Source organism: Castor canadensis, chromosome 9 (assembly GCF_047511655.1).
Source record: "Castor canadensis chromosome 9, mCasCan1.hap1v2, whole genome shotgun sequence".
In the NCBI taxonomy this organism is placed as follows: domain Eukaryota; kingdom Metazoa; phylum Chordata; class Mammalia; order Rodentia; family Castoridae; genus Castor; species Castor canadensis.
Window position 1 is genome coordinate 65284369 of NC_133394.1, and position 288358 is coordinate 65572726.

The 288358-nt window shown below is 36.8% G+C and overlaps 1 protein-coding gene and 1 long non-coding RNA gene across 2 annotated transcripts; one reads left to right on the plus strand and one right to left on the minus strand.

Annotated features, from left to right (window-relative positions):
* The first annotated feature begins 41341 nt into the window (after positions 1 to 41341).
* On the plus strand, positions 41342 to 208281 carry Fat4 (FAT atypical cadherin 4). Its single transcript, XM_020188037.2, has 17 exons — positions 41342 to 47969; positions 125139 to 125270; positions 135345 to 135606; positions 136906 to 137256; positions 142772 to 143694; positions 144317 to 144491; positions 159792 to 159972; positions 169399 to 169649; positions 170996 to 175345; positions 184594 to 184698; positions 189020 to 189327; positions 194016 to 194101; positions 194606 to 194785; positions 196726 to 196850; positions 198499 to 198716; positions 202831 to 203092; positions 205265 to 208281. Exons 1-17 carry the CDS (start codon positions 42795 to 42797, stop codon positions 207121 to 207123), a joined length of 14943 nt encoding a protein of 4980 aa, XP_020043626.2. The 5' UTR covers positions 41342 to 42794; the 3' UTR covers positions 207124 to 208281.
* On the minus strand, positions 161993 to 166911 carry LOC141410925 (uncharacterized). Its single transcript, XR_012435731.1, has 4 exons — positions 166828 to 166911; positions 164123 to 164158; positions 162646 to 162733; positions 161993 to 162359 (listed from the first exon to the last, which is right to left on the minus strand). It is a non-coding gene; the product is annotated as an uncharacterized lncRNA (long non-coding RNA).
* Positions 208282 to 288358: the final 80077 nt, after the last annotated feature.

A 288358-nucleotide genomic window follows, 5' to 3' on the forward strand; every position in this document is an offset into this window, starting at 1 on the left:
TTTAAGCTTAAAAGGGTATGGAGAGTTGACAGTCCATTTTCAGTCACTGCTTCTGAGCTGAAAATTTGATGTTGGCCCTATCTAGAAAGGGTACCAAAAAGTTGTTTCCCTATCTTAAATTTAGGATGTTGCGGGGGAAATTCCACTGGCATGAAATTTACTTGATAGGCTTCCAGGATCAGGGCCAAGAGACATCAAGTTGTTTTTAACTAAAAGAGAAATTACTGAAAGTCATCTTTTAAAGTAAAACAATGTTTTCTGCACATGGACAAAGTTAATAAGTTTCTTAAGAAGAATCATAAAAACATTAAGGAAATATAAAAAGTCTATAAGCTTAATGTTACCAGAAAGGTTAGTGGTGACGTATATATACCTTGGTTCTTGAATCCTGCAAGAGAAAAATTTAGCAAGATGCCAAAAAGTAGTGAAAGCAACAGTAAAGAATATTAGAAAAGGGATTGAGTATAAGAGAAGAAAACTGGGGAAAATGCAGAAAAAAGGGAAAAACATTTTCTGCTCCCCAAGCAAGAAATGGGAGTCAACACTCAAAATGATGGTTTTCATTTCTAGTCTTACACTTTCTGTGCTGGGAGAACACAGGCGGTCGTTATGATACTGGATCTGGGTAACTAAGATGGCTGCTGAACAAGAAGGTGTCATCCAGGGCTACTCAATCACAGTGACGATATGTGTGCTTTAGAACTTCCATTTCCTAGACAAATATCTTTCACTCTTTTCGTTCCTCCACTCATCAAAAAAGCCTTGGAGCTTGTTAACCTCTCAGAGAAAGATAGATGCAAATAGCCCTGGAATGTAGCCCTGTTCTTGTATCTTAAACATCTAAAAGAAGAAGAGGGGTAAGGGGGAGTCTAGTTGCTCTGACATTGTAGTTTTTACTTTCTAGTTTCAATATAACTCTTTTAATATTTATTAAAACATTATGATTTTCTTCTGTCCTCATCTATCTGCCCTGCCCCATCCATCACTCACGGTAACTGCCGTCTAACATTAACATACTGAAGACACCACCATCCATAGAAACTGCAGCAGATTGATAGCTGTGATAGAGATGGCAACCTGTTTCCAAATATTGTGAACTTCACATGGTAAAGGTCAGGTGACAACTACCCTCATTGAATAATGTTTTATTTGAATACTGAATACCTCCTGGAGGGAGGAAGCTTATTTTAAATCCTTCAATGGCTCACAAGAATGAATTGTTTTAGTCCAAATGAAACTGGCTGCTTTTGCTTTTGTTGTCAGAACTTAAAAGAAATATGTTATTATTGAAATATGAATCCAAGAAGCATGTTCCTGACTATCACATCATTTAATAGTTTTGAAAAACTAAGCCATAGACCACAGAATTTTTCTATCTTTGAATAAGAACTTTTAATGCAAGTCCCGTCTCTTAGTTATATGTAGAATTGAAGGCTCATCTAAATTTGAAATTCCTAGGGCTAGGGAAGGTACCAGGAAACCTTTAAATTTGAGAGACTTATTGCAGTCTTTCAGTTTAGTCCAGGTGTTTACAATCAGGTCCAGAATTACCTCATAAGGGGGCATTACTATTATCCCAAAACCAAGGGTCAAAATCCTATTGAACACAGCCATCACAGATAAGTTTTGAGGTGTTTCTTTGAGGTATCCCTAATTTTATTAAGAAAGCCTTTCTTTTTTTATGGCCAAGAGATAGTTTCCCTGGAGCTACAATGTGGTCTAGATATTTTAGATTTTGTTGGGTGATCTATGCCTTTTCTAGAGATGCCCAATATTTTGCAAACACCAAGAATTTAAGGTCATCTGCATACAACAATAAGGCTCCACAGTTTAAAGTTAAAAGAATCTTCAAGGGTAAACACAACAAGAGGATTGGACTTTGATCACATGATAAAGCAAGAGCACACAAGGGAGATATGAGGATAGGTAAGACACCTAAAAAATTAGCTAGCATTTGTTGCCCTCAACGCAGAGAAACTAATGCAGATGCTTTAAAGTGACAGAGGCCAATAGGAGAAGGGGACTAGGAACTAGAGAAAAGGTTAGTTCAAGAAGAATTAACCTAGAAGGTAACACACATGCACAGGAAATCAATGTGAGTCAACTCCCTGTATAGCTATCCTTATCTCAATGAGCAAAAACCCTTGGTCCTTCCTATTATTGCTTATACTCTCTCTTCAAAAAAATTAGAGATAAGGGCAGAATAGTTTCTGCCGGATAGTGAGGGGTTGAGAGGGAGGAAGGAGGAGGAGGTGGGGGTGAAGGGGGGAGAAAAACAAAAGGAAAAAAAAAGAAGTTAAAAGGATCTTAATCCCCTTACTAAGGTGTTTTAGTTGTTAATCTTTCCTCTAAGGCAACAAGATAGAATTTGGCACATTACATTGAGCTATAGAGAACAAAAGGTTTTGTTACCTCTTATAAAAATAACACCAAGATTAAAATTACTATTAGTAATTGATGCATCATGATAGGACAGACTTAGATGCTAAGACTAAGTCATCTAATCAAATTGCCTAAGTGAGATACACATAAGGACCCATTCTTCCAACCTACTGGCTTTATCTTAAAGGGCTGGCAGAGTGACTCCAGTTTGCTGTTGGCTTTGATGCAGGGCCAAATTATATAGTTTAGGTTGTATAGCTTAGGTTGCTGGCCTGGTACTGGCTATGCAGACTGGGCTGGCCTCACATTCATGTTCCTCCTTTTCTAGCCTCGCAAGCATTGGAATTACAAGAAGGTACCACCATGCCCATGTGACTTGGATATTCTGACAGCTTTTCTCTTATTTCTGAACAGTGTTCTTCTGAAGACATCCACTGACCAATCACTGAGTTTAATTTTAATTTTCCTTGTTTATATGGAAGTGAGATACCCCAGATGGTCTGATGTCATCCCAAGTCAGGGAAGAGGTGTCAGACAGTTGAGAGTCAGTGTCAATAAAACCCCTTTTTTGGGCAATTTTAAGCAACTAACAGGTTTACAAGGAGTAGCCTTCAGGCTGGGCTTACCTGGCATCCACTTTTTAGTAAATTTAATTTAGTCTGCTCTATAGATAATGTGTTCGTGTCTGGGCATTTAAAAAAAATGCTGCTTAGGTTACTTTATTAGATAGAAGTTGTGTTTCTATAGAATATCAACAAAAGTTACAAAGTTTTATAAGGAAAATATAAAGCAAAATCAAGAAGAACAAATATTTAAAGAAACAAATGATTGAAAAATAAGTGCTTTTTCCATGAATTTGACTGCAAATGCCTAAGAGAAGGATTCAAGCTGCAGAAGACAAAAACACATAGAACCGTCATTGTTAGAATTTTTTAAAATGTTTAGTAACTGGCAAAAGAGTTACTTCCATCACATATAGCATTTTAGATTAATAATTATGATTGACAACATTAATTAGTACCATTAAGCTCTTCTTATCTCTTAAATATACATTTAAACTCCTATTTTAGGTTAAAACAATGATATAATATATATGTATATATACATATCTTATTAATAATAGATTACATTCAAATTCCCCTTTCAACTTTGCTTTTAGAGTAAATTAACTTTAAATGTTACAATACACTTATTTATTACAGATGTGCTTTATGGGAGACCAATGTCCAATCCTTAATTAAGTGTCACAGTTCTTTACTTTAGAAACTAGCCTATATTTGGGGAACACAAGTATATTTAACATTTAAATTAGACAGCATCATGACAACACACATATCTTATGTATATTAACTTACCTTTTACCTTTGGAATAGAATTTAGAATCATTGGCTAGATAAGATGGTAGGTGTGCAACACTAACAAAAATCAAAGTTAGACCTCTTCCAAACTTACGGAGATTGTGCCAGTGACCCCCAATACACTTGTTTCCTATGTACAGGTGTTGATCACTTTGTTTTAAACTTTCCTATCATACAAGTCCTGGTCACTTTGTATTAAACTTAAGTATCTATAACCCAATGAACTTTCACATAGCATTTAAAGGAAGTTTGGGCATATAGTCCACATATTTTAAATAGGGAGTGAAATGTATTTAAATGACTTAAAATAAAAACCTTTATTTAAACAGATACTAGAATGAACTCTGATTTAGTTAGAACTCAGTTTCCTAAATAGTCAAAAGCCTGACAAAATTCGAACACAAGTAATCATCTTGATAAACATAAAATCTCTCCTTTAAGCCAGTTTAGTGAATATTACTAAAAGTATATTTAAGACAGAGAATTAGGTGCTCATTTTGCATTAGTTCATTAGATCTTGACTTTAGAAAATCCCTTAGATAACTGTGGAGAGCAGAGTACATAAGCATAGCTGTATCAAATAAACTGGTGGCTTGGGTTTGGCACTGCCCCAGTCACATAAGGGAGCAAGCACAGCTATGCCCAATAAACTGCAGGGTTGCATTGGCACAGCCCCAGCCACAGAAGTGGGCAAGATGCAGCAAAGCTGTTTTTCCTAAAATGTCTACATTCAGAGAGAAGCAGTCCAGTTTCCTCCTGTCCTCGAGAATTACCATGTCACACCCCCTCCCCCCAGAAATGACTCTCCACCTCGTGTTCCCACTGTATATAATAAACTCACTGGAGGTAGTGGGGCTGGTGTGTTTCCATCAGAGTGCCCAGCCTACCTGGCCCCAGCTTTATGCATGTTTTTGTCTTTTGTCTGTTGTCTTTTCCTTCATCTCATGCTGTCCTCAGTTAGGTTTCTAGGACAAGCTTGTGTGGGATGCAAGAGATAAATTTTAGCCATATTAATCACATGCATGAACTTTTCATAAGTTGCATCTTTTAGATACATAAGACCTACTTATATATTTTGCTACTTTTTTGAATATTTTGAGGTTTGGGCCCTACTTTTATTTTGGAAAAAGCATTTAGGCAAAACCTTACACTATAAAATCTTTTCTCATCAAAAAGCATTTCCCTTCTTATCATTTACAGGTAAATGGATGGAACTGGAGAACATCATTCTGAGTGAGGTCAGCCAGGCTCAGAAGACCAAAAATCGTATGTTTTCCCTCATATGTGGACTTTAGATCTAGGGCAAATGCAGCAATGTGGTTGGATTTGGATCACATGACAAGGGCAGAGCACATACAGGAGGATGGGGATAGGTAGAAAACCCAAAACATGAAAGCATTTGATGTCCCCACTCCAGAGGAACTAATACAGAAACCTTAAAGTGACAGAGGTCAACATAATAAGGGGATCAGTAACCAGTGTAAAGATCAGTTAGATGAATCAACTTGGGTTGTAACACACGTGTACATGGAAGCAATGCTAGGAATCTCTTTGTATAGCTATCCTTAACTCAACTAGCAAAAACGCTTTGTCTTCCTTATTATGCTTATGTCTTCTCTTCAACAAAATTAGTGATAAGGGCAGAACAGGACCTGCCTGGAACTGAGGAGGGGAGGGGGAGAAGGGTGGAGGAGGGGGATAGGGTGGAGAAATGACCCAAACAATGTATGCACATGTGAATAAATAAATTTTAAAAAAGGTATTTCCTTCTCCCTTTATCTTTCTTTTCCCAAAAACATATTCCCAATACCTTTTTATATCTTACCTACTTGCTGGTTTCTTTTAACTTGCATTGAAATAACTTTCCCAATTTTTTTTAATTTAAATAAATTTGTTTCTTTTCCCAGTAAAATACAGTGCTCTTAGCCTTATATTTTAAGGAAAACCTGAGAAGAAAGCAATCTATTTCTGCCTACAGTAACAATTTATAAAAGCACTTATTAATTGACCCAAATATTTTAGGAGAGTAGTAACTGAATTATAATTACAATGGAAAGAAACACATCAAGATCACTTGTTCTCATCTAATTGAGCAGTTTTAGATAGCTTCATTTTTTAAATAATCTTTTTCCTTCAGCCCCAGGTGTTTAAAAGTTACCTCTTGAATACCTGCTTTTTAGTTAACCTTCGATATCACCTTAACTTAGAACAGCAGTTTAAGGACCATTTTTAAGATGTTTGTATACAAAAATATATACATACATACAAATAAAGTTTTAACTTAGGCATGCCATGCCAAAAAAATGTCAATTTAAGATAAGCTGAAATTCCAGGAGCAAATTAGGTTTTGCCCAATGCTGTTTCAGAACTCATTTTGTTAGAGGCTTATCTTGATAGCTGAAGCAAAAGTAAATCTCTAACAAGACTGTTACCAGTCTTTAGAATTTTAGTCTCCATTAAGTCAATCATAAACACAAGACTAATAGACATAAATGACCATAATAATTAGAGTGCATTCTCAAAAAAAAACCTTTTAGCCATAGGCTTGAGTTAGAGTTTTTCTTAGGGTGGCAACAAGACAGGCTCAGGGCCTATAATATGCAAATCATCAAAGATTTTCTTGAACCGCCTGTTTCAGCGGTTAACATCCCTTCACTGCTAAAGACCAAAACAGAATCCAAATCTTCCTGTTAGACAAACTGAAGAAACTCAAAATCAGTTTAAAAGTGCACAAACAGCTCAGAATACCAAAGATACAACTAAAGTCTTTTAAGGTCTAATTTTGGAGTGTTTAATGTTAGGTTTGGCCATATATTATTTTTCTTAATCCCTGTGTTAATGGCACTTGTGCAGTCTGTGATCAGAAGATCCTGGTTTTGGTGTTCCAAATGGAAGAATTCAAGGAGAGCACAAGCAAGGGGTGAGGTAGTATAGCTTTATTGAGAGAAGGGGAGTCACCCAATCTTCCAGGTGAGGAAAGGGAAGAAGAAGCAGAGGGCATGGTGGGCACAGGTGGAGTCCACCAGCAGAGGGAGAGCGTGCTTTTCTTTCTCAGGTGCCTTTAAAACCTACACTATCCCACTGGAGGGCAGGCCCCGCTGGTTCCCACCCAATAATGAGCGAGTGGGGAGGGGCATGGGTGGCTCCCAGCCAGGTGAAGGTGGTCTGGCCCATCCCGGGCAACCTACATAAGCCCTAAACTTCTACTCCTAGCCTGCTTCACCTCCTCTTTTAAAATTTTAACACTGAGTTGTCTCCTTAGTGCAGTAAGCAGCACTCATAAAACACTAAGGGAGAGTTGCCAGACTACTAGTGATGGTGCCATCTTGGGGTTTTTTTTGTACCTGGTGAGGAAGACATAAGGAAGAAAATGAAAGAAATAAGGAGTGCATAGCTGCTCTTGATTCAGGTAATCCAGGGAGTGTCTCTCTGTGTTCCCTTATTTGGAACAATGAACCCATGCTCTTAAGGGCGTATGTCTCCCTGCTCCATAATGAGCAGGATTAGTAAACTTGTCCTGGTTTTGTAGGGGATATTCCAACCTAATCATTGCCCTTCCCAGCCTCTTACTGGAGTCTTTCAAACTTCCTTTCAAGCTAGGGAGTCTGATTGCTAGGCACATAAAAGCAAGGATTGGAGGGAACTAGATCTAAATTTTTTGTAAACGATCTCTTTAAATTAATTTGAGGAGCTTGATTTTGAGAATTGAGAAAAAGTGTTTTAAGGGGGATTCCAAGATGGTGCTAGAGGTAGGAAGCAGAAAGCAACCCTCCTATAGTGAAATCTTGGAGAGACGCTGGAGACACACTTTGCAGGCATAATCACCGAGAAAAGGCATAACTTTGACCCCTCCACATCTCCAGCCAGCGCAGAGAATCTCCACTTCACATTAAACAGAGAAATGAGGAGGGCCCTGGGGCCGCCAGTGGCCGGCGCCCATACGGCTTGGGAAGACATGGACCAGGTGAGCTTTGCGGTACCGTGGTACTCCCACAGACAAGCCTGGGCCAGAGCAGCATAGCCCCCTGGACAGACTGACCTCCACCCGGGAAAAAAAAAAAGAGAAACTGAGTAATAAGCAATAAGAACAATTAAGACACGCTGGAAAGAGGGTGGGGAGCCCTGAGTGCTGAAGATTGGGGGAAGGGAATCCTTCCCGGGACTGTAAATAAACAAGTCGGGTGGGCCAGAGAGCCTCTGGCGGGAGCAGGGCACGTGCCCAGCAACCAGGAGTGGGGAAGCTTGTGAGAATGGAGGAGGGAAGACCCACTTCCCACGTGAACTGTAAACAAACATGGCGGCCGGCAGGAGCAGCAGCACTGCCCAGTAAGCAGGAGCAGGAAAGCTTCTGAAAGTGGCAGTGGGAGGAAAACTTCAGAGGAGTGGGGGGAAGACCCACCTCCCACATGAACTGTAAATAAACACGCAGGCCTGACAACGTGGGGGCAGTGTCACCTTTGGCAGTGCTTGGAAAGGGGAAAGCCTATAGCAGAGGCTCCCGCACAGGAGAACTCTGAGCAAACAAAGCCTGTGGGACCAGGTGAGTGCAAAGCTCACCCCAGAGATCTGTATAAATAACGCCGCCAGCTACAGGCTGAGAACAGCAGGCAGGCAAGCCACAGTTGCAGATACCACTCTCAGAACTGTCTCCAGGTGCTTTTTTTTTCTTTTTCTCCCTACCTTTGATGAGAGAACAACTGAATTACACCTGTAAGCCGAAAAATTTACTGAAACTGTATTGCATTTGAACTGGAGACACTTGGTGGGGCTTTTGTGTGTGTGTGTGTGTGTGTGTGTGTGTGTAGTTTTGTTCTACTTTATGCATACCCTTTGATGAGACAACTACAGAACAACATCTGAGGCACCAACTCCAGGACTGGAGATTGAGACGGACACCCAAATTATTAAGACTGAAACTGCATTGCATATAAACTTGGAAGTTTTTTTTTTTTTAATTTTCTATTTTCCATTTTATTTTAATTCATATATATATATATTACATTCATTTACTTATTTTTTATTATTTATCTTTGATTTTCAATCCTCTCTCTGTCTCTCTAATGTCTGTTCAGCTTACTGTCGATTAGTACACTAATACTCCCTGTTTATACCTTTGAAACTCTCTTGTCTGATACCTTGTTCTGCTTTCTCCCTCTTGTCAGTATATTTGTTTTCCCCTTTTCTTTAACTTCTTGCTTTCCATCTCAGCTCACCCTTCCATTCTAAATATTACCATTGTTATTATTACAAGCTAGAAAATACTTAATTACACACAGTACAGGGACAGTAACAACACCAAGGACAATGACAGAAAGACAGAAAAAACAGGGAAACCAGTTTCCCCACAGCAAAAAATTAGTACAGGAACCAGAGGGGAATGAAGAGAACAGAAACTCAGATCCAGACTCCAACAAAATGAAGATAAACTATGCCAAAGGACCCAATGAAGCCCACAAGAATAATTTAAAAGAAGACATACTACAAGTACTCAATGAGAATTTTATAGAGATGATACTGGATAGGGTCAACCAAAATGTACAGGAGACACTCAAGAAATTCCAAGACAACAAAAACAGAGAATTGGAAAAAGCAAAAGAAGAAATAAAGGAAACCATAGAAGCACTGTATAAACACCGAAGTGAAAGAGAGAACACAATGAATAAATGGATAAATGAACTCAGGACAAAAATAGACAACAATAAAGAAGAAAACTGCTAGGATATGGAAAACCTCAGAAAAAAGAACAAAACAGAACTGCAAAACAAAACGGAAGGCCAATCCAGCAGAATAGAACAAACAGAAGACAGAATCTCAGAACTTGAAGATGAAATGGTAATTAAAGGAAAAACTGAAGAACTATTAATTAAACAACTCAAGACCTGTGAAAAGAAAATGCAAGAACTCACTGACTCCATCAAAAGACCAAACTTGAGAATCATGGGCATCGAAGAAGGAGAAGAGGTGCAGACAAAGGGAATGTGTAATATATTCAACAACATAATAACGGAAAATTTCCCAAATCTAGAGAAAGATATTCCCATACGAATGCAAGAGGCCTCCAGGACACCAAACAGACCAGATCAAAATAGAACTACTCCACGACATATCATCATTAAAACAACAAGTTCAGAAACTAAGGAAAGAATATTGAAGGCTGTAAGAGAGAAAAAACAAGTAACATACAAAGGTAAACCCATTAAAATCACAGCAGACTTCTCAACAGAAACATTAAAAGCAAGAAGAGCATGGGGTGAGATCTTCCGGGCACTGAATGAAAATAACTTCAACCCCAGGATACTCTACCCAGCAAAGCTATCATTCAAAATAGATGGAGCAATAAAAATCTTCAATGATAAGCAGAAACTAAAACAATATGTGACCACAAAGCCACCATTACAAAAGATTCTGCAAGGGATCCTGCACACAGAAAGTGACACCCAACTTAACCATGAAAAGGCAGGCAGCACGAAACCACAGGATAAGAAAAAGAAAGACAGTAGAGAGTAACATCAAGTTAGGTACAAACAATCAAACCTTCAAACAACTAAGACAACTAAATGACAGGAATCACCACATACCTATCAGTACTAACGCTTAATGTTAATGGACTTAATTCACCCATCAAAAGACACTGTTTGACAAAATGGATTAAAAAAGAAGATCCAACAATTTGTTGCTCACAGGAGACTCATCTCACCGACAGAAATAAGCATATGCTTAGGATGAAAGGCTGGAAGAAGATTTACCAAGCCAATGGCCCACGAAAACAAGCAGGAGTAGCAATACTTATCTCTGACAAAGTAGACTTCAAACCTACATTGATCAAACGAGATAAAGAAGGACATTCCATCCTAATAAAAGGGGAAATAGACCAAAAGGAAATAATAATCATCAATCTGTACGCACCCAATGTCAACGCACCCAATTTCATCAAACATACCCTGAAAGACCGAAAAGCATATATAAACGCCAACACAGTGGTTGTGGGAGACTTTAACACTCCGTTATCATCAATAGATAGGTCATCCAAACAAAAACTCAATAAAGAAATCCAAGATCTAAAATATGCAATAGATCAAGTGGACCTAGTAGATGTCTACAGAACATTTCATCCAACCTCTACACAATATACATTCTTCTCAGCAGCCCATGGAACCTTCTCCAAAATAGATCATATCCTAGGGCACAAAGCAAGCCTCAGCAAATATAAGAAAAGAGAAATAATACCATGCATACTATCTGACCACAATGCAGTAAAAGTAGAACTCAACAACAAAAGTAAAGACAAAAAATATGCATACAGCTGGAAACTAAGTAACTCATTACTTAATGAAGACTGGATCATCGATGCAATAAAAGAGGAAATTAAAAAGTTCCTGGAAGTCAATGAAAATGAAAACACAACGTACCGGAACCTATGGGACACAGAAAAGGCAGTCTTGAGAGGAAAGTTTATAGCCATTAGTGCATATATTAAAAAGTCTGAAAGATCCCAAATCAATGACCTAATGATACATCTCAAACTCCTAGAAAAACAAGAACAAGCAAATCCCAAAACAAATAGAAGGAGAGAAATAATAAAAATAAGAGCTGAAATCAACGAAATAGAAACCAAAAAAACCACACAAAGAATTAATGAAACAAAAAGTTGGTTCTTTGAAAAAATAAACAAGATCGATAGACCCCTGGCAAACCTGACTAAAATGAGGAGAGAAAAAACCCAAATTAGTAGAATTAGGAATGCAAAAGGGGAGATAACAACAAACACCATGGAAGTCCAGGAAATCATCAGAGACTACTTTGAGAACCTATATTCAAATAAATTTGAAAATCTAAAAGAAATGGACAGATTTCTAGATACATATGATCATCCAAAACTGAACCAAGAGGAAATTAATCACCTGAATAGACCTATAACACAAAATGAAATTGAAGCAGCAATCAAGAGTCTCCCCAAAAAGAAAAGTCCAGGACCTGATGGATTCTCTGCTGAATTCTATCAGACCTTTAAAGAAGAACTGATACCAACCCTCCTTAAACTGTTCCATGAAATAGAAAGGGAAGGAAAACTGCCAAACACATTTTATGAAGCCAGGATTACACTTATTCCAAAACCAGGCAAAGACACCTCCAAAAAGGAGAACTATAGGCCAATCTCCTTAATGAACATTGATGCAAAAATCCTCAACAAAATAATGGCAAACCGAATTCAGCAACACATCAAAAAGATTATTCACCACGACCAAGTAGGCTTCATCCCAGGGATGCAGGGGTGGTTCAACATACGAAAATCAATAAACGTAATAAACCACATTAACAGAAGCAAAGACAAAAACCACTTGATCATCTCAATAGATGCAGAAAAAGCCTTTGATAAGATTCAACATCATTTCATGATAAAAGCTCTAAGAAAACTAGGAATAGAAGGAAAGTTCCTCAACATTATAAAAGCTATATATGACAAACCTACAGCCAGCATTATACTTAACGGAGAAAAATTAAAACCGTTCCCTCTAAAATCAGGAACCAGACAAGGATGCCCACTACCTCTGCTCCTATTCAACATAGTACTGGAATTCCTAGCCAGAGCAATTAGGCAAGAAGAAGGAATAAAAGGAATACAAATAGGTAAAGAAACTGTCAAAATATCCCTATTTGCAGATGACATGATCCTATACCTTAAAGACCCAAAAAACTCTACTCAGAAGCTTCTAGACATCATCAATAGCTATAGCAAGGTAGCAGGATATAAAATCAACATAGAAAAATCATTAGCATTTCTATACACTAACAATGAGCAAACGGAAAAAGAATTTTTGAAAACAATTCCATTTACAATAGCCTCAAACAAAATCAAATACCTAGGTGCAAACCTAACAAAAGATGTGAAAGACCTCTACAAGGAAAACTATACACTTCTGAAGAAAGAGATTGAGGAAGACTATAGAAAGTGGAGAGATCTCCCATGCTTATGGATTGGTAGAATCAACATAGTAAAAATGTCGATACTCCCCAAAGTAATCTACATGTTTAATGCAATTCCCATCAAAATTCCAATGACATTCATTAAAGGGATTGAAAAATCTACTGTGAAATTTATATGGAAACACAAGAGGCCACGACTAGCCAAGGCAATACTCAGTCAAAAGAACAATGCAGGAGGTATCACAATACCTGACTTCAAACTATATTACAAAGCAATAACAATAAAAACAGCATGGTACTGGCACAAAAACAGACATGAAGACCAGTGGAACAGAATAGAGGATCCAGATATGAAGCCACACAACTATAAGCAACTTATCTTTGACAAAGGAGCTAAAAATATACGATGGAGAAATAGCAGCCTCTTCAACAAAAACTGCTGGGAAAACTGGTTAGCAGTCTGCAAAAAACTGAAACTAGATCCATGTATATCACCCTACACCAAGATTAACTCAAAATGGATCAAGGATCTTAATATCAGACCCCAAACTCTTAAGTTGATACAAGAAAGAGTAGGAAATACTCTGGAGTTAGTAGGTATAGGTAAGAACTTTCTCAATGAAACCCCAGCAGCACAGCAACTAAGAGATAACATAGATAAATGGGACCTCATAAAACTAAAAAGCTTCTGTTCATCAAAAGAAATGGTCTCTAAATTGAAGAGAACACCCACAGAGTGGGAGAAAATATTTGCCAGCTATACATCAGACAAAGGACTGATAACCAGAATATATAGGGAACTTAAAAAACTAAATTCTCCCAAAACTAATGAACCAATAAAGAAATGGGCAGGTGAACTAAACAGAACTTTCTCAAAAGAAGAAATTCAAATGGCCAGAAAACACATGAAAAAATGCTCACCATCTCTAGCAATAAAGGAAATGCAAATTAAAACCACGCTGAGATTCCACCTCACCCCTGTTAGAATAGCCATCATCAGCAACACCACCAACAACAGGTGTTGGCGAGGATGCGGGGGAAAAAGGAACCCTCTTACACTGTTGGTGGGAATGTAGACTAGTACAACCACTCTGGAAAAAAATTTGGAGGCTACTTAAAAAGCTGGACATCGATCTACCATTTGATCCAGCAATACCACTCTTGGGGATATACCCAAAAGACTGTTACTCCAGAGGCACCTGCACATCCATGTTTATTGCGGCACTATAGCCAAGTTATGGAAACAGCCAAGATGCCCCACCACTGACGAATGGATTAAGAAAATGTGGTATCTATACACAATGGAATTTTATGCAGCCATGAAGAAGAACGAAATGTTATCATTCGCTGGTAAATGGATGGAATTGGAGAACATCATTCTGAGTGAGGTTAGCCTGGCTCAAAAAACCAAAAATCGTATGTTCTCCCTCATATGTGGACATTAGATCAAGGGCAAACACAACAAGGGGATTGGACTATGAGCACATGATAAAAGCGAGAGCACACAAGGGAGGGGTGAGGATAGGTAAGACACCTAAAAAACTAGCTAGCATTTGTTGCCCTTAACGCAGAGAAAATAAAGCAGATACCTTAAAGCAACTGAGGCCAATAGGAAAAGGGGAACAGGTACTAGAGAAAAGGTTAGATCAAAAAGAATTAACCTAGAAGGTAACACCCCCGCACAGGAAATCAATGTGAGTCAATGCCCTGTATAGCTATCCTTATCTCAACCAGCAAAAACCCTTGTTCCTTCCTATTATTGCTTATACTCTCTCTACAACAAAATTAGAAATAAGGACAAAATAGTTTCTGCTGGGTATTGAGGTGGGGGAGAAGGAGGGGGCGGAGTGGGTGGTAAGGGAGGGGGTGGGGGCAGGGGGGAGAAATGAACCAAGCCTTGTATGCACATATGAATAATAAAAGAAAAATGAAAAATAAATAAATAAATAAATTGTGTAATCTGCAAAAAAAAAAAATGTGTGTTAAAACTTCCAAAGTTAAATATTATTTTTACCTAATGAAAAAGAAATTAAAATGACGTAATCACTAAAATTCTAAAGGTGCTAATACACCATGCTGGTGAGGTTAGGATGAGCAGGGAGTCATCCTCCCTGCTGATGTGTATCTGTTGTTTCATGACTTTTAAAAAGTAGTAAGAGCATAAAAAATATGCCTACCCATTTTGAAGCAATAATTACATTTCTGGTGATATTTTTAAAGGAAATAAAATGAAATACCAAATGCATTATTTACATTAGTAAAAAAAATTTTGAAAATCCTAAATGTTTAAAAATGCTTGAATAGTTCCATCAGCCATCTCCATATAATGAAATGATTTTTAGCATTGAAACAAACATGTGTAAATCATGTTAAACAGCTTGGAGGAAGGGTGGTACTTATAATTTAAATGAAAATGCATGGTTAAAATGTATAAACATTGATTTCAACTACAAAAATGTACCAAAAAACATTAGCATGAAATACATCAAAATTGTAATAATGGTTATCTCCAGGTGGTAGGATTATTTATGATTTTTACTTTCTTTATACTTGTCACGTTTCTTGCAATATGCCTCCATTAAGGTAACAATAAAGATTGTATTTTAAAACACACACACACACAAAAAAAAAGAGAATCGAAATCTGCGTGTCAGGTGGAAAGGGGAGGGGCAGACTATTCTGGTAAAGGGATTACATCTTTGCTGAATGGTAGGTATTTTAGCAGGCTGGGAAAGGTAGAATCAATTAGCTCTCTAATAGTTAATTTAGGGGGTGGGGCCTCTTATAGTCACAAAACCTCAAATGCCTGAATAAATCCATAGCAGTATACAGGAGGGCTGTCCTTCTGTTTTCCAGATAATGACATTTTAAGTACATGGGGGCATTTGCAGGGGATAAAGATAAATTTGGACAGGAAAATTGAAATTTCTTCTTTTAGTCCCTCAAACCATGCATGGTGAGAAGACAGCTGCCCCAGTGCACGTGTTGTGTCCCATAAGGCAACCCGGAATGTGTAACTGCATAGGTAACTTAACTGAGCTGAATCCTGGTACAGGATGTGGGCCCATAATCTCTGGCCATGTGTTGCCTTGGCCAGGAGATGGGATGGGCTGGCCCAGGATGGCTGCTTGCAGTGACCTAGATATGACCTGTTCCCTCCCTGGTCTTTATATGACCACATCAGAAAAAAATGGCTATTCTCCAAAACAAGACTTAAAGGAGAAAACTGTGGTAAAGAGAGTTAGCCAGACTTAGAGGTTTAGCATTGGGTGAAAAATATCCAGGTGGTCGGGAAAGAGAAGCAGCTTCCACCCTCAGCCACAAGCCATTTAGAATCCCAATTGATTCTACATTTTCAACTCTGGAACCCTGGGAGTTGAGTGTGAGTCACCTGGGAGGCTGAGAAAGGTGACTGGTGCCAGGGGCTTCTCTCCCTTCCATTTTCTTCTCATATGTTGTCACTCAGATGGTCAGTCTGGGAAAGGAGACAGAAGCAGGCTATGGAGTAGGAGAGGTGAAAGAACCCTCCACCATGGCTAGGAGACAGATTTTGAGAGAGAAAAGTTCCCAACTAAATGCTTTTCATACCTTGGGAGACACAATGAATGCCAATTTTCTGTTACTGGGGAGGGTGAAGGGGCTCCCGAGCTTCCCAGTTTCCACACAAGATCACAGGTGTTGAGAACCATATATGAAAAGCATCTCAAGGTGTCTCACAGCAAGGAGTCTCAGGTAGATGTTTTAGCAAAGAAGGAGGTGGATGCAGACATACCCTTTTATGTCTCCCTATTCTTATAACTTAATAGCAACAGAAGAGGGGGGTGGGGGCTAGCTGCTCTGGCTTTTCAGTTCTTACTTCCTTGTTCCAGTAGCTGAGTCATACCCTTTTAATATTGATTAATACTATAACTTCCCTGTCTCCTCATGTATCTTTCCTGTGTCACTAGCACTGATGTCTTCTTTTTCTTAGAAAGTTATTCATTATTGATTCCATTTCTTTAATGGCTACAGACATATTAAGATGTTTTCTCCGTTTAAATTCTGGCAGTTTGTATCTTCCTGAGAGTTGGTCCATTTTATTTGTTATTAAATTCATGAATGTATAGATTTTTCTTTTGTTTATTTTTGAGATAGCATCTCACTGTGTAGCCCAGACCAGCCTGGATTGGCTAGGTTACCCAGGCTGGCCTCAAAGTGATGCTCACCCTGCCTCAGCCTGCCAAGTGCTGGGATTATGTATATGTACCACCATAGTCAGCTCTATATCAAACTTTGAATTTTAATTTTCTTCATGTACTTTACAAAAGTCACCATTTTTTTTCTAGTTTCTATGATTCCCTATGTTTTTCTTTTCTTTGTTACCACATATGAGAGAGAACATGCTGTGCTTTTCTTTCTATGTCTGCGTTGTTTCACTTGTCACAATGTCCTCCAGTTCTATATATTTTGCTATAAATGACAGGATTCTATTCTTCTTTATGACTAAAGAATTGGCTGAATAACCCTACATTGTGTACATATAACACTTTCTTTATAGAGTTGTCTGTTGATGGACACCTAGGTTGATTCCTTATCTTAGCTATTGAGAACATTCATGTACTATAAATGCGCAAGCTGGTATCTCTTTGCGATGCTGACCAGAAGTGGATGTGCTACAGCTGGTAGTTGTCTTCTTAACTTTTTGAGAAACCTTCATGCAGTTTTCCATGATGGCTATACAAACCGAAATTCCCACAATGTGTACATGACCCTTTTTCTTCACTATCTCTCCAGCCATAATAGCCATTTTACCTAGGATGAGGTGGTATCATATTGTACTTTTTATCTGCATTGCCCTGAAGCCTAATATTATTAAACATTTATTCATATATTGCTGTCTACTTGTATTTCTTCTTTTGAGAAGTGCTTATTTCATCATTTGTCCATTTTTAATTGGATGACTTTTGTGGTTAAGATTTTAAGATTTTTTTTACTTTGTTATATATTCTGGACAGTCACCCTTTGTCACACAAATAGTTGGCAAAGATTTTCTCCCATTCTCTAGGTTGTCCTTTCACTCTGTGGATTGTTTCCTTTGCTGTGCATAAGCTTTCTGGTTCGATGCAACCATTTGTTCATTTTTGCTTTTGTTTTCTTGTGCTTTGGGGCTCCCATCCAGAAAACCACTGCCTGTACCAAGGTCTTGAAGTGTTTTCCATATGCTTTCTCCTAGTAGTTTCATAGATTTAGCTCTTACATTTAGGTCTTTGATCCACTGTGAGTAATGACTTTTATGCAATAGGAGTCAAGTTTCCATGTCTGCATGTGGATATCCAGTTCTCCCAGCATCATTTATTGACTAGGCTGTCATTTCTCCAATGTATATTTGTGGTGTTTTTGTCAAGAATTAGTTGAGTATGGATTTATTTCTGGGATTTCTATTCTGTTCCCTGGGTGTATGTGTCCATTTTTATGCTGATATCATGGTTACTAGGGCTCTGTCCTTTGTTTTAAAGTCAGGTACTGTGTTCTCTCAGCTTTGTTGTTTTTACTCAGGACTGCTTTGGCTCTTCAGGATATTTTGTGCTCCACATTAATTTTAGGATGGAATTTTCAGGCTCTGTGAAAAATGTCATTGATATTTTCAAGGTGATTGCCTTGTTTCTATAGTTTGGCTTGGTTGGTGTGAACATTCTGACAGTATTAATGCTTCCAATCCATGAGCAACAGAGATCTTTTCATTTGGGTTTCTCTTTCAACTTCTTTCATATGTGTTTTGTAATTTTCTTTGTTAGAGGTCTTTTAGTTCCTGGATTAAGTTTACTCCTCAGTATTCTTTTTTTTTTTTGTAGTTTTGAATGAGATTACTTTGATTATTTACTTCTTATAAAATTCATTTTTGGTATATAAAAAAGATTCTTATTTTTTGTAGGTTCTGCATCCTGCTATACTTCTGAATTTATTTATTAGTTCTACTTGTCTTTAGTGAAGTCTTTAGATTTTTCTGTGTAAAATAGAATCATCTGAAAATGGAATTCCCTTGTGATTTGTTTGTATTTTACTTCTTTCCCTTGCCCAACTGCACTGTCTAAAATTTGTAAGTAACACTGTACTGCATAAGAATAGTGAGACTGGGCAACTTTTCACTATTCCTGATCTTAGAGGAAAGGCTTTCTGTTTCTCTCCATTCAATAAGATGTTGTCTGTAGCTTTTGTTATATTGAGGCACAGAATGATCCTTCTATATTTAATTTGTTCAAGGATTTTGATATAAAGAGATACTGAATTTTATAGAATGCTTTTCCTAGTTCTATTGAAATGATTATATATCATTATCCTTCATTGTGTTGGATGTGATGTATTAATTTGTGTACATTGAATCATCCTTGAATCCCTGAGATGAAACTAATTTAGTGATCTTTCTAATGTGCTGCTGAATTCTATTTGTTAGTATTTTGTTGAGAAATTTTACATATATATATATATATATATATATATATATATATATATTCATTAGGTATATTTATCAGTAGTCTTTTCTTGTGTCCTTGTCAGGTTTTATTTTCCACAGTAATGCTGGCCTCACAGAATGGATTTGCAAAAAGTTTTCTCTCCTTCAATTCCATGAAATATTTTGAGAAGAATTTGCTTTAATTCTTCTTTAAAACTTTGGCAAACTTCAGCTCTAAAGTCATTTGGTCCAATCTTTTTTTGGGGGGGTAGAGTCCTATTTATTGCTTATTCAGTCTCATTCCTTGTTATTGGTTTATTCAGATTTTTTTTATGTCCTCATGGTTTAATTTGGGTAGATAATATGGGTCCAGAAATTTGCCAATTTCCTCCAGACTTTCTAATTTGTTAGTATAAAGTTTTTGTAGCAATTCCTAATGATCTCTTATATTTCTGTGGTATGAGCTATAATGTCTCCTTTAATCTTATTTATTTGTGTCTCCTTTTTCTTATTTCTTCATTAATCTAACTAAAGAGTTGTCTCTGAGAACAACTCTTTTTTCATTTTTGGAAATTTTCCATTTCATTTATTTCTGTTCCTGATCTTTGCTATTTTTTCCCCTTTTGCTAATTTGGATTTTTTTCCTTTCCTTGTTAAGTCCTTGAGATGCACTGTTGGGTTGTTTATTTGAAATCTAGTTTTTTATGTAGGCATTCATTGTTACAGACTCCTCTCTTCTTAGTATTGCTTTCACTGCATCCCACAGTTTTAGTATGCTTTGTTTCCATTTATTTGCTTTGAGAATTTTATTTTTTTCTTTCTGAATCCTCAGTGAATCCATGCTTCATTCAAAAGTGTGTTGCTTTATAATTTACAAAATTTCTTTTGTTACTGCCATTTAGTTTTATTCCATTGTGATTAGAAAACATGCAGGAAATGATTTGAATTGTCTTTAAATTTGCTAAGGCTTGTTTTGCTGCTGACTATATTACCTATAGTACAGAAGGTTACATTCACTGATGAAAAGAATGTGTGTTTTGCATCTATTAGATGTTATGTTCTGTAAATGTGTGTTAAGTCCATTTGTCCATTTGACCTATAGTATAGTGTAACTTTGATGTTTTGCTGTTGATTTTTGGATGATCTGTCCATTGAAAGTAGGGTGGTGAAATCCACCTTTATTTTAGTCTGTCTCTTTCTTTAGGGTTTAATGTTATTAGTTTTGTAAAAACAGGTATTCCAACATGAGGTCTTTCTAGATTTATAATCATTATATCTTAGTGTCAAATTGATCCCAGATCAATTATATAGTGACTGTCTTTGACTGTTCTTACAATTTTTTCTTAAACTCTATTTTTCCAATTGTAAGTATAGCTACTCCACTCACTTCAGGTTTACACTCACTTGGAATATTATTTCCATGCTTTCACTTTCAGTCTGTGTAACTTTATTGGTGAGGCAAGTTTCTTGGAGGCAGCATATTGTTGAATCTTGTTTTCAAATTCATGAAGTCAGTCTGCATCTTTTAATTGAGGAATTTATTCCACTTACAGGAATTGGTAAGAACTAATTCCTGTAATTTTTATTTTCTTCTGGATTTTTAAATTATTCTTTGTTGCTTTCTTTCTCTCTTATTGGTCTTTGTGGTTCTATGGTTTACTGTATTGATAATGTTTGAATCTTTTCCACTTCTCTGGTGTATCTGCTCTTCTTGTGGGATTTATAGTCTCTTATCCTTTCATTATGGTAGTTAACTTTGCTTAACTTCTGCATATAGTGTTTCCATAACCATCATTTGTAAGAATGGTCTGGTGACCAAGAATTTCCTCTTTTTTTTTTTTTTATTGGAAGGATTTTTCCTTCATTTATGAAAAATAGCTTTGCTGAGTATAGTAATCTTGGTTGTCAGTTATTTTTTTTCAGCATTTGGAATATGTCTTTCAATTCCCTCCTAGTCTATAAGGTTTCTGCTGAGAAATCTGCTGTAAGTCTAAAGGGGATATCATTAAATGTGACTAGTGTTCTTATCTCACAGATTTTAAGTTTCTTCTTTGTTTTGTTATTTGACTACAATATGTTGTGATAGATATCTTTTCTGCTTATATATATTGGGGCCCTAAGTCTGTGTACATGGATGTCCATTTCATTGCAAAGATTATTTCTGCCATTATGTCATTGAACAAGTTTTCTAGGCCCCTAACTTTTTTCTTAACTTTGGATATTCCAAAAATATGAATGCTTGTTCATTTAATGTGTCCTAAAGATGCTGGATGCTACCTTTATACCCTTTTATTTTTTTTTTTCCTGAATGGACTATTTCAAAAGTTATATCTTTAAGTTCAGATATTCTTTATTCTGCTTAATCTAGTCTGATGTTGAGGCTTTCAACACTATTTGTTTTCTTTTATAGTTTTATCTTTGACTCATTGAGGTCTTGATTTCCAAGATTTCTGTTTAGTTCTTTATCAAATCTCCATTTTTTGTTGCTGAATTTCTTATTTATGTCCTGCTATTTTCTTCATTCATTTAGTTGTTCACCTGTATTCTCTTGGATCTCTTTGAGCACTTTTGGAATTATTGTTTTATTTATTTATTTTTTTTTTTGTTTCACAATACCTGACTTTATTTTTTTTTTCCATTTTTCTTTTATTATTCATATGTGCATACAAGGCTTGGTTTATTTCTCCCCCCTGGAATTATTGTTTTAGATTATCAGGAATTACACCTATTTTGATTTCTTTGGAATTTGTTGCTAGAGAATTATATTTTTTGGAGGAATTGTATCATTTTTTCATATTTCTTCTGCTCTTATTCTGAGATTTGCACATCTAGTGGGTCATATATCCCTGCCACTTGCATGGACAGGCCTTCTTAATGTGCTAAAGATGTACCTTGAGTGTTGGTTTGTTTTGCAGTGTTGGCTTTGATTCTAACTAGGAACCATAGTGCAATCTCCTTGAGGCTTCTTTGGCTGTGATTAGTGAGTTTGCACACAGTGCCTACTATGTTGGATTCAGAGAGAATCATTGTGTCTGTGGCCCACAAACTAGTGGGGACACTTTTTGCAGACCACATTGAGTGTGCAGGTACTCACTGTATGACTATTCATACAATGGGAGTGGTGGCCCCTGTAGGTGGTAAAGATGTCTTTAGATACTTTTGGTGGTGTCTCTGCTACTATCAAGGACATCTGGCACTAGTGAACTCAACAATGGTAAGGGACCTGAGGCCTATAGTATGGGCCCAAGCACTGAGGCATTGGCAGGAACTGCAGTGCTCTCTCTGTGTGCTCAAATCCATTCCTGACAAGAATACATGGTCAGACAAGGTGTTAGGGTGGCTAGTGGCAGCAGCCACATAGGTGGTATGGCAAAAAGAAACATGGTGTTTCTCTCTTCAGCTTCAGTGTAATGACCATGAAGTGGACCTCAGCTGAAGACAGAAAGAGTTACACTCAGCCTTCCTAAGCACTGTACCTGACTATGGGTTCAAAGCCAGAAGTGCAGTATTGCTCAAGGTCCTGTGCATAACCCTGTGGGAAGCACAGTAGCTGGAACCAAGATGTTCCCTCCTCACCCTGCCATTAATAGGTTCTTGAGCATGACACAGGGGGCAGAGGTGTGAGTTATGTGAGCACCAGTGTTTGGGCCTGATACTGGGTCCACCTGGGGCTGAACATGTACTCAATCTCAGAGGACAAGCTTCCTGATCTCCTGGGTATCAAAGATGATGTTCTCTGCTCCCTTCTGTATTGTAACACTCATCTTATAGAGGGCAAGGCACCTATTGAGCTTGTGTCAAAGTCATTCTGCTCGGCCATAAGGCTGCTATGCTCTGAGGCAGTGCCATGGAATGTTTGTGAGGTTCTAGAAACGGGAATATGCAGGCATTTCTAACACCTCTAGCAGTCCAAATTCAGATAATAGCTCACTTCTCGAGATGGCTCCTAGTTACAGCACACTGGTGGGGCTTGACATGACATAAGAGTGTTCTCCAAAACAAGGCTGCTATGCAGACATCAGGCATTTAAGTGGCCTTAAAGCCTGTGGAATTGAGAAACCTTCTCATCACTATATTTGCCAGCATCCACAGTGAGAGACTCTTCGGGACTCTCTTTCACCTTGCTCTCACAATGGGGAGGCTCTTCTTACCCCAGAGGTGGACTCAGGTTAGCTAATGTGGAAATAATTTTTCTTACCATGCTTTTGTCCCAAGTTTTTGAATTTTACAAAGTTCTAGTCTCTCTCTTGCTGATTCCAATGTTGTCACACGGTTATTCACCTGAAAAAGTAGCAATACACCTGTTGCTTTGGTTTTCCCCTGTGAAGAAGGAGTATAGTCCTTGGCACATTATTCAGCCATCTTTTCTCCCCCACACTATTTCAGTTTAACACAGCCTCATAGATATTGTACTGGCACTTTTATTTGTTTCTCCAGAGTATAATTGCACACAGTATGTGAGTTGGAAAGTTAATTCTTTTCCTTTGCTCTGTTTATTTATTTTGAGTTTTCTGTTTTCTTGTTCTTTATTATGAGTTCATGAGCAGGGCAGAAAGGAAGGGGTTAATATGCTCTGCCATTCAGAAATTACTACCCACAACCAAAATCATAGCTTAGTTTCTTCTCAAAACACATGTTTGCCTTTTTTAATCACAGACTCCGTGATTACGAATGGAATGAAAAAGAGACATGACTAAGGAGCAATTCAAATAAACAAAGAATTAAGATGTTGTGATATGTTTATAAAGACAAGGAACATCTGGAATATTCCAAGTAGTACAGACCATATACTCCCTTAATAAGGGCTTCGAGCATCATAAAATATCAAAAATGCTTAAGTGTTACTGAGATCCTCTGTGATTTCTCCTTTGTCTTCTAACATGCTGACTTCTGAGTTTTTCCTCTATTTCAAAGTGCATTGTGTTTATTGCCATTGACTCAAATACTTACCTTTATTGAAGAGAATCTGGTGTGTGCAAACAGTATCATGTTGAATAAATCTTGATGAATTCAGCTTCTCATATAGGAATGTACTTGTAGACCACTCTTCCAAGGAGTACAACATGCAGTGTGATAGTGGAGGTAAAACATTTTGATGCCAGCCATAGAATTCATTTATTTGAAAGACAGGTGAAAATAGAATAATTTTTATCACATGTGATTATATTCAATTAAGGCTCTTTTGCAAGAACTATAAGGCAGTCTGGTTCTTTTAAAAAGGACATTTACTGTAAGAAATTTAGTGATTTGAATTATTGGGAAGGCTATGGGAACAGAAATGCCCCACAAGAAATACTATGATATCTACCACAATTAGTAAGGTAGAAAAACTGGGGTTTGCCACTATTATGATTAAAAAGAAACTGAGATATAGTGACTAGAAATTTGCTGCCCCCTGCAAGTAGCACAACTTTTGCCTCTGAACATACAAAGACTGGACACTGGCAAACCAGTGTGGATACACAATGATGGCTCTGCTGGTTTGTAGAGAGACAACTAAAGCAAATTAAGACAGTCTTTGCCTGACAAATCCCATGTGAATGTGGAAAATAGAAGAGCATTGCATGCAGAATCACAGATGAGAGAGTATTTTGGGGAAAAAAAATCCAGAAAAGCACACGAGAAGTAGGTTGCAAGATTTTAACAGTTGTTGAATGTCAAGCCACAACACCCACAATAGTGCTTTCACCTTAAAAACAAACCTCTCATTTGTTGTACCTTCCAAAAATCCTCTCCTGAGCCCCCTAGAAACATCTCTGAGTATCACAAACTAAAACGTTGTTTTAGACTGTGGAATTCAAACCATTCATTACTGCTGTTTTCTGTTTAGTTTTTTTTTTTTTTTAATTTTAGGCACCTGGAATTGAGCAGATACCTGTTGAATTCCATGCATCATGATAGATACAGAGAAAAAAAATTAATTATTTTCCTGGGTCCTGTGTATAATACTAATTGTTGCAATATAATTAAGACAAAGAAGGAGAAGTGCAAGCAGACAGACAGAGAAAACTAGAATTAAAGTTTTATAAATATCTATTCAGTCCCTGGTGAAGGAAATAGGTATAAGTTAAAAAGGAAGGTTAATGTTCACAAAGGAAGCCAAGTAGATTTAACACTAGTTAAATATGAGTTTGTATAAACAAATTGGTGACTCCAATTGATTACATTAATAAATAACATAAATAATTTATGAAAGGAAAATGAATAGATAATATAATAGAAATACATGCTAGAAATAAGCAATAACTTTGAATCTATTTGAATTATTTGTATTATTTCAAATTTCTATAATTTGAAAAAATAGACATAGAAGTTATGTCTCATTTATTTTTTATCATAAATTTTTTTATTAGGGTACATTCATTGTATGAGGGGATTCATAATGACAATTCCAATTAGGTTTATGTTGTACATTGGTTAGATCATTCCATCGTCCCTCCCCTTTGTACCTCTCCCTGCCCCACTTAAAGCAATGCCAGAGGTTTCTTTGTTCTACTTAATATAAGTATATGAAGTCCATCCACATGTTCCCTCACCTTAATTGCCTCATTCACCCTCCCCTGTCTCGCATGTACACCTCCCCCTATACACTGTACCTATTTTACAATCTGGTCTTTCATTATTACCATTGAAGTGTATGTTTCAAGGGGTTTCTAAATGTGTCCCCACTGTGATACTATAATTTGGTCCTTTCATCTCCTTCCATTCCTCTTCCTTATCTCTTACCTTCCACCCCCTATTTTTCGGCAGTTTTCATACACATCCTTATATCCTTTACAGAAGTTATGTCTCTTTCATTCACCACCATGTCTGTTTTAGCTTTTATTTTTATTAGCATATATTTACTGTATGGGGGAGATTTGTTGTGGTGTTTCTAAGTAATCTTATATTGTACGATGGTAGATCACCCTCTCCATCTCGACCCCCACCCCCTTCTTGTCTCACTTAAAACAATTACAAAATGTTTCATCATTCTGTTTCCTTTATGTATATGAAGACTATGGACCCTATTCCTTCATCTTCATCTCCTTCATTCAAATCCTCCTGTAATTACTCCCCCATGCACACTGTACCTATTTTATAGTCTTGTCTTATTTTAGCTATTAAAGTACCTGACATATAGTTACTTTCAATAATGTTTGTTAAATGAATGAAGGGGATGATTATTAAAGCAATACTTAAAATAGCAAAATAACCTAGAAAATTCCTGAAGATTAACATAAAGGAGAAGTTAGTAATTTTTGGCCTATTCACATGATGAAATGTTATTCAAACAGTATAATATTTATATCCAATTATTGTAACAATGGAATGCCTATTAAGTGACACCACAAAATAAAGTAGTCTACCTGATTATGTTAATGTGTTAAATATTAACTGGGCATCAAGGTTGTCTGTGTTCTGAGTCAACATTTCTGATAGAATTTTCCCAATCCCCAATTCTCCTCTTGTTGAAGGGTACAGTACAAATATCCCCGTTCTGTCCAAATTTCTCGTATATTAAAAATCTTGTAAACTTAGATGATATGTATCATTCTTCTTAACAGTTCTCTGGCATAACAAACATACATATTGGTTATAAATTATCTTTAATTATAATGTATCTTTGTCTCTCTGTAGTCTAGCGTGAAATTCGAAGATGAGTTCATCTTAATATTTTTGATAGGAAATATACAGCCTTTAAGCATTTCTCATACTAATTATTTGTGTTTGAGATAAATGGATATTTGTATCTAATAAAGATTAAAATGTGATCAGCTCTTGACATACATATTTCAACAAAATGGTGATTGACACAAACATTTGTTGAACTGAGAAGTTTCTCCAAGTGATGTGGGTAATTACTAGTTTGAGGCAAAGGCCACAATATTCAGAAACCTAGTCTCACATTCAGCATAAGCAATTTCCATTCCAGTGGGTTTGCTCACATACTCACATGTTCTATGTTATGAAGGATTTAAGCAAGCCATTCATTTTGTTTCTCCCATAAGTGTGACATTAAAAAATATGATTCTAGAGAGCCTAACGTCCTCTTTTTCCCTGTATTGGTTACAAAGTAATAAAGAAATAACAAAAAGCCAAAATTAAAAAAATATGATTCTAGTTTCATATGTAGTTTTAGATTTATTTATGTACACTAATGTTGCAACCTAATCTTTGGAAATTAAACACTAATTAGAGAAAAAGGATATATGTATGTATATGTATACATATTACTAGACACACACGTGGAGGAGATATGAACAATGGAAAATGAAAGGTAGCATTAAATAACAAAAGTGAGACAGTTTTTGTAGAAAGCCACAAAGGATGAATATTTATGGGGAAAATATTCTGTGTTCTCTTGAGGCAGTTACTGCCTGCTTCTCTGAAGTCAGCAGCAGCAGGGAAGAGGAGCCTCATGCAATAGGTGCAAACCCACCAGCTGCCCTTAGACATTGACATTCCCAATCCTCCAGGCTGTGTATGAAAATTTGGGGAGAATGTCTTTTCCCAGTAATGCTTTACCTCACTGCTCAAAATGTAAATTTACAAATGGAGATGATCAACAATGCTATTTGGTGGAGTTCTCTGTAAAGACTTATCTTTTTTGCTCTAAACAGAGATCTACAAATGATAACTTGGGAACCAAATTGGTTCCTGCTTCCTGTTTTTATAAATAAAGGTTTATTGGAGCAGCTTTCCTCAGCTAACCACTTTTATAGTATCTAAGGCTGTTGTCACACCAGAAGAGCAGGGCTAACTGATTGACCCTTGACACCACAAATATTTATTTTTTACCTTTTATTGGAAACGCTTGCCAACCCCTGCTCTAAGCTCAACGTGGTCCCTCCTCAACATACTCTAACAGAGCCACTGACATGCACTTGAATGGGAGCTCATAAGCCAAAACTACCAGATATAAGGAAAATAATACCTCAAAAAAGACAAACTAGATAACACAGGCAACAAGAAGCAAAGAATTTTAGGAGTTAAGAATCTGAAGTAAGTGTGCTAGAGATAGATATTGGTTGACAGATTAATCAATAAATATTGCTAATACAGTATGAGAATTAAAATTCATTTAAAAATGAATGCAGTAAAGTGTTAGGCTTGAAATTTCTTGAGTTGAAATAAAGAAAACAAAAAAACCTAGTCAGTGGTAAGTTGAATTGTCCTGAAGATTGAATTTGTTAAGAAGAGCCCTGGATTCATTAATTTTTCTGAAAAGAGCAAGAAAAACTAAAGAGAAACAGTTGATAGATAAATTCCAAATAATATCATTTTCCAAAGGATAACAAAGAATTGGGAAAAGGAAAATACTTGAGGAAATAATGGAGATAGCCCTTCTATTCTGTTAATTGACCAGGCAGCCGTTTTACTCCTAAAAACAATAAAATTACAGAATTTTGTAATTAAAGCAAAGATGAAAGAGCTGGCATGACCAAGCAGAAAAGTGGAGAACGCACAGTGGTAACTCAGCAGTGAGGCAGCATTTGCTCTGCGGTGATTTGGCAAGCTTTTCAGCTCTAAGCTTTGCTTTGGAGTTGTACGTGGGCTTGAAGGCTAAAGGAAAAGGTGTCTTTGAGGAAATGGAGTCTAATAGGAAGCTTCTATTAAAGCTGAAGCCCTCAATCCTGTGTCATTAGTCAAGAGAGTCATCCTGTCTTGTCTAAGAGACTGAAAATAAGGATGCCTTGGCACTCATTAGACTGGGGGTGGGGGTGGAGGAGCCCATCCATAAAATGTTGAAGTCACAAGGCAGTTCTCAAGATCACATTGCTGTGGTGGTATGAGAAAAACAAAACAAAAAGAAACTCTCAAGCTGCAAATTACCATGTGTTTTTTCTTAAGAGTCACTTATGTTTCACTTACTAACATCCAACCATCAGAATGTATGGCAGTTGTTTTTTTGTTTTGTTTTGTTTTGTTTTGCTTCAGTACTGGGGTTTGAACTCAGGGCTTACACCTTCAACCACTCTACCAGTCCTTTTACTGTGATGGGTATTTTTGAGATAGGGTCTCGCAAACTATTTGCCCAGTCTTGTTTCAAACCGCGATCCTCCTGATTGCTGCATCTTGAGTTGCTAGGATTATAGGTGTGAGCCACCGGCGCCTGGCAGGTATTTGTTAAAGATCCCCTATCCTGGTGGGGTAGTGGAGGTGCACACCTGTAATCCCAGCTACTTATGAGGTGAGGCAAAAGCATCTTCTGTTCCTGGCAAGCCCTGGGAAAGTTAGTAAGACTCTACCTCAAAACCAAAAGGCAAACAAAAGTACCATGGGTATGGCTCAGGTGGTGGAGTACTTGCCTAGCATGCATCAAGGTCCTAGGTTGAATGCTCATAACACCACTCAGGAAAAAAAGTACCATAACCACTTAACCTAATCTTTTCACATGAGCATTAAACATGCAGTATCAGTCAGTGTATTAGGAAAAACAAACAAACATGGAGTCAAAGAAGAACAGTCTTTCAGTAAGTGCTATGTTCCTTTCAGATGGATTGTTCAATGTCAAAAGCATATAAAAGAACCTTGCCCAATTTATTTTGTTTGACATTTTCTTTCTATATTTACAGAATAACATGTTAACCATAATTTAAATGAAACTAAAATAATTTTTTCATAAAAAGTTGAAGTGAAATAATATGTATTATTCTTTATTTTGTACCATTACTTAGTGATTCATAAAATGTTATTCCTTTTTTATTGTTAGCAATTTATTTTTAATGAAAATAGTGATTACAGGTAAATTAGTAACCCATGAGCACTAATGGAAGGACATTCCAATTTTCTTTACAGAAACACACCTATCCTAGGCCTCAAAGAGCAGCCACAAACATTTTTAATTAAAATAAGGAGCTCTATTCAAGCAAAACCAAACACATAACAAAATAATTTATTATAAACTAACACCATAACAAGAATGCAAAGGAAAAAAATACTTGAATATTTGTGATATTGGAACTGTCAGACACACAGAATAAATTAAAAGAACAGCAAAATTGTGCTTAACATCTTCAAAACAGTAGGAAAACAAGCTTGCAAACATTTTCAGGAGACATTTATCCATGAAGCAATAGTGAATATTTGTGCCTAAAAATTTAATGAAAATTAAACAGATGTATTTAGATGCATATTAGACACAGCTGAAGGGAAAATGCATGACCCTGACGACAATTCATAGAATATTATTCAGAATTAAGCATAGAGAAAGGAAAACAAAAAATATTAAAGTGCGAGTAAGAAACAGAGAAGATAGGAAAAGTCATGATGAATATCAGTCTTCTTCTAAAAAGAATTAAATCAACAACAAAATTAAAGTTAAACTTCCATGTAAAGAAACTACTGATAAATATGGAAAGTGATGTTTCTGAGCTTAAAAAGAAATCATATGAATTCAACTATCAATAGGCACCATTGATATCTTAATGTTTTTCTTTACATTTCCTTTGTGTATCATTGCACAAGAACGGCATATGACCAAAAAAAACTATATGTAACTGGGTATAAACTAATTATGAATTTAGAACTTCATTTTTTTTATGGGACTGGGGTTTGAACTCAGGACTTTGCATTTGCCAAACAGATGCTCTACCTCTTGAGCAACACCTCCAGTCCAGTTTTGCTTTGGTTATTTTACAGATGGGGTCTTGCAAATTATTTCCCCAGACTGGCCTCAAAATGTGATCTTCCTAATCTCAGCCTCCCAAGTAGCTAGGATTACAGGCATGATCCACTGGTGCCTGATTTAGAACTTTGTTCTTAAAGAAAAAAGATTTCAAGGATGAGAACACGATAAAGTGCTTCTATCAGAAGCTGTCATTCTGAAGGAAATATACACATGTGTATTTCACGGTAATGCAAGTGGTCCTAGTCCAGGAAAGTACTCTTGAGACAGAAGAAAGAATAAAAAGCAAATAAGAACAGGAAAGTACATTATTGCTTTTTAAAAAATAATAGTAATATGCAGTGTTTAAGTAAATGAAGAATTAAAAAGTAATAGCAAACCAAATTTTTATTTTATTTTATTGTTGTGCTGGGTAGGATTACATTGTGGCATTTACAAAGGTCCTTATAATGTATCAAATATATCATAATTTGAATTCACCCCTCCACCATTCTTCTCTATCCTCCCCTCACCCCTTCAAAAAATAGTTTCAACAGGTATCATTTTTCCATTTACATACATGTGTATACAGTATTTGCACTATATTCACCCTCCTACATCCTTTATGCACCTCTTACCTGTCTCACTGAACTCAAACACCCCAGGCAGTGCCTATTCTGACCTTCTGTCTCCAGATTTTGCAAAAGAAAGGAAAAACAAATGAAATTTTTGCTTGTTTAAAATAGCTACACAGGGAATTTCCTTGTGGCATTCCATGTATATATGTAATATATCCCAATTTGGTTCATTTCCTCTATTTTTTCTTTCTACTTTAGTCCCTTTCTTATGGTTGTTTCAACCACTTTTACAATTCTATATTTATTTTTGTATAAGAGTACATCAACCATATTCAGTTTAACTTCCTTCTTTTACCCTTTCCTTTTCATGTGTGACCTCCTCTTGGCATGTCCTGTTTTACATAATATTGATACACTTGTATTATGTCTGCATTCCACATATGAGAGAAAATAAGTGGCTTTCTTCTGAACCTGGCTAAATTCACTTAAGATGATGTTCTCTAGTTCTATTCATTTACTCACAAACAACAAAATGTCAGTCTTCTTTGTGGCTGAATAAAATGTTGTTGTATATAAATACCACATTTTATTAATCCATTCATCAGTAGTGGGGCATCTTGGCTGTTTCCATAGCTTTGTTATTGTGACTAATGCTGCAATAAACATGGGTGTTAAGGTGCCTTTACTGTAATCTGACATATTCCTTTGGATATATCACTAGGAGTGGAATTGCTGGATCATATGGCAGTTCCATTTTTAGTTTTTTGAGGAACATCCATACTGTTTTCCATAGTGGTTGTACTAATTTACATTCCCACCAGCAGTGTATGAGGGTTCCTTCCCACACCCTGCCCTGCATTCTCACCATTTGTTATTTGTGTTCTTAATGGTAGCCATTCTAACAAGACTGAAGTAGAAGCTCAGTGTGATTTTGATTTGCATTTCCTTTATGGCCAGGGATGCTGAGCATTTCTTCATGTGTTTTTTAGCCATTTGGATTTCTTCCTTTGAGAAAGCTCTGCTCAGTTCTTTTGCCCATTTCTTCACTGGGTCATTGATTTTTTGGGGAGTTTAGTTCTTTGTGCTCCTTCCTTGTATATTCTAGTTATTAATCCCTTGTCAAATGTACAGCAGACAAAGATTTTCTCCCATTCTGTGGGTGGCCTCTTCAATTTACAGACCATTTCTTTTGTTGAGCAAAGACTTTTAATTTCATGTAGTCTCATTTGCCAATCCTTTCTCTTAGTTACTGAGTCATTTGAGTTCTACTGATGAAGTCATTGCCTATGCCTATTAATTCTAGTATAGTCCCTGCTCTTTCCTGTACTAGCTTCAAAGTTTCAGGTCTTAGAGTAAGGTCCTTCATCCACTTTGAGTTGATACTTGTATAGGGTGACAAACATGGATCTAGTTTCAGTTTTCTGTAGGCAGGTGTTCAGTTTTCCCAGCAGCACTTGTTGAATGGTGCTTTGTTGAAAATCAGGTTGGTGCAGCCTCACACCTGGGTGTTCTGTTCTGGTATTCCCACTGGCCTCCATGTCCACCAAACTACACTATGAGTGAGGAAGTAAATGAATGCGTTTGAAATGTATACCCCCGATCACACCTATAGTCTCAGGACTGAGATCAGGAGGATCTCAGTCTAGGTCAGTTTTGGAAAAAAAAAATTGAGACTCCCATCTCCAAAATAACCAAAACAAAAAGGACTAGAGGCATGGCTCAAGTGGTAAAGCACCTGTCTAGTAACTGTGAAATCCTAAGATCAAACCCCAACTGCATCAGAACAAAAGTGTGTTATTCAAGAAGAAGCCTTCTTTTCCCCAAAGCATTGAATTATTTTAGATGTTGAGAAGATGCATTTTTCAATTTTGAGATATAAAATTAAATATCTTAATATCCACAGTGGTAGAGAAATTATGGAAAGAATACCTAATTAGTTAAAATGGTATGAGAAAAATCACAGACACAGCAAAATCATAAAACTAGAGAAATCACAATAAAAGCAAATTGCATACAAAACACAAACAAATAAAACTAACTACATTAAATGTAAATAGACTGGAAGCTCCAGTAAGATACAATTTGTTTTAGAGAGTTGACAAATATCTACATATGTAAAACACTGTGCCAAAAGACACTATTAAAATATTAGGGAACAGTCAGGCATGGTGGCACTTCTGCAAGCATAGCACTTGACTGAGGCAGGAGAATTGTGAATTTGAGGACAGCCTGGGCTACATAGTGAGTTCAAGGCCAGCCTGGAACACATAGTGAGACTCTGTCGCCAAAGCCAAAAGTCAAAAACAAAACAAAACAAAAACATTAGGATGCAGAAAGTAAGATAGAAAGAAAGACAGAAAAAAATTCTGTCATAATAATACCAATGAATAATGATTTCTTAGGTGTGTGAGCCAAAGTAGTTTTTAAGCAAAAACACACTATTTGAGATACAAGGGGTCATATCATAATTAGAGAAAAGCTTCCTGCATCCTTGTAATTAACCTGACATGGAAATAAATGAGAATAAGTTTGAGCTGTACACTGTCATAGGAGGAGGTCTTTGTCAATGTGTAAAATGAAAAGTTGAATAAATTGTTTGCTAAATAAGACTTGCAGGACAAGTCTTTTGGAGCAAAGAGGACATATCTTACCTAGTTTTAGGAAGCATGGTGTTCAGAGGGGGCCTCTCTAACGTGGAATTGGTGGAAGACTTGTTGACTTTTAACTGCGGAATTACAGTTTTAGAGAACTGAAGTTTCTAGAATTCACTGCTTTGAATTCAACATTGATTTGGAATGATTTTAACTGGCTCAATAATTTTTCTTAATAACATCAATACAGGTGGATAGGATTTTTGTCTTCATCTGTGTGATTTTCCTTATTCTTATTTGCATAAAGACCTTTCCTAATTATGAGACTAGGCCAATGTAGTACTTTGAGGGAAATTTCCATATGTTAATCAGAAAATCTAAAATACTATATTAAACATTTAGCATAAGAAATGGGAAAAGAACAGAGCTAGACCAAAGAAATGCAAACTTATTTGTGATGCTAAAGGTTTGGAAACCAACTGGATATTCAGACTGCATAAGAGGATAGCTTGAAAAGTAATGGGTCCATACACTTATGGTAAAAGGCAAAAAGCAGAAACAGCAGCCAAGATGTACACATAGTAATATGCAAACATCTTAGAAACATACTGCTTTGGTGAGTTATATAGATAATATGACACAGGCAAAGACACCTCCAAAAAGGAGAACTATAGGCCAATCTCCTTAATGAACATTGATGCAAAAATCCTCAACAAAATAATGGCAAATCGAATTCAGCAACACATCAAAAAGATTATTCACCACGACCAGGTAGGCTTCATCCCAGGGATGCAGGGGTGGTTCAACATACGAAAATCAATAAACGTAATAAACCACATTAACAGAAGCAAAGACAAAAACCACTTGATCATCTCAATAGATGCAGAAAAAGCCTTTGATAAGATCCAACATCATTTCATGATAAAAGCTCTAAGAAAACTAGGAATAGAAGGAAAGTTCCTCAACATTATAAAAGCTATATATGACAAACCTACAGCCAGCATTATACTTAACGGAGAAAAATTAAAACCATTCCCTCTAAAATCAGGAACCAGATAAGGATGCCCACTATCTCCACTCCTATTCAACATAGTACTGGAATTCCTAGCCAGAGCAATTAGGCAAGAAGAAGGAATAAAAGGAATACAAATAGGTAAAGAAACTGTCAAAATATCCCTATTTGCAGACGACATGATCCTATACCTTAAAGACCCAAAAAACTCTACTCAGAAGCTTCTAGACATCATCAATAGCTATAGCAAGGTAGCAGGATATAAAATCAACATAGAAAAATCATTAGCATTTCTATACACTAACAATGAGCAAACGGAAAAAGAATGTATGAAAACAATTCCATTTACAATAGCCTCAAAAAAAATCAAATACCTAGGTGTAAACCTAACAAAAGATGTGAAAGACCTCTACAAGGAAAACTATACACTTCTGAAGAAAGAGATTGAGGAAGACTATAGAAAGTGGAGAGATCTCCCATGCTCATGGATTGGTAGAATCAACATAGTAAAAATGTCTATACTCCCAAAAGTAATCTACATGTTTAATGCAATTCCCATCAAAATTCCAATGACATTCATCAAAGAGATTGAAAAATCTACTGTTAAATTTATATGGAAACACAAGAGGCCACGAATAGCCAAGGCAATACTCAGTCAAAAGAACAATGCAGGAGGTATCACAATACCTGACTTCAAACTATATTACAAAGCAATAACAATAAAAACAGCATGGTACTGGCACAAAAACAGACATGAAGACCAGTGGAACAGAATAGAGGATCCAGATATGAAGCCACACAACTATAAGCAACTTATCTTTGACAAAGGAGCTAAAAATATACGATGGAGAAATAGCAGCCTCTTCAACAAAAACTGCTGGGAAAACTGGTTAGCAGTCTGCAAAAAACTGAAACTAGATCCATGTATATCACCCTATACCAAGATTAACTCAAAATGGATCAAGGATCTTAATATCAGACCCCAAACTCTTAAGTTGATACAAGAAAGAGTAGGAAATACTCTGGAGTTAGTAGGTATAGGTAAGAACTTTCTCAATGAAACCCCAGCAGCACAGCAACTAAGAGATAGCATAGATAAATGGGACCTCATAAAACTAAAAAGCTTCTGTTCATCAAAAGAAATGGTCTCTAAACTGAAGAGAACACCCACAGAGTGGGAGAAAATATTTGCCAACTATACATCAGACAAAGGACTGATAACCAGAATATACAGGGAACTTAAAAAACTAAATTCTCCCAAAACTAATGAACCAATAAAGAAATGGGCAGGTGAACTAAACAGAACTTTCTCAAAAGAAGAAATTCAAATGGCCAGAAAACACATGAAAAAATGCTCACCATCTCTAGCAATAAAGGAAATGCAAATTAAAACCACACTAAGATTCCACCTCACCCCTGTTAGAATAGCCATCATCAGCAACACCACCAACAACAGGTGTTGGCGAGGATGCGGGGAAAAAGGAACCCTCTTACACTGTTGGTGGGAATGTAGACTGGTACAACCACTCTGGAAAAAAATTTGGAGGCTACTTAAAAAGCTGGACATCGATCTACCATTTGATCCAGCAATACCACTCTTGGGGATATACCCAAAAGACTGTTACTCCAGAGGCACCTGCACATCCATGTTTATTGCGGCACTATTCACAATAGCCAAGTTATGGAAACAGCCAAGATGCCCCACCACTGACGAATGGATTAAGAAAATGTGGTATCTATACACAATGGAATTTTATGCAGCCATGAAGAAGAACGAAATGTTATCATTCGCTGGTAAATGGATGGAATTGGAGAACATCATTCTGAGTGAGGTTAGCCTGGCTCAAAAGACCAAAAATCGTATGTTCTCCCTCATATGTGGACATTAGATCAAGGGCAAACACAACAAGGGGATTGGACTATGAGCACATGATAAAAGCGAGAGCACACAAGGGAGGGGTGAGGATAGGTAAGACACCTAAAAAACTAGCTAGCATTTGTTGCCCTTAATGCAGAGAAACTAAAGCAGATACCTTAAAGCAACTGAGGCCAATAGGAAAAGGAGACCAGGAACTAGAGAAAAGGTTAGATCAAAAAGAATTAACCTAGAAGGTAACACCCACGCACAGGAAATCAATGTGAGTCAACTCCCTGTATAGCTATCCTTATCTCAACCAGCAAAACCCCTTGTTCCTTCCTATTATTGCTTATTCTCTCTCTACAACAAAATTAGAGATAAGGGCAAAATAGTTTCTGCTGGGTATTGAGGGGGGGAGCGGGAGGGGGTGGAGTGGGTGGTAAGGGAGGGGGTGGGGGCAGGGGGGAGAAATAAACCAAGTCTTGTATGCACATATGAATAATAAAAGAAAAATGAAAAAAAAAAAAAAAAAAAAACAGAGGACAACAAAATTACATATTTTGTAAGAACATGCAAAAACAAAAGGAAAACACTCATTAGAATGCTTGCTTGGCATATGGTACATTGGGAGTGAAGTAGAGAGAGGAAGAGTGAAGTAGTAGATAATGGTAAACAGTAAAGTGATGGAAGAGGAGGGGAGAGGAGAAGAATAAATAGGAATAGCAGAAAAGTCTAGAAGGTAGAAGAGAGGGAAGGGAAAAGGATAACAAGGCAAAATAAAAATGGGAAAAACAGAAAAGGAGAAGAAATGAAGGGAAGGAAGAAAGGAAAAGGGCAAGGTAGAGATGGAGAAAAGAGAAGATGAAAGAAAAGAAGGAAAGGGGAGAAGAAAGGAAAGAAGGAAGGGTAGAGAGGAGAATATCCTTTATTGGAATCATTTGCTAATGCACTGTGAATTCAAGAGTGTGATTCAGTGGTTGATATGCTCTCTGTACAGGAATGAATATGGAAAGTTTAAACTGTCTGGGTCCACCATGGGAAGAGGATGGGAGAGGAAGATTGGCACCAGTGGGAAGGGGTATGTTGCGGTGAAAGGGGATAGGAGGATGAATACAGTGCAGAAATGTGTACATATGTATGTAAACGCAAAATGATACCTGTTGAGACTGTCCCAGGAACTGGGGGCAGGGATAAAGGAGAGCTATGTAGGGGATGAATTCAAGTATGATATATTTGATACATTGTAAGAACCTCTATAAATGCCACAATGTACCCCCATCCAGCACAACAATAAAGAAAAAAAAAGTACCAACTTTAAAAAAAAGAGAGAGTGTGATTCAGGGGCTGGTGGAGAGGCTCAAAGAGTAACAGTGCCTAACTAGCATGAAGCCCTAAGTTCAAACCCCAGTGTCACCAAAAAAAAAAAAAGAAAGAAAAAAAAAAAAGTGTGATCCACTTAACCTTCTTCACCAAAAGTCTAAAACATGAAAAAAAAAAAAAACAAAACCAAAAAACTCAGCTATTGAATGAAATAATAATGGAAATGTGTGTTTAGCATAGCAAATCATTATAAAACTAATTGTTTCAATATGTTCTAATGTTCAAATGAGCTGTGTTGTTTCCTTTTGTGCATGGTATAAAAGTATGCACCCCAAAGCCTACTGAAATTGGTGAACAGCTTGATCCTGAGAAACACCTAATGTCATCTTTACTAAATTCTAACCAAACAACCCTTTTCATAAGTAATTAAGCTTTTGGCAGAAAAACAAAATAAACTACATTCATATGGGTTTGTTGAAAGATGATTCGAGTAAATAAGTAGAAATGACCCTTGTGCTATTCATTGGTTAATATGTTCCATCATAAATTTGCTATTGACATATTTTGTGGATTTCCTGTTCTCATTGAATGTGCGTGCTGGTCTCTGTACATCTTTTGCTTTACTTTATTGGGAGGGATTTTTTTTTAATCATGTGTTATGTTGCTACAATCTTGAAATCTAAGAAAGAAAATGAAAATAAAATATAATTTTTATAAATAAAATAAAAAGAAAAAATAACATTTTCATTAAAAATGGTATCTTACTTTAAATTATGGACCTATATATGCATAATTATAATTCTGTATTGATGTTACCTACAATGAGAATACTCCTTTACGTAGTTAACTTGGGAAGCTACAGATTCAAGTAATACACCATTGCCTAAATCACTTTTTTTCCAGTATTGGGGATTGAAACCAAAGTCCAGCACTTGTGGCAGGAGTGCTACCGATTGAGCTAGGTATGCCTCCAGCCCTTTTGTTTTTATTTTGTTTTTGAGATGGATACTTTTGTTAACTTTTTCCAGAGTGGCCTCCAACAGGAGATCTTACGGTCTCTCCTTCAGCACAGTTGAAATTACAGGTGTGTACCACAATGGCCTATATCAAGTTTGATAATTTTCCCTTAGAATTGTCCAAAAAGTTATTTTATGTACTGAAGTGTATATGAATTTCCGTACTACTTTATTTTTACCATGTATTGTTTTTTAAACTTGAAATCTATGCATATGACATGGATTGAGTGCCCCCATTTCACAGAATAAATGATTTTCACCAAGTTAAATTCACTTGTGAATAAGGCTACTTTAGTACAATTGAGATGTGAAGATTATCCCACACACTGGGAACAAACACGCAAATGGACAAAGTTCATGATCTACAAGAATAGCCTGAGTGATTTCTTTGTATTCCTTCCTATCTGATCTGCGCTGAACTAGCAAACAAAACAAAACAAAAAAGAAAATGCTCTCCTAAATCATACAAAATAGCCATGATTTGTATAAAAACAAGTGACTTTAATCTACAAATCTTTAGCCAAATTGCACCAAAAATAATAGTATTAAAATTGTAACTTGCTGGCAGAGATAAAAATACTTGAGAAAAGGCTTTGAAATGTTTCTTTTTAAAAAGACTTCAGTCTAATTCTTTCAATAGTTTCCAAGTCTGAAAAATACAGAAATGGTTAAATCTAAGTTTCTTGTCTGTTTCTAATTCACTCATTATACTATAGTAGAAGAATATGCAGAAGCGAATGTTACAGTAAACAAAGGAATTGGTCAAAGTTTTAGAATTCAGGTTTCAATACACTGTGTCAGTTTTGGGTTACAGGCTGTCTACATCCACAGGGCTTGAATTAGACTGCCCTTTTGCTATTGATTGTTTTTTAACATTAGATAAAAGACACTGGGAGATTCTTAAAGATCTTTTTCTTTGCCACTATCCCTAGGCAAGAAAGAGGAATTAGCCTGGTAATCAGATCCTCAGTCTCTGCCTTTAATTTTACTCAAAAAATCAAGGACTGAAGACGTAAAAGTTAGAGACAGCAGAGGGCAGTATTGACTAATGTCTGAACTGTCTCCTAGCGCAAAGAGTTGAGTTTGGAGGGGTTCCTGTGGCAAAAATGTATGACATATGCCCTATATTTGCATTGTTTGGCTTAAAGTCATATTTTGTAAGTTGTTTCTCTTAAAGGGGAAAATTACTGACCTGATTTTTTCCTTTTAAAGAAGCAACACGCGCCATCACAAAAATGACTGCGGTGAATAGGAGAGTTCATCTCAGTGCAATGTGGGCATTTTTAGAAAATTAAATTTAAACTTCATTTCATTTATTTCCATTTCTTAAATCTATTCCTCCCTCATCCTCCCCCTCCCCCCAAAAAAACAAACAAAACAAAAGCTGTATTAGAATTCTCTTTGCTACAAAATGTCGAAGGGATTTCCACCAGGGATCAAAATTCCTAACTAACTTTAACAGGAAAAGATCCCCCTCTTTCCAGAAGGCTGCCATTGTTCTTGGTGGAACCCTAAGGTTGGCGGATTGACACCTGGAATCCAGTTGGGAAGACAAACAACACTCAGTAAACGCGTGGCTCTCTTCTTTCTCCGTGGGAAGTTAAAGCGTGGTTGGTACCAGGCCTCGATGTCCCTGTTGACCTGGAAGGTGGGGCGGCGCGGCAATTGGGTGCAGGTTTAGGGTTTAGCTCACCCTGGACTGCACAGAGCCTGCTGTGTACACAGGGGAGGGGTAGGGGGATTAGGCTTGGATTCTGTGGACCACATTGTTCGGAGGCTCTCTCTGGCATAGAAAGCAAAGGGGCAGGAAACGGTTAACGCCAATCTGCGCGGTGCATTCCCAGACAGGCTTTGCTTAATCCTTCCTCCCCGCTTTAACAGACCCCTGCCCCCCGCCCCCCCTCGCCTTTCTTTTATTCATCTCGACCCCCTTACCCCTGAGTTATTACTAGCATAACAACGTAACGGTCTTCCCCCACCTACCCTGCCACTAAAGTTATTTATTTGCAAACCTGACCCCACCCCCATCTATTCTGCGGGCAGCCTTTTGGTGGTATTGCGCTGACGCCGGCCAAGATTTAACCAAAGGCGGGGGGGAGAGGAGAGAAGAGAAGAGAGATCGGGGAATGATCACCCCCCCACACACACACAACCCGCCCGGTTCTCAGCTCCACGGCCTCGCTGGGTCCCCACTCCGACCGCCTCCGGCCCTCGGGAAGCCGAGTGACGAGCATCCCAAGAAGCCAGTCGGAGGCGGGGGAGGGCCAGGCGGTGCTGCGGCTGCTCCCGCCCAATGGGACTGGGGCGAGGGAGGGGCAGTAGGTGACAGGACCCGGAGCTAAGTGGAGTCCGCGCCAACTAAAGTTCGGGGATCAATGAGTGGCGAGTAAAGTTTCTGAGTCCTGCTCCAGTTCACGGTCTACCCTCTCCCGGTGCGTGTGTGTGTGTGTGTGCGTGTGCGCGCGCGCGTCTGCGCGCGCGGCAGGGAAGGGGCGGGGAGTGGGAGTGTGAGGGACCGCGGAGGCTGGGAGGGACCCGCGGAGCTCGCGTTGCACCGCGCTCCAGCTTCCAGCCCCAACCCCAGAGGAGAGCGCTGACAGGCGCCGTCCGGAGCTGCAGAGGGCACCGTCACAGCCCGGGCAGACCTCCCCGTCTGCACCTCCACCGCAACGGGGAAAGAGGGACCAGCCACCCGCCCCAAACAAAAAGCCTGTGGATTACAAAGTGAAACTGACACGGGACAATAAAAGCAAAGATAAGCAGGGTTGGGGCGAGGCGCACTAGTGTGGGTTCGGATCAGAGCCCTCCGAGAAAGAACTCCCTGGCATGGTGAGGAGAGGGGACGCTGGGACCGCGCGCCGCTCCTGCCGGACCCCCGTGAGGCCGAGAAGAAAGGGGGACCTACGCTCGATTTGGATGTACAAATAATGGGTGGGCAGGCGCCCTGGCAGAAGTGAAAAGATGCCGAGGAGCGCTGGCTGCTGCCTGTGTTGGACCAAGGGCGCGCAGCAGGAGCAGAGGCAGTGGCCAATGGAAGGGAAGGGACGGAACTAGCGTCTTGGGTCCAGGAGCCTCAGTGCCAAGGCGAGCGCCCGAACGCAGTCCCTACTGTCTGCGCGCAGACGCCGCCGCCTGGGCCTCGGAGGCCACTGCTGGAGGCCGGTTGTAGGGCGTTGCAGCCTTGTTCTTGAGGAGTGGGGACTCGAGGAAATTCCTCGTCTTCAGCTTTCGGGAAAGGAATTCGATTCTCCTGGTCTCCCACCGCTCCCTCCCCAGGGCGCAGCTGTGCTTTCGGTCGCCAGCTACGTTTGTTCTTCGCTCTTGGGTCTCCGCTGTGGGTAAGTTCTAAACTTTCTGAAGAGATCCCTGATTCCTCATGTACCTTAAATACGGGCCACCTCTCCCAACTCTCTTCCACAAGAGCGAGAAGGCTCATACTCTGGGTTAAAAACGAAGTAAAGGGAAAAATACAAGAGGTCTGAAAAACTTTCCTGCGAACTTGGCTCACAAGCGTGCCCCGCGGAATGCTTTGTCGCTTTTCATTTCAGCATCTCCCCTGCACTACGCGTCCACCTGGCTACCTGGAGCCTTTTGCCCGTGGGTCTTCCTTTTGTTGAACTGGGGGTCCTTTGAAATAGCAGAGGTCTCTCAGATCGAGCTGAATCCCTGTAAATATTATTCTGGGTCCTTCACCCCTTCTTCTCTTCATCGCACCATTCCAGGAAGCCAGGACCATGAACTTGGCAGCAGACAGGGCTCCTGGGCGCCAGTGGCTGTCACTGCAACCCCCATCAGTATTTCAGTTTCTTCGAGTCTTTTGGCTGCTGTCATTACTGCCCAGGCCGGCCTGGGTGTACGGGACTGAGCAGCGCCAGGTGTTCCAGGTGCTGGAAGAGCAACCGCCCGGCACTCTGGTAGGCACCATCCAGACGCGACCCGGCTTCACCTACCGGCTCAGCGAAAGCCACGCCCTGTTTGCCATAAACAGTAGCACCGGAGCTCTGTACACCACCGCCACCATCGACCGCGAGAGCCTGCCCAGCGATGTGATCAATCTGGTGGTCCTTTCCAGTGCTCCAACCTACCCCACCGAAGTGCGAGTGCTGGTCCGGGACCTCAATGACAACGCCCCCGTCTTCCCAGACCCCTCAATCGTGGTCAGTTTCAAGGAGGACAGTAGCAGCGGGCGTCAAGTCATCTTGGACACAGCCACCGACTCGGACATCGGCTCCAACGGTGTGGACCACCGCTCCTACCGCATCGTCAGGGGCAACGAGGCGGGCCGCTTCCGCCTGGACATCACCCTGAACCCGAGCGGCGAGGGCGCGTTCCTGCATCTGGTGTCCAAGGGCGGGCTGGACCGCGAGGTCACGCCACAGTACCAGCTCCTGGTGGAGGTGGAAGACAAGGGCGAGCCGAAGCGGCGGGGCTACCTTCAGGTAAATGTGACTGTGCAAGATATTAATGACAACCCCCCGGTTTTTGGCAGTTCCCACTACCAGGCGGGGGTGCCTGAGGATGCGGTTGTGGGCTCCAGTGTCCTCCAGGTGGCGGCGGCAGACGCAGACGAGGGCACCAACGCGGAAATACGTTATCGACTGCAGGACGAGGGGACCCCCTTCCAAATGGACGCAGAGACCGGGCTTATCACGGTGAGGGAGCCCCTGGACTTCGAGGCCCGGCGCCAGTACTCGCTGACCGTGCAGGCGATGGACCGAGGCGTGCCTTCTCTCACTGGGCGTGCGGAAGCGCTGATCCAGCTGTTGGACGTGAATGACAATGACCCGGTGGTGAAGTTTCGCTACTTCCCGGCCACCTCGCGCTATGCCTCAGTGGATGAGAACGCTCAAGCAGGCACTGTGGTGGCATTGCTCACCGTAACTGACGCAGATTCCCCCGCGGCCAACGGGAACATCTCTGTGCAAATTCTCGGGGGAAATGAGCAGCGCCACTTTGAGGTACAGAGAAGTAAAGTCCCTAACCTGAGCCTAATCAAAGTGGCCAGCGCCCTGGACAGGGAGCGCATCCCTTCCTATAATCTCACGGTTTCTGTCTCTGATAACTATGGGGCGCCCCCTGCCGCAGAGGTCCGGGCCCGCTCTTCTGTTGCAAGCCTGGTGATTTTTGTCAATGACATCAATGACCATCCTCCTGTCTTTGCCCAGCAAGTGTACAGAGTGAACCTGAGCGAGGAAGCGCCTCCAGGAAGTTATGTGAGTGGGGTGTCTGCCACTGATGGTGACTCTGGTCTCAATGCAAATCTGCGTTACAGCATCGTCTCTGGCAATGGACTAGGGTGGTTCCGTATCAGTGAACATAGTGGCCTGGTGACCACTGGGGCTGCTGAGGGCCTGGACCGTGAACTTGCTTCCCAGATTGTACTGAACATCAGTGCCAGGGACCAAGGAGTTCACCCCAAGGTTTCCTATGCCCAGCTTGTGGTAACTCTCCTGGATGTGAATGACGAGAAGCCAGTATTCACCCAGCCAGAAGGGTATGATGTGTCTGTGGTTGAGAATGCCCCACCAGGGACAGAACTCCTGGTGCTTGGGGCAACTGATGGGGACCTGGGTGATAATGGAACAGTACGCTTCTCCCTACAAGAGGCTGAGAGTGACCAGAGGTCTTTCCGCCTAGATCCTGTGTCTGGGAGGTTGAGTACCATCTCCTCCATGGACAGGGAGGAGCATGCCTTCTACTCCTTGCTGGTTCTGGCCACAGATCTGGGCTCTCCTCCCCAGTCAGCAGTAGCCCGCATAAATGTGACTCTTCTGGATGTGAATGACAATAATCCTGTGTTTTACCCAGTCCAATACTTTGCTCATATTCAGGAGAATGAACCTGGAGGGAGCTATGTCACCACAGTGTCTGCCACTGACCCAGACTTGGGTCCCAATGGAACTGTCAAATATAGTATATCAGCTGGGGACAGGTCTCGGTTTCAGATCAATGCTCAAAGTGGAGTCATTTCTACAAGAATGGCCCTGGATAGAGAAGAAAAAACAGCATACCAGTTACAAATAGTGGCTACTGATGGTGGCAATTTACAATCTCCCAGCCAGGCCATAGTAACTGTCACAGTATTGGACACTCAGGATAATCCACCTGTGTTCAGCCAGGCCGCCTACAGCTTTGTGGTTTTTGAGAATGTGGCCCTGGGATATCATGTGGGTAGTGTGTCTGCTTCTACCATGGATCTCAATTCCAACATCAGTTATCTCATTACTTCTGGGGATCAGAAAGGTATGTTTGCTATCAACCAGGCTACAGGGCAGCTTACTACAGCAAGTGTGATTGACAGAGAAGAGCAATCCTTTTATCAGCTGAAAGTGGTGGCCAGTGGGGGCACAGTGACTGGAGACACTGTGGTTAACATCACAGTTAAGGATTTGAATGATAACTCACCACATTTCCTTCAGGCAGTAGAGAGTGTTAATGCGGTGGAGAATTGGCAGGCAGGTCACAGCATTTTCCAAGCCAAAGCTGTGGACCCTGATGAAGGTGTCAATGGTATGGTACTCTATAGTCTGAAGCAAAACCCCAAGAACTTGTTTGCTATCAATGAAAAGAATGGTACTATTAGCCTGCTAGGGCCCCTGGATGTTCATTCTGGGTCTTACCAAATAGAGATCTTGTCATGTGACATGGGTGTGCCACAACTCTCTTCTAGTGTCATCTTAACAGTTTATGTCCATGATGTAAATGACAACCCACCAGTGTTTGACCAGATTTCTTATGAGGTCACCCTCTCTGAGTCAGAACCTGTGAATTCTCGATTCTTTAAAGTGCAAGCTTCTGATAAGGATTCAGGAGCAAATGGAGAAATTGCATACACCATTGCACAAGGAAACACTGGGGATGCTTTTGGCATATTCCCAGATGGTCAATTGTATATAAAAAGTGAACTGGACCGTGAATTGCAAGACAGATACGTTTTGCTGGTTGTTGCTTCTGACAGAGCTGTGGAGCCCCTTAGTGCTGCTGTGAACGTCACTGTGATTTTAGAAGATGTCAATGATAACAGACCCCTTTTTAACAGTACAAATTATACATTTTACTTTGAAGAGGAGCAGAAAGCTGGGTCATTTGTGGGCAAAGTAAGTGCTATAGATAAAGACTTTGGGTCAAATGGAGAAGTAAGGTATTCTTTTGAAATGGTGCAGCCAGATTTTGAGTTGCATGCTATCACTGGAGAAATTAGAAATACTCATGAGTTTGACAGGGAGTCTCTTATGAGGAGAAGAGGGACTGCAGTGTTTACCTTTATAGTCATAGCAACAGATCAAGGGCTCCCTCAGCCTCTCAAGGATCAGGCCACTGTCCATGTGTACATGAAAGATATAAATGATAATGCTCCTAAATTTTTAAAAGACTTTTACCAAGCTACAATATCAGAGACAGCAGCCAACCTGACACAGGTTTTAAGAGTGTCTGCCTCAGATGTTGATGAAGGCAATAATGGACTTATTCAGTACTCTGTAATCAAAGGGAATGAAGAACGGCAGTTTGCTGTAGACAGCACCTCTGGTCAGGTAACACTAATTGGCAAATTAGACTATGAAGCAACACCTGCCTATTCCCTTATAATTCAAGCAATAGATTCAGGAACAATCTCCCTCAATTCAACCTGTACCTTAAATATTGATATTTTAGATGAAAATGACAATACTCCTTCTTTCCCTAAGTTAACACTATTTGTCGATGTTTTGGAAAACATGAGAATTGGTGAACTCGTGTCCTCTGTTACTGCCACTGATTCTGATTCAGGTGACAATGCTGATTTACATTACAGTATTACTGGGACTAACAACCATGGAACTTTTAGCATTAGTCCCAATACTGGGAGTATTTTTCTTGCCAAAAAATTGGACTTTGAAACACAGTCTTTGTATAAATTAAATATAACAGCAAAAGACCATGGAAGGCCTCCTCGTTCAGCTACAATGTCAGTGGTGATACAAGTGAGAGACTTCAATGACAATGCTCCTAGCTTTCCTCCTGGAGACATTTTCAAGTCAATTGTTGAGAACATTCCCATTGGTACTTCTGTCATTTCTGTGACTGCACACGACCCGGATGCAGACATTAATGGGCAGCTGACCTATGCAATCGTTCAACAGATGCCAAGAGGCAACCACTTTAGCATAGATGAAATCAAAGGCACTGTATACACTAGTGCTGAAATAGATCGAGAGTTTGCTAATCTCTTTGAATTAACGGTAAAAGCCAACGATCAAGCTGTGCCCATAGAAACGAGACGGTATGCGCTGAAAAATGTGACCATTTTAGTTACAGACCTCAATGACAATGTCCCAATGTTTATATCACAAAACGCCCTTGCTGCAGACCCTTCTGCTTTGATTGGCTCCGTTCTGACAACAATTATGGCTGCTGACCCAGATGAAGGCGCTAATGGGGAGGTGGAGTATGAGATTGTCAATGGGGACACAGGCACATTTGTTGTGGATCGTTACAGTGGAGACTTGAGAGTGGCTTCTGCACTGGTGCCCTCGCAGCTCATCTACAATCTCATAGTCTCTGCCACGGACCTTGGCCCTGAAAGAAGGAAATCAACCACTGAATTGACCATCATTCTTCAGGGCCTTGATGGACCTGTGTTTACTCAACCCAAATACATAACTATTTTGAAGGAAGGGGAGCCCATTGGCACCAATGTGATCTCAATAGAAGCAGCCAGCCCCAGGGGATCAGAGGCCCCAGTGGAATACTACATTGTTTCAGTTCGTTGTGAAGAGAAAACGGTTGGACGCCTCTTTACAATTGGGCGACAAACTGGCATGATTCAGACTGCAGCCATTCTGGACCGGGAGCAGGGAGCATGTCTTTACCTGGTGGATGTTTATGCCATAGAAAAATCGTCTGCCCTGCCCAGAACACAAAGAGCAGAGGTAATGATTTTGTAGTCATTTATTACTTGCTGTTGATGTGATTTTTAAAAATGGTATTCCCTTTCTATTAGCCATCTATAATTGTTTACATTCAGTTTTATTAATGATTTATAAATAAGAGCATATAAAATGTTCAAACAACACTAACAAAGAATTTTAGAAAATGTAGCTTTAATTCTTAGTCACAATGTAGTAGTAAAGGCTTTCTCACTTTATCCTTCACCTCCTAGAAATCACATGTATGAAGCTGAAGAGAAATTTTTAGCCATTTCCAGGAGGAAGTAAATCCATTTATGTGGGCTGAATCACCAAATTTATGTAAATACCTTTCTGTGGAGGGTGGGCATATTTAGAATTAGATATCTTTGTTCCCAAGTAAAGAGTTTTGGCAGAAATCTGCAGGATACCATGGCTATTTGAGGTGAGTGGTGGTGGAAGTGGAAGTGGAGTGACAGTTTACATCAGGACAGTATTAACTTTCACATGCTCAGCAACTTGGTAGATTCTTTACAGACACGAGTAATTTGAATGTGTTAAGCCAAGTTTCAGAAGATACTTGATTTTGTCTGCCTCACATTTTAAGCACTATCTTCTGACTCAGTGTAATCATTTCTCCTTCCTCCTAAACTAAAGCAGGTGACGTGATGTAAATGATCAGAGGTTACAGGCTATTTCTTGAGACAAAACTGTCTTGGGTAAAGTCACGGTGTTGGTGCATGTTGTTAGGATTGCTGGTGGGTAAGAAATGGTATTTCACAGCCTAAGTCAAGAGAAATCTAAGTGTGCACTTCCCTGTGAAAACCCAGGTTATACCTCCAGGACTTGTTTTTCTCAGTTGAACTCTTCCAGTGTTGTTTTGACCATCATCTAGAATTGATACCTAAACTTGGAAAGCCCTTATTAGTCGTCTTCTAAATTCTTTCTCTACCTTTCCACTCCTGTCAGATGCTCTAGTGCCTGTCACTCAGCCAAAAACACAAAGTATCAAATGTGGTTTGTGATACTTGGCAGTGACCCAAACTTAACATGCTAGTGAAATTGAGGTTCGTGTGTTTGTTTTCTTGCTCTCTTCTGTTTTGTGGGAGATGAGGGCTTTTCTTCATTTTAAATGCTCATTTATTATTATTATGTTTAAAGTCCCTGAGATTATTTTTTCATAGGTAGTTGTATCTAGTCTATGAACTGAGTAGCATATTCATGTCTTAGAGGACATTAGAGATAATTAGAAATGTAATTCCTAACAGACGTCTTTCTTAGATACTATTTCTAGGTGGAATTCAATTTTATCTTACATATATATCCCTGAAAGTATTTGTAGACAAATAATCCTCTATTACCTATATATTTTTTAAAAGATCCTAAACATAGAAGCTGTTCGGTTTGGTTCAGGTCATGATTTATCATGATCTATATATAATTTTATTTTTATTTGGGATTATCCCTCTCCTAAAACCAACCCCTGTGTCTACTTTAATTCTCTGCAATTATTTTTCAGATGAAGAGATTTGATTAGTTTGAAAACCAAATATTTATTGAAGGCAGGCAAATCTGTCATTCCATATTATGAATGAAATTGGTAAACTATAAAACAAATGATGTCGATAGGTGTTTTTTAGTTGAGTTCAGAGTGAGAATGAATGGTCATTGGGAGATTTATTGTGCCTTGTTTATTTACTTACTAGATGAGCAAAGGTTGTCTCAGCATGCATGTGTTAAATAGCACCATCTCTGAAGCAGGCATGATGTACTAGAGAACAGTAATTATAAGTGCATTGTTAAAGGTGATAATGTGCTGGTTACTTTTAACCTCAAGTGATATCAGTGTGAAAAGTTACATATTTACTGTACTTAGGTCATGTAAGTATCCAAGGAGAATTCAAAGGATAACCTTTTTGCATTGAAAAAGTGTGTCAGGAACTCTGTGAACTAAAATGCTGAAATTGCAAACCAAGTTAAGTTTGCAAACTCCAGCCATTCCTAAAATTAAGAGCAAATGTTTTCTCCAAGCATATTGAAAGCAGTAGTTGGGATCTAAGGTTTCATATTATTATTGGTTGTATTTTTCAAGTCTATACAATGAAGCATTTTTTTCTTCTGCTCAATTAGTTTGCTATAACTCTGTAAAAAGAAGTTGTAAATTACCTCTGGTTGTCAGAAGTGATTTTTAAATTATTTGTTTCCAAGTCCAGGCTGTTCAATGCATTTATATATATATATATATATTCGTTTATTCTGATAAGAGTCTGTGTTTCTCGCTCTGGTTTCTGACCAGAGTCATGGCTGAACCTATTCCATGTGTAAGTGGAGTGTCAGCAGGTACGTGAGGAACAATTTAATTTGCATTTTTCTAGCTCTGACACTGGGGGTGGGGCTCTAAGTGCTGTGACTCTGATATTGCTCATGGCAGAGAACTGTCCAGTGGTACACATTCAGTTACCCTATCCGTCATAGCAAAAAATTTGGCATGAGCAAGAATTTCCCTGAAGAATGACTTTTGGGTTAAAGACACAAGAATTATTTTCATTTTGTTTCTTTATATTGTCTGAGGAGTACGCATAGTCTTGATTATGTTAGAATAGATCCTATAAAGTTTATACAATTTTTCTAGGTCCAGCAAAATATAGAAATGTAGTAATTTGGTAAGCATTTATTTTTTAGTAAGTTGTATAAGAATATGCAAGTTAGGATCTTGGTTGGACCACATCATGATCAGGGATTTGTTTTATTGATCTTCATTATTTCAAAGCCACATATTATGGATGTATTGTGGATGCTGAAACAAGTTTGCTGAGTGGCACATTAGAAGTCAAGGTCAGAACACAAGTTTCCTGCATCAAGAACAAATCAGCAAAGAAAAGCTGGGGTGGAGAGACCTAGTAAACTTAATTCTGCTCGTTAATTGAAGTAAGGAGAGAACATAGTAATTATCTCTGCTCTACAAATGAGCTGAGGATTGTCAGAAACTCCAAAAGGAAAGGAGAAATTAAGTGGTGGTTTGCGAAGGAGCTTAGTGTTTAAATGGAAGGCAGTAGTGTGGACGCATCCAGGGATTCACTAGGCTGCAGGTGTCAAACTTGCTGTTCTCAGGACCACTTTGTGCTCTTATCCCATGCCTGAGTTTTTGGTCAGGTGTGTCTTAATTACTGATATTTACTATTTTGGACAATAACACAAAAATTAAAACTGATTAATTTGTTTAAAATTTACATTAAACATAATATTAATTGTGCTTAAAGACTTTATTCTTACAAATTTAAGAAAAAATGAAAAGAATAACATTTTACATTTAAGAAAATCTCTTCAGCATCTGGCTTAACAGAATACTACTGGATTCTCAAATTTTGTTCAGTTGACTGATTTTTTTTTAGTTAAAATTTCTCAAAGAATTCTTTCTCAAGCTGTTATATTGCATTGCATAATGTAGAAATACTTTGATTTGGTATTCTATTCAGATAATTGATTTTTTTGATACTATCCAAGAAGTATACAAGTCACATAGGTAGCATGGAATATGAAGTCTATGAGCAAACTTTTCATACTCTGCGACATGAAAATTCATTGATGCATCTTGCATTCCAAGTCACTCTTTAGTGTTTATGACAAAGAAATATCAGACATTTATCATTTCAAAAAATTTAAAATAAATCATAAAGAGCTTACAAAAGACTTTTTTGAACTGATAGATAAAAGTACAATGCTTTTTAAAAAAAATCATGTAAAAAGGAGACTGTGGGTCCCCACTGTCTTTTCCCCCTCTTTGCTCCCTGGCTCATGAAGTAACCAGTTTTGCTCTGCTCACACTTCTGCCATGATGTGCTGCTTGTCACGTCCCATAGCAACTGATCATGAACTGGAACCTCTAAAAGTATTAGCCAAACTCTACCTTTTATTTTTATAAATTGATTATATCAGGTATATTTTATAGTGATGGAAAGCTGGCTAATACACCCACCAACCGTTTGTCAGCATTCCCTTTCCTCCATATCCATAGTAGGAGTTAACCTTTTCTTTTTGATTATGGTCATTGTAAGTGGAGTGGGTGACATCTCATTGTACTTCTGACATGCATTTTTCTGACGATCGCTGTATGTGTACATTTTTTCATATACATATTGGCCATTTGTATGTCTTCTTCGAGAACTATCTATTCAGGCCTTCAGTCCATTATCTAACCCACTTGTTCATTCTTTGTTGTTGAATTGTTCAAATTCCTTGTTTATTACAAACTCCTTGTCAGATGTACAGTTGTCAAGTGTTTTCCCCAATATGTTGGTTCTCTTCACTCTGTTGACTGTTTCCTCTGCTGTGCTGAAGCTTTGTGTTTTGACTTAGCCTTATTTGTCAACTTTTGCTATTATCGCCTTTGCTTTTGAGATCTTACCCAAAAGTCATTGCCAAGAGCAAGGTCTTGAAGCATTTCCTCTATGTGGTCTTCTAATGGTTTCATAGTCTCAGGTCTTACATTTAAATCTTCAATATATTTCTACTTATGTTTTGGATACAGTGAGAGATAAAGATCTAAATTCATGTTTCTGTATGTGAATATCAAATTGTCTCAACACCATTTAATGAAGACACTGTCCTTTCCCCAATTGTGTGTTTTTGGCACCTTTGTGGAAAATCAGCTAGTTATAAATGTGTGCATTTATTTCTGTATTGTCTTTTCCTTTCCATTGGTTTATGTATCTGTTTTTATGACAGTTCATGCTGTTTGGTTATTGCAAAATCTTTAAGTATATTGACTCTCCACTTCACGGTGATGGTTAAAGATGATTCAAAATTTGAATATTTATATCTCAGCTCAAACCATTAGATTCACTAGAAATAATACATTAAAAGTATATTTTGAGTATTAGGTGGGTAGACAATGATCATTTAAAGACTAGAAGGAGTTTTTGCAATTAGATAATAATTTGTTTTTACCAGGAAACCATAAAGATTTCTAAGAGAAATGAGGGAGACATTTATGTAAGGTCAAAGGTTGATGCAAAGTTAAGAGATGATTTTGACAAATACAGTAATATTATTGGACATGGGTCTCACACTAAGGGGAGAACACACACTGGAGGAATAGGGAAAGGGAAGGAAACCTAAAACTTGAATGTGGTTGATCTGCTCACTGCTGCAGAGGAGCGAATATAGTAATCTTAAACGAGCAGAGGGGACTGTGGGAAGGGAACCAGGAAGTAGTGAAGAGGTCTGGTAGAGATGAACCAATGTGGGTTGTAATACACAAGTGCATGGAAGCAACACTAGGAATCTCTCTGTATAGCTGTCTTTACCTCAAACTAGCAAAAATGCTATGTCTTTCTTGTTATCCCTAATTTTTCTCTTCAACTAAATTGGAGAACAAGAGGGTAGAACAGGTTCTGCCAGGAAGCAGGGAGAAGTTGGGGGATGGGGTGGGATGGGGAGGTGGCCCAAACAATGTATAAACATGTGAGTAAATGTAAAACCAATAAAATAAAAAAAAATAAAAAGAAATGATTTTATTTTCAAGAGTTTAGAATCAGAAAAAGTTCATGCTTGTGTATGTCGTGTGCTGACCTCAAAGGAAGAATGTGAGCTGCAGAGCTGGGTGTGTAATAGTAACCGTAACAAATCCCAAGTATTGCTGTTTCTTCTTTGGGATATGTGATAAGTGCTTTCCTAGGGATTCTATCACTTGAAAATTAAAAGAAACACTAAGAATATAACTCCCATTACTTGGTTATAGAAACCAAGTAGGTTTCCTAGGATCCAGGAAAGTTAAGAACTTGAGCTCACTTAGAAATAAAGATCACAGCAAGACTTGGTGAGTGTCAGAAAGTGTTCTCATAGCCGCTATTCAATTAGGCAGGGGCAGTTTGTGTGGTTTTAGTTAAGAGAAATGTTTGTTACTATGTAGATAAGAGAGAATAACTATGTTTTTACAGTTTTTTTTTTTTTTGGCAGTACTGGGGTTTGAACTCAGGGTCTCACACTTGCCAGGCAGGAGTTCTAGCACTTGAGCCATGCCTACACCCTTTTTTGCTCTGGATAATTTTGAGACAGAGTCCTGCTGTATGCCTGGGCTGGGCTGGACCTTGATCCTCCTATTTGTGCTTCCCTGCATACCTGGAATGACAGGTCCTCACCACCATGCCAAGCTTTTATTGGATGGGATGTGGTTCTCACAAGCTTTCTGCAAGGGCTGGCCTCAAATTTTGCCCATTGTCCTTATCTCCACCTGCAGGCAGGTAAGATTACAGACTTGATCCACCAATTCTGGTCTGCTTTATCCAAACTTTGTTTTCACTCCTGTATTCGTTCCTGAGTCTTTGAGAAGATTTAAGGGAAAACAACGTTTCTGCCTGACTCAGTCAAAGCCATCACCAGGTTAGTCACATTTCTTGGGGTGGTTAGTGATGCCAGCCTTGATCCCAAGCTAAAGACATATGAAAGTGTTTCTGGAGCAGGGAGGCAGGGAGAAGGAGAGACAAGGACCTGGAGATGGGTGAAGAGCACAGGGAAGGAATGCCCCTCCCCCACTCACCACTGTCTAGTTTTGAAGCAGTTCTTGAAATTTAGAAGGTGGATAACCTGTTTTTGAATTTTCGGGTGGGAAGTTTCCTCTTCTATGGAACAGTGACGGGGTTAGTGTGGATGAAGTATGGAGATTATGTTAAAAGGAGGAAGATGCTTCAGTGCTTCCTCTGCCTTGGAGCTCCAGAGCGTTTCTTTAAAAAACAGCTGGTGATTATTTTCTGATTTTGTTTTTTTCTCCCATTGCTATATTTTTAAATATAGTATTTTATCGAATAAAATACTGTGAACTAAAGGACTTTATAAGTTCTTAAGATACTTACAAACATGCATTCCAACCAGCCAATGATGCTTACGCAGCACATTTTAAATGTGTCTCGAGGGTGCTGGATTTGGTCTTGCTGTTTTGGAGAGAAGTTCGTGGAGAAAATTCATCTTCTGAGGCACTTACTGTTTTATTTCTTTTTGCTTTTATTAAAAATTTGATAATTTTAAGACTTTATTGTTCTATTATATTTTGAGGCAATTATACAAGGAGTAGTTTTGAAAAAATCCTTATTGCTTAGAGTTTTGTGGCATCAGTTTTTCATTGTATTGTCTGCGGCTTGCACTTTGTCATCATTGGAATGAAAAACTGCCCAGGAACCTCAGTTATTAAGGGCTGTTGTGCTAGTGATGGTAGAGGATTCTTGGGCCCTGATGTGCATCCTGTACTCCAACAATGAATAAGCCAGGCTCACTCTTTACAGTAGCACACATTACCTAGTCTTCTCACATTACCTAGCCTAGGAGCTTGTGAGTAGAAACAGGAAAGAAGAACTGGCCAATGGCACAGACCAGGGTGAATTTAAAAGTTCCTTCAAGTGTCCCACATATAGAATGTGGCAAATAGTCTCTAGTGCGTTCAGGCATCCGTTTTTGACAAAAGTAGCCAATTTTATGATGCTAAATAAGGAAAAGATAATATAAGGATGCAGACAAATGGAAAAAATGATAAATCCTATCATAAGAATGTTCTTTATAAAAATACATTTAATTATGTATGAACATGTATGTGTCCCTTATATGATCATATATAACCCCTTGATGTTAATAAGTAGGCAAATTTGGACAATGAAGTTATGAAATTGTTATATAATCTAATTGGAAAATAACTTATAGGATAATTAAGTATCAACAATAGGAACAGAGTGAGAGTCATTTAGAAAGGTGCTTGACAGTAGTTTTATGCCAGAGTATGTGTCTAATCCCAACACAGCACGTACAATGCTGCTTATTTTAAGAATGGTTACTACTTTCTGTACTCTTGTAGGCATGGAGTTTTATCTATGTAAATATGACTAGTGACTGAAGAAATATTGGGTTCGATGAAATTTAGATGATAACTAAATTAGTTAGTAGGATTACTTTAGGTTCCCAGCAATCTTTAGATTAAGCTTGAATAAATGGACCAGAAATTATGGGTTTGTCATCTTGATTTATTAAACCTAAGGCAGGAATGTATTTCCATTCTTCACCTGTTTTTGTTTGTTTGTTTGTTTTCTTTTTTTCTTCCTGTTTTCAGCAATGTTTTTTGAAAAAGCTGACTCTACCTAAAGAAATTGCTCTTATCAAGGCCACTATGAGAGGTACATTGCTAAAGCTCATTGTCATTTCTTAGTGCTCATTCTATTTAATCCACAAAGAACATTTGATTGACTTGTTCTCTTATGGCTGGTAAACACTTTCTTCACTCAGTTTCCAGGTCATCAAAATCTGTGGCTGTTCATTCTTTTTTGTTTCTTGGACCAATTCCTTCTCAGCCTCCCTTACCAGTATCTCTCCATCATCACAAACTAAATGTTGGAATATCTTTACAGTCAGTTCTTGAAATTCTTCTCATTCCAATTTATTCTTATTCTCCAGGGAACCTAATCAATCTCATGATGTTAAATGACACACACACATATGCTGACACAGAGATGATTCCCAAATCCAATCCATGTGTCTCTCCTGAATTCTATATCCAAATATCAAACACCTGCTTATTATTTTCTTGGCTTCCTAATAGACATTGTAAATCGACATTTTCAAATCTGAGTTCTCACTATCTTCTCCAATTAGAATTTCTTCTTTAGCCTCCTCATTAGTTGATGGCAGTTCCAACCTTCTGATTGTTCACATCAAAACTCTTGGAGGCATCTTTTGTTAATGTTTTTATTAGTATATAATAGTTGTACAGAGGATTTTGTTGGACATTTCCATATATGTGTACAATGAATCCCAGTTTGGTTCATTCTCTCCATTATTCTCCTTCTTCTCGCTACCCCTACTTAAAATGACTTCCACAGATTTCAATGTTACACATTCACACATGAATAGAAAATACATTCATTGTGTTTGCCTGGGAGGCTTCTTTGACCCCCTCACTCTCTTTCTGCTCCTTTACATGTTCTGTCAGTTGATTTCCTTGACTCTCACTTCAAGTTCTATTTGGAAACAGATCATCTCTCCTCATGTCTGCCATTACATCCTTAGTTAAGAAGCCAAGACTTTCCTTTGATTACTGAAGACATCTTCCTGTGACCCTCTGACCTCCTTTCTTATTGCTCCTCTCCTGCACTTACTCTGCTTTGCCCACACTGCTTATTATCAACAGAGCTCTAGAGGTACACAGTCCCTTAGGTACTACAGCCTAAGAATGCACATAGCATTTGTTCCTTCTGACACCAACTTGTATAACTGCCTCCCATACGTCTAGTGTTTGTTCCTGTCTCCCACTCTGAATAAGGCTTAACCTTCTTTTCCTAATTTATGACCATAACTGCCCTTCATCCTGCCATCCTGCTTGATCTCATTCCTCTGCTGGAGTTCCTTGTTCCTGCCCATTCGTCCTCTTTCACCAGCTCCTAGTCAGTCATCTCCCACATACTGAATTCTGGAACACCTCTGGAATCATCTCTTGACATTTTTCTCGTTATCTATGCTGTTCCATTGTGGAGCTTAACAACTTCATTACATTAAATATACACATATGCATCTAGAAGTATGAGCGACATAGTTGACTTATCTATAGTGTTGGTGATGTCTTTTCCGATTTTGTTCCACCAGAATGACTTTCTATGAGGGCAAGCATGTTTATCTGCTGTGTTCACTAATGTGCCTTACTTAGTAGCCTGGTACATTTCTTGGAACATAGTTTCTGTTGAACATATAAATGACCAGCCATCTCTGCTTCTCTCCTTGCCCACTTTGGTTTAGTTTAGTAGCTGATTGAGCATAATCCTGAAGATCATTTCATTGTTCAAAACCTCTTCCATTTATCTAAAAGGAAAAATCAAGCCTTTACAGTGATGCACAGAACTCCAGGTAACTGCTCTAGTTAGTGACCTTTCTGGCCTCTTTTCCCTTAAATTTGCTTAGCAGTCACAATGGGAGCTGCAGGCCCTGGTCCCTGTACTCCTGCTCAAGGTCTCTGTGTAAGCTCTGCTCCCAGCCTGTACTGCTGATCCCCTGGCTTCATTCACATCTGTCCTCAGGGTCACCTTACAAAGGGGTCCCTCCCTCCAGCCTTCCTTTCTATTTGTTTTTCCTTAGTCCTTTTCATCACTCTACCTAACATATGCGTTACTTCTTTATTTTGTTCATGGTGTGTCTTTTAAAATACATGCTCCATGGGGTGAAGGCTTTCATCTGCTTCTGCCCTGTCACAGCACTTATAGTTGAACAGGTTCCACACACATGCTCAGTAAATCCTTGACAGACTAAGGAATTATTACCAGTGATGCTGCAAATATAGTGCTTAAGCTCCGGGAACTCAATGCATGTTGAAATAAGGAGCCATTTCTCATATCTCAGGCCAGGCCTGAAGAGTGCTTCTGAAATTAATGAAGCTGGCTAATTGGCAAGGACCAGTTTTCCTGGATAAAGTGACAGTGGCTGCATGAGCTGTGTAACCCAATCTCCAGAATCTTTGCAGTGTCTATGAAGTGGGACCATTAGTGGTTATCTTACAGATATTTTGGAAAGTATACTATATACATGTATATATTTGTACATAGGTCACAAGATGAGCAATACCATTACAATGTCTTCTCATTTCCTTAGAATTTATCTAATTTTGATTTAGAAAGCAAACTTTAACTCACTGTAAACTGTGTGCTCTTCAGTAAAAAAGTGAGTTCACAGAAACTTCTTAAAATTACTACTTTCAACACTGATGGATTTAAACATAGTTAAATTCACCATCCTTGACAACATTGAACAGCAATAATTTTGGTGAATGCCGTAAAGAGAGTGCAGCAAAGAAAGCATTCCTTACTGTTCGTCCTGGCTGAGATTTAGTTGAGAGTTCTGTTTTGACTTGGAAGAACTTGAACTACAATGTTATCACAGTTTCTCTTAGAATCTCAGTTTTCTCATTCATAAAATGGAAATGATAAAAACTATTGCATAGTTTCCTGTTAATGTTCCCCCCTTTCCTTAAATTGCATGCAAGCAGAGAATCATTATTTTGACCTTTATTTGAAGAAAAGCACAGAGAATTTCTTGATTTCTATGTAGTCACAGTCCATCTTAGCATCCAAGTTTTTCTAACTTTTTTCAACATGTTTCACCCTGAGTCCCATTGTCCTGTCTGTGGTTAGCTTAATACTATTTATCCATCCTTCATTTTATTTTTACTGGAGTTATTCAGTAATAGTTATTGTCCCTTAAAGGAATTATTGATGAATTGTGAGCTTTGTTATTGGCTCAGGAAGCAAGGCAGTTAATATTTTAGGTTAGTTTGAAGCTTTATCTGTGATTTTAATGGAGGATGTTCATCTCTCAATTTTCAATGGTGGTGAGGAAATATTGACAACTGTGAAATCAGATGTATTTATCTATGAGCTTCATTTGAAATGTTTTTGTCAATGATTGTTATAGTTTGAATAAACTGAAGACTTTTATAGTTTAGAATGTCCTGGAAGGCTCTTACATTGAAGACTTGTCTCCATCTGCTTCTGCTATTGGGTGGTGACAGAAATTTAGGAAGAGGAAAACTTGTTGAAGAGACTGGATCTCTGGGAGCATTCTCTTGGGAAATAAATCTTGTCCTAGCTTCCTACCTACTGCTTCTCTTCCTCTTTTCCTCTCCCCCTTCTCTCTTATTTGGTGAGTAGCTTTGCTATACCATATACTCCTCTACATGAGGTTCTGCCTCAGTAGAAACAATGGAACCAAGTGACCATGGACCTGAAACCGTGAGCCAGCATAAATCCTTTCTCATTTAAGTTGATTTTCTCAGTTATTTTGTCAGTGTTGGAAAGCTAACTACTATAATGACTTAGTTAAATTAGTCAAATTGGCCTGTCACATGAAATAAAAGTAAAACTATGATTTTTATTCAAAATTGTGTTGGCTTTTACAAAACATATCAATTCTGGTATCTTTTATTTTGAATGAGGGCTTTCTTATTCATAATTGAACCATTTTCTGGAAAGAAAAATGTTTCATTACTTTGTGAAATCTTCGAAATAAGCTAGCAGAATGGCTACCATATGCACTCCTCCCTTGCAAAGGTGAGCTCCCCTTCCTAGTGTTTTGCACTGTATAACTCTTTTCTTCCTTAGTCAAAGCAACTGTTCTTTTGATGTATTGTTACCTCCATTTCATTCTGCAGTGTACTGTAGGTTACAAAAGCACATAAACAATTAAAGGTTAGAATAGTTAAATCAATCCCTAGGGAGTAAAAATAAGTGTCACTAAGAATAATACTGGAATCCATAAGATGAGTATACAGAAATGTGACTCAGATGACCTGCTGAGTTTGTGCTTACTTTCTACAGACCAAATTAAACAGAGAAATGCTATCAGTCATGTGTCATTGTTTTCTGAGACTAAACAAATGCATGCACAAGCAGAGTAAACCAAAGCTGCAAAATTTCTAAACCCAGGGAACAAAAAAAAATTGTCCCAAAGATGCTCAAGAACACAGTTTTGTGGTATGTTCTTGACACACCATAATGACAGATTTTTCAACATATCTTTATTGTGATGCTTTTTTATTATGAATTTGTGGCAAGCTGTAAAAATGCTTTTCTGGCAAATAATTTATTTATGGATTAAAAGAGAGCCCTCATTGGTAAAGTGTTTTTGTTTAGCTGTTTTCATGGACTGAATTAATATTTCATAATTATAGGAAGAGTGTTCCTATTGGGGCTTTTCATATTAACATATCTATAGCACTTAACAGGGAAGAGCTGACTGTAGAGATTTTCAACAAAATTTTAACATCATCCATGAGGAGACTTTCTTTCTGTAACGCCCACTATAGTTGGCTAAAATACTTGGCACACATCTCTTGCAATGTGTGGCCTAGATTGTTGCCATTTATCAAGAACTGGAAGCAATTATACTGAGAGATAAGAAGATTTGCTATTGAAAATATGTATGCTATTTTATAGGCATGCTATGTTTTCAAACATTAAAACTATAAAGAATAGCAGTCACATACAGTCACCCTTCTTGCTGATGGAGGCACTGGCATCCCAAGGTGGGAACAGTGAGGGCCAAGCAGAGAGTACTGGATTATTAATCCTAGGATGGTTGTTTACACCTCATTTTTTAAATGATAAACTGAAACCACAATGTCTATTAATCTTCCCAGAAGTCACACTTAGCTGGCAGAGTCACAAATTAGAACTCCTCAATGTTAAAGTTGAATTTGGGGTTGACTCCAGTCCTCAGAGGAAGCTGCAGCAGCACATGATCTTCTGGCCTTCATCTGCACCCCCAAAACTGTCCCAAACTAACATGGAGTTTCATTTAAAACAGGGGTTTGGGGCTGTGTTAATGGACCATCAAGATGACACCTTTGAGGCAGCCTTTTGCTTTCTCACTGCACTGCATACAACTGTCACCATCCCAGCTTGATGACTGTCCCTGAATTCTCTTTTTAAAATTTCCTGAAACCAACATAAAATCCTGATAAATTACTTCATATCTGTTGCTGATGGGATTTCACCTTTTAGGCATGATATTTCTTCAAATTAAAAAATGTATTAAATATCAGCCAGGCATAAGTGGCTCATGCCTGTAATCCTAGCTACGCTGGAGGCAGAGATCAGGATGATCATGGTTTGAAGCCAGCCTGAGCAATACCCAACACGAAAAAGGGCTAGAGAAGAAGTTCAAGTGGTAAGGTGCCTGCCTAGCAAGCATGAGGGCCTGAGTTCAAACTCCAGTACCACCCCCCCAAATGTATTAAATATCCTTGTCATGACTATTTCAAATTTATACCAATTTTCAGATGTTTGACAGTATCATTAAAAGTTGTGTATAAAACAAGGCATGTATTATGCATATATTTTGTTTATTGTTTTAATGATAATTTAAATTGTAATTAAGCTACCTAATAACAAATTTGAAACATAATTCAGAGTTGCTAATTGTTAATTGAATGGATTATATTGTTTTAGCTTAGCATTTCCCTCACTAGTAGCTCTATGGAAGTCCTTTGATTGCCACAAAAAATTGACCCATAGTCTATTTTTTAAGATAGTGAGTTAAATTCTGCACTAAAAAGATTAAAATACTAATTCATGTATATGGCTGTGTCTGGCAAGATAGTCTGGGATATAAAGTCAGCTTACTATTTTATTACTTTCTATAATAAAATAGGGGAAATTATGCACTGAAATTACTTGGGAGTAAGTAATGAATTCTTAGTGCTCCGAGTTTAGAACCTGGCAGATTTAGAGCAGGATTTGATCTCTGACTTGAAGAATGAAGGAAATGGGAGTAAAATTTTTTCTTGTAGAACAAGATGGTTTTGATGGGAGGACAACACAGCTTGCCAAAATCGTGGATCAAACTGAACACAGATGACTGTAGCTGATAGTGGTGTCTACTGTTGTGTTTTCTTGGCGGCGTTATTTTTCTGTGTGTATGTGCGTGCGTATGCATGTCAGTATGTCTATATTTATGTGAAGAACTTTTTTGCTCAGCAACTAAAGAAAGACACACTAATAGCATCAAGTTTTTAAAAAGAGTTGGTGGGAGTAAATGTTGGATGGTGAAGGCTGAGGATGCACAATGTGAGCATGTGAACACAAATGAAGTTCCAGGGCGGGTGCTTGTCAGAGGTGCCTGACTCAAATAGCCACATTGCACATGGATTTCTTACCTCATCGTTACCTTCGACTATACTATTTGAAAAAAAATTACCTAAGTAAATGCATACTATTTGTTAATAATATAACTTAACATACACAGAGTAAACATTTGAAGATGTAAAACTATAATTAAAATTTTATTTTTATAACTTTAATATTCCTAAATCAATTTCTGACCTCTATTGAAGAATGCAATGTGCACTTTGCTTTCTGAAGGAGTTCTGTGTTATCCTTCACATTGAATATAACTATATCCTGCGTGGTGAAATAGTGGTAAGATAAGCATAAACTTCAAAGTCAGAGGAGTTTCTTCAAGTCTTTTCATGTTCTGTGAGCTTTAGGTAGAAACTAACCTTCTCTGAGCCATTGTGCCTTCATCTACTAAAGGGGGAAAGTTCCAATCCCTTAATAAGTGCTGAGAGGAAAATGTGCAGTGCACATCGAGCGCAGTTTTCTAAAGGACTGTTTAGTTTACTTTTGTGGGTCCTTCATGCAGTTATTTACTCCTTGTGTGGTCCAGAAGGCAATGATTAGCAACTAAACAACCACTGAGCGTGTAAATAGCTACTGTGCATGCAGGAGCTGAGATGACATTTTTAGTGGCACTGCTACATGGGAATCAAAACCAAACATCGACATTCCATTTCCTGATTTGAAGGAAGTTATTAAGGAAGTGCATTTAATGTGTCCTTATGGTAATTTTCTTCATTATATGATATCATTAGAAAAAAGAGTTCTAAATCTTAGTGAGTAGTGAACTGAAAAGTTATTAGCTAAGAAAGGGAGCTGAATATAGTTTTAACAATATCAATTCTGCAAACATTTGTTTTAAGTAAATTGCAGAAATCTATATTTTACCAACATGTACAACTAAATGAGCATTATTTAATTTATAGTCTGAGTTTTGATATAAGTATCATTTAAAAAATACAGACAACTCACCTAGGGAAAACAATAAAAATAGAATGTGTATTGAAGGATAAAGTCAGGTTTTACCAAATACGGTCTAAGTGGGCTTTTAGAACATATTTAGGCTATAAAAGATCTTTATTTTCACTTAAGAACACACTTGAAACATTTAATCAAGATAGATCTTCAAATATTCTAATGTCTGATCATTGAAAGCCTTCCAATTTTATTCTGTTACTGAGAAAAATTATTTTCAAAACTGTCCATTCTGTTTCTGATTTTCTAAGGAAGGTGCCTTTTATGTGTTCTAATAGAAAAAATAAAATAAGGTACCACTTATCTAGTGTGTTTATTCTGACATCAAGACAATTCTATTAGAAAAACTTTTGATTTGGTATGATTATATAGGGGGAAATAGAGCAAGAAGGAACTAGTATTTGATAATTTTCAACTTAAATATCATACACTGCATCACATCCTTTGTAAATATTGTCTCCCATCCAAGTACTAACCTGGCTGATTCTGCTTAGCTTCAGAGATCGGAGGCGATCAGGTGCATTTAGGGTGGTATGGTATAGACTATGAATATTCTCCTGTCCAATTTTTTCACCAATTCTCTAGGGCAAGGAATGATGGCTCCATTTTCCAAGTGCAGAATGAGGGGCCATGAAGTCCTGAGTACACTGTTTTGTAGTATAATTGAAGTCAAGTTAATTTGGTTCAAAAGCTTTGGTTCTTCCTAATATACTTCTCTGGTCTTTATTTTATTTATTTTATTTGGTGGTACTGGCATTTGAATTAGGATCTCACACTTGCTAGGCAGGTGCTCTATCATTTGAGACAAATCCCCAGCCTTTTTTGACATGGTTATTTTTGAGAAAGGGTCTTGCATTTAAGCTCTGGCTAACCTGCTCTAACAATTGCCCTATTTCTGTTTCCTGCATAGTTGGAATGTCAGGCATGAGCCACTATACTCAGCTTTTATTGATTGAGATGAGATCTTGTGAACTTTTTGCTCAGGCTGGCCTGGAACTGTGATTCTTCTGATCTCTACCTCACAAATAACTAGGAATACAAGTGTGAGCCACCACATGTGGCCTGATGTTTAATTCTTATAAGTGATTTTTAATGAAATAGAAAGATGAAGATTAAAGGAAAATGAATATAAATGATGGTATTTTTTGAGTGTTTACCTAAATCATAGCCAGATCTAACTGACTTTGTTTATAATGTAATGAATATTCACTATTTTTGAACTAGAAAATCTAATCTAACATAGCTTTGAAAAAATTAACCCAAATTAAAAGAACATCAATGAATCATATTAAATAAAAATTAATTAATCACATTAAAAAGAAAGTTATGCTTAGAAAACTCAGAATGCATGTTTTTTGTGGATTGGGTTTATAGTTAATTGAATTAAACCCAGATGTTTAACTTTAAAAGGGCCATCCATGCACTGTTATGCTTAAACAGGACCCTAATTAAATAGTTAAAATGAATGAATCAGTTTTTGCTTTTGAATCATGGTTTTGGGAGAAGGAAGATGTTGAATATTTAACTTCATCTTACTGATAAGTGATATAAACTTATTAATGGAAATAAAGATAATATGGAGCCTAAACTATAAGCTACATTTGCATGTTAAAACACTGATATCAAAATACCAAATTGTATTAGTTAGCTGGTCATTACTCTAACAAATACCTGAGATAATCAGTTTAAAAAAAGGAAAAGTTTGTTTTGGCTCACAGTTTTAGAGATTCTAGTCCATGATTGGATGGTCTGTTGCTTTTGGGCCTGTGGCAAGGCAGCATATCATGGTAGGGAGCAAGCTGCTCACCGCATGGTGGCCAGGAAGCAAAGACAGGACAATGAAGAGCAGGGTGGAGTCCCAATGCCTCCATAAATGTTCTTAGACTTCCACTAGAGTCTGCTTCTCAAAATTTCCCCCTCCTCCCAAGAACACCAGGCTATGGATAAGCCTTTATCACATGGGCCATCTGGAGACATTTAAGATAATAACCATAGCACCAGTATGCTTACATTGATTTTGTTTTGATTAGTGTATTGCACATAAAATTTACCTTATAAGATCAAATGAACAGAAAAAGACTGAATTCAAATCTAGGAAATACGGCTAAGGAAATGCAAAGCTTTTCCAGAGGCTGTGTGATATAATAAAGAGAGCCAGGATTTTTGCCTTAGACAAGGACAAGTAGAATCTGTCTGGTGAATCAGGTTATCAGTTGCTTCTTTTATGATATCTATGTCACATAACTGCTTTGACGTAAAATAAATGCTGGCATGACATTCACCCAAAATATATATCCATTTCTCTCTTACCTTTTTCATTTGCCTAGATATTAATTTTTTCTTTGGTAGACAAGATAAGTAGGGCACAACTTGAGAAATATTTAAGTAAAGTCATCTTTTCATCCCTGCCCTTAGATGAGAACAAGTTTGAGAATTTTCTTGGGGTGTTTCAGCTACTTGGGATTTCTGGTTTTGTTCTCACATGGAAGATGGAAACAGGAGAAACCTATTTTTTTTCCCCAGTTACTTCCTTGTATTTGCCTGTAATTACGACAGTGACCAATACTTGAGAACTTGTGGGGAAAATACTAGGTCCTTGTCCCCATTCTTTATTGTGAATTATTTATTTGCCTTTATATTACCTTCCAATCCTCAGGTTTCATTCCATTATTCATTACTCCAGAATACTGTTAGTACTGAGGATTCAAATCCTCACAGTTCAGACCCCTACCCTCACAAGCCAAACAGTCCAAGAGGAATCTAGAAGATTGCTATGATAAAAGTCTCACTAATTGACGATACTAAATGATTTTGCATAATTGAGATTATCCTACTTAAGGTTTTAGTTTTGCATTTAAATAAGGGTTTGCCTGCATACTTCAAATTTGAAATAAAATCAATTGAAGTTGAAATGATTTTCTTGGTCTCTGTGCTGAGAAAACATCTGTAACACAAGGTCTACTTTTATTCTTTTCTTATTTTAAAGCATTTGTTATGAATTATCACTGTGTAATTGAGTGGAGTTTGGTTTAAAGCCTGTCTACTCCAGCCTTGTCCAGGACAACATTCCAAGAATCTTGACCACGGCTCCTCAGTCCTACCATGTTCCTCTTCCCTTCCCTGAACACAAGTCAAGTCTGTGCTGTTGCCGTGCCTGTCCCGCAGAGAGTCCTTTGGCCTAAGATCTCAATGAATGTATATAGCTAGATGACCTATTTGTACTTCTTGGTCAGGACATGCATTGACTCATCTGCCTCCTGATGTTTTTATCTATCCTAACAATTATTAAACAGTAACAGTGTATTTCATAAGTGATAACTATGAAACAATACCAGCAGGAGGATCTCAGTTTGAGGTCAGCTTGGGCAAAAAGTTATCCAGACCCCATCCCAACCAATAAGCTTGGCATAGTTTCTCACTTCTGAATCCCAGCTATGCTTGAGGCATAGGCAGGAGGATGGAAGCCTGAGGCCAGTCTCAGGCAAAAATGTGATATCCTACCTGAAAGATAACTAAAAAGGGTTACAGGGGTGGCTCAAGTGGCAAAGCATCTGTCCAACAAGCATGAAGCCCTCAGTTCAAACTTCAGTAAAAAAAATCCTATAATACTTTGGCATTAGTTGAGAAGTTATTACAAGTGTCTGTACCAACTGGTGAAAAATTATAACAAAAATAAAAATGCAGTCTTGCTTTTTGATTGATTAATTTGTGTAAACAGCAGTAGTTATGCTTTATGTCTTTCAGAGTCCTTTTACTGGTTCACCGTTAACAGGATAGGTGTTACACCCACACTTGTTATGCCCTTAGAGAGAAAATAAAAAGCACAGGCGAAACGTAACTGATTAAGCTTCTTAGGAAAGTTGATATTTTAGTATGATGAGTAGAAAAAAAGAATAATGTGGAAGTGCTAGGCAGTGTTTCAAGATCGAGAGACATTTTGTGACCATCCCTAAGAATGAATGGTAATAAGCGTGTTTTCCTTAGCATGGGATGTGTGAGCTGGTTTTAAAAGTGCAAGAGTTGGCCTGAGGCAATAGACCTCATATTAGCGTTCTAGCAGTGTGGGATTGGTATTGGAATGGAGCCTCAACAAGCTTATTTCTGAAGTCTTCTTAAAAGTAAAAGCATGGGTGACATAGTAATATCCATTGATTAATGACAAAACTGATCACTGATAAACCTTTTTATACTTTTGGAATTAATCATATGTTTAATATGTTTTGAAAGTTCTGACTGGTATATTGCTAAGTGTCTTTAATTCATATGTATTCTTACCTATCTAAAAAGCCCTTACATCTGTGACAAACATATGTGCCTACACCAATCAAAATACAACCAGTAGCTATAAATGTAGCTTTCTATGTGCATCAGACTAAAAGAACACTTGAGAAAAAACGTAATCTAGCTTGATTGAAACATGTGCCTAGCCATCTGGAGCACTTCTGCATCCTATAAAGACATTTGGCATTTTAAATAAAGGATTTTGAATTAAACCAGAATTCTTTTGTGTCTTCCAAAGACATTGATTTATTGAGACTATGTGTAGCTTTCCATTGCATACAAAAGATAAATGATTTCTTAAATGTGCTGCCATTGCTTTGTTTTATAAAATGTATATGTATAGTTAAACAAAATGAAATCTTTGAGGATATATAATCAAAGGTAAAAAGAAGTCGTTCAAGTATTTTGTTCTAACAGTTCATCCAACAATAAAAATGTTATTTTTTCCCAAGAAGAATGAAAATGGTAGTATTGAATGGTAATTGAATGATGAATGAATAACCTTATGATTATTTCAATATTTCATGTAAATGATTTTATGAAGAAAGATACTGTAAAGTAATTTTGTTAATGTATGAACTTCTAGAACTTCAGCGTTCAGTGTGGATGAACATGAAGCGGATATGCTTTTATACAAGTGAAGTAATTAAGTAAATATTTTGTGAGTAAAATTTTTATGAAGTGCAAGTAATTCTAAATTGCTTAGTTCAAGGGATTAGAAAATAAGTTTTATGTTATAAAATGTGAAAATTTTATTGGTCTTACACTAGCTTTTATTATTACATTTTTGAATATTATTTTAATCTTATCAATATTTTCTAACTGAAATTATAACTGTATTTATAGTCAAAAATGAAAATGAGCTACTTCTTACAGGACTTACTTTAATGTACATTTTTAGGTGTAGTGATCACAAGAGAAAAAGGTTTTTGTTGTTTCTTCTGCAGGACATGTGTGAATCTCTGTAATCAAATAAATGAGATGATTCTGTGTTGCCATATATATACAAGATTGGATAAGATTTGCACCAGCAAAAGTAGGAAACATAATTTAAAGGCTGCCAAGAACATGAAAATCCACTTCAGGGTCAATTTAATTAATTAGCCCTGTTTTGGTTGATCAGAGCTCCCTTTTATATATTATGAATAAAAAATAAAACCACATATCAAAAATGCCATATTTTGTGTGTGTAAAGCCTGGATTGTGGTATCTAAACTTATTAACATGTAGTTTATCCTATGAAAAGCATTCATATTCAATTCATCAATAATTATAGTTAAAGTTTACATGTTTTATAGTCATATGGTTTATTTGGTTAGTATGAGTACTACTGAGTTCCTTCTTTGATCATATGTTTTCATAGAAAACATTGATTTGGTAGTAAAGTAAGTTGATTTAATTTTGAAGATAATTAAAATACTTATATTTCAATGATTCTTACCTAGAACAAACAGATTCTAAGAGTGAGCTTTTAATCAAAATTATACTTAGGTAAACAATTACATTTACAGTATATATTTTTAGTTTATTTGGTACTATGTTAAGGGTTGGAATATAGAGATATCTAATTTTAACATTGAAAGTGCATTGTTTATATTTAGAAAAGTATTTCTAACTTTAATGTACTTTTTAGTCAATGTGCTGTACACACACCCAGTATCTAAACTCTGTGCTGAGTTCTTTATTGATAGTTTATAATTCAATCAAGTATCATCTGTATGCTTGGCATGCTTCTTTTGTTTAGTCTCCAGAATTAGAAAAATAACTTTTCTCTACATTGTCACCTATTTTCTTATGTACTGTGGATATTTATTTAAACATTAAAAATTCCTAGCATTTGTCAGCATTTAATATGATTGTGTCAGGCATGCACATTTGAATTTTATTCTATATAATAATGGTTGAAAAGTATAAAAAATCATGTTACTCTATAGCTAAAAATATTAAAATGAATTATGAAATGCCAGTATGGAAAGACTGGATTCATTCATTTATCCCATTATTTTTGTTTCTTAGTTACTACATTAAATCAGAGTTTTAAATAGATGTTCCACTTGTATACAATCTTTTGAAAAAAATAAATATTCTGAAGCAAATGAATCAACATTTCATAATTTTGAAATTACAAACTGAGTTATAATGTACTATACTGGCTAATTTGAGTTGGATGAGTATATTAGTTTAACACAGCGAACTTTCTGCGTAGTTATAGTATAAATTCACATAGGAGCAATGTACTCTTTACATAATAACTCATTTTATGCTTTTACATGATACCCTGTAGGTTCTTGAAAAGGCACTTGCGTTTTTTTATCAACAAGGCCTCGGCTTTCCCCATGCATGCTGAGGCTGACTACAGCCTCCTGGTCGTATGTTCTGGGTGATCTGTCCAGAAGCAAATCAGTGCTCCTCCCAGTTGGAATCCAGGCTTCTTCCTCTCCATGTGTGTGTTACCATCCACTCAATGTTCTAGCTTGACCCTTAAGCCAAAGAATATTTTATCTGATTTACAAAAAATTTTTTTGCAGAAACTTTCTTTGAAGAGAAGTCTGGTTTTTGACTGATGTGAATTGTGTGGAAAGACAGAAAGCATGGGGCATTTTCACAAATAAATTCCTTCTAGGACTGTGTAAATGAGGGCAAAGAACAGTCACTGAGCCTGACTCAGGATCATGGAGTGTGGATACAGATTGGGTTTGTGATGGAAGTTAGAGGAAGACAGCAGAAAGGTTCATTAGGGCAAAGTTTCTTGCAGGACTAAACAACTTACATTTTTGAAGTTGTGGGACTTCTTGCTCACTTTCTGATGGGAAATTTTCCTGGTGAACTTTGAGCAGAGTTTCATATCTAAAAGGCAGTACACATGGACTGCGAATAAGATAATCTACTTGTACATTTATTGTTTTAATATATTGGTTACCTTTTCCCAACTACCTCGAACAAACTTCAGAAGGAAGTTTATGAGATAAATTATTCCACTTTTTCTAAAGTAATCACACAAAGAACCTCCACATATTAAGACTAGGAGGCCTGGTGCCATTTTAATTCCCTCGTCTTTCTCGGCTCCCCTGTGTTGGTGCTCTTGTCATAATCAAAGTTTTCAGAAAACCCTAGCACACACCCCAAACACCAGTCCCAGTCTTGGAATACCTAATTCCTAATTGCCACTCTTTCTTTTTTCGGTGCTAATGTTGGTGGAGATTATTAACCTGTCCTCTCTGGAAGATACCCTCTTGTCATTCAGTGTTTAGTTCAAGGGCACTCCTGGGGCATGGGGTTATCTTGGTCCCCTTAATGCTTTTGTGTTTTATTAACGTCATATTGAGTTGCAGTTACAGTCTCCTCTCCCTCCTGATTATTAGCTCCTTGTGCCTGGAGTGTTTCCCACCTATGCCTGGGTTGTCTGTCCTACAGTGGTGCAGGCAGATACCAATAAGAATAAATGCCAAAAGAATAAATAATTGAAGAGTGTTATATAAATTACGAGTTTTGGTTTTTTAGGAGGCCTATTGTTATTATTACTTTCATATTACTTGCCTCTTTAACTTTTGCAGGTACATGTGTGATTAGTTAAATTGCTACATAGGATTTTGTCACTTTTATTGACACTTTATGGTGGTCAACAGGGTTTGAAGCTGGTGACTATAGGAAACGTGTGCCTTCCGTTGGAACAGTGAGTGGAGCAGGACAGTCATTGCAACGTAAGGTTTTCACATTGGAGAAGAGTGAAAAACTTCTCTGAGAAAGAAAAATATGGCACATCAAGTGTTAAGTTTGCCTTTCTGTGTTTGTGATTTAAAAACTCTGAGTGCTTCAGGTTTCGGCCCATTAACCTCTAGTTCAGACCAAAGAAAAACATCTTAAGAACTGGTGAAAAAGAGAAAGTGATGGTAGTGTGTATTATTCTCCTTTTAGTGAATAGTTTTCCTACATTTGTTTCTGGGATTCTGTTGATATTGGTAGCACTGCCATGTACAGATAAACAATATTAACGTTCCTTTCAGTGTCACTTAATGATCTTTCCTCCTGTGAGTACTGTTCTCTCATGCATTATTCATGCACTTTGATTTACATTTGCATGCTGGAGTTTCTTTTTGGCTTCTAATTCAATTAGAACACACTTGGGGTCTTGAAGGGCTGCAGTTTATATAACCTATTATATTTGTGATAAATGAAATTAAGGATTTATTCTTGAAATCATCTATCATGTACAGTTTAAGCAGGTTAACCAGGTAGATTTTTCCCAGCTATCCAGTTGGGGAGCATGGCATTCAGTGTCAATTCACTTGAGCTGTCCTTATCTGTATGAGATCAATGTTTTGGAGAAGGCAAGGGAGGTTTTCTTATTTAATGTGCTTTCAGCAAGTCCACCCCCACCTTTTTTATATTTTCAGAAATGCTCTTAGTCGGTCATTAGACTGGGAGTTATTCACTTTGTTAGCCCAAACACTAAAACCTTGTGTCTTTTAACTCTGATTAGTGACACTTTAATAAAGTCATTTGAAGTTCAGTGGACTGAATTTCCCAACTTTTTTGATGTTTCTATGGTCACCACAAAGCAACCTAAATTGAAACTTGTATACAATCTTTTAAATGCAAATCTTGGAAAACTGTGTGTAATTTTGTGTATCTGCCTCCAGCATCAACTGCAAAATGTGAAGGGTTTAATAAAAGTGGTAGCAGCATTTTCTTTCTTTTTTGTCTCTCAAGTTGGGGTATAGTCAGGAGTGGGAAATAGAGAAATTGTCACTTGGCTAACCTTGAGTCTGAAGATAAAGAGTTTGGCGATAAAAACTTTTATGGCTATAATTTATTTTTTTTCTTGAGAATGAAGACCAAACCTCATTTTCTTCCAGATGATTACATACTGAGGGTAATGCACACTATTGAATGAAAATTTCTCACTGCTAGGTCCCTGATTTAAGAAACTCTTTTTTTTTTTTTTTTGAAAAAGTAATGGAAGAGTATGTCTAATTGGCTATAATTAAATCATGCACGGTGAGCTCACTTTGGAGGAATTAATGCATGTTATATTGCATTGCAACTTGAGTGAACATTTACAACATGTGAGACTGCAAAGGATGAAAAATTATGGTTGTCTTTTGGTTCACCAGAAGCCAGGGAGGCAGGTCATTGACTTGATTTTCATGGGAAGCCCGATGCTAGCCTGCTCGCATACTCAGAAGGGAACAACCTGTATTGACAGCCATGGTTTGGGAGGGGAACATGCAGCTGCATTGTACCACGGTTTGTTGAGGAAAAACAAGGGAAGAGTTCAAACAAAGTGCTGAATGGGAACAGTAGTCCTTGTGTCTTGAAGCTGACTGACTTTTCCTCTTCAGTATTTCATGAAGTGTCACCCTTTGCTCTAAATGAGGGTTATGCTACAGTAGGAAAAAAACTTAAGATGTAATTCAGTGGCTGGCGGGGGTTGGAGCATTTACACTACTTGAAATGTAGTTGGGAGCAATCAATTACAAATTCAGGAAAGTGTAAGCCTGGGATGTAGGCTGGGCCTAAGATATTAGTACTACTAGATTCATTTTTCCAAACCAAATAAATGAGAAGTATTGCATTTTTTTGGTTTTCTAAATCTTAATAATAAATTTAGACATTTGTATTTTACATTTGACCACATAGGAAAATATAGCTTGGCATTTAGTTATGCTTTGTGTATTTTAGAAAGCCTTTTGCCCCTTGCGTCAATTTAGGTATTCCACAAATATTTTCTATGGATTAATTTTATGAAAATTCAGTATTGATGTAATTTCAGGCAGATCTAATGCCAACAATATCAATATAGCCATAAGGGACTCCAGCCTTGTGTTTAATGAGTGAAAGCATAAATTATAACAAGGTGATAGAGAAAATAGGGACTAACAGTGAATATAGAGCTTTGTTGGTATAAATAATGAAGTATTTTGGGTAGCAGTGAAAATGAATATTTTTAATTTGGCAACCTTCTTAAAACTGATAAAAGAACAAAAGTATTATTTGAATTATTTTTTAAAAATTAATTTTACTCTTCAGATCAGCATAATATTTGTACATATTTGTGAGGTACAATTTGAGATTTTGATTCATGTATTCATTGGGCCATGATCAAGTCAGGAAAATTAGTATAGCAATCACCTTAAAACTTTATTATTTCTTTATAATAAGTGCTGAATTTTTATTATACTTTCTTTGCATGAGATCTTGTGAGAATAGCTGATGATAAATTGTTTATTTTTGGTTCCTATAGCTGTAATTAATGAGCATCAACCATAGGGAAGTATTACTGATAGTATGATATAAGTGATATATTATTATAATGTGTACAATATATCCTGCTATGTATATATAAGACCTACCTATTTTACATATTTTCTATAAAACAATAGACATATAGGTAACAAGGCCAGCCAATTAATGATATTAAAGGTAAAAGAAGAAATAAAATAAGTTTCAATGTATTGATATTCATAGATCTTTTTAGAAGTAACCTTAAGTGTCACTTGGGAAAATAGATTTGTAGAATTTCCTCTCTTTTATCAGTAGCTCCAATTTGTTTATATTGACTGACAATCCTAATCTAGAAACATTCATTTTGGGAACAAAATTTAATTTATTTGTTTGAATATATATGTGATATGTAATTTCAAAATTATAAATAAGTATATAGAGTAAATGTGCATTATGAATAAGTGATAAATAATTTGTAAGAAATTATGATACTATTAACATAATTTGTAAGAATTTTCATTTTTTTATAGTTCCATTGAGAAAACCCATTATTCACTCATTGGATTAAAATAAAAATAGTGAGTTTTTTGAGGGGGCAGCCTTGGAGTTTGAACTCAGGGCCTTATGCTTGCTAGGCAGGTTCTTTTTTTTTTCTTTTTTAATTTGTTAAGTTCTTTTTTTTATTGTTTTATTATTCATATGTGTATACAAGGCTTGGGTCATTTTCCCCCCTGCCCCCACCCCCTCCCTTACCACCCACTCCGCCCCCTCCCTCTCCTCCCCACCCCCTCGATACCCGGCAGAAACTATTTTGCCCTTATCTCTAATTTTGTTGAAGAGAGAGTATAAGCAATAATAGGAAGGATCAAGGGTTTTTGCTAGTTGAGATAAGGATAGCTATACAAGGAGTTGACTCACATTAATTTCCTGTGTGTGTGTGTTACCTTCTAGGTTAATTCTTTTTGATCTAACCTTTTCTCTAGTTCCTGGTCCCCTTTTGCTAGGCAGGTTCTTTACCACTTAAGCCACTCTGTCAGCCCAAAATAGTGTTTATTTTTTTTAAATCAATATTGACTACTGAGATGATTTTACTATATAGTGCTGAAAATTTTGAATTTTGTAAAGACCTGAGACTTATATGACTGAAAATTAATTGACTTTTGGATTTATATTAGCAATTATTTAATAATCATATTGAGGCTTAATTTGCATCTACTACTTGGGATATCTAGAGTTGAGAGGAATTATAGCATGACAACACTGTATGAGTTGGAAAAATCACATCTTGGTCTCAGAGGGTTCAGACTTCATACCACTTAGGCTCTGAACCTGGTCTATGATGTTGAGAGAGTTGCTAGATGTTTCTAAATCTCTGTTTCTGTATGCATAAAATAATGATGGCACTATCCACTTATTTAATTACCATGTATCCTAATTAATTAATATACCAAAATATCCAGTGTAGTAGTTTCTATAATATAAGCAACTCATGTTCATGATATACAGTAGAACATAGTCTTTGACATAGAAAATGGCCTAATTAGTACACGATTTCAAAGTCCCAAGAGCGACATAACAAATAAAGTGCCAGTGTCTGCATGCAAAGGTCTTTCCCTCACGCCTACACTTGAGGAAGGCGAAGACACCATGTGCTCTTCTCTGCTCCATGAGCAGTGCTGAGCCAAATGCCTAAAACACAAAGAGTGATGAGGCTTTACTGAGAAAATGATTACCACCATGGAGTAGAGTGGGAGAAAATGAAGGTGGTAATTATACACTGAAAGGGCTACATTCCTGTTGTATAGATACATAAAGTGCTAATCCTGGAGAATATGTACAGAAAATATAAGTAATTATTCAGACTTGGGTCCATATAATACCAGCTACATAGATAACCTCAGCAAGAAGATGTTGGTAACGCTGTATTTTACTTGAAGAAGGCATTTTCTTTCCTGTAAGAGTATGCTAAGTTTATTGTAAAATTAAGGTTAGCATAATTTATGCTAACTTTGTCACATATAGAAGAAAATAAAAGGTACACTGTATCATGTTAAGGAATATGGAGGAATCTAGGTCTTGTATATAGGTAATTTCCTGTAAATAGCTATTTTCTGAATGTTCAAACAAAATAAGAAGATTAGAAACTAAATAAATCATCATAGAAGAAATAAACTATGCACTGTGAATAATGTGCATAGTTTCAATTAGAAGGATTCTAAAAATAGGGCATAAGTTATTCAAGCAGGTATAAAATCTAATTGAAATATAAATATTTGAAATCTTAATTCTAGGGAAGAAAATACAAAGGCATTTTATTGGCATGTATTAAATGGTGTAAGGCATTACTGAAACTGCATGTGCTCCAAATACATGTGCATATCACAAGTAATTGCGTAAACTTATAGCTTGAGAGTATGTATTCAGGAAAAGTAAATTAGTCTATTGCACATGCTTTGTTGACACATATGTTAGGGGTTTAATTTATACCAGTATCACAAGAGATGAAATGGTCTGAAAGTGTAAGTTTAAAAGAGGTATAACTTGGTTTGTGGAATGTCTTCACACCCTTCCATAGTCTGAGATAGAATCAAAGAATCTGAAGTTCTTACATTCTAGGGTTAAGGCTCATCTGTAGAGAGATTTATGGTGACTTATATAGGAGAATAGCAAAAGTGGAATTACACATGTAGACTAGACCAAACATGATTAAGTGTTTTTGCACACTTCAACCTATATCAGCGGTGTATTCTGGAATTTAATAATGAATTTATTTAGAATGTTGTCATTTTGGTTGACATTCAAGTCATCACATAAGCAAGATTTAAATTGTATAAAAGATGTACAAAGGCTCATTTCACAAATAAAACAATTGTTATTAAGTTTCACAAAGATGAAAAACAATAAAAACTGATTAAAATCTGGATTAATATAATTCAAAGTTTTCATCTGGACTTAAAGTGATATTTCAGACTCAGTTACTGACTACATTAAATTTCCTTTATAACTACTGTCAGCTTTTCATGTGTAGACCTATTAATTTCAATTAAATTTTAGTTCAGTAAATTTTTATCCAATGCAACATGGCTGTTTAGTGCTTAAGAAAAATGTATATTTCACATAATGAATGAATCATTTATAATATGATATGTCTTGGTAGGATGGCTTCTAGCAGAAACACAAAGGAACAGTAACACTCACTTTAGAGAGCCAATTGAATGCAAAAGTGGCTTGGTTGGTATTTATCTTTGGTCACAGTATTTTGTTTCTTTCTTCCCAAGATGAGAGATTTGAAGCTTTTCCTTTCTTTGTGACATGTCAATTAAAGAACATGAGAAAACCATGAATTTTAGGTTGGTCTTACAATTGGCATTTTATCTTTATTTCCCAAGTACAAAAATCAGAACTTCATCCTACTTTACTTAGATGATCTTTTTAAAGTCCTGCTCCTTAATGTAGATTTTAAAAAAAGAAGTCAGCTTCAATGACTTAGTTTCTTGTATCCAACAGAAAGAATCTAGTTTGGTCTTTGTAAGGAGTGAAAGACAAGGAAGGAAGTATGTGTTGTATAGCCAGTGTTTTGAGTTGGTACTTTTTCCTTTTGTTTACTGTGTTTCTCATTCAGTCCAAATGTTCCTATCTATAACAAGCTTTGGAGAAGCACCTTTGTCCCCAGAACTGGCCTCCAGGAAGGCTTGGATCCTTACGAGTTGGGAGAAATGGGTACTGGCTGTCATCCATAGGAAAACAGAGCAAGTTGACAGAGCTCCTGCTGATTTCCTTCAAATCCTGCCTCCTCCTGCACTGAAGAGAGCCATTTAGTGTTCCCAGTGACAGACTAGGGAGAAAGGTTTCTGAGGTATGCGCTCATTACTGCCAGTCAGATAGTCCATTAAGTTTGAAGAAGAATGCCTTGCCCTTCAGGAAAGGTGGCTCATCATTTTTCCTGCTCTGACATTTTGGGATTAAGAGATCTGGATGTTATTATTATGCATTGGAGGCATGAGGGAGGTGGCTGAGGTTTCTTCACAGAAGACTCCAGATTTGCATCACCGGCTTCCAACCAGAGCCTGCATTCAGCTGTGTTGATGGGTCAGGTTGGAGTTAAATTTTATTTTTAGTTTTTTAAATTCTGTTTTAATTTGTCTTTATTTAATGAGCTTACATTCAAAGGCCATCAACCATATGAGTTTCTAATTCTTAGCATTGAAACATGCACAAGCATAAGTTAATACTACCAAGTTGGAATTAAATGTGCAGATGAAACACAGAGCCAACACTGATACACTTTGAAATGCATCACAGTTTCATTTTCAGGTACTTTTGACCAATGTGATTTTTCACATGTAGCTTTATAGTTTTAGTTTCAGAACTATTGCTCACAAATATTACTCATAATATTAACAAAACAGCCTTTCATAGTTTTGAGAAACTGAAGAGCTCAGTGCATTTTCTTTTGTTATTCTTGCTGTCTCATTAGGAACTCATTGTTGTCAGGTGAGATTAACATTTATATTTGCATCCACTTGTCTGCAATACTATAAATCTTCTCACTTCTCTCTTTTATCAGAATAAATTCAATTTCATTGTGTGTTCAAGAGCTCTTGCTTGAACACAGCAATTTGTTTTTGGCTATTTCAGATGGAAACTTGGTTGTGTATATAGAACAGAACTGCTTCTGAAGTTAGTAAATAAAGGCATAATGAGTGAGGAGGCAGAATTTTGGTATGACTTTCCAAAATTTGTCATGAAAATCAGAAGTATGTGCACATCTCCATCTTGTCATGAGCAATGATGAAGCTTTTGCATTTCTAATTCTCCCTATTGTCAGATGTTCTTCATCTTAGGAAAGTTAGATCCTTCAGAATTCTTCAGTGTCCCATTTGTTACAAACTTGCAGACTCTCCAAACTCAGGATAAGTTGGTTTTGAGGAATACCCCATCCCAGGCACAAGATTTAATGCAGCAGTTTCACATCACTTTAGTAGCTGCTCCCTATGAAGCACTTTCAGTGGCTTTTCAACAAACAGACCTATTAGGCTTTTAATTTCATTATTTATAATTTCTTTATTTCAATGAATATATTTATATAGGGGTTTAGATTGTTGTAAGTATATGCTGCTTTACTTTTCATGATTTTTATGACATATACAGTAATAACTGTAAAAACTATCAGACATTGAGGTTCAGCACTGAAAGCAGATACACTCTGAGTGATGACATGAAGTCTGACTAAAATATTCTGGAGGCATTTTCGATCATCTCATACAATGATTCCAAACTAACATTAAAGAGGCCTCAAGGGCCAAGGTTAACTGTGTCACTAGTGCTTTCTGCTCCATTCACCACATCAACTAGGGTAACTTCAAGTTAACTGTGGTAAATGATTTCTTCCACCTTTTCTTCACTTTTACTATAATAGTTCATTGTTCATGACCAAAATTCTGTGAACAGAAAAACCAATCTCTTAGCGTTTTGTTTGAAAATGTACCAGCATGTGGTTGCCAGCAGATTTGGAAAATACATCTCCTGTATGGTCCTCTTAAATAGAATTCTTTTTCAGTTGTTACTTTGAAGCCTAACAGCACTCTCAAGTACTGTGTCTAAGTGTGTTACAGTGAGGATATTTTAAAACAAGAGCCAAGGCTTCCTGAAGGGTAGCTCTTCAGGTTGTTTCCTTATGGACAGTTAGGCGCAAGGCAACCTTCCCTCTGAGTGCAGCATGGATCTCCTTTGTAGAATCACCAGGAGTAATTGCCCTTCTCTGAAATGAAATTGGAGCTTTCCTCTGCTTCTCCAACCCTCTGCAAACTTGGCATTGAAGGGAAAAAGCTAACATCAATTGTCTAGGCAATAGGACTATACCATTTCATTGGATGCAGTTGTAATATTAAAAAATATTGAATTTCCATATTGCTGTGTGCTAGCAGAGCACTCTGCACATAACAGGCCTTCTATAAACATGTTTTTATTCAGAATTAGCCATTTTCTGTGTACTAATGTTAAAATATGAGTTCACTGTATTTTGAAGATGTTTTTAAATCCTTCTGAAATTTTAAGATGCAAATTTTAGATGGGCTCAAAAGGTACTTTCTTAACTACTAATAAAGATTTCAGATGACCCATACCTGATCTTACCTTTTGAGAAGTGTTTAGTTCCATAGAAAGCCTGGCATTCAGTCAGAATGACATTTTTATTCAAGCAGTTTTACAATAATTTGGAAATGAAAACCAGCCAGGATGTAGTGATAATAGTCTATAGAAGTCCTCCAAAACCTTACTTCGTCAGACAAAGGAGCCATTCATGACTTGCTGGGAGTCATCTCAACATCTGTCTGCTATTGGATTATGCGTTTTTATACATTTCAGAATATGATGAAGTTAAAATTTTCTTTATTTTTTCCTTCATTTAAAATTCTGCTCCATCTGGAATTAATTGGAATTGAGATAATTATGTTTTAAAACATCATGTATTTTCTCTCCTTGGTCAGTCTGTTAACTTAAGGCTTAGCATTAAGTTTAAAAACACAAATTATTATTTTGCTTAGAATAAAAGAGTGCTATGTCAGGTCTCATGATTATGGAAATTCTCAGTGCTACTATTGTATGATTAAGGAGGCTTGTTGATCTTATAATCATATACTCACATCTTTATTAAAAATTAACATTGCTCATATTTTAGTATTTAAAGTAAAATAGTTATTTAAAAATTCTAAATGAAGGCTCAGTAAAGTATGACCTGTGTCATACTCAGTAAAGTTGACCTTTGGTGACTGAGGATTTGCAAGGCCATAATTCTAAAATCAACCCAAGGTCTCAGAAATCAATCATCCTTTCTTCAGGCCAGATTCAATTTTAATCCTCACAGGCAGATGGATAACTATGCTCTTATTCAAAAACGTCTTTCGAAAATGAGTATAACTCATAGGATGAAAAAGTAAATACTGAAAACATGCAACCTTCAGGCACATAGAAGTCAAGGGGTTTGCATTTGAAAGATAAAGTGGGAAATGATATTGCTGCTTAGAATAGGCCATTATGGCTAAGGTAGTTTCAGAACGTTCTGGTCAGATTTTCATGGGCAATAAATGTCAAATAAATTGTCAGTTTTTTTCTAATTAGCTGATGCAATAATTAATAGAATTTTAAAACATAAGGGTTTTGTTTTTAATGAACATTTTTCTTTTTAACATTCAATGTGTATTTTGTTTGCTATTGCATATGTTTTTGATTCAATGCAGGAAGGAATAACTAGGATATTTTAAAACTATCTGCAGATAGAGTCAAATTCACAACTCTACATGAAGAATTTTTACTGTTTAGCCATAAGTGAATTGTGATTACTTCTTTGCTGACAAAATATGAGCAAATTATCATTCCTTTTCCTTATTTAATCTGTGGTTATAGTGTAGGATTATGTGACAAAAGAAAATTCCAGATTAATTTAAATAATGATTGATTTTACCCTTCTAAGATCCAAGAAACCAGTTCAGGGAAAGTAATTAAACTGTAGTTTAACATATGTACACATATATGTACATAAACGTATATTAGCCTGTTTGGTTTATGTGGATCTTCTTATGGACTATCAATGATATTAGCCATGACAACTAAACACATTTTTAGGAAGTATTCATCTCCAAATAAATGATTTACAAGTTCATTTATTAACTATCTATAATTCTAAAACCTACTTCTTTATAGAACATTAGTTTCTAAAAGTCTATTGGAACTAGCTAATCATAACAGAACATTCAGATGGTACTCTCAGTAAATCGATATCCTGTACATATTTTTACAAATTCTTTTGATCATCTTCATTATAGAATGCATTCCAAATATGAATCCAAGTACATTCAAAAAAATGGAAAGAAAACTTGTGATGTTAGGATGGAAAAAATATCAAGACTTGGTATAAATTTCAGATATATTTACCAGCTTTATTCTTCTGGTGAAGTTACTTACTTTTTCACAACATCAACTCTTCTCTGTGAATTAGAAAATCAACAATGTCTAATGTTTTGTAAAGATTGAAGGATGTCATATGCTGTTGCCCATATGGTATTTATTATACATGCAAAAATTTGCATCTTTATCTCATTTGTCTCTGGAAGTATGGAGTTGGAGTAAGAACTCTTTTGTATGCCCCACCCCCACCCCATACTAGTCAGTGGCCTAAATTGTTGAATTGGACCAACTGGTTCTTTGTGGAAGAGAAACACATATGACAATGATGGTAATTATAATGAATGTGATTTCCAGGATTTTTTCCAAAAACAAATCATCTTGCTGTAGGCCACTGAAAATTTGCCTAACACGATGTATGGAAGCAGATAGTCTCTTCCTCCCCCAAATCCATTTGTGTTAGAGGATTTTCTCTGTCACAGCTGCACTCCCTGATTGGCATAATAACATCCTGTGAGTAGCAGGCCTGCTGTGTGGATCGTGTTTTGTTTTTTGTCGGCAATGTATCACAAGTATTTTCCTCAGTGGGCTGAAGAGACTCAGAGTGGGAGGCTGATAAAAGCAGTCTCCTTTCCATGCATCACCCTGAAGGATTTCAAAGAAAAGAGAGGCAGCTGTGACAGTGTTCACATGGCTACTCAGGGTGGTCTCATCTTTGTAGTCTAGCAATAATAGTACACCCTGGCTTGCATTCCTCATCTTGAGAAGAGCCAACTCGCCTAAGAGTCATACATTCTGATTCCTTGACATGTCTTAAAATTGGATCTGTGATAAAGGGAATGACATCTCTACCTCCCTGGGGAATTTGTCTTCAAAGTAGGAGTAGAGAATTACTCTCTATAGATTTATTACATGTCTGAATCAATATTTATTTTACACTATTACTTGAGCTAATATATAACAGATTGGTATTTACAGAAGCAATCTGAAGATTGTTATATTTGACTAGTACAGAAATAGCAAAAGAAGTCTCTACATAAGCAGAGGATCATTGTAGTAGTACTATTGTGCTCTAAAGCAGATCTAAATGTGTTTGTTTCTCTTGAGACTCATTGGTCATGAACCATGCTAATGTGTTTCAAAGTGTCTTTTGGAAAAGTTATTGTAAAAGTGACTTTATAGTACAGATGACAAGACTGGGTACTATAAGTAGAATATCATTTAGTCATAGGATATCTTATATAATTTAGACTAAAACAATGGATATTGAATATTATATGGATAGGTATGAATACCACATATATGTCATGTATCTGTATATATACAATATATAACATATATTGTTCTAGTAATATAATAGATACAATGTATGTCTATATATTAATAGAGAGTGTAGATGCTGTGTTGAATCTCCAGTAGTTCTATATTGAACATTCATGGTTCTAAAACTGTGAAAATTAATTCCTCTGAGGATGTGACCATGTCTGTGCCTTTCTTCTATTTTATAATCTCATTGGAGCTATGTCAACACCTCCAAAACAGAGAAAGAAACATGAACAAATAAAATATAAGTGAATACATCAAATGATGTGTTATATAAAATGCAATATAAACTATTTTTTTTGCATGAATGAAATTGACAACCTTTATTCTCAGCTATCAAACTTGTAACAAAGGAAGCATTGCAATCATCTCTGGAGTCACAGAGATCACAGAGAAAAATTCCCAATTTGTTTCTACTGAATAAATATTGCTAAAGAAGATGTTTTAGTTTTTATGATGAATTTAGGCAGATATATAATCTCTTGATCTGTCATAAAAATTGATCTATAACAAAAATTTTTGTTTCATTTTGGGCAGCACTGGGGTTTGAACTCAGGGCTTCACACTTGCTAGGCAGGCACTCTACCACTTGAGCCACTCCACTAGCCCAAGACACAGGTTTCTATAGAGCAAAAAGACCTATGAAGCAAGATCTGGTGTTGATTGATATACTAATCAAACCCATACATAGATAAGTCTGGACATTTAAGCAATAATGACCAAAACAAGGAATTCAAAGGATTTTTTAATAGAAATTATTGTATTAATATAGGCATTAGCATTTAGCTAAGTTAGATATATTTAGCATTTCAGCTGTATTTGACATCACTTAGGCTTTTGCACATATGCACTAGAGATGTTATTTTAAGTAACTGTTCATTCTTATGAATATTACTCCTTTCACTGAAGAGAAAAAAAATATTTTATTTCCTCCTTGCAGTTCAAATTTAAAGTATAACAATTAAAGCATAAACCACTGAACACCATAGGCACGTTTCTTGTAGATATACTTGATTTAAGGGTTTTTACACAGGCACAGACCTTTCTCCTGGGCGGGGGTGGGGGTGGGAGAGGGCAAGGATGGTGGCTGTCATTTACTGAGCAGGTTCTTGATCTCTGTGGAGAGCGCCCTTAGACACATCTCACATTGTCAGTCCAAGGATTAATGGAGAAATAGCTCCTGCACCCCTTCCCTCACTTATGAAAGGAAAGGCTAGCTGTTTCCTAAGCTGTAAGATGATTTCCTTTTGCCTTTTGCTATTAGTTTCTTTTGTCATTACTTAACCATTAACTACATATATACAACCAGAATTCTTTTGAGTATGCTAGCAGGAAGGGAAAAAACCCATTATTATTATGAGTATGTATTAAGCAAAAAAAAGAAATGAAACTTCAAATGACTGATATTAGCCTTTTTTAGGAAAATTATGTTTAATTTTAACTCTACTTTTTAAATAATTGAGGCTTGATATAATAGACAAATTGCCAGGTATGCAGTGAGAACTATGAGTTTCTATTACCATCTACATTCACATTTTTCTGCCTTTTGTGAGGATTTCATGTGGGATTATGGGCTTGAGAAGCCAAAACTTACATCTGTATAAGGAAGAGGGCAAGCAGAAGTAGAAAGTAAAACCACATAGTTTGACGCCTTTTAGAACCACTCTCAGCTATTAATCATACAATGTGTTTACAAAACATGATTGAGTACTTTATATTGTTTTATTTAGAAAGTACTGAATTTTGTATCTGCAATGATCATCATTGGTATTTCCCATAGTCAATTTATGATCAGAATTTGTAGTCAGATGTTCAATAAGTAATGAAAACCAGCAGCACAACCACCTCTGTGACGTGTCCTGGGTTCTGCTCTGCATAACACCAACATACACAGTGTCCCATAATCCTCTGGGGGCTACTTCTGCTCTCCCTGATGTCCTAATGAGGAAGGTGAGTCACAGACAGACGGAGATTGTTAGTTTAATATGCTATTTCCCCCTTTACAATCCAAGACAAATTAATTGTCATTAAATTTTTCTCTTTTCTTACCTCCTTTTAATTTTAGCAACATAACTGTTACCACTAATAATTATAACTAACAAACACCATTTATTTAAAGAGCCCCTTGTCCAAAAATTTTTATATTTTAATACTAATTTCACTACAAGAACTCCTAATAGTAACCATTATAGCCACACGTTAGTTGACCTTAATAAGACCAAGTATGAATAATTTATCCCTGTTGAATTAGGTTATATTTTAAGTATTCCTTGATTCTAATGGGCACTATTATCTTCCAAATAAGTGACTTATGTGTAATAGTGTTCTAAGCTAGTACACAGTAACCGAAGCTGAAGGTAAAGTTAGATTCCCAAAATGTCATGTTCATGCATCTTTGCTAAATGGAGTCTTCTTAGAAAACATTCTGCTTATACATTGAAATGTAAGCAATGTACTTCACTGCTACTTGTCACACTGCTGCTTAGTACACTACTCAGTAAATTAACCAATAGATAGTGTTAAGATTATCAGTCCAAAAATATGACTATTTATGAAATCATTTATAATTCTATTTTGTCTAATTTTCCTTTCAAATGGAAAAGGTGTAACTTCCTATAGGTAGGAATATGGTAATCTGAAAGGTAAATCTAAAGTAAGTAAGTGTCAAGGAAAAACAGAACTCAACTAAAACCCATATTAAAATGTAACTGTGTGATGTCACCACTCAGGCAGTGAATGTCCTTATATGTGCCTTGAGTTTTTATTTTCTTGCCTGTTTACCTTTCCGTTGTCCAGAGGCTCCATTCTGGGTATCTGAGAAGTAATTCCAAAATGACACTCCTTTATCTTACTCTACAAATACTTACTGCCTCTTCACCTGATTGGACCCACGCACTTTCCCCAGATGGATTTTCCCCTAGAACATAACTGAAATTCAAGTGTACTAAGGTCCTCTCTCTTTTTTTTTCTTGCAAAATAGCTTTATTTATTTATTTATTGTTTTATTATTCACATGTGCATACAAGGCTTGGTTCATTTCTCCCCCCTGCCCCCACCCCCTCCCTTACCACCCACTATGCCCCCTCCCTCTCCCCCCTCCCTCAATACCCAGCAGTAACTATTTTGCCCTTATCTCTAATTTTGTTGAAGAGAGAGTACAAGCAATAATAGGAAGGAACAAGGGTTTTTGCTGGTTGAGATAAGGATAGCTATACAGGGAGTTGACTTACATTAATTTCCTGTGCTTGTGTGTTAACTTCTAGGTTAATTCTTTTTGATCTAACCTTTTCTCTAGTTCCTATCCCCTTTTCCTGTTGGCCTCAGTTGCTTTTAAGGTATCTGCTTTAGTTTCTCTGCATTAAGGGCAACAAATGCTAGCTAATTGTTTAGGTGTCTTACCTATCCTCACCCCTCCCTTGTGTGCTCTCGCTTTTATCATGTGCTCAAAGTCCAATCCCATTGTTGTGTTTGCCCTTGACCTAATGTCCACATATGAGGGAGAACATACGATTTTTGGTCTTTTGGGCCAGGCTAACCTCACTCAGAATGATGTTCTCCAATTCCATCCATTTACCAGTGAATGATAACATTTCGTTCTTCTTCATGGCTGCATAAAATTCTATTGTGTATAGATACCACATTTTCTTAATCCATTCGTCAGTGGTGGGGCATCTTGGCTGTTTCCATAACTTGGCTATTGTGAATAGTGCCGCAATAAACATGGGTGTGCAGGTGCCTCTGGAGTAACCTGTGTCACAGTCTTTTGGGTATATCCCCAAGAGTGGTATAGCTGGATCAAATGGTAGATCAATGTTTAGCTTTTTAAGAAGCCTCCAATTTTTTTTCCAGAGTGGTTGTACTAGTTTACATTCCCACCAACAGTGTAAGAGGGTTCCTTTTTCCCCGCATCCTCACCAACACCTGTTGTTCGTGGTGTTGCTAATGACGGCTATTCTAACAGGGGTGAGGTGGAATCTTAGTGTGGTTTTAATTTGCATTTCCATTACTGCTAGAGATGGTGAGCATTTTTTCATGTGTTTTTGGCCATTTGAATTTCTTCTTTTGAGAAAGTTCTGTTTAGTTCACTTGCCCATTTCTTTATTGGTTCATTAGTTTTGGGAGAATTTAGTTTTTTAAGTGCCCTATATATTCTGGTTATCAGTCCTTTGTCTGATGTATAGCTGGCAAATATTTTCTCCCACTCTGTGGGTGTTCTCTTCAGTTTAGAGACCATTTCTTTTGATGAACAGAAGCTTTTTAGTTTTATGAGGTCCCATTTATCTATGCTATCTCTTAGTTGCTATGCTGCTGGGGTTTCGTTGAGAAAGTTCTTACCTATACCTACTAACTCCAGAGTATTTCCTACTCTTTCTTGTATCAACTTTAGAGTTTGTGGTCTGATATTAAGATACTTGATTGATTTTGAGTTAATATTGGTATAGAGTGATATACATGGATCTAGTTTCAGTTTTTTGCAGACTGCTAACCAGTTTTCCCAGCAGTTTTTGTTGAAGAGGCTGCTATTTCTCCATCATATATTTTTAGCTCCTTTGTCAAAGATAAGTTGCTCATAGTTGTGTGGCTTCATATCTGGGTCCTCTATTCTGTTCCACTGGTCTTCATGTCTGTTTTTGTGCCGGTACCGTGCCGTTTTTATTGTTATTGCTTTGTAATATAGTTTGAAGTCAGGTATTGTGATACCTCTAGCATTGTTCTTTTGACTGAGTATTGCCTTGGCTAGTCGTGGCCTCTTGTATTTCCATATAAATTTAACAGTAGATTTTTCAATCTCTTTAATGAATGTCATTGGAATTTTGATGGGAATTGCATTAAACATGTAGATTACTTTTGGGAGTATCAACATTTTTACTATGTTGATTCTACCAATCCATGAGCATGGGAGATCTCTCCACTTTCTATAGTCTTCCTCAATCTCTTTCTTCAGAAGTTTATAGTTTTCCCTGTAGAGGTCATTCACATCTTTTGTTAGGTTTACACCTAGGTATTTGATTTTTTTTTGAGGCTACTGTAAATGGAATTGTTTTCATACATTCTTTTTCAGTTTGCTCATTGTTAGTGTATACAAATGCTAATGATTTTTCTATGTTGATTTTATATACTGCTACTTTGCTGTAGCTATTGATGATGTCTAGAAGCTTCTTAGTAGAGTTTTTTGGATCTTTATGGTATAGGATCATGTCCTCTGCAAATAGGGATATTTTGACCTATTTGTATTCCTTTTATTCCTTCTTCTTGCCTACTTTCTCTGGCTAGGAATTCCAGTACTATGTTGAATAGGAGTGGAGATAGTGGGCATCCTTGTCTGGTTCCTGAGTTTAGAGGGAATGGTTTCAATTTTTCTCCATTAAGTATAATGCTGGCTGTAGGTTTGTCGTATATAGCTTTTATGATGTTGAGGTACTTTCCTTCTATTCCTAGTTTTCTTAGAGCTTTTATCATGAAATGGTGTTGGATCTTATCAAAGGCTTTTTCTACATCTATTGAGATGATCAAGTGGTTTTTGTCTTTGCTTCTGTTAATGTGGTTTATTACGTTTATTGATTTTCATATGTTGAACCACCCCTGCATCCCTGGGATGAAGCCTACTTGGTCATGGTGAATAATCTTTTTGATGTGTTGTTGAATTCGGTTTGCCATTATTTTGTTGAAGTTTTTTGCATCAATGTTCATTAAGGAGATTGGCCTCTAGTTCTCCTTTTTGGAGGTGTCTTTGCCTGGTTTTGGGATAAGTGTAAATACTAGCTTCATAAAATGTTTGGCAGCTCTCCTTCCCTTTCTATTTCATGGAACAGTTTAAGGAGGGTTGGTATCAGTTCTTCTTTAAAGGTCTGTTAGAATTCAGCAGAAAATCCATGAGGTCCTAGACTTTTCTTTTTGGGGAGACTCTTGATTGCTGCTTCAATTTCATTTTGTTTTATAGATCTATTCAGGTGATTAATTTCCTCTTGGTTCAGTGTTGGATGATCATATGTGTCTAGAAATGTGTCCATTTCTTTAAGATTTTTGAATTTATTTGAATATAGGTTCTCAAAGTAGTCTCTGATGATTTCCTGTACTTCCATGGTGTTTGTTGTTATCTCTACTTTTGCATTCCTGATTCTACTAATTTGGATTTTTTCTGTCCTCATTTTAGTCAGGTTTGCCAGGGGTCTATCGATCTTGTTTATTTTTTCAAAGGACGAACTTTTTGTTTCATTAATTCTTTGTATGGTGTTTTTGGTTTCTATTTTGTTGATTTCAGCTCTTATTTTTATTATTTCTCTCTTTCTATTTGTTTTGGGATTTGCTTGTTCTTGTTTTTCTAGGAGTTTGAAATGTATCATTAGGTCATTGATTTGGGATCTTTCAGACTTTTTAATATATGCACTCATGGCTATAAACTTTCCTCTCAGGACTGCCTTAGCTGTGTCCCATAGGTTCCGGTAGGTTGTGTTTTCATTTTCATTGACTTCCAGGAACTTTTTAAGTTCCACTTTTATTTCATCAATGATCCATTGTTCATTAAGTAATGAGTTATTTAGTTTCCAGCTGTTTGCATATTTTTTGTCTTTACTTGTGTTGTTGAGTTCTACTTTTACGGCATTGTGATCAGATACTATGCACAGTATGATTTCTATTTTCTTATATTTGCTGAGGCTTGCTTTGTGCCCTAGGATATGATCTATTTTGGAGAAGGTTCCATGGGCTGCTGAGAAGAATGTATATTGTGTAGAAGTTGTATGAAATGTTCTGTAGACATCAACTAGATCCATTTGCTCTATTGTATATTTTAGATCTTGGATTTCTTTATTGATTTTTTATTTGGATGACCTATCTATTGATGATAATGGGGTGTTAAAGTCTCCCACAACCACTGTGTTGGCGTTAATATATGCTTTTGGGTCTTTCAGGGTATGTTTGATAAAATTGGGTGTGTTGACATTGGGTGCATACAGGTTGATGATTATTATTTCCTTTTGGTCTATTTCCCCTTTTATTAGTATGGAATGTCCTTCTTTATCTCGTTTGATCAATGTAGGTTTGAAGTCTACTTTGTCAGAGGTAAGTATTGCTACTCTTGCCTGTTTTCGGGGGCCATTGGCTTGGTAAATCTTCTTCCAGCCTTTCATCCTAAGCCTATGCTTATTTCTGTCAGTGAGATGGGTCTCCTGTAAGAAACAAATTGTTGGATCTTCCTTTTTAATCCATTTCATCAAACAGTGCCTTTTGATGGGTGAATTAAGTCCATTAACATTAAGTGTTAGTACTGATAGGTATGTGGTGACTCCTGTCATTTAGTTGTCTTAGTTGTTTGAAGGTTTGATTGTGTGTACCTAAGTTGAGGTTACTCTCTACTTTCTTGCTTTTTCTTTTCCTCTGGTTTGGTGCTGTCTGTCTTTTCATGGTTAAGTTGGGTTTCACTTTCTGTGTGCAGAATCCCTTGCAGAATCTTTTGTAGTGGTGGCTTTGTGGTCACATATTGTTTTAGTTTCTGCTTATCATGGAAGACTTTTATTGCTCCATCTATTTTGAATGATAGCTTTGCTGGGTACAGTATCCTGGGGTTGAAATTATTTTCATTCAGTGCCCAGATCTCACCCCACACTCTTCTTACTTTTAATGTTTCTGTTGAGAAGTCTGCTGTGATTTTGATGGGTTTACCTTTGTATGTTACTTGTTTTTTCTCTCTTACAGCCTTCAATATTCTTTCCCTAGTTTCTGAACTTGTTGTTTTAATGATAATATGCCATGGGGTAGTTCAGTTTTGATCTGGTCTGTTTGGTGTGCTGGAGGCCTCTTGCATCTGTATGGGCATATCTTTCTCTAGATTTGGGAAATTTTCCATTATTATTTTGTTGCATATATTACATATTCCCTTAGCTTGCACCTCCTCTCCTTCTTCGATGACCATGATTCTCAAGTTTGGTCTTTTGATGGAGTCAGTGAGTTCTTGCATTTTCTTTTCACAGGTCTTGAGTTGTTTAATTAATAGTTCTTTGGTTTTTCCTTTAATTACCATTTCATCTTCAAGTTCTGAGATTCTGTCTTCTGTTTGTTCTATTCTGCTGGATTGGCCTTCCGTTTTGTTTTGCAATTCTGTTTCGTTCTTTTTTCCGAGGTTTTCCATATCCTGGCTGTTTTCCTCTTTAATGTTGTCTATTTTTGTCCTGAGTTCATTTATCTGTCTATTAATTGTGTTCTCTCTTTCAATTTGGTGTTTATACAGTGCTTCTATGGTTTCCTTTATTTCTTCTTTTGCTTTTTCAAATTCTCTATTTTTGTTGTCTTGGAATTTCTTGAGTGACTCCTGTACATTTTGGTTGACCATATCCAGTATCATCTCTATAAAATTCTCATTGAGTACCTGTAGTATGTCTTCTTTTAAATTATTTGTGTGGGCTTCATTGGGTTCCTTGGCATAGTTTATCTTCATTTTATTGGAGTCTGGATCTCAGTCTGAGTATCTGTTTTCTTCATTTCCCTCTGGTTCCTGTACTAATTTTTTGCTGTGGGGAGCCTGGTTTCCCTGTTTTTCTGTCTTCCTGTCATTGTCCTTGGTGTTGTTACTGTCCCTGTACTGTGTGCAATTATGTATTTTCTAGCTTGTAATAATAACATTGGTAATATTTAGAATGGAAGGGTGAGAGGAGATGGAAAGCAAGAAGTTAAAGAAAAGGGAAAAACAAATAAATAGACAAGTAGGAGAAAATGAAACAAGGAATCGAACAAGAAAGTTTCAAAGGTATAAACAGGGAGCGTTAGTGTACTAATGGACAGTAAGCTGAACAGGCATTAGAGAGACAGAGAGAGGATTGAAAATAAAAAATAAAAATAATAAATATAAGAATAAAATTAAAAAATAAGTAAATGAAAGAAATATATATATATATAAAATAAAATAAAATGAAAAATAGATAATAAGAAAATAAAAAGAAAAAACCTCCCAGTTCAAATGCAATGAAGTTTCAGTCTTAATAATTTTGGTGTCTGTCTCAGTCTCCAGTCCTGGAGATGGTGCCTCAGATGTTGTTCTGTAGTTGTCTCATCAAAGGGGACACATAAAGTAGAACAAAACTGCACAAACAAAAACAAAAACAAAAAACAAAAAACAAAAACCCACAAAGTGTGCCAAGTTCAAATGCAATACAGTTTCAGTAAGTTTTTCAGCATGCAGATGTAGTTCAGTTGTTTTCTCATCAGTGGTAGGGAGAGAGAAAAAATAAAAAGAGTCTGGAGACAGTTCTGTGAATGGTATCTGTGACTGTGGCTTGCCTGCCTTCTGCTGTCAGCCTGCTGTTGCTGGAGGCAATATTTATGAAGATCTCAGGGGTGAGCTTAGCACTCACCTGGCCCCACAGGCTTTGTTTACTCAGAGTTCTCCTGTGCGGGAGCCTCTGCTACAAGCTTTCCCCTTTCCAAGCACACTGGGGGAGGTGACACTGCACTCGCTTTCTCAGGCCTGCGTGTTTGTTTACAGCTCACGTGGGAAGTGGGGCTTCCCCACTCTCCTGTGGCGTTTTCCTCCCTCCACCACTCTCACAAGCTTTCCTGCTCCTGGTTGCTGGGCGCGCGCCCCTTCTCCCACCGGAGCCTCTCCGGTCCACCTGGCTTGTTTATTTACAGTTCCGGGAAGGATTCCCTTCCCCCAATCTTTGGCGCTCAGTGCACCCCACCCTCTTTCCTGCGTGTCTTTATTGTTCTTATTGCTTATTACTCAGTTTCTCTTTTTTCCCTGGGTGGAGGTCAGTCTGTCCAGGGGTCTTTGCTGCTCTGGCCCAGGGTTGTCTATGGGAGTACCGTGGTACCGCTAAGCTCACCTTGTCCATATGTTTCCAAGCTGTCTGGGCATGGGCGACTGGTGGTCCGGGGACCCTCCTGGTTTCTCCATTTAACTCTAATTGGAGATGCTCTGTGCAGGCTGGAGGTGTGGACGGGTCAAAGTTTTGCCTCTTCTCGGTGGTTTTGCCTGCAAGGTGTGTCTCCAGCATCTCTTCAAGATTTCACTATAGGAGACACGCTTTCTGCTTCCTCCCTCTAGCCGCCATCTTCCACTGATAAGTAATTCCAAAATGACACTCCTTTATCTTACTCTGCAAATACTTACTGCCTCTTCACCTGATTGGACCTACACATGTTCCCCGGATGGATTTTCCCCTATCACATAACTGAAATTCAAGTGTACTAAGGTCCTCTCTCTTTCCTTCCTGCTATTGCCTGAGTGTCACAATGCTTACTTCTGTTCTCTTAGTCAAGTCTCTGAGCTTCTAAAAGTCCCTTGTGCCCTCACAGACCCCAGCACTTCACTGCCCAGGAATTTCCACTTCTGTCCCTTTGCTAAATGGTTATGAATCTAAGTTGAACTGGCTAGGTTCACAGCCTACTTTGATGGCTTACTGGTTCCGTGACTCTAGCAAGTCAGTTGACTTCCATTTCTTCGTCTCCAAGGCATGGATAAATGAGTTTCTTTCACAGGCTTGCAAGGAGGATAAAATTATGTTGTGACTATAAAAAGTTCTTAGCAGGGACCTTGCAGGTAGCTCACGTATTACCTGTTCTCCTTATTACCCCCTCATCACAACCCAACTTTGAAGTCACAATTTCACCCAGTTAAGGAATTCAAGATCTGTTTAACCAAACCTGTTATGTCCAAGAGCCTCAGTGAACAGTGACGGTCCTCAAGGGCTCAAGTCTAGCAGGACTAGGACTAGGTTCCAGGTCACAGGGACGCCTCCTGCTGCACCAAGATGATGTGTGTGCACTTAATTGTTCACACTTCTCTGCCTAGACTCACCAACTATGTGCCTTTAGGGGAAGGGGATGGATTGTAGATATTATATGAAAAGCAGACCCATCTTTACTTCATTAAAATTTTAATTTACTAAAGTCAAGATTGTAAACATACAAAATGTGGTTTTGCTTAATTTCACAAATTCTGGCATAAATATTTAGGGATACAAATATGCTAATGCACATTGTTTCAAGTACTTTTCATTATTCAGTGTCAAATTGCTAGCTACTGTGTGGCTAAATATTGCATTTTTCCCTGTGGGGCAAAGTTCAATTCAATTAACTGCAATGAATATGTATTAGGTCTCAGCCTTCTCAGAGAGATGCTGAGATTAATATTGGAGGGAAGTCAAACATAATAAAAAAATCTCTGTCTTTTGGGACTTTGTTCCTTTATAAGCCAAGTACCTGGAGAAGGTGCACATCTGAAGCAGTCCAGAATGACATCACAAGGAAAGCAATAACACATGGTACAGGGCAGTCAAAAGAATGAGATCCATCCAACTGCGTCAATCTGAAAAATACGAGTGAGAAGGTATTTGACAAGCCAGACGCTGATGCTTTTTCAGTGGTTAGTGATGAGTAGGAATGCTCAGGCTGTGAAAGGCTTGGGAAATACAGTCATGGTGTGTTTTAAATGGTGTGCAGGCAGTAATGCTGAGAAGCAATCTTGTAAGTGTTCACTCAAAACATGCAAGCTTGATGAAGGTGCTATGAATATTACTGCTTAAATATAAAAACATATGAACTCTCACCTCACAGGGAGAGGCAATTAAATAGTTTTAAATTTAAAATTGTGATGTTTGCAATCTTTGGTTTATTATAAGCCACAAGAAGTTACACAGGGAAATCAGTCTTCACTGTTGGTAGTTCAGCACTGTTTGACTCTGCCATCCTAGACTTCGTGTATAAACATGAGTTTCTTCAGGAAATAGAGTAGGAGTGATGGTGTGGAGAGTGAGATGACTCAAATAGAAATGTGATCATTGCGTCACCTGCAATTGTTCTATCTACTGTTCTGTGTCACCCTTCAGGCATTCACACTGTTCATTTTTCCTCATAAGCAGCTCCCAGACTCACTTGGATGAACTCCACTCAGCACCAAGCACAGAAACTCCACCAGCCAGGGGAGGGGAGGGACTGTTGACCTACATCAGACTTCCACTGCTTGAGTAGACTGTTGCCCGGTTTACTTTGAGTTTTACCCTATTATTTTTCTGACTAATGATGACAGACATTGGATCAGACCTTCTCATTGAGTGAACTCTGCTGTTTTCTTACACCCAGCCACTGTTAGTTTTCTCTCTCTCTCATTAGTTGCCCGTGGTGGTGGTGGCTACTTTTCCAGATTCAAGAGCTGCTGATAGTGCCAAATATGTTTCTTTTTGTCATCTCATTATATTAACCATACTAACCTTTCCATCACCATGGCTATTGATTAATAGTATTTGTGTGCAAAAAAATATATTTTTCATTTTTCCCTTTGCTGTGCTCCATAGGAAATGTAGACAGTACTTCATTTCACGAAGGCAAAAGTATGTGAACTGCTGTGGGCAAGCATCTTGTTTTGTGCAGCATAATATTCTGAGAACTTAGCTGGATATTAAGTATATATTGAAAGAGGATGATTTAAAAAATCAGTAGATGTATTATTATAACAAGAGTGAGGAATATTATGTGAATTTTGGTGGTTTGATTTTTTTTTGAAGAGAAATGATTCATTTTTGATAAGATGGAAGAAATGGATAGTGGTTCTCCAAATGCAGAGTTGGTTAGAGGAAATCATCAGCTTAGGGGTTGGTCTGGAAATAGACAGATATACTGTTTGACATTTATCACATGGCCAGAGGCATATGAACTTATTGGAAAAACATCCAAAATTACTACTGATAGAGGGGAATCTATTGTATTATACAATAAATTCAGTTTTTGTATAAAGAACTTTGTCAAGTGAAAATGAATTAAAAACAGAAGGGGAGCACTTCCCTTAAATGTACAGTATTGTAAGCCTATGTGAGGTGATCCAGCTATTACAATCATATGAAAAAGAAAGATAATCTTTTGCTAGCTTGGTGCCTTTTGGAAGGCTTATTATAAAGGTTGTGACTCTCTTAGAGCTCATTAAGAAAAAAACTTCTCCAGTTAAGCAAAAAGAAATTTGTACTTATTTAAAAATAAAAAGAAACAGAACTGAAATTATTAAATGAAGCTTCACAGCAATGGAAATTTTATGCAAAGCAAATAGTTTATATTTTTATGTGTCCTTGGATAGTGTGCACTTTCAATGAAATGTGATTCATATATATTAGTCATAGTCTTAGCTGTAAGAAAGCAATATGTGAAGGACATTGAGTTTCTATGTTTGCTATATAATTTCTATAATCTCTGAGTGTGAGAGAAGAAAATAGAATACTTTTATTTTTGGTATTCACATGCACTTACAATTCTTTCTCATTTTTTATTTTACAGTGACACACTGGAAGTGGGATTCTAAAATTAAACTTCAGTTTTAGACTAAATCATGTCACTTTGTTTTCCTTTCAATTTGTTTAGTTTTAGAGCAATATAGCTTATTTTTCAAAAAACTAGATTTACTTTTACATTTTCAAAAACCGTGTGTTCATCTTAAATTCACTAGCTAGTTCATCATCACTGCCTGTAGATTAACAGGAAGGTTTACTTAATATTTCATTTATATGTTTTCCTATGGATAGTTCTTCATAATCTCATTTAATAAATAATTGTTTAGAATCTACTGTCATCTGGATATTAGGGATACACAGGACCAGAAACAGCAGTCAGTTGTCAATGACCTTTCTTCAAGTCGCTTCTTTTTTAGTCATTTCTCTGAATTCCTCATTTACACTCTTCCTTCTCCTTTTTCTCCCCCATTCTCTCTCCTGCTACAAATTATGTGCAGGGTTCTTAAAGACTTTTCCTTGGACTTCCTCTCATCCTTCTCTACAGTCTCCTTGTCAGTCTCATGGCCCATATTTCATATTTACATGGATCACTCTTTTCTTGTTTCTCTCCTTTTCTTCAGCATCTGGCAGAGTGCTAGAATTTCCTGCCGTAGGCACATTTCAAGTTCAACCTCTCTATTGACATATCCAGTTAGTAACAAAGAATTTCAATAAATTATGATACTAGTATATGATAAGAAGAAACAGGATACTTTATGAAAATACTGGAACAGAACCTAAACTAGACTGTAGATCACTAAAGGGGAGTCACCATGTAAGTTGTATTTAAACCGTGACTTAAAGGTTCACTTAAAAATTAATAAGGAAAGGTTCAGTGGTAAGAAGGCAATGTTTCAGAGAGAAAGAATAGCACTTGTAAACGCCCTGAGGTGGGAGAGCATAGGACTCAAAGTAATTGAGGAAAGTTTATTGAGCTGGCATATGGGGTGCTGAAAAGAAAGAAGTCAGAGAAGACCCCTGAAAGACAGCCTGGGAATGAGTGTGAAGGGATCCCAAAGTCAGGTTAAAAGTCTTATATTTTTGAGCCAGACTCTTGCCTGTAATCCTAGCTACTCAGGAGGCAGAGATCAGGAGGATCATGGTTCAAAGCTAACCTGGGCAAATAGCTTGAGAGACCCAATCAAAAAAAAAAAAAGCATCACAAAAAGGGCTGATGGAGTGGCTCAAGGTGTAGGTGTTGAGTTCAAACTCCACTGCAAAAAAAAAAAAAAAGAAATTTTGTATTTCTAACAATAAGAGAATTCATTGAGGGTTTTCATTAAATTATTGATTTTTCCCATATTTGTATTCCATAAAAAGCCTCCAGGAAAACAGAAAGAAGAGGAGTGCAAATTAATCAGAGTTTGGAAGCATGTGACCTTAGCAGCTTAGCACAGGGATCTGGACTCACAGTTGGGAGCTCATGTATCAATTAGAAATGTGTTGGAGAGGAGGTCCTGGTGTCTCCCAGTGATGAATGGATGCAGATGAGGAGAATATAAAAATGACAAGGATGGTGTCTGACGTGCTTTGAATCTGAAATGTTGCCTCATTTGTTTTTTTAAATTTTTTTTAAATTTTATTCATATGTGCATACAATGTTTGGGTCATTTCTCCCCCCTTCCCTCAGCCCTCTTCCTTACCCCCTCTCCGCTCTTTCCCTTACCCCCCCTAACCCCTTGCTACCAGGCAGAAACTATTTTGCCCTTATCTCTAATTTTGTTGAAGAGAGAGTGTAAGCAATAATAGGAAGGACCAAGGGTTTTTGCTAGTTAAGATAAGGAGAGCTATACAGGGAGTCGACTCGCATTGCTTTCCTGTGCATGTGTGTTACCTTCTAAATTAATTCTTCTCAAACTAACCTTTTCTCTAGTTCCTGGTGCCCTTCTCCTATTGGCCTCAGTTGCTCATTTGTTAAAAGCTTGGTGATGGCCTGTTGGGTAGTGACTGGATCACGAGGACTCTGACCTCATCAGTGGATTAATCCACTGATGCATTCATAATTTGATGACGTTATTGGGAGGTAGGGAAACTAGGAGATGGGATGTAGTTGGAGGAAGTAGATCAATGGAAGCTTGTGCTGGGTGGGTATATCTTGTTACTGGCCGCCCTGTTCTCGCTCTCTTTTTCTGGACATCATAAAGTAAGCTTCCTCCTCCACCACTGCTCCTGCCACCTGGTGTTCTGCCTCACCTCGGGCTCAGAGCAATGGCGCCAACAGTGCATTGAAACCTCTGAAACACCAAAACAAAATAAATCTTTCCTCCTCTGAGTACCAGCTTTTCTCTGGTACTATGTGACAGTGACCAAAAGCTACCAAACCCAGTGTCTAGGTTTCTGCCTTAAACAGTTATGAGGATATTGGTTTAGCAAGCATTGAAGATGGACAGTAACAAGAAAGCAATGTGTTAGTTAGGCCCTGTTAACTAAAGTACTACTGTGAGACACTCAATGGAAATATCCAGCAGACAGATGGCTGTGTGACCTGCAGCACAACTGAGCAGTCTTTAAAATTTAGATCTGTCATTTAGTGTTCATGAAAGTAACCTTGAGCATACATGTGTATCCAAAGTGAACAGTCTTTGTATTAAATTCTGTTACTCCAAGCTCAAGATGTCAGCTCTGCCCTTTGATTCCTCTCCATTTGTTTCTCATTCCTTTGCTATAAACCAAGACTTGTTTTACCCTCTCTTAGTTCTCTTACAGACACCACCATTTTTAGTTCCAGTTGTCTTATAGCTTGTTGTCTTCTTATCAGGACTATTATGTCTTTGAGCATAGCAGGACTGGTTGCCAGGGAGTTAATAGTCTATTGCAAGAAGCAAGAGAGTTTTGGCTATTATGACTATTGTTTGCACAAGAGTATTAACTGTAGAAAAAGAGGAAATGAAAAATTTAAGAAATGTAAGATATGGGAAAGGGGAATGGAAAATCAATAGTTAACTAAACCAGAGGGGGAGACATTAGAAATGCCTTAGCACTTAAGTAAATTAGAATGTTTCTCCCTTTTGTGTTTAACATAGCAAATACACATCAAATTATATCAACTTATTTTCTACACTGCTTTATAAACCCTCATTTAGTGATAACAAGTTTCTTTCAGGTAAAATTTATTCAAATCAATTTTAATAGAGCTACATTTGTCAGATATTTCTCCAAACCCTTCACACATATATGAAACTCATCATTCTGAGTGAGGTTAGCCTGGCCCAAAAGACCAAAAATCGTATGTTCTCCCTCATATGTGGACATTAGATCAAGGGCAAACACAACAATGGGATTAGACTATGAGCACATGATGAAAGCAAGAGCACACAAAGGAGGGGTGAGGATAGGTAAGACACCTAAAAAATTAGCTAGCATTTGTTGCCCTTAATGCAGAGAAACTAAAGCAGATACCTTAAAAGCAACTGAGGCCAATAGGAAAAGGGGACCAGGAACTAGAGAAAAGGTTAGATCAAAAAGAATTAACCTAGAAGGTAACACCCATGCACAGGAAATCAATGTGAGTCAATGCCCTGTATAGCTATCCTTATCTCAACGAGCAAAACCCCTTGTTCCTTCCTATTATTGCTTATACTCTCTCTACAACAAAATTAGAAATAAGGGCAAAATAGTTTCTGCTGGGTATTGAGGGGGTGGGGGGGAGAGGGAGGGGGCGGAGTGGGTGGTAAGGGAGGGGGTGGGGGCAGGGGGGAGAAATGACCCAAGCCTTGTATGCACGTATGAATAATAAAAGGAAAAAAATATATATTTTAAAAACTTCTATCACAACCTATATTGTCTTATTTCAAAGATGAGGAAATGAAGAATACAAAAGTTATTGCATATCTTTTCCAAGGTCACACAATTTATAACAAATAGAAATAGTCTTAACTCCATGTCATCTGTACTCTTATCCGGGAAAGACAAGGACTTTGTGTATTTTAAGCAACTATTAATGATCTAAGAGCAGTGGAGTATATGAAAGATGCTTAGAATTAAATATTTCCATATACAAAGTTTAGATATCAGGAGGGAAAAAGAACATACTCTATAACTACTTTTTAAACCATATATCATAGGTAGTTAAGAAGTAATTTAATTCTATAATGTGAGTCAAGTTCAGTGATGGATGGTTTCAATAAAAGAAATTTTCCTGTAGGGGAAACTCAAGGGTGACCACTGTCATCTGTAATCAGGTACTTACAACCTTCGCTTTTCCTTAGGTAAGACATAAGTAAAGTGAGATATACATACATATATATATATACATATACATATATATATATATATATATATATATATATAATTAGTAAATTAGGTTAGGTCATTTTGCCAACAAAGTTGCCTTGATTTAAAATCAGGAGAAGAGGTGAGTGGTGTATGGAAACTCCAGTCTGTGTGAGGGAGGTAGATATTAAGAGGAAAAGTGGAAAAGGCAGTTTCCTACCTGATGGTATGGAATTGTCTAAATACCAGTCCTGTGTTTCTCCCTCCTTCTGTTTTAGATTTTATAGGACTTTCTTAATAGGCAAGTTAATGTTTGTTCGTAGTGTGGAAATTAATTTTTTGGAGCCAATATGAACTGCGAAGTATTTATAGACAGTAATGTTGGCAAGAATGCAGAGGGTCTTGACACAGCCTCTCACTGTGGCAGAAGAACTTGAGTAGACTCAAGTGAAAATCCAGATTTGTACAGTACTAAGGGTTTGTGTAGGACTGAGAAAGTCATGCTTTCCCAGGATCACCTAGTGATTATTAAAAGTGGTGTTTAATCTGGCTTAGAGAGAAGCTCCTTAGAGTTAGTAATAAACAATTTATACAGTTAATATGAAAAAGACAAAGACAAGCAAAGGAAAAAGTCATTTTAGAGGAGAATGGGAATTAAGCCAATGAGCCTGACTGGTGGAGTCTTTGGAGAGAAGCCAGGAAGTCTGTGATATTTCTCTAGTTAGGAGATATATATTTATGTGTATATATATATATATGTATGTATGTATGTATATGTATGATAAAATGTTAACTCTTTCCAGTGAATTTGAGACTTTCCTGATTCTGGTACTCAAAGCTGAATGTAAATTAAGATTTTTAAAAATACCACAGGCACACATGGCATTTGTAAGGCCTTACTCTCTAAAATGTCAACATAAGATAGGAACATACCCCTTCACCTTTTATTATTTAATTTTATTTTGAGAAAGAAAGTTGGAACCTAGCCAAATGCCTGCTGAGAAATTCTTAAGAGAATTTCTGGAAACTGTACTTTTTAAGGTAATCATGTTCTCCATGCTTTTGTGGCCCCAAATGTCACATGAGTGAATTTAAACTCTTGTCTATTTGTGCTTTGCTCTTGTGCGTCCTTTAGACTTCAGTGGTCAAGTTTCACTTTGGCGAAGTGACAAAAGAGAAATATTATGTTTGGCACTGCACAGTCTCAGAATACTTTAAGAATGAATATGCCAAGGGAGAGTTAGGTTATTCAGCTCACATTGTATGTTTCATGTATGATATGCATGTCTCTTTAGGCTAGACAAGTCTACATCAGCCTTTTTCTTTTCCATAAAAATTAAATATGTATCCGATACTTGAAATACACATGTTGTGGCTAGAGGTCATAAGTGAGATGAGATTTCGGGTAAATAACATAAAATCACCGAGCTCTAATCTGAATTAATGTTCAAAATCTTATCAGCAGAGTTTTCTAAGGAGAGGAAAGAACTCTGCAACCAGAAATTGCTGGGGGTGGAGGGTTGACAAATTTTCCTGCAACAATTTGGAAAAGTACTGTTAGCTGTATTCATTCATCGATTCTGTTGTTTAACATGCATGGTAAAAATGTGGCCATGGCATTGAATTTTTAATTCTGGAAAAATATATATAATCTATACTGTGCCATTTTAACCAATTTTAGATGTATTATTCACTCTGCACTGTCCACCCACCACCACTTCACGGTGTTTTCATCCTCCCAAACTGAAACACTGCACCCATTGTACACTAACTTCTCTCTTCCCCCAGCCTGCAGCTCTGGCAACTGCCATGCTACTTTCTGTTTCTGTGAGTTTGACTCTGTTGGTAACTTACGTAAGGGGGTGAGGCTATATCTGCAGCTGGTTTATTTCACTCAGCGTAGTGTCTTCACTTTAATTCATGTGGAAACATGTAAGAGTTTGTTTCCTTTTTAAGGCCTAATAATATTTCATCATACATGATATAACATAATATACATAAATGTAATATGACACACACATAGATATAACACTTTGCTTATTCAAAATAGACCCTTGGTTTCCTTCCACCTTTAGGTATTTTTTGCATTAAACTTTACTTTTGTATGATTCCTAAAACTGGGCAGGTATGAGGTGACAAAATGCACACTAGATTTGGATATAGAACAACTAGGATTAGTTCTGATACAGCTAGGGAAAAATGTGTTAACTTCTTTCTGATTTAGCTCTCTTTTCTGTACACTAGAGATATAATTGTGTTTCATCTCATTATTATAGGTAATAACTATTGAACACATCTCATACTATGCTTAAAGCTTTCACATGTTTTTTTACTGTATTCTGACAGGGAATCTAGAAATAGGTTCAATGCCAGTTCCCAGGGTGTTTGTGACACTGGGATGTGTGTAAGAAACTGCCAAGCCAGGCACAGTGGCTCAGGCCTGCAATCTTAGCTTCTCTCAGGGAACAGAAGGGGAAGATCAAGGTTCAAGGCCAGCCTTGTCAAAAAGTTGTGAGACTCCCCCATCTCAACCAACAGAAACTTGGTGAACATCTGTTGTCCCAGTCATATAGGAAGCATTCAGATTGGCCTGGGCATGAAATGAAACCTGTTTTTAAAATAACCAATGTAAAAAGGGCTGGGAGTGTGGCTTAAGTGGTAGAGCACCTGCCTAGTTCAAACTCAGTACTTGGAAATACAAGCAAACAAAAGCAACAATGACAACAAAAAACTGCTATGAAACTATACATCAGAAAACAACATAATGGATGACTGCTAGCCCCCACACAGGGCCAGCATACTCGGGAAGTCAAGACGAGTTCTTGAGAATAACGACAATTCTTTCGCATAAGCAGCATTTGAGTATGTAGACTTTAATGGGAGAATATTGTAGTTGGAGTCAGGTGAACAGTCACCAAAATTAAATCAAAACAAAGCAAAATCTCCAGAGCCCATACACTGAGATATTCAAAATGTTGGTAATATTCAAAGTATGCAAGATAAGTCTGATTTCCCAGTAGAATAAAAGTTTCAGTGGTGATGGTTGGAGTGGTGTTCTCTCTCTGGTATCAACTTTTTATAGAAACAATCACAGGTCCCATTATCACTCCACAGTATAAGTGTCTACTGTTAATGCTTCTGAGTTACCTTACAAGAACTTGGAAAATTTTTGTATGTGTAATTGTGTAATGGGAATATTGGACCACTTGGGTACAAACTAATTATGTTAATAATTCTTTAAGTCTCTTTTTAGAGACTTTCTTCCAACAATCAACAGTGAACTAGGTAGAGAGCTATGAAATCCCCTGGGATAGTTTCCGTGGAGAATGGCAGGGGGCTCGGAGGCTGGAGCCTGTGGCTTGGAATGTTCCTAGAGTTTGTCTAGCTGGGAAGCTAACTTGATTTCATGCTGCCTGCTAGAGATACAACAACATAGAGTTACTGGTGAAGCAGTTCACTTTTTAGGTAGTAGAAAAGAAACTAATATTTTCTCAACTTTGTCCCAGGGCTGTGAGTGTATGAGTGAATAGATGAGTAACGTCTCTGTTGTGGGAAGAATAATTGTAGGAGGGAGGGAATATATTTAAACACATATATAATTTGGATCATCATTGATAGTGAAAGTTTTTATGAATAAACTAAGCACAGTGATGTAATAGAGAATGAAGGGAGTGTCTGAGTAATAGTCTTTAGTTGGTGTCATGGAAGGAATGCCACCCTGAGGAAGGACATCATAAACACCAATGGCCCACTATGCAGCTCCACCAGTGGGAATCACATCTGCCTTGTTGGCTAGTGTGTCAGCAGCACCTGAGACAGAACATGACACCTACTAGGCAGTCCCTGAACCTTATATTAAATGGAAGAACAGGGAATGGAATGACATTGAATAATCTGCTTTTAAAATGATGGAACAATGAAAGTGACATCAATAGCAATGACACTGATAGCAATAATAATGCAATAATGCTTGCAAGTGTAAATTACTGTAATAGACATCTTAATGCTGGTGTTATTTAATCTTTACAACTACCTCAGCTAGTGTGGCAGGAGTTAGGACCTACATGTGATGAGTTAGAGAAACTTAGATCATGGAGCAAGTGTATGGCAGAGCTGACTTGAGGTGGGAAGACTCTCGGACACTCCTCCTCTTACATGTATGGCTCAGTGATTAGTGATTAGTTATGTTAATGTAGAAAACTTATCAGATGCAAATAACTTCATTTATATAACGATACTGGACTGACTTCAGAGTGTTGTGATAAATGCTCTTGTATCCTTATAGTTATCCAGCAAGGCAGAAAATATTATTATACTCATGGTTGTGGACTTGGAAATGGAAGATGAAAAGAGTTGTGATCAAGATGATAAGTAGTGACAAATAGAAAACTTGTGTTTTAATCGAGGGAAGGGGATGGAGGGAAAGGGACGGGGCGGTGGGGGGGGGGGCGGAGAAATGACCCAAATGTTGTATGTACATATGAATAAAAGAAATTAAAAAAAGAAAAAACTTGTGTTTTAATCTAGAATCCAATACTAGGAATCCGCTTTCATGGATTTTTGACTTAGTTGATACTTTTAAGAGCTTAAAACTTTGCTTTTAAAATAGTATATGTTGTTATTATCATGTCCCAAGATGTTAGCTTTTCATTGCATAAAATTTAGAAAATATACAAAGGAACAAAATGGTATTGTCCAGTAATAGTATGTTGGTATGATAATTTAACTTTTTTATTATAAAATTAAAAAGTTTAAATGTGCTTTAAATTTTGTGCAAAATGTAGAGTATGATTTGATTGACAGCTAGTGTTTATTAAGTCATAATAATTCAGTGAATTGTCCAAGTAATAATTGCTGTGGTCTAAGTTCACGTATGTAAAGCAAGTCACTGTGAGGAATGATTCCCCTACATCTTACTTCTAATGCTGGTTTTGTCTTAACCACTCTAATGGAGCCATATTTTATCCAAAACCATGTGGAGAGCTCAGAACATGGATCAGATTTCTTCAGCTGATGTTTATTGCCATGTGCCTAAAACTGCTCCTCATAAGTGAAGCTTTGTTCCTTAAGTACGTGCATGTTTATGTGCATGCTAGATATTTGTGCTCTGTGAAACCAGACAAACTCTCCCAGTATATTATTCAGCAGTATTAACTCTACTGCCAGCTCTCTTTTAATGAGCTGCCCAGCTGCCAGTCTTCTTTATCTCATTTAAACATGACCACCACCTATGAAGGAGGTGCTTCTGTCTCCTCCAGATTACTGAGGAAACAACAGGGGCACGAGGAGGTTAAGTAGCTTTCTAAAGTCATGCAGGTGAAAATGGCAGAGCTAGGACTTAAACCCATCAGCAGGTACACATGTTCTGATGGTCATTTCAAAGGACTTTTAGGTGGAGATAATGAATGTGGCAAAAATAAGAACAATACACATCTGAGTTTATACCACTTTTTCTTTAAGTCAATTAGGATAAACGACACACTTCTTATAGGGTGAAATGTTAGGAAAAAAATCCAGTTTCAGTTACAAACTTCTACAGACAGAAATCTGAGATGCCGGCCTCCCTAGGGCCTGGATTCGTCTCCTGTCCTTGCCGATGCTATTTGGTCTTATAAAGCAAACAATGGCCTCCATCTTCAGCAAGCACTTTGCTTCCTTTCATTTTGTTTTCACACCTTCATTGTGAATGAAACTGAGTGCAGTGGAAAACTGTAGCCCCACAGTCGCACTGAGAAACCTTTAAAGGTGTGGCCTGGCAGAGGTTGCTCCTGTTTTCAAAGGGACAGGGTATCCATGTGTGGACAGTGCACTCCACAGCACCACTAAAAATATTCCTTGGCAAAACGCAGAAAGGGAAATGCTGACCTCAAGGGGCCAGACTGGCATCAACATGAGTGAGTGAGATGAGCTAAGACTCACTTCCTTATTCTACAAATGTCGGTGTAAAAGACCTTTTCACTTCTTTTTAGGAGTTTTTGCAAGATACGATTTACAAACCATAAGATCCACCTGCCCCCCCCCCCTTTTTTTTGGTGGGCCTCAGGTTTGAACTTAGGGCTTCATGCTTGCAAATCAGGTTCTCTACCTCTTGAACCAAACCTCCAGTCCATTTCACTGTGGTTATTTTAGAGATTGGGTCTCAGGAACTATTTGCCCTGGCCAGCCTCCCAAGTAGCTAGGATTAAAGACTTGAGCCACTGACGCCAGGTCAAGATCCCTTTTAAAGGATGCATGCTATTCAGTGGTTTTTGGTATATTTACAGAGCTGTTCAAGCTGACTCCTGTTCCGTCTGTCTGCTTGCTCAAGAGCATCTGACCTGGAAAAGTGTGCACTGGTGTCAATATTTGCTTAAATGAATATGTGGATACAACAGAAGGGGCCAGATAAATCCTACAATTAAGTATTCAGATATTAATTCTAGGATGCAAATAAATGATGAACACTTTTTTGTAATTTTGACATATAAAAACACTGTAGGCTATTAGCATCAGGTAAAATGTCAAATAGAACACATATGTTTGTTCCTTATAGAACTTTTACTTTTTTTTTTTTTTTGCTATGCTGGGTTTTGAATTCAGGGCCTCATGCTTGCTAGGCAAGGGCTATACCACTTAAGCCACACCCCCAGCCCATTTTTACATGTTTTTGCTTTGGACCATGATCTTCCTAACTCAGCCTCGCACCCAGCTGAGATTACAGGTGCAGACCACCATGTCTGGCATTCTTTCATGTCTTGAATTGCTTCGTTTCTTAAATTCAAAGGCACCCCTTTTCATCTTCGGAGATAAATGAATTAGCACTTAGGGAAGTTTTTCTTTTTAATAGGCTTATCACTTGAGAAAAGGCACTATCTTCACATTTAGTATTAAAGGATGTCAGCAACTCATACAACTAAAGGAAAGTGTGAACACTATTTTAGATTCCTTCCTGTTCATTTTAAGTTGTAAGCACAGCAAGAACGTTTTCACTGGCAACTTTCTTTGTCTTAAAACTCAATGACAAAATGCATTTGGCAAAGCAGCTGAATTCTTTCTCATATATTGTTTAGCTGAGGCAATTAGGATCTTCAGTGGCAAAGCAGTCTGGTGTCTGCTCAGCATTGGTTTGAGTCCTGTCTTCATGACTCCAAGTGGCCATTCCTTGGCATACCTATGCAGGCCTTCACAATCTGCTCAGATACCCTGTTGAGTGAGTGAGGTTCCCTGGGCTTTTAAAAATGTTTGGTTTGAAAATTATGTCCAGAGACTGTAATTTATAAGCAAGTTGGAAACCACTAAGAGTCATTAAACTCTTCCAGCTCTCTGTCCTGGGTTCGGTAGTCTTCGTAGGACATGCACGAGTAGAATTGTTGCTTACATGTTAGCCATGCTTAACTTTTGATGAGCTGTCAAACTGTTTTCCAATGCTATAGTACCACCGTGTTTCTACCAGCAATGTATGAGCATTCCAGGTTTTCCAAATCCTCATCACTAATGTTATCATGTGTCTTTTTTTATTATAATCATTCTAATGCGGTGAAATAGTATTTCATTGTGATTTTGATTTTCCTGACCTTATTCACTTATGATGTTCACTAAACATCTTTCCATGTGTTTAGTAGCCACTCGGGTACATTTTTTTGGAGAAATATCTATTTAAATTCTTTTGCCTTATTTCTAAGTTGGGTTTCCTTTAAATACTTAATTATATGGGCTCTTTATACATTCTGGGTATAAGTCCCTGTCCAATATATAATTTGCAGGTGTTTTCTACCACTCTTGATATGTTATCTCATTTACCTACTGCCATTCTTTGAGGGAAAAAGTTTTAAGTTTTGGTGAAGTCTTACCCCTCATGCTCTTTCTGTTGAAGTTTGACTTGCTTCTGTTTCTGTAATGTGCACTATGATTTCAGTTTCAGTGATAGTGCCGCTACCAGACAGGTCAGTGGACTACTTGGGGTTGGGTGTGATTGAGTTTTGTATCCTAAGCAGCAAGCAAAGTCCTAAGATATAGTAGAAAATTGATTAATGTTTATTGTGTATTGTATATTGTATATTGTTTATTGTATATTGAAGAGTATTCTTCAATACTCTTTTTCAATAAAAATAATTGAAACGACTCAGAAACAGAACAATCATGAATAGGAGAAAACAGTATTGTCCTTTGAATAATTAATTTTGGAAATCTCTTGATCATCTTCACTCAGACTGAAGACATTCTTAAATTCATCCTTCTTAGAGTTATAATTCTGCAAGTATATTTGAAAGCGTGTTTCAATCATCACATCAGAAAAAGTCAGTGTCCTGATTTTACCTTGGAAACAGCTGGATGAGTGATGAGAGACCACTTATTCTTTTTCTTAATGTGTTTCCAGTGAAGAGAATACACCTATGTTTCAAAACTAAAATCAAAACATCCATTGATAGCATCTTACTCAGGTTTCACAGTCACAATTTGACGAAGAGTGAGGGTATTTTGGACAAGATAATCGAAGCACATTATTTCATTGAGAGAGTTCACAGTAGTCATTAAGTGTTTGTAACTGGCATGGCCCTTCCATTACTCCGGAGTCTGACTTCATGTCTTACCTGTGCCTTTGTAGGTTCACACATGCTTTATACCATTTCCACTACTTTTACTTCTATTGGGAGAGTATATTTCTGCAGTCATTCAAAGATGTTTCCAAAGTGAAACATTTTCACTCTGTTAAGGTGTTTGTCCTACTGTCATTCCACTAAAAGTTTTTTATATATATATTTTTGGCCATGGCAATGAAAAGTAGAAAACAAATAGCATTCTACACTGAAACATCTTACTAAACAAAATTAATTCTGTAATTGTAATGGCTAATGGTTCACCTAGCTCTTCTCTGTTCTTCACTTTGCATAAAAAGCACCAACCTCTTCATTTCTGTAACAAAATGTGCTACTCAGTGCACAAACTGGTTTTTAAATCACTGAGCAAGTACAGAGCAAGTGTGCTCTGAGTGCCCCGCACTACACTAGAAACTCATCGAAATATTTCCGGGTTTGAAACGTTTGAAGAGAAGCCATCTTTCTGAGTTCATTGAAATAACATTTCTAATATAATTAATACACAGAGCACTTTAGAATGATTTGTTTTGGCAAATGACTTCAAGATATTTAGAAGGCATATTTTGTATTCTAGATTGGATTACAAACTACATTAACTGATGAACTAATGTTTTTCAATACAAATGAAATTCATTATAGTTTTAAAGTAAATTAAAAAAGTGAGATTTTAATCTCAAAGTTTGAGATTCATGTTTAAAAACTATGAAGAAATATAAGCAGTTTAGACTAAAAACCAATTAAAATAGAAGAGCACAGCTATAAGTCAAAACTTTCATCCTTTGTATCAACTAATAGAAGTTTCTCCACAGGTGAAGACTATACACAAGGTGCACCTGGACAGAGGGTTGTTGAGTAGTGATTCCACAGAAAATGTGAGGCAGGCCTCCTGTGGGCACCAGAATCCCTCATGGGCCTGTGTTGTGTCTTCCTGCACTTGTGTCACTGTTGTCTAACAAGCGTTCCCCATGTTTCCATAATTTTCTACTCTTACAAAATGTAATCAGACCACTTTAAAAGCCTGTGATTTGTTTTTTGGGGGACAAGTATCACTCTCCTCACTCCCTTGATCTTTAAACTGTGTGTGGGGGGGAGGAACTGTATAGGTCCATTCTAACAGACAGTAATACGGCATGATGGGTGCAAGTGGGCAGCTGTGATGTGTAACACATTTATTAATGAGTTGAGAGCAGTGAAACTTACATCTCAGTACAAGGCATACCAGGGAGTAGTATAGGCAAGATTTTTCCTATTATTTTTTTATTCATTTATTCATATGTACATACATTGCTTGGGCCATTTCTCCCCCTTGTACCCTGCCCCCACCTTCACCCCCCATACCCCTCTCACTTCCACGCAGAACCTATTCTGCCCTTTTCTCCAATTTTGTTGAAGAGAAGACATAAGCAATAATAAGAAAGCAAATATAAGAAAGCTATACAGAGAGATACCTAGCATTGCTTGTAACAAGTATATTACAACCTAAATTAATTCATCTCTACCTGACCTTTTCACTAGTTCCTGATCACCTTCCTATATAGACCTCTATCACTTTAAGGCTTCTGTATTAGTTCCACTGCAGTGGGGACATCAAATACTTTCAAGTTTTGGGTTTCCTGCCTATCTCCATACCTCCCATATGTAATCTCCCCTTATCATGTGACCCAAGTCCAACAACATTGCTGTATTTGCCCTAGATCTAAAGTCCATGTATGAGGGAGAACATACGATTTTTGGTCTTCTGAGCCTGGCTAACCTTGCTTCATGTCTGTTTTTGTGCCTGTACCATGCTGTTTTTATTGCTATTGCTTTGCAATATAGTTTGAAGTTGGGTATTGTGATACCTCCAGTATTGCTCTTTTTTTTGCTGAATATTGCCTTGGCTGTTTGCTGTCTCTTCATTCTACCAAATGAACTTTTAGGTAGATTTTTCGAACTCTGTGATGAGTGTCATTGGGATTTTGATGGGAATTGCATTAAACATGTAGATTACTTTTGGCAGTATAGTCATTTTTACTATGTTGATTCTACCAATCCATGAGCATGGGAGATCTCTCCACTTTCTATAGTCTTCCTCAATCTCTTTCATCAGGGGTTTGTAGTTCTCCTTATAGAAGTCATTCACATCCTTTGTTAAGTTTACTACTAGTATTTGATTTTTTGAGGCTATTGTAAGTGGAATTGTTTCCATATATTCTTTCTCAATTTGTTCATTGTTGGTTTATAGAAAAGCTAATGATTTTTGTAAGCTGATTTTGTATCCTTCCACCTTGCTATAGCTGCTTATGGTGTCTAGGAGTTTTTGGGTAGAGATTTTTGGGTCTTTAGGGTATAGAATCATATCGCCTGCAAATATGGATATTTTGAATATTTCTTTACCTGTTTGTATTCCTTTTATTTCTTCTTCTTGCCTAATTGCTCTGGCTAGGAATTCCAGGACTATGTTGAATAGGAGTGGGGATAGTGGACATCCTTGTCTCGTTCCTGATTTTAGGGGAAATGGTTTCAGTTTTTCTCCATTAAATATGATGTTGGCTGTAGGTTTGTCATATATAGCCTTTACAATATTGAGGTACATTCCTTCTATTCCTAGTTTTCTTAGAGCTTTTATTATGAAGTGGTGTTAGATCTTATCAAAGGCTTTTTCTGCATCTATTGAGATGATCAAGTGGTTTTTGTCTTTGCTTCTATTGATGTGCTGTATTACATTTATAGATTTATGTATGTTGAACCACCCCTGCATCCCTGGGATGAAGCCAACTTGGTTGTGGTGAATGATCTTTCTGATATGTTGTTGGATTCGGTTTGCCATTATTTCACTGAGGATTTTTGCATCGATGTTCATTAAGGAGATTGGCCTATAGTTCTCCTTTTTGGAGGTGTCCTTGTCTGGTTTTGGGAGGAGTATAATACTGGCTTCATAAAATGTGTTAGGCAGTGTTCCTTCCCTTTCTATTTCATGGAAAAGTTTAAAGAGGGTTGGTATTAATTCTTCTTTAATAGTCTGATAGAATTCAGCTGAGAATCCATCAGGTCCTGGACTTTTCTTTTTTGGAAGACTCTTGATTGCTGCTTCAATTTCATGTTGTGTTATAGATGTATTCAGGTGATTAATATCCTCTTGGTTTAGTTTTGGGTCATCATAAGTATCTAGAAATTTGTCCATTTCTTCAAGATATTCAAATTTATTGGAATATAGGTTCTCAAAGTAGTCTCTGATAATTCTCTGGATTTCTGTGGTGTTTGTTGTTATCTCCCCTTTTGCATTTCTGATTTTACTGATTTGGGCTTTTTCTCTCCTCATTTTAGTCAGGTTTTCCAGGGGTCTGTCAATCTTGTATATTTCTTCAAAGAACCAGCTTCTTGTTTCGTTGATTCTTTGTATTTTTGTTTGTTTGTTTTTATTTCATTAATTTCAGCCCTCATTTTTATTATTTCGCTCCTTCTTGTTTTGGGTTTTGCTTGTTCTTGTTTTCCTAGGAGTTTGAGATGTAGCATTATGTCATTGATTTGAAAGTTTTCTGTTTTTTTAATATGTGCACTCATGGCTATAAACTTTCCTCTTTGCTGTGTCCCATAAGTTCTGGTAGGTCATGTTTTCATTTTCATTAACTTCTAAGAACCTTTTAATTTCCTCTTTTATTTCAACAATGACCCATCGATCATTGAGTAATGTGTTGTTCAGCTCCTATTGTTTGCAAATTTGGTTTTGTTGTTGAGTTCTAGTTTTAATGCATTGTGATTAGATAGAATGCATGGGATTATTTCTGTTTTCTTATATTTGCTGAGGCTTGCTTTGTGCCCTATGATATGATCAATTTTGAAGAAGTTTCCGTGAGTTGCTGAGAAGATGTATATTTTGCAGAAGTTGGATGAAATATTCTGTCAGCTAGGTCCATTTGATTTGTGGTGTGATTTAGTTCTAGGATTTCTTAATGATTTTTTGTTTGGATGACCTATCTATTGGTGATGGTGGGTATTAAAGTCTCCCACTACCATTGTGTTGGAGTCTATATATGCTTTTTGGTCCTTCAGAGTATGTTTGATGAAATTGGATTCACTGATATTGGGTGATAATTGCTATTTCCTTTTGGTGTATTTCCCCTTTTATTTGTATGGAGTGTCTTTCTTTAGCTCGTTTGAGCAATGTAAATTTGAAGTCTACTTTATCTGAGATAAGTATTGCTACTCCTGCCTGTTTTCAGGGGCTGTTGGCTTGGTAAATCTTCTTCCATCTTTTCACCCTAAGCCAGTGCTTGTTTCTGTCAATGAGGTGGGTCTCCTGTAAATGACAGATTGTTGGATCTTCCTTTTTAGTCCAGTTTTCCAAATGGTGTCTTTTAATGGGGGAGTTAAGTCTGATAACAGTGCTAGTATTGATAGGTATAAGTATCAGTAGTAACACTTGGTGTAGCTATGTTCTTGATAGGCTATTGGTGGTTTCAGTCACCTGTTTTCTTTCCCTTGTTTTAATTTTGTTTTGTGGGTGTGTTGGGATATAGGTTAGTGTATGTGTGCTATTTCTGTCCATGGTCTGTGTGTAATTTAGTATTAGCTAACTCATAATACTAAAACCAACAAAACAAAATAAAACAAAAAACAAAAAAAAACCCCAAGAAATGAACAGGGAGAGGTGGACAAACACACACACAAAGAAACAAGCAGGAAACAAAACAAACAAACACACATAAAAATTTCAGGTTCAAGAACAATAGAATTTCAGTCTTAGTAGTTCTGTTGTTACTCCTTTAGCATCCAGTCCTGGTGTTGGTACTTACGCAGAAGCTGTCTTAGTCTCACCAGGTGGTGGAGGAGTATCACCAATTTTTTCTTCTGTCAGTGGCAGCTGCTTAGTCAGCTCCTCCTTCAGTGAGGTGTGGCAGTTTAAGTTTGCATGCTGTCCTCAGGTTCAGGAGAACAGCTCTGTAGCCCACCAGCTGTCCTGCTTTGGAGTTGGGTTTTCACTCTCCTTGATTACTGGGGGCTGTTTCTTTGCCTCACCCTCTTTCTCTGGGGCAAGGTCAGTGATCCATCAGCCGGCCCCCTGCTATCAGCATGTTGTGATGGTTTGCTGATTATTTTTCGATTTTGCAGTGTCGTTTGACTTTGGATGTTGCTCACTGGCTCAGGAGATGAGCTTTGTGGAAAGCTACCTGCCCTATATCAGGGAGTGGCTTATGACCAGCTGGCTGTGGGCTGTCAGCTCTCCTGCCTTTCTAGACTTTGTTTACTGAAAGTTTGTGTGGAGATCAGCTCCTTGCTTCTCCTCCCACCTCCTATGCACTTGTAGCACCCCGCCCTCTCTGCTGGGTGTCCTCTTCAGTTCCTTGTTTATTATTCAGGTTTTTTTTTTTTTTTTTTTGCGGGGTTGAAGGGTCAGTCTGTCTAGGGGGTATGCTGGTTTATCCCAGGGGTGGCTGTGAGAATACCACATGATGCTTGGTGCTCACCTGTTGGTCTGCTGGATGTCTCCCAAGCAGGTTTGGAGCTGGCATCTGGTGGCACAAGAGCCCTCCTGTTTTCTCAGGGTAATGTGGCATGGAGAAGCTTTGTACAGGCTGGAGGTTCAGGGTGTCAAAGTTTTGATTCTTCTTGGTGCTTTTTTCTGCCAAGTGTGGTTCCAGTGTCTCAGCAAGATTTTTTATTTACAGAGCTCACACTGTCTGCTTCTGCACTCTAGTCACCATCTTGGATCCTTTCCTCTTCATTGTACCCTTTATTTTAAATGGAACACTAGTTCGTTATTTAAAATGTGAAAAATACACTCAGTACTCAGTTAATGAATCCATTTCTTTAGCCTGTGTATCTGTTATCTATTGCCACAGTAATGTTGCATAACTTTAAGCCACAAAATCTCAGAAGTCCATAACAATGTCTGTTTATTCTCATGTACCTCCTGTAGCTACAGTAGGGCTGCTCTAGACTTAGGCTCAGTGGGAAGCTCTTACCCAGGCCACACATCTCCCAGCTAGGATCCCACTACTAAAACTCATTGTCCTTCTTCTGGGACTACAAGTGATCAGGGCCATGTTGTGGTAGCAGTGACCATGACAGAGATGCAAAGAGCAAGTGTATTGCAAGTCTCTAGATCTGTAAATAATTCATTGTCAAAATCAAGTGTCATGGATTAGTCCCAATCCCAGAGGCAGGGACAGAATCTCTACCCTTAGTGGGAGAGATCACACAGTTTCTGATAGGGAGGGGTGAAGAATTGGGGCCAGTAACTCAATTCCCACAGCTTGTACCTTTAATACAAATCAAACAATTATTCTGTTGTCAGCAGTCTTGGTTGAAGCTGCTTCTACTTCATTATCTACTGAGCAAGAAAAAAAGAGAAGAAATTGGTGGAAATTTTTTGTTTGTTTACTTTTTGTTGAATTTCTCCATTGATAAGTCTCCTCATTCAGATCAGCATATTGAAAAGTCCAGTTTCAGGATGCCTTTGCAGCGTGTTTGAAGAATAGTGTAAGAATTTCCATAAGTGTCCCATGCAAACCACACATCTTTTAACATGCTCTTTTATTCTGCATTTACTTTTGGGTGTCCTTAAGAATCTGTTAAAATGCAGAAATTATGCAGTATTGATTTCAGGAAAAGTTGAAGTGGTTACACATGATTGCCTTTGCCTTAAAAGAAATCCTTATTTGGTTCTAATTTGAACAATATTGAAAGCACAACAACACTAGCTTTTTATTATGTCACCACACATTTAGTGAGCTATGGAAGGCATTTTGTTTGGAGAACGGAGTTAACTGTGTCTTATCCGCACTTCAAGCCATTCTTGTCACTTCTGGCCACTCTCCAAGCCTGTCTGTTACTCATACACATTTCTTTCCTAGTAAGAAAGGCATTGAAATTCCAAAAACATATGCTCCTGACTGCTAGAAGAGTTTTAGTGGTGAGAGATTAACGTAATTTCTTCTGTTTGAGAAATATGATTGGGTACAGTTATATCCATGTAGCTTAGATGAGAAATATGTTCTGCTTTAAAACTCATTATGTTTATTTTTATTTTGCTTGTAAAAGTGAAACTAAAAAGAACCTGAAATGTGCATGTTTCCTTCATTCTTAATATTTCAGAGTAATTGGAATAGAGTACCTCCTTGTGTGAAGCAAATGGACAGATAGCAAAATATACATGTAACTTTAATTGAAATTTAACATATCAAGTTCAAAATGGCAAAATGCTTATTAGATTAAAATCACCCAAAGAGGACTGTTTTAATTCCCAAATTAGAAATTGTTTCATCAAATATTGTCATTGTATTATGTTTCTTTTACTAAAGTGTTTTGTATAAAACCATTTAGCAAAATGCTGTTTAGAATATATGACCCATTTTCTAGTAGACACCCATTTTCTAGTAAAAATGCTTTCTAAATTCAATTTTATATTTTAGTTTTAAAGGAAAAGTTTACCTAAGCCTATAGGTGTATTTTCTGATGGTCCCTAAGAGATCAGTTGAGTTTGGGACTGCAACAGATTTGTGTTCGCAAGAATTTACTGTCATTCAAATAGGCAGTACTGGCCCTTTTGGTCTTTGCCACTAGGTCCTTCCTAGTCCCCACCACCCTTCATAGGTAGGATCGTAGGTCTCCAAAGTTCAATTTCTCCCCTCTTCTTCAAAAGTTCAGTTACAAAATTTCAGTAATGCCATGAAGATGGGATGGTACACTGTTGTTAGGGCCACCATGGGCTCCTTGGAATTGGGCCGTTTATACATCATAAATAAATAAATACCTAAGTGCATTGTTCATAGGGTAAGCTTAGACCTCGCATACCTCCACAGTCCAAACACTGCATTCCTGACATTTAGGGCATTTTAACGTAAACTGTTCTTTGTTAGGACCTTCTCATAACTCAAATATGAGTCACTTGCAAACCATAATAGATTTTGGCTCCAGTGCCTGATGAAGTGTTCTGGATGTAGAGAAACATTTCACCCAGACTCATGGCAGCAGAACTCCCTGGGGTCACCCAGAATAGTAAAAGAAATAATGAACAACATGAGGAAAATGTGAGGACCCTGGCACCAGCCTTTCACACCATCACAGCCCTCTCCTGCTGTAAGAGAAGAAAGAATTTAGAGCCTAACTCGATCGTTACACTGCCCATAGGTGTCGAACTTTCTCTTTCCTGGTCACTGGACTTGTATTTGAAATTTTCATGCATACATTCAGGTAAATGAATAACACAGCTAGTTCCTTTGCAAAACAAAGTAATGCAGATCAAAGTTTCTGCTGATATTCAATTAGATCTTTTGTTGTGTAATTGCAGTACATATGGGCTTTGACCTCAGTTTAATACATAAAGAGCCCTTACTGGGATCCTATATTATAGCATATTACATGTGTTAATTCCATAGAACTAAATAAACTAGGTAATTTTTGCTTTCATTTAAATAGCATATGAAGATATTGCTGAACATATGAAATCTGAATTTCATTATTTGTTTGAAGCCAGAGTTCTACTATGTCCATTCTCATGCCTTAACAGTATGGAATGCTTAACAAGTACTATTCTCCTGATTCCTAAATTGACGGTCAGGTGGCAGAGCCTCTCTTTGCACAGGTCACTCTACCGCAGAGACAGTGGGCTGTCCCCAGCATGGAGCCTGTGCACTGGGGCTGAAGTCAGGCTCCACACTCCTGGCTCACCTCAGGCCGGAAAGGTGGGGTTTTCCTCTTCAGAGCCAGAGGAAGTGAGTGCTCTGGCATGAGGCGTGCTGAGCCTGTGTGGATTCCTAGTTGGTGAATTGGCTTTCAAGGTCAAGTCCTCACTGAGTCTCCATACAGAACTTGAAATGTGAGGTTCTGATGTCCTACGTTCGCTCTGATGAAATAAAAACTGCATTGAGTGTAAGGTTAGACTATTTTTCTCACTGAATTTCAGAAGTACCTACCCAATAGAAAACAGGATATCATTTAGCCTAGTGTTATTAGAGCGACCCCATAATGGCCTGTTAAGTGTAGGCTCACTTGAAAGAGCTCTGTTGTCCTTTTCCTTGTCCTGGGGCCGCACAGCAGCTTCTGAAGTGGTAGGCAGGGCACTGCTGTTGTCTTCATCCTGGTCTCCGACAGAAGCGCTGTTTAAACCAACCATGTAGATGTTGGCCTGAGGCTCTTTTAATTTGAAATCTCATTCTGAGTATGAGGTTACTGAATTATCCTAAAGTATTATTATTCAGTATAAGAAAATGATGTGTGATGGCATTAAGTCCACACAGAACTAGAAACCAGGAGGATTGATTGGTTTTTTAAATATCATTGTAACAGAGGATATTCCAGTAACGTCTTCATATTCCAGTAAGGTCTTCATTTTATTATTATTTATTGAACAACTAATGCCAGTAAAAATGTAAAATCAACCAAACTTTTAAAAAACACAACTGTAAAGGAAAAGTTACAGGCTAGGCATGGATAAGCTGGGGGAATGAACAAGACAAATCCTTACTCTCATGTGTCAGAATCTGTAAGTCACTAGCGTGAGCCGTGCTAAGGACCTTGGCGAACTCAAGCATCCCCACTCTGACAGTCCCAAATCTCAAACGCTCCAGAATCGGAGACTCGGCAGGAACACAATGCCACTGATGGATGGGCACACACCTGCCCTCCTGTGAAGCCGGTGAAAGCACAGGCTCACCGGAACGCTGCACAAAACTGCCCGCAGATGATGAGGCTCGGGGACGTGAGGCTCACGCACGGGTTTAACCTTCACCCCGTCCCAAGGCTCCTCTTTGTATATACGCAACTATTCCAAAACAATGTCCCCAAAACACGTCTGAGGAAGGGTATTCAATCCATACCAAGCTCTGTGATATACAAACTTATATAAACAAATGAGAGCTACAAAATTCTACTACTGAAATAAATACCATTGTAGCCAAGTTGTTATTTAAAAAAATATACTTTAATGCAATCTTTTTTTTTTTTTTTTACTTTCTGTGTCTGGGGGTTTCAACACAACACTTTATGCATGACTAGAAAGAGTACTTGAGCCACTCTTTCAGTACCTTTCTGCTTATTTTTTATTCTTACATTTTTGACTGGCAAAATCAGGATGGTGATTCTCCTACCTGTGCCTCCTGCATTGCTGGGATTACAGTATGCATCAACATGTTGAGTTTATTTGTTGAGATAGGGTCTTACTAACTTTTTTGCCTGGGTTAACTTCAATCTGCAATCTTCCTATTCTCTGCCTCCTGAGTAAGTGGGATTATAGGAGTAAGCCCAGCTTTTTAATGCAATCTTGATGGAATTATCCTTATCTCTTTACAGGTAAGACATATGATCTCTAAACATTATTTTGGTGCATGCTTGGTGACAAGTTACACATTCTAGGTGGTCTAGCACTGTATGAGGAATTTAATTTTGGATCACCAGTGCCGCAAAAATAAAATGCCAGTGGTGTACATAACTATGTTTGCCACTACATACAGCAAATAATCAAGCACTGGTATTTTATAGTTTGTGTACTTTCTGTCTCACTCCAACTGTTTAGACTTGAGTCATTTCTGAAATGGATGGAACTAGTATGTCATTTGAGGAAGGAACACATCTTGTCAATATTTTTAAAGTAGTCACTTTGACTTCTTTCTACAGAGAATCTAACTAATCTAATTCTGTATTTGCATCACACACCCCTGGCCTTTCTGCTGCAGAGTTAGCAGTCTCCTCATGGATTGTCTGCCCTGAAGGTGAAATGCCCTAAAATGGGCAAGACTGTGAATGAAGCAGTTTCTGCAAAGTAGTTCATCAAATCTTAATTTCCTCAAACTATTTTTCTTGATATTAGTGATAAATAAATTTATATGAAAAGTCACTACCCTTATGCAAAGGTCTTGGATCTTAGGCATAGCACTCAGCCATTTCTCAGTCCTGGCTCTGCACAAGTTGTAGAAAGTCACTGGGCTGAAGTCAGGAGGCTGACGTTCTTCTCGATGCGGTGGTTCACATTTTCCGTAACAGAGGAAATGAACGTGGTGAGGTTTGAGATTTCTTTAAAACTATTAATACACCTCCTTGCAAATGAATGGATTTCTGAAATTTCAGTGTACTGTGAATCCTATAATCTTCAAACAGAACTGTTTTTTTTCGTTTGTCTGGTTGGTTTTTTTCAGTATTGGAGTTTTCGGCTCAGGGCCTCATGCTGTGTACCGCTTGAGGCATTTCCCCATTGATTATTTTCCAGTAGGGTCTTGCACTTTTGCCTAGGCTCAAACTGTGATCCTCCTACATCTATCTCTTGCATTGCTGCAGTTACAGGTGTACCCAACCATGTCCAGCTTGTTATATGAGATGGTTATCGTTGACTTTTTGCCTGAGCTGCACTCAACACAGCATCGACCTATTTCTGTCTCCCTAATAGCTGGGATTATTGGCATGAACCACCATCCTTGCCCTAGTTTTTTCATATATGTTGAAGAACATTATATACAGGTTGATGGAAGATCATGAATATGTTTCAGATTTTAAATTCTGATTCATTAAGAATTAATTTGTTTAGCTTGCAGACAAGTTTTTAATTTAAGCATTTTTTAAATTGTGGTTATGGTAGTGACCACCACTTAATTTTAAATTTGCTAATTGGAGGATGAGATGATAATGGACCTTGCTGTTTTAGTAATTCCTCAAACTTGAATATAGTGTGACACTTTTATAATGTCAATTTAAATCATGTTTTATAGTTAGGCCCATATATGTGATGATTATCAATTGTTATTTTTAAGTAATGACTGGTTATTGATCATATAATTGTATGATCTATTCATTTGAAAATTTAAAAATACAACTCGACATATGACACGTCTGTAATCCCAGCAATGTGGGAGGCGAAGGTGTCAGGATCACAATCTGAGACCATCCCGGGCAAAAGAGAGACCGTACCTGAGAAGCAAAGAAAAGCACAGAGGGCTGGGGCATGGTGCAAGAGGTAGAGTGCTTACCACAAGTACCAGGCCCTGAGTTCAAATCCAAGACTACCAAAAAATAAAGTAAAAAGTATGGAGTATAAGGTCATTCCTAACGCAGTGGAAATAAAGCGATTGACCGCATATTGCAGAAAAAAAAGAAAAGAAGAAAATGTATTCATTTCACAGCAATTATCTACAGTATAATATGTTTGCTTTGTAAGTATCCATTTGATTTTTGGACTCTACACATTTAATATAAAGAGATTTGGTGACAATATTTAAGGCTATACATTTTAACTTTTACTTTATAAGACTACCAAAAGGCAAACCATTTTTCAACTAATTTTGTCTCTGTATAATGACTTCATTTATCAGAGTTTTGGTGCCTAAGGATCAGTTGTCTCAAACAAGAATGCTGTTATTCCAAAGATCCTTAAGTGGTAACAAGGGTGGTGACTGTGGACAAGACCTTGGTCCACCAAGCCCAGCTGGTGTATTTGCTATGAATGAGTCAAGTGCAAAGCTCCCACCTGCCCTCGTAATTGCAGCTGGTGAAAGCACAGGTGCTCTGTAAGGGCTTAATGTCTAAGTGCACAGGTCAGCACCCAATGGGCAGAACATAAGCCACTGTCTTATCTACAGTATGGTGTTTCTTTCATCTTTGAAGGTCAGAATTCCTACCTGAAAATGACCCCTGGACTTAAATTATGGAAGCCATTAGCAGCTTTGCTTTTCTTTAAAATATAGTCACTTAGAAAGAAAAGCTTTTAAAATATAGTCACTTAGAAAGAAAACCTTTTGAGTTTAAACTGTGATTTAATTTTCAGAATAAATATTGAAATTCAATTATTTTATTTATGTAGGTCTACAGAAATGTAAAATTATTTCAAGTCTAAAGAATGACTAAATGCTAGCAGGATAGTGTTAGCATTCAAAGCTTAGCTATGCAGTAGTTTTGGTTTGGTTTTTAATTTTTTTTTAAAGAATGGAACGTATTTTACAACATGTACTTTTTTTGTTTAGGAATTGTATAATTGACTATTTTAAGATTTCAGAATTTTAAGGTAAGCCACTAATAACCATTGTCTGTATTCTTTAAAACAATCTAACTTGTACAGAAAGCAAGCATTCTTTAAGTATTACCATGTCTTAATTACTGTTTCTTGATGTCTTCCCTAAGCTTTTAATGTTTGATTCCTGTGTTTTTATATGGTGACATTTCAAAACAAATCGTACACATCTTAGTCTGAAGAGGGAGTAGTAACGGCTGGTATTAGATGCAAGAAAGTGAGGCAAGCACACTCTAGGCTCTGGAACTGTCAGGAGAAATGGTAATGCCAAGGCCAAGCGGTCAGGAAGATAACAGGATTGTCCAGGGGTGGGGGAAAACATTGTGAAATCAAGATGACAACAGTGTGCTTCCCCTGGGATAACTGTAAATGGTTACAGAAATATTGGGGTATATTTCTGTTAGCATATTTTACTTATTCTCTGCAAGGAATGGTGACCTGTCCTGTTTTCCTCTGAAGTTTCAGTGAGTAACACTTGACTGTCTTAAGATTGATTCTTAAATACCAAGGAAATGTATGTTGGAATCAGTGATCACATCGTGAGCAAGCGATCTAGATTCAGCAGGGAGTAACATGCACATTTAGGAAGATACATTTATCTAGCTGAGATGTCTAGTTTTCAAATATTACATATTAGACACACAGGCTTGCATACCAGCACCGCTGTCTTTCATGTGTTCTTCCCTGTAAGTATGCATTTACATATATACATACATATACACTCAAAGCCTGAATGTTGTTTTCTAAATAGACCAAGTCATAAAATTATAGATGAAGGACAATCTAGAACTTACAAAATTCTGTTAAGCTGAAAACTCAGAGCTGCCTTATAAGGTGTTCAGATCAGTTGTCTGTTTTTCTTTATTTACTTTCCTTTTGCATTTTAAGGGCTTTGGATACATATACAGCACTTTTATAAACATATTTACTAATTTCGACAATTTTCTTCTGTGACCATAACAATGACGTCAGAATCATTATTCTTTTCTTTGGTGGTACTGTGGGGTCTGAACTCAGGACTTTGTGCTTTCTAGGCAAGCAGAATCATTTTTTTCTTTAATAAGCAGTTTTTTGCCTTTTGAAAGCATTTATTCTATATGTGTGCATGTATTTTCAAGCTTTTCTACATAAATGTCTGCACATTGAATGTGTACTAACTCTGATTAATCGAATCCCTTTTCTCAGAGTCTCTCTCTGGCTTCCAGGAATTACTAGGACTTGAAAACCCAAGTCTTGACTTTTATTGAACTTTGCTCTGTCTGTCAGGAGCTATGCTAAATGCTTTACATATATCATCCAGGCTTGGTTATTATAAAATTCTTTAAAGAAAATATTATTATGCTGATTTTAAGATGAGCACTAAAGCTAAGAGAAATCACACGGTCAAGTTCACCCAGCTATGTGGCAGAGGAACTCTGGTCCCTGCATTTCTAAACCCATGATGTTTGGGAGTCTGCAGGGCAGCTGAGAAGGCTTCCTACAGGCTGCAGCTAAAGGGACTGGAGTCTTTTTCTTACAGAAAGTGGTCTAGAGAAAGAATGTTACTCTCTGAAGGAGAAGTGGCAAACTTCTAACTGAGACTGCCTGTCTTAGCCATCTCCCAGACTAATGGGAAGAGGTACAACAGTGATTCAGTGCTTTGTTTTGTGTAGTGTTTTCTGTTTCCATCTATCACTCATCACTTATTTGTCTAGCTTCCCCACATCTCCTCATTGATAACCATTGGCAGTCCTACCTACTGCTTTCTTCCCTTCCCCATGTTCCACCCATGCTGCACAAAAAGGAGAAATCAGAATTCTCTTCCTCTCACCCGTCTCCTCACATTCACCTCTTCACTCTTAGATCGGGCAGAGTTTTTACAGCATAACAATGAAAGATAGCATGTCGTCCCATGAGAAAAAATGTCATGATGATAACCGTGCTAACTGAAAATATGGGGTTTCTCCATGACGTAATTTTGTGTTCCACCTGGGGAAGTGTTACTGGCAGCTGTAGTTCCTTTTCTTATCAGAACCCCAGCTTCTAGCACCTAGTTCAAAAGAGAAACATATGGCTTGAAGTTATTATTTAGACTTCCCAGGTCCTTTCTTCTGAACAATTTTTCTTAGGTAGGGAAAAAAATCAAATAACTCTGGCTATAATCTTTCAAAGCAAGGTGTTGATACTTGTAACCTCTATAAGCATGACATCTGAAAGGACAGATGGGTCACAAGGGAGAAGTCCTTATGTGTGTGAGGATGGAGAGATAGGCACTTGCTGTTCTTCCCCTAAGTCAAAAATTGACTTCAGTGGGAAATTTTTGCGACTCTAGCTGCAGCCTGTAGGAAGCCTTCTCAGCTGCCCTGCAGATTCCCAAACATCATGGGTTTAGAAATGCAGGGACCACAGTTCCTCTGCCACATAGCTGGGCGAACTTGACCATGTGATTTCTCTTAGCTTTAGCTGCTCATTTTAGAACAACATGTGAATGCCTTCACTTCCTCAGATATTAGTTGTCAATTTGTAAACAATTCAGGAAGAAATTTTATACTGCCTCCTCTGTGACAGGCAGCATTTAGTGGTTGAATGACAGATGGTAATCACTGGTTCATTGCTGGGGATTTAGACAGTTGATCAGTGAGCCTTTTCTAGTATAAACTCTACTACGGCATTTAAAATCAGTTACTATCAACAAGTCACATGTTTTCCTAGTCATATTTTCCACCCATCCCTGGAAGGATTTTTGGGTTGGATGTGTGCAGACTCTGGTTCACTTGAGTTGTGTGGCTTCTTAGTACACCTTTCAATTGGTATCTTACAGATGTGGCACTCTCATGCACTGTTTTTTTCTGTCTTTATAGGTGGAAATAACACTTCAGGATATTAATGACAACCCACCAGTGTTTCCAACAGACATGCTGGATCTCACCGTGGAAGAGAACATTGGAGATGGCTCAAAGATCCTACAGCTAACAGCCCTGGATGCTGATGAGGTAGCTCAGAGGATGTCTCTGAATTTTTGAAACTTGGCACAGCAGTGATTTATCATATTTCAAGTGTAGGTTGTCAACTTTTATTGTGCAATAATTAATAATAATAATAATAATTGTGTGCTTCGTCCAATAAAACATATGTCAATGTGTTTGAAATGTGACATAAGAATATTATAGAAACTCTCAATAGGTAATTTTTCTTTGATCAGCAGTTCATAACTCAGTTAATAGCTGCCTGTATTTTAGATTTCTGAGCCAAACTACTTTACTTTCTCCAATAAGAAAAGTATTTAAAAGCATCTTTTTATGCTTTTATCATTCTAATTTGCTACTTTATAGCTGTTAAAGTTCCCTTGTTAATTCATTTATAATTGTAAAAAGCAAATAATTTAAAATTACAAGTTTTTAAGATGCTCTCATTTAATTTGCATATGGATATGTAATACATATGCATTTTAAAAATCACCTAAGGTATTTCAAGTACAGTATGCAGGCAAGCTGATTATTTTCAGTTCCTTTAATAAACATAAAGTTCATACTTAGTGGTGAATTTGTGGGCACAGCTTAGATTATTATCTCATATGCATATTTTAAGCTTAGCTATGCAATCACATGCCCCAAATGGGTGAAAACTTAAACGGTTTATAATTTACAATTTATCCCATAAAAACACGTTGCTCATATTCTTCTTTTGCAGGGTAATAGGTTTAAATGCATATTGTAAGCACCATTGTAAATGTCACACTGTATCCCTGGTACAACTATAAGATGCTAATCGATAAATAAAAGAAGGGGGAAAAAGGCTTTTAATTTGGAGAAAGAGTAATAATTTTCCTTGACACCATTACCATTACAGCCTGACAGGATTCCCCTGAGAAGCCACTGCAAGGAGCACAGATACTATGTTCCTCACACTCATCTAAACCCCAGGAATATCTGAAAATTTGATTTTTGGCCTATGAGTAAACTCTTCATGAATTTTCCTCTTTAACTTTAAAAAAATGGACAAATAAATGACCTTCTACTCTTAACAGCTATTTCAGAAGCTTAATGACTTAGCCATTATGAAATTTACAAAATCTAACTAGCAAAAGGGAACAGAATAGAGAATGGATATTTGGGTAATTTTAGTTCTCTACTAGAAAAGATTTTGTTTTAAATTTAGTACCTGGTACTCAATTTATATAGAGAAAAATGCATAGTTACTTCAAATTTGATATCTTTGGGAGAGTTACATGATTGAACATTTCTATCATTCAGAAATAAGTAATATCATCTATAATTTAGTAAATAGCTCATTTTCTTGAAGCTTACTATTGGTAAAATAGATTTGGATATACTAACTCATAAAATTTCATTAACTTTAATTTGAAAATAACAAGAATAATATAAAATACTCATGCATTTGACATGATGACCACATCAAGTAATCTTAATCATAAAGGTTGGTGCATCAGTTACACTTTGCAGGAGTAGAGCAGCGAACCTCATTTCTTTGAACTGATTTGCTCTAACCACTCCAAAGAAAGAAGCATGCTCATGTTAATTATAATATGTGTTGTGGTGAGATAGCTATTTACCCCATAGAATATTATAATTAGAGTGAGATTATTCAACATGATGTGTAGTAAATCACAAATAAAATTGTATTTGGAAATTAATCATCTCATCCTATGCTTTTATGAGCCAGTAGTTTCAAAGACATGCCAACAGTCAATCATTTTAATATTGTTCTCTCAAAGCAGTTATTCTCTTTCTCTCACTGTTTTCTTTCAAGAATACAAATAAGTGCAAATGTAAGTGCAAGGCTTTGTGCATGTTTATGTTTCTCCATGTGGCTTTCTGTGTGCGAGTGCACCATGGAGATGTGTGCATGTGTGCCTGTGCTCGCGCTGCTTTCAAGTTCATCTTTTAAGATATGTTCACAGTTGGGATCACATTTGGGGAGGGTAGGAAGATTTGTATGCCTCTAGCTGTTGTAACCAGCACTGCTTTTAGTGCATTCTACTTTAATTTTTATTGAGCACTGTCTTTTAAGTTTTGAAGAACTTCGGTGACCATGTAGATATTATTATTTTAGAAATCCTAGTTCTACAAAACAGTGAATTTAAAAGCAATATAGAGAATACACAAGTTGTACATTTAGGATGAGACATGATGGAACTTTAAAGGGCATAAAAGCACAAGACAATAAAGTAGGAACAGGTAGGGAAATGGGAGGACGGCTGTTAGCAGTTCAAGGGCAGGGGGCTATAGATGATGTGTGCAAGGTGCAATTTCCTGAAGGCACAAAGGTCAGCACGTTGTAACTGTGTGTTTGTGTGTGTGTGTGTGTGTGTGTGTGTGTGTGTGTAAAAGTGGGGAGGGGTGGAAAGGAATAAGGAAGCACACTAAAACTTTGAAGAAGGAGGGGCATTTATTTGTAAAACTGATTTAGAAGCATTGTTTTTTAAAGATAAAGCTAATTAGTTTCCTTCCCTTCTTGAGTACATTTTCTTTTAAATTTTCAACGATGCTTTAATAACTTCTGAGTATTTCAACTTTTGACACGAGGAAGTGACATTTCTTTAACACTTTGCCAAGCAGGATGGGTACCCAGACTTCATACAATATTCTGAATTGTGGCTTTTTCTTTTTTGTGTGTGTGTTGTTTACAATAAACAAATTTAATTGTTTCAGATAAATCTTTTTCCACTTGCTATTTCCTTCTCACTCCTTACCTCTTAGTTGAATTTGAAATGTTTTCTCTCTTTCCAAATCATGACTGTGTTTTCTTTCTCCATCTACTGGGAGCAGCACTGAATATGGAAATACAGGAGTTTCTTTTAATTTGCAGCTAGCATTAAATTGTCACACAACTATCTAGTGTATTAATTTAGCAAGTTTGACAGAATTCTTCAAGCACTAAATTTTTGTAGGTCATTAGCAAACTATGTGTTGATCTATTTTCTTTGTTTATATGTTTTTTCTTAATGACTTAACCTAATGTATAAATGTTAGTGTGTTAGACAAACTCTTGTGGGGCACTAGAGAACAAAGCATGGGTACAAGAATCATAGTTTCAGAAAGTGACACACATGTTTTGAGCTTACATGCAATGTCACTTGACATATATTGGATCAAGATACATGTCTTCTAGTCAGGCGCCAGTGGCTCATGCCTGTAATCCTAGCTACTCAGGAGACAGAGATCAGGAGGATCGCAGTTCGAAGCCAGCCCAGGCAAATGGTTTTTGAGACCCTATTTCTAAAAAAACCCAACACAGAAAAAGGCTGGCAGAGTAGCTTAAGGCATAGGCCCTGAGTTCAAACCCCAGTACCACAAAAATGAAGTCACTTGCTCCATTTTATAAATGGAGTTATTGAGCTATTAATAGTTCAGGATACTCAAACTTCATTTCATGGTAGCATACTTGCTTTTGAAAGTACTATTTAAGATTGCAAAATCCATTTGAAATCTGGCTGTTGACCTTCAGAATTCCTTCCATGTGTTTTTGTCTCTGTGGCTCCTCAGGAGAGAAGAATGTTTTCATACAGCAGTATTTCCACTGAACTACAGCTGAAATACAATATTTATTTCTTGTGCTGCTGATATGGCATATTTTGGATATTTAATAAATGGACTTTTCAAAAGACCTAATTAAATCATTATTCTTGGCAAGACATTTCCAGATACTCACTCCCACTATTAATTCACCACAGCAGCTGATTTTGAACATGAAAAAGATTCTTTTTATCAATGTAGTCTGGTGTTTTTCCTTCCTAGCAGAAGACTTATCACAACTTTAAGCGTATAGTTTGTTATTATGGTCATTTTGTAGATGACATTTCAAAATACCAAACTATTTGTGCAACAGCTTTAAATAGATTTCTTTGCTTTCCCCATATTCCCAAGAATGTATCATCTTAATAGGTCAGAACTGAATGTAGCAGCTTTCATACCTGCTGTACTTTACTGGAATAATGGAATTCCTCAGGAAGAAGAATAAATAGTTAAGAATGTGGCCAGATTAGCAGTCCAAAATTTGATTTGCATATTTTTGTTAAACCATAAAATTATAATAAATGTTAGCTACTCATGTAATACACCCGAATATACAAGGTACATATGGGCAGTGTATAAAACTCAGCTCTTCCACGATTAAATTAAAAATGGTTTTGAGGCGTTCACTTTATTAAGTTTTAAAATTGGCTTTGAGACTGCAGAATAAAACTGTTGCAAATGTCAGTAAACATAAATTATGAAAGAAGGTTTTTTTATTATAAATTCTTTATTAGCATACATTCATTATACAGGAGGGCATTCATAGTGACAATTTGGATTAGACTTCTACCATACATTTTTGCTGTAGACTATTAGAAATCATTCCATTATATGTTTGATTTTGGAAGGAAAAAACATGTCGCCTATGATAGAAAAGATGATGGAGACCGTGGATGGCGTTCTCTCTTAGTATCCCAGCTGTACATCCCTACACAGCACAGTGTACATTGCTCATAGTAATCTTTTAAAAGTTCTTAGTCTGATTATTTTATAAATAAATTGTTTGAGGTTAATAATGGAGAAAATATAAATGTGTATATTTAAATCAAAAGGTAGTTTCTCAAGTCTAAACTCTAAAATTACTTACACCTCAGTGTCAAGATTAGCAATTACACATCAGAAACTATATTTTCCCTGGGAGATGAGGCAACTCTAACCAAATTTCCATTTATATGGAGAAGTCTTAGTTAAAAAAATTAGAAATAAAAATAACTAGCATGGTTCTATACTTAAATATTTCTTAAGGATCATTCTAGGTTTTGCACATCTATCAACTAATTTAATCTTCACAACTCTGTTTTGCAGAGAATACAAACAAGAAACATAGAGTCAACAAGAATAAGTGTGTGTCCAAAGAATCAGCCCCAAAAGTAATCCCACAGCAACATATCAAGCTTCCAGTGCATATTTAACTCACTATTCTCACCACAATACATGCCATGAGAGGGCTGTTTCCAACATGCCAAAGTAGGGTAAAGTTAGTATCCTCCATTTCCACTTTCACATGCTTCTTTAATTTTAATTCTCTGCCATCCTTTTATCATTGGATTTTGCTGAAGCTCCCCTCCCCCCTCCCCTCTGCAGCAGACACTTCCTTGGGCCTCCTCCTTCCTCTGCCATCGCTGCCTCTGCCCTCCCATTCTACAAACACCAGTGTGCAGTCTTGATACTGCTCTTTCCTTCTCATCTGCTCCAAATTAATTCTCAATGACACAGTGGCTTCAACAGACACCTCCATAACATGACCTTCAGATAATTTTCTTAGGTACCTTTCCAAAATTTTCATCACCAGATCTCCGTTTTTATGAAGATGTCCTTCCATTACTGAACACACCACAGATAAAATTTCTCTTCCTAATTTCTTCCTGTATCAAAGCGTATCCTGTTCCTAACATGCCATCAATAAGAGCATTCTTCTAATTCCTGCCATACTCATTTGACACTTTTTCTTTCGCTTTCTCCTGTCACATAGGATTGTTAAAAGAAGTGAGAATATATAGAGAAATGTGAACAAATGAGAGCTGTGATCATTACTTCTATATCCAATAGTCTGTTGACTTTGTCAGTTTATTCTGTGTATCTTGCTGGGTATGCAGGAATTCTGAGTCTAAATTCTAAAACAATATAGCAAGATCCAAATCCTTTCAACTAAGCCTCTTTACATCCAGAATGGGGTTAGTAACAATACTTACCCAACTCTACTCTTGTATTTTTAAACTAATTATACTCCTTGGAGTGTGCTCAGAGCACTGTGTAGCACCTGGTAAACACGTAATGAATGCTCAACAACCTTTCCATTCCTCTCAACTTTTTGATTTATAGTTTGTCATATTGAGTGTCATAGCTCAAAGACCCAGAGAACTCAAGAGGTCACCTCTGCTTTCATTTTTACAGAATAGGGACTTTGAACTTGTTTCACCAACTTATTTCACCAACTTTGGGGAAATGGAGCCCTACTCTCTTGGGCCCCAATTCTACTCATTGTGTCCACTCTCTAACTTTCCATCACATGCATTCACTCTATACAATCACTAGCAGTTTGCTTCCAACCCACAGTATGAGGTATGTGGTCATAGAATTCAACTCATTTGTGTTTCATTTGAGAGTCTCAGAAATATAATCCTAATGTAACATTTTCACAGGACCTTCTTCTTGTGTTATAGGTTAAAACTGCAGTCTAAACTGCTCCACAGTGAGGAAGCCAAGCCCTCCTTCTCTCCCTCTGTACACACTTACACACCAACCATTTTTGTTAATGTATGTTAAGCAGAAATTCCCTTCTACAAGACCCAGTCAGCCCCACTCCTTCCATTACCTTTGCCTGAGATGGTGAGTTTGGATCTTGCTGTGTTTCTTTAGGTCCTTCCTTGAACCATAGCACAAGAGCACAAGCAGTCTGGGATATAAATCCACTTTCAAGTATAAAGGTCACCCTGCACCTCAGAACCCCATTCTAACCACAGGCTCCTTGGAGGTGTGAACTGAAGAGAGACACTGCCTGCCCACCACAGATCAAGTCCACCATGCTTGGGAGTGGTAGCATGGCTGCAGACCCTCTCATCCAGGCACTTCATAAATTAAAACTGAAGCCGACATTGGAGGTTGAGATTTATTGTAATTTAATGGGATTGAATAAATGGCACCTTGTTAATACTTACTGTGATAAGGACACTGAATATAAGACTTTGAAGGGTACAATGCAATATTGCTTGCTCTAGACACAATGTCATCCCTCAGTCTTATGAACTACTGTGGAACTGTTGCTAGCCCTCATTCCCCCACTCCAGACCCCTGGGTACCACCATTGCATTCTCAATTTCTGGGAGGTTGGCTGATTTCGGTGCCTCATATAAGTAATGTCACTCTGTACTTGTCCCCTGTGGCTGTTTTATTTCACTTAGCACAATGCCTGTAAAGTGTCACACGTGGCAGGATTTGAACTTAGGACCACTCGAATCATGCTTCCAGGCCTTCTTGCTTTTAGTTTATTTTTTAGGTGGGATTTTGCTTTTTCCCAGGCCCTGCCCCAAACCTGAATGCTTCTTCTTTTTTTTTTTTTTTAAATATTGTTGTGTTAAGGGTACATTGTAACATTTACAAAAGTTCTTAAAATATATCATAGTTGAATTCACCCTTCCATAGGTAAATGGATGGATCTAGAGAACATCATCTTAAGTGACCTTAGCTAGGTTCAAGGACAAGAGCTGCATGTTTTCTGTCATATGTGGAGTACATACCTAATACAAATACAGCAATTCTATGAAAAACAGGTCACACTAAGGGAGGTCACATATGAGAGAGGGAGGTCACATACGAGAGAGGGAGGGTAAAAGAACAAAGTTAAGAAGGTGAATATGGTTGATGTACTTTCTATACAAGAATGAATATAGAATTTTTAAGCCTGTCAAGATCACCATAAGAAGGGGAGTAAGGTAGAAAAGAGGAAAGTAAAGGAGAGGAACCAATTCAGGTTATAATACATATATACGTGGAAATGTCACAAGGAAACTCCCTGGATAGCTATCTTAAACAACACAAAAGTGTTTCAAAAACAGAGAAGAGGAAGGTAAAACAGGTCCTGTCTGGGACTTGGTTCCAGTGGCGGAGGGTGTGGGGGGAAAGTGGGGGATAAAGTAAAGGAGAATGATCTGGATGTTTCTACCTCCATTGCTGGGATTACAGGCCTGTACCACCATGCCCTGCTTGGTTTTGCTAATATGTTTAGGTCCTGCTAATATTTTTGCCTGGACTTGCCTTGAACTGCAATCTTCCCAGTCTCTGCCTCCCAAGTGGCTGGGATAACAAAGCATGTGCCACAACGCCCAGTGTCCTCTTTTAAACCAAACAATATTCCCTCGTGTGTATGTACCACATCGACTTCACCTATCCACCACTGGGCATTTAGGCTATTTCACATCTTCATTGGCATAAATAGTGCTTGAAGGACCATGAGAGTGCTAATTTCAGTTCTGTGGTAGCAATCCCTGCCACTGAAATTGCTGGATCTGCTTGCAGTTTTGTTTAGGGACTGACTTATTCACATTGAGTCCAGCACATTCCCACCAATCGAGGGCCAAGGCTTCATTTCTACACACCTTGCTGATATTCGTGACCTTCTGTTATTTATCCTACCAGGTTTGAGGTGCTATGCTCCTGTGGATTTGATTTGTATTTCCCTAGCTGTTAGTGACATTGAGGAATTTTTTTTTCATGGTACTGAGGCTTGATCTCAGGGGCTACACCTTGAGCCACTCCACCAGCTCCTTTTGTGATGGGTAGGGTCTCAGGGACTATTTGCCTGGGCTGGCTTCGAACTGTGATCCCTCTGATCTCTCCCTCCTGAGTAGCTAGGATTACAGGCCCCTTTTCATATCCCTGTCAGCCATTTTTGTTTCTTCTTTGGAGAGATGTCTATTTGAGACAATAGCCATTTTGTAGTTAGATTATTAGATTGTTTTTTGCTATATTTTGGAAATTAATCCTTTATCAGGTACGTACTTTGCAAACATTTCCTCCCTTTCTTCTCATTCTCCCATACCAAAAAGGTATTCCCCAGGTTACCCTTTTTACCTTCTTAACTGTTTCCCTGACTTTGCAGAAGCTTTTTAGTGTGATGTAATCTTACTTGTGCCCTTTGTTTTTGTTGCTTTGCTTTTGGATTCACAGGTATGAAATCACTGCCAAGACTAATGTTGTGGGGAAAGGAAGCCTTGTGTGTTTCTTCTAGGAGCTTTATTTTCAGGTCTTTTGTTTAAGTGTTTCATCCATTTTGAGTTGGCTTTTGTGTTTTGTATGTGATAAGATGGATATATCCATCCTGATGCCAGTACCATACTGTTTTAATTGCTGTAGCTTTGAAGTAGTTTCACTTCTGGATTTCAAAATCCTTACAGTGTTCTTTCTCAGTGTTGTTTTGGTTATTTGGCTTAATGGTTTCATATGAATTCAAATTTTTTTCTATTTCTATATAAATGAAGAGTGAGCTTTCTCTCACTTCATTACTACTGAACCTAACTGGGCTAACTGGGGGTGACTGGAGATGCAGAAAGGACAAATGATAGACAGACATGCATAAAGCTGGGGTCAGGAGATGCACAACAGCCTCGTTGCTTCTTTATTCTCTTCTTTCACTTTGCTTCTTTTCTCTTATTCTTTAAGGCCTTGCTTCTTTACTATTCTTTAAAACCTTGCTTCCAAAGTCTTCTTTTCTATTCTATAAAGTCTCTTTTCCTTAGACTCACACTGTCCAATGTTTTCTTTAGCTTTTTTTTTGCATAATCTCTCTTAAAGTCTTTGCCCTCATTCTTGCACTGTCCCATCAGATTTGCACTGTCCCTTGTTCTCTTTAATCTCTAGCATAACTCAGCAGCAGGAGCAGCAGTCAGCTGCATCATTCAGAAAGCAGCCCCCCAATAAAAAAAACCCCTCAACCCTTTTCAGCAAGTCTTTTTTATCTAGTGGTAAACAAGGAGGTGGAGCAACAGTTCTCAGGGAGGGGCATGACATTGTAACAGGAGAAACCTGCGTTCTTACTTCTCTGAACGTAAACAACTTAGGAAAAGCAGCTGTGATGCATTTTGCCTCTTGCTGTCTTCTGCAGCTGGGGCTCTGCCAAACTTAGCCTGCTGATTACTGGGCACAGCTGTGCTTATGTCAAGCTCTCATAAACTTCTCATAATCCGCTCCCCAGAAAATGCTACTAGGATTTTGATAGGGATTGCATTGAATGTGTAGATACCTTTGGATGGTATGGCCATTTTACAATATTATATTTTCCAATTCATGAATGCATATGCCTTACCATTTCCTCATGTCTTCTTTAATTTCTTTCATCCATGTTTCAGAGTTTTCAGTGTACAGATATTTTACCTCCTTAACTTAGCTTCTGTTACCTTTGGAAGTCTTATAGTATCAGGTGAGATTAAAACCCAAAGCCTCACTTTGTCAAATACATGTTCCAAAGAAAGTAGAAGAAGCAGTGCTCTTCCTAGCTTACTTTCAGCAGTTCAGATGTCTGGCCTTTTTCCTTAGGGTGCCAATGCCCTGGTCACCTATGCCATCATCAGTGGAGCCGATGACAGCTTCCGCATCGACCCCGAGTCTGGAGATCTGATAGCCACCAAGAGGCTGGACAGGGAGCGGCGCTCCAAGTACTCACTGCTGGTCCGTGCAGACGATGGTCTGCAATCCTCGGACATGAGGATCAACATAACGGTCAGTGATGTGAATGACCACACACCCAGATTCTCCAGGCCAGTGTACTCCTTCGACATCCCAGAAGACACAACTCCCGGTAGGCGACGTGCACTCAAGTTCATTTTGCAAGAATCACCTTTGGCCACAATTATGGGCTGTGTTTTGGTTGTCCTTAATCAGTAACAGGTCTTTACTGCATGCTACTTGCTACAAAAATGCATATGCTGGATCCGTGAATCTTTTCATTAACATTGGTGGTGCCATTCCCAAGCAAATTGCTAGGGTTTTTAGAGACCAAATGAGGTTAGCTATTTATCTGATTACTAATTACAGATACTTCTGTTTCTGAAATATTTGTGACATGGGCTGTTAACTCTTCTTTCACTGATTTTGATATTCTTTTCCTCTTTAAAAGTGTCTAAGTGCTTATGCTTCTGTGCATGGAAACAGCAGAGAAAAGGACATGAAACCCCATGGTCAGTGGTTATTAGCTGTGTGCCTGCGGCACGATAATTCTTTCTCTTTGCTTCACTTCCTTTTCTGTACAATGGAAACAATAATTGCTGTTAGAATTCAGGAGAAGGGTTACATAGAAACTACAAGTGATTTGCTAGTGTGGGGCTGAGGATTAGCAAGTGCTCAATAAACGTGGCTAGAATCTCAATATTGATTTGTAATCTTGCCTCTTTGAACATATTATGTTGTGATTGTTGAATCTGAATACTTAAGGCCCAAATTTCCAGTGTGTATATGCTTTGTTCCCATTATTAGAACTTCTTACTAAAATTAAAATGTTATTCTGGATTGCATTTGAAATGAGCTTGCATGGTAGAACACGTTTTCAAAACTCCATTTGACAATGGAATTACACATATAGAGTAACATTTCTCCCTAGTTTTCCCTCCTTCTAAGGTAAGTGGCTCATGTCCTTCTTCAGGAAATTCCCATCATGTATTTCTAGTCTTAATGACAGCAATAACCTGTGTAGCTTAATGCACCAGGCCTGTGCCTATATTATTGCTGGAATCCATAGTTCCAGACAATAGCAAGGGACTCCAGTAAACATTTGTTGATTTTATAGATAAATTTATAAACTGGTAATGCCAGGTGGGGAAAAAAAATGTCAAAAGTAGGACTCATTCCCCCAAAACATTTACATGACACTCTAAGATCCCTGGATAGCAAATAAGCTGCCCAATTTACTGATATTGGGTGCCGATGTCAGTGTCAGTGTGAAAAGCTGCAGAGTGCTATGTGTGCTGTATTTTCATAACGGTTGTCTAGTTGAAGTATTTTACTGTAAGAACAAGTCTGTATGCATTTTGTTAGTAACAGCTCAGTCCTTGTTGCCCCACTACTGTGGACTTTATTAAGTTAAATTCTTCTTTTTCGGCAGGTTCTTTGGTAGCAGCTATTTTGGCCGTAGATGACGACTCTGGTGTGAATGGAGAAATTACATATGTCGTGAGTGAAGACGACGAAGATGGCGTATTTTTTCTGAATCCAGTTACTGGAGTCTTCAATTTGACTCGAGCATTAGATTATGAAGCACAGCAGTATTACATCCTCACTGTTCGTGCTGAAGATGGTGGCGGACAATTTGCTTCCATCAGAGTTTATTTCAATGTCCTAGATGTAAATGACAATCCACCTGTTTTCAGCTTGAGTTCGTACAGCACCTCTTTAATGGAAAATCTACCTCTAGGATCTACTGTTCTTGTGTTTAGTGTTACTGATGCAGATGATGGTATGTAGTTTATTAAACATACTTTAAAAGCATCGTGAAAAGATAGTTCATATTAATATTAACCATTTATATTTATTTACTTTGCTTAGCTGCCCCAAAATTGCATTCTGTGACTATATATTCAAAGTTGAGAAGTATAATTAGAATGTAATTATGGAGGTTTTTAAAGGTCAAGCAATTTATCAGTTACACTTTTATAACAGTTATACAAGGAGTATTTTATTATTTTGTAAACTTTTTTTAATGTTATATTTTATTTTTCACCTTAAATGTGTGGCACTATTTTAATTTAGTAGTAAAGAAGTCATTAACAGTTTTTGGTAACTTTCTGTTAGGCAAATAAAAATATTTATGCTTGCATATATTACTTGAACTTAAAAAGGATAAAATTTGGGAGCAAAGGAAACTAAAGCCTTAAAAATTACCTAAGAATGCATAATTAAATTACACACCACACCAGTGTGTGGCAGTACTGGTGCTTTCTAGGCAAGCTGTCCACCACTTGAGCCACACTCAGCCTTCTATGCCTTAGTTATTTTCAGGTGGGTCTTGCCTTGTTTTGCCCTAGCTAGCCTGGAATGATGATATTGCAGAGATCTGCCCTCTGTGTAGCTGGGATTACAGGCACGAACCACTAGCCAGGCCCCTAAATTATGTGTATTTTAATGAGAATTGTTAATGATATTTTAGCAAGCTTTCACACCTCAGTTCTGTTTAATTTATGCTATACAATCAAGTTGAGATTTTGTATAAATTCTGTCTATCATGTGTTTGATTTATACTTACTGCAAAAGCATCTGGCACAGCTTTCTTCTTAAAGTGGTCTCCCTCGGTCTTTCTTCTAAGGCCTTTTGTGTAAATACAGGTGATCATATGATACAACATCAGAGGCAACAGCACTCTACAGATTACCAGCCTGAAGCTGAATTGTTGGGAAGTTCGTACCTCTGTTTTCCTTCCCTCTAGATGCAGCTAAATGTCCTGTTTGTAGACAAAACAAAATGCAGTACTTTGAAGCAGAAACTGATCTCTAGCCTGAGGATATGCCTCCTGGCACAGGCGTATCAACCTTAATTTAGAATTTCCTGATTCTTACTGACTGGATGATTTATGTAATCTCAGAATACCATTGCTTCTTACCTTTCATTCTGTTCTATACTTAGCTCCCTTTCTGGAGTGGAGAGAAATGGCACATTGAAAGATGTGAAAAGTAAAGGCACATTTTTTATAGATGTTATAATAAACACATTTGGGAATATTTTCTTTAGAAACCTTGAGTGAATGCATTTCAGTTTCCTCCTCTTATTCGAACATAAGTAAAATTGGGCACACAAATGTATGAAAAATAGATGTAGCTCTAATACCAGGACCACAATTACTACAGTCTTTCTTGACGTTCATTTCACTCTTATTATAACGTAAAGTTAATCTGCTTGTTCCTAGAATATATCTACTTATGATACCATTCATAAATTCTTGTTTTCTACAGTAAGTTATTTATTGTGTGTCAGAGAGAGCCTAATGTTCCCAGAATTATGCACTTTCTAATATATGTTATTTACTCTCATCAACTAAAATGTAGAGACCTGGGAAAATATTAAAAAAAAAAAAAGGAAAATTTTCTTCAAAAAGCTGCTGGAATATTCTATGCATATGTAATCACAGGCAGACATTAATTGTTAACGCTAAGACATTTTTCACAGATTTTTTCCCCTTTGTGTGGCCTAAATGTTCTAAGCTATATTTGCGCATTGTTTCAGTTTTGAATACTTTTATCAGTGTAAGTTCCTGTACCTTGACCCAAAATACAGGACAAAATTCCTATTTTTTCTGAATTTCAAGGATAATGATAAGTGTGACCTTGTTTATAAAGATTACCAATACAGTTTCACTTAACAGTTCTCTAGGTATCTCACAAACAATATTTATTTAGATCTTTTTAAATTAACCCTAATCTCTGATCAAAGTTTTCTAATGAAGTAATAAAGTCATTTCTAGATGAAGAAATTTCATATGAAAATAAATATAACATTTTCTGTTTTCTGTATATAGACTCTCTCAGAGTTTAAGTGTTAAAATTTTAGATTACCCAATCATTTTATAAGACTAAGCCAAATCTATGATTTTCATAAGATAGATAACGCTTCTGTGTATGTAGTATTGTGGAAAATTATTATAAATTGGAACCTCTTGAAAATATCCTGGATTAATGTTTTATTTTTCTAGAAAGCAGATGCATTTTTAAAATGGGTAGTTACAATTTTGGCTAGATAATTGTACCCATACCTGCTTGGTGCGCGATGGAGAGCATGTGAATAGTGAGTGGGTTTCGTATTCCAGTGCTCTGAGGACCTTGTAGGAACTGCTTCATGCACACGTGTGCTGTCTCCATCACTTCTGTGCACTGCAGCTCTGTGAGCGGGCAACATATTAAAACAGCATGCATTTTATGCCATAGAGCTACATCTTTATGCATTTATGTATTTTGTCTATTATGCATCCCAGAACTAAACTATTGATCCAAAGACAAATATCTGCACGGATGCGCGAGCACACACACACACACACACACACACACACACACACACACACACACCAATAAAACTGCCAAGAGGAATCATGGTACTAAATGGCTTTCAGAAAATTAAACACAAATGGTTTGAAATGTGGCCTGTTTTCAGTTTAAAAATCTAACAGGCTAAAAAAGCCCACTAAATTCAAGTACTAATATATTGGGATAAAATTTAAAATGGAAGACTAGTGTAGTTACTGTTTTGTTGTTCATATATTTGATGCAAAAAACCCAGGAAGAAAAATGACCTAAGTTTTGCCTTTTTCATAGCTACAAATGTTAAGAGAACATTTTGAGTTTTAATATGTCCACATTGTATTTTCTAGACACAGAGCTTAAGCCCAAGCTTACTCATGAGATTTGTCAGGAATAAAAAGTCCTTTCCTTTAAAGTAAAGTAAATGTCATGGTTTCCATAGCACAGATTCACAGCAGCTAAGTTTCAGTTCCTGAGATCAGAGCTGTTTCCTTGTGTTGCAGTATTTGGTGCAATAATAGCTATTGTTTATGTTTGTTCCTCAAAGATAATAGGTTTTATCTTTAGTTCATTTTTAATGATTTTACCTCATATATTTGCCATTATGCAAAAATCAGTTTTTCTTCTTTCATAATTCTAGTGAAGGCTCACACATATTTCTGCCTTCCCCAGCACAGCCCACCAAACTTTTCCTTTTATAGAACCGGCTTTTCTGCTATTGACGACAGACTATAAAATCTCAGTGTCACTTTCTCTTTGCACCTCTGCAGTTGAGTTGTTTTCGTGGGGAAACACCGTACGTGTAAACTAAGGACACTGAGATCCTTGATTTAATTGCTCACTTTCCAATCGATTTATGTAGACATTTTAGACAGTCGCTTCAGAGTCATGTGAAATTTTGTCTGGATTTCTAATTTTTTTTAATCTCAAATATGAAACATTTCATATATTTTCCTAGAACTATTTTTTTATATCCTCACTTGTAGGTCTTATTTTTAGTCAGGTACTTTCACAACTTTTTCCAATAATAATCATGTCTGAGTTTGGGTTTCCAGGGAACAAGGATTCAACATTTGCTTCTGGACTTTGTCATAGAAAATGTCTGTAGAAAGTAGTTAAAAGTAATTAGATTTTTTATACATAGACCCCCATCCACACACACATATATAATGAGATTTGATATTTTATATCAAAGTAGGTGGAACTTTTTTCTGAGCTGGTGGTATTTTAAGATAAGGAAGTGAGGCAGGCTGTTGACCTTTTTCTCTTTAGCTCTTAAAATTCTTTCTCCCCAGCTGGTAAATTGACCTGTGGCCTCTTTTAGAATTATTTATTTGTATTTTTCCTGATGCTCAGGGTCCTTAGTATTCTGAATTTTACAACCTTTGCTTTGTTCATTTGTGAGTAGTCTTAAATAAGCTGTAAAGATTAAAAGCCACAACTCATACTGAGGGTGAAAAGTACCTTTGTGAAGATCTACAAAACCATTGCTTACCCAACAAATTCTGTTTGAGTCAACAAACTAGTGCCTGAAAGTCATTTTCTAAATATTTTTCCTCTGTATCAACATATAGGCAAAGGACATTAGTTAGAGATCATCAAATCACAGAAATATCAGAATTATGGCTTTACTGAAAAGAACAAACCCTACATGTTAGAAGAGAAAATTTCATTCACTATTCAAGTAGTCTGCCTTTGTAAAGAACTTGATGAGATTCAAGAAAAGACAAAAGTTAACTTAAGGATTCATAGACTAAGAGGAACAATCTAGAAAGAGGAAGGAAGGAAGGAAGGAAGGAAATGGAAAGAAAGGTTTAATTGCTCTAGAAGACTGTTGGCAGAGTGGGCATTATTTCTGACAGATGGAATTCAGAAACCTAAATATTTGAAATTATCTTCAGAAATATCAGACCTATTTATTTGTAAGCAATTTGTTATTCTGTAGGTATTTCTAAGACCCCAAGTGTAAAATCTTTACTAAGGATGGATTATTTAAGTGAACAACATGTTTCTCATTATAATATCCTATAATATTCCCAGCATCCTTAGGATAAAACATAAAGATGCACATGACTCTGTGGACCAGGGAAGATGACACTACTCTGAGACAGAAAATCTGACTTTCTCTCTGTTTCCACTGTTTATCTATTACTTACCTGTCAATGATTTCCTAAAAAACAAGCTGAGGTATTCACCTTTGCTACAAGAGTCTCTACAATCATTTTCTGAAATGAGGATTTTTAATATTTTTTAAAATTAGTGGCATATATTCCTAGAGAAAAAGGCGTTATCTAAATATTGCCCAGTGTAAGTGCATGAACATTTATATTTGGAGACTTTCATGTATAATTTGACTGCTAACAATTCTTTAAGAAATATTTTTAAAAACATAATATATATATTTGAGAGAACTATTTTCTCAAAGGCCATTACTTGGCCAGATGCTTAATAGGAATTAAAAAGTTTTTATTGGTTCTGACAAGAAATGTAAAAGTAGACTTAAAGCATCCATGACTAATGTCATACATCAGAACATTTTATTACTCTTCTCTGAAAATTGATGTCAGCCTCAATAAATTACTGAAGTTATAAATGTTTGTTTAATGATACAGAGTGGCACGGCTAGCGTTGGGCCCTGGAGAATTGTGTGATAGAAACAAAGAAAGCTTAGAAAATATCTGCCCCCTGGAATATTTGCCTCTTCCTTTGTAACTTAACATTTCAACATTATAGTAAATAGCAAGCAATGTCTAGATCATTTGTTCAGCAGTTTGTAAACATTTTTGCAGATCAAAAGTTAACAGGAAAAGTTAGCATATACATTATTCACAGAAAATTGAAGCACAGCTAAATCACACTGAAGCTTTGGGTGTATGATACAGCACACGTGCACAGCTCTGTGCCAAAACTGTTGATGCAACTCAGTTTCCAATCAGGACATGTTTAATGTTTTCCCTTCAATTTCAGGCATCAACTCCCAGTTGGCTTATAGCATTGCTTCAGGCGATAGTCTTGGGCAGTTCACAGTTGACAAGAATGGTGTGCTGAAAGTCCTGAAAGCTTTGGACCGTGAAAGTCAGTCCTTCTACAACCTCGTGGTTCAGGTGCATGACCTGCCACAGCTCCCAGCCTCCAGATTCACAAGCACTGCTCAAGTCTCCATCATTCTGTTGGACGTCAATGATAACCCACCAATATTTCTTTCTCCTAAACTGACATACATTCCAGAAAACACACCTATCGATACTGTTGTTTTCAAGGCTCAAGCAACTGACCCAGACAGTGGCCCAAACAGCTACATTGAGTACACTCTGCTGAGCCCTTTGGGAAACAAGTTCAGTATTGGGACCATTGATGGAGAAGTGAGGCTCACAGGAGAACTGGACAGAGAAGATGTTTCTAATTATACTCTGACCGTGGTGGCTACAGACAAGGGTCAACCATCTCTGTCTTCATCTACAGAGGTCGTAGTTATGGTGCTGGATATCAATGATAACAGCCCCACCTTCGCACAGCCTTTGTATAAAGTGGAAATTCACGAAAACACACTAACAGGAACAGACATCACACAGGTATTCGCAGCAGATGCAGATGAAGGAACAAATGGACAGGTCCGCTATGGCATCATTGATGGCAACACCCATCAGGAATTTCGGATTGACTCTGTCACAGGTACCATCACTGTGGCTAGGCCTTTGGATAGAGAGAAGACCCCTACTTACGTTTTAATTGTTCAGGCTACAGATCGGGGCAGCACCCCCCGAACTGACACCTCCAATGTCAACATTGCTTTACTGGACATTAATGACTTTGTCCCCATATTTGAACTATCTCCATATTCTGTAAACGTTCCTGAGAATTTAGGGACACTTCCCAGGACCATTCTTCAGGTCAGTATATTTAAATATAACAAGCATTACATTCACTGTCAGACAGCTGATTTGAATGCTCTGTCTTCCTCAATGTTCATGTCACCCCATCCTTTCTTCACTCTCATCCATAAATGTTAGATGTAGATACACCAAGTCTTGAGAAGGAAAGTTTATGATCATTATACCTGAAACCTATTAAAAGTTCCTCATATGTTAAATATTGCATTTCAATTATGTTCATTTGTGTATATTCATTTTGCACACATGGACGTATTGGAGTGTTGTTAGTTTTTGTTTCACCAAGAGAGCAGTATTTGCATATAGTAATAAAATAGAACAATGTCAAAGTTTTTTTTTAAATGTTACAAGTTAACATTCTCCCTTTCTTATCCATAAATTCAACTACCAACTTGAAACTGCTATTAAAAATTTTCATTGAGCCTGCCAAAAATGTCTGGCATTAGTTTTATGCATATTTTTACACAAATAAATGTGTGCAATTCTTTCCTGTTTTTATTTTTCATTTGAAATTGTATCTTTGAAGAATTCTAATGCAGCTCAACCTCATTATCTTTTAGTAGGCTTATTTATATCCTGCATAGCTTATGTTAAGCTTACTTTCATTCTTTGCATGCTACAGGTGGTAGCAAGAGATGACGATCAAGGATCGAACAGCAAACTCTCGTATGCTCTGTTGGGTGGAAATGAGGACAATGCTTTTATTCTCTCAGTCAATGGAGATCTTAGAGTGACACAGAGTCTGGACAGAGAAACAAAGGAGCACTTTGTCCTGATGGTCACAGCCACAGATTCAGGTAAGACCATTACAACTGTCTACTTGTGAATAATGTCTTTTTGACTTTGAAAATATTTTATTATTAATTATTTGTTGAGATTTATTAATGCATGGATTGCTGACTGTATCTATGCAATTAATAGCACATAAATTTGTGAAATGTACATGTAAGTGGTGATGGCTTAAGCACATCACAAGCAAAACTCTGTTTCTGTAAAACAGAATGTGTCCCATCCTATAAGTCACTTCTGGGTGTGAACTTACACTCTACCACCTAAGTCAGGAGACATTTGAACTACTTTAGCATTGAAAGCATCTAGATGGTACTAATAGGCCATGAAGATAAGAGAGTGGGTCCAGATTTCTGCCTCACTAATCCTCTAAGGTGGACAACCCAGTGGTGGCTGTAATCAGCGTTCAGGGAGCCCCATCGTGTGCAAGTGAGAGCAAGTGTTCAGTGACTGGTGTAATGAACTGCCTTGAAAAATGAAAAGCAGCACAGTCAGCTTTCAGTGCCTGGAGAGAGTAGTTACATAAAGGTCTGTAGCAGAAAGCGATAAAACACAACCTACTTTTTTCTTTTTGAAATCATTTTGTATTGTTAGCATTTTTATGAATGTATATTATTTCTACAGATGGATCTCATCATGACATTTCAATACATGCATATACTTTACTTGGATCATATCCACAAACTCCATTGCTCTTTCTTATCACCCCTACATTTTTATATAATTTTTTATTTTAATGTAACTTTTATTATTGTGGTTTCATAACGCATACAATATACTTTGATCGTATTCACCCATCACTCTCCCCTTAAGCTCTGCATCTTCCTGCTGCCCCCGCAAAGTAGTCCCCCTTTCACAGACATTTTTAGATAGTACTGTTAACACTATTTTGTTTTGCATATATAGACTGTGTTCATAAATACAGAGCACTTCTAATTCAATTTTGAAATAGCCGAAAACTTGTGAAAGAATCTTTATACCTTGAATAGTATAGGTGGTGGTGTTTATTTGTTGACTAAATGAATGAATAAATCTTTGACTTTTCTAAAGGATTAAGGAATTATGTGACATTTTCCTTATAACATTTACTGATGAAAATTAATGTCATAACTCAATAGTTCTGTATTAAATGTAATTTATTTATATTAATGTCATTTAGGAAAAATATTTGTTGAAATGTTCTTCAGCCAAGATTGGTTTGTTAGAACCCCAAATGACTGACAGTTGCATATGTATATACATATATACACACATACATATACCATTAGTCATGTATATAGATGTGTGAATATGACCAAAATTTAGAGACTTCAGATGAGTTATTCTGACTGTTGTAGAAATGTTTTTGATTAATTTAATGTATTAAAATTTTTATTGTATATGATCAGTTTCACAGCATATGATGTACTGTTTTACAGCAATACTCAAAAAACAGCAAGGAAATTTGAGTTTATAAATAATGAAAGATTTGTATCAAATATTCCAATGATAAAGCTGTTTATTTTTAATTAAGGTCTCTTTCTATGTGTATATGTATATATAACATAAATAATACAAGTATACATATATATACATTTTATGAAAAGGCCAAAATATGTTTTATTCCCCATACTTTATTGTGTATAAATTGCCATGTTATGTTATATGTAAACTCTAAAATCCTAAAGAATGATAAACAAAATGTATCATGGCAGACTCACAAAATTTATGCCAACTTAATGTAAAATTTGTTTATTTACAAAGCAACTCTAGCATTAGTCAGTCAGTGTAATGCAATGATAAAAGTCTGAATTTGAACTGCTCTCATTTGAGTGCGGTCCCTGTCATAATTTTCTTTGTGATTCAGGTGGGTTATATCATCTCCCTCAAGCTCAGTATTTTCTGTAAAATGTGTTTTATACTAAGTACGAAGTACTTGTTATAAGGTTTAATTCATAAAACATATGTTAAATTGCTAAATTCCATCACTACAGTTGTAAAATGATTTTGATAGCTGTGATCCATAAATTTTAAACATTGAAAATGTTTAGAAATAGTTTTCTTTACTATATGTGTTAGTGAAAGACACATGGATTAGATTTTTTTAAATCTCTGCTTAAAAAAAATAATAGTTTAGATAAAACTTCATTTTATCAGTTACTACATTAGGAAATTCTTTTGTGTCTCATACATTTCTTTTTAAGCTTCCAAAGAATGCATTGCACAGTATATATTTAACCATTCAAAAGACCACAGATTTTAAAAACTGTCATTCAGCCAAATTATGGTTAAAGTGAGTTACATGGGCTAGCTGGGAAACTTAACCACTACTTGTAATATCTCTCCATCAAAATGACACCACAAAAGGGCCATTTCCTTAGGGGAAAAAAGTAATGAAAAGAAAGAAAACGTGAAAGGCTAGAACTAAAAAACATTCTCTTCTGACAGATGTGGGTGAGTCAACCTGTTAGGAGGAACTTTCACTAAACAATAGCCCCATAAGGCCTCGGCCTAAAGGTGAGGACATTTCAGAACCAAGTCCTGGTTCCAGGGTTCCAGGCAATATAAACTCATGCCATGAGTCTGGATCCTGAGGAAAACGAGAATTAGAATTCTTAATAAAAAGATAAATGAGAAGTCTAACTATAGTGTCTATGGAGGTCCGTTGCTACTAAATGAGAAATTTGGAGACCCAGTGTATGCAGATTTGGCCCTATATTTACACAGAATTCTGAATTACGGAGAGTTTCGAGTTAAGGACAATAAAAATAAAAATAAAATAAAAGTGTTCAGAAGTGTCTGTCAGTAAGGGCCTTCGAATGGTGCTACACAATGCACTGGAGGCAAGAGTGAATTCCAGTGGCTCTCCACCATTAGTTCTACTATTTTGCCCGTCCTGAAAATTGAAGAATCGGTTGAATCTTGGCCCAGAGTACAGAACTCTATGAAATCTTTCTTAAAAGTTGCCCTGAGCCAGGCACCAGTGGCTCATATCTATAATCCTAACTCAGGAAACAGAAATCAGGAGGATCATGGTTTGAAGACAGCCAGGGAAAGTAGTTCTTGAGAACTTCTCTCAAAAACACTCACAAAAAAAGAGCTGGAGGAGTGGCTCAAGTGGTAGAGTGCCTGCCTAGCGAGTGTGAGGCCTTGAGTTCAAACCCTAGAACCACCACAAAAAAAAAAAAATTGATATTTCAGGACTACGTGTGGAACTTTCTGTGGGTGATGGAGACAGCAGCCAGAAGCTCTGAAGAAAGTCAGACTGGATGTTCTTAGTCACTGACAGTCATATATGACCAAATTCAATTAATTGCCACACATACTCTTAACCTCCTGAATAGCCACAATTTCAGGAGAACGTGAAAGTTTTAGGTATCAGGTTTCAGAATCTGCAGTTTGATCTGGTTTTCCAGGAATGAAAACTCAGACACAGACTTAAAAATGCAGATTCACTGCTATGATTTCACAGTCAAATTGGTAGATGACAAGAGAAAATTCGGAAAAATATGGCAGGTTTTAGATCCCATATGCCATGTTATTCTCAAACTTGTCATGGTCTTAGGACCAGGAAAATGTCAACGTGTTCTTAAGAAAAAAATTGACAGTTTTATTCCTTATCTCACAAATCACCTTTCATTGTTCTTTTTAAGCTCTTACCTGCTGGCAGCCCAAAGATAGGTCAAGTACAGCAATGTGGCAGGAATTGAGTGGCAGCTTTTTAACCATGCTGACCCCTAAATCCTTCAGTTTTTCTTTCGAGGAAACATTAGCATTCCAGCTCTCATCGGATTTTTATTTACTGGCTGCATGTCTATAGGGTGGCACATCTGGAAATTCTAAGTACTCCTGTCTACTGCTCAAAATAACTGACCACCACCCATCACATGTGTGAGGCTGAATGTCACATTGTGAAAACACAAAACCAGAATGGAGTGTGATAATTTTAGTGCACTTTTTTTCATGTAGAATTAAGTTGCTCAACAGACTACAACTCAATTAAAGGTGTTATTTTGGTTAACTTTAGTTGAAAGTATGATATGTTGCCTGTGTTATGTGTTAGCTATTGTTATTTCTTCTGGAAATATGTTCTGTAACCATATTAAAATCGTAGGAGGTACAGCACCTGCCTGGTATAGGGATGCAGTTCCTATGTCCTGGTTTCTACAGTAGGAGCTGCATGGCAGGGCATGTCCTACCCATGGTTAAGCATTCTTTTTCCATGTACCCTTCCTTAGAAGAGTTTGACTCACCACTTGTTTACATAAACAAAATACCTTAAATGTAGTAAGTAGCAGGAAATTATCAGGGAAGCAAGAAGAGCATACTTTAAAAACTAATTCAGAATGTTAATTTATAAAATGAAAGTATATCCTAGAGGTAAGTACAGGATCTTACAGTTCAGCCTAAGATCAAATGTTCTCTCTGCTATGTTCTAGATACGTGACTTTGGACATTACCTTTAATTTCAGGCTTACACCTAGAAATAAAAAACTAATGCCTGTTAGTTCCCCTGTTTTCTAGGTATCGCTCAAGTTTTGTAGGGCCAAAATCAAACTTTACAACTTCTGTCCTCTCCCCACCCTCCACAGATTGCTCTCTACACTCCATAAATTGCCCCATACCATTGCACAGTTTCTGAGAGCAAATCATACCAGTTTTCATTCCTCTTCCTCTCTACTGCACATGCAACAAGTCCATTAACAAGTGGACTCCACCTCAAAAATGTCCAAAAGTCTCCTGAATTTATCCATTTGTTTCGTCTCCAATCTACCACCTTTGTAAGCTAGGGCTAGTAGGGGAGTTTCCTAATTGCCCACCCTCTCTCCTGCATAGTGCGTTACTCAACAGGGAACTTTTAAAACCATAAATTAGATCATCATTTCACATTGCTTGCTTAAAAACCCTCCAGTGGTTTCCAAGAATAAAATCTACAACTCTTACCATTCACCACATGATAACAAATGACCTGGCTTCTGCCCACCTATTAGAAGGATTTACACCATGGAAGCCAGCAACTGTTTCCAGTTGGGATGGCTTGCATCCTGAGAGCATTTACTAAACGGTGACTGCCCTCTGCCAATGCTGGGCTATCTGGGTTCCTTAAACACGCCAGCTTCCTCCTGCCTCAGCCCTTTGCACTTGTTCCCTCTGCTGCAGTGTTCTGCTCTGCAGCCAGCCATTTTGTTCTGATTCAGTTGAGTTGGAGGGGTGGTGCTCATGTCTTGGTTATTTTGTCACAGGTAGGTAAAATATCAGCCTCTTAGAGGAGACTTATCTGATCCCCAATCTTGTGTTGCCCCTTATTTCTCTCTGTCACTATCACTTCTCTTGTGATTTCTTAACACTGGTAGCTATCTAAATTATGCTTATATATGATGCAACATATGAGGATGTATGGTTCTTCCAGCAGAATGTAAATTTCCTAAATCTTACTCAAAACTGAATTCCTAGAACACTGAGGATAGGCCCTGTGACAAAATAGGTGCTTAATAAGTATTCATTGAATGGATGAATGATTTAAATGAGTGGAAATGAAGACAATGTGTTCTCAATTAATCACCCATCTGTTATTTTAATCTGTACCTGCTGTCATATTTGTTAAAATATTTGTTTCTATTTTATTGTTGCTTATTTATCACTTGCAGATCTTGTAAGGAACCCTCTGAAAGGAAAAGTGCAGATCTATTCAAACTCCTAGCTGGAATTACAGGAGTTTTTGCTACATAGGCTGTGGTCATTCAAACTGACCTCTGCCTTGAAAAGTAGCACAAGTTTTTGAGGCTCTGTGGGCTCAGTGTGATGTGATAAAATTGCAGTCACATGTAAGGACTCACTGAAGTATTTTATGACTTTAATTCAGTTTCAGGTGCTTAAAATACTGCTTCAGCGGCATTCTCCTGTCTCCTTCTGAGCCTACTGGCACTTACTCAGTTCTGATATTTATTATACATTTCTGCATAGGTCTTGTTGATTCTCTGTGCTTAGCTGTTTGCTAGTTTGGTACACTAATGCAAGGTCTACCTAAAGAAAAATGATGTGCTTTTGAAAAGTTTTACCACTTGTCAAATCTTTTACACCTGGGCATCCCAAAGCCAAATGCCTGAACCTTCCATAACTCTTAAATACCTCTATGCCTTTCTGGCACTTTATTCTACATGTGGTGGCTGGTTATACATGTGGAGCTTAAAGACAGTAGACTATACTCTTAGCATCAACTTAGTGTGAAAATGGTACTTGTTTTGAATTTTGTTGTGGAAATTTGGGAGTTTAGATAAGCTATTCAAATAAGTATATATCTGTGCAAGTAATCTTTATTTAGGTCTTTGTAATTCCTTTTTAACTTAAGATGATGTTATGCCCTAGGGAACTGAATTAGTATGCAAGAACACCTTAAAATAAGATGGTATGACTGTTGGGAGATGTTAGAGTAGTATGGAAGTATTTTGAAGGATAATTATATAAAAAAACTGTAAGTTAGAGAAATATGAATTAAAAAATAGTTATTTTGACCAGAAGACTTGTTGGAGACAAGCTAGTCCACTTCCATTATTTTCCAGATGAGGGAATTGAAGCCTGGGGTAAATAAGCAGTTTGCTACAGTCTGCAGCCCCAAGTAGTATCAGAGTCAGGAATAGTATCCTTCTAGCTATTGGGGAAACAGTGGCAAAAAGAAGTCTCTGTGCTTAGAGAGTTTGGCTTATAGTCAGAAAACAGATAATACACAGATAATCCATTCACCAGGAATGACATTAAAGAAAGAGGGTTGAGTGGCTACAGAGTTGGGTGGGTGGGTTATTTTTGATGGTAGAGTCAGGACAGTAAATGGGGATCTGGAAAATAGAGTTGCCTGTAAGTGAATGTCCCCAAGTAGGAGCATGCCTGTTTTATCTAGGAACAGGCAGGAATCACGGTGGGTGGGTAAGAAGAAAGGAGAGGAAGATACTTGGGAGATGAGGCCTGGGTCTCACATGCTGTCGGCCGTGTTAGTAGTTTTAACTTCATTCACAGGTAAGGCCTGGTTAGGGTTTTGAACAGAGCTTTGAAAGATCTCATTTTGTAGAAGAGGCTGGCAGAAGCAGTGGCGAAGAAGGAAATAGAAGTGGTGGTGCAGAGGCCCTCACAGCACCCCAAGAGGAAGCAGGGTTTGTGATTAGCTGACAGTGTCATGTGGACAAGAAGCTTCTTTCCCTGTCCTCTTTTTTGTACTCTACACTCACAAAAGACAGATTAATAAGAAGTATAAAAATTCATTTAATGCAAATTTTATATGACTCAAGAGATATCAAAAGGAAATTAAAACTTGAAGAAACCCTTAAGCCTGAGGGTATTTATACTTGGTTTGAAGAACAGTAAACAGTGATTTAAAAAAAAAAAAAAAGAAAAAGATAAGAAGAAAGGACACAAGGTCACGTGATTAAGCTGGGGGAAGCAGCAGACCCAGTTTTGAGATCATCTCAGGGTCCCTTCCTTTGGGTACACCTGGAAGTCTTATGACCTGCTTCAGGGGAAAAGAAGATCAGAGGATCCTTACTGCATCTGTGTTTCCCAAAGCCCTTCAAATTTAAAATAGTCAACATGTCAAGATGCCATATTTTGGGGTGGTATCTTCTGAACTCCCTCACGTGTTAAGTAGCTATCGATTTTATCCATTTTGGGGGTTGAACTACTTGGATTTTGGGGTGGAACTGGAGGAATAGGAAGCTAGGAAAGGAGACAAGTCAAGCAGGAGTCCCTAATTATTAGCTTGAGCCATTTTAAGATGTCAAAAAATAAAAGTTTTAGGGCAGATTATCAGGAATTATTCTTTGGATGTATTTTATTTGAGATACCATGAATAACCAGTGGAGATGTTAAATAGAAAATTACAAATAAAAGTTTAGTGATCAGAGAAGACATTTATGTAGAGATACAGTTTAAGAATTCATAAACACTCTGATAATTGTACTGTCTACATTGAGTGCTTATAAACACCAGAATTTATACCATATTATCTCACATAATACCACTATGGCCAGTAAATTAGTTACTATCTTTCCAACTTCATGGATTTAAAAGTGAAGAAACTGAAACAGTTAAGCCTCTCAGTTTGGGTCTCACCTAGCTGTTTACCAGCAAGAACAGGATTTGAAACCATCAGCAGACACCTTCTTAATCTCCTTCCCATGTGCCAGCTTGTCCACCATACTCTGGTTCACATAGATAACATTTATGAGTTTCTTTTTTGAGGATTTTTTTTTACATTAAAAAGAGCATTTATTTGTGGTTCACTGACTTAACTCTTAAATTAAGAATATTCATAAATCAGAAATAATTGTCCTTGTCAAATGAAGAAATGTATACCCAAGGGTTTTATAAAATGCAAAGTGAAAAAAAATGTTAGGTTTTATACTAAGATCATGTAATATGATGATCACCATGTCCACACGTAGACAATGCAGTCAGTGGGGTTGTCATGAGTGTGTGTGTGTGTGTGCACTTAATGTGGAGGTAGGAGAGTAATCTTTGAACAAACTAAATGCATTACCCTATATCTGTATATTCACAATTTAATATAGTAAAAAGATACACAGATATCTACATATAGAGTTAGCTAAAGCGTTCAGTTATGAAATGTCTATGTGTCAGCATAATTAATTGGTCTATGGAGAATCTTCAGTTATTACCATTTGTAATTAAGGGCATTTATCATCCAACTGGAAAAGGAAGAACCTGCATCCTGATGCAGGATTAGAAATTACTTTCTAATGGAGGGGAACATGATGCTTTTTCAAGTTAATGTTAAAAGCTAAAATGACTCATCATGCTTTATTTTCTTGGTGAAGCTCTGAGAACATTTTGAATTAATATTGTCTATCACATTGTTTAGTTGAAGGGAGTTGTTGCATTACAAATGATTCTATGATCAAAACAGAGGTTAGAATTGTGTGTATGACATTTTATATCTGAAGATTTATTTTTAAATGTTCCATTAAGACTGCATTTTGTTGACAGAATCATTTTTATGAAAAGTTTGCTTTGTTTATTTTGATGAACATTTTAATAATGAAAATTGCTTGAAATGTTTTCTTAAGGCACCAATGATCCCATAAAACAAATATTGTCAGCACGGTACTCGAGTACCAGAAATCAGTTGCATTTAACTTATTTGAATATTTGATTCTAAGGTAGATTTGGATATTTCCATTGGAGTTTTTGTCTTAGATAGGAAGTTTGTCTTTATGAATATCATCTAATTTTCTAATTATGAATCATTTATTTAGATACTTTTCCTTAAATCAATCACTCCTTAGTAAGAGAATCTTTCTACGTAGAATTTAATTTTCATGAGATTAGAAACATAGTAAAAGAAGATTTCACTTCAGAAAATTTATTAAGAGCTGAAGTTGCTATTACGCTCCATAATATTAAATTTTCATCCACATTCAGTGGATAATTTGCTTACTGTGAGAAGAATGAGTGTACTTCATTGAAAAAGAAGGTAAAAAGAAGCTAATTCTTTATTACAACCAGCACACACCCAGCCAGCATAATCCTATGCACCAAGGATTAATTCAGGAATGAAATCTGCTTGGTTTTAATGCAACACACTTCAGTTAAACAAAAATTGTATTTCTACTGAATAGTTATTCTTGTTTCAGGAAAGTATGCTTAATTTATAGAAGATAGCATAAAAGTATAATTTGCATGAAGTTTCAACTTTAGTAATTTAGTCTAATTTTTCACACTTTTTATACACATATTTTCTGAGAGAGAAGTTGCCTGAAATTTTCTTTTAAAAATACTATTTTGAATTTCCTTACTTCATTTGCTATTTATTTGATATGCTTGAGCTTACTAAACCATCAGTCATAAAGACAGCACTAGTTTAATCATTTGCCAAATTCAAGACTATAAAATGTGACTTAAATAATGCAAATGTCATTCAAAGTCATATGTATTTTTTCTATTTATTCTAAAAGTGTAAAGGAGCTTCTTATAAATTGACCCCTGTGTACTTTCTGTTTATATATGTGTGTGTTCACTCATATACACATATTTTTATATATAAAATACTTATTTTTATAAATTGAAATTTGAAATTCCCTTTATCTTCTGATCCCTAATGGTAATTAGACTTTTGAGTTATAATGTAATTCTGACTTCTAATCCAAATGTCAACTGCACCCTCCTGACCTCTTTAATTACAAGTTTCTGAGACATTGACCTTTTATTTCATTTGTATCTTCTATCCCTTTCATTACCTCAATCTCCTCCACCAGGAGTATGTATTATTACATCCTGGCTCTTTTCTGTGATTGCATCTGGTTCTCATAAATCATTCCCAGATGAAATTGAACAGTCTTGCCCTATTACACCACTACCTATATAATTCATCATTATCAGATCCATTCATGCTAGACATTGACCCCTAGTATTCTGCATCTTCTCATGGGATTTGAGATTAATTGGGACCTTCTGTGTATAAGTAGTTATAGTATCTCCAAAATTTTGACCTTTGTCTCCAGGCTGGTTCTCTGACCCTCGCCTTAGGCTAAGGCCTGTGTTTCCAGATTGAGCATTCTGAAAGTGTCCAATTCTTTGAACCTCCAGCCACATATCCGGTACACCAGATTTCCATATGTAAAATGAAAGTAGTTGATACAGATGAAGCACAGTCTTAATGGTGTGCGGTGTAGGGTTTTATAAAGATGAATTGAACAGAATTATTCTTGTTCTCATTTAGCTTACAACTTAATAGAAGACACAGCAGAATTGATCATGATAATAATATAAAGTAAAGCATCTGCAATAAGTGTATCTTAGTTTTATCTGAGCTAATGAACTTAGAAAATGTTTTTTTTAGAATTCTGAATTGGCTTTCGCTGCCCTTTATGGTTGAATGTAAAAAAGTTGGTTAAATTCTTTGAGTCTCAGGTTCTTCCTTTAAAAATTAAAAATATGCGCTTCATGGACTATGTTTATTAAATGAACAATGTATACATAAAATATATATAGCTCTGGTATTGAGTAAGTGTTCAATATAATATGTATAATATATATACACACACATGTGTAAATATATGAGCTAAGTTTGCAGACATAGTTATGATTTAAATCTTTGAGAGACTGATGTTGAGGATTTTTGAAAACAAATATGCAGTTAGCTGTATTCCCTGGAGCCAGCAGAAAGCTATGGATTGAAGATAAAGTAACAGTAAATACTGTAAAGCACTTCACAGAGGATATGGCCCTAAAAATGTTGGGAAACAGGAAATAAGCACCCTAGATTTCCTCACAAGTTAGAAAAGAAGGGTCTGAAAACAATCAAAGACAGCAGCAATACAACCATGGATTTGTCGTTCAATTAACACCTCCAAGGACTTTCCAAGTTATTTGGTGGCCAAGGACTCAGGAACTTGTATCTCTCATCTAGCAAAAATGTTGGAGAAGTGAGACTTGCTTCAAAGGAGGAGACATCCCTGTTTTTCTGCCTTGATTTCATTTTTTTCTGTCTAAGCTGAGAAGTAGTGACTGCTGGAGCTGGGGCCATCGGTGCAGAAGTAAGAGCTTGAGGTGGGGCAGAGAGTTGGTAAACCCCTTCCTCAAGAATAAAATTCAAGAATATTGGAGACAGAATTCAAATTTGGAGTTAATTAAATCAGGTTTTGTAAGGTTTTCCTTGAAAAAATTAAAATAGTAATAATAACAAAACCTTGTGTACAAGAGGCAAGAAGAAAGCCAAAACAGTTGCAGAAGTTTTGTCTTACTTTTTATCTATTCTTGAGGTGGGAAAAATCATAAGAGAACTCCAGGTGGTTATCAAGTGGTTTGGGGCTGAGATTAGGGATGAAGAGGGGAATCTAGGGGAAGTTCTTGACTTGAGAATCAGCCCCACGTGCATGTGGAATCACTCATGGGGCCAGATCTCAAGCCATGACCATCTGTTTTTTTTCCTATCAATAACAATTGTCTGGAAAAATAAGATAATTTTTGGTATGAAGACAGTGAGCTTGAACTTGCTGAAAGTTTTCCTATGTAAACAAAAAATTTTCCACGTTTGCTTACTAACTCAGAAAATGCATCGGCAACAAAATGTCGCTTACAGACAAAGAAATCACATGCTTCTGACCAAATGGGTTAGTCATGGCTTCATGTGGTTTTCCATATGTGTATCACAGACACTTTGGAATACCAAGGGCAAAGCTTGGCAGTTACTGGGTCTTTTAACAAGCTTTAGGATTGTGGATTGGAGAACAATGTCCATATCAGAAACATTCATCTCCTCCTGAAAAATTCCACTATAAAATTAAAAATTTTGCATTTTATCTTCCATAAAGATGTTATTTTTTCAAGAATGAAAAATATCCTATTTATATTACAAAGGAATCATTAAGATGAATTGTTACCCAAAATGTTTTCCTTAACAATTTTATCATAGGATTGAATTTTGAAAGGTTTATAGAGGGAAACTCTATCGTGAGAGCTATAACTGCAGAAATCTATAAAATTAAAAATAGACCTTTGATATGTCAACCTCCTATTTTGTTTCTAAGTACAAAAACAGTAATGAGTAGTGTAAAACACATTGTAACCATACAAGGTGTCACCCTGAGCCTGTTGGATTCCCCTCACTATCTGTTTGGAGTAGAGTCTGTTTGGTGCCTCCCACTTCACATAGAGAGTCAGATTTAGTGAGTAAAGCGGTATCAGTGAAAGAGATTAAAGTGCCTGCATGTCCCCCTATCCTTTGCCTCTCAGTGCATCACATGCCTCCTTTCCTTCCATTACATCCTTTTCTTAACCTACGCCAATTTATCTTTTAAATAAATCTAGTTAAATTTACTTTTTAGTGAAAACAGTCAGAGGACTATTAAAATGATTCAGATCATTAACTTTCATTCCATTAACCTGTATATAATTAAACACACATTCAAGAAATGTAGGCCAAACATTGATCATTAACAATACTCCCTACAGTATTTATTTTAGCTTTAACATGTCACTTGTGAGAAGTATTGCATCTATTCAGGATTGTTGAATCCAAATGCTCCACGAACTTAAACTGGGAAACAGCTGGTGTCCTTACCATTGCCCCCCTCTCCCCCAAGCCCCCGCCTGGCTTTGTTCTCTGAGCTCAGTGGCTGCACTGTCCCCAGCAGCATCACACCAGGCAGCCCTTTTAGCTGCTGGCAACACTTCTGGTTGTTTGCTGGGTAAATACTTGAGGGCTGGGTCACGTGTATCAGATCCTGGTTTCACTCCTCACTGGGTCTGTGGCTTTGGAAGATGTTATTTAACCTCTTTAAACTTCAATTTATTCATATGTAAATGGAGGTGACAATAGCACTAATTTATAAGGACTAGATAAAATCAAGTTTTTGGTGGGACAGGGATTTGAACTCAGAATTTACACTTGCAAAACAGGCTCTCTACCATTGAGCCACACCTTTAGTCCACTTTGCTCTGATAATTTTGGAGATGCGAGGTCTCATAAACTCTTTGAGCTGCAATCCTCCTGCTCTCAGTTTCTCAAGTAGCTAGGATTACAGGCTTGCACCACTAGCACTGACAATTACATAAACTTCTGATACATATGCATGCATACCTAAGGACTGAATAAATATTTCCTATTATTGATATTAATGTGTCAAAAGATATTTTCAAAGCCTTAGTTACATATGCTTCTCCAGATACTTCCATATTTATTTTGTGTGTGCATGTGTGAAATAGTTTTATGATACTCTTAGCATTGTCACAGTGCTTCTGAAAGTTTATACTGAATTATAGATATACTCAATAAAGTGAGGGCTACTTTTCTTTCCTATAATGCAAAATCAGACACTCATGTGTAATATTTCTATAGTCATAAATTTGAAAATACATTAATGTAAATGAAATACATTAGTATGAAATATCTTTCTTAGAAAGATATACATAAATATGTATATATGGCAATTACTAGCCTGAATTTAATTGTGTAGTTAGTTACGTGATCGTCTTTATAGTGTCCACCTCAATTGGTCATAAACATTCTTTCATCTGACATAGAAGCTGAGCTTCCTGCACAGAGCACACAAATCAGAGATCACCAACCAGATCCATTGCGTCCTCCTCTGTTCTAGTCTGCTCATTTTGGTTCTTGTACATTTGAGAATAAAAGCTGATTGGCACTCTGCCTCCATAATTACAATCTATACTCAGAACAACTTAAATAGTGATAAAGCACATATCAGCAAATCATGAGACTATGAGAAAAAAATGGTATTAGAAGGCTGTGAATCTCAACATTGTTTTAGGCTAATAAAATTATTCCATGAACATTTCACAGATAAATGAATGGATGGCTGGGTAGCACACTGTGGTAAAATAGGATCTAAGCTTCATATAAGGAGGAATAACTTCATGGAGGTCAAAGTCACATCTTAAAGAGAAAAGGAATGTATCTGGGCTATATTTTATGTTAGATAAATACAGTTGAGTGGATTTCATTGTTTTTATTTAGAAGAGTTAAGGTTTTGAGAACACAACTAAAGGAGATGATTTTCTCTTGAGTTATGAGGACAACCCACAGAAGTCTAACCAAGCATGGCATCTGCCCTTTACCACAAAAAGAGTGTGCTAGCTGTGTGGTACACTTCAAGTTTGGGCAAAATGTTGGATTTTAACTGTATGTTGTTAACAGAGCTGAAACAGAATCAAAATAAATTATTTCCTTGAGTGTCAAGCACATGCAAGAGTGATTCTGCATCAGCTCATCATATACAGGTATTTCCAGCAAGTAGAAGCTTCTATTGAGATACAAATTGAAGATTTTTTTCCTGCAAACAAGTGTTGATTAGTATAGAAAGGCAGATTTAAACACCTGAGAATACATTGGATTTTCTGATAGTACAGTGATGGACAGAACAAGGAATATAGTTTTTAACAATTCCTGGTTAGTTTTCCAGCTATTCCATGCCCATGGGTTGATCTAGATATGGTCTGAACTATTTAAATGTTTTAGAGAAATTACAAGTCACATCTCTTTTGTGGAATTTAAATGATACTGTCATCTTCTACAATTGTCAAATCAGCTCCTTTAAACAGAATGAGAGCATAGCATATGCTTTTTGTGCAGAATCAGAAGGAAAGGGCACATGTTCTAGGTCATCAAAGAAAATCTTTTTCTCGTAAAAATATTAAAAATCACTCAACATCATGTGCTCATTATGTGTCTTATGTGTTCAAAAATTTTGCTTTGATGTTTTCTTAATTCTCTCCCATAATTCTGTCTACAGCTAATTACTATTAAATTGATTATTTTTGTTACATATAAGAAATCAGACTTGGTTTTCTCTTCTCCCTAGGATCCCCTGCCTTGACTGGAACTGGAACAATCAATGTCATTGTAGATGATATTAATGACAATGTCCCCACTTTTGCTAGTAAAATGTATTTCACAGCAATTCCTGAAGACGCACCAACTGGAACAGATGTGTTATTGGTAAATGCTTCAGACGCTGATGCTTCAGCAAATGCAGTCATAAGGTCAGTATGTTTAACATTGTAAACTTGGGAGATTTACTCACTAAGTGTTAGTCTCTGGACTAAATGAATACGACGTCTAATTTCACTGGACATCCATGTTAACGCATAGTACTAACTCTGCTACCTGTTGCCAACTAATCAACTATCCCTAAAAAGTAATCATTTTCTTTTTCTAAGTTTCTTTAATTTTCATCATGTCTTATGATTTTGTTCTGGAGTGAAGTGCATGATTCTCCTGGAGCTGCTCAGTATTTACCTCATTAAGAGCATCCAACATGGCTTCCCATGCAGATTGCCTTGACAAGGGCGGGTGGAGGGTTTGGCTGAGCTAGGCCCTCTCTCTTCATGGAGTGTCAGCACTGCTCACTCTGATTTTTAGTACAGCAGTGGACTTTGAATGTTGCTCTGGGAGAATGCTGCCAGGCTCATCAAGAAGTGGCATTGCATCTTATCCACAACACGAAGTCATGGTCAGCCTAGACTTGCTGTGAAGAGAAACACATACCACCTCATTATGAGATGAATGTCAAAGAATTGGCCACTTTTTACTAGCTAGCATTTGTTGCCCTTAATGCAGAGAAACTAAAGCAGATACCTTAAAGCAACTGAGGCCAATAGGAAAAGGGGACCAGGAACTAGAGAAAAGGTTAGATTAAAAAGAATTAACCTAGAAGGTAACACCCACGCACAGGAAATCAATGTGAGTCAATGCCCTGTATAGCTATCCTTATCTCAACCAGCAAAACCCCTTGTTCCTTCCTATTATTGCTTATACTCTCTCTACAACAAAATTAGAGATAAGGGCAAAATAGTTTCTGCTGGGTATTGATTGGGGGAGCGGGAGGGGGTGGAGTGGGTGGTAAGGGAGGGGGTGGGGGCAGGGGGGAGAAATAAACCAAGCCTTGTATGCACATATGAATAATAAAAGAAAAATGAAAAAAAAAAAAAAAGAATTGGCCACTTTTTACCCACCACTAGGCCCAAAACGAGTATCTCTTAGTCTAATAGCTTATTTTACTCTACTAAAATCTTAACATGAAGGGACGCAGCATGCAAATTATTCAGAGAGAATATGGAAGTACCTGAACTGTAACATTTGTCTAGTCTAGCTTCTTCTCTTTTCTCACATTCCTTCTAAACTTATAAGAATAGATTTCACTGTTTGCTAGAGAAAACCTCCAAGCTATCAACATTTTTGTACACATGCCCCCCTTGTGTAAGCTGGTATTATTTAAATCAAAGTTGGTGAAGGCTGAGAAAGTAATGGATCAGAAGAATTCACAGAAGTAGGAGGAAGTTGTAGTCAAGGGCAGAATACATACTGATAAAGTGATGATTTGATTAATAATTTATTTTGTTGTTTGTTACTAATTTCTTATTAACAAAATCATCTTGGGAAACTGACTTTAATTAGTCTCTTCCTATTGACAGAGATGACTAAGAGTAGGACAGCGCAGAGGCTTTATTCATTTGATAAATACGTACTACATTTCTGATATGAGTAAGTTTAAAACAAGACAAGATTTCTGCTCTCTCTGAAACTATTCTTTGAAAACTAAGTACAAATAAAAAAGATTATTTTGTATTATAGTGATTGCCCTGAAAATAAAACAAGATAATAAAATAGTAACACCGAAAGTTTTTAGATTTGATTTTGTAGATGGTCTTTGCATTAGCCAGTAGTGTTTTTGTTGATGTTTCTGTGACAAATAGGTATAAGAGAAAATTTAGAAGGAGGAAGACTTATTTTGGCTCACAGTTTCAGAGGTTTCAGTTTGGAGCACTTGGCTCCATGTTTCTGGCCCTGTGGTGAGACACAGTATCATGGATGTGAGAGCATGTGGTGGAGAAGGCTCCTTACCTCATGGCAACCAGGAAGTAGAGAGGAGTAACAGGAAGGGGCTAGGGTCAAGAAATGTCCTTCAAAGGCACACACCCCAGTAACCCACTTCCACTAACCAGGCCCCACCTTCCATAGTTCCATTAGCTCCCAATAATCAATTCCAATTTTGAACTCATCTAGGAGTTAAGCCATTCATGACAGCAAAGCCATCATGATCTAAATGTCTCTGAAAATACCCTCACAGACATACCTAGAGGTGTGCTTTACTAACCTAGGCATCTCTCAATCCAATCAAGTTGATAATCAAGACAAACCATCAGAAAGTCTTAGTTCATTGTCCTGCTAAAACACTTTAATACCTGAGCCTAGATAGTTTCTAAAAAGCATAAGTTTATTGATGACATCTATGGATGCTGGGAATCCAAGATCAAGGTGTTGACATGTGTGGTGTCTGGAGAGGGACACTTCTGAGATGGCATCTTGTTGGTCCATCTTCCAGGGGACAGGAAGGCTTGTCCTCACATATGGAGAGAGCAGGAGGGAGCTATATAATAAGAGAGGAAGTTGGAGATGTCAGTGTGGAACTTTGGGTTTGGGTCAAGGCTGGATTATAGATTTGAGAGTTATCAATGTTTAGAGGACATAAAGTCAGGGGACCAAATGAGCATACTTTAGATGAGTACAACAGGAGAAGGAAAGTGAGGGTGGAGCTTGTCACATGGATTTTTCCAATATTTGAGTGGCATATTTTAAAAGAAAAGTCATGAAAGCAATTAAGAAGAGCTGGCCAGAGATAGGGGAGAAAAATCCGGAACACAATGGTCACTTACATGTAGTATAAATGGAGGGAAAGCAGCATACAAACTTCTCTCAGCAGACTAGGACCCACTTCTAAGAGACAAGTTGTATTCCTAGAGGCTGGCACAGTCAGAGCATTGAGGATTGGGGAAATGTCAACAGTCATAGTTGTATGCCTACTGGGTCATTGTGGATAGCATCATCGAGAGAGGCAGGTAAAATTAAACTTGTACCTAGATATAAATCTCAAAAAGCCAGTAAATACTCCACCTTCCACCTGCCCAAGAGGAAAGTGCTAACAATGAAACCCAGACTTGTGATTCAGCCCAAAGTCTTTAATTTAATGTTGAGAGCAGAGCCTTGAGAATCAAGCTATGTGGAATAAAATTCTGACCCTACTAATTGCTTGAGTAAGGACAAATTATCTAACATTTCTGAACACCAGAGTTTTTTTTTTTAATCAGTGGTCTTGGTATACCAATAATAAAACCAGTTTTATAGAGGATAAATACAGAAAAGTAAACAAACTACCTATAACTGTTCCAGGAAGAAAAACACATTCAATATATGTTAGTACATATTGTTCTAAGTCATTAAAAGCACTTAGCCTTCTATCTGTCACCTGTTACTGCTTGGTAAATTTCTGGAAATAATTTTGGAAGGGATGAACTATTCATTTTGCTGTAATAATAAATTTTTTATCTGCCACAGGGAGAAAACTTTCTTTAAAACCAACATATAAAAACTGCCAATCAGTAATAGGATTTGTCTCAGATGTTCAAATTCTTGGTGTGAAGCTAAATGTTTACAAAATTGATCTCTTCACCATCAATTCATTCATTTATTGCTAGAATAAAATATTTGGATGATATGCTGATTTCTTGTAGCATATGTAAAAAAATTCATTATTAAATGTTCTCTGACGCTTGTGAACTATGGTGACCAATGTAAAATTGGTCCAATATATCTTGTTCAAATTTTTCAGAATGTTTTGCAGGTTTTCATCGTAGCTCTCCTGTGATTATTTTGGATTGATAGTGTATATTTTGGTCGGTTGGTTGGCTAGTTGAATCTTCTTCTTTCTGCAATATCAGATAATTAACCTTATGCTCTCACATTTGATAAAATCTATAAAACCTGCATGTGAAAAATTTCAAATGCTTATATCAACTCTCATAAGTCAGTTAAGATCACAAGTTGAAACTGTCTTTAATATTTTGAAAAAATCATTGTATTATTTCTAAATTAGGGTAGAACACACAACTATTATAGCTTAAATTAAAAGTATTTTCATAGATAAAGCAAATAGTTATGACAACTTAAACCTTATTTACTCTGACCTGATAAATTTTGTAAGGTTTAGTGGCACATGTCTGTAATCCCAACTACTAGGAGGTGGCAGGCGGGACATGAGTTTGAGGCCAGTCCAGGAAAAGTGATAGAGACCTTAATCTCAAAGCAAACACAAACAAAGGAATGTGGGTGTGGTTCAAGTGGAAGAACACTTACGTCATGTGTGTGAGGACCTGGGTTCAATCTCCTGGACTACCAAAAACAAAAGGAAAAAGAAAAAATCTTAATGGTGTACAATATATTTTCACATTAGGTGTTAATAATGATTCCATGCAGAGCAAGGAAATTCATGCTCTCTTTTGGTTAAAAGAGCTCTTGTAGCTTCTGCCTACAAGTGAGAAGCCCTGAGTTCAAAACCCAGCACCAGAAAAAAAAATCTCTTGAATTAATTTTTATATCACTTACCTAAATTTCATCTGTTAACTTGTTGCATGACTGCGTGTTTATTATAATTTTCTAACTTTCCCATATCATCTAGCATGAACTTTTACCCAGAAGCCACCCAACAAATATCTATTTATATTTTTATTTCTACTTATTTAATGAAATTATGCATTTCTACAAATTATACCTAAAGTATACATTGTACTTCATCTTTAGCTTTTTCTGTCTAATAAACCAGGCTGTGTCAATTCCTAGCCTTATTCTATCTAGTTTCTATATTTGCTTTTCACTTATCCATTCCAGAACATAGCTTCTTGAGGCATTCCCTTTTCTCACTCCGTTCAAATCTCACTTCCCATTCTTTCATGTCATAACACTAGAGAAACTAAGAAAACAGTATTGACAGGGTCAACATTCTAGAGCAAATCCTTTAACCGGTGCTTTTAATCCTATCCCATTTTAGCCTCTTCAATATCTTTGCATCAATAGGTACTGTGTTTCTCTCTTTTATCTTCCAGGTTTCTCTTCTCCTTGAATTATTTCTTTACATACAGAAACAAGCATATACACAAGCCAGCACATCTATAGAAATGCTCACAATTCCTGGTATTGAATTCAAGCTTATTTGCCTACCATGCTTTAGGAAAGTCATTTTAATGTTTCAAAGGTCCAGTATGTGTGTGAGTGAAAGTAAAGATAAGTGTTTACAGTTTGGATGTTTTTTGAGCATCTGTGGCATGTCAGGCAGTGCTTATGGAGTCAGTTGATGTCTGTAAATGTCTGTGTACAACTGTTGAAACAGAAATATCTAGATTAATATTAGGGTTCTTTGTGATTTATCCTTTTCATATCTATTTCAGACTTACACAATAGTGGTACATATTAGTGGCTGTAACAATGCATTGAATGAGTGATTTTAATTTTCTCTATTGAACACAATATTCTTGAAAGAAGGGCTTTGGTTCAGTACTTTAGCTTTCTCTGGGCTTTGATTCCTGAAAATCTTTCAATCTGATTTTTCTTCCTTTACTTTACTACAAAGGACTCCATCGGAAGACTCTGCTGAAATTGTCCAGTCAGTGACTTTCTCTTAGTCATGATTCTCCTTTGCCCTTGCACTGTTTGCTTTTTCTTCTCCCTACAAAGTAATTCCAATGTTCCTCACAGTACTTTTCTCAATTCTTTGTGTGTTTGTGTGCATGTGTATGTACACATGTGTCAGAGAAAGACAGAGGGAGAGGGAGACAGAGAGAGAATGGGACAGGATAGGAAAAGGGAAAACAGTTGATTTCCTCATCTGTGTGCATCAGTTCTATGCAGAAACCTCCAAATCTGCACTGTCAGTCCTGACCCCTTTGCAGAGCCTCCCACCCATATCTGTAACTCCCTGGGAAAGATATTCTAGGTAGAGACTCTGTTGGCATCTAAAGCACATTGTACCTGAAATTCCTAACTAGTCTTGTTTCTTTTCTTGGTTTTCTGCCTTTAAAAAAAAAAGGTTTCCTTGCTTTCTTCACCCACCCTTTGTGGCCAAGGATCATCTTCCCCTAGACTCAATTTGAACAAATTCTCATGTTCCTTCTTTTCTAATGCTTCTGGCACCCATTTTTTTTCTGTGATTCTTCTTGCCAAGATCTTAGTTCAGTGCATAATTACATCATGCCTGGACTATTATAGCAAACATTAAGTGACTCCCTGACTCTGGCTTCTAATCCCTCTCTACTTTACACTACACTGTGCTGTGTTATTATGGGGCCCTTTCTATGTATTAAACTCTTTGTTAAATTGTAAGTTTAGGTACTCTAGGTCTCATCTCCGGTAGAGTATAATCATAGAGTAATTTGTAATTATGTTACCTTGTAACAAGTACAGTTTAAGCACAGTACAGTATTATATCACAACAGTAGAAAGAGTCACAAAACTGTATTGACAGAGTCAACACTGTAAGAGAAAGCTCTTAACTGTGCTGAATGCTACTGGAGAACATCAATAAAAGCAGCAAGTAATTGCTTTCTTAGAAAGATTGATGAGTAGTTTACAAATAAAGAATGAAAGATGTTCTATCTATGTAACAATATGGCTGGAGTGGCTTGGGAATGGATCTTGGCTACCATATGAAGAAATTTTAAAAATTTTGTTTACATCTAACAGGAGAAACAACAGAAGTGTTTTAATTAGGTCCATAGGACATGCCTGGTTTAGATTTTAGGACGAGTCTTCCCTCAGCATTGTAGAAAGCAGTTTGGAGGAAGCTAAGGCAGAATGAGTGACCAGAGGGACAGTGGCCATAATATGAACCAGCTTGAGCCTTCATTGGCTCCTCTTTAGCAATCATACTTCCCTTCCCAAAATCTTTCCACTTCCCATTTGCTGCCTGTAGCATAACACCCAGTCTCCATAGTTCATAAAGGGCCCAGGATCTTCCCAAGCTCATTCCACACAAATCCCCCAACATATAGCCAAAATTTCAAACTCACTGGATCATTTTCTGCTCCTGCAGCAAGGATCAGCGCTTTCCCAAGCATCATAACTGTGCTTGCATCCTTCTGTAGACTAGACTGGTGCTAAGCAAACTGTGCTCACATACCAAACCTGGCCCAGTGCCTGCTTTTGTGAATAAAGTATTGCGGGAACACAGCCATACCATTTGTGAGCACATTGTGGCTGCCTCTGCACCTACCATAGCTGGCTGCACATCACAACAGAGATCTCATGACTCACAAAGCTGAAAACACTGACTACCTGCCCGTGGGCAGAAAAGCTTTGCCAATCACTGAGCTAGAGTGCTAATTTTTCTCTCCTTTTCACACTTGTAAGATAGGTAGCCCTTTTTAAATTGACCTCAACATCCTTCTCGGAGGAAGGCTTTATTTTAACCATTCCAGTCAAAAATGTTTCATATCTTCTACTTACCTCATCTAGCATTTCTTTTCAATTTCATACTGCCTTAATCTATACTTTTGCTTTTGCTTGGTTTTCTATGTATCTTTCTTTCACTTAGAATCTAAGCTTGGAGCTAGGAGTTTTTTGGGGTGTTCTTGGTGGTAGCGGTACTGGGGTTTGAACTTGGGGCCTCACTCTTGCTAGGCAGGTGCTCTACCACTTGAGCCAATTCTTTACCTACTTATCCATGTCTGGTTTTTAGGTTTTCTATCCATAAAACACCTCAATATATAGGTGGAATATGATAAATTATATAGGATAAATTTTATCTATAACTATGTACGACATAAGTTCTATTATGTGCCTAAGCCTAGATTTTTGAGTGTTTACCATGTGTCACTTTCCTGCCAACTACTTTTCATAAAATTATTCCACTTAGTGTTCATAACTACCAAATAAAAGGAGTACATATGTGATCAACACTTTATAGACAAAGAAAGAAAGCTTAGAAAGGTTAAGACATTTTATGAACTTTAGTGCTGTCAATGAGGTTAAATTTCATGTTCAAGGGCCTCCTAACTGTTACTGAATGGTTAAATCTGCCCACTGTACAGCATGGTGCCTTGTGACCCTAGTAGACTTGAGGGAGAAGCAACCAAGCTAAAAAAGTCCCAAAAAACTGGAGGTATTTTACCTTAACAAATACAACACCATAGGTTCAGAGTATAGGTAACAGTGGTATCAGTTTGTGTAAAATATTTGAAATGACGATTTCTTATACCCACATCTGAAAATGAATGAACACATCTTTTGGTTTGCATTGGAGTTAATCAGTGTAAACCAAAGCTGCATCAACCCACCTGAGCCAGAGCCCATCGGCCTCTACATCCAGGTGCAGCCAGTCCTCACTCCCTCCCTCAGTTGAATTTCACCTCTTTGACATTGCAGTGTAATGGAAAAGAGCATGTCGAAGTTATAAAGACGGAAGTTCAAGCACTATATCTACCACTGACAGATTGTGTCTTTGTGTAACTTTTAACTTTCTTTAGATTCAGATCTTCATGCACAAGAAAAAAAAAGTGATTATAACCCTGCTGTGAGGATCGTTTTGAGTTGTAGAATGTGAGAATATATAAAATTCCTAGTAATGCTTGCTGGATGTTTAAGGATGAAGAGGATAGTACAGAGGGCGGAGTGGCTTATGTAGTAGAGTACCTGCCTAGCAAATGTCAGGCCTTGGTTTCAAATCCCAGCACCAACTAAAAAAAGAAAAAAAAAGAAGATAGTACAGGACAATCTAATAAAATTCATATCTTTACAACAATTAAGGAGGACCACAGAAGTAAAAAAGAGCCATGAGTGATGAGATTTCTATTTTCTTGTTACTCTCTAACTTTAAAAATTATGTCCACAAAACAATGTGTGAACCTTGAAGTTGAGCTACTTCTTCTGTAGCTGCTCTCTAGGACCCCACCTCAGACACAAAATCAGGAGTATATCCAGATAGCTTTTCTCTTCAGAATGAAGAGAGAATATATTCTCAGTGGAAACTTCTGCTGGTTAACCAGTCTGGCTAGCATCAAACTATTCATGAAGATGTCATATCTCTGCTGACAAGAAAGCAACATAGCCATATGAGGAATGAGAAACGAAAGAACTGGAACCAGGAATGTCTCTATAAATAATCTGTTTGTTAGTTTTTCTGAATAGATCATATATGTCAAACACAGTGTTTTGTCTTTAAAGAACAAGATCTTCAACTGATTTTCTCTGGTTTTGTATGGTATCAAGCAGAAAAAAAAATTCTTAGGTTGAATTTTTAAATAGTCATTTATAATCCTGTCCAGTAAGCATAGTACTAGAAGGAAGCCCTGGTTTAGGCGTTCAGGCTATGTATTTAAAATGCAACAGTGTTCTGGGTTTTCTCTGTGGCTCCACAGGCCTGGAGAGGCCTGACAACCCTGCAGAGACCTGCTTGAGGTCACTGGATGTTGTCAACATGATGGTCACATAAAATTTGAAGGTTTGTCTTCTAGCCACATTCCTTCACTGCTCTGTGATCTTACTTGTGATATTTTTCTCTACATCCCTGCCTGAATTTTTAATTGTAGTAAATAAGATGTTATAATATTGTAACTAAAGGAAATATGCTCACTCTACTTTAGCTATAGCATCGTTGGAGGAAACGGTCAGTTCACCATCAACCCATCCACAGGACAAATCATCACGAGTGCGTTGCTAGACAGGGAAACAAAAGATAACTACACGTTAGTAGTCGTCGCCAGTGACGCTGGGTCCCCAGAGTCTCTCTCCAGCTCCACCAGTGTGCTTGTCACTGTGACCGATGTCAATGACAATCCACCAAGATTTCAGCACCACCCATATGTCACACACATCCCGTCTCCTACTCTTCCAGGTAACCAGTCTAAATGAGGTCACATGCTGCACTCACTGCGTGTTGGGTGTGTTCTGTGAATACATTTTAGGTTTTTTACATATTTATTTCTTATATATTTCTGATATAGCCTAATTTTGCAAAATTCAGGTTGGTTTTGTCTACTGAAACTGAAGAAAATTTGAATTTGAATCTTATAAAAAAATTAACTTTTTTCCTCAGACTAATTGTGCATAGAATTTTGTAAGTGAACTTTAATCTTTTGTTAACTTGAGAATCGATACCAATTAAAAGCATCAAATCCATAAAAAATCCCCCCAAAAATGCAAATATAGAAGTCATATATCTGTTTAGATGAAATGATGCTGGCAGTCCTGACTCTAATTATATCCAGTGTGACGGTGAAGTGTCAGATCTCCTGTCCAAAATGACATGTGCTTTGCACCTTTCTCTCATTTCATTTATACGCTTAGTAAGAATCACTGCCTTGTCAATAATATGAAAATAAGAAAATTAAAAGAGGAAAAAGAAGAATCATTGCCTTCTTAAAACAATTTAAGATGCTTAGCTTTTATCACATGTGGGAGTGTTTAGAAAGGATATTTGAAGGAGTATTTTGAAAAATGTGTCCTCATGGAAGCTTTTCTTTATACTTCTATTAAAATCTGTTCCATTGGCATTCATTCTAGGCACCAAGTTTTGAAAACCTAAATTAATTCCATCTTTCTTCAGTTGTTATTTCTTACCACTGTATTATTACTTGAATTTATTTATGCATATATTCATACATATGTGTAAATGTAAATATATATTCACACACACTTTATCTCCACATAATAGTGGTTCACAGATGAAAGAATTTTGCCATGAAACGGGATATTATGAATTAACAATAGTTTTTTAAAACATCATTTTTGTTCACAGGATTGAATATTTAGTAATTCAGTGGCATTTTAAGACATAATAGAGCGATGACCTCTTTTCACTGGGTGGTAGCATAGCTCTTTGCACAGCTCACATACCACCACAGTTTTTGGAATGTTGTCTTGTGGGCAGATTTTCCTCCTAGGAGCTATGATTCTGAATGATTAGCCAGTTCTCTTCCCTGTACTTCTCTCAAAGGCATACTGAAAAATATTAAATCCAGCAGACTGTATAAGTTTTAGTGAGAAAATTAAAGGTCACTCTCTGAACACTATCATTAAGCAGATTTGACTTGGGAGCTTCTCTCCCAAGACTGTTCTCTCCAGTAGTCATGAGAAAAAGTCAGACCAAGCAGCAATATAGTGTTTTATGTGCCTTAAACTACCACCAAACGTTTTATTTGGATTCCGCATGATTATAACTATAAACTCCCTCTTTTATAGGTTCCTTTGTCTTTGCGGTTACAGTCACAGATGCTGATATTGGACCCAATTCTGAACTGCATTATTCTCTCTCAGGCAGAAACTCTGATAAATTTCACATTGATCCACTGAGGGGAGCAATCATGGCATCCGGAACACTAAATGGAGCCTCAGAGCTGACATTTTCTGTACATGTCAAAGACGGTGGTTTATTTCCTAAGACAGACTCTACAACAGTGACTGTTAGGTTTGCAAGCAAGCCAGATTTCCCTAAAGTCAGAGCCAAAGAACAAACATTCATGTTTCCTGAAAACCAGCCAGTAGGCACTCTCGTCACCACCATTATAGGGTCCTCTTTGAGAGGAGAAACTTTGTCCTATTATATTGCAAGTGGGAACCTTGGCAATTCCTTTCAGATTGATCAACTGACAGGACAAGTATCCATTAGTCAACCTTTGGATTTTGAAAAGATACAAAAATATGTAGTATGGATAGAAGCCAGAGATGGAGGTTTCCCCCCATTCTCTTCTTATGAGAAACTTGACATAACAGTATTGGATGTCAATGACAATTCCCCAATTTTTAAAGAAGATCCATTTGTATCTGAAGTATTAGAAAACCTTTCTCCTCGAAAAATACTTACTGTTTCAGCAATGGATAGGGACAGTGGACCAAATGGACAGTTAGATTATGAAATTGTTAATGGAAACAAAGAAAATAGTTTTAGTATCAATCACGCTACTGGTGAAATTAGAAGCATTCGACCATTAGACAGAGAAAAAATATCTCATTATGTGCTTACCATAAAATCTTCAGACAAAGGTTCTCCATCTCAGAGTACCTCAGTAAAAGTCATCATTAACATTTTAGATGAAAATGATAATGCTCCTAGGTTTTCTCAAATCTTTAGTGCACATGTGCCTGAAAACTCTCCTTTGGGATTCACAGTTACACGTGTCACAACTTCTGATGAAGACATTGGTGTAAATGCAATTAGTAGATATTCTATAATGGACACGAGTCTTCCATTTATAATTAATCCCAGCACAGGAGATATCATTATTAGTAGGCCTTTAAATAGGGAAGATACAGATCGATACAGAATCCGAGTTTCTGCACATGACTCTGGGTGGACTGTGAGCACAGATGTAACAATATTTGTGACAGATATCAATGACAATGCCCCGAGGTTTAGTAGACCCTCTTATTATTTAGATTGCCCTGAACTTATGGAAACTGGCTCCAAGGTAACTCAGGTATCTGCAACAGATCCAGATGAAGGATCAAATGGACAAGTATTTTATTTTATAAAATCTCAGTCAGAGTATTTCAGGATTAATGCCACCACTGGAGAGATTTTCAATAAGCAAGTCTTAAAATACCAAAATGTCAGTGGCTTCAGTAATGTGAACATCAACAGGCATAGTTTTATAGTGACATCTTCAGATCGAGGCAATCCTTCTCTACTCAGTGAGACAACGGTCACCATCAACACAGTGGACAGTAATGACAATGCGCCTCAGTTCCCTAAAAGTAAATATTTCACTCCAGTCACAAAAAACGTTAAAGTTGGTACAAAGTTGATCAAGGTGACTGCAGTAGATGACAAGGACTTTGGGCTGAATTCTGAAGTGGAATATTTCATTTCTAATGAAAATCATTTAGGAAAATTTAAGTTGGACAATGATACAGGATGGATTTCAGTGGCATCTTCCCTAATTTCTGACTTGAATCAAAACTTTTTGATCACAGTCACAGCAAAGGATAAAGGAAATCCTCCACTTTCTTCCCAAACAACGGTCCAAATAACTGTCACGGAGGAAAACTACCACACGCCTGAATTTTCTCAAAACCACATGAGTGCCACTATTCCTGAGGGCCACAGCATTGGGGCTGTGGTCAGAACTGTGTCAGCCAGAGATCGTGATGCAGCTATGAATGGTTTGATTAGGTACAGCATTTCTTCAGGAAATGAAGAAGGCATTTTTGCCATCAATTCTTCCACAGGTGTATTAACGTTAGCCAAAGCTCTTGATTACGAGCTATGCCAGAAACACGAAATGACTATTAGTGCTACAGACGGAGGATGGGTTGCAAGAACTGGTTACTGCAGTGTGACTGTAAATGTGATTGATGTGAATGACAATTCTCCAGTATTTGTTCCCGATGAATATTTCCCTAGTGTTTTAGAAAATGCCCCAAGTGGGACAACAGTTATCCACCTAAATGCAACAGATGCAGACTCTGGAACTAATGCTGTGATTGCATATGCTGTTCAGTCATCGGACAGCGACCTCTTTGTCATTGACCCCAACACAGGAGTCGTCACCACTCAAGGCTTCTTGGATTTTGAAACCAAGCAGAGTTACCATCTTACTGTGAAAGCCTTCAATGTCCCAGATGAAGAAAGGTGTAGTTTTGCTACAGTTAATATACAATTAAAGGGGACCAATGAATATGTGCCTCGCTTTGTTTCCAAACTTTACTATTTTGAAATCTCAGAAGCAGCAACTAAAGGTACTATTGTTGGAGAAGTGTTTGCCAGTGACCGTGATTTGGGCACTGACGGGGAGGTGCACTATTTGATTTTTGGTAACAGTAGAAAGAAGGGCTTTCAGATCAATAAGAAGACCGGACAGATTTATGTTTCTGGTCTTCTTGATAGAGAAAAGGAAGAAAGGGTATCTTTGAAGGTGTTGGCCAAGAATTTTGGCAGCATTCGGGGTGCAGATATAGATGAGGTCACTGTAAATGTCACTGTGCTCGATGCAAATGACCCACCTGTTTTTAGTCTAAACATCTATAGGGTTCAGATCAGTGAGGGAGTCCCAACAGGAACTCATGTGACCTTCGTCAGTGCATTTGATTCTGACTCCATCCCTAGCTGGAGCAGGTTTTCTTACTTCATTGGATCAGGGAATGAAAATGGTGCCTTCTCTATCAATCCACAGACAGGGCAAATCACGGTCACTGCAGAATTAGATCGAGAAACATTGCCTGTCTATAATCTCACAGTCTTGGCTGTTGATTCCGGAACCCCCTCGGCTACAGGAAGTGCCTCCTTATTAGTAACCCTGGAAGACATAAATGATAATGGGCCCATGTTAACCATCAGTGAAGGGGAAGTTACAGAAAATCAACGCCCAGGAACGCTGGTGATGACCCTCCAGTCCTCTGATCCTGACCTCCCTCCAAACCAAGGCCCCTTTACTTATCACCTGCTGAGCACAGGTCCTGCCACCAATTATTTTAGTCTGAATGCTGCTGGAGTTCTAAGCACAACCAGAGAAATAGACAGAGAGCAGATTGCAGACTTCTATCTGTCTGTGGTCACTAGAGACTCTGGTGTTCCTCAAATGTCTTCCACAGGAACTGTGCACATCACAGTCAAAGACCAAAATGACAACCCTTCACAATCTCGGACCGTGGAGATATTTGTTAATTATTATGGAAGCTTGTTTCCTGGTGGGATTTTAGGCTCTGTGAAGCCACAGGATCCAGACGTGTTAGATAGCTTCCACTGTTCCCTGACTTCTGGAGTTACAAGCCTCTTCAGTATTCCAGGGGGCACTTGCAATCTGAATTCCCAGCCAAGGTCCACAGATGGCACTTTTGATCTAACCATCCTTAGCAATGATGGAGTCCACAACACAGTTACAAATAATATCCGAGTTTTTTTTGCTGGGTTTTCCAATGTTACAGTGGACAATAGCATCTTACTTCGTGTTGGTGTACCAACAGTCAAGGACTTCTTGACTAATCACTACCTTCATTTCCTACGTATTGCCAGTTCACAGCTAACAGGCCTCGGTACTGCAGTGCAACTTTATGGTGCCTATGAAGACAACAATAGAACTTTTCTTTTGGCTGCTGTGAAGCGAAATAGTAATCAGTATGTGAATCCCAGTGGGGTAGCCACCTTCTTTGAAAGCATCAAAGAGATCCTTTTCCGGCAGAGTGGAGTCAAGATAGAATCTGTGGATCATGACGCGTGCGTCCACAGTCCGTGTCAGAATGGAGGAAGCTGTGTTAGGAGACTGGCCGTGAGCTCCACGATGCACAGCCAGGAAAGCCTTCCTGTTATCATTGTGGCAAATGAACCTTTGCAGCCTTTCTTATGCAAGTGTCTTCCAGGATATGCTGGTAGCTGGTGCGAAATTGACATAGATGAATGCTCTCCAGCCCCTTGCCACAATGGGGGCACCTGCCACAATTTAGTGGGAGGTTTTTCATGCAGCTGTACAGATGGCTTCACTGGGAGGGCCTGTGAGAGAGACATCAATGAGTGCCTGGCTACCCCTTGCAAGAATGGGGCTGTCTGCCAGAATTTTCCTGGAGGCTTCAACTGTGTTTGCAAAACTGGATACACAGGTATGACAGTGTTTCACTTTTTTTCTTTCCCCTAAGACTTTAGCTATGTCATGTATAATAGGAAATAATGATTTTTTTTTCTGTGTCATTTTTAAGTGTCATTCCACAATAGTGACCACAGCAAATAGTTTCAAACCTTGGTCAGATACTGTTCTACTCACTTTATGCATGCTTATTTTATTTCAAAATATCTATGAGATAGGAGTATTTTCTAGTTTTTATAGAGAAAAAAGTTGAACTCCAGAGAAGTTCCATTTGTTTTTGAAGGCCATCTTGTTAATTTGTGGACATGTCGTCACTCAAGTCTACACAGTTAATTTCAGAGCTCAAACTCTGGGTCAGTCTACTCAGCATATCTTACAAGAAAACAAAGAAATTATCTTCCTAGAAGAGTGCTATAAATTTTAATACATAGTAAATATAAAGTATGAAACTAGGCAATTTTATGTCCTAAATGATTGTTAGCAATTATTGTTGTCGCTTCTTTTATCACCATCATTTTATGATATTTTAAAAATCCTAATAATGTTTATTAGCAATCCGAACTGTGAGGAGAATTCAACAAAAGTCTTGATTTATGATTAAGAATAAAATAGCATATTATTTCTAGTGGGTGGGTAGAAAGGCTGATTTCTCAAGTAAGTCAGAAAAGATTTAAATTAATCCACAATTCACCTTAACATTTTAGAAGCAGCATTAAACCCATAGCAGCAGATATGTTCAATTGTTCTTTGATATCTCATGGGATGTGATATCCATCTCTGTTTCCATCCCATCTACCTGTCTATATCATCACCTGTCTATCCTTGTCAATCATTATCAGCTGTCTTAAACATCTATCTAATCCCTATCATCATTATTATCTGTCTATCTTCATCTATACAGTTATTAACTGATTAATGGTCTGAGTTCCTTCAGAACTCTATCCTGTTGATAATTTTGAAGAATATAGAATTCTTACCTATAGTGTGCACATTTTACATTTTTAGAACAAACATACTACACTGGATTGCTCTGAAAGTTTTATAACCACAATTTGAAGTGCTAGTGAAATAGGAAAAGTAGTATTAGTGTAGTGGTAGGAATGGAGTTATACCTAGGTAGGACAAGGTAACTGTGATCCTCAGCAAAGTTGTGACTTTTGGATCATAAATATTAAAGCTATATGTTCATGCTGAGTTCAAGATGTCCAGAAACCTCTCTTCATTCTTTCCCACCCACCCCTAAATTACTTCCTTGTCTCAGAATTGAAGAATAAAGATTATTTCTTTGTTCTATTTTAGTAAAATGTACTTATTTCTACTTAGATTTGAAGTGAGTTTATATTTAGTCCTAGAAGGAAGAAACATGAATATGCTTTATCTTGCTATGGAGCAGGGTAAGAACATTGGTGTGCACGAAGCCCTGTGTGACAAGGGGCACAGCACTTCTCTCTAGACTCTTTCTCCCTTTATTCCATCATATTTAGGTGTCCACAATGCATTTTTCTAAATGTGATAAGTGAAACTTTTAGGAAACCCCTTCTGTTCATCATAGACTGTTTTTATAAAAACATTTATCAAGTGGTTATATAAAGCACTACTTGAGTCTCCTTGCCTTATGAACGTTATAACTTTTATCACGGCTCTATAAGATGAGTGTAATGACTATTTCTAGTTTAAAGACAAAAATCTGGTATTGGAAGAGTAAAAGAGATCAAATAACTTGCTCTTGTGGCAAAGGAAGTGTCCATCAGCTTGAGTTGGGAGCACCTGTATGTGTGTCTCACCTCCTCCTGCTCTGATCTGTACTTTCTATAGAGTATTACGGTGAGTTCTTGGTATCTTGTAAGATTATTATGTCTATTTTTACTTTCTGGTCACAAAAGTCTGTGAGATGTGCTCAAGTGTGGTCAAGAACTGTAGCTACTCTGGACTGTCAGGCAGGAAGATGTTTGATGGAAGTAGCTTACAAAATCTCCACACAGGCTGACAGTACAGATGGTGAGAATTCATCATTTATGTCAGCAACAGGACATTGCAGGGACTTCATAAAGCCACTGCCACCACCTTGTGACCTACAGAGCTGCAGTGAGTTCTCCCAGGAGAACAGCTCCTGCTTTGCTTACCCTTCAAGCATCATCAACCCCGCCCTCACTGCCAAAATAGCAACCTGTGCAAAGAAGAAAGTTTGGGAACCTCAGTGCTCAGCCTTCCAGTCCCTGAAACAGAAAGAGGAAGATACTGAGTACCAGGATGATATCTGGCAACAGAGGGTTTATTATAATGCCTTCTTTACACTGTAGGAAACTGAGCCTCTGTTCTAGGCCAGTGACTATGTCATAACTCCATCCTGAAAGAAAAGTTATCTAAAGTAATACATTAGTGCCACATCTGTCCCCTCAGAGCTCATTCCAGTCTCCATTTGCATAATTGGAGATAATCCAGTTAATCAGAAGTGATATAAACAAACATAAAATTCAGTATTAGGAATCTTACATTTTTAGAGATCATGTGATTCATTATTTCAAATTCTTTATGTACAGCCCATCTAGTAAAACTAGCAGTTAAGGCTGATGGTTTCATTTCTTTTCTCTATTTTGCATGAAACAATATAACAGGAAACAGCACATTACTTCAAACTCTTTGTTAGCAACGTATTGTTTGTATTTCTACATTTGTTCAATGGTCTTTGTAAAGGCCATCCCTGAAGAATTACTTTGACTCATTTTTTCTAGCTAGATTCTCGCCAGGCACTCAGACTCTGGGAGGTGGAGCTAATGCACCAGAACATTGACAAAAGCTAGTCTAACGTGATGGGCCACAGCACAGTCATGCTTATGCATGTGTGTCTTGTGAAATAAATATTTGAAAAATTCCTATACTAGCTAGATATTACTTTTTATCTTTTCTATTAAATTAATCCATAGTAACTATACATATTAATGGGTACTAGAGGACATCGTGAAATAAGCCAGGAACAGAGACAAATATCCCAAGTTCTCGCTCAGATTTGGAATCTAGAAACGGCAACAGAAAGTAGAATAGTAGTTGTTAGAGAATGGGAAAGATGGAGGGAGGAAAGAGAAAAGGAGGTCAGAGAGGAGGCAGATATTCCTTCTCTTCATGATAATTGAATACCCTGCCTTTTAAAAGCCTGTTTCCCTAAGACCTGTATATATTCACGTATCTTTGGTGCTGAAAGTTATTTTGAGTCGCCTCAGTTTTTTCATACTGTATTTACATTTGTAGGCTCTCACCTGCATCTTTTATCTATGATTTTCAAAGTCTGTGGATTACAAATTGAAGGGGCAGCATGCTGCTCCATCACACCCACACACGATGGACACACACACCACCGTGCTAAATTGGGTATGGTGCTCATGCCTGTCATCCCAGCTACATGAAAGGCTGAGCTCTGGAGGACTGAGGTTCAAGAACAGCCCAGGGAAGTGGTTCTCAAGACCCAATCTCCACAATCACTAGCGCAGACATAGTGGACTGGAGCTGTGACTCACGTGATAGGGCGCCTGCTTTGCAAGCATGCAGCCCTGAGTTCAGACCCCTGTCCCACCAAAAAACAAACAAACAAAAAAAAACAAGAGAGAGCGAGCGAGCGAGAGAAAGAACCTTCTAAAGATTAGAAGGTCTCAACCTCTCAAGGCTTATGAATCAACACAAGCTGAGATTTTATGCATGAATCACAGAAATTTTGCAAAGAAGGCATCTTGTAAAGATGCGTGTACAAAAAGGAGAATTATGGAATGAATGAAATACGTAATTAGTATCATATTGCCAATGTTTATTCTTCACATCTCTATTTTTTTAATTTTATGTTCCAGTGTGACCATAGGGCCATGTGTATCATAAGTATGTAATAAATATTTTTAATTAATGAGTGAATTAGAGAGGGGGTTAATTTATTTATGTAACTTATGTTTCACATCTTTTTCTTAGTTGCCAGATAAAGAATAAGTGAAAAATGTCAAAAATAGTAAGATTGTAACATATTCAGTTAAAATTTCTGTTACATTAAGAAAAATTTTCTGTAATCTGACTTTCATATCACTAAACGAATCTTCAATTAGCTATAGTATAGAGTATTAGAAAACATTAATATATTTATTATGCTATAGAATATGTGAATGTTAATTTCCAGATTTTCACAAAATTTAATAAATACCAAAAATTGTATCATTATCAATATGTATAAGCAAATCAAATAAAAACCTTTCAAATTATTCACACCTCAGATTTAGTGGTCTCTGCAGGAAAGCATCAATCTAATAGCTATAAATCCGGAATTCCTTTTCCTCTCTACAAAGGGAAATGCCTTGTTTATATAGAACAACAGGAAGGAAGCACAGTCCAGCCAGCACCCACCTCAGCAAGTGTCTTCCTCCTCCCAGGACATCACCATTTGCGGCACACACAGCGATCATCCTTCCAAGGAGTGGGTGGTGCCGTTAAACACAGCATGCAGGCAGAGCTCAGATCTAAACAGGATCTCTCATAACATGAGGAGTTCATTGCGCCTCTAACCTTTCTGTTCACTCACACATCTGGATGCATTTTAGGTGTGGTATTTGGAATAATGCCAGGGGTCTATTACCATGTGAAGTTTTCCTAGGTTCTCAAGTAAGTCCTAGTATTTCAGGAGAGGGTGAACTTGTCCATTCATCACTTTTGTGTCATTTGACAAAACAAACAGTAAGGTTTTTTCCAGACATAGAAAGTTATGTAAACATTGTGCATAATAATTTTCCTGCGAAGCTTGGCAAACATTTGCTTGCATAAAATGGAAATACTAAATAAGAGTCATTTTTTAAAATCACTACTGTCGCATATGAATGCTAGTAATCATGCTATAAGAAAACCATAGGACGTAAAAGAGATTTAGTGAATAGTTATGAAATAAAAATTTCTTTGAGATATAGAAGGATGACTCGCATAACAAAGGATAAAAGATTCACCTTTTGTTATGACCTTTTTTCCAAAATGAGATTGGGTGATTTTTATTAAGTGATGCATTACTTTATTAGGACATTAACATCTTATTTCTAGTAGCTTAAATGCTTCTTTTTCTGCAGAAAATAAGCATTTAATTATAAGTAGGCTTGCCATGAATATTATGTCATTCTGCATAATCATTTGTAGACATTTTGATTATATTCGTTGTGTCTTTTCTTACTGTTTTTCCCTGTTAACACGTGGCACTTTTGCATTTGTTTGGAAATAATAAAATATAATGCTTCTGTCCAGGACACTTAGAGTAAGCAAGTACCTTGATAATAACTTTCCCAATCATGGGGAACAAAGTGTGCAAAAACTAGCTACTTTCTACCAAATTAATTTAAAAAAACTCTAAGCATAAATGTTTAGAATGAACGATAACTATTATAGAATTATATCTATTAACAAAGTTATTAATTTAGATCAAGTGGAGTTTCATGGTTTCTTTATGCCACCTTCTTCTCTATGTATAAAAATAAGAAACAATAATATTTGTGGTAGTCTAGTATAGACATGACTAAGAGAGCAAATTGAAGGATATGAGAACTATAGGATCTCAAAAAAATCATGATGTCTTTGAGGGGTGGCCCAGTTTAACAGTTAAAAATTCATTTAGTTCAGTCTACATAATTTAGTTTTTAAATGTGCTGTTGGACAAGTAAAACTTGAATATATAATCGTGTTGAAAATACCATAGGTGATCACAGTTTATGTTCAACCATCATCACATCTTCTACACTTAAAGATGTAGATCAGGCTAATTTTTTCCTATAAATTTCAACTAGAATCTGGGAAATTCTGTGGAGGCCCAGGCCTCACTATTATGCATTTTCCATCTTCAGCAGTTCCCATCCTCCATTTGCTAAGAATTTATACAACCCGAAGCACATCTCCTTCTGTCTATGATAAATAGTATGTGTCAACACAATTAATTGATGGATGTCAACACAATGAGATCACTTTGACAGTAAACATATCTTAATAGGCAAAGTCTCCTTGCCTTCAGAGTGATGGATGCCTTTCTTTGTTCAAGTCCTGTCAGTATACTTCCAAGCCTCGAAGCACTGACAACTATTCTTAATTGACTTGCAGCATTAAGTTAATGATCCAAGAATTCATTTAGCAGTGTTTCAACACATCAGATTACTATACCAAGAACATGTTCAAGTAATTCAAACTGCTATATTCTCTGATTGTCATTATACCATTAATGCTACAGTTTTAGTAGAGAGACCTGTGCGAAATAATACAGAATTTGTTGTGATTTCTAATTGGGTAATGAAGTGTGAGCTTCCCAAGTTGGAGAAATATGCATTCAGAGGCTCTCTTTTGATTCTAAATAAAATTATGACATCCTTTTCTCACACAAAATAAAAGGGGTCTTTTCAGTAATAACTTAAACATTAAGGTTTTGGTTTTGTTCAGGCTGTCCTTGAACTCACATTGTATCTCAGGGAAGCCTTGAACTCATGATCCTCCTGAATTTGCCTCCCAGGTCCTTGGATTGCATGCTTGTGACTCTGCACCTGACTAAATACTCCAACTGTGTCTTTGAATGTCAATATCTGTGATGGCTAACTCATTGAGATTAAGAATTTTTTAATAATTTTTATTCAGAAAACGAAGAACTAGGTTTTAGAATGGCAAATGTTTTGCATACTCCAATGTCAACTATATTTTTCCAAACAGAGATAATTTCCTTTATTTAACTCCTAACAAAGTTATTTTATATATTTTTGATAATCATCTTCTAAGAAAAAATGAGAAAATAAAACTTTAATTGAAATGCTAATTAAAAGGTTGAATTTGTTTTCTCTGACCAGTTTCCATTTTTATTGTTTTATATCTGAAGAATCAGACTCTATTGAGAGTTTAAATTTTCAAAGATATTCATTCTCAGAATATTTCTTAATTTCTAACTCTTCTGCCTCATCTTCAGTTATTGCATATTTTTAAACACATGAATAAGTCTTCTTTATTTTAGGGTGTTTTCTACCCTTCTCTTTGAATTAATTGCAATAGATTATAGTTTATATTTAAATTAAACTCAGATGTCTATGTGAAATGATTTCTTAAGAGGTAAATAAGATATGTAATTAATATAAATTACACAGAAAAAGAAAACACCTACACTTCTTTTATGTTTAGATCAAAAATATAAAAGATAGCATTTTCAATAGACTTAAAAAAATAGAATTAAACTATATAACATGAATAACTTGAGTTTTTACATTTTTATATTTTTTGCTTAGAGAGCAGATAAACCCAAGTATGTGACAGTCACCCCTAAACTTGTTATCCTTGGTTCCCCATTTCTAGTCTTCAACAGGCAAAGTTGGTAATTCTGTAATCTACTAAAATGCTGTCATGACATCCCCACAAAGTATATGAATCCATAAACTTAATATATATTGTTTACTTTAAATTTTTTTCAGACAAAGAAATAAAAACCATATTTAGTCCAGTAGCAAAAATTATATATTCCCTTATAGTGAAAAACAAAGGAAAGTGTGGGAAATTACTTTCCCAATGGCAAATAAATAGTAAAAAAGCTTAGCCAGTGAGTTCTGCTGATTCTCCATGGAATGATACTGGTGTTGTATGAAAAAAGAAAACTCCACATCTCTAAAATGCTCTACCAGTAGCTGGTTGGAAAACAGAATAGGAGGGAGTATGCTTCTGTGAAACACCAGCTTCCTGTTGAAGTCCTGGACGAGCTTGCAGAGACGCTGTCTTGTCCATTTCTCAAATTCACCACGTTGCCACAATATTTAAAACCTAATTGTTGTGCCTCTAAATTAGTAACTTGTTTATTTTCCAGTTGTCCCCTTAGAATAGAAGAGTGTTCTGAAATTCCCAGCTCGGTGTTTTGCCTTGTAAGGAGGTTACCAATTATATTTATAATGGAAAACATTGTGTTTATGATTCTGTGATGCACAGAGATGGGTTTAGTTAGCAGTGTCCCGTGGCCTGACTCACACTTAGAATTCGAGACCAGAACAATTGTGGCTGCGCAATCAAGACACAAAAACAAAACTAACTTAAATAAAAACTTTGTCTATGCATCAAGAAAAGTGACTGTGATATAATAATGCATTACCTTGTCCAACAGTGAGTCTGATTGTGCAGATTAATTGTGTATTTTCCTGTCGTCTATAAATCATAGTTAGTGCAGTCCTTTAGGGAAGTAGAAAATAGATTTGTAGAAATGAGCTACAGCAATTAAACCCTGCCAGCCAATGGAAATTAGCTAAAACTGTAACATCTCACTGATTTTTGGAATTGGAAAACTAGACATCGTTCTAGCAGATATTTAAAATGACTGATAATTTAAAGTTATAGAACAATAATAATACAACATATCTGAGTTTATGTAAAAGCAAACAACAACAAAACCAAATAGGACTTATACCTATGTCCTGTCAACCAAGTGATCAAATAGTCATTCATCACTTTGTGGAAACTGAGAATATTATCTTGTAAGGGTTTCTTCACCCTGACCTGTGAAACACACACCTTCCTGCTATATGGATTGCTTCCCTGTTAAAATGGAAGCACCCTGCAAGATAGCTCTTGGCTTCTGTCCCTGCTGCATCTCCATCCATTATCATACCAAGAATATTGCGTCATTGTTGGTTGATTTGATTTAGCAAGATGAACCATGAGGAAAGTCTTTATATGCTGAAAAATGTGCTACTTGAGTATTGTCATTTCAGAAAAAGACAGCCCCTACATAAACTGTACTCAGTACATTTCACAATGTGCTCCACGTTTATCTTATTCAGCTTTATGCAAGGCATGTATGAAGGACATTTCTTGGCTTACTAAAAAGATTCATCTTAGCTTTGAAAAACTTGAGGGAATGAAGTCTTTAGAGTAGCAAGAATGTGGTAAAAGTTTCAACTCTCATCCTCAAAATTTAAAAGATGGAGTACCACCAAAGACAATAAATTCAGGGAAATTATTTAAATATAAGTCACTGTCATTTCCCTGAAAATTGGATTTTTTCCAAGATGATTTTGCAAATTTCCTGCATATTGTACACATCATTACAATACCATAGGTAAGGAAGACCTCAAACTCTGAGCTATCACTTCAGTTTCCTCATGTCAAGTGAAATGTTTTTATATTTCCTTTATCCAAGACATGGTCTCCCAGTTGTAGAGTTCTACCTAAAGCTGTACTGCAGTGTTCATGTATTTGTGCATATAAGATGTAATGTAAGTTCCTTTTTTTAACAAGTGTGATGCATTTTAGGGAAAATGTGTGAGTCTTCAGTCAGTTACTGTGACTGCAACCCCTGCTTTAATGGTGGCTCCTGCCAAAGTGGTGTGGATTCATATTATTGCCATTGTCCATTCGGTGAGTATAACTTGGTTTTTATATTAAAATACCTGTCTTTTTTGGCACACAGTTTCACAATTTTGTCCTATGACCATGAATGATTAAGAAAATACTCTTTTGCACAGGAGATTATAGTACAATGAAACTTAAATGTTTAACACTTTTAAAGGTTAAGTATGGAAATGCTATTAAATAGATTTCTTCAATTATTATCAAAAAACTAATCAAATCATTATAATTGAATCAGTGGAACATTGTCCCTCAAGTGTTTACAAATGTCTTCTTTTTAACCTAGAACTTACTGTTCAAAAAAGTCCTTTGAGCACTATTTGACATCATTCTCCATTTCAAATCTCTAAGAATAGTGAGTTGAAAACCATTTTTGCTTTTTCTTACTTTAATTCAGCCACTTCTATTAGAAGGGCTCAGAACCAGACATGCATTTTTCATGAAGGCTTTCTGTAGATAATTTTGTGTAATTCATCAAAATTGAGACTAACGTGTATCTTGAAGAGGAAAGTTGTTATGCAGAACTTTGCACCTGTACATGCTTACTCACCTCAGTGGGATGAGCTGAAGGGGTTTTCCGGGTCACTCTAAGTGTGGGTGCCAGCCAAGGCTGTGAGCACAGCTTTGGCTTTGATCTTAACTTGGACCCATAAATTTGTGATTATTCCATTGATTAATGACTACTTTATTTCAAACACAGAATCTGTCTAGAATCCATCGCCAGGTGCCCCACATTTTTCAGTCTTTTTGTGCATTGCACTATGATAAATGGACTGAGTAAGACATACTGTCATCCATGTAAAAAGAATCCATGACTCTCATTTACTTTCTAAGTACATTGAAAGAATCATAGAAAGAAACAGAGTATAGAAGCATCTAATTATGAGCCAAGCATTTTATCTGTGATTCTGAGTCACAGAAATTAATTTGTTCAAAGTCAAATAATGAAACTGAAAAATATCTGCCACAGATGATGTCATGACTAGAATGCAATTATTCTTTGCAGTCCATATGACATTCACAGAACCACTCCTTTGTAAATTTCTTTGAGCATCTCACCAAAAATGCCCATGAGGCTGGGAGCAGCAGCTCACACCTTTAATCTCAGGTTCTTGGGAAGATTGTGGTTTGAGGCCAGCCTGAGCAAAAAGTGAAACCGCCAAATCAATCAGTAATCCAGACATGATGGTACATACCTGTAAACACTGCAACTGTGAGGCATAGATAAGAGAACTTGCAGTCTGAGGTCAGTCTGAAAAATAGCATGAGACCCTAACTGAAAAAGTAACTAAAGCAAAAAGTGCCAGGCATAGCTCAAGTGGTAGAGCACCAGCCCAACAAGCAAGAAGCCCCCAATACCACAACCAACAAAAAAATGCTCACGAAGTAGTAAACGATACACCAAAATGCAAACAGCCATGACTTCCAATCTTCTGATACTTCTTTTCTTTCAACGTTCTCTTAAAATCCTAGACAAGGCTGCTTTTTCACATACCCATACTCAGGCTCAGTGTGGGCTCCATGGTTTTACTTGGATTTTGGAATGAAAAGAAAGTAGAAATGGAAAAGCGATTTTTATAGGAGGAGCAGAGGTGGTTAGAGGTTCAGAAATTCTTTACCCTGCAATGGCAAACACAATGCCTTCAGACAATTCATACACAGTAAAAACAGCCTGCTGCTGTGGTGTGGCTGACACGGAGTCCTTGCCTGCTGGGTAGAAGTGCCATGGATCCAGAAAGACCTTCTTCTCCCCTTGCAGACACCCTAGGGAACAGGAAGCAGCACAGCACAAATTAAGACAGACACAGGGACATGGAGCTGGCAATACAGATTCTCCCCCATCCTTTCCAGTGGCCAAAACAAAGAATGCTATTTGAGTTTAAACATTGTCAGAATGTCTAAACATTCTGTAAGAATGTTATAAAGAAACTTATAAGGTAAGAACTTATAAAGAAAATGAAACAAAAACTTTAAAATACCAATGCATAATTCAAAACTGCAAAGATTGACCTAAAAGGAAAAAGTATTTTCTTGCTCAGGTTGAATGTGAGTGAAACATACAAATAAAAATGGCAGGGGGAATGCCTCAAACAAGTAGCTGGAGGTCATCACACATGCATCCTGTAATGTAATATGTTAACTGTAACTCGTAAGTTGGAAAAAACTTGCACTGTTTACCTTCCCATCAATGAAAGATTTTTGCTCTTTGGATTTGGAAAATATTTTTAGATTCTCAGATTTTTAAAAAATATGTTTTAGGAAAAACAATGTGCCACAAACTTTATAGACAGCTGAGCTGTGCTGTTCAATTCTCAGAGCTGCTTTGTTGTATCATACAGATAATATACTACAGTACCCCAGACACTACCTGTGGGAGCTAAGCAGTGTGCTGCATGCTGAAATGGAAGTAGTCAGAGACTGTGTGTGTTTGTGCAGACACACTGCATCTGTTATGTACACACATGACACATGTGTGTGCATGTGTCATATATGACTCCTTAGTATTACATGTTTATGAATTATTCTAATATGGGTGTTAGGGAGACATATCTCTTATTAGAGTGATTTTATGATTTTTCATGATCTTTAGATAGGTTTATCATAAAGCATTCCATTTGGAAGCCAAATTTTTAAAATGTCTCATTAAATTTTATTACTATATTTGAGGGCAAGATACTATCTATAGAAACAATAACAAAACCCCTTAAGAAGAAAAGGAAACCTATAAATATTTTCAAATTTGAAAACACAGAATCAATTTGAATAAAAATGTAAAGCATCTTTCTAGCATCTGTTTACTTTCTGCATAGATTTACATTCAAATCTAACTGATTTCTACAGATTAGTTGCAATTTATTCAAAGAAGATTTAAAGAAATACATAGTACAAGTTTTTCTCCAATAGTTTATGCCATATCTTTGCTCTTTCTTTAACATCAGTTGCTCTTTTTACAAATAGAAATATTGCACAACAATGTATAATTAATATAAAGAAGTATAACTTATTGTATATTTATATAAGTGGTATGTGCAATATGTATAAATATAAATACTGTATGATAAGTATAGTTTAATGGTACATAAAAATGCAGCTGTGTAATACACTACATGTATGACATTCCTATAATTCCTTTGCCTGTTTTGACTTCAGTGAAAGATTTAAAATAATAGATTTTATATACATGTAACCTATCATTTTATATATATTGATTATGTTTTATTTGTTTTATATATGTATATTTATTCACTATTTATGATGAATATTATCTCAGTCTGGACAGAAAAGAATAAGAATAAGATAAATGACAGCAGCTTTTATCACAGCTTTTAGGCTACTTTAATTTAAACAATGTTTGGACATAAAATGTAATATAGTTATACGAACTAGACTGCTTATCAAGCTTGGAATTTTGGGTGTTCCCCATGGCTGTGCACACCTGGGTAAGTTTTGAGTGTGCTGTATAATGAAGGCACTGGTTCCTTTGAGTGAACAACTCCCTAATTCTAAATTTCATGCACTTGCAATGGATATTAGGCCAAATCAGGAAAGAAGGCTTTGAAAGTTAATAAGAATCACGATGTATTGGCATGGGTTAATTTTCCAATCGTTTGCCACAGTCTACTAATATTTGTGGGAAAAGAATTTTGGCATAGCGTTGGAACATCAATAAAACTCAGTTTTCAAGTTGGAAAAAGAACCAGCACCAACAAATGGGAATGCAAAACTTCACAAAAACAGAGTCATTTTAAAGTAGCCTACTATAAATCACTCCCAAGGAGGGTCCAAAACAAGGGAGAACCATAAACTTAAGACTGTCATTTCCTTCCCTGGAAATACTGATTCTCTTCCCTACATTTGTGACTCTTGAAATACTGCCTTGAGTATTGGGTCTGATTTTCTTTTAAGTCAAAACAAATGAGTTTACCATCCTCAATCGAAGTGAAATTGTTTTTAAGACCTGCCTATTATGAAGAAAGTATCTGGGTTGAAATTACAGCGTGTTAAAGCCTTATAAAGATCAGCCTAATTTCATACATTTCCCAGGAAAGAAATTGCTTCAGACATATTCCGTTCCACTAAGGCCTCAATTTTTAAAAAATGAGGTGTACTTAAATAAATTTCTTAATTCATCAAAAAAACCCACATCAATTTATCATCTCTGTTATAGGCTTTAAAGAGCATTATTTTAGTTTAGACATTACTTTTTTTCAGGAGTAAAAAAGTTGTTAACAGCATGATTCACTATTGTAACTTAGCCATATTTTAATCAAAGTAACTTGAAACTTCCTTGGAATTTAATGTGTCAATTTGTCCACTTTTGCACTTGCAGGTGTCTTTGGGAAACACTGCGAGTTGAACAGTTATGGATTTGAAGAATTATCATATATGGAATTTCCCAGTTTGGATCCCAATAACAATTACATTTATGTCAAATTTGCAACTATCAAAAGTCATGCGTTATTGCTTTACAACTATGACAACCAGACAGGTGACCGGGCTGAGTTTTTGGCCCTGGAAATTGCTGAGGAAAGGCTAAGATTCTCTTATAATTTAGGCAGTGGTACCTATAAGCTCACCACCATGAAGAAGGTGTCAGATGGATATTTTCACACCGTGATTGCGAGAAGAGCAGGAATGGTAAGATATTTCATCTTACATTAACCTCATTTGATTATTGTTGTATTGTAAATTACGGTTATATATTGCAAATTAATCCAAGTAAAGTATGAATCAAGTTACAATTTGAATCATGTTGTATTTGTTATTTAACTAATTTAATTGTGAATTTCAAAAGGCTTATAAGTAATATGTTAACTATGTTGCTGATTTAAAAAAATTAATAGGAGCCAGGTATCAGTGGCTCATGTCTCAGGAAGGTGAGAGTGAGACGATCCTGGCTTGATGCCAGCCCTGGCAAATGGTTCACAAAACCCCACCTCCAAAATAACCAGAGCAAAACAGGTTGGAAGTGTGGCTCAAGCAGTTGAAGCACCTGTTTTGGAAGCATGAAGCCCTGAGTTCAAACCCCAGTTCCACCAAAAACAAACAGAAAAAAAAAAATTAAAGGAGGAAAGTGAAGAGCATAGTGCATAAAAATTCCATTGATATTTCCTGTAATTTTGGGAGGCCATCTCAGGACTATACTTAAAGTAGCTACTTTTCTTTCCTAAGTATTACTGTCCTAAATGAAGAAACAATTTAAGAGCAAAGGGGGAAAACTTTTCTACAAATCAATTACTCACAAAAGATGGTTCTTAGTACTTATTTCAATATGGTTTAATTCATAGTCACGCTTATTATACCACTATCTCAATGCACCATCATCCGAGAAGTCCATGATAAGACATTTTTAGAATGCAATTTTTTACTCTCTGAGGTGTTTTAAGAGTTATAGCTCCATAATATTGAAGATTTCTGTACTATATCATTATCTATTGTATCCATTTTATTTTATAGATCTTGTGGTATAATAGTAATGGCATATTTATTTAAGAACTTTGTTGATTAAGCATTTTTCTTTGTAAAGGAAAATGCATATCCTGCCTTTAATGTCTGAAAGATTTGACATAGTGAAACAAAGCAAAATTTGTTTCTTCTTTATCTTCTCAAATAGCTCTCTGTGCCACCCACCTATTTCCAACAACTATAAATAAATTCTAACAAAAACTACCTTAAATGATGTCCAACGCACTGGGTCTTTTCTCCTCCACTCTAATTTACTACAACATTAAAGAAGACTTAAGTGACTTTTTAGAATGAAGAACTATTTCTAACTATGAGGGAAAGAAAGAGTAGTGATCAACTCTGCAAATGACCCAGTGACTATGCCAATATGTCAAAGTTAAAACTGCTCAGACACTTCATCCATGGTTGTTACCACGTTTGTCTCGCCGTATTCGGGGTTCTACTGGGTTATTAGTGGTCAGCCATTTGATTACACATGAGAACGCAAAAAGTAGTGTGTAATTTTATAACTCATCTTGGATTCATGTTGTCTTCCATCTCCTCATGAATCTCATGTTAATTTTCTCTATCTGAAGCATTATTCTAATATATTCAATTCAGAAGGTGTTCCTTATCAATTTTGCTCCCAACATTTTGAAAAGGAGGCTAAAACATAATAGTAAAACATTACAGCAATAATTGTAATTTAGAATATTTATGTTCTAAAAAAAATCTATGAGGAACTCAATTGAAAAGTATTCCTGGGGGGCCCTGATTTGTAAATGACACTATTGGACTAGGAATGAGCAGCAAGTCAGACGTTAGTCTCTAAATGGGAATAATAGTATCCCCACATTTCCATATTACTATAAAGATTGATACGAATCATGTGCATCTGAAATCCATTGTCTTTTGTATAAAACAGGTACTCACGTAAGTGTTCGGCGTCCTGAGTTACCGTCAACACTGCCCCTGTGCAGCCTTTTGAAGTAAAAAAATGTTGTGATGTTTTCCTTGATCTCAATCTGAGTGAAGTTTAAATTATGGGTGCCTTACAGGTTACCCCAACTTCATCAAGCCTTATAAGGCTCAACAAACAAAGCCTGGATAAAATAATCTTTTCATTTATTGTTGCCTATTTCTTCTAGAAATTTTTGTAATCGACATGGCACACTAGTGTGCTCAGTGGAAGACCTCTAAGAAGAATAGGGCTTCAGGACATTCCAGTGTTCCTGATGATTGATAGAAAAAGCAATCTTGATCCTCACAGGATTAAAACAGTCATGTGGAGATTGTGATTTACAATAGCCATAACTTCCTAAAACTGGTAACGACCCTAATGACAGTACATACCAACACACTGTGATTTTCCAAGCAAGTGGAAGACGGCCATATTTCTAAGATGTTGTCAAGGAGATAAGCGTGTCAAATACAGTTTTACTTGATAACACCATGTTCCCTTTTCTATCAGAAAAGGTCTTGGGGACATGGGAGTGGAAGAGGAAGCACTGTGAAATATGTCAGGAGGAGTATTTGTAGCCTTTGGCCATTGTCAACAAATTTTGAATAATACCAAATGTAAAAGAAATACTTCTGTTAGTATTAATTCAGTTATGGGAAAAAAAATCTCCCTTTTTCAGAAAATATCCAAAGAAAGCCCCTGTTGGATTTTGAATCTGTTATTTTATACAATTCAAAATAATTTTTGTTGGAAACTGGCAAAATCATTAGCCTCTAAGCTTTTAATCATTGCATAGGCAGGATAGAAACTTCTCAATTTACAGTGGTACTGGTGGAAAAATTCAACAGTAAAAGAGAAACATTTGACTCTGAAGATTAAATTACGTGAGTGACTAATCAAATAAATCATACCCTCAGTTATTCTTTCTTTGGGTTCTATCAACAAACTTTTAGAAAATAAGAAAAGTATGTTATGTATTTAAAATGCCCAACACATAATACTATATAGTTTTTTATTTTCCTAGTTGAGGCACTCATTGATATCTGTATAATATCCTCCAGTTTATGAAAGCTTTATGCTATGCTAGAGTAGTTATGCTGAACAAATCAATAGCCAAAGTTGTATCATGATTCTTTAGAGTTAGCTGGGAAAAATCAAGACTACTGAAAGAGCAAACAAAATGGAGCAAGATGTGTTGACATTGACTTGGAACTGTAAACTTTTCCTAAAAATGCTAACATTTATTCTAGTAAACTTGACATGACAGCAAGAAAAACTTCACATGGCTCACAAGTTTGTGGGTTTGTAATAATTAATTGATAGAAATGTTTTAAAAAGAATGTTAGCTAGTAATACAGTCTGGTTACAATCACCATAAATCAACTCCATTATTTCTGAAATGTGAAATATTTACGATAAACTTTTCCAAAACTCCCATCCAAATATATGTTTTGTGGACAATTCCTAAATATCATAAATATTGAAGGAATGTGTCATCCCATCCATGATAATAAAAGTGACTGATTTGTAACACAGAAAAGCTGATATCTAACATCCTTGCATGTAAGAGAGGTATATTGTTAACCTGCTTAGTCTCCCTGTGGTAATTACCACATTTACCATGCTCTTATTAAAATTGACCTCAAGAAATAAGCATTTTTATAAATGGAGAATGCATCATATTTGTATTTCTCTTATAAAAATGCAACAAGTTAGATTAGCCTTGTTGTATGACATTCAAATATGTTTAGGAAGACTATCTTCTTCTCTACACTTAGGAAACCTGAGCCTTTGTAGGTTTCTGAACACCGGACAATGATTCTTCCATTTAAAGAAAAAATGCACTCTCAACGTTATCCTCATCATATCACCAACTAAAGTCTGCAAAGTTTTGTCACTTGCTGAAGACTAGAGAACAAAAGGGGGGGGGTCATCACAATGGTACTACAGTGTCCATAATGTCTACACTGGACTCTAGCCAAACTCAATGGCTATAGCTTAGTATAGAGAATTTGGACTTCTGTTAATGAGTTGCTTACTGGTTAATGGAGCATTCATATGTTCTAATAGACAGAAAGCTTTGTCTTCAGATTTTTAGGATTCAAAACTTAGTTCTATTGTTTGGGATTTAATTACTTTTGGAGAGGACTGGGGCAAGGCTCAGGTGGTGGAGCACTTGGCTAGCATGCTTGAGGCCCTGAGTTTACAGCAAAGTACAACAAAAGCAAGCAAATGAGCAACTAAAAGCCTAGAGACTTGGGTGTTTCTACTGTACAGCAATACATAGCAATGCATTCTAATCATACACAGATATGCTAGAAAATGTTATTTAAAATAATAACTCTTAGCACAGGTGAGGGGTATACTTATTTGATTTTTGTTTACTTTTCCTCAAACTTTAACATTAATACAAGTAACATTTTCATAGACCAGTATTGTAGTATTGTATCTTTTATAAATATTGCTGAAATATTAGAATAAGGCATTTGAAAATCAAAAGTTGACTGCCTCTTCATTTGTTAGAATAGGTGGGCAGTAGAAATAAGTATGTTTGTTAAGACTGCAATCCCAGGAAGATGTCCTCCAACTCCTGTGAGATATTCTAAGAAAGATTAAGGGTGTTTTTGTTCTTTCATCTATAAGATAGGGGACATAGGGGGGTTGTTTTTTAAAGTAGACTCTTACCTCTTGTCTGTAAAGATTATCACAGTCTCAGTTTTGGAGTTATCAAAGAAATATGTGCCCATAACAATGTTTGTAGTAAGTTACATGAGGTAGTATATTTTATAATGCAGTAAATGAAAGTGTCCATCACAATTTCACAATCACATCTATGTAGAGACAAACTCTGGATGGTACTGGAAGGTTGAAGGAACCAGGGGGACCCATAGTAACTGTCCCCTCCCTTCTCTTGCTACAGGCAGCCTCCTTAACTGTGGACTCCTGTTCTGAGGACCAAGAACCAGGGCACTGTGCTGTCAGTAATGTGGCTGTTTCAGATGACTGGTAAGTAGCATTATTAGTTAAAGCTTTATTATCACTTGGAATTTAAAAATATATAAACTTAAAAACATACACATTTTAAAGTAATTATAACAGTATTAGCCTACCAGAAACATGAGCTATTTTAATCGAAATAGTAACAAAGGAGAAAACTAAATAGTGACACAGTTCCCTTGCATTGGTCCCTTATCCCTCCCCATGGAGAGGGGACAGGGTGTCTGATGCAGGTGCTGGTGTCACTCCATTTCCATGCCTTCTGTCCTCCTGACAGTATGCTCCTTCTTGCTGACATACATCAAGCCTGACAAGCTGAAAGTGTAATGTCTGTAAGTCTTACTGTACTTTATATCTTGTTTGGAGGACATGTGTCAACATGCAGTGTTTTCCATTGAAATTCATTACACCATAGTGCATGCAAGAGAAGCTTTAGTCATTCTTTTTAAAACAACATTTAACTGAAATCTATTGTGTTGGTACTCATATACTCATCTTTCCTTTTTCACTCAGGACTCTTGATGTTCAGCCAAATCGAGTCACCGTTGGTGGAATCAGATCCCTAGAGCCCATCCTTCAGCGGAGGGGACACGTGGAAAGCCATGACTTTGTGGGTTGTATAATGGAGTTTGCAGTCAATGGAAGGCCCCTGGAGCCCAGCCAAGCACTGGCATCTCAAGGCATCCTAGATCAGTACGGCAACTATATTTCTTATAATTAAAGAAAATGCAAATGTGTAAGGCAGTTGAGCATCCAAAGATGAAACTGTTGTACCCACAACCAAATATTTTTAAATTTCAAATATTTATTTATAGCTGGGATTTTATTTGGCATAAAGTATGATATTTAGTTGGAAAAATTATTTTTTTTTTGGAGTCCAAGAAATGTATCCAAGTCTGCATAGCTGTATGCAGATGCCTCACCTTACCTTACAGAGCTGGGAGTGTCAAGTGAGGTAAGCAGGTAAATCATGTAGAAAGGATTCAGGCACATTAAGATCAGTAATGTAACTGTCGTAAATACATTAATTTAAAATTAAGTAGTTTTACGTACATATGTATTTACTCATGAAATATTGATACACCTTTGATACATAATACCTTAACTAATTGTAAACTATAAGATTGTTTTCTTATTTGATTATTAAGGAGATTCCCAAGAATGATGTAGAAACTATGAAAACCACATTTTTTAAAAAGCTATCCTGTTCACAATGAAAATTTGAAATTTTGGAAAAAAAATGAAGAATAAAATAAAAATAATCTACAATTTAAGCACCCAGAGACAAATACACATTTAGGTTATTGTCATGTTCATGACTATCTAGTATTCCATTATATGAATGTTGTCTATTTGACTACTGCTCTATGCTATTGATGTTTCTGATTTTATTAAAATATTAGTAACCCTGTGATGAATATGTTTCTACAAATCTTTATTAACATTATTTTGGTGGGTAACATATCCAGAAATTAAATTTCAAAGCCAAAGACTTGATATTTTCTAATATTTATAACTTAAGTACTTCAATACAGTTTGGCATTTCCCTTTGTTTTCTATCGTTAGTGTTATGTTACATCGTAGTATGCTGTTGTTACTGATAATGGTTGAACAGTGAAGAAAATACAGGGTTGTGGTTGCTAGCCATTGTTTTTCTTTGGTGTGCTTCCTTTATTTCATTCCGCGTGTGCACCCAGATACACTTTAATTTTTAAATTTTTTTCCTCTCAAAAATATGTTGTGAACATCTTTAGGTCAAAAGTTGCTCAGCCAAAACTTTTGTGCCTGTCTCTGACTCCTCTCTTTCTGTCATACTTCACATCTAATCCACCAGCAACCAGAATGACATTTCATAGCACAGGTTAGTTCTCATCACTTCTCTGCTCAATATTCCATCTCGTTCAGAGCCAAAGTCAGTCCTTACCCTGACAGGGACTCCCCTTAACTTCCTGATGCCATCCACATCCTCCTCCCGTCCACTGTGCTCCAAACGTGTCCAGCTCCTCAGTGGTCATCAGATTCCCACACTCTTTCTACACTTTGTCTTAATTTTCCCAAAGATTTCCCTCTTCCTGACAAACCACACATTTAGGGTTGCTTTTCTTTACTGCTGCCATTCCCACAGGAATGGATTTTCCCTCACTTTTACTTCCACACAAAGTTCAATCTTTGGCATACATGTGAGCACCCAAATGATCCTTGATGCAAGATAGCTTGGTGGAGATGTGACATGAGTAAATATATAGCCTCTGGATCACAGCAACCCAAGTGTTTATTTCACCAAAATGTCTTGTTTAGTAAGAATTAGTTTAAATTCACTAAGATGTCTTGGGTTGATGGTGCGGCTCACATGGTAAGAGTACCTACCTAGCAAAGACTAATATGTCTTGCTTTAGTAAGAATAAATTTAGAAGAATTGTCACTCCATTTGTTGTTTTTGTGTAAGATTTGTTCTTATTTTTATTTGCTCTTTTCTCTTAGTGTAAGGTAAACTATGTGCTACAAGATTTGGATTTGGTTAGGTGTGCCAAATGTAGTTGAAACCTGACCTTCAAGCATTTGAAGGCCTGAAATTAAACAGGTTAATAAAAACGTACATGTTTTTAGAAAATTTCCATCTTTCCCACTTTTAGGTGTCCTAGACGAGAAAGCGCTTGTACCCGCAACCCCTGCCAACATGGCGGCACCTGTGTGGATTTCTGGTCCTGGCAGCAATGTCATTGCAAAGAAGGCCTGACAGGAAAATACTGTGAGAAATGTAAGTAAACTGTTCCTCTCTCATTGCAAGCTACAGTAACCACGAAGTGTATACACACATGCACCTAAACATCAAGGCGTTTGTAAGTTATGTTTTCACATTTAAATGTGCAATATTTAAATATGCAATAATTGGTTAAATACAATGACATTTTCAAATTAGTTTTCTTAACCTGAGGAAGAATGACAGCCTTTTAAAGAATTATTTACTCACTAAATCTTTAGCTTCCATTTCATGAAAATATATACCAAGCTGGTTTGTGCTACCTATAGGAATGCGAGGCAATTTAAAAGGTCAGGAATGTTTTCAGGCTATGTTTAACATCATCCGCCATTAGGGGATATTTCTCTGGTCAAGTTGTTGTATTTGGTAGAAAAGTGTACGCACTAAATCACTGAATGAACACTGAACTAAAAAAACCATATTAACGGTAAAGATGTGATACTTCCATTTTAAGGTGCAGTAAACACCAGTTAGTTTTCAATATTATTTGTCAATTATTTCATTAGTTGCTTGTCTTTGAAGTCCCGATTTTTATTCTCATTGAGACACTGATATTTAAACCATCGTTAGAAAATTGAGTTCTCTAATTTGAATCTGTTCACTTTTAATGGGGCCTCTTTATAAGAATTGCTTTATTTTCAAATGAGTGATTACCACTTAATTCAGCTGCAGGTGCCTGTTTGTTTTTGAAGGAGACATTTGATTCCACTATAATATGAGAATAACCATAAATCCATGATAAAATGTAGAATTAAATGTATTCTAAAATCTCTTAGCAGAAAGTTTGATTGTAATTATTTAATTTAATTAATTACTTAATTGTATTTAATTTAAATAATAAAAACACAAAAAATATGTTGCCTGCCACCACTTGGTGGTTTTATAAAGTAATAATATTTAGTAAACAGAAACACAATTAACCTTGGATATGAGATGAATAGCTGCAGACATATTTCATATACTATAAAATTTACTTTTTTGAAGTATATTGTTCAGTGCTGAAATACTTTTGCTCTCACTTCTTCAGCTATGCTTTGATTATTATAACTTGCACTTGTATACTTCTGGATGGTGAACATTTTTTCAGATTATGATAAATTATACATAATGACTATACCTGATGGTAAATTAAACTACACATGATAATTACTGAAAATAAAGTTAGGCACAAATGTACATCTTAGTTTGTACATGTCTTTGTCCAAAATTCTAAAGTTCAGAAACAAAAGAGACTAAAACCTAAAGATCAGAAGTAATTTGAGCTATAAAAACATGTATTTCTTTGTGAAGTTTGGAAATATAGTGAAATGATCAGAGTCTTCAAGTGCATGTTTTCAACAGGTGGCTGTGTCTTCGAACACTCAGATTTATATCATGTAGCACATATTATAGTGTTTCCCAAATGATTAATGACTGTCACAAAATGCTTTACATTTCTTGGTCTTGAAATGGATTTAAGCACTTGAAATAAATTTATATAACAATTCACAAATGGAAATTATTTTTTCCAGTTTAGGATTTGGGGACATTAATTCTAGAAATGTAATATTTTCTTTGTATTTTGTAATATTTTTGTCAGGATGGAAAGTGCTCTAAGAAATGCCCAATGGATGCATTGATTTTCCCTTTCTTCCTTGGCTTTCAGCTCTTACCCCTGACACTGCCTTGTCATTAGAAGGCAAAGGACGCCTAGACTATCACATGAGTCAGAATGAGAAGCGGGAATATTTGTTAAGACAGAGCATACGAGGTGCCATGTTGGAGTCTTTTGGTGTGAACAGCCTGGAAGTAAAATTCAGGACAAGAAGTGAGAATGGCATTTTAATCCATATCCAAGAAAGCAGCAATTACACTACTGTGAAGGTAAGATAAAAGCTAATGGTGACTTCATTTGGTTAGACCGCCTGCTGTGTCATGGTTTAAATCACTTCTCCCATAATTTTTGTCCTTTTCTTTACAACCTATTGGAGTTCTGACCAATGCTGGGCACAATTCCAGTACCGTCTGTCTTAACTGTTCCCCAGGTTTTGGCCAGCGTAGAAAGATCTGAATAAGTTGATTTCTAAACTCTTTTGTTTTGGTTTAGAATAGAGACTACTGCCAGGTAGGCCAGTACAGAAAGAATTTGTTGCAGTCTATTTTGCCTGATAAAATATTTTTGTCTACTTTTTAAAAAAAACAAGGAGATAATGTGACTTTGAAATAGAAAACTATTTTTCCTATTATTTGAATTATTTGAAGCATTGATAGTATGTTATTTTCTTGTATTAGAACAAATATTTTGAAATTATCTGACTTTATTCTGAAACGTATTCAGTTCACTGTCTAGGCAAATTCTGTGAAGTTAAATGCATTTGGAATTTATTGTAAGTAAAATTTCACTTAAGAGAAATTGGAGAGTCAAGTAATTTTAAATAATCTTTTAAAATAATATTTCATGAGTATGATGGATTGCTTTATCATTAGGCTTTCACGTATTTTTTTCTTATTTATAATAAAATGCTAAACTGGTGGACCTTTTCATGAGATAAGCATTTCCACCAACTCTGAGCTTTCTGAATTTCTAAAGTTCTACTCTTTTCCTACAAATATGTCATAATCACTTTGACCATTAGATTTTTTTTAGTGATATTGACTGCTTTTCAGTAATATAATTTGGATATTATAACCCTACATTTGATAATTTTATATGAACTCTAATAAATTATTAAGAAAGCAAGCTTACTTTTGCTGAATTCTTTTCACTTACTACAGATCAGTATTTTGATAACTGCTGAAAAATGAGTTCATAAAGAGAAAGAAATAGGCATAAGAAATTGTTAGAAAGTAGTATATTTAATTCACAAGTAATATTAAAAATAAAAATAGATGCTCATGTCTAAATTTTACCTTTTTAGTCCCAATATTTTTCTGACCAAACCAACTCTGGTTGCTTATCTTCAGTAAGTAATACAAAACCAGTCTTTTAAGAATCTTCCCATTATATTCCTCTCAGTGCAGTCATTTCCAAAAGGGTAATTCCCACTCTGTCCCCATCTCCAGAGGCATTTGGTGATGTCTGCAGATTCTGATTGTCATGGTTGGGGGAGTAGGTATGTCAGGAATATTGCCCATCGTCCTATAGTGACACAGACCCCTCAGCAAGGAATTATGAAGTCAAAATGTCAGCAGAGCTGGATTTGAAATGGAGTATCTTCAGATTATAACTTTATCCTTTTTATGAAAACAAGGTCCAGTTGCAGAATTAATAAAACAACTGCAAAACAGAACATGTAAGTCATCAAGTTATGTTGTAATTTGGTTTACAATTTTCATTGAAAAGTGCATAAGAAGCAAAGAAAGGAAAGAAGAAAGATATAAAGAAAGACACAAACCATCAACTGCAAAAAACATTTTTATGCTTTGAGAGGCTTTGACAGAGAGCGGTGTGCATTATCTGTTAAGCTGTTTCCAAGTCCTCATGCCATTTAAATGACATATGAAATATTTCTGTACATTATCTCTTTACGCCAAGGAATTCAGTCAAAATATGTGGTTGAAGACATCAGGGGCAGAATTTTTCTTCCTTAAGGAAGAGGCTGAATGTCAAGTTCCATTTGTGTCACTGTAAATTCTTGCATTTCCAACTGTACTGCTGCATGCATCTTCTGCATTTGTCACGTTGGTAGCAAACACTTAAGAGATTTTTTTTTCAGAAGGCAAATTGAATGCTAATTAATAACAATGACAAATGCAAAGTAAAATGCACATTTTTAGTATGAAAATTTAGGACCTTGGATGATAAAGTGAGTAGATAAGGAAAAAATAGACAGTAAGGAGAATAAAACAGATGCGATGAAAGTGGTGGTCCTACGCAGGCAAATTATTTGTATGACAGGAATGTGATCTGCTGACAAAGGGGAAAAGTGATTTAAGAAGCATTGTTAATTATCACTTAGCTTATCAATGGCCAGCGCTGCAGGGTTTCTTTATGTTTTCCTTTGACTCACTTTCTTTCTCTTTTTTATGGTTTGGTTTCTATGTACAGAATCTTTCTCTCTCTCTCTCTCTCTCTCTCTCTCTCTCTCTCTCTCTCTCTCACACACACACACACACACACACACACACACACACACACACACACAGGTGAAAAAGAGAGAGGGTGTTTGGTAAATAGGAGTCTGCATGGTCACAGGTAATAGTGCCACGAGAGCACAAGGTGAGGAGAATCTGTAATATAGTTAAGGTCTGTTTTGATAAAAAAATAAAAAATCAGAAACAAAGGCAAAAGGAAGCATATATAACTTGTTGACATTGTATGACAAGCATTTCACAAACTTGTCCTCCTTCATAACATATCATGTAGCTCCATGTTTATGGTTCTTTCATTATAGCCAGGTATTGGACTTTATTTTTGTTCCAAATGAGCTGTAAAGTTTTGCTTTGTTTTTTTCTGTTTAAGTGAAGGTAGATATAGGATACATTACAAGAGTGAAGATTCAAAGCTCTATACATTCAAAAATAGATGAACAAGTGAATAGAAGAATAAATAACTAAGCAGCAATCAGGATGATATTTGGAAAGATAGGAAGGATGTATTAGAGTGTTGCTGGGGAGAAGGAGAATAGTATAACAGGAAATTATATTCTTATGCACCCCATGCCCACTCTGTGGTATGTTGCATATCTTCTTTCATCAGAAGTTCTGTGAATAAAAGGATGACATGTGAGATCCTGTAGGAGAGGAACACAGAGCTGGAAGGAGGCACTTTGCAGCACTTCCTTTCCAAAACGACTCTATACCTAAGACGCCATTTCTGTTTTCACCACATCTCTCGTGATGTTGCCCACTTGATAAAATGTTAGTCATTTAACTTGAATTTTGCTTTTTTTCCATCTGACTTTGGTACTGAGATTTGTTTTTATCTGGAAAGATTGCTTTAATAAAATATTACTATATGACCAATGTATGTAAATGTGACAAGCATATTTTCCACGAAGTAGAAATGAACTGATTTTTAGTTCTACCAGATGTGTTTGTGCCTATCACTTGAGGCACAGTGCCATTCCATCCTTTTGCCAAGACCCTAGCTCTGCCTGACAGTCGTGGTGGGATTATGCTCTTTGAACCAAATGTTCATCTTGCCTCAAATATTATTTCATTTTCTAAAGTGGTCCACTTCTAGTGCTGGAAACTTGGTAGGTGGAAGCTGAGGCTCCCTGATGCTCTACGGAGTGAAGTAAAACTGACCAAGTACTCTTTACGTAAGGCTTTTCCAGACATTTTATTAGGAATTCACCTTATGCTTTTCAGTTTTTCATCTAAGGAATTGGTATAGATGATAGACATCATTTTCCCTAAAATTCCAGTGTAAAACAGATGACAGGTAAAACAGTGCATTTCTGTCTTTCTTTTTCAACTCTGCTTCCTTTAGAGATGAGCATTTTTCATTTTGCAAGTGGTTTCAACATTTTTTTTTATCACTATTGGCTTTTTACTAAACTGACTAATGCAATACATTTGCCACTGTCATTGAAATATAATCACAAAAAGGTGTGATGTATTTATCTTAAGATAGCTATTCACTTCATTATTTTCTCAACTGTGTTTTGGAAAATAATTGTATGAATCTTAAGAGCTAAGTATAAAATAAAAATGGCTGAAATTACTACCTGTGAAATTCTGTTATTTCGAATTACAGACAGAATAAGTGTTTTGGAGTACCAGCAACCTCTCAGCTATTCCAGCTGCTTTACATTGATCAGCATTTTAAAGTTTATTTTTATTGCTTTATTTATTTAATTTTTTACTGTTGTGCTGGGCGTACATTGTGGCATTTACAAAAATTCTTACTACTTGTCATAGTTGGATTCATCCCCTCCATCTTTCTCCTTTATTTCTCCCTGCCCCATTCCTGAAGAGTTTCAACAGGTCTCATTGTTGTTTTTATCTAAGCATATCATACCTTATTTTTACCTTATTTTATATATATTTTCAGATTAAGAACGGCAAAGTGCATTTTACCTCTGATGCAGGGATTTCTGGCAAAGTGGAGAGAAATATTGCTGAAGTATATGTTGCAGATGGCCACTGGCACACTTTCCTAATGGGGAAAAATGGAACAGCCACCATATTGTCCATTGACAGAATATACAACAGAGATATCATCCACCCTACTCAGGATTTTGGTGGCCTTGATGTGCTGACCATATCTCTTGGTGGAATTCCACCCAATCAGGCTCATCGAGACGCTCAAACAGGTAAATGCTAAAGGACAGTCAGAAAGGACAAGAAAGGCTATTCCTCTAGAAACAGGTGATCTCTGTGGCAGGAGCAGATAAAATCTACTTCATATGAGCCCCTTAGTGCAATTTAATTACAATAAACAATTGTCACAAAAATAGTTGGATTTCTGATACCACCAATTATGAACATTCTAACACCAATCATAACTAACCTTAGAAAGTTTGTGATAAACGTCAGCCGTCACTGCCTTTAGCCATTGGCATATTTCTTAGCATGGTCATCATGCAATTCATGAGCTCTGAAGCTTTGCCTGTCCACCAGGCCGTTGTTTATACAATCACTCATGCGTTCATTCATAGCCACTCCCCAAGGAGCACATGAGGCAAGGGAGACAAACATCCATCAAATACGTACACAAATAAATGCATCATTTTTACCTAGGATAAATTATGTGAAGGAAGAATGTAGGATTATAAGAAATTGTGAAACAAAGGGGAAGAAAGGGAAACCTGCATGCACTAAAATTTGAATGATGAGGAGGAGAAAGATTGACCAATATTGAAGGGAACCTTGAAAAAGCAGATTAAGTCACATTTAGAGAACACAGCACATTGGTGCCTGATATCACAGGACAAATGTGAATTCTAAGAATTCCCAGTAGAGGACCTTCTAGACTGATATGTATCATATTACTTGCAGAAAAATGGGAAGTTAATGAGAACTTTAATCACAGGAGCATCGAGGTTAGATATGTGTTAGTGTTGAAGATCTTTCTGGTTCCAGCATGGAGAATGAATTGGAAAAAGACACAAAAGACATGGGTGGATTTGTTTGCAGATGTCATTTGGGAAGTATTGTGGCTTCCACTAAAGCAATGGCTGAGTAGTTAAAACAAAGTAAAGAGAAAAGAAAAATTCTAGAAACTAAAATCAACCAAGCTGTTGGTAATTTTGGTAAAGTTGAGGTTACTTTTTGACTTTTCATCTCAAAGAAGAATAGTGCCGCTGGGAGAAGGCACTGCAGAGAAGTGCAAAAGAAGCCCTCTCAGGCAAACAGCAAGATTTGCTTTGGCACATTTCACATTTGAAACACCTTTGAGAAAGGACGTTGGGTGGATGGACTGGATATCACGCATAGACTTAGTCTAGAAATATCTAATTAGCAGTTTTCAACAGCAAGCAGATAATTGAAGTACTGGTTGTGGGTGTGAACACTAAGATGAAGGTGTAGAGTGACTTGAGTAACCCCAAGAATTAAAGATTGTTTAAAGGAGAGTCCCCAAACAGACAAAGAACAATAGGAAGAAACTCAGGAGTATAGGAGCAAACATAGGAGATCCCAGAGCTCAAGGACAAAGTGCATCAAGGATGGAGATGTAAGGTGAGTGAGTCAGGTGAAAGGAAAATAGAAAAATGTATGTCAGAGTACTAGAATAGGGCACAAAAGTTGAATTCCAGGTCACAAGTCCTTATTTATTGAGCGTATGTTGATTTATAGGTAGCAATTCATTTGGATGTCATAATCAACAAGTTCTTCTGTGAATCACAAGAGCTGTGTACCTGGAGGTGGGAGCATTCGAAACATTAGTGCAGTCAAATCCAATGAAATATTTCTTAGTTTTTTTATTGACACCCTGTGAAGCTGTTTAGATGTGTTGTTCAAATGCCTTTCATCCCAACCACATGGAATATGGATGTCCTTATCTCTTTCTCTCTGCCCCACAAACCATTGTACTAGACAAGATTTTTCTTTTCTGCCTAAGAACCTCCCTGACTCCTTGGAGGTGATACTACCTTCATTGATAATGTATATTATGTGGTTGAAGATACTGGCGATTTTTTTTTCTTCTTTTTATAATAAGTTTTATTTCTATGTATGCATTGCTTGGAATATCGCCTATAAAAGAGGAACAGTAAATAAGTCAACAGTTGGAAAGAGAGACAAAGACAATCCAGTTTGCTCTAGTCATTCCTAAATATTCAAACCTTGCTGGATGATTCCCCCTCGCCGCCCTCCTCCCCCAACCGTCCCGGTCTTGTTGAGCTGTGCCAGGGGACACAGACTTCCTGCTTTGAATTGGAGGGTGGCTGGGCGAACCAGGGGAGAGATGGCTTCATGTGATCCCTGCTCCCTTGGTCCTCTTTGCTTTTCCCTAATCTCCTTCTTCCCGCTCTGCTTCCCTGCAGGCTTCAGCGGCTGCATCGCCTGGGTGCTGTACGGAGGAGAGAGCCTCCCCTTCAGCGGGAAGCACAGCTTGGCCTCCATCTCCAAAACCGACCCCTCGGTGAAGATTGGCTGCCGTGGGCCCAACATCTGTGCCAGCAACCCGTGCTGGGGCGACTTGCTGTGCATCAATCAGTGGTACGCGTACAAGTGCGTCCCTCCTGGCGACTGCGCCTCGCACCCGTGCCAGAACGGGGGCAGCTGTGAGCCAGGCCTGCACGCGGGCTTCTCTTGCAGCTGCCCGGAGTCGCACACCGGCAGGACCTGCGAGACCGTGGTGGCCTGTCTTGGCATCTTGTGTCCCCAGGGGAAGGTGTGTAAGGCTGGCAGCCCCGGTGGGCACGTGTGCGTTCCGAGTCAGGGTCCTGAGGAGATTTCCCTGCCCCTGTGGGCCGTGCCTGCCATCGTGGGCAGCTGTGCCACCGTCCTGGCCCTCCTGGTCCTCAGCCTGATTGTGTGTAACCAGTGCAGGGGCAAGAAATCCAAAAGCCCCAAGGAAGAGAAGAAACCAAAAGAGAAGAAGAAAAAGGGCAGTGAGAATGTCGCTTTTGATGATCCAGACAACATCCCGCCCTATGGGGACGACTTGACAGTGAGGAAGCAGCCTGAGGGGAACCCAAAACCAGACATCATTGAGAGGGAAAACCCCTACCTCATCTATGACGAGACCGACATCCCCCACAACTCAGAAACCATCCCCAGTGCGCCCCTGGCTTCCCCCGAGCAGGAGATCGAGCACTATGACATCGACAATGCCAGCAGCATCGCCCCCTCTGACGCCGACATCATCCAGCACTACAAGCAATTCCGCAGCCACACGCCCAAGTTTTCCATCCAGAGGCATAGTCCCCTGGGCTTTGCCAGGCAGTCCCCCATGCCCTTGGGAGCAAGCAGCTTGACGTACCAGCCAGCCTATGGCCAAGGTTTAAGAAGCAGCTCACTCAGCCACTCGGCCTGTCCCACACCCAACCCCCTGTCGCGACACAGCCCGGCCCCCTTCTCCAAGTCGTCCACCTTCTATAGGAACAGCCCCGCAAGGGAACTGCATCTTCCTCTGAGGGATGGCAACACTTTGGAAATGCACGGTGACACATGCCAGTCTGGCATGTTCAATTACTCCACCAGGCTAGGGAGGAGAAGCAAGAGTCCTCAGGCCATGGCTTCCCACGGTTCGAGACCAGGGAGTCGCCTAAAGCAGCCCATCGGGCAGATTCCTCTGGAGTCTTCTCCTCCAGTGGGACTCTCCATTGAAGAGGTGGAGAGGCTCAACACCCCACGCCCCAGAAACCCCAGTATCTGCAGTGCAGACCACGGGAGGTCTTCCTCAGAAGAGGACTGCAGAAGGCCACTGTCCAGAACCAGGAACCCAGCGGATGGCATCCCAGCTCCAGAATCATCTTCTGATAGTGACTCCCATGAGTCCTTCACCTGCTCAGAAATGGAATATGACAGGGAGAAACCGATGGTCTACACTTCCAGGATGCCCAAATTATCTCAAGTCAATGAATCCGATGCTGATGATGAAGATAATTATGGGGCCAGACTGAAGCCTAGGAGGTACCATGGCCGTAGGGCTGAGGGAGGACCTGTGGGCACGCAGGCAGCAGTGCCAGGGGCTGCAGACAGCACTCTGAAGCTTGGCCAGCAAGCGGGAAATTTTAACTGGGACAACCTTTTGAACTGGGGGCCTGGTTTTGGCCACTATGTAGATGTGTTTAAAGACCTAGCATCTCTTCCAGAAAAAGCAGCAGCAAATGAAGAAAACAAAGGAGGGACGACTAAGCCAGTCCCCAAAGATGGGGAAGCAGAGCAGTATGTGTGACAGTCACCTACTGGCAGGATGAAAATACTAAAGCTAGAAAGAGTCATGCCATCTTGACTAGGTTGCCAACTAGTTTGGGTCACATTTGCAAACCAGGCCAGTACAGTAAGATTGTGGCAAACATTAAAAATAATAACCACAATGCTGCTGAAACAAACTCAAAACAACTCTTTAATTTAAATATGCTTGGTTGAATTGATTTTCCTGCATGCATTGTATTTTGCGACTAGTTATGTGGCATGCAACATTTGGAAAGTTTTGCTTATTTACCAGTGTTTGGTTTGTGATTTTTGAAATTAATACCTTTACCATTGCAGAAATGAACTTGTGCTTTCATGGTGGCGTGTGTAATGTTTCCATTGTATTATTATAATTATGTTTTACATTGCGAGATCCTTGAGGTTTAGCCAATCCTTGTAAAATGTAGAAAAGAGCCTTTCTCTCCTTGAATGAAAGACTAAGTACTAACATTTTTTCAGATCTATAGAGTCCGTATTCGAAGTTGCTCAGAAATGGCTGCATATTTGCTCGTTTTACATGACAGTGGGTACTAAAATTAGGTCTTATTGTTCAGCACTTTAAGGCTTTCTTACAAAATTGTGTTGAAACTTCTGAATCTTTTTGCAAATTATTGTGGCCTCCTGACTTTCCTCAGACTTCCACGAGGAACAAAATGACTGCATATCACCCCAAGATTACTGCCACCTTCCTACTGTGGAATGCTTAGAGCAGCGCTTCTAAGAGACACTTGTAGAAGTTATTTATTGAAGAAAATGTTCTATGCTTTTCACATTTTACTATTTGAGAAGCAAAGCCTAAGATTGGACTCATTGTTCATCCATTCAACATTTTCACCAAGTACCCCATTTTTATAATTTATGTAAAGTCAAATTGCAACACTTCTTACTTTCTGTCATTTTGTAGGTCATTTTTTTAATGCTGTGTAAAAACTTTTTTTTTTACACCTAAGCTGTGTTTTTGATACTGATATTTTCCTATGCTGAATGGTTTTCTTACTTTCAGGGAAGGTAAGAAAGTACTTTTTCTACATTTGTTACTTATGTAACGTTCATATTTTTCACATTTTGATATTTGTAACATACTGTATGCTTTCTACTTGTAAATGCCGACAATAGAATTAAATATTTATTTAAAATACTTTGCATCCATAGTGTGCTATTGAGCTTTCATCTTTCTGTACTGTGCATGAGCACTTGACAACACTCTGTACCTGTCACTAGGGTGCATAGCAAGTTGAATTTATATGGGCAGCATTGTTTTCTTTTTAAAAACAGGACTATGGCAAATTGCCAGAACAGATATTTTAAGGTCATGTTAACGCATTCCCACTTGTCAGAGTTCTTGGGCTTCCCTGGAGTATGATGAGTCTAGACTGGCTTGGTCTTATGGGACTAGCATTGCTATGAACATGGATTAAGCATTCTAGGACTAAATGATTGGAAGTTCCCAGTCGTGTATGTTCGCTGAAAGCCGGCTTTGGAACGGACCTTTATAGTCATAGAAGCAGAAATGAATTAGATGGCAAGCATCTGGGTCTGATTTTCTCTGAGGATCCAGTTCAGATTTTTCTGAGTGGAGTGGTAGATAGGAAGAATGACAGTGGAAATTTTCCTACACCTGCCTGTCTTTAATTTATTGATCAGTCTGTTGAAAAACATTTGAGCACGTCTTTCCTGCTATCTTAGCCAAGACAGACCTGTATTTTCTAGTAGTCTCCCACAGTGGAGCAACTGAAAAGAATGACAAGGAGCAGGAGGTGTTTGTGTAAAAATAATTACATCTTAAGTAATAAGACTTCTAGAAATGATCATGCAACCTCAGAAGTTTTTGGATTTAGACATCTGCATCAAACTGAATATGTATTGAGGATAAAAAACCTTTAATTCCCACTGTACCATACTGTAGAGGGATTTCAACAGTATATGAAACTGTGATGATTGAAATATTTGAAAATTAACATCAGTAAATTGTGATATAGGCTAATCATTTTGGCATTTAATAATATTGAGATTATTATGTTTGTTTCAAAATGAGAAGTAAACTGGATTTTAGTCTAAATTATAGTATTTACTTAAATGGTTTAGAAGCTGAGTATCTGACACTATGTTTCTTTTTTTTTTTTTTTTTTTTGTCACCTGGGATCAGCTAACATGTTTTAGTTTTTTTTCATTTCCCTCTGGATTTTAACATTATGTATGAATTTATTCCCCAAATATGGAAACATGTTGATTGCCTTGTGTAACTCAAAACAGAGTATGATTTTTTTTTTCCTGGAGAAACTGAAGTATCTGAATGTCCTCAAGGATAAAAACACTTTAATTCAGAACAGAGCTAGAAGTAAAGTGATCAGCATGATTATAGCTAAGGGTTAAGGAGAAAAAACTCATGCTGAGATTCCCATTCTCTTTAAGAATTCTTTGTGAAGCGAAATTCTCTCTGTTCTCTTGGTTCTTCAATCCCAGTTTATGAATGAGATGGCATTCATATATGAAAATGTCTAGCATTTTCTTTTCTCTTGTTGGCATTTTTTCCACTGAAGTAAGAATAATATTAATAGCAAAGCAAATCAGAAATGAAGGCTGCACTGGACATGGAGGCTAATCCATAACTTTGTGAAGCTCTGAAGTGACACAGCATGTCTTACTGGGGATGGCTGTGGGCAATTTGACAAGGTAGCAGTCTTCACAAATAAATGTTTAGTGGTGAGATGCATGTTCACACTCAAAATCCTGACCTTAAAATTTTAATCCAACCTAGCCCTTGTAAGGCTTTGTTGGATTTCCTGAATACAAACGCTCATCCAGCTCTTCACAAAGGTAACATTGTTTACTTTTTGGTGAAAACTGAAAATACCCCAGTGGGCTTGCTACCAGAAGGAAGAGGAGCCCATGATCACAGTCACGGTTCCAGTGCAGTCAGAGGCAGAATGACACAGAGCTCTGCTTCCTTGGTTCTTTAGGAGAACATTGCTGTAAGTTTCAAGGTTGTTCCTAGAATTTTCTAAATTAGCTGATTCATTGATAGCTGATTAAGATAAATTAAAACCATTTTACCAAATGGAGAATTGGAAGAGCCTGGAGCTCAATTCCCCAGTTACACATTAAGAAAATGCTTACCAACAACAGCATTGATGAGAAACAATGCTTGCACTGTTGAAAGTTGTGTCCTTTATAAATATTTTATTTATAAGGGAAAATAAAATACATCTCTAAGCAACTTTATTTCTTCCAGACATTCTAAGAACAAATCACTATTGTCCCATGAATGCATTTCATTTTACTTGAATATTATGGTAAAATGAATGTGAAAAGTTAGAATGAACTTTAACGTTTTGAATCAACATTTCAGCAATGCATTTTTCCCTATTTTATTTTGTATTATAGATACAATTTTAAAAGGACGGGCATTTCAAGGTGACTGGAACTACCTACTTTTAAGAAAAGCCAACATATAAGTGAAGAGTATTTTTGCATATTTGGCTTTTTATTGTGAAGTAAAATATTACAGTTTACTATGGAGCTAATATATGTTTCCTGAAGTAATTTTAAATGAAATGCTGTATCATTAATAATTTATATGATTAGCAAGACAGTAGATTACATAGTTTATCAGTCCAAGTGCTATAGGTCTGTGTTTTTGTATGAATTTGGTATTTTCACTTATTATTAATGAAGGAACGACAATCGAGGCCAGTAAATTTGGTGCATAAAAATAAATATCAGTGATTAATTCTTTACCTATCTGTGCGTTTTGACAATAACTGCAAACAAATACATTCTTGACCAATTATCATGAAGTACAATGTCCCATAACAAAGAAATAAATTGAGCATCATGGTTTAAATTAAATCACAAACAATAAATTAATTTATTTTCCAGGCATTCTTCTAGCTAATAGTAAAAAGAAATAACGAAGAAAAGAGAAAGCACCTGCCTGGATGGAGCACACAATCTCATACTCATAGAAGAGATTTATAATTAACAAATAAATAAAATATGGTAATAATAATGTATGGCACTATCTAATGAAGCCTCGTGATGGTAAAGGGGCCACAGCTGAACTGGAGAGAGAGCATTCCCCATGAGACAGGTTGGTTAGGAAGACCTTGCTGGAGATGTGACATTGGAGTAGAGACTGGAAGGAGGAGTGAGTGAACCATGGGCACACATGTGATGCCTTTGCTGGCAGAGGCAGTGGCACATGGAAGACTATAGAAGCAGATTATCCCACATTAGGGAAGTAGCAAGAAAGCCAATGAGACCAGGTCATTGTCAGTGCATCCCCAAAGACTTCATCAAAAATGCTTTGAGATGAATGCACGTGAGAACATGAAGTGAGGATGACAAGTCAGAGCTGGCCTAGAAACAGCATTATTATGGAAGGAAACCTTCAGATGGAAGGAAAATAAACCCTGCGAATGTGTATGTACTCTTTGTTGATGTCCAAAATTTAGAAGCCAAAATGAGACAAATATAATAGCAATGAATAACTCACACTACCCTGCATGACCACGCAGCCCAGAAGAATACTAAATTAATAGGGACAAGCTTAAGATATATGATAGCAAGGGGGCTAATTTCCTTATGACTGAAGCACTTATATATCCATGCCATAAGACATCCACTAAAGGGAAACTGTAGACATTTTCTTGTTAAAAATTGAAATCTATTCTTTAAAAAGTGAATTATTTGTCAGGAAGATTTTCCAAGTGAGTGAGATAAGTGCATATTGTTGGGAGGTATTAGTAAAGAAGGTATTTCTAAGACACAGTGGGAAGTTTATGCACAAATGCAAGGATTTGGGCGTAAATTCAAGGATTGCTCAAATAGCTTTTTTAAGAAAAACTTTTGAGACTGGGTCTCACCATGTAGCTCAGGCTGACCTCAAAATTTGGATCCTCTTGCCTCAGCCTCCCAAGTGCTAGGATTATTGTTGTGTACAACTCAGACCCAAATAGCTTTTAACAAGGTTTTTAAAATTCATTTATTAGTAAATATAGGTAACTCCATAGTTGCATCACTAATAAACTCTTCAAAGTGTGCTGAAATGTCAGTAGGCTCCACGTGGAATGTGCTAAAATGAGATTAGGACATAAAGACCTATTTCTGGTGTTAACCAGGAAGCTCTTGGGAAGGTTCTTTTTACATACTGTATAATGTGAGTATGTTGGACCCTTAATTATGTCAGAATTCACATTTACAATTCCAATTCTGAAAATGTGTAATGGAGATCAATATAGATAACTTATAGGCTGTTTACACTTAGCAAAGGAACGTGTTGAAGGAATGACACACTCAGCAAATCTTCACATAGCACGTGGATGTATTCAAATAGATTTATTAAATAAATTTGTGAGGGAGTCTCAACATCTGAAGAAATGGAAAGATCCACAGAATATTGAAACAACATTGCCAAAAGGCAGATGATTTCTGGGTGAGCCATTTGGATACTTCCAACTTTATTAGTTTATTAATCAGTTTGCCAAACGCCCAAATCAGGTTACAAGATACAAAGTCAGTCACTATGTATACTGGCAGAATGTCGGTATTATGATCTCTGTACCATTCTAACGCAAATAAATGACCAATGATATACAAAGTTCCTTGACAATGTCACTGCGTTCCCACCTCAGACTGACACCATACTGCAGATAGTATGGATGCTGATCAAAGCAAGATTCCATTGTGCCAAACCAGACTGCTCACTCAAGTCATCCTTCCCACTATATTGTCAGTTGTAGGCCAGAATGCCCCGAAAAGTAAAAAAAAGGACTGCGGGAGGTCCACATGGTCCCCAGAGATGGCTATTAGCCAGAGAGAAATGCCCCCCTCCTTCCCAAGAAACACCTGTTGGCACCAAAACATACTCCTCCCACTGGCAATAAAAAAACTATAAAACCTGCCATCCAACCCAACTCAGGGACTACCGGTTTCCCATCCCACTGCACGTCCCCGCATGCAGCCTTTCCTTTCCCTTCTCTATAAATAAAACTTCTCTGCTCTCTTTTATTGCTTGAGTTTCTGCCTTTGATATCCAGCTATGTACAGAAAAAAGGACCCTCACCACTGGAAAATCCCAGTGTATTAAAAGAGTTGTTGAAACTTGCCTTTGAAGTTGAAAAGTGAAACATTCTAGGGAAAAGTCTCTTTGGACAAACAGAATGGTTAAGACAATGAACTGTATTGCCAACTCCAAAAATGTGTTAATTCTTTCCTATTTACAGAGTTGGGAAACAAAATGTATTGTGCACTGAAGGCAGGAGCGCTAGTCAGAGTCAGATGGTGAGGTGCATTCTTTTTGAGAAACATCAGTCTGGGAAATGGCCTTGGATACATGGAAAGTAAAGAGAGGACTGTCTTCTTCTGCCTTAGCAAAACCACCATCAGGAAAATTGGGTTGACAACTAACCACTATTGACAGGACACCATCCATGTTTTAGAAACAGTTCATCTAATCCAGGCAGAAAGCTCAGAGCAGCACATGTTGCACAAACTGGTCCATGGACACAGGTATGAATCCAAGCCATATTTTTTGTTTTTTTGTTTTTTTGGTTTTTTTTTTTCTTTTCTTTTTTTTTTTCATTTTTCTTTTATTATTCATATATGCATACAAGGCTTGGTTCATTTCTCCCCCCTGCCCCCACCCCCTCCCTTACCACCCACTCCACCCCCTCCCGCTCCCCCCCCCCTCAATACCCAGCAGAAACTATTTTGCCCTTATCTCTAATTTTGTTGCAGAGAGAGTATAAGCAATAATAGGAAGGAACAAGGGGTTTTGCTGTTCGAGATAAGGATAGCTATACAGGGCATTGACTCACATTGATTTCCTGCGTGGGTGTTACCTTCTAGGTTAGTTCTTTTTGATCTCACCTTTTCTCTAGTACCTGTTCTCCTTTTCCTATTGGCCTCAGTTGCTTTAAGGTATCTGCTTTAGTTTCTCTGCATTAAGGGCAACAAATGCTAGCTAGTTTTTTAGGTGTCTTACCTATCCTCACCCCTCCCTTGTGTGCTCTCGCTTTTATCATGTGCTCATAGTCCAATCCCCTTGTTGTGTTTGCCCTTGATCTAATGTCCACATATGAGGGAGAACATACGATTTTTGGTCTTTTGAGCCAGGCTAACCTCACTCAGAATGATGTTCTCCAATTCCATCCATTTACCAGCGAATGATAACATTTCGTTCTTCTTCATGGCTGCATAAAATTCCATTGTGTATAGATACCACATTTTCTTAATCCATTCGTCAGTGGTGGGGCATCTTGGCTGTTTCCATAACTTGGCTATTGTGAATAGTGCCACAATAAACATGGATGTGCAGGTGCCTCTGGAGTAACAGTCTTTTGGGTATATCCCCAAGAGTGGTATTGCTGGATCAAATGGTAGATCGATGTCCAGCTTTTTAAGTAGCCTCCAAATTTTTTTCCAGAGTGGTTGTACTAGTCTACATTCCCACCAACAGTGTAAGAGGGTTCCTTTTTCCCCGCATCCTCGCCAACACCTGTTGTTGGTGGTGTTGCTGATGATGGCTATTCTAACAGGGGTGAGGTGGAATCTTAGTGTGGTTTTAATTTGCATTTCCTTTATTGCTAGAGATGGTGAGCATTTTTTCATGTGTTTTCTGGCCATTTGAATTTCTTCTTTTGAGAAAATTCTGTTTAGTTCACATGCCCATTTCTTTATTGGTTCATTAGTTTTGGGAGAATTTAGTTTTTTAAGTTCCCTGTATATTCTGGTTATCAGTCCTTTGTCTGATGTATAATTGGCAAATATTTTCTCCCACTCTGTGGGTGTTCTCTTCAGTTTAGAGACCATTTCTTTTGATGAACAGAAGCTTTTTAGTTTTATGAGGTCCCATTTATCTATGCTATCTCTTAGTTGCTGTGCTGCTGGGGTTTCATTGAGAAAGTTCTTACCTATACCTACTAACTCCAGAGTATTTCCTACTCTTTCTTGTATCAACGTAAGAGTTTGGGGTCTGATATTAAGATCCTTGATCCATTTTGAGTTAATCTTGGTATAGGGTGATATACATGGATCTAGTTTCAGTTTTTTGCAGACTGCTAACCAGTTTTCCCAGCATTTTTTGTTGAAGAGGCTGCTATTTCTCCATCATATATTTTTAGCTCCTTTGTCAAAGATAAGTTGCTCATAGTTGTGTGGCTTCATATCTGGATCCTCTATTCTGTTCCACTGGTCTTCATGTCTGTTTTTGTGCCAGTACCATGCTGTTTTTATTGTTATTGCTTTGTAATATAGTTTGAAGTCAGGTATTGTGATACCTCCTGCATTGTTCTTTTGACTGAGTATTGCCTTGGCTAGTTGTGGCCTCTTGTGTTTCCATATAAATTTCACAGTAGATTTTTCAATCTCTTTAATGAATGTCATTGGAATTTTGATGGGAATTGCATTAAACATGTAGATTACTTTGGGGAGTATCGACATTTTTACTATGTTGATTCTACCAATCCATGAGCATGGGAGATCTCTCCACTTTCTATAGTCTTCCTCAATCTCTTTCTTCAGAAGTGTATAGTTTTCCTTGTAGAGGTCTTTCACATCTTTTGTTAGGTTTGCACCTAGGTATTTGATTTTGTTTGAGGCTATTGTAAATGGAATTGTTTTCATACATTCTTTTTCCGTTTGCTCATTGTTAGTGTATAGAAATGCTAATGATTTTTCTATGTTGATTTTATATCCTGCTACCTTGCTATAGCTATTGATGATGTCTAGAAGCTTCTGAGTAGAGTGTTTTGGGTCTTTAAGGTATAGGATCATGTCGTCTGCAAATAGGGATATTTTGACAGTTTCTTTACCTATTTGTATTCCTTTTATTCCTTCTTCTTGCCTAATTGCTCTGGCTAGGAATTCCAGTACTATGTTGAATAGGAGTGGAGATAGTGGGCATCCTTGTCTGGTCCCTGATTTTAGAGGGAATGGTTTTAATTTTTCTCCATTAAGTATAATGCTGGCTGTAGGTTTGTCATATATAGCTTTTATAATGTTGAGGAACTTTCCTTCTATTCCTAGTTTTCTTAGAGCTTTTAACATGAAATGGTGTTGGATCTTATCAAAGGCTTTTTCTGCATCTATTGAGATGATCAAGTGGTTTTTGTCTTTGCTTCTGTTAATGTGGTTTATTACGTTTATTGATTTTCGTATGTTGAACCACCCCTGCATCCCTGGGATGAAGCCTACCTGGTCATGGTGAATAATCTTTTTGATGTGTTGCTGAATTCGGTTTGCCATTATTTTGTTGAGGATTTTTGCATCAATGTTCATTAAGGAGATTGGCCTATAGTTCTCCTTTTTGAAGGTGTCTTTGCCTGGTTTTGGGATAAGTGTAATACTGGCTTCATAAAATGTGTTTGGCAGTTTTCCTTCCCTTTCTATTTCATGGAACAGTTTAAGGAGGGTTGGTATCAGTTCTTCTTTAAAGGTCTGATAGAATTCAGCAGAGAATCCATCAGGGCCTGGACTTTTCTTTTTGGGGAGACTCTTGATTGCTGCTTCAATTTCATTTTGTGTTATAGGTCTATTCAGGTGATTAATTTCCTCTTGGTTCAGTTTTGGATGATCATATGTATCTAGAAATCTGTCCATTTCTTTTAGATTTTCAAATTTATTTGAATATAGGTTCTCAAAGTAGTCTCTGATGATTTCCTGGACTTCCATGGTGTTTGTTGTTATCTCCCCTTTTGCATTCCTGATTCTACTAATTTGGGTTTTTTCTCTCCTCATTTTAGTCAGGTTTGCCAGGGGTCTATCGATCTTGTTTATTTTTTCAAAGAACCAACTTTTTGTTTCATTAATTCTTTGTATGGTTTTTTTGGTTTCTATTTTGTTGATTTCAGCTCTTATTTTTATTATTTCTCTCCTTCTATTTGTTTTGGGATTTGCTTGTTCTTGTTTTTCTAGGAGTTTGAGATGTATCATTAGGTCATTGATTTGGGATCTTTCAATCTTTTTAATATATGCACTCATGGCTATAAACTTTCAAGACTGCCTTAGCTGTGTCCCATAGGTTCTGGTAGGTTGTGTTTTCATTTTCATTGACTTCTAGGAACTTTTTACTTTCCTCTTTTATTGCATCGATGATCCATTCTTCATTAAGTAATGAGTTATTTAGTTTCCAGCTGTTTGCATGTTTGTTGTCTTTACTTTTGTTGTTGAGTTCTACTTTTACTGCATTGTGGTCAGATAGTATGCACGGTATTATTTCTATTTTCTTATATTTGCTGAGGCTTGCTTTGTGCCCTCGGATATGATCTATTTTGGAGAAGTTTCCATGGGCTGCTGAGAAGAATGTATATTGTGTAGAGGTTGGATGAAATGTTCTGTAGACATCTACTAGGTCCACTTGATCTATTGCATATTTTAGATCTTGGATTTCTTTATTGAGTTTTTGTTTGTATGACCTATCTATTGATGATAATGGAGTGTTAAAGTCTCCCACAACCACTGTGTTGGCGTTTATATATGCTTTTAGGTCTTTCAGGGTATGTTTGATGAAATTGGGTGCGTTGACATTGGGTGCGTACAGATTGATGATTATTATTTCCTTTTGGTCTATTTCCCCTTTTATTAGTATGGAATGTCCTTCTTTATCTCGTTTGATCAATGTAGGTTTGAAGTCTACTTTGTCAGAGATAAGTATTGCTACTCCTGCTTGTTTTCGGGGGCCATTGGCTTGGTAAATCTTCTTCCAGCCTTTCATCCTAAGCATATGCTTATTTCTGTCAGTGAGATGAGTCTCCTGTAAGCAGCAAATTGTTGGATCTTCTTTTTTAATCCATTTTGTCAAACGGTGTCTTTTGATGGGTGAATTAAGTCCATTAACATTAAGTGTTAGTACTGATAGGTATGTGGTGATTCCTGCCATTTAGTTATCTTAGTTGTTTAAAGGTTTGATTGTGTGTACCTAACTTGATGTTACTCTCTACTGTCTTGCTTTTTCTTATCCTGTGGTTTGGTGCTGCCTGCCTTTTCATGGTTAAGTTGGGTGTCACTTTCTGTGTGCAGGATCCCTTGCAGAATCTTTTGTAATGGTGGCCAAGCCATATTTTTTGTTTGGTATAGCATTGTAGCCTGTGAGAATTAGATGATGTCCCAAGAAAGACAGTGATTTGGGCTATCAGTATAATGAGATAGCAAATGTATATTTTTTCATTTGAAATTGTATATATTTATACAGCTTCAGATTAAGAATAGAATGAGTTCAAGAACCATTTGGCAGATTTTAAAGCAGCAAAGCCAATTTTGATTAATAGGCAGCTTCCTATTTTATTTATTTATTTATTTATTTTTACAGTACTGAGGTTTGAACTCAGGGCCTACACTTCAAACCATTCCACCGGCCTTTTTTTGTGAAGGGTTGTTCAAGATAGGGATTCGTGAACTATCTGCCTGGGCTGGCTTTGAAACGCAGTCCTCCTGATCTCTGCTGGGATTACAGCAGAGTAGCTGGATTAGAGGTGTGAGCCACCTGGGAGGCAGCTTCCTGTTCAAATTAAAGAGTATTTCTGGGCCATTCTGCATTGAGTAACTAGTTTTGAATAGGAATTTGTGGCTCATCAATTAACAACTAAACCTGGTACATTAGCCTGTGAGTCTTTTTAGTATTCTCAACTCTAAAGTTACTTTGTGCCAAATGTGATGGATGACTGCATGAATAAAAGATGACCCTTAGGCCTGATGGCCGGGCTCATGTGGTAGAGTGCTTGCCTCGCAAGCACAAGGCCCTGAATTCAAATCTATGACTTTCCCCAAAAAAGAAAGAAAGAAAAGATGACCCTTGCCTTCAAGAAGCTTGCAATTTTTGGTGACTAGACCCTTCCTTTGTCAAATACTCAAAGTTTTCAAGCTCTGTTTCTAGAGAATTATGAAATATTTCCAAAGAAGTTTATATTTGTAGTGATGTTTGTCACATACTCTGCAACCTGGACCATTAATAGAATCAATCATTACCTAATGTCTGGTTTTCTCCTAAATTTTCAAAAGTAATGAAAAATCGGTTTAGTGAGGAATAAGGAATAATTCAGACAGTTTACAATATTTTCAGCAGTCTTGCCCCTCTAATTAAAATTGCTGGTATTTGAAAGCTATTGTCATGAACCATCTTCGGCTCTGCCTTTCACATCATTCTTGCTTTGAGGCTAGTTCCTTTGGTTTCAGGCTAATACTTTGTCACAGAAGTTGGTGTCACCTCCAGCAAAAAACATGAGTTGTTCCAGACTGATCATGTTTTCCTGAGTTTGTGGTAAACAGGGCTGCAACCTAAATTGGTTAAACACACTGAATAATTACTTCTGACATCTGTCTAGGTGTCTCACAGTTCCCTTTGCTTCCTAGTTTCAGTGTTGTGAATTTTCCATTTCAACTTCTCTAGGCCAATTCTGATTGTTATAAGGCCCATTTGTGGCTGTGTTCTATGAAAAGAAGACGTTCAAAACTGAAGACATTTTTTCCAATCATGTGTTTTCCTAATTATTTTGCTGAAACTGAATAAAATACCTCTATGTGTCCTTGTTTTGAAACAAATTTCCCCTGCATATTCAACATAATTTCCTGTTGCATTTTAAGACTTTTATTAAAACAAGTTACACATATTCTGCAAGGGACTAAATTGAGCAAATGGAAAAAGAGATTCTTACAGACTCCATGATTGTTGCAATCACTAAATACAATTTAATAGAACATGATATGTGTGTTGTTATCACTAATGCCACAAAACAAATTAAATTTATATACTGAACTCTAAGAAAAAATTGCAGAAAAGTTGCAATGTAACATTTTTATAGTATTAATTAAAGAATTTAGTTTTATTTTATGGCTATACCAGTTAGGTTTTATTTACTTAGTAAAATATGGCAATAGCAAAGTAAGAAACTCTTAAAATTGTTAATAACACCATGAAACAAAAACTACACACAGAATAGCAAGCAAGTAGGTGCCCCCACCAGCCTGAAGTAAGTGTCATCACACATTGAGAAATTTTTGTGTTTAAAATTGTGGCCTTGAAGATATGTCTCTTGATGAGTCTCAGCTTTTGGAATAATTGAGATGGGGGGAGCAATTTTAGAGACAAGTTAAACAATAAGTTTCAAAATCCATCTAAGCTAAGGGAAATTTTCCAGAAGTCCCCTTAATATTAAATTAGTTTAAACATTAAAAACATTACATTTGTTTTTAAAACATCAGTATACAGACGGGTTAGTTAATAAAAGAAAGGAAAATAGCAGCAAATGATAGTTAGATTGATATCCTGTGACAGAAACTCTGATATCACATACAGACTCATGTTCCTATGCCTATGAAGAAAGCCAATGTGACCTTATTTTTCAAACTAAAGCTTAGTATTTTTGACAGTTTAATGACATAGAGGAAAATAGTGTAATCTATTTTAAACAAAGATTTAAAGAGAATGAATTTGTAGTTCTTATACTAAGTGTCCTCTTAGTTCTAAAATAATGTGATGTGACTCTGAGATTTGGCAGGAAGGAAGAAAAAAAGAGGAAGTTACTTGGAGTTCAGGGAAGGCCCCTCTGCTGGGCAAATATTAAAGCTGAGATTTGAAATAGAAGTTGTCGCCCAGTGAATCGCTGGGAAAGAACATTTCACAGGAAAGAGGAGTGGGAGCCATCACAGTGGGAAGAGTGACTGTGCACCAGGAACTGAAATGGGCCAGGTGTGGGTCACATGCTGAGCTAATGAGACAGCGTTCAAATCCCATGCACAGCGTTACATGACAATGAGGCCTTCAGAGTTTATTCTAAACCATTCTGAATATTTTTACAAGACAGAACCTTGAATCTCCACCACATAGCTGCTCATTTTTTTAAAACTTAGAAAACTGATAAGAGACTGTGGACTGATGTTCACAGAGATGCAAGAAGCACAAGTGGAGGCGACTTCAGTTTTGGAGAATAAACACTAAGTATGCTTCTTGCCTGCACCCTCTCTTCACTCACTCATTGAATATTTATGAAGCACCTAATTTGCATATGGCACAGGACTGTCAAACCTAAGTAAGAAATGATCATCCCAACACTTGGCTCCTATTGCAAAATTTCAAGAGCCATGAAATTAAAATGTATCTATGAAATTGTATTTGTCAATTTTGCATTGCAATCTAGTTGTTTTTCAATAGATGAAATAATCTCTCAGTAATTGTACCAATATAGGAATTACGAAATAGGTCACTTCTTCACACAATTTACCTTAATGTATGTCTTCAATATGCAATTGCAAACCATTAGTCTTTGAGCCTGTCTTGTTGACTTCATTGTCATCTTGTGTGACCCTGCCCTTTGCATTTAGCATCATTATGGATTCTTTGATTTCATTTGGCAGACTGATGCCTTCCTGCTTCAATCCAGGCTGCCTTGTCAGCTCTTTTGATTTCTCTACAGTCCACTCTAAGCCAGTGTCTGATGCTTGCCCTCACTGAAGACAGCCAATGCAGTTCATCCTTTCCTTTGACAGCTGTCTAGAGCTTGCTGTCATCCAGTCTTCACACATATCTAACTCAGTGAAATCATGTTTTGAGAACCTATCTTTGTTTCCTCTGGTTGTGCTACATAATTAAATCGTCATGGACTTAAAAAATTCTATTCTTCATTGTCACTCTAACTCCAAATCAGGATAGGTGATGACTAAAGTTTTGAGGAATGATCATCACTATTCCACTATTTCACTGTTGATTGTGTACGTTGGCTTGAATTGGGCATGGTGGACTATATAAAAACGGTATAAGATAATGCGCAAGTCCCCAGTGCAACCTGATTTACAGATATGATGCACTTGTGTCAAAAACCAAAAAAAAAAAACAGTAACGTTTAAATACCATTCTTCCCAATTTTAGTGATAAATAAGAGGATCAAAGGGGGTGACTACTAATCCCTGCAAAACCACTAAGAGCCAGAGTTGGAGTTGAGCTTATGTTTGATTTCACACCTTACTCTTTTACTACTTCTTAATACTTGCATGTCTCTTTTCAGCTTTCAAAGAGTTTTCAAATGACTCACTGTATTAGAATCTTGTTGTGCTTCATCAATCAAGAATGATTCTCAGATTTTCCAGAGAGGAAAACATAGACCAAAAGAGATTTATTCAAGCCCCTATTTAAGACTGATGGAGTTAACTACTGCCTTTCTCTAAATAGACTTACTAACCCCAAATTCAGTGTTCATTCTATTGTATCATGATAAAATGTGAAACAGGTAGAATGCAAGGGTGGCAACTTTGACCTTAAACTGTAGGCATTTACGGAACTTTGAGCCAGGAATTGTCATGTCAATAATAACAGTGTTGGGTTATTAATCTGCTAATAGCACATGTTATTAGAAATTAAGAACCAATATTAAAGGAGCTAGGAAGAAAATATGACATGAAGAAACAAAATAACAATGAGAAGCAACATAATAGAGAAAATAATTAGAACATGCCAACACATTGTGTACATTGTCTTATTTAATTTAAGTAATTAGTTTTATTTAAAAAACTATGATGAAGAACTGGAATTTAAATCCAGTTCTGTCTGAGTTTAAAGTCAACAACTTTACTAGTAGATGCATTCAGGTTAGCCAAGGTTCTTTCTTGGCTAAGTCAGTTCCTAACTTTTGCCCACAGTTCTTTTTTTTTTTTTTCATTTTTCTTTTATTATTCAGATGTGCATACAAGGCTTGGTTTATTTCTCCCCCCTGCCCCCACCCCCTCCCTTACCACCCACTCCACCCCCTCCCGCTCCCCCCCTCAATACCCAGCAGAAACTATTTTGCCCTTATCTCTAATTTTGTTGTAGAGAGAGTATAAGCAATAATAGGAAGGAACAAGGGGTTTTGCTGGTTGAGATAAGGATAGCTATACAGGGCATTGACTCACATTGATTTCCTGTGCATGGGTGTTACCTTCTAGGTTAATTCTTTTTAATCTAACCTTTTCTCTAGTTCCTGGTCCCCTTTTCCTATTGGCCTCAGTTGCTTTAAGGTATCTGCTTTAGTTTCTCTGCATTAAGGGCAACAAATGCTAGCTAGTTTTTTAGGTGTCTTACCTATCCTCACCCCTCCCTTGTGTGCTCTCGCTTTTATCATGTGCTCATAGTCCAATCCCCTTGTTGTGTTTGCCCTTGATCTAATGTCCACATATGAGGGAGAACATACGATTTTTGGTCTTTTGAGCCAGGCTAACCTCACTCAGAATGATGTTCTCCAATTCCATCTATTTACCAGCGAATGATAACATTTCATTCTTTTTCATGGCTGCATAAAATTCCATTGTGTATAGATACCACATTTTCTTAATCCATTCGTCAGTGGTGGGGCATCTTGGCTGTTTCCATAACTTGGCTATTGTGAATAGTGCCGCAATAAACATGGATGTGCAGGTGCCTCTGGAGTAACAGTCTTTTGGGTATATCCCCAAGAGTGGTATTGCTGGATCAAATGGTAGATCGATGTCCAGCTTTTTAAGTAGCCTCCAAATTTTTTTCCAGAGTGGTTGTACTAGTCTACATTCCCACCAACAGTGTAAGAGGGTTCCTTTTTCCCCGCATCCTCGCCAACACCTGTTGTTGGTGGTGTTGCTGATGATTTGCCCACAGTTCTTAACACTGTGTATCTGCTGTTTTCCCACAATATAGTGTATACAAATGACTCTATCCCATCTCTTTTTGCTTAACATCGCAGATCTTGAATGTGTCTCTGCCATTACATCCTGCTTGTTATTCCTCTAGAGGCATAACAACAGTGATAATAAAAATCAAAAAGTGATTTATGAAAATTTCTTAGAAAATAAAGTATCTCCCCAGTAACCAAGTCCTTTAGCAATGACAAGGATGAAGGCAATCATTTTTCCAAAACATTTTGTGAGCAGCTATGATTTCCATTCTGCTGCCAGTGTTTGTTCTAAGAGGACCAGCTGTGGGGTTTGTATCTACAACTCAGCATGAGTTCCTGAGACAAACTGCTAACTCAATGTTCTTCATTGGACTTGAGGTAATGAGCTTACAGTTTCAAATTTCTCATTGCAAGTGCATTCTTTTCAGAAAGCTGTGTGTACACATTGGCTTAACTTTCTACAGCCTTAACTTTCTCTTTTGTGAGGAGGGGTGATTTCCCCTTGGACAGCTGCAATCCAGGCAGAGATGGGAAAGGAGCTCAGTTAACATAATGATTTCTAGAGAAGACAATTAAGTATCTTTGTCAAGTGGCAGATTTATAAATCATCACATAGTCTTTGCAAGAATTGTTCTCATGACAGGGAGCCATGTGTATACATTAATTATTATTGCTCTTCAATTTTTATTGTGAATAATAGGCTATTTCAAAAGAAGCTGATCTATTACAGAAAATAATTTATTTAGAAAACTCTATAATTATAAAATTCTGAGTTCCTTGTGCTAATGTCAGCTATTCTAAAAGATTATCTCATATTACCATCAGTGAAAGCTGAAATTTCTAAACGCAAACAAGCTTTATCTACTATGAAGTCTTAAGATGATATTTCAAAAAAAAAAGTTGATATTGCAATGTGATGCAATGCTAGATTCCCTGTTTGCTCGCTTGACAAATTACATGTATAATTATTGCATTTATTTCTTTTGTTCTTTCTTTAGACAATCAACATTTCACAATGTCAATTACATCTGAAAAGCCCACCAATAAAGAAGGTGACACTTGGTTCAAGTGATGTTTGAAACACAATACATAAGCACAATTACAAAACCCATTGCTCTCCTTGTGGATCTCCTGTGAGGGTCGTGAGACTGGAGATGGGTCCCTTCACACCTCCTAAGGAACCGCTTTTGCACAACTAAAGAGAGGACTGAGGTTGTGGAACAAACCATCAGGTTGCTGTTCAGTTCCATATCATTTACATCTTCCTCTAAAGATTGCCTTGCCACACAGGAGGTTGTGCAAGTTTTCTGAATGGCTGTGTCTTCAACTGTCCCACTGACTGAGACACCTAATTAAATGGAACGTGTGTGTAGACAGTAAAGCAAACACAACATCTTGCAGACGGCCCTTCAGGAGCTTCATTTGATATACTCTATTTTTGCTTGTGTGGATTATTTATTTGAAATCTTCCCAAAGACTAAAGAAAACATTTTTTAATTGAAAAGCCATCAAAGTTAGAATTTACTTTGAAGTCATAATTTGTATTTTCCTATTTAGGATATTTTTGTCTGTGTAAAGGTTAGCCCTGAAAATATAAAATCCTTAGTGAGTTTTACCTTCCAACATATATAATATGTGGTCTGTAAGTACAAAAAGAAGAAAAGATTTTAACGTGCAATGACTGCCAGCCATGGCAGGTTATGTCTATAATCCCAGCACCAAGGGACCACAGCAGGAGGATCGAATGTTGAAGACCAGCCTAGAGTACTTCTCAAATTCCAGGCCACCCTAGGCTACACAGTAAAACCTTGTTTCAAAAAAAAAAAATTCAATGAATATTGTTTTCTTTCTGTTTTGACTAAGAAATATAGATGACTAAGTCTAGCATCCTCAGAAAGAAAAGATAAAGACAGGATATAGTATGGAGACCAAGATTTAGTGGGGTACTAAAATAGCTTTTGTGTGTACGATATGATGACAATTAAAACACACATCCGTTTTACTCTTCCCCTAATGAGTTTAAAGCCTCAGCAACATTTCCCACAGACACTAGGAGCAAGCTTTTGGACCTGCACCCTGAGAGAGCAGCTGCCAGCCCCACTTCTCGGGCTTGGAGGATTATTCCCTATTCTTGATAGCTTGCGTGATAAATTTGCAGGCTCTTAGGATGACTTCATACTTGGAACAATGTCTTCCTGCTCTGAAAATGCTTTGGTATTTACTAAACAGTGAGAGATGTTCTTAAAATATTGCTAATGATTTTAAAGGAATTCACTCTTAGAATTGAAATATGAGGCTGATATAAAGATTTATTTATCAATACTCCTTTATTTGCAAGATTGGGACATATCATTTTCTGCATTTCCAAAACTATTCACTGTATTTATATATTTATACATAAATTCAGTCAGGTAACTTTTCAGCACATTTATTGATATTATGAGAATATGATCAGAATAGGCCAATCACAGTGATAACGTGGCTGATGTCTTACACCAGATCTGCAAGCAGAATAGCAATATAATAAGAAATAAACTATCCTGACATTAGATTTAGGGAAAATATTTTATTTTTCCAAGTGTTTATATAATTTATGACTCTTAGTCAATGTCAGAGACGTGAAAATATGTGACAGTATTTTTCATAATCAGTTACAATATTTCCTCATTTTCTGTCATGTCTACTCAATATCTTTTTGAACATATCAGGAACTTATTTTAGGATCATGGATAAGTTTTACAAGTTGATTTTAGAAAAATACTTACGGATTGGTTGCATTATCTTCAATTTTTGCTCTACCTTCTTGTAGGAACAAAAGTAGAGGAAAATGTACTTCTCAGCTCATTGACAGTAGGTGGCCAGTGAATGCCTTTAGTCAGGTCATGTGACTGGAAGTACAAAAGTTATGAGAATCTTCTAGATTCACTCTCATTCTTTCCTAAATGAGAACAGCTTGCAGAAGAGAGATGTTTTCCCTTCCAGCTGAGCACTGAGATGAGGATGACTCAGAACAGAGCTTCAGAGGATGTGGATATGAGATGAATGTGAGTGAGAAGTAAACCTTCTGTGTGAACCATTGAGATGATAGGGTGATTTGTCACTGTAGCAGAGCCCTCTGAAAGCTGACTAATGAAGCAAAGATCTGAGGAGTACTGAATTTCGAATTTAATAATCTAAGATTGTCTTAGAAATAAAATGAGAACAACATGTAGTATAGAAATTACAGAATAATCCTTATATTCTCTTATTACTTACATCAGCTTGTTGCACTGAAATATCTTGGTATATAAGTAATATAAACATGGGTTAACATAGAAAGTCCTAATTCCACTTTCATCTCCCACTAGATGAGAACAAACGAGAATTAATTTGCCAGCATTTTTCTGAGGTACACTTAGCCATCTGTTGATTGAATTATTGATACCCTCACTGACTCCATGGGTTGTTGTTACTTTTCCTTTGGCAACAATTAAGAAGCACCAGTTTGTAGATTCTCCTTCTTCTTGTAATATAAGTTTAATTTATTTCTATCATTAAGAATTGTATTATGGAGGAACATATTAAAATATTCAACAGAGGCTAATTAGCTGCCTATGTTTTATATTCAGTAATAATATTTGAAAAGACTTCCAAATTTGGTAGGTACACTCTGGCTGGAACAGAACAAACTGTTTTTCTGAACTTAACAATTAATTCAGACAAAACAAGTGACTTACGGCCCCTTGCAGACTTGAGTTTTCTCCTAACTGTCATAATGCTCAGTTTTTTAATCAGTAAAGAACCAAAATTATAGAATTTTCTTTTGCTGAGATACAAATTTCCCCTGTGACTCCCTGAAAGGCAGCAAGCACCAGAGACTCTGCCAACAAAAACTGTGGTTCCAATAAAGTAGAATTTAAATTAGCTGATTTATTTGTTATTTAAAAATTTGAGGATATTAAGACATAATAAGGGTGGAGGTCTCAAAACTTAACTCCTCCAAAGGAGACTTGATAAAATATTTTGATTAGCGTTTCTCTGGCTACATTTTCTTTGAAAGAGATTTCTTTGGGAAAAAAAATTCACATCACACAGCTAATGTGTCCATGAAAAGGCACTGTTTAATCCGGATGTCAATTGCTCTTTTTTACTCTCTCACAGTTTAGTTGCAAATTATTCACTTATTATTTCCATGAAAAATCTGAGCCTGCTAACTTAGACAGTTAGTGGCAACTACATGATTTTCAAATGCATACTGTGTCTTTGATATAATCTTTATAGGATTTGAATTGTAACATCTTCAACTAAACTATACTGTTCTAAAGAGATGTAAGCTTTTTTGCCTGCAAATAATTGACAAAGGCAAAGTTTCCAAGAAAAGAAAGCTGGCATTTGCACAACAGTGATGGGGCAAAGAAAAACATTAGAACAGAGCTGAAAATGCATTAAGTGTTCCATGTCCCAGGGATGACCACAACCACTTCTGTTCCTGAATGCTCATCATGCTTTTCCCCCCTGCAATGTTTTAGGGATGGATATTTTTTCTCAAATAGGAAAAGAGTTCTCTGTTTTCCTATGACTCATTAAACTATTCGAAGAGAATACTTATTTGTTCTCCTCTGTCAACACACTCCTTAGTAGAAAAGTCTGCATTTGAGACTTTTGTCACTGTTTTTATTTGTAGTCATTGTTATTTTTGTTTTTCTTGATAATCATGGGACTCAAACCCAGGGTGTCAGTGGGTAGCATAGGTTGGCTGCAAACTCCTCATCCTCCTGCTTCTGCTTTCGAAGTACTGGGATTACAAGCATGGCCACAGTACCCAGTAATTTTTTTCTTATGAAGAAGTCAATATGAGGATCTGGGAATATGGCTTACTGGTAGAGCACTTACAGTGTGTGAGCCAAACCCTAGGTTTGATACCTAGTATTGAAAAAAAATTAACATATGTTCTCATGCTCTCCTAATAGGATAGACCGGAAAATATTAGATTATCTTCTTTTTAGGTGTGGAATTACTGGAAGACATGTTGCTTTTGTAAGACTAAGTCAACTAAGGATAGGTTTAGGAGCTTTATAGTGGTTCAATAATAGTCTCCACAAATAATTTTGAAAAAATGATTCTAAATTTTTAGATCATTAATAAGAAAAAGTTTTATTTTAATAAGATTTTAAAGATAGAAATAAAAACATTTTATAAAAATTGAAGTTAATACAAATATATTCTTTCAAAAGAGGAAATTCTTTTATACATAATTTTGGAAGAAAAAGTTAATATTTTTAAACCTGCCATAAGTATTATTCATCAAATAAAATCCTGTAGTTTCACTGTATTCATACATTGCTCAAAACTGTTTTTTGGAAAAAACACAGTTTACATTTTTAAAGTAGTCAAATGAATTATGATTTTAAAATCATAATTTAAAAAGTAACAGTAAGTAAAAATTACATGTCAAGATATTTGATAAGAAATATGCAATATCCAGAATCTTGTTCCTAACATAGTACAAATAAAAGAACATCATGTGCACATCAGGTAGTGATCTTATTTACATATATTAAAATATGATTTGGAAAATAAGACAAGCTCAAATTTATCATCTTATGAGAGTATATGTGAGCAACATTCCACAAAGAGCTTTGAATGAAATACTAGTGAAATAGGCCCATATGCTGCTCCCTGGGGCTAATGGAACAGCAGGAAGTTATTTGGCCAGCTCTACTCAAGCTGACTAATTGCTGTAGGAATGGGTATAAGGCAGCACATGTAGCACAGATGGGTAGATTAGTCCTAAATCCAACTGTGATCAATTTGCCACCATTCCAACAAAACCATGAAACTGGTTTCTTTAGGATATTTGCCCTCATACAAAGGTTATCTGATGGTGTAGGATCACTCAAATCCTCTAAGAGCTCAGCAGTTGGTGACACCACGGTTAGGATTGTGGATGGTGGGTCTGCTTGTGCTCACAGGAATTAGTGAGCACTGTTGAGAAGAGGTGAGTATTCTTTCTCCCCTCATGGCATCCTTTCTATGTACTCTCAGTAAAGGGCATTCTGTAAGAAAATGGAAAAGGAGAATGGACACTGAAAAGACTTGCCAGAGTCACGTCTGCTCAGCACTTAGTTTCTTGCTCTTACTTTCAAAAAATTCACCCTGTGTGGAACAAGAAAACTCATACTCCTATTTTCCAAGCAAATATGTTTGCCTTCAAATGTTGTAATCCAATCACTCATTCAGCAAATACCCAGTGCCTCGTTTATCCAGGAGACAAGGCTAAGGAAGACACAGGCGTTCCACCTCCTAAGCCACAGAGGATGCTATGCGCTGAGTCGGACAGGCATTTTGTGTGTGCTGGAAATGAGTCAAACTAACTGCATCCGCTTTCTGTGCGGCTGTAACATGAGCATAGCAGCCTAAAACAACACAGGTTTATTTTCTTACAGTTCTTGAAATCAGAAGCCCAGAATCACTTTCACTGAACTAAAATCAAGGTGTCAGCAGGCCTGCATTCACTGTGGAGGTTGCAATCCCTTTGCCTCATCCAGTTTCTAGAGACCATGTGTAACCCTTGGCTCATGGCCCTTACCCCAACGTCAAAACCAGCAGCACAGCACCTCTGTCCTCTCTGATTTCTGGTAATTTTGTGCCCCTCTCTGACTCTCACCCTCCTGCCTCCCTCTTCAAAAGATTTGTGATTACACCGGCCCAACTAGATAATCCATTGTAACCTCCTATCTCAGACTCCTAATCATTTTTGCAGTCCCTCACAGGTTCCCAGAATTCAGATATGGGCATCTTCAGGGATATTATTTGGCCTATCTGGAGATCAGCAGAAGCTGACAGACATCAGAGCTTCTAGGTTGTCCGGGATCTTGTACAGAGGATTAGATTTTCTCAATGCAATGAGGAATCCTTGAATTGTTCTAGTTTGTTTTAAATTTAAGCAAGAAACTTATATGACCTAATTTAAGTCAACTATTTGGGGAAGAGCAAATTGAAGTGGAGGTAGAGTAACCATAAAGACTTACTTAGTTTATGTTTTCATATATTCATTTAGAAAATGAAGTAAATAATGATTAAGTTGATGTTTGTGAGATAAATACTTTACTGTACTGTTTATGTGAAAAGAAACATTGACCTTTATCCACTGTACTAGAAAATTATTAACTCTGAAGTTTGAGAAATTAAGGCCATAGTATGCACTAGATTTTCCATGAGTTTAGAGTTCATAACAAACTTTGAGAAAACTCAGAGTCTGCTGGAGACTGTTAATTGAAAAATAAAGTATTTTCAGCTTCATGTAACTAAAATACTAATTAATAATTATGCTAAGATGCAATAGTCACAGTGTTATGAGTGGGCTGTGGTGGACCTCAAGTGGTTGTGGGGTTCTTGTCTGAAGCCACAAACAAAGAATTGAACAAGCACACAAGGAGTGCGAAGCAAAGCCAAAGTTATATAAAAGGAAAGCGTACAAGCAAGGGAGACAGAGCAGAGAAGCTCAAGAGCCCCTGTGTCAGGCAGGGGTCCGAGGGCCGCCCTGGCAGATATCCCTAGGATAATTGGCTCATAATTGGCAGGGTGATTGACGGCACCCCGTGAGCATGCACAGAACTGTCATCATGAGAAACAATAATGTTCATGGTGTGGTAAGTAGGAAAACCCACTGAAAAGGTCTGTGGAGGACACCCATGCCGTTTCTGCACTGCTCTATAATCTGGTGAAAGTCAGTTTTCTTTATCTTATCTTCCTTTTCTAGCAGGTGTAGCTACCCCCAAAGCAGATGCCCTTGACCACAAAGTGGACAGTGGAGGGTGGAGTTGAGTGCAGCTTGAGTATAGCAGACCATCTAGAGTGGAGTTTTGTGTTTTCTTTCTCTGTTCTTGACTACCTTCAGTTAGCTCTGTCTCAACAGTGGTTGTTCTCTGCCATAATCTAAATTATCTCCTTAATTTAAACATGATTTACCCAATTCTTTAATTGAATACTCATAAAAATTTCAAATGCCTTCCAGACTTCACCTGGTTTTTTAATGAAATAGTCATGGTACTGATTACAGGTTGAAGGCCCTATATTGTGGCCATGTAATTTATTCGTCTAATGTATGTAGAAAACACTTGGCCTTAAACTCCAGTGAATCCCTAATGTGGTTAGCAGTGCTCCCCTGTCCTGATCGCAGCTCCTCGAGGCAAGGCTCACATTCATGGGAAGATGCTGCGCTGCACACTAGGCATGGCTCCCCAGTTGTGACAACTCCTTCTCCTTGTGGTTCTGCCATCAGGTGATTTCTCACAGGAGAAGCTGTGCTCACTTCTAGGGCAGAGGTTCAACTCTGATTGATGCTGTCTAATTTAAACCAGCTGCAGGCTGACTGCTGACCTCTACTTAAAAGAAAATGCAAGTGCAGTCTTTTTGAAGCTGTTTTGAACTATTTAAACTGAGAATGCTGAAGAAAAGGAAAGGCAGTTTCCACCATAAAACTGTGGGGAGGGTCGTGGGCACCACACAACTTCCCCCTGAAACTTCTTAGCATGCTGTCACGGCAGCCTGGTGTCTGACCAACACTCCAGGGAGCATGGTCCAAATGCTTGGCCAGCTTGATGTAGGTGAGGCCATGCAAACTTGGCAGCTTAGTGCATTTGACCTGGGTAAGGGTCATTTGGTCCTGACTGAAAGTCTCTTCACACATGCATATTGAGGTGATGGTTGGGCAGTGATGCTTAGGCATAACCATAATGCTGAAAGTGTGCTATGCCTTCAGCTGCAGCCCACTTGGATTGTTCTACATTGTCTTCGAAGCATCTGGTCATGAATGGTGTCAATCAACAGTTGTGTCAGGACAATTTTCCTTTAGTCAGCTTTTAAGAAAATCAGAGACACTTTATTTTTTGATACTATGAAAATGTCACAAATGTTAAGCCCTTAATGTAATTTAGTTTTACCTCTCAACATTATTTACAGGGCTCTTGCAAAAAGAGGAACTTCAGAATAATGCAGGTTCTCTGGGTAAGCAGTCCTTACCTCATGATTAAATAGTCTGGCTCCAAACCACTCAGATCATTGTTTTTTTTACCCACAATGTGAAAGAAAAACCATCTTTATGCCAACCCCACATCATATAAAACCCTAACAATGTGTTGAGTGTGACTTAAGAAACTGTAATGCATTTTTTCATGAAAGTAAGGAAAATCCATTAAGGAGATTAATTTGTGTTTGGAGAGTCTACCTCTCTATAGCCAAAAATATTTGTTCTGTTAACTGTGGTTTGTAATACACTATGATAGTGCTGTGGTTTCATAATGGCACTGTTATTTTCACCATTATATTTTCTGCAGATGGATTATTTACAAATCATTAAAACAGATATTTCTCAAAGGGGACTCTTAATTTGGTGCTAATTTTTTTTTCTTTTTGGTAATTATTACAGTTAACAGTTTTGGAGGGGGAGATTCCAGGACTAATGATTTCTTCAGGAATATATATGTTGTAGAAAATTTTTCTTTTTCACCCAGGTAATATTCACTTGCTGCTGCTCAGAACTTTCTAGAAAACAATTATAATGTCTATAATACATTGTTTAGCAACACTGTGGGTTTAGACATTTGATGCTCTTGAAAAGAGATAATTAATTGATGAGTCAAATTCTGAACTGTCTAGTTAAAACTGTAGAAGTAGCTGGGAGCGTGGCTCAAGTGGTAAAGCACCTGCCTAGCAAGGAGGAGGTCCTGAGTTCAAAGCCCAGTACTGCCAAAAAAAAAAATCTGAAAAATATAAAAGTCGTAAAGCAAACCTTTTATATTATAAATAATTTGAGTCACACAGACTTATATGATAAGATGAAGGCAGGGAGAAGATTTCACAGTTCCATCTTACACTGCATCTCAGTCTGGGTGTTTATTCAAATTTGCAGTGATTCTCAACTTTGCTCATTCTCATCACTTGAAGCATTTAAAGAATATAGTTGACTGTTCTCAACTTCTTATCCATCTGGTCTGGGATACAGCCTGAGGACTAACTTTTCTAGCCACCCCAGATAGTTCTAATATTCAGCCAAAGCTGAGACCCATTAAGCTGGAGGAAGAATAAAAGATACAGTGGAAAACTTTAACTGGAAATGAGCAGGAAAAAAGAAAGGCAACAAATTCGATGGTTCTTTTTCTAGGTAATATAACTACCAACACATCTGGTTTCACGTTTTCCTTTTAGAGATCTTCTTATGACTTCTTATGACTGTTCTTATGACTATTGAATATTGTTGTTAACTGGAAGCATAAAGTATCCAGTCCACGAGGTCACATTTCTATAGCCAAAGGAGCCAAACAAGACAGTGATAGACCTAAAAGGAATTGCGAAGACTCATGTTGTAGGTTACACTACATGTGTTGGCCAGCCAAAGTTGCCCTAGCACCAAATCATACAATCTGTTCTCAGAGGAAAGGAGGAGCCTTGAACCAAATAGCAGATCCAGCAATTCAGCCTCACCTACATTTAGATATCACATCCACTTAGCAAACATTCTTGACTGAACTCCAGAGCCCAGAAGATGGATGGCCACAGGCTGTGCAGAAATGATGAAAAAGAAAGGAGTTCAAGAATGCTCTCAGAGTATTCTGAGACCATACAAGCTGGGATGTGATTTTTCTATATAGGATACTTCTGTAATAATTATCTTTTAATAGACAAGCAATATATGTCATGTTTAAGGGATAGGCATTTGAGATACTACTTTTACTAAGAAAGAAAAGTTATACTAAAAACTTTTGATGGAAAGAGTGACAGTAACCACATAAAATGCTGTAAGATTTATAGAAACATAAGTACACAACACAGAAACACACACAACCCATGCATGAACTCATAGGACAAGAACACATTTGCTTTATTACAATTACAGGGTATGTTGGAAACATGGAACAGCAAAAGAGGTAATATAGCAACATGATTAAGAACTTCTAGTTTCTTGCACTGTATAATGAGAACCATAATGGCCATGGTACCTGCTGCATATTGTGGTTAAGTGTTAAACGAGACAATCCAAGCCATGAGCTGAGCTCAGTGTTTGCTTGACACATTAGTAGTTTATACATATTGGTTATTATATGTTTTATTGATCAGTTCTCAATCTAAGCTTAAATAATAAATACTTAATCATTAACTCTTTGCCAACCTATTGCAAAATGTTGGAGAAGTATTTGCTTTACAATGTAACTTTCCCTATTACTGGAGTTCTTTTAAAAAATTTGCAGTCAAATAAAATCATAAGCTTGGAAATGGATGGGGTTCTAAAAGATTGGCAGGGGGCCTGGAATTTAAAAAAAATAATAATTCTTATCACTCTTTCAATCATCAGAGCCACTACAATCACTGCCAAAATGTTTCTTTGTTACCATAGAGACCCATAGAGATCTTCATACATTAAATAACAAACTTTGCTCAACCAAGAATAGAATTGAGGACAAGGCACTCCTGTTCAAATTCCCAAACTAGATTTAGTTTTGCCAGAAAGTAGTCATGAAGGAGATTTGAACATAAGGCAGCTTCTGCAAATTTTGGTTCTTTAACTATAGTACACCTGGTACATTGCAGAGTGGGATTCATTGTAATTGAAAATTGTGTTTTCTTCTGTAATGATTGCCCCTGCATAGCCATTCTCCACAGGAATAGTACTTGCCTTCTTTGGTAAATAAATACAACCAAGATATCCTTCTGGATTCTCTGGAATAATAAAAAATATCTTTTGCTGACATTAACCCCTCAACCATTCTCAACTCAGGATGTATTATGTTAATGGATCTAGCAGTATAAAATAGTCAAAATTCCTTCTGAGGAAAATCTCCTGGTCTCTACCAGCTTTTTGCATGTGATTGTGAGGGGTGGGTTTCCAGGATAAAGTTACTCTAAAGTTATCCTCCAAATTCCCAACACTCCTGCCTCCTCAGTCTTATCCTCTTGTTATACTCTCAAAAGGTGAAATGGGTTAAGAGCCAAGACCTTCAAGGAGTTAACCCCTTTCATTTGCACAGCTTTCATACTTGTTCTTGACTCTCATTTGGGAATTTGGGAGGAATTTGGGTTTCATGTTTTGCAGCCTTAGCTAAAATGTTTTCCTTTTCATTACTTAGTTTTGTAGATGATGTGTTGTGTGGACCATCTTCTTAGATAGGAAGTGTAACAGATATGTGAAAGCAGTTTTTGTCCTTATTGTTGTTTGTTTGGTTTTCTAATTCTTGAGCTACTAGAGTGTTCAGTTTGGTCTTACTAACTTTTGTTTGCATGTTTTCTAGTTAGCAATGTATCATATAATACAATGCAGCTATTCTTTAGTTTGAGATGGTAAAGTGAGCTGTTACTGAAAAAAATAATTAATGAAAATGCAGTAAGTCACTTTGTATTGTAGGGATTCTCTATCTCCCACTTTCTTTTTTCCTCCTCTTCCGCCTTCAACAAAACTAATAAGGACAACAATTAATAACATAAGACTTTCTGTGTTTCAGGCAAAATGTTGAAGTGTACATGGTAACCTTGAAGTTTGGCTTAAACCTCCTTCTCAGCAACACTGGCCATCCCATCACAAGGCACATCCAAAGAGTGACGCCTAGGCACCAAGCATGTGTGTCAGATAATGCTTCCAAAAATTAAATTCTCTGAAGCCATCCTGCTGGCTCTATGGTTTGCAGGTTTCTGCTTTCTGAAAGACCTGTGGACCAGTCCTGCAAAGTTGCTGTGAGTAGGTCTTACTACTTCAAGAATAGTGGAAAGGCATTTTGTTCATGTGAGAACCTGGGAAATGTTTTTGTCCAGCTGAAAATATTCCATTCATTCTTTACAAACTGCAGGAGCAACACCTCCCACCTGTCAGAGCTATCTCTACACCAACAAGAGTGCTTAATCATTTCCCAAGCTTGTGTGGCAGGCACGGCCTCTCCCCATGCAGCATGCATGAAGAGAAAAGTACAAGTGCAGGAGGGGGAGACTTTAACTCCATGGCAAGCAGTAGCTCAAAGTACCTATTTGTGGAGGATCATAAAAGGTTATATAACTCTCGTTTTAATCAACATTCCCAAAATGTTAAAATACAATTGTTTTCTTTTTAAAAGGACAAGGGGAAAAGAAGCAGAGATAATTCTTGCTAATGGTGTCAAATACACAGGCAGACATTTGGGAATAAAAAAAATCTTATGTGCAGAGTTTTGAGGACTTAAAGCTTTTCAAATAAATGTATGCACCATTAGCATTCACTGAGCTGTGAAGGCTTTGATCTTCCTTTAAAAGAAGCAAAGGGAAAAAAGGAGTAAAAGAAAGTGGCAAGAAAGCGAAGCTGTCAGCAATTTGAAGGCTGCCAATTATTGCACCACTTATAAAGAGCTAATTAAACTCGATTGCTTCCCAGAAGAATCAATTTTACTCTTTCTGTGTTCTTTTTATTTGCACTGTAAAGAAACTTGATTATTGATAAGTCCCACATTGCAAGCTGAATTGGTAATGTTTTCTACAATAATGTTAGCATTCCTTCAGGACATTTGGGTGCAAGATGTACAGCATTTCTGGTTTTGGAGTTCTCGTCTCAGACTTTAGCCTTAAGTTCAACTTCAACAGTTTGCAAATACAACATTGGGTTTCTGAATGTATGTGTAAAGAGATTGCTTTCTGCACATGTATCAAAACAAAAGCATAACCTGTTTATTAATAATTCCACCAAATGAATAATTATTTTCCAGTGATAAGCTCAAGACCTGTGTGACAATCTAAATAACCTCTTTCCTCTGCCTTATCTCCCCACCTCCATTAGTCATCAAGTTGTGTTTATAACTACCTACTATCTCTATCATGGTTTCCTTCCTTTCTGTTCCTCTTGACTGCCTTTGTTCAGTTCCTCTTTGCCTGTCTTGGGAATTACTAATATCTGCCCTCAATTACTAGTTCCACCCTCCATGTTGAAAAACTTTCCTAATTTTTTTCTTTCCTAAAAATGTTTTTAAGACATTTTAATGATTGTATGAAATAAATAATATATCCAGAAAAATATTTGCAGAATCAAATTGCACTTTCATGTAGTTGAATTATATTGCAGAGTGAACTTCTCTGAACACTGCCCCACGTCAAGACACCCAGCATGGCTAAGTGCAGTTTCCCTTATACCTTTGGCTCATAATCCCAATGCCTACCCAAAGTTTTGCTCACTGTGCGTAGTTTGTCTTTTTTTCTGTTTATAGGACTCTTAATACATTATGCATATAAGCTCCCTGTCTGTGTGTGACAAATGCCTTGTCCATCTCCTTAGCTTACACTTTCATCCTCATCACATTCTTTTATGATCAGATATTTTAAAAGTTTGAGTTCAGTTAATCAGTCTGTTCCTTTAAGGTGATTGTATTTGCATTTAGCTTAAGCGTCCTTACTATTCTGATAACTTGAAGACAGAACATTCTGGAAACGTTATTATTTTAAAATAATAATTAGATCTTTAATTTACACCAAATTGATTTTTCAGTCAATTTTTCCCACATGCATTTCCAAGTGCCTGACATCAAATATTGAAAAGTCTACCTCTTCCTCACAGTGGTGGAATGCCAAATTGCATCCTATCTTTATATCTTTAAATCTGTGTCTGGGTTATTTATATGTTCTCAGACTATTTGTGTATTTTTACATTACAATACAGTGACATAATTACTGTCATTTGTACCAGGTCTTCAAATCAATTAGAGTAAGTCCTTCCAATATTTTTGTTTTTCAATATTTTCTTCATTAATCTTAGTGATTTCCTATTTATTAACTTTAGATCAACTTATCAAATTTTGATTGGTATTGTGTTGATTATATCACCACTGGGTAGACTGAAACTTTTGTTTGATGGAGTCTTCGGAAACATGACTATATTGTTCCCTCCATTCCCATAGGTCTTTCTAACCTATTAGTAACATTACAGGTTTTCCACATTGTCTGATAGATCAATTGATACTTATTTGAAGCTTTTCAAAGCTATCATAAAGGCGTGAAGATGATAGATAGATAGATGACAGATAGACCTTTAATTATCCAGATCTGCATGATTGACTTTAAAACTAAGACTCTTTATATTGAGTGCTATTCACATTTTGCAAATAATATGTTAATTCAATAATTTGTTTGCAAACTTGAAATTTCAAGATTTGTAAAATCTTCAAATAGTGATAATTTTACTTGTTCCTTCAAATTATATACATCTTACATCTCTTTTCTTTCCTACACTGAACTGTCATAAACATTCATTTCTTCTGTCAATAGTCATAGTTCAGTAGTGGACATGCTAGCCTTTCCTGATCTCAAAGTATGATTAGTATCAAGTATGCTACTTGCAGAATACTTTAGACACCCTTCATCTAAAAAGGTAAGTTGAGGAATCAAGATGGTGAGTCAGAGACACCCAGCACTTAGCTGCTTCTCCAGGAGACAGAACCAAAGCAACATGTGTGTAGCTGCATGCTGAGGTGGAGAGGGGTGGGGGGAAGGTCATAGGAAAGTGCTGGAGTTCAACAATAGTCAGTGACCAGATGAAACTCAGAAATATTAGAATGGTAGGAGAAATGGAGCCCTCAGCACTGAGCGTTCAGGGGTTCTGAGGGGGAGGGGAAGAACTCCTGGGAGTATAGGTAAAAGGGAGAGAGTGCCAGCAGACTCCACAGGCATAGAGTCCTTTGTGACAATAAACATAGTTGCAATGGACAAGAAACCTGGTAGATGGTAGACATACTGGGGAGCTGGTGCCTGAGAAGAAGTTGTCTGCATTTCCCAGCTATTCATATGGTGCTGTAACTGGGCGCCATCTTGATACAATTCTGTTATCTGACTCACTGCTTCTTACTACTCAAGGATCAGAAGCCCCTGTGGGGGTTTTTTGTTTGTTTGTTTGTTTTTTATCTCTGAGACCCAGTGGGCAGTTGCCCAAGAGAATTTTGGCAGAGGGGAGGGGAACTCTGACCCAAATCCACTGAGAATTTCATGCAGTGAGAGGTGTGCACAAAGGAACTTCCCTTTAAAAATCTGTGGTTTCTGAAAGATGCTATGAACAAAAAATGAGCCCAGGAGAGAGAAATGTCTTATGTGGTTTCACACAGAATCAAAACTTGGGAGCTCCTGCATTGGGGTGGTCAATCTCTGGAACCTGACACCCCCACACATCCCACACAGACTTTTGTGGAGCAGTGATTTCTGTCTGCCCCCAGAGAGCACCCAGCCTTTGTCCCACCCAGGCACCCTACAACAAAGGGAACTCCAGAAAGAAACTCCATAGTGAGCCTGCAGGGAAAGGACTAACATTCATGGCCTCAGAGCAGGCTCAGGCTCCCTGCAATGCAGTGCTGTACAAGAAGTTCTGTCCTCCACAGCAGTGCCTCCCAGACTGCAAAGGTGGAGAGGAACAACTGGCCAGCCCCCAAATGGAAAGAATTGGGAGGCTAATAACCCTTACCACTGCTTCATTTTTTTCTTTTTCACTTTTTTTAAGTGCTGACTTTTCTTTCTGTTTTCTCCCTTCTCTCATGTCTTTACCTCTCTCCTGCTGTCTTTACCTTATTATATTGTTCTGTATTTTTTATCATCATTTTTCTTTTATTATGTTGCAATTGTTCTGTCTTTTATCTTCTTGTAAATTAGAAAAATTTTTATCTACTGTTTTGTTTTATATTTTCTAATCCTTTCTTTTATACTGTTGCTGTTGTTTTCTTTTATTTAAATTTTTAATTTTTTTTTTCATTTTTCCTTTATTATTCATATGTGCATACAAGGCTTGGTTCATTTCTCCCCCCTGCCCCCACCCCCTCCCTTACCACCCACTCCACCCCCTCCCTCTCCCCCCCCAATACCCAGCAGAAACTATTTTGCCCTTATTTCTAATTTTGTTGTAGAGAGAGTATAAGCAATAATAGGAAGGAACAAGGGTTTTTGCTGGTTGAGATAAGGATAGCTATACAGGACATTGACTCACATTGATTTCCTGTGCATGGGTGTTACCTTCTAGGTTAATTCTTTTTGATCTAACCTTTTCTCTAGTACCTGTTCCCCTTTTCCTATTGGCCTCAGTTGCTTTAAGGTATCTGCTTTAGTTTCTCTGCATTAAGGGCAACAAATGCTAGCTAGCTTTTTAGATGTCTTACCTATCCTCACCCCTCCCTTGTGTGCTCCCGCTTTTATCACGTGCTCATAGTCCAATTCCCTTGTTGTGTTTGCCCTTGATCTAATGTCCACATATGAGGGAGAACATACGATTTTTGGTTTTTTGAGCCAGGCTAACCTCACTCAGAATGATGTTCTCCAATTCCATCCATTTACCAGTGAATGATAACATTTCGTTCTTCTTCATGGCTGCATAAAATTCCATTGTGTATAGATACCACATTTTCTTAATCCATTCGTCAGTGGTGGGGCATCTTGGCTGTTTCCATAACTTGGCTATTGTGAATAGTGCCGCAATAAACATGGATGTGCAGGTGCCTCTGGAGTAACAGTCTTTTGGGTATATCCCCAAGAGTGGTATTGCTGGATCAAATGGTAGATCAATGTCCAGCTTTTTAAGTAGCCTCCAAATTTTTTTCCAGAGTGGTTGTACTAGTCTACATTCCCACCAACAGTGTAAGAGGGTTCCTTTTTCCCCGCATCCTCGCCAACACCTGTTGTTGGTGGTGTTGCTGATGATGGCTATTCTAACAGGGGTGAGGTGGAATCTTAGCGTGGTTTTAATTTGCATTTCCTTTATTGCTAGAGATGGTGAGCATTTTTTCATGTGTTTTCTGGCCATTTGAATTTCTTCTTTTGAGAAAGTTCTGTTTAGTTCACGTGCCCATTTCTTTATCGGTTCATTAGTTTTGGGAGAATTTAGGTTTTTAAGTTCCCTGTATATTCTGGTTATCAGTCCTTTGTCTGATGTATAATTGGCAAATATTTTCTCCCACTCTGTGGGTGTTCTCTTCAGTTTAGAGACCATTTCTTTTGATGAACAGAAGCTTTTTAGTTTTATGAGGTCCCATTTATCTATGCTATCTCTTAGTTGCTGTGCTGCTGGGGTTTCATTGAGAAAGTTCTTACCTATACCTACTAACTCCAGAGTATTTCCTACTCTTTCTTGTATCAACTTAAGAGTTTGGGGTCTGATATTAAGATCCTTGATCCATTTTGAGTTAATCTTGGTATAGGGTGATATACATGGATCTAGTTTCAGTTTTTTGCAGACTGCTAACCAGTTTTCCCAGCATTTTTTGTTGAAGAGGCTGCTATTTCTCCATCATATATTTTTAGCTCCTTTGTCAAAGATAAGATGCTTATAGTTGTGTGGCTTCATATCTGGATCCTCTATTCTGTTCCACTGGTCTTCATGTCTGTTTTTGTGCCAGTACCATGCTGTTTTTATTGTTATTGCTTTGTAATATAGTTTGAAGTCAGGTATTGTGATACCTCCTGCATTGTTCTTTTGACTGAGTATTGCCTTGGCTAGTCGTGGCCTCTTGTGTTTCCATATAAATTTAACAGTAGATTTTTCAATCTCTTTAATGAATGTCATTGGAATTTTGATGGGAATTGCATTAAACATGTAGATTACTTTTGGGAGTATCAACATTTTTACTATGTTGATTCTACCAATCCATGAGCATGGGAGATCTCTCCACTTTCTATAGTCTTCCTCAATCTCTTTCTTCAGAAGTGTATAGTTTTCCTTGTAGAGGTCTTTCACATCTTTTGTTAGGTTTACACCTAGGTATTTGATTTTGTTTATAAATAAAAAAATAAATTTTTAATTTTAAAACATTTCTAGTGGAGCTAAGCATTGAGCCCAGAACTCTGAGCATCAATCCCTTCCCAGCTTAGAGAAATCACACCTAACTCCAACCACAATCTAACCTCACTGAAAACTTGCCAGAAACTTCAATTTAAAAAGTAGGAGATACAAAAAGTCCACAAATGATGATTTATTCAAAAGTGAGCATAGCCAGGGAGGGAGTCTGACATTCCAAACAGTAATAACACTGCACTTGGGTCTTCAGCTTCAGTTGCTCCTGTACTCTGCCAGATCATATAATGTTGATAACACTGGCTATGAGTGTCACAAAGGAGGAGCTCTGATTCTTACCCCAAAACGCCAAGAACTACACAAGCGGTTAAGCAGAGCATACAAGCTTCAGCCCTTTGACCACAATTGGACTACAAATATCAGAACAGCTTTCAAGTAATAGAGCCAATGTTAATCAGTGCCTGTGGAAAACCCTAATACCAAATAGGGGTTTACCATAGTAGGAGAAATAACAGAGGGTCCATTCCAAGTACTCTATGGTCCACAACAGATCAGTCTAAATTATAAAAGAAAGACCCCACTATTGCAAGAACTATAGAAAAAGTTGATCCCTCAGGCTCCAACACAGTATACATTTTGTCAAAACACTATTCAAAAAGAAGACACAGGGAGGTTATACTACTATGCTGAATTAGAGTTAAGTGATACAACATAACAAAGTGATGATCCAAAACACATAGTCAAGAAGACTTCCTGTTATGAAGTACAGGAAGCATTTTGCGCCCTAAATAGACATGACCAGAAAAGAACTCCACAAAACATTAGAGTTGAATTGCCAAAAAGTACAGGACAAAGAAAAAATATTAAAATCTACAAGAAAGAAGTGCCAACTCACATTTAAAGAAAAATCCATTAGACTCATAGAGTTCTCAGTAAAAAGGAAAAAAAGACCTAGAGGAGTAGGAAAATGTACTTTAAGTTCTAAAAAAACCATAATAGCCAATCATGATCACTTTACTTCACAAGGTTACTTTTCAGAATTAAAGAGAAATAAAGACCTTTCAAAAGAAACATAAAGAAACTCATGAACAGCAGGCTAGCATTACAGAATATTCTTAAGGAGATGGTGCACCAAGAAAAGGAAGGAAAAGAGAAACAAAATCACAGGAGCATGTGAAAAAAGCCTCCACCAGGAGAGTAGACACACAAATGAGAAATAGTAAAAAATAAAACACTGTCAACACAACAAATTATCAAACTTCTAAGGTAAATGAGGGAATAAGAGACAAACATAGAATATTCAAAAGAACCAGAAGAAAAGTAACAAAATGTCAGAAACAAGTACACACTTCTCTATAAACATCTTAATTTTCTTATTTAAAGATATAGATTAGCTAACAGATTTTTAAAAAACACCCAACAATTTGCTGCCTACTAGAAACTCATTTCACCCACAAAGACATAAACAGACTCAAAGTGAAAAATTGAAAATGATATTCCAAGAAAATAGAATTCCTAAAACAAGCAGAGTAGCTATACTTATATCCAGCAAAAAGACATTAAAACTAGATAACAAAGAAGGGACAAAGAAGGTCTGTATATACAGATCAAGGGAGCGAGTCAACAAAAGGTGTAGCTATTATAAATATGTGTGTACTCAATGTTAGTACATCCAATTTAATAAAATAAATGCTACTAGACATAAAAAGAGAATTAGGCCCTAATACAATAGTAGGCAGCTTCAAAACCCTACTCTCACCAATAAATGGATCATCTAGTCAAAAATTCAGTAAAGAAACATCAGAGTTAAGTTACACTATAGATCAAATGGACTTAAGAGACCTTCACAGAATATTTCATCCAACAACTGCAGAGATACATTCTATTCATCAGCACAAGAAACTTTTTCTAAAATAGATAGCATACTAGATCACAAAGCAAGGCTTAACAAATTTAAAAGAAAACTGAAATAATTTTTGTTAACTTGTGTGATCACAGTGGAATGAAACTTGAAGTCATCAGCAAGAGAAACTACAGAAATTATACAAACAAATGGCGATTGAACAATGCTTCTGAATGAACATTGTATCACTGAAGATTTCAAAGGGAAAATAAAAATTTCCTTGGATCAAATGAAAACAGAAATATACAAACCAGAACTTGTGAACTACCACAAAAGCAGTACTATGAGGAAAGTTTATAGCAATAAATGCCTACATCAAAAATAGATTTTAAATAAATCATCTAATGTTGTACCTCAGAGCCTTTAAGAAGACAAGAACAAATCAAACCATAAGTCAACAAATGAACATGAAATGAAATGGAGGCTGAAAAACAACACAAAGCATTGAAGAAAGAGTTGTTCTTTGAAAAGATAAAACTGATAGCACTACACTAACCAAAGAAAAGACAGAGAACACACAAAGTTATAGATGAAAAGGGAGACATTTAAATAGTTACCACTGAAATTCAAAGGATAGAGAATATGTTTAAAAAAACATATGTCAAAAAAATGTAAAATCTAGAAGAAACAGACAAATGTCTGGACATGCATTTTTTTTTGATGAACCAAAAGGACATCAAAAAAAAAAAACCTAGATAAATCAATAGCAAGTAATGGAATTGCAACAGCAAACAAAAGGAAAACGATTCAAATTATTGATAAAAGCAGCAGTTTTGTGGGTAGGACTCTAGTAGCTCAGGAAATAAAAACACGAAATGACAAATGGAATTACATCAAATTGAAACTCTTCTGCATAGAAAAGGAAACAATAAATCAACAAAGTGAAGAGAAAATCTACAGAATTGGAGAAAATCTTTGCCAACTATTCATCTGACATAGGATAAACATCCAGAACTCAAATTTAAAAACAAAACCTGAGTAATCCAAATCTTTTGTAAAGCAACTCCACCTTTATTGATACTTTTAATCCCATTATTGTTTTGCATTTCACAAATTCCTTTTAAATCTACATTTCCTTCTTTTTCCTTACTTTTTCATTTGGATTTGAGTTGCTGATTTCTTGTCATGTTCTAAATTTGTAAATGATTTGTAACTCTTTGCCTTTCACAATACATGCATTTGATGCATGTCAAAACTTTTGATGTGTAGTATTGAGTAATATTAGTTATCACTTATCTATGAGTGATTTCCAACTTTAGTCATGCTTTGTCTGACCTCTGAGTTACCCAGGACTATATTGTAATGTAATGTTTCACTAAGACCATATTGTAGAGTATGTTTCACATAGCAAAACCCCATGTCATCAAAAAGATCATATAGTTCTTTATAGCTGTGTTTTTCTATTCCTTTCTAGCTGTGTTTTATTATGGCCAGATTACATCTCTAGTATGATTCTTAAACTTATTAATATGAACATTAGGCCTGACATATGATCATTGTTTTGTTTATCATCTATGTGTGCTTGAAATATTGTGGTTTAGGAGATTGGAGTTCTTTATATATTCTTTATATATTCATTAGTGATGTATGGAATCTTGTTATTCAATGTTCTTTATACTTTGTATTTCTCTACTAGCTTAATCTGTTCCTGACAGGAGTATCTTAAAATCTACTAATGTGGAAGTTTTCCTTTTTGCTGTATCAGATTTTGCTTAAGCTGTTTTGAAATCAGGTTTTTAGGTGCACAGAAATTTAAAATTTTTATTCTTTCTATTGAATCATTTTTTAATAAGAGCCATGTTTCTTTCTAATAACACATTTTTAAGATAGACTGGTATGACTATTTGAGCACATCTTGATATATCTGTACCAAATTGCTGCTTGTCATTAGTGTTTTCAAAGTATGTCTTTTCCCATGTTTTGATGTCCAGACTTTTCTTTATCTTATTTTTATTTATGTGACATAAAATACATTTACCATAGTAGAATTTGGGTTTTTCCAGCCCAATCACTTTTTCTCCTTAATGATACTGTTTCTTCTATTTGTATGGAATCAAATTGCTGAGTTTATGAAGCCCAAGTTCTTAATCATAGCATTTAGAATAAACCTTAACTTTATTGTGGCAACAAAACATTCCTTCAATCACAGATCTCTTTTTATCCTTCTGTTTTATTTCCTAGCCTTCCTCCCCCATCAATCTATATATCTAAGGTGACCTTCCCATATGACTACATTTCAGTTGTATCTTAAAGTTGAGTGTATGTGTAGGGATGTTTCTGTACCTCATTCTAATAGCATGCGTGTACATAGGTCCATGCTGGTGCTATTCTGCTCAAATTCATTAAATGGCCAAAACGTTGCTACAATGTAAAAAGTCACTGTACACTGGAACTGCTGCATTTAAGCCAATATGAGTAACTCTAAAGGACATTTGGTGTTAGATACCAAATCAAGTAAATGTGCTAAGATTATGTCCTTGATTCTTCTGGCTTGTTTGATATGTGCATGGACACACATGTAGCCATAATTGTGTATAAGCATGTCACTAAAAAGAAAGCTAAGGTATTTATGTTAACTTTGATATTTGATGTTCCCTCACATGTTACTGAAACTGTTTTCAAGAGAACACACATGACTAAAGCTCAAATTCAATTGATTTTGGGGGATATGCTGATAGCTAAATATACAAAAGAAAAATGTGTGCATGCTCATTTTTACTATGTACTGACAATTAGACCGTATGAGTTGGGTAATGAGAAACAGTTCAAAGAATAATTAAAATGCAAATAATGAGGTGAACACAAATCCATTACATTTCCAGTAAGATAAACCTCTGCTGAGATGATAGAATTGGGTATATTCTTTAAACAGCAGCCAAATAATTCAGCAATCTTTTTCACTTTTTGTTTTAAGTGAAAGCAATAGTAAAGTTTATTTGGAAAAGAATGCATTTCAATTTCAATAGACTCAGTAGACTGAAATTAGATCACCTCTACAGACAATTTTATCAGTAACAATTGGTAGGTTTTCATTATTCAACAGACATTATTCCAAGTGCTTTACATGCCTAAATCCCTTTTTCCTCTTAATGCTTCCTAAGGTATTATTAATATTATTTTCAATTATAAGTTAATAACAGTAAGTGCAGTAAGATTAACTTGTACAAGGTTGCACAGCTTGCTGGTATCAGAGCTCAGGTTTGATTGAAGGCAGATTTTTTGTAAATGTCCTGGTCTGTACTGTCAGGCATTACACTGTGTAGTCTTATAGCAATATAAAGAGCTCATCTCCTATAGTTCAGTGGTTCCTCATGTGGAATTCTGAAAACACTGGAAAACCCAATGGAATCAACTGATACCTCTGAATGATTTTCTTTTTGCTAAACATTGTAAATATTACATATATATTTTCCTGCTGATAAAATTTCTCTGTTTCTATTCATTTAGTAATTATTCAATATCCCTCCCCCCCCATGTACAGGAATCTTGTTTTAGGACCTGGAGACACAGGTATGAAGAAATCAAAGTTCCCCCTCTCAAGGAGACTCCGTTCCACGTGGGAGAAAAGAAAAAGTAAAGAAGTAAGAAAATGTCACAGGTAGCTTGGTGGAATGGCTTAGCGCATTGGGTTTTGGTTTCACCGCTTTTTAAATGTGCCATTTTGAGAAAACTACTTAAACACTCTGTACCTTTGTTATAGCCTCTATAAAATGAGAATTGTAACACCTACCTCACTGAGCCGTTATGAAAATCAAATGAATGAGTATCTGTAAAGCTCATAGAACTGTGCCTGGTGTAAGCACTATGAAGGTGTATTTTAAGTAAAACATTTGAAAATATGTTATTAAGTGCTTTAAAATAAGTGTGATTAAGGAAATTAGCTTTTATGGTAAGAGTCATCAGTGTAGGTATCGCCAACAAATCTTCCTATGCCCACAGACCTGATGAGAAACGAGAAAGTGAACTTCAGGTGCATGATTGGAATTCTGCAGGCAGTGGAAATGGCAGACATGAGGGATGAATGAATGTAGACCTGTGTTTAAAGGATTGGAAGAATAGCAGGAAGGGTGCAGAAAGTCCAGAGCATGGGATACGGAGAGAGAGTGGTGGACAGATGAGATTAGAGAGGTTTCTGTTGGCCATCCAGGAGGTTCTGAGCGGTGGAACTGACATGATTTAACTCAGTGCAAATGGTTTTCACAGCAGTTGCCACAGAGAGCAGAGAGGACTCATGTGAGAGAAAGAAAAGAACATTAGTCAGGAATGACTCAGTAATCCATGGAGAGGTGATGCTGGCCTGAACCAGAGCACTGTAGGTGGGCGATGTGGGCAGAGATTGTGGATACTTGGTGACAGTTCTACTTTAACTTAAAAACCCCAAACTGTGTTCCTCACTTTGTCTCCCAAGGCTAATCCCCCATCATAACTTCTTTAATAATTTTCCACATCAAGAAATAAAAACTCTATTCTTTCAATTATTCAGTTGAACTATCTTAAAATTGTTCTCAAATGCTCTTTACCAACATCTTGTATCACACGATCAGTGAATCACATCAAACTACTTTTGAAATATGTTATATAGCTATCTCACCTATGACTTCCAGAGTCAAATCCTGCATTATTTTTTGCCAACAATATTAAAATAACATTCTTACAGTTCTTCCATGTTTTTTTCATTCCTGTTTAAGTCTTTTCTGCATGGAATGGTAAGAAAGAGAGAGACTTCCTGGACATATCAAGTTTATCAGTTCTGTGTTTGAAATCCACATCAGACCCTGGCTTCACTGGAATTTGAAGGTACGGTTCTGCTGAAAGACTCTAAGACTCTAAGGGTCTTCTCATCTTTTTGACCTTGTCTCTTCTTCCTCCCACTTTCACCACTCAGTCCTCCTTCTGTTCCATGAATATTTCAGGCACATAAACACCTAAGCCTTTGGTATTTTTACCTTAAAATAATCAATTAAGAAATCCATATACTAGATCTCACACATCCTTCAAACCCTTACATAAAGCAGTTTCTTTATGAACTTCTCTTGTAATCAAACCTAAATTTCAAACTCATTTTCTTCCACATACACTCTGCTTTCTCCCTTGTCTGCTCATCTTAGCATCATCCCCATCCTTGTCTAATATCCACCCATTTTGCTCAAGTCATTGTTTATTATTTGTCTCCTCCATTAAAATCTAGATTCTATCAGGTCAAAGATATTTTTTAATTACCTGTCATATTCCTAGTATCATAATAGTTTACAATTTTTAATATTTATTTTTTAATATAATGAAAAATATCATTGATAAGGGTAACTTCTTAGAGTAAATACAAATGGTAAAAACAGTAGATAATATAATCATATTTTTTATTAAGTAAATGTACTTCTATGAAATCGCAAAATATTTTAATTATATTAATAATTTCAAATACATTCTTAATAAATTAATTTTACTAACTTTCAACAAGAAATTTCTTAGGGCAACTATACTATGAATATATAATTAGAAGATAATAATGTTGAAAATATACAAAATTATGTCAAAATTATTTTGATGATGATATGTGGAAATACTCCAACCATTGGCAGGAATGTAAATTGTTACAATATTTCAGGAAATATAGAGCCACAGATATCAAGAGGTTTAAACCTGTGAAAGATATATGTAGATAATGTCTAAAGATGGAAAGTTTGTTCAGAAAAAAGAAATTCAAAATAAATACAGTGAAAGTAAACTAGCTAGTTTGAGGGATACTTTTTTAAATATAAGACTAAAAGTTGTGGATGTGACCTTCCAGACAAAAGAGAGTCAGTACAAATTTTTTGAAGATTTAATCTCTTAGGACTATATAATTTCTATTGTTAAAGTAGGAAAAGAAAGGAAATTAGTGTTTGCTAGCAATGTATAGCAACTGTCCAAGAATCTTGAGGTGTTTTTAACAAACATAAATCCCTGAACATTTGAAGGGCTCAGGAAGATCAGGTCTTTATCTAAGGGCCTATGATCTAAGCCTAACAGTCACCCCAACAGCAAAACCATAGATCTTTTAGAAAATTTCAATGTGAATTTAAAAAGTAAAATATAAAATAATTCATTTTCAATGGAGGAGACAACTAAATTAAAGCCATTAATTTGATTTTGAGAAACTAAATTGAATTATTGAGCTCAGCAATCTAATCTAGAATGTCTTCTGTCATAAAGAACTATTCTCCCTTTTAAATAACATAGTATAACAGAAGTTGATTCTTAGAAATTTCTTCAGTTGAATTTTTCAGTTTAATCAAATGCAGATGGCTTGCACAAGATTAAAATATTTATCATTTATCTTTGGTGTTTATTAGAAATTAAACTAACTGTTTAACAGTCTGATATCCTTCCTTCAAAATGTACATTTGAATAAGAAACAATTATAACATAATTGGGACAGATGGATGTTTACACTTAAACCAAATGCTATGTAATTTTCATGGTCATCTCTTTTTCTTTTCAAAAATCTATTCTGGCTTCATTCCAGTTTCCATCTACTTCATTAGTCCTCCATGAATTGTCAATATGACAGTTATTTGGTTTAACCAATTCAAAGGCATCCTACTGAGTAAGTAATCAAGGCCTGCTGATTTAACATTATACTGTGGAGAATAACTGTTTCAAACTGTATTATCTCTCAGTGGATAATTAAAAACACTTGGATTTTGAAGTTTTATGAAACTTGACAATTTTTCAACTAAAATGCCCAACTAGGTAAGGATTTATCCACTTACAAATAAAATAGTAGACCCTAACAATTGCTCAGAAAATAAAAGAGTATTCAGTGTATGACTTGAATATATGTAATGCAACTTGAATTACTTTTAGGAAAAGGAATCCTAAACAATTATCAAAATCTAAGCAATAAAGTATAAAGTAATGTCAATATTTAATAACTACATTAAATTTGTCTTTCTGTTGTTGCTTGGGTTTTTACTTGTTTGCTGTTTATTTTTGCTAGAGATTCTGGTCCAAGCACTAAGATATAGAAGCTGAGATGTTTTCATAGTGGCATATGTATCGTTATTATCCTTTTATTTGAAACCAGGGATGATAAAAAAAAATCTACACTTGAATGTACCATCTTCCCATTCAAAGCACATGTAAAAATACAGACTATCACAAAAATACTCTTTTCTTTTGTATCAGTTGTCATACAGCACATGATGTGTGAGTCCAGACTTGATTTGTTTCATGCATGTTCCTCTTCATTCAAGTCCTTGTTCATAGATGTTATTATCCTTGTCATCAGAAAAAGAGTTGATGAATATTACTCAAAAAACAAGAAGTCTTCTCTGTAGGTTATGGCTGAGTTTAAAAACTGTACTTTTAATTAAAAGAAATGTTATATTAAACCCACTTCCAATACTCTGAAAATACTCAGAGAGACACAAAGAAGTAACATCACCAAGAAAAATCAACAATAATGAAAACCTGCCTGTCATTTTGAGTGCAAAGTTGTGATACAATGAATGCAGTTTCCATTAAACTGTAACAGGAGTTTACATATTTCTTACCAATATGAGCCAAGACTGTCCTAACTAAAATTTTCAACAGAATCTTTTAATAATTCTGGTTAGATCCAGAATGACATGTGAATAGACTAAAGGATTGAAGTGAGCATATATTTGGATACATGATTCTTGACAAAGTGGCACCAGAAAACGATGCTCTTAAATATTAGGTCAGTCACACTGCTCATAAAATCATCTCTTTTGAATTTTAGACTGGAAACAATAGGCAGAGTATATAAAAATTGAAGTACATTTTTATGAACTTTGATTTGGCAAATAATTCTTGACCAGGACACAAAATACATCAAGATTAACAAAATGACTAATAACTAACGGACTACATTAACAATAAAATAAAATACCATTACATACCCATAAGAATAGTTTAAAATTCACAAGATTATCCTGACTAAATCTTGTCATCAATCACTATGGAGATTATGTCCCTGAATCAACTTCATTTGGACAGCAATATTAATCTTATAATGCTCAAAGAAATGCATGCCTATGTATACATAAAGCAGGTACAAAATATTGGGAGTAGAATTATCCACTAAGAGCCTACTAAGAGTTGATGAGGAAAAGGGAAAATGTGCTTCATGAGATAAAGGACAGGGAAGTTAACTTGGATGTGTTAGCTCTGTACATAAATTAAGTATCAACCTAGACTTTCGTGAGAATTGTATTTCAAAGTAGAATTGGTTATATCTGCCAAAAGTGTCAAAAATTATTATAAAAATATTATAAAAACATTAGCTCTACCTTATCATATTACTGTTTAATCTCTGCATGTGTTTAAGCATTTTACACATCATATGTGGAAAAGCAATTAGTCATCTGTTCATGTACACTTTATTTTTGAGAATGTCACATGCTTCCTTTAATATTATCTGCTTAAAAAACATTGCTTTGTTGGCAGTAGAAAGAGTAATATCTTATGCTTTTGTGAGGTAGAGTTAACATTGGTTTCTTCAAGTCTAAAAATTTTGAAATGTACAAAATCATTTAAACTTTATAAAGAAAATAGAAAAAGAGTTTATGAGAATGTTTCCCTCATCAAATTCACATTTGTACTGTTGCTAAGATCTTCCTTCTTTGCCTCAGTACCAGGTGTTGACTTGAAATGTTTTCAAATCAAGGTCTCAGACTCCAGCAGTCTGCTACCCTGCAAAGTGAAGGTAATTTATATCCACATTTCATGGCATAACAAAATAGCAAAAAGTGTGCTATGGTCTGAATGCTTGCCACTTTTCCCCAGTTCATATGCTACATCTGTAACTTCTAACGTGATGGTTCTGGGAGGTAGGACTTTGGGAGGTAATTAGGTTTAGATGAGATCATGATGCTTGTGATGGTGTTGATGCCCTTGTAAGAAGAGGACGAGGCATCAGGAAGTCTTCTCAGCCATGCGGAAATAAGATGCATCCCCCGCAGCTTGCTCATGGACCTCCTACCTCTAGAACGGTGAGAAATCAATGTCTGTCATTGAAACAACCAGGTCTGTGGGACTTTGTTATACCAGCTGTAGCTGGATTAAAGCAGTGTTTAAAGGTAGTTAAGGAGACTAAGCAAAGCAATCCTAACAGCAATGTATTTTTCCGTGTATATGCTATTGGCATAAGGGTTTAAAGAAGAAACAGCATTTCAGATTAGGGTGTGTTTTACTTCATGAAAACTTTTAGCCCACACATGCTAGTATAGACTGAAATGAGAAATATTGCTCTACGTTAAATATAAAATGAACAATTTGTTTCAAGCTTGGAATATTCTTTTTCTATTTTCTATACAAATTGTTCTGACATTCTCAAAGCCTTTGAAATACAAAATTTATTAGCTCTAAAAAAGTGAAATGACTTCAGCCAGAAGTTTCAGTAAGGTGAAGTTTCTCTTACCACCAGTTGTGTTAATATCTTATTTCTTTTATAATCCTGAAACTGACAGCAGCATAACTAAAATGACAATATGACTACAAATATAATAATTTGCCCATATGTTTGGTGCAACTTTGAATGTTTTGGAATATTTTTGTGTGTGTCTCTTAGAAGGAGATGAAATTTTAGTTGATCTTAACAAACAAAAGTTCTCATGGACCTCCTGAATCCAAGAAGTTTTGGGAAACATAGCCATGGTTATGCAGGTATTTCTTGCAAAACTGGTACCCAATTTGGGAGTGATTAACATATACATATGTGTGTGTGGGGGGGTTCATTTTCCCACTTACCTGCTTTCCTTTTGTCTATGATGTATATTATACCTCTACAGAATGTAGTGGCTTAAAATGGAATTTATAATTATTTCTCATGGCAGGAGGCTGGCTAGGAGCAGATGGGTAGTTCCTACTTAGAGCACCTCTCAGTTACAGGCAATTAGTGACTGGGTGGAGCCAACTGAAGGCTCCACTGGGCTGGATGTGAAAGATGGCACTCTCATGGCTGGCAGTTAATTCTGGCTGCCATTTAGGAACTCAGGGAGGCCTAGTGGGGTGCCGTCATGTGCTTTCCATGTGCATCTTCCTCTCACAGTGTGGCAACAGGAGTCTGAAAGCACATATTCCCAAAGCAGAGTAAGTATTCATAGATGGTATCTTTAGGCCACAAACAAAAAACTCAAACAATCTCAGTTATATTTTATTCTGTTGGCTAAAGGAATCAGAAATTCCTCTGCTATTTGAGGAAAGGAAATATATCCTACTTCTTGGTGAGAGAAGTTTGAAAACTTTTTGGCCATCTTCAAACAATCATCATTTCACTGTGGTTATGTATTTATAGTCTGTCACTGTCCACAAAATGCATTCACTCAATCCCCAGGCCTTTAAATTTTCATCCCAACACAGTGTTAACTCCAAGTCCTGAACCTGGTCAGCTAAACAGATAAAAGTGTTGTAATGCTCTTTAGAGATAATTTCCTCTCTGTGAACTAAATTGATAAATTTTCTGGTAAACAAACACTTTCAAACAAAACAGCATGAAACCTTCAACACAAAATACTACATAAGAATAAGTGACAGCATAATCTCAATAGACATTCCATTTCCAAAAGGAAGATATTCATAGGCACGGAGCAGTGACTGTTTCATGAAATTCAATCTCAAAGATGTCATCAGCTCCTTGATTAAGGCTGAGCTCTGCTTCGTGGTTAAAATATTCTGTTTTTCTTTGCTCTATCTTGTGCGGTCTCAGTCTTGTCTTCTGCATTATTCTTGTTCCATGTTTGCAACCACATGGGACTGTTTAGATATCTAGGGAACCCTAAGACCTCTTTTCATTTTTTGTCTCTTTCAGTTAAATTTATTGCTTCTTCTGCTGAAATAATTCTTTTAAAGTTTTCATTAATATTTCTAGGAAACTTTATTAGATAGGCTCTTCTCCATCTTGTGAATGATCCTGTGTGAGTGAGGGTGTGTGAGAAAGTGTCTTTAAGACTTTTGGAAACACTTTATTTCAAAAGAGGTAATGTCTTGGAGCCTTTGACTAGCTGAAGAGAAATGTGTTGCACCAACATTAATGTTTCCCAGGTCTTAACAAAGGGTCTTTCAAATCCTTGCTGTATTTGGTATTTATCTTAACCTATTTCTGATTTGGAAAATCTTGATCTGGAAGAGAAATGGTTAATAGAGATTGGTTTTCAAGCCCAGCAAGTCCTTACTCTTTTTTATTTCCTGTATGTTAGAGGCAAAACTTAAACATTTGCTTCTTTAATTATTTCTCTATCATGTACCTTCTTGAACACCTCCAGGCTCAAATCCACAAGTTAACCAAGTCTTCTTTGATACTATTGTACAAGTTTTTGCAACTAAATTACAAACATACTATTTTATCTAACCAGAAACAACAAATTCCTTTCTATTCTCCAACCTGATAACAGTGGTCTCCTTGATATCCTCCCAGGTTTTAAGAATCACTCTATGCCCATCCCACTTCACTTGCAACCTGATCTAAAAGTGATATTTCCAGATATAGTATTCTATTACAGTTGTCTGTTACTGCTCAACAAATTACCTAAAAAATTAGAAACAAAATAATAACCACTTTATTTTGAATCATAATTTTGTAGGTTTCAAACCACGGAATCTGGCCAATTCCATTCCAAGTACCCAGTTGGTTAAAAGCATAGTTTGGAGAGACCAGATCAGCTTATACGTCTGATACCTTATCAAAGATGGTAGAAAAGATTCATGCAGCTGGGACTATTATTGACTGTAGTAACAAAGCATGGGCCCCAAGGATGGTTGTCTGGATAATGAGACTTGTTACACAGTAGGTAAGGGCTCTTAGAATGGAAGGGCCTACACACAGACATGGATCTTGCCTGTCTACTTTGTCAAGGCCAAAGTCTGGACACCAGCAGAGTGTGACTTCATATATAACATCAGTGAAAGTAATCGTATAGGCTACCCAGATCATGAAAAGACTTTGTAAAGGAATTAGTGGTCTTATTTAACCTACCACATACATGTTTTGGAGGGGTAAGTAACAAGGGATTATCATTACTAGATTAAACTGGAGCAGCAGGTAAAAATCATAACTAAAGCAGTGTTTAATGTCATGGTCAAGAGCTGAAACTTTCATCCTAAAAGCAATGGGGCGCATCAGAGATACTTACAAATGTTGATATAGGAAATTAAGGAATCATTTAATTAGTTAAGGAAAGAGAAATGGAGCAGAATCTTGATGGAATAGTAAATTTGAATGAAGTTTGGTGGCTTTTGCTTTTGTTTTTAATATCAGGGGAGAATTACTCATAATTTCAGACTTTAAGAAAGAGCAAGTGGCCAGTTGACAGCACAAGATCATGGAGCAAAACAAGAGAAATAGAATCCCATGTAGAGATGCTGAGATTAATATTGCCCAAAAGTAGAGTTTCTCTTTTCGTGGAGTCTAAAGGAATGTAATAAGAATAGCTAAAATACTAATAATTTTGAAGCAGAATATGTGGTGGGTTGAAAAATGCCTTTCCCTGTAAAGGGTTTCCAGATTCCTCACCCTGGAACCTCTGAATAGTCCTTATATGATGAAGAACAGGGTGGGGAGTTGGAATTGGCAACCATAATGAAGTCAAGGGTTTTGAGATGGGGAGATTACCCTGAATTGTCTGAGTGGCCCTCAAAAGCAATCACAAGTATCTCATAAGAAGACAGAGGGGATTTTTGCTACTTTGATAGAAGTAGCCAATGTGAAGACAGAACAGAGAATGATTTAAAGATGTTGGTTTAAAAACTGGATTGATGAAGCTACAAACCAAAGTATGCTAACAGTCACCAGAAGATAGAAGAAGCAAGAAAGCACTTCTCTAGAACTTCCAGAGAGTGGCCATGTTAATACCTTAGTTTTGGTCCTATGATCACCCAGACTGTGAGAAGATTAATTTCGATTGTTTTAATACACTAAATTTATAGTATTTGTTAAAGCAGCCTCAGAAAAATAATAGAGTGTATTAGAAGTATGTAATCCCACTTTGGCACAAATTTTTTAAATCTCATAAGTAGAGGTCTGTACAGTTTTGCTCATAAATGTCCAGAGGTAATCTTAGTGTTTGGTTACGAATCAAGCAGTGGTATTATATTAGTCAGCACAGCAACTATAACAAAATCTTATAGACTGAGTGGATTAAAAAAAAAACAAATTTATTTCACAGTTCAGAAGCCTCAAATGTTAAAGTCAAGGTCCTGACCAGTTTGTGTCTATTGAAGGCTGTCTACCTGGTTCTCAGCTGGCCACATTCTCACTCAGTCTTCTCACGGTAGAGAGAGATTTCTGGTGTCTTTCCATTTCTGTTAAAGCTACAAATCTTATTTGATCCTGTGCCCCATTCTATGACTTCATGTAATTTTTCTTATCTCACAAGCCCAAATGGTCACTGAGGATTAGGGCTTCAACTTGTGAATTTTGGAGGAGACACAGTTCAGTCCATAGAAGTTATCCACTAAAATGCTAGGCATTGCAATAAAAAAGTAATGGATTCAGATCCTGATTCTGTTATTTATTCAGTTAGTGATCCTAGAAAATGAATGAATATTCTAGTGTCTCACTTTTCCAATAAAAATTGGGAATGAAAGTACATCTTACTTATGGTGTCATTGGGAGGATAAAAATACAATATATACAAAGCAGCATGTCTAGTGCCAGACAAATATTATTAAAAATAACTAAATATGTATGTGTTGTGTGTGTGTTCTCCTTTCCAGAATTTTAATTTTGATTAAAATGATCAATTATAAATATGTAAACCAGTTATTTTAACTCAAATTGTTTCACAGATATAATTCAATTCTGAGAATATGAGCCCAAGAAAGCAATTGCTAGAGCTAACATGAGATATTAATTTATTAAGCTGCCATTACAAATGCTACAAGATCTTCACTGAGTTTGAACTTCATTTACATCTTCTGTGGGCTGAGAGATAAATGACCAGTGCCATGTTCCATGTTTGTGGTTAATTCTTCCAGATCCTGGTATATTAAAAAGAGAATTACTCATATCATTGAGAATAATTGATCTTATTTTATCTTCAAACTAATCTTGATAGAATGATCTAGAATTTTTTAAAGCTTGTAGCTCTTATTTTCCACTTAAATGCCCACATATTGGAAGTTTTCTCTTGAAATTAAGAGCAACAAATGGGTGTATTTTTTGTTATTTTGTCACAATTAGTACACAATTTAAACTATTCAAATCATACATGGTATGTGTACATACACATTTCTTCTTAACAGTGAAACTACAAAGATATTAAAAGAGAGCTATGAGTTTATAAAAAGAACCCAATCTGTTAAAGGTTTGGAATTTCTCTGCTCATTATGATAAGGTTCATTCATTTGGTGCTCCTGGTCATTCCATTCCACTGGAAGAAGAAAGAATGAAAACTAGTAACAAACTCAGAGAAAATTATCTTTATCAAACAGTACATTTTAACCTCTCATTTCAGGACGAGGTCAGAGAGAAAGGAAAATTAATATTAAAAAGAAGGAAAAAAAGAAAAGTTCAGCTGAGGTTTGGATGATTACATAGAAAGAAATGAGTAAGAGAATGACATTAGCATGGTAGTGGAATAAGAAGCTCCATACCTTGTTCCACCACAAATTCCCCTGCTATACAACAGCACACAGTCCAAAAAGCCTTTGTGAGAACTCCAGAAGACAATTAGCAAGTCATACCCTAGACAGAGCCAGGATCAGTCACTCAACCAAGAACAGCTACAATAAAATAGGTAGAAAGGCATTTCATTTCATCTACGCTTCCTCCTCCTCAAGCCAGTACAGCTTGGCCAGATAAGGGAAAAATGTTCAACTCAGAGGTTCTCTGAGTTGAGAAGAGTAGGGTATAATAGATGACCAATGGTCTGGCTTTTGGGGGTCTGCTCACAGGACTGGTTTCTGTCTCACTTGCTCTAATGTGCTGAAGGGAGAATAACATACTTCAGATGTCTGGGCACCTTTGAGATGAAAGGAGAGCTGAGCTGCTTGCTGCAACACCAGAACAGTGGTACTGCAGAAGCACCAGGCGGAGCATGAAAGCCTGGCCTCCAGAAAAGAAACTGACTAACCTCTGCAATTGGGAAATGGCATAAACTAGCCCATCAAAGATGTATCCCTAGGAAAAGATGGGGAAGTCCTTAGGATCTCTAGTTGAGCTGATCTATGAAGCTGTCTCCCTGTATGAAATTGGTTGACTGGGAGAAGTATCTGCTTTTTCAAATGCTTACCTTCTAGTAAAAATAGCAAAGCATATGAAGAAACAGAAAAATAAAGCACTATCAAAATGGCAAAATAAATCTTCAAGCTTTACCCAAAAGAAAAAGAGGTCTATGAACTACCTGACAAAGAATTCAAACGGTTATCTTTAAGAAACTCAGTGAGTTACAAGAGAACAAATAAATAGTTAAACAAAATCAGCAAAATAATACAGGAACAAATGATCATATTAACAAGGAGATGGAAATTGTAAAATAAATCTAACTAGAAGACTCATTGCAAAATTTCAGCATCAAGACTTGATCAAGAAGAATCAGTGAACTTGAACACAGATTGTTTCAAGTTGTTGAGTAAGAGGAAACAAAAAGAAAAATAAAAGAGAATGGTAGAGGGGGAAGAATTCAAGTATGACATATTTGATACATTGTAAGAACTTTTGTAAATGCCACAATGTACCCCCACTCAGCACAATGATAAAAAATGTGGAAAAAAGAAAACCCTAAATTAAAAAAAGTGAAGAAAGACAAAGCAACTCCTGCTAAGCTGTCACATGAACCAGTATATGCCTTGTGGGACTTTAGAAGGGAAAAGGAATAGCTTACAGAGTTCATTTGAAGAAGTAATGGCCAAAGTTCACAAATCTGAAGAATGCAATGAAATTCCATATTTAAGAAGTTCAAAATACTCAACTAGGATGAATCCAAAGAGGTACACACAAAGAAATATTATGATCAAAAAGACAGAGAATTTTGAAAGGAGCAAGAAAAAGCAACTTTGTATATATAAGATAGCTCCCATTCCATTATCAGATTTCTCAGTAGAAACACTACAGGCCAGAAGGAGTATATGATACATTCAAAGTACTGGAAGAAAAAGTGACTGTCAAAGAAGAGTACTACATACAATAAAACTGTTTGTATAAAAATGAGGGAGAACCAGGGTGTGGTAGTGAACACATGTAATCCTGGCTTTTCAGAAGGGAGAAACAGGAAGATCACAAGTTCAAGGCCAACCCAGGAAAAGTTAGTGAGACCCTGTCTCAAAAACAAAAATATAAAACAAGAGGGCTGGGAGCATGGCTCAAATGGTAGAGCACTTCCCTAGCATTTGTGAGGCCCTGGGTTCAATCCCCAGTACTGGAAAAAAGAGGAGAGAGGGAGAGAGGGAAAGAGAGAGAGAAGAGAGTGCTAGAGCAGTAAGGGCTTTAAATAAACAAAAATTAAAAGAGTGCATCAACATGACCTACTTTGCAAGAAATACTTTAGACAGAAACACAAAAAACATTTGAAAACAGAAAGCATTTTGGAAAAGGTAATCAATGGACAACCTAAATCCTGTAATACTGTAATTGTGATTTCTAAATCACTTTTACTTCTAGTACAGAACTTAAAAGACACACTCATGAAAATAACTATAAACCTAAAATTATTAAGAGATACAGATGTAAAAAGAATGTAAAAAGATTTGTGACATTGATAAGCTATTGTGGGAGGGAGCTGTAAAGTAATGAGGTTTTTATATGAAATAGAAGTTGAGTTGTTATCAGCTTAATACAGATTGTTGTAGCTATAAGATATTTAATGTAATTTCCATGGTAACCAAGAGTAAATTCCTGAAAGGAGATACACAAATAAAATCAGTGAATGTTACTACAGTAAATCAATGAGACACAAAGCAAGTTATTGCAGGAGGTAAAAAGAAACTAACTACAAGACGTACTGAAAACAACGGATGATCCAAATGTAGTAAGTTTCCCTACCCAATCAAAAGAATACGGAGTGGCTGAATGCACAAATACACACAAAGAATGACATTTTTTAAAATTTATTTTTTATTTAATTTTTATTGTTTTATTACTCATATGTGCATACAATGCTTAGGTCATTTCTCCCCCCTGCCCCCAAAAGAATGACTTTAGATATAACAGAAACTCATAGACTGTTGCAAAAAGATATAATGAAGGACATTATGCTTAGTGAAATAATTCAGTATTATCTTACAGAAGGCATCTAAAAGCAAGAGGATCTAAAGTAGTCAAACAGAATGCAGAGTGGTGGCTGCCAGACACTGGTGGAGGAAATGAGAATCTGTTTAGTTGCTGTAGGGTTTTAGTTTCAGAGGCTAAAAAATGTCATAGAGATCTGTTGTGCAACAATATGTGTATAGTTTGCACTATTGTCTTGTACACTTAAAAATATTGAGATGGTAAATGTTATGCTGCACGATTTTGATTTTTAATCACAATTTAATAATTCATGTAGGCCAACAGGGATAATACCCAAATCACTGCCTGAAAGCAGTTCTTTAGAACTTCTTTCCAAATGTGAGACCCTGGGCAGTGACATTCTGTTGGAATTCTTCAAGTTGTTTTGAGTCTCTTACAGAAATGATAATAGTCACACAAAAAGACAGCAATGACATAAGGTACCAAATGAGCCATTCAGATAACCTATGTAGTCATTTAGGGCTATCTGAAGGTTTGTTGACCTTAAACCAAGAGCCTTGGTTTAACTGTCAGGCAGATCTAGAGTTTAATTCTAGTCTTTATATGTATCTTTTGTAAAATACAGGACAAGTTTACATTAGCCTATTTGTCTGGTAAAAACAAATAAGCACAATAAAACCTACTTCACATGGGTCATTGTGTGAATTTAATGAAATGCTTAGGTAAAATGTCTAGTATACAATGAGACTTGTCCAGTACTTAATAATTAAGGTCATTGTCATAAAAGAAAGAAAAGAGAGAGTGAGAGAAAAATAAAAGAGAGCAAGAAAGAAAATGAAGGAAAGAAGGAAGGAAGGAAGGAAGGAAGGAAAGAAAGAAAGAAAGAAAGAAAGAAAGAAAGAAAGAAAAAGAAAGGAAGGAAGGAAGGAAGAAAGAAAGGGCAAACTTTGTCATTATAACCGCTGACTTTATTAGTAGACGTTGTTGAGGAAAAGCATGTGGTCCCGTGTCCTAAGCTACTGGCCCACCATTGCCAGAAGGAGAAGGAGATGCTGCCTTTGAAGGGAAATTGGGTTGCCAGAGCCCCACAGGGGGCCTTAGCAGTGTGGGTGGGTTGGAGAACAGTACAAAGAAACTGCTTTAACTAACATCCTTGCCTTTTCAAACTTCTAGATAAAAAGAAAACTAAATAAATAACTTGGAAGCCTCAGGAATCTGACAATGAAAAGCAAGGAAGTAAAAGTGCCAGAAATTTATGCCCTTAAGTCCTCAAACATGAATTTATATTGAAGAAATGATTGATTAAATATATGTGAAATTGTATACAGCAAAATATACTGGAGCATACATTGTGCAAGGTGACAAATCACTGAGGCTTAATTCTCCAAAAGGTGAAAGCAACTAAAAAGAGTTCCTAGTACACCACCAAAGACTGAGCCCTTAATCTGTCCATTTTTTGGCTAGAAGACGAAAAATGCACAGGGTGTGGGGTTGCTTGGTTCCAACACTCTGCTAAATGCAGATGTAAAGCACTTCTAAAGAGCAAGATTATGAGGCTGTGAAAATCCTGGCTTTTCATTGAAAATGGAAATAAGCTAGTGTCACTTGCTTTGAACACTCTGACTGCCTTCCCTCATTTCACACCCCATAACCAGCCTCTGATTTCATGTACCATCCTTTCCAAGGAAAAGAAAACTCAGAAATGTGTGAGCATGTGTGTGGCCAGAAAGGATTAGTAGGTGTGGTGGTTTATTGAGAGAATATCTACCACTTAGTTCTTTTCTTTTTTTTTATCTAATTTTTTATTTATAAAGCAGTAACTTTATAGTTAAAAATTAGAGCTGTTTGATACTTTCAGAATAAAGAACCAGAAATTCCACTGTAAGGATTTTGCAATTTTACTTATGGAGGGACTTTTGTGTTGTTAGTAGCAATTGACAGAGCATAAAATATATACATTTAATTATACACATATTTATCTATGTAAATATAATTTTCTATGTAATTACATACATAATCTTTAGAACATAAGTTATATATAAATTAAATGTTAATTATAATTGCATATGCATATTCTGCTGTCTTTGACTATCCTTGATTATATATACAAAGTATATATAAATGCAATTTATATATTTAAATGAAATATACAGAAATATATTTGTGTATATGTGTCTATGTACCTATACACATATGAATATATGTATATAAAGATAAATAGATATAAATATATACTTACATGTATAAGAATTCAAATATATGAGCATAAACATGAATGCATCTTACATCTATAATATATATTTGTAACATATATTTAGATATATTTATATATTTTATTACATGTGGTTTTGACCAAGTGCAGTCAAAAAAAATTTCAAAAATCAAATGAAATTTCAAAAGCAAAAGAGTTTAATTCTTGCATGTGATCACGCAGCTCAGTGGATGTAGAGAGCTCTCAGTCTCATTTCATCATCATTTATGTTTAAATTGCTGTGAGCTGATGAATGTTCCTTGTCCTTCATTTTGTGAAAACTCATTTTCCAAAACACAAAGATATCCAAAAAGCAAGGTAAAATTGAATGTACTTAAATGAAGTGATAAAGTGAAAATTGTAGATTTGCTGAAACCTGATTGTCTTCAGCGTAAGTTGGGTGGCATTATGGGAAGCATGAATGGAGCATCCGTACTGCAGTGCAGAAGGGGCTGCAACCCAAGCGTGAGCAGTGTTTCATCAACAGTGATCTCAGAATCACAGACTGGCTATACCAAGAGTCTATTGTACATTCTGGCAGGGAAGAGGTAGTGAACAAGTAAGCATGTAAGTTAGCTGAATAAAAGGAAATTGTAATTAGTGTTGTCCAGGAAATAAAGAAATGTGAAGAGGAAAATAAAGCCCAAAGAGTAGAAGTTAATTAAAGAAATGAAGGATCACTCATCTGAATGAGTGATATTTATATTGAAACTTGAAGAAAGGAAGGAATTAAACATGAGAAAAATTTGGATGAGGACTCAAGGGGATACCACCAACAGGCAAAGAGGCCCCATGAAAAGGTTTTGACTGACAAGCTTGCAATAGGAAAAATTGTGAGATGGCACCCTGACAAGATTCCTGCACCTTGACTGTCCTGTCAAATGCTAATCTGTAGACTGTGGGGATGGGACTTAAGGAGAATTCTAAGTTATGTCATGTAAAACACAGAGATCATCTCTGTAGTCTTACACAATACTCTGAGTCCTTTAAAACTAGCATTGCCTCTGATAGCAGAAGTCAAAGGGATGAATTCTTTCTGACCTTGAGAAAAAAAGCAAGCAGGTAAGTTCTGATCTGTTGATAAAGACAAGTACCCTCTACTTGAGACAGCCCTCTTATCTACTGCAAAGGAGAAAGGGAACCTTGTCTATAACCACAAGGAAAAGATTTCTTGCAATCACTAGTGACCTGAGGAAAGGCCCTCTCACCTCAGATGTGGATCAGGACCCCATGGACACTTGACATCAGCCTGTGAGACCTGATCAGATTATCCAGCTAAAGCATGGAAAATGCAAGATGATGAATGTAGATTTTCAGCAGCAGTAGAAAAATTATTACAGAGCTGCAGAGACCAACAGGAGGCTCATCTCACTGGAGCTTCCTGAGCACAGGTGTATGACCATACTATGTGAAAGGTTGGTGGTGAATAGTAGACAAATCAGCATCCAATTTAAAACAATTTTCATCCAAAACAAATCAAGCTCTGTGGCATATAATGCCTAATACTAGACACAGAAGATACAAAGGTGATGGAAGCATACCCATTTTTTCACATATATTATCTGTTCCATTGTGAGTTTCAACAATATCTTTAATATATGTGATTATTTATTACAAGAAATGCCAAAATGAAATGTGTGCTTTGTCTCAATTTTTACATACATTACTCAAATCCTGTATTCCAATTTTTAAGTGAAATTTGTAGTTCTCTGGTCAACATGTCACACTGACTGCTCAATTTTTATTGACTTAGACATAAACTCACTAACACTGACATTCTAGAAGATCCCCATTATTTTTTGCTATTATTCAGTATCATTTTTTGTTACTACTAGTAGTAATAGTCACTATACTTATCTTTACTTACAGTTTGGGATTCAAACTGCCAATCTATCTTCCACTTTTGAATTGTCCCAATGTGTAAAGTAGTTCAACTTCATTTACCTGACAAAATTGGAGTGAGACTGGGAGCTCCAGTCTCCCTCCTTTACTTCATACCTCCTACTTTTCCCAACAGTCCCCTTGATAGTGATATACTCTATTAAGCCACATACTCCTTTAGATTAAAGATCATATCTTAAGCTTTAGTGTCTTACCTTAAAATAATGAAAAATATGCTGCATATAATAAGCAGTTGATAAACATTAAACATACAAGTTATCATATTTCTGTCACATTGTATAGCAACTTTGCTAACTATTAAAATGCACCATTGTATGTAAAAGGGCAGATCTTAGCTGCATAAGTCATTAATCTGAGCAATGTCTATAATTTCTTTACCTTGATACTCATTTTACTATCTGGAAATATATTTTCTACCTATGTAAAGATTTCATAGAGGCGCTTTCTTCTAGAGGTTTTTTTTTTTTTTTTTTGGTAAATAAAAGTCTTAAACTAAACCAGATAGAATGCATAAGCATAGAAGATACCTGAAGAGTATATAGAAAGATAATTTTTTGTTTACTTTTAGTCTTTATTTCATTCATTTCAGATAACTTACTATACATGAAAAAATATCTTCTTACTCACAGTAATCTAACTGTTTCTTAGGTCTATAAAAGCCTTTACTTATTGTCTCTGCTTTTTGTCATACCTTTTTACAAAGAGAAATGTTGAGATACAGTTTGCACTTTTGCTTACATGTTATATACGACCACAGGAAAGTTACAAACCTACCTCATAGTATTTTTGAAAGGAAATACAGAATAACAAAGTGTAATTAAATGAGTGTAAGAACTACATGAAAGAAATGTATGGTAGGAGAAAACAAATTAATGCCTTAACCATAAAAATTTACTCCTTATAATTTATTTTTATATTTATTTTTAAACTTAAGCCTACCAGGATAAGTCTGAAGACTGAAGATCATATACTGCTTCTCATGGTACAAAACATCCCTTAGAGATCAATGAGATTGAGACCAAAAAAAAAATTCAAAGAATCAGTGAAAAAAAAGTTGGTTCTCTGAAAAGATCAAAAACAATGACAATAGTTAGACAATAACAAGAAGAAGGAAAAGGACCCAAATTAATAAAATGAAAGATGAAAAGGGGGACATAACCACAAATACTAATGAAATCCAGAGGATCATTAGGGAATACTTTGAAAATTTAAATCAAGTAAACTGGAAAATCTAGAAGAGATAGATAAATTTCTAGATGCATATAACCAACCAAAATTGAACCAAGAAGATATCAACCACCTAAATAGATCTGTAACAAGTAATGAGATTAAAGGAGTAATAAAGAGTCGCCCTACAAAGAAGAGCCCAGGACCTGATGGATTCATGGCTGAATTCTACCAGACCTTTAAAGAAGAACTAACACCAATGCTCCTCAGATGTTTCTAAGAAATAGACGAGGAAGAAACACTACCAAACTCATTTTATGAAGCAAGTATTATACTCATTCTAAAACCCAACAAAGAAGCAACTAAAAACAGGAATTACAGGCCAATATCTTTAATGAACATAGACACAAAAATTCTCAACAAAATTCTGGCAAACCAAATTTGACAGCATTTCAAAACTATCATGCATCATGGCCAAGGTGGTTTCATTACAGGGATCATCTCTAGATGCAGAAAAAGTCTTTGACAAAATTCACCACACCTTCATGATAAAAGCACTGAAGAAACTAGGAGTAGAAGTAATGTTCCTCAACATAATAAAGGCTATATATGACAAACCTAGAGTCAACATTATACTAAATGGAGAACAGCTGAAGCCATTCCCATTAAAGGCAGGAACAAGACAGGGATAACCACTTTCCCAACTTCTATTCAGTATAGTTTTAGAATTCCTAGTCAGAGCAATAAGATCAGAGCATGAAGTAAAAAGATATTCAAATAAGGAAAGGAAAAGTCAAACTATACCTGTTTGTAGATGAAATGAATCTATACCTACAGGATTACACAAACCCCACCAAAAAACTTTTAGAAATCATAAACTCTTTTGACAAAGTAGCAGGATACAAAATTGACATACAAAAATCAGTAGCCATCTTATATATCAATAATGAACAGACTGAGAAAGAAATCAGGGAAGTAATCCCTTTTATAGTAGCCTCAAACAAAATAAAATACCTGGTAACAAATTTAACAGAGGAAACCAAAGACCTTTTCGAAGAAAAAAATAAACCATTGAAGAAGATGACATCAGAAGATGGAAAGATATCCCATGCTTGTGGATTGGCAGAATAAGCATCAAGAAAATGGCTATACTACCAAAAGCAATTTATATGTTCAATGCAGTTCCTACCAAAATCCCATTGACATTATCCACAGAGATAGAAAAATCAATCTTAAAATTCATATGGAAACACAAAAGACCTCTAATAGCCAAAGCAATTCTGAGCAAAAAGTCCAATGCTGGAGATATCACAATTCCCAATATTTCTATAAAGATATTATTATATCAAGATACAACAATAAAAACAGCATGGTATTGGCACAAAAACAGACATGAAGACCAATGGATTAGAATAGAAGACCTAGACAAAAACCCACACAGCTATAGCCAACTGATCTGAGCCTAAAACACATGGTGGAGAAAAGACAGCCTCTTCAACAAATGTTGCTGGGAAAACTAGTTATCCACATGTAGAAGTCTAAAACTAGATCTCTGTCTCTCACTCTGTACCAACTCAAAGTGGGTCAAAGACCTTAATATAAGTTCTGAAACTTTGAAACAACTAGAGGAAGTAGTAGGGAATACAGTGGAACAGATAGGCATAGGGAATGACTTCTTAAGTAGAACTCAAAAGGCTCAGCATCTAAGAGAAAAAATGAACAAATGGGACTGCATCAAACTGAAAATCTTCTACACAGCAAAAGAAACAGTCACTAGACTCAAGACACAGCCCACAGAATGGGAGAAAATCTTTGCCAGCTAATCATCTGATAAGGGACTAATATTCAGAATTTATAGGAAACTCAAGAAACTCAATCACCCAAGAAACAACATCCCAACAAAGAAATGGACACGTCAATTACATAGGGAATTCTCAAAGGAGGAGGTATAAATGGCCAGTAAATACATGAAGAAGTGTTCAACTTCCCTGGCTGAAAAAGAGATACAAATCAAAGCTACACTAAGATTTCATCTCACCCCAGTTAGAATGGCCATATTTAAGGGCAAAAATAACAGTAAATGCTGGTAAGGATGTGGCAAAAAAGGAACCTTTACATACTGTTTGTGGGAATGCAAATTAGTGCAACCATTATGGAAAACAGTATGGAGATTCCTCAAAAAGCTAAAGATAGAAGAGCCATATGATCCAGTGATACCACTCCTGGGCATCTACCCAAAGGAAGTAAGGATACAACAGACTATTACTTATCCTGTAAGTCAGGATACAACAGACTATTGTATGCTGATATTCATTGCAGCACTATTCACAACAGCCAAATTATGGAAACAACCCACATGCCCTAAAACTGATGAGTGGATGAAGAAAATGTGAGATATATATAGATACAGACAAAGATATATAGATATAGATATAGATATAGATATTAGAGTGGAATTTTACTCAGCCATGAGGAATAATGACTTGTGGCTTGAAGGTAAATGGATGCAATTGGAGGATATCATGTTAAATGAAGTAAGCCAGGTTCAGAAAGACAAAAACTGCATGTTTTCTCCCATGTGTGGAAGATAGATCCAAAACAGAAATACACACCCAAATCCAAACTTGATCATATACAACATGTTCACAATAGTAGAACTACTGTATGGAAGTTGGGAAAGGAGGGAAAGGAAAAGGGAATGGTAGAGTCAACAGTATCATAAAACATAACACTGTGAAGGTAGAGGACATAATGGTATGTATTGAAAGCTGTCGAAAAGGGTAGGGAATGTGAGGTAAAGGAGTAAGGGAGAATAACGGAAGGAGTTGAACTTTATAATCTCAATGGGGATATATCAAGAAACCCTTTTGAAAATTGACTAGAAATTAATAATGAAAGACAGGACTGTCAAATAGGTACAGTGTGTGGTGGGGTACTTGTGGTAGCTGGGAGGGTGAATGAAGGAGGTTAGGGTAAGGGTATATGGTAGATGGATGTCACTTAATTACATGAAAGACTAAAAGAAACCTCTTGCCATTGCCCTAAGTGGGGGGCAGCGGACAGGGCTGGGGGGAGAAATAGTGGGGGCATTGTAACCAATGTACAATACAAGTCTACTTGGAATTGTCACTATGAATCCTCCCATACAACAAATATATCCTAATAAAAAATTTAGAGAAATAAATAAATTAAAAATAAACATAAAACTAATTTTTATTTCTTATAAAGTACTAATGTAAACAGTAATTTAGAAAGGATAATTTTGTTTGTAATTTAAGAATTATATTTAATATACCTTAGTGACTATTCTATGTGGGAATGTTTAACCATTTGTTAAAAATATTTTGTGTGACTATTTAATAGTCAAGAAGAGTGTATTATAATTTTCTTAATTTGTGGTTTCTCTTACATAAAGTTTTATTTCTATAGATCCATGTAAATTAATAAATGCTAAATTTTGTAATCCTAAGTATGCTGTATTAGATTTTTGTTCTTCATTCTTCTCCACTATGATATATGAGTAATATTATCTATTCTACTATATCTTCATCAGAAATAAGCAAATAAATACATGCAAGACCTTCAATGTGACTTTTAGTACATAAACTTTCAACAAATGTTAAGCATTATTCGTAAAATGCATATGTGTCTTGAATCATGGGAAGTGACATTGTAGATGTCTATTCTCCCTGTTGGACAGAAAACACTAAGGGTGAGTGCCCACATCTGTTTAAGTCTTTTCAGAATGCTGTGACCTTGTCAGTGCCTGGCACAAGACGATTTCTACTGACCATTTGTTGAGTCATTGGAGGTTTAGAATCTGAATGATTTTATAGCTTCCCAACAAAGTGCCTCTCAAGTTTTGTGAACATGTATTCATGTTATGTAACTTCATATATATTGGTATTATAGTCAGTTTAACTCATTCAAATTGGGATTTAAAATTTACAAGTACTTTTATCAACTTTGATTTAGTTTGGGAAAGTCTAAAAACAGCCAAGAATACAAATAATTGCATTTCACTGAAATTTTTCTTATGTAATTTAATGAAAATTTATAAGACATTTAAACAGTTATACCCAATGAATATTTCATATTTTAGTGTATATTCATTTTATTATTTGTTGGATACCAAGCATGAACCCTGGACTGGGATATAATGGAGTTTGCACAGTCTCTCCTACCATATTTTTCCCAGTACCCGGTGTCTTGACCTTTGTTCTCACATCTCCTTGAAGAAAACTACCTGATGCTCCCTGATGTAAAACTAGATAAAGTACCAGAACTGTTAGGAGACTCCCTGATGCCAGATTAATCAATACCTTAGATAAGGAGTCCTGTGTGCCTTGATGATTCCAGAACTGATGTGTCATAATTAAGCTTCTACAGCCTTAGGAAAATTAGCCCACTAAACCTCATTCCTTTCACCTTGCATCAAGAATTGTTAAAGCTTGATTTTTTTCCCTGAGTCTTTTACTTGTACTGACCTATAAAATAAGCACTCTGGCTCAGGTAGGCGCTCACATTTCCCATCAAGAATGTGCAGCCCTCCCATCCCCAACTTTTCTCTTTTCTGTTTTATGTCAATATGTCTGTGTGTGTCTTATTTCTCATTCCCCACCACTCTTAGGTTCACGCAGCATACCCACGCAGGTCTCAGGCAATTATTAAATATATATGAAACAACAATAAAATATAACTAGTGTCATATTTATTTCAAACATATATTCTAATACATGAAGAATAAATCATTTAACAAGTTCCTTTAAGAATTTACTTTTCCATGCACACATGTAAAATCTTGTCTTTAGGGTTATTGTTTTCTCAAGTATTTAAATGTATGAGATTTATAAACCAAAAAACAAAACCTTCTTATGAACAAATATATGTTCTTGTTTATCTTATATTTACCAAATGTATGCTTCATTTATCATTTGTGATTATTAATCAACCTTTCAACCTTTATTCATTTTGTTGATATTAGAACTACATTGTGAAACAAAACACTGTCTTATGAAAAGCAATCCTTCATATTGTTATGCCTACAAAACTAATGTTATGTCTTAGAAGAAAAATATTTACATGCAATGTACACAACTTAGAACTTTGGTTTCATTATCACGTACATTATAGAAGCCATTTATACAAAATGACATTGGGAATGTGTGTTTGCAAGTGAAGATCCACCACATATTTATGTCATATCATGAGGTCATCTGATCGTGTAATGGAAAAACCCCATCATAGCATATAACCAGTGCTACGTTCATGATGCTGTGAGAACCATCCTCTGACTGTCTTGATCTACGGAGGCTTAAAAACCTCAGCTTACTACTACTCTGACATAACTTTGCTACATTCAGACTTTATGTACCTTAATGAACATAATGGGAGTATGTATATGCGAATACTAGGTGTGTGCTTGCCTGTTTAGAAGGACCACAATACACATGCTGCTATGCACAGCCACAGAAGTATATCCATAGAATATCACCAGCAAGTGCGGGGGATTGTCTTATGAAAGTACTTGGAGCCCAAAGTAGGCATTAAAGCTAAGATAGCATGAAACGAGAGGACTAGCCTGCTATGCTGCTTTCACATATGGGATACATTAATTCATTAATTACATTAATTATAAAAATGAATTTTTGTAATTAGCTGTCAATCTACTGAATTTTTATTAACTTCATTAAATTTTGTTTTCAGTTAGAATTCTCTAATGGGAACAGTCCATCATCCCCCAAAACTCAATTTTCTAACAAATATTTCAATGTACTTATAAATTTAACCTAAAAACTGTACTTCAGTGCTTGAGCATGCCTTTAAGCATCCTATTCTTTATCTAGTCACCATCCTACTGGTGATACTTAATAAAGTATCACAAAATGACATTAAATCTGTGATGTTATTCTGAAAAAGTAACGCACTTAGGCTAATTTTTGAAGAAAATGAGATTTGATTCGGAGGAAAGAAGAACACAGACCATATTTTTCATGAAGACTTTGTTTACATAGTTCGTTTCAACAAAACTGCATTAGAGTATACTAGAGGTAGGATGCTCAAGTGGTGGCAGATCTAGGACAGCACTCAATTATAGATGAGAAAGGAGAGAATTCTGAATGGGTGAAAATTCACATACTCCTGGGGACTGCAGTTATGGTCTTAAAAACCCCTAGAGCTGTGGTTTTCAAGCTTTGATGTAACTCAGAGCCACCATGGACTTATACAAAAAAAAGACCCCAGACCTATGCATTTTAAAGAGACTATACCTATTTTTTCTTAGAGTGATTTTGTTACACAACTTTGAAGAAGCAGGACATTGGAGTGCATGAACCCCCTAAAAAGATGGAGAAGAAACAGCAACATGAAAATCTAAGACATGACTGTGTGATTGAAAGAGCACCACCAACAATGTACATGGCTTTTTGGACATGGAGGTCAGTGGAAATGTGAAGACTCAGAATGATGGAATGACAAAGTGGTCTTGTCAGAAATGGTGTCCAATGTAAAGAAAGAAAGAGAAAAGGGGAGGGAAAGAGGGAGAAGGATTCAAAAAAGATAAGGGTTCGAGTACTAAAAATGGTGAGAAGGAATTGGATTCACAGCTCCACTGCCAAGATGAACTTGAGAAAAAGGGTATTGTCTTCCCTTGAGTTGAAAGGAAGATGAGAATGAGTAAAGATCCAGTTTGGAAATGTAGGGGTAAAAAATTAAGGGAATTGTGTACATTTCTTTTAATCTGCTGAAAGTAGGGGAGCAAAAGTGTGTGGGTTGTTAAAAGACAGTAGAAATAAAACATGATTGAACTTACAAGAAACTGCAACAAGAAGCATTAAAAGAGTATCAGAGTTTGAGGGTTCCTCCCTATTGTGTTATTAAGAAAATTTCATTAGACATTTTTTGTCATGTCTAAAATTTACTGAAATGGAAGAGGTACTCAATATATGTTAGTTTAGTCTCTGCTACAGAGGATTGAAGCTTGGAATTTTCATCTTGATTTTATTTTGTGGTCATGATCTGTGAGTGTTCTTCAAACCATTAGTTCTTATGATTGTGAGATACATAAGCTTCACACACTAAGCAAGAAAAGAGATTGTTGTTTAGTTTTGTTACAGGAATAATAGTTCAGAAATAAAAATATATTTTCTTTGCTTCCTTGATTCTGATCCCTTAATAGCCCTTAACCATCAATGCTAGTCTAAGTATTTTATTTGCTCAGAAAAGTAGAGAGTAGTTTCACCTGGAGACAGGAATGGAGATCAGTGATAATCCTGAAGCGTCAAAATGACTTCCAGAGTACATGAAAAGAAAATACTTTCCAGGTTTCATTGAAAAAAAAATAAAAGTTTTTCAATATAGTTTGTATCCTACTTACCATAAGTTGGGACAGAATTGTACTATATGGAATGGTAGAGAGAACCCAGGTTTTGATATGAATATGAAAGAATATAGAAAACCCAGGAGAACAATGGGAAGGAACAGGGACAGGAAGTTGGAGCAGAGTCAGAAAGAGGATAAGTGGGTGAACCAGGGAGAGGACTTGTTTGTGCTCTTTACTCTTCATTGTGACTAGGAAAGTGTGAGGGGAGAGCCAACATTGAAGTTGAGTTTTCCATTTGGGACTATGGGAGGAGTCTTCCCTGAGGATTGTTTATTAACTGGTAAAGTGAATTTGACAAAAACTAATAGATCTACATGATTGGGCAAATGCAGAACACATGATTATTTTCTAACACTCATCGCTTCCATTCACTCATACTCTCCAGTGATATGGAGAAGTCAAAAGTCCACATGTGACCTGGAGTATCATATGTGCTGGGTTTGGGAGTTTACCAAAGAGGATAGAGCAGCCACATGACATGATCCTGCAGAAAAGATACAATGCAAGGAAAAGAAAAAAAGCCAAGAAGAATCATAGACAAACCTCAGGATTAGAATACAATCCTATCCAGAATTACAATGGGGCCAAGTCCATGGGGCAACCACTGAGTTCTAACCAGTGTGAGAATGGGGATAAATGCACTAGGAATATTTATTTGCTACCTCTGTACCATACATTGTTCAAAAAAAGCAGGGATACAGCCATAAACTAATAAACATCTTCTTCTAACCATGGAGCCTACATTCCAATAGTAACAAATGATTTCCATGAGTGTGTGTGTGTTATGTGTGTGATACTAAAATTGCTTTGTAAAAATGTGATAATGAGGGACTGAAGTGTTCAATACTGTTAAAGAAAGGCCTCTGCAATAGTGGTACATTTGAGTGCAGATTTGCAGAAGGTAAGAAAACCATAAAGACAACTTGGAGGAAATCATTCCAGGTGGAGTAAAAAATCAAGTCTCTTAAGCAAAAGAGACATTGTTTAGAGAGTAGCAAGGGAATAAATGTATCAGAAGTGAGAGGAGCTTGTGAGGGGGGGATGGTGAAAACTGAAGATACAATAGGCGACCACATGGTGCAGGCCTTTTTAGGCCTCTGCATATGATAATTTTGAGCAGAAATTGGGCATAATCTTACCTAAGTTTTTTTTTTGAGATCCCCAGTGTTGGGATTGTAGACATGTGCCATCAGGATGGGCTTCACATACGTTTTCAAACAGTCACTCTGGGTGTTTGTTCTATGAGAATAACATTCAACAGTGGGAATAGGGTGGGTGCTTATGTTCAATCACGAGGCATAGACCACATTGGTGTACGAGTAAAGGTACTGAGAAGCTGTCAGAGTCTTGACAGTTCTAATAGTCAAGCCAACTAGATTTGCTGACAGATTGGATGTGATGTGTGAGAAGAAAAGAGAAATCAATGTGATTTCAGAGCTTTGGGGAAGATTGCAATGAGAGTATGTTTTAGGGAGTGTCAGGAAGTAAGAGTTCCAACATATGTTTATCCTTTGATATGAGGAGCAACATATTCATCTGTGATGCCAATGAGAAGCAAAGATAACAGGTGGACAAGAGATGCTTCTATGAAGCTTGAAGAGGCCAGAATATGTGTAAGAATGCATTAGCATAGGCTTCAAGGCCTCCTTCTTCCTGGACACACAAGGGGAGAAAGGCTGGCCTCCCTGGTCCCTTCAGACACCTTTTGAGGAAAGCAGAGAACAGGAGTAGTTTTTAAAAAATGGACCATGTATCCAAAAAAGAAAAGTATTGCAAGGTCTGAATAAATTACTGGAATAATCTAAGTTTACCTTTAGTGCCTCATAGGAAATTTTAGGATTAAAACACTGCATTCTGCTTTGTGAAAGAAAATGTAGCTTATTCACGTCATGTGACAGATTTTAACTTTTTTGCACAGTAGGGTAAAACTTTTTTCTATTATGTGAATGTTGTTATGTTACTCTAACTGTTCTCTGTTAATACGTTAATTGAGGTATATGGTAAAAGCTAGTATTTTTTTTTGACTACATAGAAAATATGAGATCCCGTAAAATTTGCTATTCAGTCTAAGAACAGTTTCCTTGCTATTAGTGAATAAATCCCCCACTGATGATATCAACAAGAAGGATAAGCAATGGGAGAGGGAAGGAAGTGTGGAAGAGTACAAAAGTAAAGAAGATGGTAAGCTTTATGGTCTGAATATGACCTGCCTCTCCACAGCTCAGGCATTGAAGGCAGCGTCCCCAGCTGGTGACATTACTTTGGGTGATGGTAGAAAGTTTAGGAGGTGGGGTCTAATTAGACAAAGTATGCAACTGAGTGTATATCTTTGTCTCTGGCTTCTTCTTCCTATCTGTCTCTGCGTCCTGGCCACCAAAATGTGCTGCTTCATCTAGGGCTCAAAGTAATGGAGACCTCTGACCCTTGACTGAAACATCTGAAACTGTGAGTCAAATTAATTCCTTCTTCCTTTGAAATTGTTACCTCAAGCATCCTGTTACAGTGGCAAAAAGTGACTAACACATTGAATTTCTTAGAATATATTATTTTTACCTTCCATTTGTCAAAAAATATTTATTGTGCATTGACCATTCACCAAAACAGTTCCAGATATTGAAATACAGTAATGAATAAGATGGAATGATTTTCTGCCTTCTATCACTAAGTATTTTGCTAGTGAAAGAGAAACAATAAGTAAACAGGTGGTAAATAAAGAATTACAATGTCAATGATAGCGGTCATTAGAATAGAATTCAGTGAGGGAGGAGGGGGGACTACAATGCAAGGGAGGAATTCTCTCAGATAAGGTGGATAAAAAGGTTTTTGGGGGTGGTGGCATTTGTGCAGACATGTCAAGGGTGAGAAGAGAAAAGCCATATGTCCATGACTTTATTTCTATTATTAACAAATAGAAAATAGAATTATCTATCAATGACTAATTGATTGAAAGATAAATATAAAAATGTGATATAAGAAATTTGTCAGCCATAAACGTCAAACTATTAGATCATAGGAATACATACTGACACAATCCTAATTTAAATAAATCAATTATTAGTGATATTTTTAAAGTATATCTATTTTTTCTTTGAGGAAAAGATTTACTAAAACTTGGTCACCAATTGAGCAAAGGTCAATTGTTTTAATTCCAAACAAATAGATATTAAATTAATATGGGTTGATTTTAGGTTGAAATAACTTTGGATTTTAATCTTAAAAGTAAGCAATATTGAGTTCATTAAAGTGTTTCATTAAGTTTAAGAACATTAGGCTATATATGGAGAATTTGATGACAATAATTTACAAGTGGAAAGTGATTATACAATTTGTTATAACTGAGCTTCTTTTGATAATCAAAAAAAGGTAGTTACAGTGTTGCAATGGGACAAGAGGCCACACTCAAGAGTAGACGTGCAAGCTACAGAAGAGTCAACTAACTGCAAGAGAATAAGAATATTCAAACCCGAGAAATTGTAGAAACAGATTCGTGGTGAAAACACTGTGTGTGTGTGTGTATGTGTGTGTGTGTGTGTGTGTGTGTGTAAGGTATTAAGATACTATAATGTGAAACTTCTCATTCTAAATGTAAATTGTATTATAGGATATCCTTTAGAGATATAAATGTTGGGCTGGTGGAGTGGCTCAAGTGGTAGAGTATCTTATCCATTCTGGGTAACTTGTAATGAACAGAAACTTACTGGCTCACTGGAAGCTGGAAGCCCAAGATAAAGCGCAGGTTATTTCATTCCTCAGTGAAAGGCAGAAGGGCAAAGGGAGGAAAACAGAGAGGCAACGAGGGACTGAACTCATCCTTTTATAGGAATCTACTGCCACAGTAATAAACTCACTTCCTTGAAGTGGACTCCTCATGGCCTAAACACTTCTTAAGGGTTTCACTTCTTAATATTATTACAACAACAAATTTCAACATGAGTTTTAGAGGGAACATTCAAACAAAAAGGAGCTACATGTCTTCATGTAAGGGATGTCCTTATATCCAACATCTTGGAGACACTACTTCACAGTACTTGATTGTTGATTATTCAGTTTCTATGCTAGTTAACTATTATGATTCAAAATTATCACTAACTTCCAAAGAGCACAATTTTACTTTTAAACTCTAAAATTATATTTGTTTAGTGTAGGTATCTCTTTTTCTGGAAGAATCACTGGTAAGTTTCAACCTCTTTTGCACCTTCTGAACAGCAAGATGGAGATATTCAATGGATATGGTGGAACATAGCTGTAATGTTACAACCAGCAGTCATTGTGTTTCTAGCTCTTTAGAAAAGCAAGGCTGCTACAGATGGAGTAACCAAGCCAGATTGGGGAAAATGAAATTTGGCTGATGATCAGAATCAGTTGAAGAAGGATTTTTATTAATTAGACCAGATGGAGACCAATAATAGTAATATTTTAGAAAAGAGCTAAATTAAATTAATACTGTTAATTAGCATTAACAAAATGTTCCTGCGATTGGGATAGTTTTCCAAAAAGTTTTCTTCTTAAAATTAAGTTCTTCTTGTGATTTTGCTAGTGGAATCTTTTCCATTTAGTATAAATTTACCAAACCGTAAAATTTGGAAGTAGCCATGATGAAGTGGTTCACTTACCTATAAAATACATTAAAAAATGTATTAAGCACATATTTAGTATCAGGTAACTATTTGGAACAATGCTAACTTAAATGTCCTGCCAGAGATCACAATTGTATGTCACAGCAAATTTTAGGAGGTGAGAACTCAGAATACTTTTAAAAAATAATAAATTGCTAGCTATCAAAAGTGAGATGTTATTTTAAACAAAGAAGGAAATGATCTATGTACAACTTGCATATTTCATATTAATTTGCCTAAGATATGACATGATGTGTATAGCAAAAGTACAATTTCTTGTCTGGTAAGTTGTAAAGATTGTTTCTTATTTCCTTCTTTTTCTGAAAGAAACTGAGAGCAAAATGAAGACAAGATTGTTTGAAGTCACTACATTTGCAACCAGGGTTCTTCTGAAAACACAAGGTGGCAAGACTAGCAGTCAAGGTCTTATTTTCATGAGAGCTACAGGTCACATAGGAGAAACTCTGATAGCAATTTTGCCATTACTGGTTGAGCCACCAGTTACTGGGCATGATTTTAAATTGAAAAGAAGAGCTAAGGACTACCACTATGATCCCAAAAAGATCTGTGTTGAGGTGGGGGAGGGTTGAAAGAGAAACCTGAAAAGGAAAATCTAGTACTGTCTCCCAGATTGGTACCACCTTCACAGAGTGGGATTACAATAAAAGAATCTTTGAAAGCCAAAGAAGCATAATCACTCAAAGGCCAGGCCATGAAAGGTGAGCTGGAAATCCTAGCTATAAAATAATTGTTTTCATTTGACTTCAAAAGCTGGGGAGAGCCAGGCGCCCATGGCTCATGCCTATAATCCTAGCTACTTAGGAGGCAGAGATAAGGAGGACCTCGGTTCAGTGACAGCCAGGGCAAATAGTTCTGTGAGACCCTATCTCAAAAAAAACCATCACCAAAAAAGGTCTGGTAGAGTGGCTCAAGGTGTAGGCCTTGAGTTCAAAGCCCCAGTACCACAAAAAAAAAAAAAAGGAGAGCAATGATTTGGAGGGAGTACGATTCATGATAATAATATCAAGGTTATGAAGGACGGACTGTGGGAAGTCCAGGTGTTCCCCAAAGATGGCTATTAGCCAGGGAGAAATGCACCCCTCTCCCAAGAAACACCTGTTTGGACCAAAATCTTCTCAGCACAGAAACATACTCTTCCACTGGCAATAAAAAAGCTATAAAACCTGACTTCTGGCCCAACTTGGGGGAACTACTTGTTTCCTCCCTCTGCATGCCCCCATGAGGTCTTTCCTTTTTCATCTCTGCAAACAGAACTTCTCTGATTCTTGCTGTTCTAGTTTCTACCTTTGAGTTCAATCTAAGTGCAGAAAAAAGTAACCCTCACCACCCGAGAATCCCCGTGAATCAGTTATAAATAAGTACATAAAATTAAACAAGTTAATAAACTAGCAAACATGCAAACCCTTTCAAAATCTCAGTATCAATACAAGGAAAAGATTATCACATAGGCAGTGTTTAAAATTAAGTGAGGCAAATGCAGGCTCACAACTTACAAAGTCAAGGATGAAACAAAAGAACAAATTTCTTCATTAAAAGGTTTTAACAAGTCATTTAAAAAGGAAACCTACCTAACTGAAAAATGAAGCAAAGATATTAATAACTACACAGGAGGTGGCCTGTTCCAATTATTGACTAGAACTTTTCATTTCAAATAATAAGATAGGAGATTGACTTCCAGCAGCACAGAGAGCTGCACTAACCTGTTTTCCAGGGAAACTAATGAAAGTTTTTTTTTTCTTTTTTTAATTAAGGACTGTGAAATGCTTCTAAGAGCAAATAATGAGTGAAGAGACAACTATTTAATAAATTATGAAAATATGGCAAGAAAAAGGAGAGTCTGAATAAACCAAGAGCACACCCTTCCTTTTCATGGCAGACCCCTTTGGCCCAGAACAAGGGACTCCCAAAGCGGAAGTGGGGAATGAATTTCCCATCCTGTTCCAGCTACCTGCTTTTGAGGCTAGGTCCTGGGTGAATATGACTGAGAGGTAAGAGAACTCTTTCACCCAGTCCTGCTGATGAAGCAGATTGAACTTGGGTGTGGCACATTGGAAATGCTGGGATCCCTGTTGCTATTGCCCTGACCCAGGAAGAGTGATTCCATTCAGAGTGAGTGGAGCACAGGTTGCATAAAGATTTAAGCTGCTTTAGGGAGTTGTCACACAGAGTAAAGCTTTGCATTGTCCTAACTCTCAGCTCCACAGCTCTGCCTTGAGAGAATTTGCCTGGAAGAATCAGTTCATAAAACAGAGTTCTTCGCCTCTTTCTCCAACCTGTCACATGCTCAAGACCAGTGGAGAGTTGGGGAAGGGAACTGGATCTGTGGGTTTAATGAAGACACTGCCTCGATTCCCCTGTTTGCAGGAGAGAACTAAGGACTAACAGCTTGGAAAAGCCCTTCTTGGATCAGAACAAATATCAGTGATCTCAGAAACCATTCCTTTAAAGGAACCACCATTTGATAAAATAACTTTACAGAAAAAGTTATACCCCAAGGCATTGTTTTAAACAATGGAGCAATCAGCCCACACTTATTAGTTTAAAGATTTGGTCAGAAGAAGAGAGAAATGGACCAATTATCAATACTAAGGCGTACCTGGCACTACTAACTTTGGCCACACCATAGCTGCACCTCTTTAAGGAACATTGGGGAATTAATACTGGTGTGGGGTGGAGGGTTACGGAAGCAAGGAACCAATGGCATTTCCTTGATTTTCATGATTTATGCATTACTAAATCACTATGTAGATTATGAGAACTAAATTTTCTTTAAGGTGAAGATAGTTTGTTCTCATTCAAAGTAGTGATATTTAACTTGCCTTGCCCCTGTCTTACTATTTGTTATAGTTGTTGAGGTCAGGCTATGCCCTGCTCCAAAGTTACTCCACACAGTATGGAACAATAACTTTCAGCTTGTGCCTTCCCCTGAGGGACTCCATTTCACAAAACAGCAGCTGATTCATTTTGAGCACAAATGCTGACGCAGAATGACTCTGCATCTTGTCTATGTAAGTTAGCAACCGCCACCTGTCCAGCACATACCATGGCACAGGTTATAAATAACTTATTTATATAAATAAAAGATTACCACTTAGGAACTTATCAAACTAAACCAGAAACACATGGACATATATATGTTGTTGAATCAAATCCATACCAGAAATATCAGGTCACTGAATTTATTGAACACACAAGCCTAAGGAATAAAGTCTGAATCATATGAAAGGTGGTACACCTAACATTGGGGTGTAGTGGCCCCAACAATTCATCATCAGACCACCTTGTGCATGCCTTATTGTAGCAGGGAGAAGGACCAAAAAAGAAGCAAGCAAGTCTGTGTTCTGATAATGTGGCAAGGGGGAAGGGATGGCATAACAGAGAGATAAAACTTAAAGAATCTAAACATGAAGACTGTCATATAGCACTGGAGGTGAAGTAGCCAGTACAGTTGCATGCAGCCATGTATGGGTTAAACCTTGCTTACTGCTTCTGTAACCTGCTTCCAAGGGTATATAAGATGAGCCCCCTTTGTTCTCGGGGCTCAACCTTTGGACTCCAGTCCTTTGAGTCTGTGCCAGCACAATAACACTTTGCTTCCTGCTGAATTGCCTCGGACAGAGTCCAGTGTCTCTGTTCAAGATTCCTGCTACATTTCAGATAGACAGGAGGTGACAAACTCAATCCCCCTCATTGCTTGACATAACCCCCTCAAATTGCTATCAGTCTGTTTTGATCCAGTAAGCTTGGAATCCGCTCAGCACCTTGAACCATCATTGGGCCTTGAATTATATTTGTTTTGACACTTAGCTATGCGTTTTAACAGCATAGGGACACAACAGCCCACTTACCTAACCGTGCATTGACTCTCTTTGCACCTGTATCAGCTCCCTAATCTTGCCTTCTGCAAGGCCTCTGAACCCTACAGCCACTAAAACCCTTTCTTAGTAATCCTGTAACCTCTGTATTGTTGTGAAATAATATGTGACATGGGAGAATGAGGGAGCACAATGGTAGAGATGAACCTAGCAGAGGTACATTGTATGTATATATGGAAAAGTCACAACAAAATCCCCTGACAATTATGCTAATAAAAAGATTTAAGAAAAGACAGGAATAAAAGAATGAATTTATTGTCATTCATTGAATTCTGACATTGTGGAAACAGACAAGTGTATCCATCTATGCTTTTGACAAAGTTTGCTCAGGACAATATTGCAGCAGCATTATATCCTTATAGATATTCTTGCTTTTGATGTGTTTTAGCACAATCTAAAGACAATCATAAGTTGTTAAAATACTACTATTTGAAAAACTCATACTTTTGTTAAGACAAGGCATAGAAATAGGTATTTCTATACTCTATTTGTTAGATTAGAACACAGAAATATGTATTTTTCATAAAATTTCTGAAAGTTTATTGAAAATAAAAATGAGAATTTACTAGTTTAAATTATTATTAAATGTTTGGAATAAAATTAAAATGTGAGTAAAACCTATTCAAAATTGGGAAGCAGGGACTGAGACTGTAGCATTCGCAAGGCCCTGGGTTTGATCCCCAGACCAAAAAAAAAAAAAATTGAAATTAAAATAATACAAATAAAGGGAAGAAGTTAATAGAATTATTCATAGTCTTATTCCTATCACCTATTATCAAAGTAATGTAATTATAATACTTTAATTTCAAAGAAAAGAATTAATAAATGTTCATCATTAAATTGAACTTCTTTAAGGAAAAACATGACTAATTTCTCCCACCCTCAGCACAAATCAGAATGTCACAAAGAGTTGCCACTTGGTGTATATTTAGTAGAAAGAAAGGGTGCAGGGAAGAAAGGATGGGGATACAAAGAAAAGATGCAGAGTGAACATTTGACTAGCAAACAGAAAATCTTTGTGCCAAATGCCAACATCAGTAGGATATTGTATACAGATGATGTTTGAATATAGTATAAAATTCACTTTGGAAGAAAGAGCCAAGTGGATAGTAAACTACAGCTTTTTGAACTTTGCGAGAGAATTGATGGTCTAGTGAACCTTTAAAACACTCTTCTCACAATAAACCTAGTTCTTGGCTTTTCTTTTATTGTATACAATTTTGATTTACTGGCCTGAATTCTGCAGTTCTAAGTAGAAAACTTTGTGAAAAGAACTATTCCCTTTGACACTTATACTTTCCTCTGGTAACAGGTGCTTCTGGTTCATTATAAAAGAGCAAACATTTTCCTATACATCAACATGGCATTTCTTTTTTCATTACAATGTCAACTTCTGGTTTTATTACAGTCTGATTTTATTACGGTTTACTGGTTTCCAGTACTTTTATAGTATTTGTGAATCAGTTCATTTATTTTTCCCCTTAATGAGATAAATACAATGAATATTCATTTTTGAAACCAAATAATTCTAATAATTTTAAGTGACTTATCAAAGGGCTCCAATTTTAATAACTTTAAATTTTTTCTGAGAACCAGATTCTTTTAATATGCATCTTCTGCATTGCTTTAAATTATTACATATTTTTGTGATATTAATCTATGCTCCTATGGAAAATGAGAGAAATTGATTAAGATATAGTTAGTTTAATTTCTTTGGAGACATTCTATTATAGATTAATTAAATGATGAGTATATGTTACACTAGCAACTACGAACTTCTTGAAAAACACCCTTATTCTTGGAAACATTAATACTGTGGGCATTAGTCAGAAGAAAATTTAATACTGAGTGATGGTATTGGTAATAAAATTTGCAGCCTTATAAGTTAAATAGCTGTGATCTTTATATCATAATAATAAAATGTGAAATTTATTCATTGTAATATGATCCATGCCTCTAATTCTTATATAACTTATTACATATTTCTAAATAATACCCTATTTGGATAAAGCCATTATTAAAGAAAAGAATAGACATTAATAAAAACAATCTACTGTAATATTTATAATAAAATGACCTAAATGCAATGCAATTTATATATTATCACCATCAGAGACTCCCTGGTGCTTCCCAATCATTTTCTCTTGCTAGACAGACACTACTACTTGAACCACTCCTTCAGCCAATCATTTTCTATTTATGGTATACCTAGTAAATAATAGCTGCACCTGTAAGACACATGGATTGTAAACTGACAAAGCTACTATGAGATGGAAAAGGGGAGATGTTTTTCTGGTTGCTGAAAAGAACCCCACTCAGCATGTACTCTGAGTCAGTGCTCTGCTCCCTGAACCACATACTCCAAGTGTAGAATTATTCTTTTGGACAATTTTTCTAAAAGTTTATAGGCAAAGAATGTTTTCATATATGCAAATAATATACAAAGTATGCATAAGTTTCACCAGTGATTGACTTAGAGGTTCCATATAATTTCTGTCTGTTGTGCTCTTGGAATTCACATCTCATTCTGTCTCTCACTATGTGGAAGCTCAGGTGCGGTACTTTGTTCATATTCATGTAAGCCCTTCACAGTACTCTATGGAGCACTCTATTGTGGTTTTGAGCCATGGTTTGTTTATTTTATTAGGATTATCTGCTACATCTCTGACTTTTACTTGGTATAGGATTCAGGACAATGAAAGAGAGAAAGGTCATTGTTTACCTCTTCATAGTGATATGATATGATCATAACCCACAAGGTTTGGGAAAGACTCAGCCAGAAATGACCTGTGTTCTGGAGTCAAAAAAGACTTATTAAAAAAGTTGGCTAAAACCATAAAACCATTCTAGAGGCTGTTAGGGGGAGTACAGGGATTATGTATAAGACACCAAAACAGATAGGAGGAATAAGTTTTAGTGCTCTACAGCACAGAGAGTGACATACGTCACTATAATGTAGCATATATTTTATTGATAACTAAAAGAGGGGAGTTTAAAGACTCAAAACATAAAAATAATGATAAAGAGATTCAAATGTTAATTATTTTCTCAGTATACAATGCACACATGTATTAAAATATCACACAATCAGGTGCAATTATTATGTGTTATTTAAAAGATTTAGGGCCAAGTGTGGTGATGCACACTGCAACTCCTGCTCTCAGGAGGCAGAATCAGGAAGACCCACAGTTCAAGGCCAATCTGAGCTCCATACCTAGATTCTATTTCAAAAACCAAGGACTGGAGCTGTATCTCACTGTTTGAGTGCTTGCCTAACATATGCAATATCCTGGGTTCACAAGGTACATTGCAAACATATATGAAAATGTGACAATGAAAGCCCCCATACAACTAAATATATACTAATAAAAATGTTTAAGAAAAAGACTTTGGGTTCAATCCCCAGCATCGCAAAAAAACAAAAACCAAAACCCTAAAGATATGCAAATGCTAACTTCCCTAATTTGATCATAATACACATTGTATATGTGCATCACTTTAGTCTATATATTTAATTGTAAATATGTACAATTAAAATTACAAAATATAAATTAAAAATTTAATAAAGAATCCTTTAGAATGAGAGCATAAATTATACAAATCTAAGCAAAGGGACATAGGGACAATTGTAAGAGCAAAATTTTCTATTCTTTTAACTAGAGTTTAAGATCTTACAATCACAATGGGAAAGGTATACTGTATTAGCATGCTTGAGCTATTACCACAAAATACTGTAGATTTGGTAGCTTAAGCAGCAATGTGGAGGCTGGAAAATCCAAGGTCAAGGTGCTGGCTCATTTGGTTTCTACTGAGAACCCTGTGGTTTGCAGATGGCTGAATTCTTACCATATCTTCTCTTTTTTCCTCTTTCTCTTCTCCCTCTTCTCCCTCCTTCTCCTTCTCCGCCTCCTCCTCTTCTTCTATCAGTCCTAATAATCCTATCTTTAAATGCAGTCAATATTGGTGATTAGGATTTCAACATATGAATCTGCAAGAATCTTCCTATAAAAATAACAGCATTGTGGCAAGGCACATGTGCACAATGATGTTTATTGTAGCATTCTTGAGATAGTCTACAAAAATATATAGAAAGGATTGTTCATCAATATAGCAATGCTTAGATAAATTATTGCAAATTCAGCATGAAATTTTGCATAAATAATGTGTTAAAAAAATCTGCCTGTTACTCTAACACAACACTTGAGTAAATGCTTTTTTGGGTCGCAGTTCTGGAGTCCTAGCAGAGAGCTTTGAGTTTTGAAGCAGCAGCACCTCATAGTGGAAGTGAACAGTGGAACACAAAGATCACCTCAACAGCAAGGAAGCAAAGAGAGAGAGGCAGGGGGCTGCGATCCCACAATCCTCTGAGCTCATACCCACAGTGACCTTAGGGCCTCCTACCAGGCCTTGTTTTTCAAAGGTTCTATCACCTCCCAATAGTGCTGCCCTTTGCACTAATCCCTCAACATGTGGGCCTTTGGGAAACACTTACTCAAACTATAGCAACTGACGAAAAACATTTGAAGTGATTTTCAAGATTTATATTGAGTGAGTAAAAAAAGATGCAGCAACTATGCATAATATGTTTTCATTTATGTAAAAATAAACAATGACCAAACACTTTACACAAGTATGTGTGATCATACAAGTTTGAATAAAAACATGGAGTGGTGCATAATGGGTTTTCCCCTAGGGTTTACCATGCAAAGCAGGAATGAAACAAAAGGAAAAAGTAAGCAAATAAAAAGAAACAGGAGAAAATCCCACTAAAAAAGAACATGAGTCAAGAAGATTCTAAGACAAAACACAGACTGGAAGAAAACATTTGGAAAAGATATCTTTCATAAAACACTGTCATCTAAAATATACAAAGGACTCTTAAAACTCAACAATAAGAAATGAAAAACTTGATCAAAACAATGGGCCAAAAGCTGGAACAGGAACTTCACCAAAGAAGATACATGGCAAAAAATCTGTAAAAAGATGATCCAGATCTTATAGCTATGGACTGAAGAGTGTCCTCCCAAAATTCTTATGTTGAAACTTTAACTCTCAATATGGTGATATTTGGAAATAAGGTCTTTAGAATTTGTGCCAAAAAGGTTGTGTCCCTAAAATGATAAAGCTGGTGTCCTTGAAAGAAAAGGAACAGACCCAGAGATCTTTCCCCATATGAAGAGATGTCATATGAGGACACAGCAAGACAGCAGCTGCCTATAAACTACGACCAGAGGCCTTACTAGAAATCAACCTTATGTAGTTATTAGAATCACCAAAATTCAATACATTGACAGCACCAAATCCTGGTGAGAATGTGGAGCGACTGAAACTCATTCTTGGGGCTGGAGGAGTGGCTCAAGTGGTAGAACATTTGCCTAGGATGTGTGAAGCCCTTTGTTCAAACCCCAGTACCATCAAACAGAACAGAACATCCTTCATCTGTGCTGGAGGGAGTGTGATATGGTGTGGCTGCTGTGAAAGGCACTTTGTTTTTTTCTATATTGCACATATTACCAATCCAGCAATTGGCCATCATTCTCTTTGGAATTAACTCAAATGTGTTAATAGCTTTTA

What these genes read in the sequence shown, in the direction of transcription:
- Fat4 (XM_020188037.2), top strand. Translation starts at nt 42,795, where the DNA reads ATGAACTTGGCAGCAGACAGGGCTCCTGGGCGCCAGTGGCTGTCACTG. An exon ending in TTCCCAGGACCATTCTTCAG is followed by an intron (nt 143,695 to 144,316) that starts GTCAGTATATTT and finishes TGCATGCTACAG; the next exon opens with GTGGTAGCAAGAGATGACGA. An exon ending in TCAGCAAATGCAGTCATAAG is followed by an intron (nt 159,973 to 169,398) that starts GTCAGTATGTTT and finishes ACTCTACTTTAG; the next exon opens with CTATAGCATCGTTGGAGGAA.